We start from the raw sequence: 226,586 nt of genomic DNA, 5'->3' as shown, positions 1-226,586 counted from the left end.
CGAAGCTGCTCCCCGTTTTCATTGCTAAAGCAGCTGCAGAACACAGAGCTCACAGAGTTAGTGTGAAGCAATCTTTGCTCTTACCCATATTCTTGAATAGGGCAAGCTTGGTGTCAACAGATAATCAAGTCCAGAAAGAAGGATGAGGAAGTATGAATGTTTTATTGTATGGAAAGGACAATGATGAATTCTGTATTCTTATCCAGTCTCTTTACACTTTCCCAGTAGCACAAAGGGGCCGTAGAGTTCTTGAAATTTCTCCCTAGGGAATACTTGTTGTGTAGAGGTTTCCTCACTTTGAACAGCTATTTTGAGCTGCTGCAGTGATCCATAGGGGGCTGTGGCAGCAAAGTAATTTAGAGCTGCCAATTTACAGGAGAGGCATTGCCAAGAAAAATGAAGATTCAAATACGGAATAAAGCCACATTTACCAGCCCTCCACCCAACAGCCAGCAGAGAATCGTGCTCACTCTGTGTGAAGGAGAACATTCATTGTTAATACTTATGTAAAGGTTATGTTATGTTACGCTAATTCTATGCAACCCTGGTATGTGACCGTGACAGCAAAAATCACAGGGCGCTGTGAGGAGGAGCACTTTTGCTGTCTTCCTCAATTGTTCTGATGGTTGCTACAAAAAAAACCAAACAGAAAAGCAAGTTGCTACAGAGCCAGTGTAGGCACAGAGAATGCATGACTTTCAAGGTGTTTTTTCCCTTCTTTTAAAAACAAAAGCACTCATCTCTGATATTGCCAACCTGGCCCCGCTCCTCCATTGCCATTCTGATTTACTTGCCCCGCTTCTCTGATTTCTGCTTACAGAGAACACAGCAACCACAGCCAACTTCACAGTTCAGGGAGTCAAAAGTCACGGAACAGAATTTCTGAGCAAATCTGGGTTGTTCTTCTACATGATAGAAATTCTAAATTGTGTCATTACAGTAATAAGCAGCAATGATCTTTCAGTAACTCAAGGTATTTTTAGCTCAAAATAGTGATTGCAAGCACCTTGTTTGGTTATTCCCTACCAAATAGATTAATTTATTATCTACAACCAGCAAATATCCTTCTAAATTAAATGAGGAAAGTGAATACAAAGAACTGTTCTTCTGTGAAACCTTTTTCAGGATACCACTATGGTTTCCTCTGCAGTTAGTTCAGATTTGACTGATAGTTGTAAATGTTGTGCTGCCACGTAGTTTATCTCTTGACAAATGACAATTGTTGACAAAAAAAAGAGAAGGAAGTTTTGACAAATAAGTCTTGTAAAATTCTGTATACATTAAAGCATATTAGTAGAAGTAGCATACATTTAATACTTGGACAGTGTATATTATGTCTTATTAGAAACGTGAAATTACTGAAGCTTCTCAAAGTTTGGCTTACATATCCAGCGGCAAATATTTGGCAAATAGAATAATCACTCAATTACATTTGGAAAAGGTAAATGAAATAAAAAGGCTAGGAATTTCAATTTTGGCCTAAATTGTAATTGCTACTATTTCCTGTGTGTTCTCCAGGCCTGGATGTCATGGTGATGGGCTATAAAAACACCACTGCTGGAATTAACCACCTTTTCAGTGATAGGTGTGACATTTGCTCCTCTCCATTCACCTGGCACTAGATCCATGAGCTAGTTCCTTTCAGGAATGGGGTGGAGAAGATGCGGTCTCTTGAACAGGCTGCCTTAATTTTCTTGAGTTCTGCTCTACCTTTGTTCTGAACCGTGCTTTCCACACGCTCCTGCCATTATCTAAACTGTCTTTGCTCCCATGATCAGTCATTGTACTCATTAAAAACTGAGGCAAAAAACTTGTTTCAGATCAATAGCGAAGTGCAATTTCTTTTGCCAAGATTGTCTTCCATCTCTCTCCATTTCATATTCCATAACAGTACAGTCCTTTCTTTATTGTCTTTTGTTTATGAGGATGAAGAATCTTTTTTGTTGTTTGCTTTTCATATCTTTTTGGAAGTCCAACTCAGCTTGACTTTTGGCAATTCTCACTTTGTCCTTCCTTTTCTTGATCCCTTAGATAACATTTCCTTTGTACTTAATCCTCTTTGCCATTTTGTAAATGTTTTGGTTTTCACTTGTGGTTATTTATTCAGCTAGCTCCGAAGCTCTTCAGTAGAACTTTCCCTGCTTTCTTGAGACACAAAGTCCACATAGTTTTATCCTTTTCACTTAAAATAATGACATTATCCTCAATATTTGAATTCCTCAGTCCCTGACTTCACAAGTCGCTTTGTTTATCAAAGCTTGTCCTTTTCAAGTTGAGAATATTGTTTACTTTCGGAGTAGAAGCCCTTACCATCTTTCCCCAAGCCAATTTTGACCTAAGCAAATTGTTTTATATTTGTAGCTCTCTTTGTCATTAGTGTTAGGCAATGACTATTATGCCTATACTACATGCCTATACACTTTTTCGTAGGCATTTGATTAATTAATGCACTGAATGCAATAACGAATGATTCATAATGTAAGGATTACAACATAAATGTTTTGTCTTTATCTATAAAGATTACTTATAAATACTTTTAGCTCATTTGTAGTTGCCTTCTCCTTCACTTTCTATCTGTACCTAATTTACCAAATATATATTATAAACTTATTTTAAACTAGTTACAGGTGATCTTCAAAGAAGCATTGAAAAAAGAGAATTGGGTAAGCCTGCTTTTTTCTTATTGATGTTATTTTTTCAGTGTTCTGAAAACTTGTCTCAGTCCCTACAATTGCATAATTAAAAAGTACATGGAAACTGCTGCTTGAGATGTTTTGCAGTTGTGTTGCCAGAAAAGTAAAGGCTCACTTGAGCTTCCCTCATTCTGCCCTGTGGCATCAGTAGAAAATTACCGTTTCCAATCCTAAAAACATCCCGGATTGCCTTACTAAATGAGGTAAAGCAACAGCTTTCCTTATGACCGGAGTCTTTCTCTGGCACTTGAAAACAAACCTCTCAATAGAAATCTTCAATTCAGTCAATAGAAATCTTACACATGTGCAAGCAAAACTCATACTTTCTCCCCTTCCGTCATCTCTGAATGCTCCTGGTCATATCGGTCATTTTAGTCCAGTCTAAAGGAAGTCAACGTGCAAACAAAGGCCTTGCTCCTGCAAACATTTACACGTTTTGCTTTTAAACTAATTTGAAGTCAATAGAGGCACACAAATCTCTGAAGCTATTCATGAACAGAAGTATTAGCATGCGTAACAGAATGAGAAAGGCAGATTCCTTGTAGCTCCTTTGAGAGGAGAAAAGGGAATTTACAGCATCATCTATTGTCTTCTGTCACCGGGACACAGGATAATCAGAACTGACCTTCAGAGAGGGCTTCCAGGGAGGAAAATGAACTGCGCCTTTTGTTCTTGTTTATGACTTTTTTGTCAAAACAAAATTTTATTCTGTTTATTTTTACAACAGGAATTCAGGTTTATCTGCTGTAGCCTCTCCCCTCTATCCACCCATGGCAAGAGAACAAGAGAAACATAACAAAATATTAGGTATTTTGGTTAAATTATTTCATTGCGTTGGTATGTACTGTACTTAAATACTGAATGAACACGTAAGAGATCTTTATTAAAATTGACTTGATTGAGGAAAGCCGGGCTGTCTCCTCTTTCTGCTGGTTGCTTCTGCAAAGACATCTGATTGTGATTGATTTATAATCAACATTCTGCAGGGAAAATTTCATCACATTTATCACAAAAGTAATGAAAAAATATTTATATAGCTTGTAATTGCTTACATTTTTTCTAATTGCTCATTTATATAAAGAAGGGATTTACATTGGTTATATTACTATCAATTTTAGTAATCCTAAGCATAAAAAATCACCAGTTAGGTCTTAAACTAATGAGATTTGTTCAGAAATAATGAGATTTCAGACACTAATAAATTAGGATTTGACCTCTGAGGTATTTGCCAATGTGTATATTAAAAATTTTAAAACTCTGAAACCGAATCCAAAAGAAAACACAAGGCTTTCACATGAATAGAAATACAAATCTTAAAATAAAACACTGAGTGATACTGATACGATAAAAAAAAAATGGCTCTTTATGTGGACACTGTTGTATTTAATCCATAGCGGGAAAAAGCTTTCTTATAACAAAGAGGAGTAGATACCAGACTTAATATATAATTAGCTGGTTTACAATTGAAATAATTTATTCTACTCTACGTGACAGCGTCACGTAAGTCTCTCTGTAGTAGCATTCCCTGTTGACAATGCTACAGCGAAGCTTGTGTCAGCATTTCAAAAGTAAAACCTTTAATCAAAGGTCATGACTCATTTCTGAAAGTTGCTCTAGGATAAATCGTGACAGAGGGCATATTTTTGGATGATACCAAAAGTAATCGAGCTGTTTTGGAGATAGGAAGGCAAAGCTTTTACACAGAGTTGCACATAACTGGAGCTGATCTAACGTCCAACAGGGTGCTGGAAAAAAATATTAGTTTTTCATTACTTCACTCCTCCTTTTTTGCCATGGATCAGTAGTTCTCAATTGAACCAGAGTGTACTTTGTGCCCTTACTTTTCATAAATATTTCTCCAGTAGTTTTACACTACCCCTCCCTCTATGTTTTCAAAATACTAGCTAAGGTCTAAGTTGCACAACTGTCTTTGATTGCGTCTTTGCATTTGTGCACCAGCTTGGCCAACTGTCATAGAAGACACACATTGAACTTTTATACGCTTATTGCTAACTGCAAGTGCAGGAGCCTTTTTGGCATTTGATAACAGAGGGTCTTTTACTAGTGATTTCATTCTGTGTGCAATTATAGAATATATGCTGGCTGGTTATGAAAAAAGGCACATCTTAAGCAATATGGTCAGTTTAATCATAATAATTTGATTTATTTTTTTTTAACTTAGTACTTGCAGCATATAACCTGATTGTACATTTTAAAAAAAATATCTCTTTTATTCTTCTACATACCATCTCTCTGGACTCCTTAATTCATATTTTATCTGAAGAACTCTTCTGATCTGGATACTCTATATTCAAACTTGCCCCCAATAAGGAAACTTGTTCCTTGTCGTTCCTTGTACATAAACAATGGCAGGAGACAGTGCAGATTTTCTTGACTCGTAGTCACCCGACATAGTTGGGGTACAAGAATTTAGTAACTTCAGAATAGTCCTTTGAGTTGTAAAGCATCACGTACAAACATTACTTTAGATTTCTTTTCTGTGATTTAGAGCAAGTTGTTAATCCAATCTCTTCAGTTTCTGGTTTTATAAGGGAAATGGCAATGTTTAGACAGGTAATCTAAGAATTTATATATCTTTCTTTGTATCCAGGTCTGTTTATGTCAGGAAAATAATGTAATTCAGCATGCTAACACTATGTCATTTGACATGATGAAGTTTTACTGTTTTCTCAGTTTAATTTTCTAGCCTAGAACAGGATATATTTCAGTTTGAGAAACTTTCCATATTGAATTTTACACAGAAAATTAAAAAATATTATTTATATAGACCCCCAGTAAGTTCTGTCCAGATTCTGCCCATTTTCTCTGCCTCAGGTTATCTGCTCCAGAGCTCTGCACCTTTCCCTGTAGATGTATTCTTCTCAACCGTGTCTGTGTGCATTTACTTTGGGGACAGTTTTGAGACATGAATCACTCCATCACATAAAAGATTTGTGAAAAGGCTGATGAATATTTTCCTTTGGTCAAAGAACTTTCAAGTCCTTTCTTGGCTTTCAAAAAACATGTATTTGAGCTCTTTGGAAGGTGTCGTATGTTTCATTTTTGCCATGAAATCTCTGAAGCAATTACAGACACCACCAGAGAAATTAATCTCATTTAACTTTTACATATGCAATGCAGATGTTGATAACTAAGATGCGTCACCCAGGGCTTCCCTTGGTGGTCAATGTAGAAGAACAGGTGGGTTTAGGGCATGGCTCACCTGACCTATTTTAGACAAGGATTCATTAAATTTTCTAGGTAGACCAAAGGGTCTACTTGTTCTACTGGAAGAGTTGACCAATAAAGGTGTCAGTGAAACTGTATGGGCAGTCTGGGAAGAATGAGCAGAGAATTGAACTGAGTGTGAAGCAACAGCAAGCAACAGTTTTATTATACATTTGCAGGAACACTACAAACTAGGTTCTAATAAATCAAAATCTATGGAATAATTTTATTACTATAATTTATTTAAACTGCTAAGAATTTTGCATGAATGCTGCATGAAACAGCTGCAGAAAAGCATGCCTTTCAGGGATGGAAAGATTGATGCATCTTTACTGGAGAGAAAATATTAATCAGTTTCTTAGAAAAATTTTAAAGAATGGCAATGAAGAACGCTGCTGAACATTGATGTGAGAGCATTTGTCTTCCATCTTTACAGCATCAGCACTGGAATTCGTGTTATCTTACTTCAGATGTCTGCAGTACCGATGCCTGCATCTCGGCTAGTTCTCTAGACTGAGTCAAAGCAGGGTAACTGGCGATCCCAAGGTTTAAAGATATGACTACACGAGAAAGTATGCTGTCAGCCTGCAACAGCTGACACTGCAACATCAGAGTACATTTATACATAGCTGCGCAGCCTGACACAACCCAGCTTCACCGAGTGTGGTTGTGCTGGGTGGAGTCACACCAAAGTGTGCAGAGGTCTCCCTGTGCTAACTTGTACTGCACTCCCATGCAGAATTTTTCCAGTCTCAAGATATTAAATCAGTTTCCCATAATTCTCCATTGCACATTCTAAAATACATTTTTTTCTTTTTTCTTTTAAATCCATACTTTGCAATTTTCTCTCTGCCATCAGCATGAGATCTGTGAAAGGTAATGTACCTTGCAATTCTGGTTTGCATATCTTTCATATATGTGGAACTTAAGCAACTCCTTCTAAAATGGTGATTAGTGATGGGACAAGAATGACGAAATTTTGGGGAGGAGATAAAAATAACTTCATCCCATGGAATAATGTTTCTGGGCCTAAAAAAACCACACCAGAAGGTGAAACTGTGTGTTGCAGACTTTGGGTGACTAGCAGTGGATGAAGAAATTCAGAGTGAAGAAGGCCACATAAAAGAAATTGTATGCTGAAGAGGTACTGGCCCTGGTCTTCATCAAAGAGACACCAGAGTGAGAGCCACTCTGATGACAGATAAGCAAATAGCATTCATGCTCTAGAAGTTAGCAATGCCAGCCTGCTTACCAGATAGTGGGCAATCAATTGGGCTGGAAAATCCACAGTCGAAACAGTTGTCGTGCAGGTCTGCAAGATCATCAAGCATCTCCTACTTTCTTGAGGTTATGAATCAGGGTGGTGCCTGGGGAACAGAGGAATTTGAAGCGGGGGATGACGAGGTTGTGGTAGGGAAATAGGTTGGACGCATCCTGAGTCTGCATCCTCTGAATACAAATGGGCATATTTGTCCATGATGTAAACCTCGGCTGATGAAGGAGGATGCGCAGTACTTAACAGGAAACAGTTTTCTTTGACTGTTTTTTATTGAAACGTGAGTAGTGAAACTTAGCCTTTGCTTCCCAAATGCAGAAACCAAAAAGAAGACATTCAACATTTGTTTCGGCAAATGCAAGGTGACTTTGGATGACTTGCTTAAAATTCACAAGTAACACATCGTTTTAAGCCCAGTCTGAGTGAAATAAGGATGCTGATGCTGTTGTAACTGTTGCATACTTTTAGTTCAGGTTTTGTGAGGTCTGCTTTAAGCAATAGGGAGAATGTGGCAGTAGGTTGAGTAGGCAAACATCAGGTTAGTCACTATGGTATTGTTTGGTTATGGGAAACTTTAGATCCCTGTAGAGTTGTGTTCTCAGGAGGGCTGTTTGCTGATAGTCAGTTTTCCCATTATTGACCTTAGAAACACTAATCAGTTTCAAATTAACTATATTCATTACTGAATTCTCCTCGATTTGAGGTCAGAGTCCAGAGGCTGAGGGAGGGTTTGGAAATATCCAGGAGCACAAGAACACACTTTGGAAGCAAAGAGAACGTACAGCACTGGTGCAGGGTACTTCTGGAGGGTCCTTCTCCTGCTGCCCCACACGTGATCACAATGCTGATTGCAGTGCATGCCTCTAGGAACGGATCTGCGGAGCAAAAGATCTTCCAAACCAAAATACTAATGTGGATGCACTCTTTATATGGCCAGAACATCCTCCCTGAGGTTCCCTCTCCCTCCCTCCCCCTCCCAGGAGTTAATCACTTCAGGCCCCACTCTCCTGGCAAGAACTGCCAGGGCAGCACGGTGCCAGAGCGGCGAGTGGCAGGAACCATGTTGCCCACAATAAGTCAGGAAGGACAAGTAAAGGGCAAGGCAGACTGGGCTGCCTGGAGTTAGAGACAAGGTGCATGGGTAGCTGCGGCAGCTGGGAACGAGGATGGAGCTGGGAACCAGAACTGAGGGCCCTAAGGACTAGGGTGTTGTACCAGGACACGGGCTCAAGCTTTAAATGCGAGTGTTTTACAGAAACTTTTGCTATTCAGTCAGCATTGTCATTACAAAGCAAACCCATTCTTATGCTAAGGAAACTGCTGGGGTTTGATTGCTTTTAACATAAGTATATGAGCACTCAGTGTAGTGGTAATGTACTCTGCAGTTTTCCATTCTCAGGGAGAGAAGCTGAATTGGTACTATAGACAACTTCACAGGAAGTTAATTTTGTCATTTAAATATGCTTATTGAAAGCAAACAAACAAAAAATCAGTGATTGCCTATGTAAATGACCAGGAATTGATCAACGCTTTGTTGGATTGTTAGATTAATGGGCTAAACCTGTTAATGTACTGCTAAAGCAACTGTGTCTTTTCTTAGCTACCCAGTATGGTTTCTGTACAGGTAGTCACATTTTTGCTGGTTTCCCTGGCTGGGTTGTTAAGCTGGTAAAGAGGCTGGCAATAGCTGCTGTTCGCAGGGCGGACCAGGAGTTACAGCTCTGCAGCCGTGGACATTTGAGAAATTCCAAGGAGGAATTTGAGCCCGAGGGAAAGCTTGTTTCTTTTGCTCCACGACTCCTAAACTTGTTGTCTACAGAGCTGATTGATAACAGATGCACCTATCTGCCTTTCTGTTTTTCTTGAAGCGTGTTGTTTTTCAGCAACAGAATTTTTCCTGTGATCTCCCCAGGATGTTCTCCCTCTACTGTGTGTGCTCCTGGTCAGCATTCTCTGTGGGATAAAGAGGCTCTGGAAGTCTATTATCCCTTGTTTAACCCATTTTCCCCCTTAATCTGCATCAGTCCTTCAGCAGTTACCGAGGCTGTGTTTTTCTAGGACTCTCTGGTCAAAGAAGAGATTGTTAGATTTGCTCGGCAACAGGAAGGAGAAGGAATTTGGAAATTCCCGAGACTTCTTTCTCTGCAGGAAGGTCTGTCTCCTTCCAGACAGCTTGCTCTGGGTAAAGGCATTGCTGCAGGGATGCTAAATTGCTGGGGATTGCCTGTGAGTCCTATGAAAGGGGGAACTGATACAGAGGACCTTAAAGTACGAGTGCTGGAGCGGTATAGTCAGTGTTAAACTTAGTACAGGCAGCAATGGTTATGACCACCATAATGTCCCCAGCAGTGACAGAGGTCCAGGTACACACAGTTGCAGGTTCCCAGCCATAAGCACTGGCAAGATCCAAGGGCATGTCTCCACAGAGTGAAGATAAGAACAGCATGGGAAGCTAAGAAAATTACATGGAGGGATCAGAAAGGATCCAGAAGGATAAAAAGGTTATTTTTCTATAGGTAAAATCAGAATTTTTCCCTTGTCTGAAAGCCAAAGAAAAGCAAGCTACCATTAAAAGCCTGTTCCTTTATTATGCTAAGCCAGAGAAGAAAAGAAAAGGCTGTTCCTTTTAAGAGAAAAAAGTCAAGTGCAAGCATTGCCACAAAGGAAAAAGCATACCTTTTAAAGTAAAATGCAGTAGGACATCCTTGAGTTCCTGCCCCCTCTCCTTGCTGTACTCATCTTGGCTCTTTGGGAATCAGTCTCTACTCCCAGCCTGTTTCAAAAAACCCCTGGCTCTCCACATGGATGCCTGCCCTGCCTTAACACTCTGCTCCCTAATTGCTTTGCAGAGATGGGGTTTTTGTTCCACTTCAAGAGTGAGTTGTCTGGGGGAATTACATTATTCAGGAAAGCTGGGTTTTCACATCGGTTTGGCAGTAGAAATATGGATAAATATGACAAAAATGAACACTTTAATTGTGGTAGAGTATGTATGATTTCATTATAGGTTCAAGAGAATAAATAAAAAGCAACTCAGTGCTATGGCATCACTATGGAGGTTGACCAGCAGAGCGTACTCTCTGCAATCTTCTCTCATATGCTTCTCATGATGATATGTTGAGTAAAAGCAAATATATTTGTGATCAGTCTATCTGTAAGTCATTGAAAAATATATGGTAGGCCCTTGCAAGACCTGCTGTACCAGAGAAATGAGAGGTACAAAATATTCCTAAACTTGAAGGGCCTTTGGCATCTAGAATTACATCCAGATTCAACAGAAACTGCAGCTATTAATGGGCTTCATGTAATACAACAGAATTACTTGAGCAGGATTGTTTATTTCCAATCCTACCGAAAGCTCTGGGTGAGCCCAGTTTAGTCAGGTGTTAAATATGATTAACTGCAGTGGCTTTGGGTGGCTTAACATTTTGTTTCCAACACCTATTTTCTTACAGTGCTGCCATACATGAGGCAATCTGAAGATAATACAGCTATTGATTTTTTTTTTTTAATGAGACAAATGCATTTAATGGAAAACACCAGTATAAAAAAAGCAGGAGTATGCATGATTATTATCAGTATATAAGAAAATGTAATAAACATAATACGAAGTAGCATTCTTAGTACGAGACTAAAGTGGTTAATTTTGCCATGTAATTGCAACTGATAATAGGGGGACTATACAAAGGTTGAAACCGTCCTAAAAATATGTCTACATACAGCTTAGGTGCCACATTGGTTGAACAATCAAAATTCCTTATTCTCTGGATTTCATGCTAAATTTCTGGAAGTCACAACTGGCTCTCATACACCACCTTAAGTCGGTCAGTTAAATGGCGTACTATCTTCCTGTCGAACCCTACCTCCAACAGGTCTTTCAAGGAATGGGAAAGCTTGTGCACGAATGTGATGCTTTGAGCACTGTTTTTTTTTTAGCTCTTCTGCGGCATGTCGCTCCCCTGCACTGATTTAACACAGCATGTGAGACTTTATGCAAACAGGTACAAAGTATTTATGTCTGTCAGGGACACACCTTGGACCAGCTGCTGAGCGTTCCCGCATTTTCTGCATAAATGCAGTAGCAGTAGCAGATAGGCATCTCACCGAGATAATGTGAAGGCTCGGGGTCTGCGGTCTCTGGTGCAGCACAGCCACATGTTGATCTGCTTGGACTCAGGGCAGTGAGAAATGCAGTCAAACGCTCTGTGCCAGGAGCTGAGGTCATCTGTTTTGAAAAAAAAGGGATATACCACTCCCTTATTTTCTATCAACAAGGACGATGGTGCAAGGTGGCCTAGACTACACAAGAGAGCGCAGCGACAATGGGATCTGCTGCAGTCTACCCACCCAGAGTACCTAATGGGCCGGTTGTTTTGAGCTGCTGACCGGTAGGGAGTCATGTTTTGTCAAATCTTTTCTGAGACAGGGTGTGTGTCAAGTTTTCCTTGTGTCCTGACTTCTAACAGGAAGCGCTTGTTTTTTGCTTTGGGGATAGTTTGTCTTCAGGGTCCTTCTCATGAGCTTCTGATTCCTGAGCTGGGAAGACACGTACATTTTCCATCAAACTCTGTCTGTTATGCAAGGTTATTCTAAAGGAAAAGCAGGGAAGGGTAGCAGTAATCCCATTAATTCCAGTAGGATTAAATAACTGTTATGGCTATCAGGGTGCAGTCCCAGAATTTGCCTCTTCTCTGGGATAGATACCCTTACAAAATGTACCATCATTACCAGGACATCAGCTCCTGCCACCTCTTTTTGGTACCTATCTGTCAAAATGTTTTTATTCTGGTAATCTAAACCTTGGCTAGAAAAAGTAGGTAGATTGTTGTCTTAATGTACGATCTTTCTTATGTCTCACCTAAGAATTTTCTAATGCTGTATCTAAATTATTTATATGAAGATATTAAGCTTCTTGCCTGCATATGCTGGACTTGCTATTTTTTTATATTAGCAAGCTCTTTCTTTTCTTTTCTTTATATTAATTACAGTGAAGCTTTCAGAATGACTTAAGCTTCAAATCCTCTGACTAAGAAAGATATCTGAATTTGCTATTTTCATGCAGAAATTGTCCCACAGGATAAAATGATTGGATTTGGATTTGTTGTAAGATTACAAAGAAGGAACCTCCTGCCAGGATCACAGTGCTGCAAAATATTTGCATTCCTAAGATGCGTAGTGTGCCTAGGTGGAGCTTTTACCAAGTATTAGGCCACTTCTGAAGTCTAACTCTCATGCTGCCTTTGGGAAGACTGTCGTTCAGTTCTTGCTCTCTTAGGGACTTGGGTGGCTGACAGCCACGGTATGGGATTACTTGCCCACTATGTGGCCACAGGCACATGGCGCTCGAATATGCATTACCTGCCTGCAAGGATTGTTTCTCCAGGTCTCTTGTGCACATATATAGCTTTACAACTCACTCCTCTCAGCAAGGTGGTAAGTTCTGAGGACTTTGTCATTCAGGTGAACTGAAAAGGAATAACAGACGCTTACGACTGTATGCCGTAAGGCGATTACAAGAGGCATGGTGCTACACTGCACCTGAAGGTTACACTTCAGGCAAGAATTCACCAGTTGTAAAACTGGTAACATGCAATATTGCTATAAAGCACACCCACAAACTACAGATAGAAGAATCAAAGCAGGTAAGCAGCTTTACCCCGTTAATGCAATCTTACGATTAGTAAAATATAATAATTTTATATGTTACGTATTTATACATTCAATATATTTTGCATATAGTAATGACTTCTGGGTAGGTTTCTCAAAGAAGATTTTTTTTTAAATAAGGAGCATTATCTAGAAATATATTCTGTAATAAATACAGTGTTGGGACTGGATAATTTTGATATCAGAAGTTACCCCTTTATTCTGCTGTTTTACTTGGTTTCAAGTTGTATCCTTTCAAATGCCACAAAAGGGCATTCAGGAGAGCTGGCTATAGTTGGGGGCACACTCCATGCCACATAGCACGGGAACAACAAAATAACTTACACAGAGTCCCTCCCAGCTATGTTGCATCTTCATTTGGCCCTGCTCAGTAGTTTTTTTTGGTGTTCCTTTTGCTGCATTAGGCTAATAAAGGCCTCCTAGAACTACTTAAAAATTGCACTATTTTACATTACAGTGTAATTACATAAGTTTAAATTAAAATGGTCTTGTGACATGATAGATAAAAGTTGTAGATAAAGATAAGAGAAGATACTCACCATCTTTTGTGCTTATATATTGGCTCAGGATGCAACACAACTTCCTGCTGTAGATGATGATAGAATAACTTATTTTATTAGAGATAAATTTATAGGGATATCCCATCAGTGAAAAAGAACCCTTTAAAATGCTGGAAGTATGTTTGAACAAGGAGGTACCAGGTTAGCAGTATTGATTTCCAAACCAATATAGCAAGTGTAATACCCAAGGCAGTGTGCAGTCAAGGTTTTAACATGGGCTAGATCTGTTTATGTGGGTTTAGCCATCACCAAGGCAGCAGACTGCCATTCCCTTCCCACCATAGCTGGAGCAGGTGAAGATACAGCATCTCATTGCTTGTCACCATCCAGCCGCAGGTTACACACCTGTCAGCAGCAGGAATTGTGTAGGTGCTCCTCGGCTTGCCCCTTGGACACCACCAGAGGTTGTTCTCCAGCCTGGCTTGCACCAACAGCCCTGTTTCGGAGCAGGCTCTGAGGGGGCAGAGCTGTGGGTGGAAACGGCCTTTGGCAAAAGGTCAGTGATGAAGGGTTGGGGAGCAGTGACGACTCTGAATCAAGCAACTGTTTGCAAACTTAATTGTGCTTATGGTCGAAATGTATAGTCATAAAGCAAACAGATAAAAATAGTTTTAAGTAAATATGAGAGAAACTACATACAAAAATTGAACTTGTTCAGTTAATATCCCTTGAATTAAGTCCACAGCACAGCACTTAGATCTGCTTTTTATGCATGACCAGTTCGAGTTGGGAAATAAAATTCCCCATATTCTGGGGCTTCCCTCCATCCTTTATCGTTGTTTTCAATGTTGTTTCTCATATAGATGTGCAGAACTTTCTATCTATTACCTGCTTTCTCTGTGAAAGTGTATTATGTGCCCTGCTGCCTGACCAATACGAGCTATAATCACTGCATATTGTTTGCCCATCAGTAATTTACCAAATTTACTCCTCTATTTTCAGTTCATCCAGAACTGGTATAACCACCAGATTGCTTTCAGGCATTAAGTTCTTCTTAAAGATCTTTTTGACACTAGATGGCTTTTTCTACCATTTCAGTGACCCGACATGCTTTCAATGAAATCTGAATTACTGACAGACAGAAATAGATTATTTTGTAATGCCACTGAGTTCAGCTCATGTCTTTGTCTTCTTTCCATCAAAGTCATATCAAGGTGAATTTGATGTTTGACTTTCTTCCCATCCCCCCAGTTCTAATGTGTTATGGGAGGGATGAGGATGACATGTGGTATCAATACTTAAGTGATATCAAAGAAAAGAGATTACACACAAAAGAAAGCATGCAACTTTATCAGACTTTAAAACAGGTATCATATTACCTGCACTGTGCCAAACCCAGTTCTTTTTATATCTGAATTTAAGTCGGATACAGCCTAGGATGTTTGGAATGCACTTAATTAAGGCAGAAAATACACTCATACATACACAGCATATGATTCTCATCTGTGGATGTTCAAGTAGAAGATCTTTCTTATGCAGAAAGGCCTAAAGACAGTGAAAATCTTTCATTCAGTAGGGTTATATAGTATGGACCTATGAATACTTTTTTCTTTTTTTTTTTATTTTTTAATTTACAAATAAACCCCTCTAGGTTCTGACAACAAACTACAATTTTATGTTTGGGAAATACTGCTTAATTGGTGGAGCAGAGACATTTAACAGACTCGTGTTCTGGTTCCTGAAATGCGATCCCAGTCTCTACTAATTTCTCTATTAATCCTGATAAGTCAAAACCACTGTAGTTTTTCTGCTGTGATGCACCTAAATGGCTCTGGAAATTTCCCTTGAATGTTGTAAATGGTATAGAAACTCCCGGGATCAATATTTTGCATATTGCCTAGACCTTCTGTCCTCAAACCTTATTTATAAACTGCTGGGAATTGTATCTATTATATTGTCAAAGGTTATTTCTCTGTGACTGTAAGCATCAGGAAATAGGGCCTAGGTGATATGCAGTTTGCTTACCCATCTTGTCAGACCCCCTCTAATAACTTTTGAACCCATGAGCTCATTTCAGTTACATTCCATGCAGAAATAGAAAACTTCAGGCTATGAAATTCCTCCAAGTTTCATGAAACGTAACAGCTCAGTAAAGGAAAGACCACTTCCTTCGAATTATTACCGTGACTGAAAGGCTGTTGCTCGAGCTCAAAGGTTATTTATTATGTTTAGTTTGCTGGCAGCCAGCACATGCCTAGCTCAAAAGCAGCCACATCCCCTTGGTTCTCACCCAGCTGGTAGCTGGGAGGCAGGAGGAGGGAGCTGCGGACACTGGGGGAAGGGAAGATTGATGATGGGCAGGGCGCCCGAGCTGTGGACACCAGGAAAGAACGAAGAATGGGACGCAGATCTGAAGAAGCCAGGGCTTCATTTCTGCCAGTTCTTAACAGCACAGCTTGATCTGTACCCGGGAATGACTTGAGTCAAAAGCAACACATCAAAATTAAACAGCCTGAAGTGGGCTCCACATCCAAAATGGATTCTTAGTGTAACCAGCACCATGACCACCATTTAAGCAATTTTTCTTTAAATTAGTTTATCTTCTTTGCCATAAGCATCCAGTTCACTACATACAGTGTTCAGGATTTCATTACTGAGAACAATTTGGTAATCTGATGCTAGTCTACTGCTATTGTTTCTGTTACCATTGATATCACAATTATTTCTATTTCAAGCATGCTTGCTTCTAAAACAAGCATGCTAAAGTTACAGCTCTGTGTGTCTTGTCTTATACCAAAGAATCCATTGCAAGTGATGGACTCAATAGTTTATATGGAGAAAGTTTTATTTGCACTAACAACTTGCAATAATAAGGTAATAACAATAAAATAATGGTTAATACTCAGAGCGTCCAAAGTTACCAATTAGATTTGAGATAATTCTGTTAAGGATGCCTAAATATTATTGTTTCTACTTTATAGACACAAGAACTGAAACACATATAGTGTAATTTTTCCAGTGGCAACAATGAGTCTTGAAACAGACTCTGGGGTAAACATGGCTCCATTAAGTTACTATTGAAGGTCCATTTGATTTAAAGAGTCTAACTCCCTAAAATTTAAGTCTCCTTACTCTGATATATAACCAAAAAAAAAAAAATTTCCATGTTTTTTTTGCTTTTAGACAGTCCTGAAAAGCTCATGCATCTGTAGAATCCAAATTCCTACAATTTCTAGAAGTCACAGGGTTAGTGGAGGAGCCTGTTTTGCCACAGGTTTACCCAATGGCAAGAAAACTTCAGTCAGAGGAAGATTTTGGTTTGGCTGTCGTGATATCAGACTGTGGCTGTGCAGAATCAAAACAGTTTCAGACTGAGGAAGATGAGAGATGAAAGCTCAAGTTCATGTGACATCTCATCATGCTAAGGAGAGGGCAAACTTTGTAAAAGGACATTATAGGCTGCTGGTAAGCATTCTGCTGGAGGGTAGAACTGGGTCCAAGGTGACAGGGTAATTTTGGCTTCAGCAGCTCCAGTTTGTTTGCTTTTTCTGACAGATGGACATACAGAATGTGCAGGAACTTCCATACTTGCGCTGCCTGCTATCTATCATATGGTGTAGCTCTTGCAGAAGCCACACACAAGCTTCATGTGGTTTAAGAGCTATAGGTTGCCTATGGCTGCATTAGAGGGTCGAAGAAGCAGCGCTTTTTTTCCGGTTGGTTCACACAACAGGAACTGTTATCAGTTCGTTAATCCTTTTGAGACCCATACTGCCTTCTTGCTGACATCAGTGGATGGGAAAGAGAAAATGAACTGTGACTTCTTCCACCCAGTCCTAACAGGGATTTGGTAGTTTCCACATATGGAGTAGAAGATGAGACTCATGGCAAAGCAATTCGCCTGGTAAGATGCATCCCACTTCCATCTCATTCTTTCCGCAGAGCATTCTTATGGGTGGTGGGTTGACCCTGGCCAGCAGCTAAACACCCACCCAGCTGCTTGTTTACTCCCCCCAAAGTGTGATGGGGCAGAGAATTGAAAGGGCAAAAGCGAGAAAAACACATCAGTCAGGATAAAGACAGTTTCATAAGTCAAGGAAAGAAAAAAAAAGAAAGCAAAAGAAACAAGTGATGGAAAGGCGCTCACTCACCCCCTCCCACCAGCAGAGTGATGCCCAGCCAGTCTGCAAGCAATGGCAACTTTGCAAAAACTGCCCCCTCCCCCCCCCCGCCCAATTTTATTGCTGAGCGTGATGTTACACAGCGTGCAATATCTCTTTGGTCAGCTCCTGTCAGCCTACGCGCTGCGGGGGCAGAGTGAGAAACAGAGAAGGCCTTGATGCCGTGCAAGCCCTGCTCAGCAATAGCTAAAACACTGGTGTGTTATCAACACTGTTTTGGTCACAAATCTAAAACACAACACCATACGGGCTGCTATGAAGAAAATTAACCTCATCCCAGACATAGTACGCTATCAGAGGCTACAGGAAACTAAGGGCACTACCCTTCAAAGAAACATTAATATGGCAGTTGAAAGTACTTCAACTCAGGTGCATTAATGTAATACTTTTGATTGCCTTAATTTTGCTGAATGTCTATGTGTACAACTGGAGTGAGGATAACACAGAAGCGAGTGATAAGAAGACTCACTCAGCAGCAAGGGCATTCACGTTCTGTAGTAAGAGCAGGTAGTGCTTGTCTAGGGATTCATCATCCCCGTACTCCCCTTGCATCAACTCTTCTTTCTGCGTCTTCTGTGAGGCCAAAGTCATAATCACCTTCTGCTTGATACTGTATCCAGCCAGAAGCACGGTAGGGGTTTGACAATAAAATTTTTGAGGTCTGGTGGCAAGGGTTTAAAAAGTATTTTTGCTTCAACAGACAGTGCTTAGTTTTTTCTGTATATGGCATTAACAATAGCTATTTTTCTTAAGATAATCTTTTTTTTTTTTTTTTTTGAGTTGTAGTGGGAAGATCATAGCCTGAAGTATAAAAAGATTTTGGTCAGTTCTTTTTTTCAGGCTGACTGAAATTTGTGCAAATTCTTTACTGGTCGATGGACATAACTAATTGATAGGCTTAGTAATACTTTAATCCAAAAGTTTTCCTAAAGATGGGGAAATATTCTGCCTTGCATTACAGTTAGAAAACCTGATCCCTAAAGAAATAGAACCATGCAGGACAATGGAACTCCTGGTTCCTGGTCCCATTAGACCATCTGGCTTTCTTTTAAAATTCAGAGTTGCTCAACTTCTTCAGCATAGTGAGCCAGCAGCCAATGCTGTCATTTCCTATTTGGCTGTAAATACAGTACTGGAATCTAGATAATTTAGGATTTTGCCACTGAGGCATGGATGGAGTTAGGAAATAATAAAATTAGAGTGGAAATAAGAAAACCAGAACTCCAGTAACATATTGAGGCTCGCAGCATACGAGTTCTTCTTAGGTTTTCCTAAATCTAATTCCAACAGAGTTTCACAAAGCTCAAAATCATCCACAGGCAGGAGGAATTCAGCTCTTGGATCACTCATTTCTTTTGTTAGTACATCATCTCAGCTTCTAACAAACTGTGCTATAGTGAATTCCTCAGCTGGAAGTTTCCTCTGGACCATGGTACATAATAGCCACAAATGACACGGTATTAATAAAGTTTGTCTTTTGAATCAATTGATATTTTATCATTTATCACCCCCAATCATTTGTTTTCCCAGCTAACAAATCCAAATTTATTTAGCCTATCCTTATTGGATCATAAGAATGGCTGTAGTAGATCAGACCAGAGAACCATCCAGTACATGATGAAAGAGTACAAGAAAAGGGCAGGCAGATAGCAATAATCCCTTCTGTATGTCTTCCCAGCTTCCAGTAACCTCAGTCCTGCAGACTTGCAAGACAAAATACTGTCTACAGAGGCAGTATTTTGTGTTTAATAGCTGCTAATATATTTGTGTCCCATCATTTTGCCATTTCACATTTCTGAGTTTTGCTTATCCAAGCCTGACTGTTACTGTAATCCTACTATATGGATTTTGAGATGGGGTAGCTAGAACTGAAAGCAATAAGCAAGCAGTGCACCACAGTTATACACAATACTATAAATGTTTATGTTATGTTTTTTTTATCCTTTTCCTAAAAAAGTTTACCTTTCTTGTCCTATTTACTTCTGAGTGCTGAACTTCTGCTCAGAGAACTACTCACAATGACTTCAAGACATTTTCCTGACGGATACTAGCTTTTAGAGAACATCATCACATCTGTATGTTTTTCCCCACATGTGCATTACGCTCCACTTTGGAACACTGCTTTTCCACTACCGCTACTCACACAGGGTCCTGGGAGCCTCCTGCAGTACCTTTCAATCAGCTTTAGATCTGAATTACTAGATATGTTCTTCAAATGCTGTCACATCATCATTCATTCCTTTTCCCAGTTCACTTATGAGCTGTGAACAGCTTAGCTTTAAGTACAAATCCTTGTGGGATAACCTTTCTGCCACAAAAACTCATGGTTGACTTCTGTCTTTTGGTGTTTGTCTTTTAGCTGGTTAGTCCATGAGATGACACTCCTTATGTCATATAGAATATCAGAGTCATAGAAAAGTAGGGCTCGAAAGAAAAACAATAAATCTCATTTCTGGGCACTCTCATGATGTAAATGCTACCTTATCTACAAAATTTGTCAGAGATTTATTTAACCTTTTCTTAAAAATATCTAATGATTTTCATTTTAGTCTATTGATTACACAGTATCTCCGGACAGTTTCAGTATGTAACTATCTTTATCAGTCAAAGGTTTTCCTATATATAAATCTCACTTGGTACAACTCAAATTTATTATTTCTTGCCCTATGTCTCCTATCCAAAAATGATTTATTAAAGCTCTTTTGAACATTTGCTGTTGAAAACACTTGTAATAGGCCATCACAATCTATTTGGCTAGAAGCAACGCTAAAGTATAATAGTTCTATATATATACATTATATATGTTCTATATATATTGTCTATATTATATATATAGACTTGTCATGAAATACTGTTCTATTGCCATAGCTTGTCCTTAGGATGGATTCTGCCAGTACAGTGGTATAAAATTTATTACATCCAATGGAAAAAGTTGAAAACATAACAGTAGAACTTGTCACAGTTCAAGTTATCTGCTTAGCACGGTTCTGTTTCTTCTGTGGGAATGGATTTAACTTCAGAAAGCTATTAGACAGTGCAATTTTGCTGTATTCTCTTTTATTGTATACTTCAAGGATAATTAAAGAAGCATCTTTCCTTTTTCATTACATGCTACTGTCTTTTCCAGTTCATGGAAAAAGATCAGTGGATTCTGCAGGGAAGTTTAGAATTATTTTACCTTCTGAAAACTGTAATGCTGGCAAGGAAATACAGTGGGTGGGATATGGTGGTGCTGGAATGAGGATGCCAACAATGCAGGTAGACTGAAACCACGTAACCAACAAAGCCAAGGAAACTCAGTTACACCGACTGTGCAGCTCCAAAGTATGAAATTTTGGGCTGCTATACAAAATTAGAGTTTATGCTTTGTCCATAATTATGGGCAGCTTCTACGTTTTTAGAGTTCAAGGCTTTCTCCAAATCTCCGCTTTGGAGGTATTGGCTGGCCCTCTGAACCAGCTGTCATGCTGATTCTCAAATGTGAATGCAATGGCATTAGTTAATAGGATTCTCTGGCTTTTTGGTTTTTTTTCTGACAAACTGAAGCAAGTCCGCTATAGTGCATGCTGTACCCCAAATGATCTAAGTTCATGCATCTTGCTTCACAATTCACAGGAAGTGAGTGGCTGTGCTAAGAAGATATACGTGTGGTTACACTAGTTGATCAGTGATAAGGTTGAGTCGTAGTTGCGCAATGATGAACTGTGGCACAACAGAATTATTTCACTTTTACTTTGCTGTCTCCCACTGTTTTTTATTTGCTGAACTCTAGATTCCCTTGTTTTTGTCAGGTAGCTGTTCAATCTTGCCCATGTGTAAAAAGAAGGCAGGAAATAGCCTTTGTGATTTTGTGAAGGTTTTCTTTTTTCCAGGAAAAAAACATGGTGAAAAGCAGTGCAGCCTATTTTGAGATCAGGTTCTTGGATTATACTCAAGAAAAGCAGCATAAGGTTTCTATTTCAGTACTATTTGGATTATGGTACTATAAAAATTAATTTTGAAAAAATCACCAGAGCTAGCCAAATAATTATATCATGAGAGCAGAAGTCAGGACTCCCATCTTCCATTCCTAGCATACTCTCTAGATTTACTGTAAAATCTTGATAGAGCTCTTCAGTTATGTATTTTATTTTCTAAACCTATAAAATAAGGTTAATACTTTTATTACAGGTGTTTAGAAGTTAATTGACATCAAAGATTCCAAAATTCAGTTTTACTGGGAATGATAACGTATAAACTTACAGCTGGTTAAAGACTTTCTAATCTATCCCTGTTAGAAATCCTCTGCCATGCTGTCCCATTTTCATTAGGCTCTTCACACTCTCATACTAATATGTCTCAAAATCCCAAATGCAATTCTACATTTTTTTGGCATGGAACTGTTAGTTTTTCTCTGCTTCTGTAGAGATGATAATACAGTTCATGTGAGAACTATTCCTTCTGAATTTACTCTTATTTCTCAGACTTCCGAGATGCATCCTTCCACTCCTAAGTGAAGCAACGTCAGCTTAAATGTGACTGACATAAGTAAACACTGTTTGTATATGTTTATTAATGCCTCACTCAAGATCTACTGGAAAAATGCTGTCTTGATCCCTAAGAATCCAAAATTTCCCACTGGATTAACAAGTAAAAGCTTACAAAGAGAGTAAGTTAAGAAAAGGTGCAACTACTTCCAGATGTGGCCTAGAAAAATTTTAAAAAAACACCACATATTTTTTGTTCTCACTATTACACAAAGAGAAAACTGTAAGAGATTGCCTATGACAGAAAATACAACTTTCCAAGCCAAGGAATGACGTTAAGACAAGCTGGAAAGAAAATAAAATGGTGCATTTTATGTGCAAGGCAATTTGCAAAGAGGAAAAATGGTCTGCATGCATCACTTTCTTCATGTTGAAGTGCTAAATTCTTCCTTTTCAGAAATTCATGTCTTGTCTGTCTTGGAGAATTAGTTAGAGAATTGGTGAGAATATTCAATTCCTCAACTTTCAGTCTTGCTTGAAACACCTTTCCTCTCCGACAGCCTGGGCACTATTTTGCCGCAGTGACTTGAGATTTGGAAGAAATGGTGATTCTAATGAGCGACAACCCGGCATCTTCAGTTAGGCTGGCAGGCTGAAAAAAATCATGCTTGCAATCTGCAAGCCTGTCATTTTCTGTTTTCTTTGGTGGGGCTACTCAGACTTTCTGCATCAGCACAATTAACAAATGATAGGGCATTACATATTAAAAAGGTTACAGTCATTTCTCTTCTGACTAGAAGTGAATAATACAATTAATAAAACACTTTTAAAAAAAACGGTGAATGCTACTAAATATGTATTACCGGTATCGCAACCTTTCTACTAACATGGAAAAGCAACGGGAATGTCACGGTACTGTTCTACCTCTTTCTCTTGGCCCATTTGCCACCACTCAAGATTCATCTCTGCCCTGCCAACGGCTGCCCGCTGCTGCTCCTCCCCTGGGAGCCACCTGGAGAGGAGATGCCAGGCAGCTGTTCTCCAGCAGGTCTGACAGCAGGTGCCCACATCAACAATTTTCTCTATGAACTTGTAGTGGAATCCTGCCATGCACTCCAACCTCAAGAAGAGAGGAATGTGCCCATTTCCATCTTTTAACCATGAATGGATAAAACTTTTGCATCAAATGAGAAGGTAGCCTCTTTCTTACCTGCCTCTGAGCTGGCCTATGCTTGGAGCTCCTTAGTTGATTCTATGCTTTAAATGGCCTCTATGTGGCCAACGTAAGGATTCAGAAACTGGAAGCTGGGCTGTGTCACGAGAGAAGGACCCAGGGCACAGATCCCACTCCGCTTTTCCCATAACTGGCGTTGTACCAGTCCAGCTTCCACTGGGAGGGGGGTCACGAGGGGGATGAGAAGAGCACGGCTTGTTTAGTCCAGCAAAATAAAGGCTGTGTGGGGATGAGATTGCTGTCTATAAATACTTTTGGCAGGGGATACACACAGGAGAGCGGGAAAGGCTACTTCAGGGCAGAATTTTCAGAGAAAGGAAAGATGGATGTGGACTGGTCACGGGGAAATTTAGGTCTGAAATTTTAAAAAGGCTTCCAGCTGTTAGAGAGGTTTCTCTCGGACAGCCTCCCAGTAGCAGCAGCGAGGGCCAAAACTTTTACTGGCAAAGCGTGGTCAGTTTACAGAAGAAAGGATAAAATGGCTGCTTGCAACACTAGGGAGATGGGTAGGGTATAGAGCAGAAGGAAATTAAGCTGCCGTGGCTTACAAATGCCAGCCCAGCCAGGCTTCCATAACGGGGGTGCCGTTAGCCCTCTCTCACTGGGGCTGCGTACAATGAATTCCAGTAAAAGACAGTCTTGTCATCACACAGTAGAATTGAAAGAGTAGAAAACAAAAGCCTTAGTGATGAAAATGGGCAGAAACAGCTATTTTTTTGGTCAAAGAGAGCAGCTGTAACTACTCATAGAGTTTAGTGTTACCAACAGCAAGGTAGTCCTTATTCCTGGTGACTTTAAGACTGGATGAAACATCTGGGTAGTATAACCTTCTACAGCTACGTGCTTGCCTTTTTAAGTCTCTGTCCCTTTCTTCTCAGTGTTGGCTTTGATTACTTGATGACCAAAGATGTGAACACTATGCAAAATTTAAATGGTTAGCTCTAATTTTAGCAAATGTCTTCAGTGTTGACACTGGAAGTTCAACGGTCCTCTCTCTCCCGTGCTTAGGAAATTTGCCAGCTTATGATCGGGCCTTGGTCAGAAAGATCCATATCTGCAACTGCAGAGGAAAGCACTTCTAGTTCTCTGGAAAATATTACTTTGGTAAAGGAGTGGTGAAGTATTCTGAGAATTTTGGTTGTTAGCTACCTGGCACCAAGGAAATTCTGAATCACCAATATGCCTTCTGGAAAATAATCACTTCAAAACGGTTACACTCCTTCTGCCATTGCTTGGAAAAGAAATTTTTGGTTAGGACCTCACGACTTAGCTATGCACTAGTAATCACATATAGCACCTTACCTTACAGTGCCGTTGACCCCTCCCTTTGCTTTGTCAGCGACGACGGCTTCTCATCAGCTCGCCTTCCCCTCCCATCCCGTGTGTGTGTCAGGCAGTGGAAAAACCTACCATTTAGGTAACTAATGCCGGCTGGGCTGGTGATGAACCGAGACGGTTTCTGTATAGGGACAGCCTTATTTTCTACTCTTCCCTTCTCTAATTTCATTCTGTTTCATTCACTTGCTGCTGACTGTTATAAACTCAGGTTGAGTGCACAAGGCGGGGATTATGACTTGCTGGTATGACAGGATACAACCTTGCTATTTGGTTAGCTCTGTGTGGTGCTTCCATAATGTGAATAGGCTCGCAGAGTGATGTTTTTCACAAAGAAATCCCTGAATGAGAGAGACTGAAACATAATTTTAAAAGGCCTAAATATTTCTATGATCTCAAAATACTCAGCATGAAATCTGAAGCTGAGAGTAGGTAGCCTCGTGTTTGTCTATAAATCTCTGTGCTTTATAGACTCAGAAAGCCTCAGTGATAAGACCGGGTTAGTATTTGAATGCAAACGCTGTAATCTGCCCCTGTGATCCTTAGTATGAAAAATGAGTTTGCTTAGCACCGTGCGGCTACATCTAGCCACTTTCTGAGAATTCCTGTTTCCGACACGGAACTCCAGTGACATCAAAGGCAGCGTGGCCAGCAGGTCGAGGGAGTAGAGGGACAGAATCACCTCCACTCTGGTGAGACCCCACCTGGAGTACTGCGTCCAGCTCTGGGGCCCCCAACATAACAAGGACATGGACCTGTTGGAGCAGGTTCAGAGGAGGGCCATGAAGATGATCAGAGGGCTGGAGGACCTCTGCTATAAAGACAGGCTGGGAGAGCTGGGGTTGTTCAGCCTGGAGAAGGCTCCGGGGAGACCTTATAGCAGCCTTCCAGTACCTGTACAGGAGAGATAGGGAGGGACTCTTTTGTCAGGGAGTGTAGTGATAGGATGAGGGGTAACGGTTTTAAACTGAAAGAGGGGAGATTTAGATAAGGTATGAGGAAGAAATTCTTTACTGTAAGGGTGGTGAAGCACTGTAACAGGTTGCCCAGAGAAGTTGTGGCTGCCCCATCCCTGGAGGTGTTCCAGGCCAGGCTGGATGGGGCTTCAAGCAACCTGCTCTAGTGGCAGGTGTCCCTGCCCATGGCAGGGGGGTTGGAACTCGATGATCTTTAAGGTCCCTTTTCAATCTAAACCATTCTATGACTCTATGAAAGGTGACTCCGGGGCAGGTCGCCTCCATCAGCTGAGGAGCCTTCTGCTCCCCGACCTGACCGCCGTCCAGCCCCAACCGGCGCGGCCCCACCAGACCAGCACACCCGGGACGGGGCCGAGGCCTCCGCTCCGCTGAGGAGCCGTTCACTTTGGGCGGGCCAGGGCGCGAGCGGCTGCCGGCACTGGCCGCGGCCCCAACGGCCGCTCTCGCGCGCCGCTTGTCACTGGGCCGAGCGGCGGCAACGGCGGCTCCCCCGCCCTTCAGGCGAGCCGCGGCTCTTCCCCAACGCTGCAACCCCGCCGCGCCCGGGCCACTGCCGCCTCTAAACAGCCGCCGGTCCCGGCTCGGCTCGGCTAACCCCGGCCTCCGTTCGGGCGCGGCGGCTGCAAGTCCCACCCGCGGCCACAGCAGCCGCGGGGGCGGGGCGAAGCCGACCAATCAGAGGGCAGCATCCAGCAGCAGGGGCGGGGCCCAGGCCTTGAGTGGCAGCTGGCGAGATAAACAAGTGGCCGCACTATTCGGCGCCCCGCAGCCCGTTGCGGCGACGGGTGTTCGTCCGTTGTCCTTCCCTCCCTCCTTCCATCCCAGCGAGCGGCGCCGAGCCCGGTCGCGCTCGCCGCTCCTGCCTCTTCCCCGTAATGTGAAGAGTCAGCAAGTTCCCAGCGGCCGCTGAAACGCTCGGTGTCTCCGGGGATCGGAGTGCGCCGACGCCGCCTGGCCGGGGCGGACCGGGGCATGCCGGGAGTTGTAGTCCTGCCGCCCCCGCCGTTCAGTCCGCGGCGCCGGGGCCGGCGCCCGCAGCCGCACTACGACTCCCGGCATCCCCCGCGCCGCGCGGCGAGGAGCCCAGTTGAAGCGGGTGGCGGCGGAGCGCACCCCCCTCCCCCCTGCCAAAAAGCCCCAAACCAAAACAAAAACAAACCGCCCCCCCCCGCCCGCTCCTGCCCGCCCGCCGCCCCCCGCCGAACCCCGGAAATGGCGGCGCCGGGAGGGGGCTCCGCCAGCCGGGGGTGCTGAATCCGGCCGCCGCGTCCCCCTGCCCGTCCCTCCCCCGCCCATGGGCGAGACATGGACTACGAGTTCAAGTCGAAGCTGGCGGCCGAGCGCGAGCGGGTGGAGGACCTGTTCGAGTACGAGGGCTGCAAAGTGGGCAGAGGCACCTACGGGCACGTCTACAAGGCCCGCCGCAAGGACGGGTAAGGGCCGCGCCGCGCTGCCGGGCCGCGCCGCCAACGGCCGCCGGCCCCCCCCCACTCCTCGCCTCCCCCTTCCCCCGCCGGTGCTTTCCCCTCCCTTCGCTTCCCCGGAAAGTTTCTGACCGTCGAGCCCGCCCGGGGCAGCCTCCGCCCCACCCCGATAGCGGGCCCCGGTGCCCCGGCCCTGCCGGCGGGGGCGGCCCGCGGCCCTGCGACGGCGGGGTCGGTGCCCGGCCGCCCGCCGAGCCCTGCCTGGCGTTGCGGCAAGGGGAAGACCGGCCCGCCCGCCGCCCTGCTGTCGCCGTCCCCTGGGCTGTGCCCGCCGACCCGGCGGCCGTGGGGGCGCGGTGGCAGCCGAGGCCCCGGCGGCGCGTCCCTCTCTGCCCCCGCAGCGGGCGGGGGGTGGTGCGGTGTCAGCGGGCTGTGCCCTTCGGCTCGGCTGTGGTTTTCATACCGGGTTTCACGTCATCGCTTTCATCTTTTGTGTGACGGTGGCGTTCGTGCTTTGACATCCCGCCCCGGGAACTTTCAGGGGACCGGGGAAAGGAGCGAAGTTTGATGGTTGGAGCACCGGGCTACCGACCGTCCCCTCCCCGGCTTCTCCCGTCCCGGACGATGCGCCGGGCAAAGCCCCAGGGAGGTGTCGGTCCCTGGGCTGGTCCCAGGCCCCGGCTGAACCCAGAGCCGGGTCGGCTTGGCTTGGCGGCGTGTCTGGGAGGCTCCTCGCAGACAGGGCTGGCAGCTTCTGTCAGTACCTAGTCACAGGTGTGTCCCCGTCGTCCCCAGTTTCCCATGCGAGAGCGCCATACCTGTCACCGTCCCCACATACCTGACCGTTGGCTAGATCCAGAGAGGTCATATAGCCATTAAACCCACGTATGTTGGCTAAGCAGGGTTTCCTTCTTTTCCCTGGGGAAAAAGACAGCTGGCACCATGGCATAGGTGTCCCATGGATGCCATTTTTGCCGTACTGCGGTTAAGAGAGTAATGGGGAACTCGGATTGTGATTTGGGATTGTGTGGTCGTTCAAGAGGAGCAGCCCTGAGGCCTGGGTAAGGCTCTTCTGCAGGTTCTGGATACAACCCTATTCTTCCAGAAGAGCCATTAAGCACTTTTTTTTCACTGTGGTGTGTGAATAGCCCCCAAACACGGACTGCACCTCTGAAGTGTTCTGAGCATACCGTAAAGCTCGATTAAAATACACTTGCAAATCGGAGGCGATACCTTTCTAACAGAATGAAGGCAAAGAGAAATAGGCTTCCATATGGGCAGCTGAAACTTCTCTGAAAAAGAGAAGACTGAATATGGAAAAATGGCAATTTTTTACATAAAGTACTGGAAGTGGTTAATGGAATGCTGCTGCTTTAGATTAATAGAGAAGTCCAGGGTTGTTTTTTTTTTTTCCTGTAGGAATAAATTGCATTCATGTGTGTCTTGAAAATTTAAACTCTAAGTTAAGAGGGTGTAATATCAAAGTGATTAATAATTGAAAGGTATCACACTAATTCAGGTGGAGGATTAAATGCTTGGAAATGAGCTCTGATTCTGACTAGCTTGCTCTGCAACCTTAAGAATACTAGACCATAGCTAACTTGAAAAGGAAATACTAAAGCTTTTCTGGGTATTACAGCTGCCACTGAGCTCTTCTAATATTTGTGGATTTAGTAGTTGTGTTTTCTTTTTTTTTTTAAGCTTTGATTTATTTATATATTTATATATATGAGAGGAAGCAATAATAAGAACACCCAAAATGCTGGTTAAATGTTTTTGGTTTTTTTTTTTTCTGTTATTTGATACACTAATCCTAAAATTACTGCTTGTAAGAACCGCATGAAAAAGGCAGAACTTTGGGTTTACTGTTTTATGAAAAAATGAAATTTGATGTCTGTTTCTAATTAATCTGCTTCATTTCCATCATTGGCAATGGAAAGCCATTGTGAGAATTTCATTGATCCTACAAAACACCATAAAGAACATGTCTCCAAAATCCCTACAATAATAATAAATGCAAATAGGTAGTAAAGCAAAAGTAAACATGATAAAAAGATAGCTAATGTGTCAGAGTTGGCAATAATCAAAGGGAGACCTTGAGCCATAAGAAAACTAACTGGTAAAAGGAAGTGCAAAGTGCGAAGTTTCAGTAGGTGGTCAGATTGAAATGCAATGCAATATGGCACAAAAGTAACTGCACTGTATACTCAGAGGTTTTGCTTCATGAAGCTTGGAAAATGGGTTATTCTTCCTTTTTTGTGGTTTTCTTTTTTATGGCATTGGTGAGTTTCTCTCAGTTGCTTTTGTGTAACTTTAGGACCTTGAGTGAAAGTAAGATGTGAGCAAGTTAGGAAAAAAATTAGAAAACAACCTAAATAATTAAGATAAGGTGATTTCCTTCTGAAAATATCTAGCTGAAATATATCTGTGGGGTGGAGGGTATTTAGCACTAGTTATTACCTTTAAGGGGTCCTTAGTAATGGCGAGAAGCTTCCAGTGCTGTCAGCAGAAATGCAGCGGTGATGCATATTTATAGTGTGCTGATCACTGGGGGATTTTGAGTCTCATGTAAAGGAATTCTTCTTTGGCTGATTATAGAGATCGTTTCAGTACTTCAAATTTGCAAGGCATTCCTGTATAAAAGAAAAAAGATTCTGGCTACTTGCTTTTTGTAGTCAATTTACAGTCTCAGGAGGCTGAGGGCAATAAGAACCTTGTAGCTCTGCAGAAATTCCACTGAGAGCCTGTCATTTCATGTTTCAAAAACTTGGCGTATAAACTTTATGAAATAGTAAAATGTGTTTATACAGAGCTTGGCAAGCTGTTCGATAAAATGCTTGTAAAAAAAGTGGTTGCATTGCTTAGAGCTCCATGAATGGCTTGGGCATAAAAGCAGTTTTTCAACAAAGTAACAGCTTAGCTTGGCTTTTTCAGCCTAGATTGGAGTATCATTTGGGCCTGTTTCTAGTGAGCTGATTGGTTTCTATGAAAGTTAAAAGATTTTTATTTTTTTTTTTTAAATAGGCAGTCAGATTTGAATAATGTTGGTGTGACATTTGCATGCACCGCATGAGCATATTTTTAAAGATGTTGAGCACCTGCAGCTTCCATTTACTTCAGTAGTGTTTGTGTGCTCTGACGAGGGCTAGAGGTATTACCTGCATCATGCATTTAGCTAAATTAGGCACCTGGGTTTACAAACCTTTCATTAATATCCTTGTAGTCCAGAAGGGCTAGAAAATAGGTTTTTATATAAACTGCCTAATGGTTTATTTCAGTGTACACAAAAACTGGATCAGTGGCTTTGAGGAGGGGAAATAGTGATATAAGCCTCATGATTGCAGTTCGGTTGTCAATGTTAAGTTTTTGGCTCTTTATGTAGCTGGAAAATCTGTTACGATTTGTGTGTGTGTGTGTGTACTACCTCAAAATGTCATGTTGACTTTTCGCTAAAATTTTTTTTTTTTACACTTGTTCACATTTGTCCAGTAAAACAAAGAATGCAATTTTTCCAGTCACAGTTAGGAAAGTGAGATTTAATTTCATGCCTTACCTCTCCTCGTTACATTCCTTGCTGCTTCTTTGATCACAGTTTAAGCCACGATGTTGTGCTTCATTGTTTCACTTCATGTATCCCCTTATGACATGGCAGGCAATTTTTAGGGTGAAGCGAGGGTTGGAAATTCTGTTTCTTTGTTGTATATGTCTGAATTATTTCCCTTTACTCTTTGGGAAAGATCAGTCTATGAGTCCAGGCCACTACAAAGTATTCCTGTTCTTTCACCGGGATGTCAGCTCACCTGCAGGAGGATGTTTGGAGGAGTCAGCGAGCTGAAAAGATGCCGTTGTTGGTTAGTTAGGAGTGTGCAAGGAATAATGAGATGCACGAGTCAAGTAGAAAATAGGCCACTCTGTTCTTCGTACATCTTGCCGTGACAGCAGATGTAGCATTTGCAAAAGCTGAAATCTTCACATGAATAAATCCTTTTTGGTTATTGCTGCTTCTGCTTACCTTTAAACAAACAATTGACCTGGCTGCTTTCTCTCACACTATGGCTGTGTTAGTTTTCTTTGACTCACTATCTGGGTTTGGGCAACAGAGGTTATTAAAATAAAATTACAGACTTTTTTTTTCTTTCTTTCTTTGTTTCCAAGTAACTATGTTGGTAATATTTTTAATCTGTATGTTTCAAAACACTCTTTAAAAAGCAATTATGTGCTTTTTAATCTTGTTGCGGGGGGAATGGCAGAAATAGAGAGTGATCAGTTTCCAAGAGGATGCAGCAGAAGGGCCAGGAGCTGGACCTTGGGTGGCTCCCAGGCTTGTCCCCCGCTCAATAGCGGGGTCTGCCTCTGCAGACCCTCCTGCCTTGTTACCCTTTGGCAAGTGTAAAAGGTTTGGGGTTGCCCTGTACTGTACAATGTATCAGCTGAATGAAATGTGTAGATTTATGTGCTAATATAGTAATATACTTTTTTTTTTAAAGAAAGTCACTATTTGTAACTTGTCAGATTACTTTGTTGTTAATGTATCTGTAACTTTCAAACGAGAATTGATATAAAACAGGCTTCACCTTAGCTGCCAAATATGGAATTTCCTTTTGGAAATTGGGCAACAGTGATGCAAGTCGAAAAACATCACTGTAAAGTACAGGCATAGGAAGTGGGGGGAGACAAATTAAATCTACCCCTTCTCCCCACCCTGTTTTTTTGAGTACTGTAAACTTGTAACTAAAGAGGAGAGTCTGTTTTCCTCCTTGGTCTGACACTGGTGTGCAGAAGCATTAATGTAAAGTTCTTAACGTAAATCTGAAGTGCTTACTGCATCCAAGTCCACACAAGCATCAAGTAAAAGTTAGGACACGGAAAGAGAAAGGAAGACCAACTACATAATGGCCAAGGCAAGAGTATAATCTAAACTAGGAATGCTGGCTGTGGTCTAACCTTTTGTTTGTTGTGTGTTGGTTTTTTTTTTTTTTTTAATTTGATGAATCTTATTTCTTTGAAGCAGAAGTGGAAAAATATTGATTAAGAGAGAAAAAATAGTGTGTTGTGAGGCATGGTTCTATTGGAAAAAAGGGCTTTCTCTTGAGGTGACTTGCTGTGGTTGGGGTTTCTGCTAATATTGTTATTTTGTTCAGAGGTGGCATCGGGTCACACTTATGACAGATCACAGCGGTGATAGAAAACTTTTAAGTGTAGAAGAGGCAAAGGTAATCTGCTTAGTTTCTTAAATCAGTATTCGTATAGCAGTAATTGATGTACTGTTCTCCCATATGGTTATTCTGCTGAACTTAATTTACTGAAGTTATACAGCATGAGTGTGTCAGGAAACGAAACTTGCACTCAAGTTGACTAAATGCTAAAAATGGACAGTGTTGGCGGTAAAATCACAAGGGAATGGGTACATGCGTACTGCAGCTTACTGTCAAGAGAGAGGCAACTCATTGATGTGGCAAAGATTATACTCTCTTGAACGTGAAGCTGGAGTGTTATGTACCCATGCAAGTTCATACTTGTAAGAAATTTAAGAATCTATTATAATTTATGTATTTACATCTTCTTATTTCCTCTATTCGACATTGTCTTGAATGTAAGTAATTGGAGTTTTCAGCTTTAGTTGCTGGTTACTAATGTAATCCTGTGGCAACCTGAAGCACAGAAATATTGACCCAAGTCAGAAAGCAGTGTGTTTGATCCTGAAAAATTACCTTTCTCTGCAGCAAAATATCTACCAATAATGGTATTTGAAAAGCTGTGTTTTGCCCCTCACTTCCATATTTTTTTTTTCCTTGATAAAAGTTATTATTTTGAGGGAGGTAGAGCGGCTGAAGATGTCTGTGCCTTGCTATAATCTCTCGATAGCTAAGTAAACCTAAATGCTAGATTTACCTGCAAATCCTGAAAGTACTTGTTAGCACTGAGTGCTCTTAATATGTGTGAAAAGGAGCAACAGACCTAAACTGAACCTGTCTAACTAGTTGCCTGCAATGCATTCTAATAAAAAAAACCCAATCTAGGAAGAGATCGTTAGTATTTCATAACTGTGTCTTACTGAGAGCTGCTGGTGCAACTCTACCGTGGCTTTGCTTCCTGCCCAAGAGGATAGTGCAAGTGGTGATGAGTAATTTTCAGTGCTTCCCACAGGCTCTTGCATACAGTCTCTCCCATGGCTGTTCTGCCCTTTTTTCTCTTACTCTTCCTGAAGTCAAGTGCAGAAATGATCTGTAGAGCCCATAGAAAGCAAACAGCATTCAGCTGGTGTTTTGTTTGCTACTATGGCAAGCACAAAGGTGTGGTGGTGGGTAGGAGCTTGAGGAGGAAAGGAGGTGAGTGCGTGTGATGAGATGCAGAAGAGGCTGCATCTGGGAGAGAAGCAGATGAAGATTTTTTGCCAAGGTTGCAGAAGACTCGTGCATAAATTAGCCCATAATAAGCTGTGAAGGGAAACCTCTCAAAATTTAGTGGTGTTTTTTTTTTTTTTTTTTTTTTAATTAAAGAGATGAAGAGGATAAGAAGTTTCCTGTTACAGAGTGAGGGCGTTAAGAGTTTTCCAATAGTGCTACAGGAAAAGGAAATAAGAGCTTGGGGGGGGCGAAGAGATTCCTTTCTGCCCCTCATTTGGTAAGAGGGTGCAAACCGAGGTAGAATAGGGGCTGGGTCAGAAGGTAAATACTTCTCTTGTGAACTATGTGACATAGAAATTTAATATGTCGATGTATTTCTGGCTCATCCAATCTAATCTGTTGTATTGTAGCTGGAAGTGTTGTAAAATTTCTCTCATAAATTTACTTTCAAGATGAGTATTTACACATCATGCATGATTTAAAAACAAAACAAAAAAACCCACAAAAAACCCCAAGCCCCAGAAATTGCTGTAATTCAGAATGCTACAGATATGTTTGCACAAGTAACCAGAATTTCTGTGGAATGTTCCAACCAAATTTTATTTGAGGTTTGTTAGTAACATTAGTTTTTCCAATGTCTTTTGAAAATACCTACTGAAAAGGTTTATTTGCCTCTTCTGTGGCCTGAATCAAGCTCATGATTTGTGTAGATGCCACTGACCCAAGTCTTTCTCCTTTATTTTTAACTGCTGAGTTCTACTTTGTAAAATAAGATTCTATTTGCATGTGCTCACTGCTGCTTAACGTACTGCTCAGGAGATGATACAGTCCACGTGTATGATCGAGGAAGACATCGTTGGCCAAAGTTGTCAGCAGCTCTTACGTTCTGCTTCCAAAGATGTGTTGTTTCTGGAGCTTCTTTGCTGGTATTTGAGAACTCACACAGGCTGCAATTTTATTTTTTTTTTTTTTAAGTATCTCTTACTGAAACAAAGTATTAGAACTTAAAAAGATTGATTTGTTTCAATAGCAGCACATTTGCCTGAAGGAATGCTGAAACTGGTCCAGGACAACTTTTAGAATAAATTTGCTAACTCGGCATGTGACTTTAGGAAATGAAGAATGATTTCTGTTTGTATAACAAATGCAAAAAATTTACTGTTTTGACTTGAGTGTGATATACCTAAATAATTTAGGTTTATAAAAGACCTCCCAGCTCTGGGGACTTGGTTTACATGGATCTATTGACTTTAAGGTAGATGACTGACAGATAAAAACTCGTGCTACTTGTGATGATTTTGGAAATTATTTTACCTCTTGTGAACTTCAGCTGTCTCAACAGATTAAGGAAGAAAAAAAGCGCAGAAACGTTTCAAGTCAAAATGAGTTTTTATTAACAAACTTTTGTGATAGTCTTTAAATCAACTGATACTTCTATATCTGAATTTATTAATATGTTCTTAGACTTTTCTGTGGGAGCACAATTCTTTGGTTTAGCAGTATTTTTTTTTTAATTTATGAAATATTAGTGTATCTGATAAGACTGAAAGAAATGTAGAGATAGTGTTAACTGACCTTTGCAAAATTGGTGTCTGTAAACGTGGGCTGGCTTGTTTTTTTTTTTGTTTGTTTGTTTTGGAGCGGTGGGTGTGTATTTGTTTGGTTTTGGGGTTTTGTTTTGTTGTTTGTTTGGTTTTTTTATATTGGAAAGCAAAACTGACTGTTCTTGTGAGAAAGACCAGAGGAGCTGAGATTACTGGCATAGTGGATCTCTGAAGTGCATTCTTCATGTTAGCTTCTGTCTTTTCTGAGATTAAAGCTTTTTAAATAAGTATTTTCAGATGAGGCTACTGCATAACTGCTTGTTTCCCCCTCAGTTGTCGTCTGTTTTCCACAAAGTTCATGATCTTGAAAAATTTTAGGGTCATTCGTCTTGTGGATGAACCTACAGTGGGGTCAAGCTTTCCAATAGGCAAAGGAACAGCTATAGCTTCCTGTGCGTGCTGGCAGTGTCGGATTGCTCGCATAAGGATAAGGGTTCTGGGCTAAATAAGAGCACAGATATGAGCTGGGGGCAGTCTCAGGTGTTACGGCTTTAAACATATGTTCCTATAAACTGGGCCTGCCTTGCAGTATGATTATATTTTTGTTCATCCCTGCTGACTTAAGTAGAAGATGCTATTGATTTCTTTTTACAGTCAAGTGGTAATAAATGTTATAGGCAATTGACTTAGAGGCAGAAGCTAGATCTGCTGGAATGGAAACTATATCTGGAGGTAAAGTAGGACACTTTCACTATTTTGAAGTGATGTATCTGGTTTCCTCATGCATTAATTGCAGGAAGAGTCAATCCTTTTTTAAGTGGCCAGAAGGTTTTCTGTCTCTTCTGTCCCTCCTTTCTTTTCCTGTCTTCGCTAGAGCACTTGGAAGCACTCACACAAGGATTGTCCCTGGCTCTCCCACCCCTTTGGTATGTCGTGGTGACTGAGAGCTTGAAGAGATCTGATGATACAAAGGCTGCTCATGCATGAACTTCTAGCAGAATGAGATTATCTGTTTGACTCCTAGGGAGATTCTTTTGAGAGAGACGCTTTGTATCTTATGGCTCATGAATTCTGAAAATTCAAATGTGTTTAGAGAAAATTCTCTCCCGTATTGATACTTCCATGGATTACCACAGATTCATGCTAAGATTTATCACCTTGCTTATTCAAAAGATGCCATGTTTGTTGCTTTGATTCATTATCGTTAGTGCAGCTGACTGTTTTTCAGCCTGTGTCTTTGAATGTGTCTGTTCCTGAAACAGAGTTCCTGTATGAGTTGTTGCCATGTTCTGAAGGGCGTTGTAGGCTTCAAAGTCAGCTTTATGTTTGTATCTTTGATTGAAACTATTCATTTTGCAGGATAAAAGCTGGACATGAGCAGGCAGTGTGCACTTGCAGCCCAGAAGGCCAATCACATCCTGGGCTGCATCAAGAGATGTGTTGCCAGCAGATCCAGAGAGGTGATTCTGCCACTTTACTCTGCTCTGGTGAGACCTCACCTGGAGTACTGTGTGCAGGTCTGGAGCCCTCAATATAAGAAGGTCATGGACCTGATAGAGAGGGTCCAGAGGAGAGCCACAAAAACGACCAGTGGGTTGGAGCACCTCTGCTCTGAGGACAGGCTGAGGGAGCTGGGGTTGTTCAGCCTGGAGAAGAGGAGGCTCCGGGGAGACCTAATAGCGGCCTTCCAGTACCTGAGGGGGGCCTACAGGAAGGCTGGAGACAGTCTGTTTACAAAGGCCAGCAATGACAGAACAAGGGGTAATGGCTTTTAACCAGAAAAAAGCAGATTTAGATTAGCCATTAGGAATAAGTTCTTTACCATGAGGGTGGTGGAACACTGGAATAGGTTGCCAAGGGAGGTGGTTGAGGCCCCTTCCCTGGAGACATTCAAGGTAAGGCTCGACGAGGCCCTGGGCAACCTGGTCTAGTTGGGGGTGTCCCCGCTGACTGCGGGGAGATCGGACTAGGTGACCTTTGAAGGTCCCTTCTGGCCCAGATGATTCTATGATTCTATAACCATTTGTTCCTTTGCCCAATTCTGCCATCCTGTGAATGAGAAACAGAGGTAGACAAATTACCAAATTTAATTTGACCCTCAGTTCAGAAGAACCAGAAGACTGTTACAGGTTGAATGCCATGTATTTAGCATGAGTTCAATGGTGGGGGAAAAAAATGTCAGTGTAAAACGTTATCCAAATGGTGCTCTTAGCCTACAGAAAGAGCATGAGAGAAGCCTATTCTCACAATGGGACGCATAGTTTTAAAGTTCAAAGGAGGCAGAATCTGACTTGGATTCCCTGGGAACAGATATGATGATTGATCACTAAACAACTTATTCCTTCTTGGGAAATAGCAAGATTCTCTTAGTGGTTGGAATACAGGCGTATAACTTTGTAGAATCCTAATTGCCTGATATTGCAGTGAGGGGAAAGATGTAAATGCTCCATGAGCAATAATGATGATTTGCCATTTCAGACTGAAGGAAATTGGGCCTTGTCATGAGTTTGTAGAAGTTTGTTCTGGTCCTCATACCTTCTTGTGGATGTGGGTTTTTTGTTTGTTTTTTTTTCTACTCAGCAACTTTTCAACTATAATAAATGTTCTCTGTTGCGCAAAAGATATTTCTGATAAATTGAGGCTTTATATATGCTCAAGAGGGAGCATTTAATTGTGTAATGAGCTAGAAAAGGAAAACTAAAGAATTGCAGGTTTTAGGCTGTTGTCCTTCTGACGGGTCTTACCTTGAGTCAATATTTTTTTTCTTCTGCTGTAGGTGAACCCAATGCATTATAATGGTTTAGGAAAAAAAAATACAGAATTATGGAATGGTTAGAGTTGGAAGGGACCTTAAAGATCATAGAGTTCCAACCTCCCTGCCATGGGCAGGGACACAATGTCTACATTTGGTTTTTCAAACCGAGGTTCTCAAAAAAGAGATCCAGAAGAAATGCAGGCTTCCTAATATTTGGTGTTTTAATAGTAATTTTCCACCCACCAAAGTTTTAGTATTTAGTCAGATTAGCACTACAGAGAAAAAGTCATGATGCACGTTAAGCTGGACTGTGTAGTTACAGTATGTTTATACCTATGGCTTTAGGACCTATACTTATAAAATTACTGTAAGCCAGACAGCTGTGTTCTTGACATTTATGGTTAGCCACAAATGTTCTTCTTATAAGTGATTTGATGAAACAAAAGGCAGATTCTCTTTCAGAAGAGTCTAAAGGACCTTGTGTCTGTGGCCTTGGTAAGTAATTCACAGGAAAATAAAAACTTGTTTCCTCTTTATTTCAGAGGTATTTTTCTCCTTGCTGATGCTGTTCCTTATTTTAAGGTAACAAATTCTCACATGCAGTATCCTTTCTGGAAGGGAGGTATTTCCTGGATCTGTTCATTATCTGTAATCAAGCCTGTCTATAAAGAGATAAGATCAGGTACACCTCTGTCACCTGCTTTAGTGTAGCAAATGCTGGAAGAAATTACCTGGAGCAGCAGAATAATTTTACAGCTTTCAAGGTTTAATGTGAACACTTCAGTTTTTACCTTTATAAACAGGCTGTCAAGTCTGCTTATGCCGGTCTGTTATAAAATAAACCTGCTCATATGAAATTCACAGTTCTCAGTCACTCAAGATATTTTGGAGCCAGTCTAATTTTAGCAATGGCAACAACCTTGTAGCTGATTGAGGATTCTGAATCTTCATTGATAGATTTGGAGTGAGAGTGGCAGTGACTGAAGTTGAGCTCTCTTTCCTTACAAATGCTGAGTTTTGTTATTACAGTGTAAAGGCTAAATTTTAATAAGACTAAGGCTAGTAAGATTTCCAATTACAGAGATTTAAAAATCTATCTGTGGTTGTGACTGTGAAATAACTTACAACTGTTAGTAACAGTTTCAGACTATCTATGCTATAAAGATTTGCTTTTAATTTTCTGAGTTCTAAACTACTGGAAAAAAGGAAGAGGATATGGTTAGATTATATGTAATGGTGCTGGAATAGTTCCAATCTCTTCGTGTTGATATTAAGAGACCTCTACTCCCCACTTCCAGTCTAATGAAATTATAGCTGAAATTATAACATAAAAAAAATATCTTATTGGTGCTCAGATTCACTGTTTTGTCTTTTTAATCAGCTGTCCTCTCATACATAAAGAACACATAATGTATGGTAGGTGAAGATACTTGGTTTGTTTTTTTAATTTTATTTATTTAATGGTTATTTAGCATCTTTTGTGAGACTCTGTGGAAGCATGCAATACAGCGGTGTTGTATTTAATGGCAAGTAGCTTAGCATCAATTTAAGAACTTGTCTTGTAGTTTAACATGCACATTTCCTCCTGGGTTCATAAACTGGTGTAGAGAGGAATAAACAAATAGAAGGGGTAGCCATATCAGCAGCTGTTTTTAGAGGTTCACCTGGGGATATTCTATAGATAATAGAACAAAATCTGGGAATAGTTCAATTTCTAATATGATACTGTGACAACACTGAATGCCTATTTATAAACTGATGCCAGTGGTGCTTTTAATGTGATCTTTTATGTGGGTGGAACATACCAGATTTTCCAGCAGGCTAAACTCGGTGTAACTGTTCTCTTGCGTGTTTCTCATAACATATGTAATGAAAGTCAGATATTTTTTAAAAAAGGCTAATTGTTGTAATCAGTTGTTCTATATTTGAATGTCTCTGCCAATTTATAAACATTTATACTACACTTAATTTTAGAATGCCTATATCAACAAACAAAGTTCTTTTTTCTGAAAGTTTTTTTTTCAAATCAACAAACCAAAAAAAAATAATCATTGTTTTAAAAATTCAAGGATTGTGTTATAAGTCTTTAGTTAGCCTTTGGGCATGCATTTGTGCAAGTACCTGACATTGGCAAGCCTATAAAATTATAGGAAAATGGAGTAGGAAAGTATGCTTAATGTTCAGCAATTTGGTGTTATTGCATTTTGAGAAGAGCAACATCTAAAATGACACAAACTTCTGCCTTTTATTTCTGCTGTATTAATAAATTCCAGAAGGGCTTCATGCATGGACTTCAAGTCTTGGAGGTGGCAGAAGAGAAGTGCTGCCTTCTGGTGTTACTGTATGTATATACTGAGGTAGCTGGTGGTGTCTGGGACGTTTGGAGGGAGACCTAGCAGAGTTTAGTGGGTATCCTCAGGCAGTGACACCAATGAGCTGTGTAGAAGCTCAGTTTTGAAAATTGAGATTATAAGGACTTTGTGAAACAAAAGATTCAGAAATGCAGTATGACATGTAGCATGTCGTTTCCATTCCAAAAAGTGTTTTCTTTGAATGTACCCAGATCAGCCTTGGAGATTCTCTTTTCACTCTAGCTCTTTTTATATAGCATAGTAAAGAGTGTCCTGTTTGGTGTAGGTTTGTTGCCTTGCTCCCGCTTCCCAAATTTACTTTTAGGTGATGTTCTAGACAAGATGCAAGCTCAACTTTTAAAGATTGTATAGTTGTTGCCTGCTGGGGAGGTTGGCTTCCCACTCTGCCACTAAGAGGAAAGTCCAGGCCCACGTTTGAGCGGATGAGGTGACATTCACGTCTGCTCTTTCTGTATGAGAAGTCCTTTCCTGTGCCTTATGCACATGTGCTCTTCTGTTTGCAACACTGAAGAAGGTTCCCACCAAACCTCTGAGGGATGCATCAGTGGGCAGGCCAGCTGCCCAGTCCACAGGCATTACTGAAATGGTAAACTTTTCACTGTAGCAGAATGAGATAAAAGTCTGCTGGTTTTGCCCACTCTTTTCATGACCAAAACCAGTGAAATGTAACTCGGGTATCCATGTTGTGTTGAACTTGTCTGGGACTGGGCTGTAGGAACAATCTGTAGCTGCTGTGAAGTTTTTTAGCAGAGCGGCAGACAGATGAAGGTGAAGAAAGACCAACCTTTTAAAGGACTGATGTGGTCATAGATTTCTTTTAAATTTCTGCTTATTGTCCTTACTGTTTCACATTTTGAGTTTCTTATGTAGCTCTCAAAATGAACTAATATATATGCAATGAAATTCAGCATGTATACTGTTCTTTAGGAATAAATTAAGATCTACCTGTAGATTCCCAGCTTCTGTCATTTGTGGCTGGTTGCTGCGTGGATGAAAAAGAGCTGGCTGAGCTGCTGACTGGATAAGGCTTGATATGGTCTGAGGATAATGATAAAAGAAAATTACTTTCCTAGTCTGTTGAATAACGTACCCTAGTGACACCACGTGTGGATTTTTTGGATCTTCTAATTCTTTTGGGTTAGTGGCAATTTCTATATGCATAAAAAACACTAAAGCATAAGAACTCAAAACTTTTGGGGAAGGACTAGGTTCCTTTTTCCAGTCAATCGTAGACCCTTTTACTGGTACTATTACCTTTGTAAAGGGCTATGGCCACATGCTATGTATAGAGTTAAATCTGTGATCAGCTTGCATAAGGTAATCAGTGCCGAATGTGATTGATTTAGTGGCTTTGCTGCCATGTTCCAGATGCCATGGAGGGTTTTTCTGTTAACTTCTACGTGTGCTTCAGTGTGATGGTTTTGCCTTATCTTAGGGGGGGGGGGGGAAATGTTTGTAACTCTTGTTGGTGATCTGCTGAGTGATTAACTTTGTGCTGTATGGCAGCAATTAAACAAAGTGATTAGGGTGTAACAGGATATCTGTATGAATGTTGTGTTCCAGGCAGTACTGTGTTTGAAGGATGCTGAACTCCATAGTGTTCCCGGGCTTTGTCCTACAAAGTCACAAATGTTTAAATTCCATTAGTGTTGCTTACAAGGGTGAAGTGTTGTTGTTTTCTGTTAGGTTTTTCTAGCTAGGTCTTGTACCATAAAAACATTCCACTTCATTTGTTCAGGAAAGTGTGCACTTTAATTATTATTTATTTATTTTTACTTATGATACTGTGCACTTAAAGAAATTATTAGTATACTGTATAATATTAGTATTATATTAGTTAATATTAGTATACTGTAATGTTAATAACTTCATAACTGATGTGATAGTCACATTAGTAGCTTTGGTGTGACTGCAGTCTTTCAGGCCAGTTTCTTGATGTGGATGATTAATTCTGAAGTTGGGATGTATGTTAAATTACCTGTGAATTCAAGAAGGACTATCATTACAAGCTCTAAAATTGGAATAATGGGGCACTATTTTCAAATCCTTCTATTTTTCTTATGATCTTGGGCAAGTTGTTTCTAGTTTTCCATTGGCTTATTTGCAAAATAGTTTCTCATCTGAAGGGAGCACTCTGAAGTACAATTGCGACAGTTAAAACAGTTTAACTCATTTGAAGTGGTTTAATTATTCCAAGTCTTCTGAACTGCACCCTTCTACAGTGAATTTGAAACTTTTTGTTCTTTTCAAAGCATTTGGAAAATGGAAACTGAAAGTGTTACCCAGACGAAGTAGTAATTTTATTTTCATTTGCTGTATTGAATACTGCAATGGGACATGAGCCAGCTAAATAAAATTTTTTGAAGGCAAGAGGACAGAATTTTTCTTTGCACTGTACAAATTAAAATGTTAACATTAACCTTAAGGATCTCAGGATGGGATATTTACTGGTGAGGGAAAAAAAGCTTAATTCCAAAGACCAAGTTGCAGCTTTACACTGGTACGGATTTTTATGAGAGAGAGATGTACTTGATTATTGTTGGTAGGCATGAGGACCCTTGCATTTGGGTGCTGTCTACGGCAATCTGAAATTCAGAGTCAGGAAGTTTTCAGGATGGGGTACCTCATATAAGTAGTTTCATTTTTGTAAAAAGTTAATCCCTCTTAAAATAGCACAAATCATAATGCTTCTGGAAATAGAATCGTTGTTGATTTAATCTTTACCCCTAGTTTTGGATAAGGGAGCTTGAAACGTGGTGGTGGTGGGATGTGGTACCGATTTTATCAGGCAAACTCTTCTGCATTGGTTTTGAAAAGCTTTAATAAAATTGTTAAGTCTCAGCCTTTTAAGAACTGAAAGTGAACTCCATTCCTTTTTTGCTATGTTTTTCACTCAAATTGAGCGAGCATGTTGCCACTGTTAGCCTGGGGTGGCTGTTTAATGGAACCTGCTTGATTGAACCCTTGTCTATGCCGCTTGCTTCCTGCCCTCAGACAAACCCCCACACAGCAGGACCTTCAGATTAGCTGGCCTGCTCCCAAGCCAGTATTTCTGTGGGCCAGATGAAAATGATTACAAAGACCTTGCTTCTGCTTGGCTATCCGTAGCATGGGTGCCTTTTGCCTCGTACCGGAGCTGTGTAGTTTCTTCTTGCTTGGGTTTGGTTTTTAAGCTCCATCATGCTTGCTCTGCTCTTTAGTGAGAAACGTACCGGTATAGGATGTCAGAAAAGGATTTATGAAAACTTTCCTGCTGTGTAATTCTGTACAAATTCTTGAAATGTGTTCAAAGTTCAGTAGATATTTTCTGTATATTCAACATCAAGTGGAAATACTTCCCCCTGCCTCAAGCGTTTTGTAAGAGCATAGGTCTTTAGAGAGTTGAACAGCGTACTTACCGATCACACACACCATTTGATGGTATTTATTGAATTCTTACAAGTGGGGAAATAACTAATAAGGTAACTATTTTTCTTTGGCCATTTAATACCATTTTATTGAGTAACCAGAATTGTGTATTTCATCAGATTGCATTGGCTGACTTGGTATTGAAGTTTTAAATATATTCCTTTCTTTCTCAAATTATCTTGAGGTTACTATTAATAGGAAATATTACTAGTTAAAATAGCAGTTGGTGGAGATCTTTTGGAAAGTGCTTGAAAAAGCTATTGAGCTTGCATAGTAAGAACGGTTAACTTTCTGGAAAAGTGTTCATATAGACTTGCATTTCTGCCAAAGCAAGTAAATCATATTTATGTTTTTGAAGGAGGCTTTGTTTATGATTCTGAAGCTGTTGGTAAAAAAAAAATAAATTGTGAGATCTAGAATATCTTTGGAGTTCTTTATCCTCGATACCCATTTATTTTAGGTATTTCATTATCCCCATTTTTGCTTAATGTTCACAAACCCCAGTGTCCTAGAAGTATCTTGTTTGCAGCTCATTCAGATTGCTTTCTTTTCCCACCTGCTAGAATACCTTAAGTTGTTGGGGTGTGTGTTTTATTTTTTTTTTAAACAACTTCCATAATTTCTCATTTGTATCTTAAAATCTTAGGCAGAGTGGCTGGCTGTGAAGTGATGATAGACTGGCAGTGGTGTTAAGCAGTGCTGTTGAAGGCGGTGTGTGCCAAATGGCGTATATCCTGTCCCTGTAGTGACCTTCAATCTGTGAAGGTCTGAGTAAGTGAACACAGCGCTTGTGTCTGCAGAACTAGCTCAAGGGCAGCCCTATCAGTGGGGTGCTGTGCCCGCTTAAGTAGACATGCCAAAAGAAGGGTATACTGCAGTGCTGTAGTGACCACGCTGCTTTGGGATTCAAGCTGATACGTCTGCAGGGGATTGTTTTGTACTGTGTAGTTTAAACATGACCATGGTTCAAAAACTATGATCAATTTTAAAAATCCAGAGTTGGTTTTGGTTCTGCGGGCAATCTAATTTTGTCTTCGCAGTCTCAGTAAGCAGCCTGAGATAGGGAGTTAATACTTGGCAGTCTGCATAGACAGCAGAACCATGTATGAGAGGGGATGGGCATTTAGTGTTTACTCTTTAAAATTTGACCAAGTAATGAAATCAAAAGCAATTTCTGTGAGATAAGGTATGAGCTTGTTACCTGTAAAGTTGCCCATTTCTTGGCTCTGCGTCTTGAGCTGGGTTCTTTTAAAAGACTAATTCATGAAAATAAAAGGCTGCTTGGTGGGGAGCAAAGAAGGAATGAGAATTATCTTGTCAGTAGATCCTGGCAAATCCTTCTGCTTAGAAGTAGACGTGTCTGCTTCCTGAAGTTACTCCTGGAAGTGTACTTGGTGAACAGCTCTTATGAGCTGTTAATGCAGCATTTGGCCTAATTTTAGTAATGACAGGCTTTGTTTCCTCCCCCCCCTCCCCCCCAGTACAGAGTCAGAACTTACACGTTTAAAATGCTGTGATATATGGCTATTTCATTCTAATTAGCATAGAGGAATAATATTTGCTTTAGAAGAGAAGGGTCCTCTTGTTATGTTTGTTTGTTGTTTGTGTTGGTTGTTAAGGTTGGCATCTAAGTATCTGAATCTGGTCAGTCTCATCCCCTCCCCACATTCCTCCACTCAGCTACTTGTCCTCCCATGAATTTCAGAGATGGAGGGTCTGGAAGAGGGTGTGAAAGAGGCTGGAACTGGGCAGGACACAGGCCTGGGGGAGTTAAAAGCCAGAGAGGCTGACATGAATTCAAGTTAATTATTCAGCGTAGCAAAGCAAAATGGTTTGGGACTGGAAGAAGGGGAAACTGAAGTCTACCAGAAATGCCATAGGGAATTGGGATGGGGGCTTGTGGGTTCTTGAATTGTAACTGGTGAGTGTGCGGAAGTGCATCAGCGCTGTGGGTATCGGTGCTGACTGACATCTGTCGATGACGGCTGAATCCTGCGAAATCTTACCATAGGCAGTGAGCTGGTTGTGTTGTATCGCAAGGGCTCTGAGATACCGCTTCATTTTCTTGTTCTGTTGGTCTTCCCTCTAAATCACTTCAAACTGTGATTATTTAAAAGGGTATTACTCTGTTCGGGTTGAACATTTTTGCGTTCTCTGGCCTCGTACTTCACAGAATCACAGAATCGCCTAGGTTGGAAGGGACCTTTAAGATCATCTAGTCCAACCTCAAAAAAAAAAAACCACAACCAAAACCAAACAAAAAACCACACCACCAACTCTAAATCATATTCCCGAGCACCATGTTAACTTGTCTTTTGAATATCTCTAGGGATGGTGCCTCAACCACTTCCCTGGGCAGCCCATTCCAATGCTTGATAACCCTTTCAGTGAAGAACACAGAGCACGCAGTTTCATATGCCATGTAGGAGCCTGTCAGTAGCCAGCACTTATATAATAACTATAATTAGTTTAAAATAATATTTCAGAAGTAAAAGTGGATTGACAGTCACTTGTAAAATCAAATAAGAATGTTGTGGTTCCCAGGTATTTCTAGGAGAGTTTTCCAGGCATGGGATACGACTGTATGGCTTTTTCAGGGTAGTAGGCAGTATCCTGGAATTTCAGGAAAAGTGTCCTATAAATTCCTCTGAATTTTCTGTAGACATATTTGCAGTTATTGGTGTGGTTTCAGAGAGAAATGCATATAGGTTAACAACATGGATTTATGTGGGAGTTTTTTGTTTGGAATTTTTGAAGTCTGTGTAAAAGGAAACTTGCTTATAATATCTAAGTGTAATTTCTGTATAAAACCAGATTGATTTTTTTCAGTTTCTTGATCCAGACCAAATTAAAATAAATTATACTTGTATTGATTGATGTAATGTATCAGAGCTAAAAATATTCCTCTCTTTTTTTTTTTTTTTCATGTACAGAAAAGATGAAAAGGAGTATGCACTGAAGCAAATTGAAGGTACAGGGATATCCATGTCGGCCTGTAGAGAGATTGCAGTAAGTGTATTACATTTATGTAATGAAAGTAATTTACTGACATTATTATTCAACAGATATTTTATTTTCTCTAAATTAAGTAACATAAAAATTATCTAAATGCTTTCTTTAAAGTACACAAGCATGAAAGTTATTCAAATGAGCTTTTCTTAAAATGCTTTCTAAATAATACGTTGGATATTTTTCAGTGGAAGGAGGTGTTCTTGCTAGGTAATAGTAATGCCTCATTCTGGTATAATTTTGTTTTATCTGCTTTTATGTGTTGAGAGGGAAATACATATGAACCTTTTAATGAAGATTTATTTCGAAAAGGGATGTTTTGAAAATTACTTGAAGGAAAAAGGTTCTGAAAGATAACAACTGCTTGCTAATAATGTATTTTATTTCAGACTAATGGTAGCTTACTCTTCTTTAGTACCTGAGAACAGATTGTTCTCCTCATTCCTTATTTGTTTTGCTAAGTACAGAGAAATTTCATAGCAAAATAAAAAACAACTTTAATTGTATTTTTATTACATGTGTCTTAAGGGAAAAAATGGATTCAGAAATTGCACACTTTTGAGCACAGTAGTGCCAATCATTCCTTCAAAGCTGGTAAAAATTAGGTGTTTGTATATGAAGGTAGAATTTGATCTTTAAATGTTTATTTTATGACTGAAAATGTGCATTAGTGTCAAAATGCTGAATAGTGAGTAAAAAAAAAAATCTTGTAAGGCAAGAATTTCTTGCATTGCAAAAGAAGTGCGCTTGCTTGACTAAATATTTACCTTGTTTTAATGCTGTGACTATGCTGAGGGCTGTTGAAATATATGTTAGTATTGTGCCTAAAGCTTTTTCTGATCTAGCAACGTTAATTGAAATACAGCAATCAGGTGTGCAATGCAATGTGAGGCATTAGAAACTCATGATGTTCATGACCTGAACAAACCACACTATTGTGTTTAGTGTAGTGCCCACAGTAATTCTGTATGAAGAGACTTAGCAGATAAAACTACTATCCTTTTAAAGTGCTTGTCGCTATAAGGTCAAGGTCATTCATGGCTTTGAGAGGTGGCTGCATTGCTGTCAGTCACTTTACACAGAATCTACCCAGTGCCCTTTTTGCTAATACTTCTGCCTTTGGAGGAAATAAGAAAGCCTTTTTTAACATCAATACTGGATTATATTCTTCTTACTATAAAGTCAGCTTTGGCAGCACTGAGGGTTTTTCGTTTCTTTGATTCTTGTCCTTTGTCTGTTTTAAATTGTACTACTACGGAGATGATGTGTGGAACGGTCTGAAGGACCTGTTGTCATAATAGCACTGTGGTATGAAGCTGGTTCTGGTCATACCTGAACACAGCATCATGAGGAAGTCAAGAGTGTCAAATTAGTTTTTTTCCTCTGATGATACAGCAGCATTTCAGTCTTAATTTTTGGGTTCTCTTTAAATTTAAAAAAAAAATGGGGTTTTTTAGTTGATAAAGCTTTGTGCAAGCTCAGTACAGCCTGGGAAATTTCACAACTGCGGTGTCAGTTGCTTGAATCCCCTCAATGGTTCTTCTTGTAATTCTTCTTCGGATGATATTTTACTCTTCCTTTGACTTTTTATTGTGAAACTCTATAACCTGAGATAATGTAGCAAATCACTGTTTACCTCAGTGAAATTTCAGCTTGGTCAAATATTAGAAATGTGAAAAAGGTAAAGGTGAACTAGTTGAAAAACAAGTATGAACTTTTTGTCATACAGAAACAAGTAGAATAGAGTGCATTTTCCATAAAGAGAAGCAGACTTATAATTAATGCATTAATAGTTAATCTTGTATTTAAAGGCTTAGATAGGTAACAAATAAGGTAATGTTTACTAATTAAAGATTATCGGCCTGGAAAGAGGCCACATTTTAATGTCTTGAGTCGTTCTTCTGATGTTTAGCCCCCCTTACAACCTCTCCTTCTTCCTCCCTAACACCAAAAAACCCCCCAGACCAAGCCCCCACCCATATTCTGTGGAAGCTGAGAAACTGAAAGACGCACCGATGTATGTGGTTCTGTGTGTGTGTGTGTGTGTTCAGGATATTTTAGTAATTCTATAACCTGAAGACACTTGACAACGTGCTCAAGAAATACATTGCTGAACTGAAAGACATTCAGTTTTGCAGTCCAAGACCATCTTGTGTGTAGTATTGCCTCAGCGAACAGAATAAGATCTATTGGCTAACTTTCCTGAAGAGAAAAAGCAGATTACTCCTCTCTTCTATTGTTACAGATCAAGTTGGTCTGTCTTTGCTTAGGACTTTGGAAAACATAAGGCCTTTTTTACCACTATTGATATGAGCTCTTCATGGAAGAAGGCTTATGTCAGTGAAAACATCATACAGGCAGTAGTTCCTGGGGCAAGTGACGATGACTTTCTTTCAGCTGTTGGGTGATACCTGCTGAAGGAATCCGTATTTAAGCCAATTCTGTTGTATCGAATAAGAAAATACTAGAGGGGATTTTTATATGATAAAGAATTGTGGGGAGAGAGGGGAAAAAAAAACCACCCTAATTTCTTTCCTGTAACTCAAATCTTATTCTGTAGGTAACTGAAATGCCTATTATTTCTGTGTTCTTGTTACAAGGCAGATTATTGCTAGGTTTAAGCAACGGCATTTTTGAACAGTAGAGCTAGAAAATGTGTATGAAAGTTTTATAAGTACGGAGTTCTCATTTTTTACATAACTTAGTTAATGAATGTAATGCCTCTTTCAGCTCAAGACTTGCATTAGCTTATTTTGGAACCGGTGATGAATGAAATGTTTTCCTTATTGCTTGAACACCAGGGTGGGATTTCTAATTCTTTTTGTAATGTGGAAAAAAAAAAATAAATTCCTGAATTCCTAGAGCTTTTTATAGACAAAATGGCTCTAGGAATTTGTTAATTCAGTTTGCATTGTGGAAGAGAAATAAAATACATTTTTAGTCATTAAAGCCTTAAGAAAACTCTGTTCCTTGCCAATCGGAGGTGGGACATAAGAGCATATTCATTGCAAGGTAGTCTAAAGATGTATGGGAAGGTTGTGCAACAAAAGAGCATGTGATTATGCTATGGGGTTTTAGGGTGAGGGTGTAGATTTCTCGATGCAGAAGGAACTTTCCTGTATCTCTCAATTTGAAAGAGGGAAACTAAAGAGTTGAACGTAATCAAGTGTGGAGATAGACAAGGATAATAAACTGGATTTATAAATCATCTGACGTGTTTTGGGAAAAGGTTTCTTCAATATGCTGAAAAGGTAACTTAGCTACTTCTGGGGGAAAAGGAAGACTTCTATTCAATTCCGCCTTTGTGTTTTACTTTGTGCTCCTTACTTTGTCTAACTAGCTTTCTTACAACAGCAGGTGGAGACAGAAGAAACAGACCAGAGGGTTATTTGTTAGGGCTGCTTTTTTTTTTCCTATGAAGTATCTTGGCCATCACCTGTTAAGAACCAATAGCTGTGATTCTGTAAAACAATCTTCTAGTATTTCGGTCCATTTAGTAGAAATAGAGCTATGCCTTTCAGATGTATTTATAATAAGCAGATAAGCATTTTGTAGTAATGAAATATTATGATTATACGCTGCTTGGCAGTGAAATACAATGAAGAAACATTGGTTTGATAAGTTCAAATAAAAGGTGCGAGTCCCTCTTGTATCCTGACTTGCTCTTCTGAGGTTCCTGAGTCGTCACTGAAATTAGGTATGTTTTGCAGTGTCTGAGGTCTGCAGTGTCAGAAGGGTCTGAGCTTTATTCCCACACTTTATTTTTTGGGTCTGTTTGTCACCAAAACACACATTTAATCTAGTATTTAGAACAGTTCCCTGGTATAAGTTGCATATATAAAAAAAAAAAAATCAACGACAAATGAAAAATAAGTTCATTTTTCCTCTGAAAAGCAGTCAATGTTTCTAGTGTATTCCGGTTTTTCTCTTACTGAGGCAGTTCCACATAAGTATATTAAATATAGTAGTAAAAATGTCCTGGAAACCAACAAAGTATTTGTAGCAGTCACTTGTACTGTGATGAATACAGTCTTGCTCTGAAATTCTTCTTAACCCAAAAGAGGATAGTTTAAGAATGTCTCTTTATAAGATAATTTTTCCCCCTAGAGCAGAGCCTGTGGACTAAGATGACTAATCCTAAAGGTTTCATGTGAACCAGTGACTTGAGTTAGGTCCTAGGAGGCTCTTCTGTCAACTCCTGATTCCTTCCAGCTTTTCTCCCCACCCCCAACACAGAACTTCCCTCTTCCAAAGGTAAATTACCAACCCTACCCATCTTCTCTGTAAATAGTGATCTTAATTCTAAACTTGATTGGATTTTTCTATATCAGGTTATTTTTTGTAGCTCAGTAGCCTTTTTTCCTGTGGGAGGAAAAAAAAATTAGACTAGACTGTTACAGATCATTTAAATGGGAGAAGCAGAGCCACAGACCAGCAGCATTTCTCTCCCAGTTATGGGTCTGGGACACATAACCATTTTAGTTGCCACATCCTGTGCCTGTGTGTGCTAGTTGTTAGTGAAGCTGCTGGAGGCTGTTCCTTCTGGGAGACCTTGAAATGTTGCCAGTACACTATGGGACACTCATGGGAGCATTAGTTGGCCTTTGTGTTCATACTTGCGTTTAAGGGAACAGTCTAAAATAATGTTAAATGAGTTACTGAAAGCTCATTTGACCAATTTACTGCGCACAAATTCTTCTCAGACGTTTTGCCTATTGATGCAATGTATATTACAGAGTGCTAGAGGGTGCAAATGTTTTGGCATCCTCAGTTTCTGGGGGCAGGCAGAGTTTCAGAAGCCTTACAGGTTAAACAATAGGTTTTTGTAACCTTTCTGTGTTTCTCAGCCCTCTTGGGCAAGGCTGCCTCACTGTATTTATGTGGGGGTTTTTTCACCCCTCTGCTGTCCGTGGCCTTCCTTTACACATTGGCAGCTCTTCTGGGACTGTGTCTCCCTTCTCTCGACTTTGGGGGTCTGTGGTGATGTGGTGCTGAAGCTGAGCCAGGGCGGTCCAGCCAGACTTAACTGTCTCTGTCTTGAAGCACGTTGTGCCTTTGCCGTCTGCTTCTCAGCAGCATGGCACAGGGATGCTCAAGGGGACACATGGTGCCTTGCTGGCAGAGCTAGTAAAGCTGCTTTGCTTTTACCCCTGTCAGGTGCCACATGTCACAAGCCGCTCTAGCCTCCCTGGTTGGAAGCTGCTTAGTCAAATGAGCTAAATGTGAAGCTGCTTAATTTGAGACTATGGACCAGGCTGGCCTTATAACCTGTTTGACCTGTCTCTGCATCTCTTAGGAATGCAAAAAAGATCAGCTGTACAGGAATAATGATGGTAAGTTTTCAGTATTAATAAAACACTTTGAAGATTTGTAATGCCATTGGCTCTCTTAAAGTACAGTTAAATATAATTTCATAATAGGTACAAGTCCTCTGCTTGGCAATATTGACCTTTTCCTTGACCTTGACTATTGCAGCAGCTTGCACTATTTGCTGTCCTGTAGAAAAATAGGTTTCTGACCTTGGTCTCTGGCTTTGTTTAAGGCGAGGTTACATAAAACAAGGCTTTAAGAAAGTCTGTGTCCCTGAGTACATTTGCTGTAGGAGATTCCTTTTGAATGTCAGAACTTCTTTTCCCTTGCCAAGATAATATAAATGTGTAGAATATTTGGCAATGTAAAATCTCCTCATAAATTCTCTGCTACCTAATTAGAAAAGATTGTTAGATTTTTTTTTTTTGTGGAAACTTTGAAACTCCACTCCCTCTTTCAATAGCTGGAGGTAGTGAAATAAGTGTAAGTTTAAAAAAATTTTTTTGAAGGGTTTTTTATTATAGAGTTAAGGCATGTGTTGGCTAGAAGTGTCTGTGCATTGTGATTTTTATAAGTATGAATCAGCTGGAAAGAGGTTTTTGGTTCAGCTACATGATAACTCATGTTTTGCATGCCATAGGAAGAATAAGAGCTCTCTGGGTTACATGGCCTAATCTTGTATAATCTGTGTAGTTTAAATGCTTTTTGTGTTAGAGGGTACTTAAATTCCTGCTTTGGTTATTCTTCAAATGGGTTGTGTGGACATTTTTTTTGTCTTTTTTATTTTATTGTATCTGAAAGAACAATTAATTAAATAAAAAAGTAGTCACAGGTAGTAAATCCGTGGAATAAAAAGAGATTTTTGTTTTAATCAATTAAATTGACTTTTTTCTTATCAGCCCATAAATACACTGTAATGTTTATGAAAACAAGTTTTGCAGCTTGAAGTATAATTTATTTGTTAAGTAATTATAGCGAAAGGAGAGCATCATGTGAAGCAGCTAGTCAGCTCCATTGTCTGCCTGCAGCTGCCTCCTTCAGCAATTTAACAACAACAACAACAACAACAAAGAGCATGCAGAGGAGAAAGGAAAAGGGAAATGCTGCGTTTAGCACACCATTGCTTTCTAACTACAAAATTTGAAACTTTTTTTTTCATACAGATGTTACTTTCCTTTTCTTGAACTGGTCTCTCAGCTCAAAGCAGGAGAGCTATACCAACAAATCTATGGCAAGTAGGTTAAAAAAAAAAAAAAAAAAAAGAAGAAAAAGCTTTTTTCCTCATTCTAACAGTGTAAGCCGAAGAAACTTCTCTATGAATTTGGTATTTGACATCAGTTAGGGTATACTCCAAATTCCCAGTGCAACTGACTAGGGAAAATGGGTGTTGAGTGGTGTTTAGGCTCAGTTGTTTTCACTTCGAATTTGCTGTTCACTTCAGATCCTAAATATTCTCAGAACACACAAATGCAAACCCAACAGAAATGAGCAAAAAGGTGAAGGCAAGCCTATTCAGGTTAAGCTGTAGGCAGCAATGCACTGAAAGCAAATTGCTGCTTTATCACTCAGGTAAAGAAGAACAGAGTTGCAGATACTGCGGGAAAGACACTTTTAAATACTTATTTGCCAAATTTAAATGCTTCCTGTAAGACTCTGTGTGCACGCACACACGAACATACATGTTTTAAAGCTTCGATTGGAATGTTTTGTAAATTTGGGGTTCTTTTCTGAGTTTGTCACAAACCTTTCTTTTTCTCTTCTGCTTCTCATTGTCTCTTTCTTATTACATGTTTTCCTTATGTTCTTCCATTTGTGCTTTCCCTGTAGCCAAGTAAAATGAGTTGATACGTTTGCAGATTATTCTGTGTGGAGTTGTAAAATTATTTGAAAGTTATATTGACTTTATTGACTCTAGAGTATGTTATAGGTATGTCTAGAACATACCTTTCTCTAATTTAATGTTACGTGTGACTGTTTTTCGTGACTCAGACTGAGAGGTGATGGCATGGGTTTTCAGATGATGGATTCTTTTTAAGTTGCGACTTCTGTCCACAGATACTCTTACTAAATTGCCCACTTCATTCAGCAGCAGGCTGACATTTTCTTCTTCAGCCTTTCACAACTAATGTAAGAGCTAAAAAGCTCTTTTTGTTGCCCTCAACATTCCTTCAAAGCGTCAATTCAAGGTGAGCTTTGGCTTTCCTGACACCATCCCGACATGCCTGGGCAATGTTTCTGAACTCCTATGTAGCATGTCCCTGTTGCACCCCTCTGTGTACTCCCCTTCTTGTATTGGAGCTCTGACAATCTGCTTAGCCAAGCTGGTCTCCTGATACTTGTATTCTTGAGTAGACCTGCCAGCTTCCCTGAGCTCCTTTGCATTTCAGAGCTGCTTCCCATGGCCACCTACCAGTTCCTTCAATAAGCTGAAGTCTGTTCTCCTGAAGCTCCAGGTCTGTGCTCTGTTACTTACCTTCTCCACTCCTCTCACGATCTTGAACTGTACTATTTGATGATCACTGCAATCAAAGCTGCCTTTGATTGTCACGTCTCCAACCAGTTTTTCATTGTTTGAGAACAGCTTTGTGCAACCATTGTTGGCCCATCCAGTATGTATATCAAGATTTGGTCACTGATAAGCTACAAAAACTACCTGGGTTGCTTGTGCCCCACTGTGTTGCCCTTTCCGTGGATGTCGGGGAGGTTAAGGTCTCTCATAAGAACCAGGGGTTGTGGTTCAGAGACTTAGAGAAGACTTCATCTGCTTCCTTATCAGGTGGTTCTTTAATGTACTCCCAACACTATGTCATCCTTACTGGTCTCTCTGCTGATCCTGACTCGCAAGCTGTCTGAGGCTTCTCTCCACCCACTGTGTCTGTGAGGCAGAAATAAAACGTTATTAGTAGTGCCTAAACTGGATAAATTAATACAGAACAGAGATGGGTGGATTGAAAATGGAATATCAGTGGAAAAATCTTTAGGCTTTGATCAAATGTTAATTAAAAAGTTACTTCTTTTCAATACGTTGTTTGGCATGAGTTTCAGCCCTGTACACAGGCTAAGCGGATAGTGGTTTTAGTCTACAGTCGTATTTTACTCTGCAGGTTTTTGCATGTAAGTTGTAGTCAGCTTTGTTATTGAAGGCAAAACGTTGTGTTACCTTCTACTAAAAATTTATTCATTGAATTTCATGATGTTAGAAGTTTCAGTGTGGTGTTTCCTTTATTATGAACCTCTATGTCTATATTTGTGATAAGCTGAAAAATAGCTTGTTTAAATACAGCTTCCCTTCTATCTTACTGATATTTTTTTTGTCTTTATGATGACTTGATACATTTCTATATGGGGATTTTGAGACACAGAGAGGCTTTCCTGTTTCCAAACTGTAGTTAACAGTACAATAGTCGCTAAATGGTTAGACTGGCTGTCTTTAATTCTGTGATGTGTCTTGTACGCAGGCTTACAGGTGAGGTTGTTACTATATAGAGTTTGCTTAGTTTGCATTTTGATAAGAAAGCTGTGAGCATCATAGTTTTGTTCTCTGCTCCATTTGGCCACCCAACTGGCAAAATGCTCCTGCCTTGTAGAAAGAGCATCATGCTCACCTTTCTTATCTCATTAGCAGTGTCAGGATGCTTCCTTAAACCTGCCTGTTGGCTGGATGTAGCGCATGTACTAAATTGTGGGTGTATATATATATATGCTCAATGTTCTTGACCTTGAGCTTTTTCATATGCAGCCACCTGAAGATACAGAAATTAGGGTAGTCCTGACAGGCTGTACTATTTGAAAAAGTCATCAGTTTTTTGAATATGTGAACAACATATTGAAAGAAGCTATCAGTAGAATAATTTTCATTATAGACAGTTATGAAATATGAGATCTGCTGCCAGTTCTTGAAGACATTTGAGGAAGCCTCTGCCTTTTCTTTCTGTGCTAATGAACTTACCCCATCCCATGGCCCCCACAGAGTTTGTTTCTCAGCTCTCATTGTCTTTCCATATTTTCACTTGCTTATTAGATTACTCTGGTTTCTTTTATTACCTCAGTTGCCTTTTGTGCTATTTTCCTTGCTTTCTTCTCCCTTTATCTCCAGATGCCTTTAATATTTACAAGCAATACAGTGGTTTCCTGTCCACTAGCTCTGTCTTGGATCCATTTTGGTTTGACTTCTCTAAGCTTCTACTCTAAAAAAGCTTCTTACTACTGTGATTAATGATCTCTATCTGACCAAACTCCAAGGTTTGAGTATCTTCATCTGCCTTAGTATCTTTGCTCTTCAGACTAGTAATTGTTCTTTTTTTTTTTTTGATGTTATTTTTGTTATGTATTAATGATTTTGTTCTTGCCCAGGTTTTATCTAGTCTGTTTTATTTTTCTGAGGATGGGTCATCCTTGCAGATTTACAGTCTATTTTCTAAGTATTTATTATACTTGTGGTCTAAAAAATATTTTATTACTACTAGATTTTCTTTTGTACTGTTCCACATCTGAAATCTACTGAACTTGCTCAAAGCCTTGTAGTCTAAATAAGGAATTATTCTGTGATTTTAAGTTTTAATCCTTTTCAGATATCTCCATTGTTCAGATTTTCAGTCCGAGGCCAGATGGATTATTTTATTTTTTCCTTCTTCTGGGCATCTCAAATCCAGACCATTTTCAAGCTCTTCCTTTCTTTCTTTAGTACTTCCAGAACTCATGGGTGGTGGTATTTGTTTGTGTTTTTTTTTTTCAACACAGATGGGCCTGAAAAACAGATTATATTCCTATCCCACTGGGATTATTTTAAATTTTATCTTTCTCCTATGAAACACTGCTGTATAAGGTGCTGCTATAGAAGCCTTCCTTCAAACCATTCAATTTCTGTTTTATCAAATTAAGTGGCCTTGAAGTCCCCTCTAAAAATACAGAATCTGCAAAATAAATAAAAACCCACATTTATCTTCTGCGGTTAAACTTAATACTTCTGGTTACTCTAGCTAATGTTCGAAATGCCATCTACTTGCTTATCAGATATTCATATTATTATTTCTGTGTTGTTCTGCATACTAGTGGAAATATAACTTGTCAGAGCATTCCCATAAAAGTACCAGTCGTGTTTGCGTTAGTAAAGTCCTAAAGTGTTCAGTTCTCTCGTGTGGTCTGTGGTAAGATGATTGCTCATATTTTGGTTTAATAGCCTTTTCTTCGTTTCTTGCTTTGCATTTTTCTGATGCTGTTGACTTGTACTGACTCACTAACTTGAAGCTTTAAGTACATACCCAGGGCATGATTACTGTTGCATGTGCAAAACAAAATGCATAAAATCTATAGGTGTTCTCCCACAGAAGTTTCTCCCCCCGAATGGGGACAGGTACAGCATATACATTTAAGGCTAGACAGTGCTGCTCTTCTCACAGCCAGGAAGAAGGGAAGAAAGTGAAGGAAGAGGGAAAGTAGATTAGGCTGTTGTCAGAAGGAAGATGAAGTGAGGTGAATTTGGGGTGATAGTTGAGTGGCGGTGATTGTTTTGCAGCTTGTTCTGCCCCAGTGCACTCTCTTCTCCTTTCTGAGTGCTTGATCCTTAGGTTTCACACATCATTTGAGCTTCTGTGTTCATTGGTCCTCCATCACATGCACACAGGGAAAAAAAATAATCCATCCATCTAACTAAAGCACGCAGAAGAGATTGTCATCTGGTACACTTCATTGTTGTTAATATTTCATCAATATTTATAAAGTTGTGGTGAGTTTGCTAAGGCAACAAAAGACATCTTCCAAAGGTTAATCTGCTGCTACTCTGCATAATTTGGCTGGAGGGCACTAGTGAGTGCCGGTGTGGGAGGAGTCCTCGTAGCATGTGAATATCTCCAGTAATCCAGGGACCTGGTGGTGAAGGTGACTGCTTCTGGACCACGTTCAAGGTGACACAGCTGAGATTTCTAGATTTGATAGGACTTGCTTTCAGAGTACTCGTAAGCTGCAGCATTTCTAGCTTGACAATTTGGCAGTCATGGTGATGGAAACTGGCCAGATACAAAGCCCCGAAGTGACTGTTGCTTGGCCAAAGGACAGTAACACAGCTGTTAGTTTTAATGCATGTGAAAGTGGGCCTGAGTTTATATGATCTGATAAATACAGGCTTAATGTTAAAAAGTCAAGGCATTTGGTTGCATTAATGGTGATAAGGGAGCAGTGGGGAGAACGAACATGAAGTGTGACTTAGTTTGATATTGCCCTTTTATAGTGCTTGATGCTCAAAAGGATTCTGTTGTCTAGGTAACAGGGTCTGTACTTCATTTCTTAAGAAAGATGGAACAGATGTTCTTGCAAGAAGCAACCAATTATCACCAGTGAGAATACTGGCAGTATTTAAACTAATTGCTCTGTTGTTGCATACAGTCCAATTCATATGCTATGAATAGTAAAGAAAATTTAAAGGAATGAATCTTCTTTGCATGGATTTTCCTGAATGAGGTTTTTGAAAAATACTCGCGGTTTATAAAATAGCAGTCATCAGTGTGTATTTTCACACTTCCATTTATCATTATATTTTCTTCAATATCATTCAGTCTTTTTATTTGGCATTTGTAACATCTCTTTCACGATCATTGAGTCCCATTGCCCCATCAAATCTGTGTTATATCACATTAATTCATTTTGTTTGTTTAAAATACCTAAAAATCTGAAGGGTGAAAGGATGCTCCCAGTGGAATAAGAGACTGAGGGAGCTTTCTAAGTCATGTAGATCTGTTCTGAGATTTTTTTTATTTTTTGGTGGCAAAATCCAGGCACAGCTACTCAGATAGGGACTGTGCCATAAAAAGCTGGGCCAAAAGGGAAGCCATATAGATGTGTATATACATGAAACCCTGCTATGTGCTGCTCAGGTGGGAACATAGCATGTGTGTGGTGGGATAAACAGGTGGTGACAGTTGCAAGAAAGAGAGAAGAGCTGAAAGGGACAGTGTGGAACAAGAAGCGCCTGAGAGCTATCACTGCAGCACTCATCAGCAATGTGCCTTGTTTTTTTGAAAGGTTGTGCTAAAGTAACTTCAAGTATGAATTAAAGTATTTATTGTGCTTATGGATATAGCTTTGTCTTTCTGGGAGATTATTGTAGTCTTTAGAGCATAGGATATCCTCTTGTCTTTTATAAGAGATTTGTGGCTGAGGTGGGTGTATGTTTTTATATCTTTGGGTTAGAACGTGATGCTGAATATTGAGTAAGAAGAGAGGGCATTGGGACCAGATTCTCAGGATGCTGTTAGTGGCCTCAGCAAAGCTAAGCCTTAACCATTATGCATTTTAACAAAACATCTGGCCCCTTGCCTGAACTTTTCCATGCTTCTTGCCAAATATAAAAGGTCTATTCTATGTTTTTGAGGTACGGCATTGCAAAAACATGTTTTCTCTCTTGGTAATAATAGGATAAAGGAAGAATCCTTGACCTACTCTTTCTTTTTAATGGGCTCCAATAAAGGACGTGCTGTTTTGACTTTTATCTAACTGTGGAAAATGTCATAATGAGTGGAAATCAAGTGCATGTTGCACTTCTTAGATTATTTGGCTGAGTTACCCTATTGTATAGCAGTGACATGTTGATTGGGACAAAATGTCTTATTACGTTCGGTTATTTCAATAACCATTGTAAAATACTTGCAGTCTGAGTAGGAGTACTACTTGTTGGGTTTTTAAAATCGTCTTTACCAGGCTACTTGCATGTAACTTCTAATCTTCTGCTTGTCATCCTTCCTTTGACTCTGACTCCTGACTCTCTGTGAACTCTTCTGCATTCATCCTCTGTAATTTAATGCAGATGATGCATCTGGTTGCATAGCTGTACATATTAGCTTGTGTTGCCTCTTCAGTCAGGGACAAGACTACTTAGATGTTCGTGTTCACTAGCAGAACTGCTTTTTTGTTGTCCTTGTCAAATGCTGCTGTCTCTCAAATTCCTATTCTAAACCTTTTCTTTGATGTATAGTTTCTTCTTTGTATAGTATCCTTCGTATTCTGTTGCTTAGACTTCCTTATGATATCTGATGTGTAAGTATTCATGACTTCTCATATTCTTTTGTTCTTGCTTGCTTTTCTTCTGTTGCTACACTTTTTGATTCTTCTTGTGTTTCCTTGTTCTATCAGAGAGTCTGTCAGCAGGAATATTTACTACTTTTGCTGCTTCTTTTGTATGCTAGGGTGCTTATAATAAAATCTTACAATCAGCTTCTGCAGATTTTTCCCCTGCTTTCATGAACGTTTTCTCCATTTTTACAGTTTATTGTATCACATATTGTCAGTCCCAGGTTCTTTTCACCACCCTTGACATACTCTTTGAGACGTCTTTTTCTGCCTTCCCTTTTCATACACATCTGACTGATTTTATTCCTGAAGGCCATGCTGAAAGAAAAATAGAATTTGACAAGTACTATATATTCTTCCATTTTCTATCCTGAAAATACAAGCTACTTATGCCCCTTTTCTCTGCAATGGCTCCATTCCCTTATGCCTTGTTTTCTCTTCTTTCTGACCTTCTGTTTGTCACGCAGACATTAGCCTGCTTTCTTAAGAAACCCCACTTTCATGGGAACTAATGCTTAACAGAGGAGAAGAGGGAGGGCATGTTTGCCAGAGAGTTGCTGGGACTCTTGACTTTGTGCCAAGGTTAGGAGGGGTGTTTGCTGTGTTGGACACTTTTCTGTGCCTCTCTTTCCCCTTGGCATTTTCTATACTTGCCCTTTGCTTTCCTCTCCATTAGTCTTTTTGCCTCAGTCTTTTTTTCCTACCTAGTTCATTCCTTTTTTCTGCTCTGTCCCATTTCCTACTCCTTGTCTCACCAACACCATTTTTTGCCTCTTCAGCTTTGCTAGTGGCCCCTGCTTTTTTTTTCCTCTTCCCTTCTGTTTCCAAAGCCAGCCATATTCCTCACCACCGATACACTATCGTAGTCCGTGTATCCTTCTCCCTTTGTCCAGTCTCTCCTCTAGTGTCCTTTTCCAAGGGCTTGTGTGTCTCCCTCACTGCCGATTCCAGCTCCACCATTCCTCCTGCTCCCAGTGTTGCTGAGTGGAGCAGCCAGCAAGCTGCCACCCACGTCCCTCTCCTCCTGCTGGCTGCCACACTCCTTTCCTTCTACCTGGGGTGGCTCTCCTGACCGCCCCTTCCTTCACCTTCTTCCTACCTCTCCTCTCTCTGAAGTCCCTTGCCCCAGAAAAAGTCAGCCTTCTCCTCAGGGACTGAATTAAGCGGGAGAAAAGTGGGGGAAACTTTCTGCTTTGTTTTAGTGCCAGAGCTGTCTCTAATGTGCGTCATTTAACAGCTCTAAAGGTCTCATAAGTCCGTTTCTACAGACTCTGCACAAATAACGTTTTCCCCCCAAGGGAAAGTGAAGTATCAGATGGCAGTTTGATGATACAAAATTGCTTAGCCTGGTTTTGTTCCTTTGCTAACCTGTGCAGAAGTACAAAACATCTCATAATGCTGAGTAGCTTGTGTGATAAAATTATGTTTGCGTCTATCAGCGTTGAATTTTAACGTAGTGGAAATGGGAGAGAAACAACCTTAGGTATTTACAGGCAGTGGTGGCTTCTTGAACAATCATTATTCTGGCACAAGTTGAGGGTAGGAGGAGAATCTTTGAATCTTCATGACTATTCTCCTGGAAACAGCTCCAAGTTCAGGAGCAGTCAAAAAGGCAAATTCAAAGTCACTAGAATGACTTTAAAGTGAATTACTGAAGTCAAGACCTGAGAACAAACCAGACTCGGATCAATCTCATAAATCTCTGGTGCATTCAGATGTTGAGTGTCTGTGTGCCATCGTGATCCCTTCCCACCTCAGAAAGGATACAGTAGCACTAGAAAAGGTAAAGAGAAGGGAAGCCAAGAAAGTTGGTGACACAAAACTACTTCCATATGAACAGAAAGAAAATAGGCTAGGAATCTGTGAGTTGGAAGGGGGGCAAGCTGAAGGAAGATGCAGGAGGTCTAAAATCACAGACTTATATGGGAAAGTAAATTAGGGAACTGTTATTCGCTGTTTATCGGAACAGAGGAGCTAGGGCAACTGAAGGAAGATAGCTAATCTCTCCCCAATACAACTTAATTTTGAAAAGCGGTTCCTCATCTTGTAGGCATCAGGGATAGGACTAAATTGGGGAAGAGGAATCTGATTGGGGGCTAATAGAGCAAATGCACAAAACCAGCAAAGGGCTTTGATTTAAACTGGTTCTTAAATCCCTGATCTGGTGGCTTGCTGGAAGCAGACCGCACACACCATGGAAAACTTGTGCTGTCTGTGCTGCTTTGTGTTCTTTTCCTCAGCATTTGCCTCAGCTACATCAAAGGCAGGGTAGCAAGCAGTCTTAAGTGATTCTTGAGTCGGAATCAAGTACAGCAGCTCTTGCTTCTGATTGTTCCCATAAACCATGTAGCCATTTACAAGAACACCACTGAGTACAAAACAGGTAAGAGCTGCTGTATTTCTTTTTTTCCAAGTAGTCTGAAATTGTTATTCTAGAAGGAAGGTGCATGTAAATGAACTCTGTCATTTTGGTTAGGATTCTAAAAATGTTATTTGCTACTGCTAAACGACATATACTAGGTCTGGAAGAGTTCTGTTGTAGGTCTTGAGAGTGCCTTCCCATTTTCATTTCTGCATAATATCTGGGACAGTATCTGTACTCAGTTCTTAGGAAGAAAGTCTAATAGTGAGTGTTCATGGTATTTTTGTTTTCAGGGCCACATGGCTTTTGCTGACTTGGGCAAAAAGTCTGTTCAGCACCCGTTTGCTTGCAATGAAAGTTACTTTAGAGAAAGATTATATTCAATGGATGGTTAAATGCAGAATGCCACATGCCTAACCTCTCATGGTGGTAAATATTAAACAGTTTCTACTAGTTACTAGTTTCTTCATCTTATTACCTACTGTTGTTTCAAAACCTCTCTTACAACACTGTTCTGAGTCCTTATAGGCTGCCATAAAAGCATATTTGCTATACTTGTTTATATTTGCATCTCTTTGCTCACCAAATTTTGTGAATTACATTAAGCCATTTTTTGAGCCTTCCCAAATTGTATCAGTCCTTATTGGGGGAAATACTGATTTTGCTGCATTCATTGCCTTATTGAAGAACTTTTCGTATTTAACTGAAGAATGAGGAAATAGCAGGCTTTAGATTACAAACTGACTTTTTTTTTTAAATCCAGTTGCAGTCTGATCCTGAGAGTATGAGAGGAATCTTGTGGTAGGCGTTTAATGACTTGGGAGACCGCCAATGAATATCTTGTTTTAGCTTGCTTCACACATTAGGTTTGTCTAATGTGTAGCTAAAAAGATTGCAGAAAATATGGGTAAAAAGTGATAAACCTATGAGCAAAAGCAGAACAAATTTAATAGGTAGTTGTGTTAATAAACTCTAAGAATGATCTAGCCATGTGCTTCCAGAATGAAATGCTGAATTTGTTGTAAGTTGTAGAATCGTAGAATACCAGGTTAAAAGGGACCTCATGGATCATCTGGTCCAGCCTTTCTTGGCACAAGCACGGTCTAGACAAGAAGGCCCAGCACCCTGTCCAGCTGAATCTTAAAAGTGTCCAATGATGGGAAATCCACCACTTCCCTGGGGAGAGTATTCCAATGGCTGATCTTCTCATTGTGAAAATTTTTCCACTTGTGTCCAATCAGAATCTCCCCAGAATTGACTTGTACCCACTACCTTTCACCTTTTCCATGCGACTCCTGGTAAAAAGGGAGTCTCCACCTTCTTTGTAGCCACCCTTTAAATACTGGAACATGGTGATAAGGCCTCCCCTAAGCCTTCTTTCGTCAAGGCTGGACAAATCCAGTTCTCTCAGCCTTTTCTCGTTTTTTCTGGACCCTCTCCAGCCTGTCCACATCTTTTTTTGTATAGTGGGGACTAAAACTGAACACAGCATTCCAGGTGTGGCCTGACAAGCACTGAGCAGAGTGGGATAATGACTTCTTTATCCTTGCTGGCAGTACCCTTGTTGATGCAACCCAGCATCTCGTTGGTTTGCTTTGCCACAGCAGCACACTGTTCACTTATTGGCCTTGTTGTCCACCATAACCCCCAGGGTCTCTTTCCATAGAGCTGCTCCTGAGCCCAGTGGATCCCAGCCTGTGCTGCACTCCTGGATTATGTTTTCCCAGGTGCAAGACCTTACATTAAATAACTGTCAACAAACTAACTACCTCTGTAATTCTTGAGTAAAAGCTCTGAAAGTAATATTCTTAAATTAATCCTATTCTGAAACAGTATACAAGAAACCTGATGGTAAAACTAAAACTGTGCAAAACTTTTGCTATTTTAAACAGACCTGAGTTAATGAAAGGAAGTTAAGCAAAAAATACTCACGTTCTTTCCTCCAGTCTGCAGGCCTGTTTCTTACTTGCAGCATGGTGTTAGACTCAATTTATACTTGCAACTTTAGGTTTGTCTATTAGCTTGTTTAACTAGAGGTAAGACATTAAAGCAGATCAGTTGAAGTACATCAAACTTTAATGGATACTGTCATTCAGAACTAAAGCAGCTTTAACTTGATTCCCATAAGGAACAGAGGTTTAATGTGCTTAATATGTTTTGAATTCATACCTCTGATTTGATTTAAATTTCCATTTAAAGAAGACTTGAACTATAAATTATATATCTAAACTCCTGCCTCCTAGTCTGGAGTAAGTAGAATGAGTACATATGAAGAATAATCATTAGAGGTTTTTTCTTTTTTTTTTTTTTTTCTTTTTCTCTCTCTTTAACTGTAAGAAGGTAATTTTTTCTTTTAATCCTGAAATATGAAAATACATACAATTTATGCCACATGGTAGTGTTGCTGAAAACGTAGTCCTCTGTACAATATTATATTATTCATTCCTGAAAAATCTACTATTTCTGCAATTAAGCATCATGAAGACAGGACCTAACAGAATTGTATCCTGACTGGACATTGCTGTTGTGTTGGTGAATCATCCATCAGTGTTTGATCCATATTGGGGCATAGGCACTTGATTTAATTTCTTTTCAGTTTCTTAGAGCATTGGCTTTATGCTGACTGCAGGTTAGTTGGTACCTGATCTGTCACAAAACTAGTAGGTGCAAAGTTAAGCCATCATAACTTTTTATTCAGTTTTGAATCACAGGAGAGTGTTGGATTAATACTATGTATTATGAGATGAGTGCCTTTTTAATACGCTGTTGGAAACTTTAAATTATTGTTAGACTGCTGCCTAATTATAACACTTGACATATGCCTCTGCAGTTTTGTATCTGAGAAATAATTGCATGCAAGTTGAGGTCTTGGATGTGACTGTACTCGGCAGCAGCATATTCTTCAACCTTGAATAATACACCAGGTTCTTTCCAAAGCAGGGTTAAAGTTAAATTCTGGAGTTGGATTTGTAACATTCAGCGTGCATGCTTGAGAAGCTGTGTAGGATTTAAGTTACACGGTGTATGCAACATTTCTTGGCTCTTTTCAGGGCTGGGATACCTTCCTTCAAGCTGCAGGGAGTCACCTCTATTTACTTGGAATATTGTCATGAAGTTTTATGTGCTTGAGCTATATCCTTTCAGACACTGTGCCCTTGCCATCCAGCAGGTCAGAGCAGTAGAGAAGACGGCTGAAGCCAGGTTTGCTGCTTGGTGGGGGTGCTTTGGTTATTGAGCTGTCAGATTAAGAGGACATGCTGGCAGCCACCCAGCCAATTCAAGAGCCGAATTTGCTATCTGTCATCTGAGGAACCCTTCACGGTTTGAATTTTACAGGTGATTTTGGAAGAGATTTTGGATCTTGGGTGTAGGTGCGAGAGGGTGTTGAGCAGCTCAGCATCGTCACGCTTGATGTGCTCTGGGTCTATGTAGAAGCAAAACCAGGAAATTTTCTTATCATATGATAGTGAACTTCAGGATTGAAAGCAGAAGCGCAGAGCTGCACTTTTCTCTGAGTCCAATAGATGTATTTACCAAAGTGGGAGTCTGGTCATTGTCACTAGTATGATACAAGAAGTTGTTGGATGGAAGTTTTTTCAAGATCGAGATATTATTTTCGTGGTAACTGTCAAATAACTTGTATTATAATTTTTGTTGTGTAGTTTGTAATGTATAAACTGTGGAAAATGGAAGATTATCTCAAAAAAGAAAACTCAATTTAATAATAAAAACATCAATCAAAAAGTCAGGTAGAGGAGATAGTAAGTAAACTTCAGGAATAAAGGGAAAAATAGGTTGCAAAATATTTTCTATGGGGATTCTTTTCAGTATGACATTGCAATCACTATCCCATCCTTTGCATAGGTTAGAAATTTATTACCTCTTGAGAGATGCATCACTATGGTGCCATAATTAATTATGTTGAGGTTGGAAAAACATACTTTTTGGTCATTCTTTTGCTAAAACACTATTCCTCTTACTCTGGTTCATATAACATTTACCTTTCTGAAGTCTTTTTGAGAGGAAAACCTACTTTGAAAAATGGATGATTGATCAGAATTGGTGTCCAGTCTTGCTTTTTTGCCCTTCTACAAGGGTTTTGGAAAACCTCAGTTGCTGTCGCTGTTTATTTTCTGTGATATACAGTGCAAGAACTAGGTGGTAACTGGTTGCCACGAAATCAGAAACATGCAGAAATGTTAGAATAATCACTGCAAATTAAAATCTAGTTTCAGGCTAAAGACCCAGACTGAATGTGTAGGTTTGTGGAATTATGTGATGCTACTTCTGAATTTTAAAGATTTATCAGCAAAGTGGTGTGTGTTGTGTGTGTCCCGCCCCATTGTAAAGACTGTTCTAATATAGCTTTAGGTTTAAGAGTCTTTGTTAGTTTGATGGGAAAGTTCTTTATCTGCTCAGTAACAGAAGAAATGTCTTTTCTAGTCAATCAAAAAGTGAACTCAGGTTATCTTAAAATCTTCAGAAATTACAAACATTCCATATTGCTTTTTAGCAGGTTACGTTCTATAGGTGTTTTCAATTTAGTTATTTGTGCTTAAACTTCTCTATAGCTTTCAATCTGTCAGACTGACCAAGTTTGACTACAGAGATGCCTTTAAGAGAAGACAGAGCAGAGAATCTGATTGTCCTAAAGTAAATGAGGTTTCCTTTAGGAAGATGCAGAAATTAAATAGTAGTTCAGATGTGTTATATAGAAAGATATGAAAATAAATAATACATTTAATATGTGCACTAGAGCAAAGTTGATACCATATGATCTTAATGTTGGCATTTCCTTATGTAGTTGTATTAAAAATTAACAATTTTCTTGTTTTGGAAGTAATTTTACAGTAGTTTTTTCTTACTGTTTAAAAGTCCATGCCATGGTATACTGTATTCGTAGCTATGAAATTGGAAGAATCATTATACTTATATTTCTGCCTGTGTTCTTCAAGAAAAATGCTGAAGTTAATTTTCTTTTGCTGGGAACCTCAAGAATTAAAAATGCAGCTACCCTAGTTTCTATTCCTTTATTTTAGTTAAAATATAATACTTTTGAAAAGTCTTTTGCCAAGCTTTTGTTTCAGAATAATAATGTTATTTAGCAATGCCAGACCATTTTCAGCTCCTGAAATGAAAATATTTATAGAATAAATACTTTCTCAATCCTTGTCACAGGAGGAGGGTGGGGCAGGTTTTTGTCATCTTCTTGTGCTGACATTTGGCAATTTACTGCCTAGATTCTGTTCAGTGTCTTTTTACTTACTTATTTTTAAAACTTATATTATCTTTCTCTTGTGGGAATTTGGAGCCCTCATAGAAGAAGAGAGTCTGCTTAACCACATGCTCTAAAATATTTTAAGCTTTTTAATTTACTTTTGGAGAGTGCCTTGTAAACTGAGGCAGCACTGCTAGCAGTTCATGTCGGTTATGCCAGTTGTATTTTAGGTGTTTCAGTCTGCTTCCCCACCTTGGTTTTGCATGCCAAAGGCTGTCCAAGGACAGGGCTTGACCAGACCAGTATACAAAGAATATGTCCTCTCTCAGGTTTAAGCTGCCACTTAAACTTTTAGCTTTCTTCCTAAGTTCTTTGGACGGTTGTTTATTTGTTTTTTCTGTGTGTGTGCCCGTATCCATCTTTATATGTTGCCTACATCTTTTTGTGAGAACTCTTATACATGTGCCTGCCACAGACAGCTTGTAGCTAGAAGGACTGATCAATGAACCAACGATACGTGTTTGGTTTGAAGCTATTACTATGTAAAGACTTTTTTAATTTTTTTTTTTTTTTTTTACTTCAGTTATGCAGTAATTCTGTAAGTGGGATTTCTCCCAGCTAGGAAAGGGAATCCAAATTGGAAAATCCCAAACTTGAGAATCAATTGGGTCGCTAAACAAAGCTGAATTTTGAGTAGGTTTTTTTTTAATGTGGAACACAGAGTTCCCCTCTTTTTCACTTCTTCCTAATAACTTTGGGACTTGTAGCACAGTTAATGAAGGACTGTTCTTACAAGTTTAATTAAATTAATAGCTGCCTGTTTTTTTGTTTTGTTTTGGTTTTTTTTTTTTTTTTTTATTTTGAGAGGCCTATATATGTCTCCCTAAGGAAAAGCAGCTCAGTATGGTAGTAGGCGTCAGAGGGTCTATGTAGAAAGGATAATATTAATAACATGGAGGAGAGGGTCTAGTCTTGATTAATAACATCTAAATAAGCTGGAATTTTTAAAGAGCTTCTGAAGAGGTAAATGATGATCTTTACATTCCTTTGAAAACCCCAGCTTCAATTTAAAACCAGCTTCGGTGACCTTAGAGCCTTTGAATATATTCATCACAAAAGAGGTGGCTTTAAAATTCTGCAGCGTACAACTGCTTTCATGAGCAATCAAGCTTGTGCTTTGGTCTTTCCTATGACTTCTTAGGATCCACGTCTCTGACAGTTAAAGGTTTTGGTTCTAACCTTGAAAATGAAGTGCATTTCCATCAAAGAAACTACCAAGATTGTTTCAGATCAGTTTAACTACGTAGATCAAAAGACTGGAGTAAACTGCATGAAAGATAGGAACACTTCTTAGATATCTGAGATTTGCTTCAGAATAAATTTCTGGAGATGAATATGGGTTTTGTCTTCGCTGACACAGAAATACATGTTTACTGCATGATTTACTAGTGTAAGTATTGAGAACATTGTTTGTCTTCCTGTTTTCTCTAATTTTTCTTAAGTTTCCTTCACAGCGGATGAAAGCATCTGTCCTCACCCTGCTTTTCTAGGTGGTAGCTAGAAAGTGTTATTCTATGGTGAAAAAGTGTTTCTGTGCAAGAGTTATTTCCTTGAGGAATGTACTGTCTGACTATTTTTAAATGTGCTAAACGCCTTCATAATTGATCATGTTGTTTACATTAGGAACAGCGTAACTCTTCTGTCTCACAGAAGCTGTCTTTTTTTTGGAGGAGGAAAAAGGCAGAACTTTCTGTACCTCAAAGAAGCAAGACACTTCCTAGGTGCTAGTCTACTTCACGTAAAAGTTACTGGTGACAGACAATTTTGTAGGCTCAGTTCAAAGAGTTTAAACCAAATTACTGTAGCAGCTGCCTGTCAGTCAGTACACAGTCTTTTTCATCTGCTGGAAATGATCAATAAAACCTCAGCAAACCCACCTTTCATGAAGGCTTCTATAAAAGCACGTACTACATAGCCACTAGATTCAGTGATGTAATGTCTGACTGTTATATCAAATTAAGTAATTTTTTTTTCCCAATGATCACCAAGCTGCAAATGAGATATGCTGTTTTCCCTGCTATTGAAAACCTATTCCTGAACCTTCCTGTTCACAAGATGCCATCTTGCAGGGTAAATTTATCTGTTACCAGTTGTATCTGTTTGTTCTTGAACCATCATTGCCATTTAGTGTAATTATGTCTTTCATCTTTGGTGCTCACGCCTTTTGTATTTTAGTGGATATCAATCTTATTTGCTTTCAATATTTGATTTATTACAGTAATTGGGCAAGCTTTTTCCTCCGTGTTGAGGGATAGATTGTTTGCTCCTTTGAATCACCCTTCACCTCTTTCAGGGTGATTTCATTTCTCTGTGTGTAGGGTGAGCTGTTTGAGCATAGGTAAAGAAAACTATATGTAGTATTTAAAAAAATATATCACAGAAGTCTTTATGTATTGATATCAATACATCTTTGTCTTCTGTAAATACCTCGACTAGTATATCTAATACCAAATTTGCCCTCTTAATTTTCTTTGTTTTATAGCAATCCAGTTCTGCCTTCTTGTCACTTGCACCTGATGACTTCTCAGTCTGTAGTAGAAATTCTTGGTTAGTTTCTGAGTGTGTGAATTCAGACTTTGTGCTGTTAATTTCATCCCGTTTCTGTTACCCTTTGTTTATTCAGTCATAGAATAAAGTATTGTAAAAGACGATATATTATCACACTCCTTTATTGGGAATGCCACCTTTATTTAATCAGATAATTTCATTCACACTCATGATTTTGATGCTAAGATGGGTTGTATTAATAATCACAACACTTATTCTTTGGTAACTCTCCAAATAGTTAATATATAGAACCTTGAAATGTTTTCTGTCAGCAGTTGCCTTTTTAAGTAGTTTCTTGCTCACCTCAAGCTTCTTCCAGTTGTCCTCTTTCCCATCTGACAAAGTAGTTAATGCTCTTATAAAGGTGACATTTGAACACAGATATTCTGCCTGCATAAAACTCAGTTATCAGAGAAGAAAACCAGGATAGTTTTGTTCTTAACATGTCTTTCTTTATATTAATTGTTTCAAAAAAAATTTTTTTTGCATGCTTTGAATTAACAAGTCTGCAAATGCCTCGTCTCCTTTCCCTGTCCCTTTTATAAATGTCTGTGCTATATTTGGTAATCGTATGATGCTGCCTCTGAGTTCTGCTTGTGTCTGATTTGTGCTAATTTTCACTTTTTTAAATGTGAGGCATTTCCTTTGTGTGTGTTTGTTCTTGCCAGGATCAATATTGTAGCTGTCATTAAAACCTGAGGTAAAATACTTTAGATCTTTATTTTTGTCTTTAAACTATGATATGTCACTTTTACTTTCTTATTCTTGTGCTTGTGCACTCTCTTGTGCTCATTCTCTGGTGAGACAGTCTTTTCTGTTTATTTTGTCTTTCCATGCAAAGTCTAACTCAGCTTGACTGCTGACACTTTACATTTCCAACGCTTCAAGCTTCTCTCCTAATTCTGTTGCCAACTTAACTTTTTCTCAGACATCAGAGACTTTCCCATCATGATCCTCACGCTTCCCCTGCTGTAAGAGACGTTCACTTGTGAGGGAAATGCTCAAGTGTCCCTTGTGAGAGAACTTACTCATCAGACAGCAGAAGAAATGACTAGCAATTCTCCATCTACTGTGTAGCTGTCTGGAATCCTACAAGCTGTTTCATGCTGTTTGAAACAGCATTTTAAAATTTGACACCATGGCATCAACCAAGAGCTCTAACAAGCAAAGATGCTTGCATGATTCTCTTGACCAGAAGAATAATTAAAAAAAAAAAATAAATTAATATGTTTACAAGAAGTTATACAGGACAGTCAAAGTCGCACAGATGCTGACAATTCAGAATGATGTCCTTCTCAGTGACTTTCTGCCTAACCTGCTTTGCGTGCTGTTACCAAGAAAGAAATGTAGTGTAACTCACCTGAGAGACAGGTTTTTATTAGCACTTTACTGCATGTTGAGTATGATGGGGCTTAAATTTTAGAGGAACAATAAGCTAAAGTACTATTAAAATATGATGCTTTGTTGACTTTGTAATAAATTCTAGTGGTGGCAAATCCTTTTTACATTCAGGTTGTTACCTTGTAAGGAAATGTTGTCAGGCACGCTGGATCTTTCAATTACCAGGACAATATATTATTTCTTCTTTCTAGCTTTAGACTTGAATTAACCCAGTCTCCAAACGGATTTACGGTAGCTGAAAAATACAGCGTCAGAACTTTATGTCAGAACTTTATTGCAGAGGCTGTTTGTTGGCCTTTGCTCTATTCGTCAGCTTCAGGTCAGATACAGGCATTCTTCGCTAGAAACTCAACACCTGTAGTATAACAATAATATGATGATTTCATCCACTGTTCTTATGTTTTTTTTACAAAAATCAGTGTTTAAGATTATACCAGTAACAGTTTGATTCCATCATGTGGAAAATGCTGGGTTTGGATAAGAATGCTTGTTGTGTCATCTAAGCTGAATCAAAAGAGGAGAAAAATGCATTAGAAATAACTTACTCATTGTAAATGAGTGTATGTCACTGTTGTTTTGGATAAGAATTTACCACCTTCCTTAACATGAAACTGTCGTTTTTCACAAGTTGTGTGATAAGGTTTCAGTTTTCATTTATTAATCAGGCTGTTCTGATCGATGGTGACCACTGCTATGTAGGGTTTTCTTTGTGTGGATTGGCGTGAGCAGTGGTGTTTGAGAGTGGCAGAACATACACATTCCTCTCTTGTTCTCTTACAGCACTTTTCAATTTAATGCACAACATTTTAGGCATTCTTTCTATTCTTATGCTCTACATAATATTTCTGTTAACTTGTTTATTATATGCTAGTATTTGATATGGAACTATATTTTCTTTGGCTGTTTCTTACTGCGAAGTTTTACTTATTTTGAGAGAATGTTGTATTTCATCTTTTTTTTTTTTAAAAACAACCAACCAACCCAACTCAAGTTGGAATTATTTTATATTGCTGTTGCTGCCAACAGTGTCTTTAAGAACAATCTAATAGCAATTAAAAAAAATAGTGTGCCTACTATAATGTTTTTTTTCCTCCCTAGTTTAAAAATTATCCTAAAATGAAAAGAACGGTTTATTAAAAAAGGAAAGAAAAAAAGGCTGAGGCATCACATTAAATCACTACTAGAAAACAGTGTTTAATATTACTAAAGACAAGGTATACAGCAACATCTCTTGATACGTGTCGAAGAGAGACAATTTTAATCTCTAGGGTTTTGTTAGTTTATAATTCTGCAAGTTTTTACTGTTTACGTGACAAAAATGATTGTTACTGTATCTCCTAAGTGATACCTGGGCATAACTATTGATCGGTCATTAGTGAGGAATTTTTCTTTTACAGCTAGAAATGCTTGGTGTTAGGGAGAGCAGGAAACAAAAGGAAAACATTTCCTTCATGGTAGAAAAAGCATTTAAATGACTTAATTTGCTGGAAAACTGGAATAGATTTAAGTGGTTGTAATATTCTTTAGAAGATTTCTTGTCTTGACAGATATCTGTATAGCCGAAGGATAATATAATTTAAAATTAATCCTTTTCCTTATTTTTTTTTCCCCTCTAAAATAAACATCTTGAGTCTCTTTCTGTAACATGAAAAAAGGAAGATTCATTTCTCTCAAATGTGCCTTGGAACCTGCTCCATTTACTGTTTCGCCATTACAAATTGATTCTTGGCAATTTATATACTAGTGCTGCAGATGCAAGCAATTTTCAGATAAAGCAGAAGCGATCAATCATTCTTGTGGCTGCAGTATGGAGGGGCGGGGGGGGGAAGTGATTCCATGGAAATGATGTTTTTGGGAGTACCGCTTCCCAACCCCTTCTGAGGACTGATTTAATCTGGCAGAAGGGTGACTAGCAGTGGTGCCTGCTTTAATGTGCTGTCTAATTAGTCATGAGACCTAGTTTTTTTCTGGCAAGCAGCAAATAATTTGGATTTATTTCTGGATTATAGGACAGTTGTTGAAATAACCATTAGAAAAAGGGTTTTGGTAAACTTTCCTCTGAAAACACCCTTGTGTTTTGAGAAGAACCACACCTTAGACTTCCAGGCAAGTGAGGCAGGGATCCGATGCAAAATAAAGTTATTGGTAATACAGCAATTTTGTGGTGATCGAGAACTGTTGTCCACACAAAGAATTGGACCAGCTGTAAATTCTGGCATCCTTAAATCCCGATGTTCACCTTTGATAAGAGTTAACGTTTGTGTGTAATGACTGTGTGCTGCATCAGTGGAATCTTTTCTTCTAGGGCCTGTTTTAGGCTTACTTGTTTGCTGTTCGTGCTAAGACTAGTTTTGGTTTTTTGTTGCTGCGTTTGCTTTCCTTAATGAGCACAGAAGTAACAAGAGCTTCTCTGTTTTTCTGCAGCTTTTACGAGAGCTGAAGCACCCCAATGTGATTGCATTGCAGAAGGTTTTCCTTTCTCACAGTGACAGAAAGGTTTGGCTGCTCTTTGATTATGCTGAACATGATTTGTGGGTAAGTACAGATCTCCCTGAGCGTTTGAGGTAATGTAATATGAGCTTGTTCAAACTCAAGTGTGTGTGGCATACCTTCACATAGCACAGAGATGCAGACATTTCTTTCTTTGTAATTAAGGGTCTAACTGACATCCTGTTCTTTGTACACTTTAAAAACTGCAAAAGGCTATGTAGAATTTTTTTATAGTCAGATTTCATTTTGAAGCTAAAAGAATTTTCTTACAAGCTTTAACTGGAGTTAAAGAAAGCTTTCCTAAATTTAGACCTTCTAAAATAGTGGTTGGAAATGTATTTAATATTTTCTTTTTACTGCAGTTTTATGCACACACACAGACACAAGAAAAAAGGAGACTGCTTTATTGAGTCCGCTCACTGAGATATAGTGGAAGTCACCAACATTCAATCATCTAATTCTAAACAGTGAATTTGTGACAGTATGAGTGGAAACTAAATAAAGAAAAAAAAGTAAGCACTGCTAATTGGGCCTACTGATGGACTACCACTACATGGAAAAGGAGTAGAGACTTAGATGTCTGTTTTTAAGTTTCCAGCAAAATAGGATATGATTTGATTTATTCTCAGGTAGAGGTGAACATCAGTGACATTGTGAGTTGAACTCAGATACAAATATTCAAGCTCCACACCTGTCGATATGATGTGAGTTGCTTGGACCTGGATTTGTGTTTAAACCCAAAAGATATCAAATACTAAGAGTAGTCAATAAGTTTCTAATTCCTTTGAAAATACGGGCAAGGAGGGGAAGTGGTAATATTAATTGCAATACTATTTTTTAAGGCTTCAGTAATGTAGAAGTTGCTATTACTAGTGCTAGTGAAAAATTGCTCTTTTTTTTGTACTTAGGTCTCATGAGCTAATGAATATGTACTTGTAAATGACAAGAAATTGTAATCTGGAAGGAAAGTAAACTTAGAGCATGCAAAAAGATACTTCTAGCTCAGAACAAATGAACTCATGGTATTTCATTCCCCTTCATATGCTTAAAATTTTTTTTTATTTGACTTCTCTTATGGGATAGCAGCTTTGTATTTTAAAACTTTTCTTCATCAAAGTTCAGTGTACACAGAGAGTTTGTGTATTTCTCACATCTGGTGACAATGATGATGAATAGCAATGCGGCAGCTAAAACCCTGTATGGACAGAATTTATTTGTGCATTGTTGAGTGTACTCATTTTATAGAACAGCTACAACAAACACATTTTACAGCTACATTGAATGGCATGTTTAAAGCACCTTTTTTCTAACATTTTCGATTTGAATTTATTTTGGGCATGTGTTTTTTACACTATGTGGTGATTTTTCACAGGATTTAACAGATTTAGATAAAGAATCACTACAGTCTAACGTTCTTACCCCTCCTCACATCTGGCTGGGTATTGGTCATAATCTCAGTGAAGTTAAATATTTTCTACTGTTTGGGACTGAAATGTATGTTACCCCAGTTATTTGATGTGAACTGATCTCCCATTTCCTAACTCTTACTTTTTTTTTTTTTTTTTTTCTATGGGACATGCTACACAAATCATTTCTCCTTTCCTTTATAATTGCCCATGTTTTCTTGCTTCTTAAGCCTTTGCCAGGAATTCTTTTTCCTCCCTTCAATAAAGTTAGCCATGTTCAAGGCACTCATGGTTCTGTCTTAACCTTGGTCCTCATATCCTTTACTGTCAGCACTTCCCAAGCATCACTCTTAATTCCCCTTTTGTCTCTTTTGCTCACTCCCAACTTTGTGTCTTTTTCCACGCTGCCCTCCTACACATGGAACAGCCTCCCAATTAACGTACGTAAAGATCCTTCACTATCCTCCTTCAAAAAAAATCCTGAAAATCCACATATTTTGTAACGCATTTCAGTGATAACAACCACTTGTCATTCTGTCTGTGTTGTGTTGTGTTTTGCATTTCCTGTGCTTTACAGCTTGTGCCCTTTCAGCTCTTTGGGGTAGAAATCGTAGTAGGGGACTGGCACATTTTGTTATTGCTTAGCACCATGTGCCTCCCCAGCACTACATAAAACCAAAATATGTCTATTCATTGTGCGTATCAGTTTAGAAGGGTTTAAGTTTTGGAATTGTAGATGTGCTGTCCCTAGAGAGGTGTAGATTCCAGAGACCAACGGTTTCAAATGTAAGTAGCTTAGAGTTACTTACCAAAATTTGTCTGGAAGTACGGGAATCGTCCTTCTGTTCAAAGCTGCCCAGCTTTAGTAACTCCTATTGGCTACAATGAGGAGAGTAAATCCTCATCACTTACAAACATCAGATTAATTAAAGTCATTAAATTTTTCAGCTTCTGTACTGGAAACATTTGGCAAGAGATGAATAAACTGTATTAGATGCTATCTTATTCTGTTCATTTTGTAATACTGAAAAAAAATTGTCCCATTCCAATGAGGAAAAGTGATGGTGCCAATTAAGCTTATTAAAAAGTTCTTTTATGGTAAGCAAGAACTTTTTTTTTTCACTTTACATTTAATTCCCAAGGATTAGACTCCTTAAATCTGAAAATTGAGTATAGATAGCAGCATACTTTGGCTATAACTTCTGTCGATACCATTACCAAGGGATGAAGAAAGCCATGCTAATTTGAACTACTTTTGACAGGTATTGGTAAAGACTTATTATGTTGTCCTTGCCTACAAACATATTCACCATTTAATAACTAAGCCTATCAAAGATTTTTCCTTCATCGCTTCTCAAGTTACATTATACAAAACAATGCAAAGCCATTCATGAGGTCACAATAAAGAGTGTCTAGGAAAACAGGAATTCTTTTGACCAATTGATTTATAACTTGTTTGCTTTAATTACCAAAATTCTTAGTGTAGTCCACAAATTATTTCCTTATGATTTTTCTTGGCTATTAGTCTCTGTTAACTGGTAAAGTTCTTAAGCTGTTGGATGTGCCACATATGTTAATTTACAGTGTATTGTCTACACTGTCATCACTGCTTATGCTCATGCTATGAAGTAAATGCAAGATTCCTTCGCTTGTACCTCAATGTAAAAGAAGCATCTGACGCAAGGATAAAATTGTGTATGCTCACAGATGCCATTGAATGTCTCATATATTATCGGCCACATCCTTAATTCCTGGTAACTTCCTTCAGTCTTACACCTTTATATTCCGATTGTCTGAAACTTTCAGCTTCAGATGTTCATAGCCACAAAAACCAACCATCTCCTGTTCCTTCTCTTGTGAGGGACGTTCTTTTTTCAATGTCTGCTCCTAAGGTCTTGGATGCTTTTAATCCAAATTGTATTTGTTTTTTCTGACTTGATTAATTTATGTTGAGATAAAAAGAATGTAATTTAGTTAACGCATAGCTGAGTTAGTCTTAAGTCCATGAGTGGAACTCATACTATTTTTAAGATACCTTTTCCAGTACACAGTTAGAACTTAATAGTCTTACAAACTATGCCTAGATGAAATCTTTCCAAGAAAGTTCCTTCAACTAATATGTGTATTTTTCTGCTATGTTCGTTACTGGCCTTTAAAAAAGTGAGTTTTTTAAATGCATGATTTTTTTCTGTTTTATCACTAAGGAATAACATTTTCCTATTCAACTTCCATGTATGTTCTTATTTTACCTTAGTCTTAAGTTGTATACTGCTTTCCAGAACTACTTATGTAAAGCTCATGCGTTTTAAGACATTGTTCAAATTTATACTACGTACAGTTTGCATGGTGATTACTCAATTGGAATTTTCTTAGTTTGATACAAATGAGCTCTGCTCTGGAAGTGAAGTCTGTTTGTTGTCAGTGTAGTTACTTTTAGCCATTGGAGATATTGCAGTACTTAGTTTTTCTTTTGTTCCCAGTTAGTCTCCTATACTTTTACAGCATCAGCTTTTTAGCATTGGAAATATTTTCTAAAGCACACATTTTTGGTTTTAGCACTGCAGATAAGCAGTCTTTGATTCCACAGGCTGTATATTTTTAAATAAGATTTTTGATTCTGAGCAACATTTTTGTAACTTTATGTTCTGAATTGATAAGGTGTCTACTTTTCTAGTTGTGGTACTGAGTTAATTCTCAGACTCATTTAATATGTGTGTGTAACTTAAAAGCTTAAGATCACCTATGCTGGAAATCTATGTGGTGACTTAAATCAGAAGCTTCTGAATTTTTTTTTGTACCTTATTCTGAAAGAGTGACATTTTTATCACAGTAAAACGTGTTGAATATGTTTTATAGCCATAAAAACATTTTTTGGGTGTTAATAAGTGGTTAAGTAAATTATTAAATATTATTTGATAATATTGAATGGGATGATAAGTTCACTCTCTAAGACCAGTTAAACCATGATTTATTTTTTTAGGGTTGGTTGAATGTTTCTCTCTTACAATTAGATTCAAGTGATCTCTAACAACTGACTGTTTAGCAGCAAATACCACTGAGAAATTTGGAGTAAAATTCATCTTGAAACTCTCTTATAATAATAAAGATGTATGGACAGACTGGCTTTGTATTATATAAAATATTTGTAATGCATATATTTGGCTTTTTGAAAATGTAGGATAGAGATTATAAACATAGTTTTGTATACCTAAAAATAATCATCAAGTAATGGACAGGAGAAAATAATCTTCCTACATGTGAATTTCATAACACTAGCTGACTCTCTCAATATACAACTAAATATACTTAATTTCAGCTAACAAGATTCTGAATAATGTTCAAAGTTCTTATATGCTAAATGAAATTGTGAGGGTGTTGCATACTGATTTGTGCAATAAACTTGCACATTTGTTTAATCACATAAATGTTTTCTAATAGATCTGAGTTTTAAAGTCTTCAAATCTGGTGTAATCAGTTGTAATTATTACTTCCACTAGGCTTCGGTTTAGCTTTTAGTTATGAGGGTAATTCAGAGGCTAGTTGATAAAAATACCCTTATATACATGAAAATACCTTTCTCAGTGTATGAGGTTTTTTTCTCTTTTAGTTTTCTACAGTCATGTGTATGCTTTTGTTTTAATTCAGTCCTGCTCCATTAGGTGATTCTCCATGCAGCCTTTCCTGTTGTGTATGTACGTGTTTACTGAAATAGGATTCTATTAGCTGGCAAAAATATTAAAATACAAGATTTGTTAGGGCAGAAGAGAGTGAGCTGGCACAGTTTTTGATTGCTTTTAAGTTACAATTTTTATCATCAGCCGTTTTTACAGAGTCTTTACGGCAGAATTTATAGCTTCCAAATATAACGGATAGGGTCTGTTTGACACTGACGTGACTGTTGGGTTTCTTGCAGAGAGCGGTGCCATTCCTTGTCGATAGTTGTCTGTTCTGAGAACGCACTTGTCACGTCACAAAACTTGTTTTTTCTGCCAAATTGTAGGGATTGTGGGTTCATTTTCTGTACCACGAAGCGTGAGAATTGGAGGAGACAACGGGTAGGAGCAGATGCCAAAGACTGAGGCAAGGGAGCAAAAGCATAAAGTGTGTGAAGAATTAATGTGAATAGTGGCATGAATACTGAGTCTTTCAGATATATACTGAAAGGGTTGCTGAATTCTGGTGGTTTTTATTAGCATCGTATAGAGTTATTTTGATATATTTAGGTCTGAAAGATCTAGAAGACCTAGAAAGACCCCAGAAAAAGCTGGGAAAATTATACTGAATCTGTCTGCTCTGTTCTTCAAATCTTAGGTATTTAAAGCAAGTTGGCATTAGCAAAAGTTAGTGTATTAAAGCTTCTTTCAGTGTTACTTAAAATGTTGACTTCTTGTCACTTGGAAATGGATTTTTCATTATGTAGTTTGGATAATGACATTCTAAAGAAGATACTTGATAGCAGTGTACTGGCATCAGAGGGAGGCTCTTGAGGCATATTTTTTCTCCTCTCCTCTTTTGAAACACTGTTATGTATTGATTGCTGTAATGGTCCCAAAACTGGAAACTTACGTGATCACTGTAGAAATACTTTTACCCACTTTTGATTTTATTTTATTTTACTTGGGATATACCCTTGACAAAATTTTTTTAGTGTCTAAAACTTTAGTCTCTGAAATAAGTTCTAAAGGTAGGCTTGGGAAGCAAACAAATGTTACTCAGGATAGTTGGGTCTGTCTGTTTCCTCATTTTGAAAACAATGCATGTTTAATTCTTATACTACCTTTAGATTTGGATTTATTTTTCTGTAGCCTTTTAAGTGCTTTACATTTAACACTCAATATTTGTCACCTTTTTTTGGATATTGACTGATGAAGAGAGAAGGTGGAAATATTTTTATGTTAAAAATGAGACTTGAAGCCATATAATCTGAATCTTCCTCTTGACCTTGGCACAGATGTAATGTGTATCCAAGCTTCCATTTCTTCAATATTAAAATGTAATTTTACTTTTTACTGGCACATTGACGTAATTCTGTTTTTTTTTTTTTCTCAAAGGTTAAATTAGGGATTGGATAGAAAGAAGGGTTTTTGCTAAAGTGTGGAAGGAAACAATTTAATTCAGTAGGGAGAGGCATCTGTGTTGATGTGATTGCATTTCAGTTTGATGGAGGGAGATGCGTGTAATCTTGAAAGAAGCATTGCCTTAATCAGTAGAACTCAAGAAGTCAGGTTTCCTAGGGAGTTTTGTCTTGAGGTCTATGGATCATCTCATGTCTGTTGAGGTGAGAGCTCACACTGTAACTTCACTTTGTCAGACATGCATAAAATCTCTCTTTTATCTGGCTGCTTACTTCCATGAAAACTTTTCAGGTCTGGCTGACTGAAGCCTAGCAGTTAGGGCAGTCATCTTGGGAATAGCAAATGCAGGTCACTATTCCTATCATTCCTGTAAATTGTTCCATACCTTTGTTAGGTGTAAGGTTATGGCTGTTTTATGCCATACTTGAGGACTATCGAGGAGGTGAAGCTAGTAGAGAATGCCTCATCCACTTGCATAGTGCAGTTATGTGTAAAGAACATCCTAATTTGTGCTCTTACCTACACCTACTTCTACACCTGAAGTCTTGGATTTAAACTATTAGATCTTAAATGTTTTGACATGGAAAGAGCACATCTCCCTGCCTTAGTTGAAGTCGGCAGAATTGCTCAAATTAAAAAATTCTGTTAACATACTTGTGTTGGTATGGCATCCTTTGCTTTGGAGCTTACTGTACACCTGGTCTGTCTGATCTCCAAAACTTTTGTCAAATTGTTACGACCATTCATTTATTTCTGTTCTGATGCCCTTTTTAATTTTTTATTTTTTATTAATTTGAGTAGTATTTTCCCACAACAGTGTTAAGGCCATATAGCTATATATCTGAAAATATAAAGAAATAAGAAAAAGCTTAGGCTTGCTGCCTTCAGTAGAAGAGATGCTGTTCACTAATGGTACCTCTTTGTGCTTCTGTTTCTTAGATGGACACTGCCACTAAAATTGCTGCTTAGTGTTGGTTGTGTGTGTTGGTCTTTCTTCATATGGCTAGTTGCATACAAGAAATTGGGTGACCTGCTTTTTGTACAAAACCCTGGAGAGTAGCACTTGATCACAAACACTATGGATTCATTCCAATGACTTGGGGCAAATTCAGCTTTTTAGTTCCCTGTACTATTTGGTCCTGCAGTACGTTTTTAGTTTAATTTTTGTTCAGTTCTACAATCTGAAGTACAATGGGGTGAAGTTTGCGATTTGACGAATATAAAGTTCTGTAGAGTCAGTTGGCAACAAAAAATTTTATTTGTTTTTGTAGGAAATTGAATTTTATCTAATGGTGATAATTGCTTACTTTAAAGCAAAACTACCAGGTTTAATTCACTTCTGCAATTCAATAACTCCTTCAAGAAAGGAGCTTGCTTTCTTAGCCTTTTTGACTGGGACAAGCAAACATCGGAGCAAGATGATTTAGGATGTGTCTAAGTGGTATTTCAGAGGCAGATGAGAGCAAGCTCTGCCGTCTTCTGGAGCGTGAGCCAGCGTTGGTAAGTGTGGTGGTGAGCCTCAGCTGGCACCTCTGCCTGGGTCGCTTAGCTTAGTGGTGCACTGGTTTAGTTCTGCTAGCTCTGGTTTAGAGGTAATTTACATACTTAAAGCTCAGCATAAGGGCAGATTATCTGCCTCAAAAGTTCACCTAGGTGCTCCTGTGGAATGAGAGGAAGAAAGAGGGATGCTGCTGCTTTGAATCTCTGCAGGAAACCTTTCCCTCCTTTACCCTTGTATAAGCTTTGCTGATCTAGATTAATAGTGTCTTGTTCCTGAACAGATTCTCGCATTGCTCTAAATATCTGCTCGGTCCTTTAGTTTCTCATGGGACAAAACATTCAGCAGGGTTCCCAATCTGTTGGAAGGAACCGGGGAGCCAGAGGTACGGCAGGGACAGAAACCAGAGGGCACCAGCCTGGTGCCATCGTGCTCCCTTCCTCGAGAGGTGCCAGAGGCAGAGCGTTCCTCCTCTACACATCTGTGGTTAATTGTGTCCCATGAGACCCTTCTTCAGTTTCATTTTCAATGTGCCTTTATTACAAGGAGTAATGTTTTGTGTGGATACTAGTCAGTTTTTAAATGGGTATAGAAATCCCTTTTAGCGCTTAGGTAGTGCTTAACACCTTGAAAAAAGGCTGGGCTGGGTTTATGGGTCTCTGTGGTGTGACCTTTGCTTCTTGCTGCTCCTGTATTTTTTTTTCGTACCATGTATTAGTAAAGATATTCATTTGGGGGTTTATGGTATTGTTACTATTTTATAGGTCATACTGTAATTGCACATGGAGGTCATTATCTGGTCAGCACTGTGTGGTGCTGGAAGGTGGGACTCCCAGTCGAAGTTTTGACACCGTCTTTTTGTGACATGACAAGAAAAAGCCTTTCTAAGGAGATGATCCCTTAAAGCTTTCCATTATAGATTTCAGAGTGATTGTACAATTAAAGCATGGGGTACTAAGAGCTTGTTTTGTTTATTAGTCCTCATTTGCATATTAAAAACTGATAATTCTGTATATTTCTTTTATTCTATTTTTTAATGTACAGCCGTTACTGTTGTACATATAGTAGTGGAAGGCTCTGTGGAAACATTGCTGTTGAAAGGGAGTAAGCAGGCCCTTGTTCTGATTTATTTAGGTTTTTTTTTTTCTCTTTTTATTTCTTTTTAAATAATATTGTCTACACCTTTGCTAAGCACAGTTTTACAGTGGCTGAAGTACTGGTGACAGCCAAAGGTAGCATTTACCATGAGGAAACGTTAACCCATTACCATTTGCATTGGGAACAACAGTGACAAACTTGGCAGGGGGTGGTGGTGGCGGGAGCAGAGGTCTAATGAAAGCACGGCCATTGGCTACCTCTTTAACCTGGGGAGGGGGATGATCTTGAACTAGACAAATCCTATTTAAAGAATTGGGTAATTAGTAGTCTTGTCACTCTACACATTAGCATTTTGAATCCTTTTCAGTAAAAATGCAAACTGCCTTTATTATTTCCGTCTTTCAAAAAGCACATAATTGAAAACTGTTTTGTTATTTGAGATGCTTCTTTGAATCGCCTTCAAAAAGGAGATTTTAATTTTTTTATTTTTTTTTTAAATCTCAGTGAATGGATTTAGTTGTTTGCTGAATGGCAATATGTTAAGATTGGGTTTGTGCCTTGCGTAGCCCCACCTCATCTGAGGATTGAAAAGGTAGAAGGGCCTCACCCCACCTTATTTCTTGTATGGGGTAGCAAAACCAAAAACCCATCATCTCCACATTGATCTGACAATAAATATTAATTAGTTTATGAATATTTCATGATCTCTCAGCAATCTTTTCATGATCTCTTTTTCATTCCTTCAACTGACTAATGCTGGAGTCCCTTTTTGCATTCCATGTTTTCAAGCAGTATTTGTCCTTTAGTAATTCTGTAATCCAAGAACAACTAGCTTGTCATCAATGAAGTATGCAGCCAAAATTTGGAAGCGAGAATACAACCATTTATAGATATTTGCACGTGATCTCACCCTAGTGTTGTGGAGTTTTTGGAGTTCCCCTCTCCACCCCTGCTTTAAATATTTATTTAAATATTTAAATAAATATTCATTTAATTTCTCTCTACCTGGGATTCTGACTTAGAGGGGAGCAGTAAAGTAGTTGCAAGCACTCTGTCCTGGGTGTTTGTGGAGAGGAGGAGGGAAGGTGTGAAAGCATAGAGTGTGGTCCTCTTTCTGGTAGATACCACTGGTTTGGAAGGTTCTGCTCTAGCAGCTGAGGGTAAGAGGATCCCAAATGGGGAGGAGGGAAGGAGGAGAATGTCTAAGGCACTTTACTGGAGGTAAGTAGCCAGTCTTTAGATGTTAACAAAAGCTTGTCGACTGTTTTTGAAAGCAACATGGAGAATAAAAATGATTTAAGAAAATTGTGAGCATGTCACTATTACTTTTAATTGCAAAGTTCAACAAATACTGTATTTCATTCCATTATTTAGTGTTAATAGCTTAAAAAAAACCAAGACAACAGAAAACCTTTCTACTTATCTAACACACGTTATGTTTCTACCTGTTTTATTTCTAGCATATTATCAAGTTTCACCGTGCCTCAAAAGCAAACAAAAAGCCGATGCAGTTGCCAAGATCTATGGTTAAATCCCTACTCTACCAGATCCTCGATGGAATCCATTACCTCCATGCAAACTGGGTGCTTCACAGAGATCTGGTAAGTGTTGCATGTATTACCTGGTTAAGAAAGTTTCACGTGCGTGTTGTTGGGTAGGAGAAGAAAAGTCCCTATTAGTAATCTTGCGTATCGATCCCTACAGCTCTTCCTGTGATTGTTGCAGGAGACCAACGGAGAAGTTAAACATGAAAACAAACTACGTTTTCACATTGTTTTTATCTGAGTCATCTGAGCTCAGACAATGATGCTAGATCCGGTAAAAGGATTGCAGATACCAATATCTGAAAACAGTACATGAGCCAGCTGGATATACGTTGGTTGAACATTCTTATAAGTTTGTGCATGATTTTGAAAAGGCATTTAAGTAGGAAAGTGATTGATACTCTTGTACATTGTTTGGCTTACGTGCAAGTTACCATAAAAGCAAGTGAAAGAGTAGTTTTTTCATGGAGTATTTCTTTTCCATGTGGTATTTTTTTCTGACCGTGGGAAGAGAACTATGAAAGAGTTGTCATCTTGAAATTTCTCATGACCTGAAGTGGCTCTTTAAGTTGATTGCAGATTACAAGGGCAGCCAGTTGCCTTGTCTTAGCTACCCTTTTCCCTTTAAAGTTTCCCACCACTCCTCATGCTTAAGTGAAGTGCTACCAAGGGATGCAAAAAGAAGAATACTAATATGGGTATAGTGCTCGCTGCCACTTGCATTGTACCTGGAATTTTTGGCATGAGACAAACAATGTGATGGTTAATATGCTAAATCTGTTCTAATAGTTATGCTATTGTAACATCGGTGGAAGGTGTCGTAGCAGCTGTAGTGTAATCTGTGTATAAAGCCACTGCTTTTATTTGGTTATTTTTCATAGTTGCCCCAGTAGGTCAGAATAGGGATGCATGCCCAGAAACTTATAAGTGCCAATTAAGTTTTGCGAGACATGGATTGTTCTTGAGTCTTTAATAGTAAATAGGAGTTTGAATTAATTTTTGGATGTAGAGTAAATCTTTTCTTAAAATATGTGAATAAACCTAAGACAGGCCTGGAATAAAAGTCACAGACATCTTCTGAAATAATTCTTATTTTATTTTTTGTCATAATACCTAATAACAGTGGGGTTTCAGGTTTTGGTAAGGATTTTTATTTTTTTTACCTCGTTCCTTGGTATTTATTGTCAGTTTTTCTGTTAAATTCCAGATGTTAGTATGTTTGTGTGGGGATTTTTTTTTCCACCTTTGGAATAGCAGCCATGAGCAAAAGCAGAAAGCAAGTACAACCCTGATTTTCATGCTACAATTATTACTTTCCTAAGGAGACAGCTGTTGCTTTGGCAAAGTGCTGAGAAGTAATTAGATACAGCTTGAGAAGGAACACCTGAAAAGTCTATATTCAGCTATATTTAAGGGAAGTGTATGTGTTCATGGAGCTATTAAATATATATACACTCAGATGCCATACATGAACTTGATACCTCGACAGCAAATACAAGATGGTGTCTAGGATAATAATAACAAATACCTTAAAGAATTTTCTTGCCGGTGTTGCTCTTTCCAGCCTGCAGCACCGGGTGTTTTGCATGACTAGTGCTGCTACTTTACAAGTGTTATCTGTTGATGTGTTGCAGCAAAGCTGGTGCCTAATGTCTCTGTCTCGTCTCTTGGAACTTTGGGAGGTGATGGTTGCTGTTACAAAAAAGACGACTATTTTTCATGGCACTGGAATGATAGTGCTTGATTGATGTTGGCATAATTGAGAAGGGAGAGGAACAGAAATTTGTGGAGTCCTAATATGTTCTTGGTATGAGAATAAATTTATGCTAATGGATTCTGGGATACCTCTGTGAGAGAAAGGAAACCATTTGTAAAATTGCTTTGGTACACTGGTGACTTAAAGGTGTATTCAGAATCTTTTGCCTTTTTAAAAATCATTGTGGATTTCTGAAGAATTCATGTATTTCAAATAGTTATTTTTATCTTGAACACATTAAGAAAAAAACAGATGTTATTCTGCATGTGTCCTGTCTGCTCTTGAAATTGGGAGTTAATGTAATCACTTAGTAACCAATTTAAATTCTCAGTTAACCAAAAATTTTATATATCTCTAAGTTTTATTCATATGCTCATACCTGTGGCTTTTGCTTCTAAGAATAGTATCTGGGAAGTGATTTTACTGGGATAAATTTCTTGCACAATATATCAATACTAAATCTCTAGTGTTGTCTTAAGATGAAGAGCAATTTGTCTGGTGTTTTTTCTCTTAGCTGTTTTAGTTTACATCCGCTGGAAAAATATTTTTCTATTTTATGTAAGCCAATATTTTGTATCAAGACACCTTGTACTTTCCTGGTTTAATATAACTCTGTTCTTACTATTTTTAGCATGCATTTGGATGTAGACCAAAGATGGTGACATCCATAAAAGTCATGTTATGCTTATTTCATTGCCTTTTAAAAATAAAATAAATTAGATTCTCAAAGAATATTTATCATAATATTAGTCAAATTCTCCTGAGCCATGGAAATGACCTTCAGAATTTATTTAACAAATGTTGCAATGAAAAAGTAGAAACATGGGAGGTTAGGTATTTGCGAGAGTACTTGCTTGGAGGTATTTGAAGAACATTCTTTAATCCTTAATTTGGTGCTGTCTTAAATCAGAGTTTTTAAAGCAGCTAGAATACCAAATGTGCTTTTCAAAAAACCCTTGTTCTCAATGGATCCATATTTTTAGATACCATAAAAATAATCTCAAGGAACAATTTTAAGAACAGCAGTAACCAACAAAAACATGGCACACTAATAAAACTGGTGAGCAATGTGAACTTGCAGACTTGCAGTACATGTCCTGCCCTTGGGCTGAGCTATTGGACTGTTTCTACCACAAGGAGACAGTCTCGTTCCCTTCTTCACTACTTCTAGGCATTGCCACCCATTTTAATGGCCTGGCAGGTGACACTCACCTGACTCATGGTGAGCTCATTCAGGGAGTTGAACTGTATTCGCTCTTCTGCAGAGCTCGTTGTCTGCAGGATTAGCTCCCTGGGGGATCTCACTGGGAGATAATGTGTACGGGAGCTGGCGCAGAAGCATGAGGCTGGAGCTGGTGGCAGAAAGCTCAACAGGTCGTTCTAGAATCATCTTCCATTAGATCAGATTATTTTGTCAAAATGCACCTCTTTAATACTTAGATGAAAGTGCAAGTGTTTTTAAAAGCTTAAATTCAATTGTGTTTCTAAATCAGTGTAACTTTTATGTTTACATTGAATCTCTTCTGATGTTAAGCCTTATGTCAGTTTAAACTCTTGCAACAGAAGCCCAAATTCAGGAAAGTGCCCCAGCTGAGGCAAATCATAACACCAAATACACTCTCACTTGTACTTCTAGAAATATGAAAATAATTTAGTGTATCTTTTAACTTCTTGTAGTATTTAGGGTATTTTGTTTCTGGGTTTCTTATCCTGAAGGTAGCTGAAAGGTGCTAACTAGCTTTTTAGATATAGGTTTTTTTGGCTAATTTAGAAAATATTAATCAGTAATTTTCTTTGCTGAAAGATTCAAACCAGTACAGAATGAGACAGGAGCATTAGAGTTTTGATTTCTTTGAATAGCATTAAGTCAGTTTATACACTTTAGAATTGACATAAGTCTATAAAAATCCGTACATTTGTTCTCCTGTCAAGCCATTTGGAATGGCATTTTGTTGTTGGGTTACACGTTGTTGGGCAACGACAGTTTTGCCTTTTCAACATTGCTGCACTCCTGAAAGCCGCACATGAGAGGAGGGAGGCTTTGCTGGCTCTGCTAGCTGCTGGGCATTCCATTATGAACAAGAGCTTAATATAGATAAATATTTGAGAAAGAACCTGTTGATACGAAGTTTTTGTTTTTTAAAGTACTCTGTGTATACACTGTGGGCTGGGTGCTTGAAGGAGATCTAAAATTGTGCTCCGTACCTTCAGTCAATAGCAAGTTAGAAGAAGCACCACGTGGATTACAGTATTTCAGGTTTTATTGTAACATGTTTGTCCCCTTGTCACCCAAACATGAATTATTTAGATTCTACAGGAATGTTCAGCAGAGGCCTTACTTTGCAGAGACGTCTGAAAATTGATATCTTCCATATACTATTCACGGTGTGTGTTCACATTGGCAACAGAAAGGATTTTGGCAGTTTTTCTTGTGCTAATAACCCTTCTGTAGTTGATGTTAGTTGCTTAAGGACAAAAGCAGGCAGAGACCATTTCTTTTAGAACTTGATAAAAGCAGTTTCTATATGTAACAGGATGTATTTTCCTGGAGGGAGGTATTATCTGGAAGATGTTTTAAGTGTACAGAAACCATATTCAGGAATGCATTTAAGATTCCACTTACATCCTTGAGTATTTCTTTAGAATTCTGCTTAATGTTATTAAAACAACTGGTTGAAAAATGAATGTTGGAAATCAAACTCATAGAGAAATTAAGGTATTTTTCCCCCTCCCCCTAGGATTGCGTTAAACAGTTGGTTTCAGCATTCTGAAATTGGAAACTTGCTCATTGCAATAGTTGTATAAACTAACTTTGTAAAATGAGCCAAGTTCCTAAAGTGTTTTTATTATAATTTTAAATACTTGTTGACTACAAATTTCCCAGTTTCCCAGGTTTTGCCCCTCTACAGCTAAATTGACTGCATGTGTCATTTTACAAATTAGAGATTAGTTTACAGCAAAAGTCTCTTAGATGGAACAGCAGTGATATAGGTGAAAAGACTCAACCTTTGACACACCTGTGCACTCACAGTTTTGATTTATGTAGAGGGCAGAGTTAACATGTTCTGATGGAACAAAAGGTGTCATGAGTCTTAACACTGCAGACATTTCAAACAAATTCCTTTTCACCGTAACAATCGATTTATGTTATTCTGTTTAGAAAAAAAATTGTGTTTAAACTGTGAGACAGAGGGTAGATTCTAGATGAGGTGGTTCCCTGAGCAGGCTTGGATGGATAACTTGATGCAGGAGGCCATGCTGCCTCTATTACTCTCTTCTCCACTGTGTTCCTCCTCCTCTGAGCTGGCGATTGGAAAACTAACATGGGTTAAAATTAGACTCAAGAAGAAGAGGTTGATCTGTTTGTGATTTCAGTCCCTGGTCTGGTTCAGCATGCAATTACACAAATGCTTATGTAAGGTGGATGTACGGGCAAGATGGATGTTTGTGTGGGAGCCAAGTGGACAAGGATGGGACATAAGGGCAGGGCAGGCTTCCATTTTTCAGCAGCATTGTCCTGTTCTGCTGGCAGTGTTAAGTGTATGATCTGCAATCCTCCTTCTCCTTAACCATTTTGGTACCTGTAAATTTGTTAGTGCCTAGCATTTGGCGAATAACAATAAAATAAGCACCTGAAATGTCTCAACATAAGAAATCAAAGATGTGGTGTTTTCGGTTGTGTATTTTGAAAAATCTAGTTACAGTTGTTTGGAATATTTTTTTTGCCAGTGACGGAAAGCAGAGTGAGCTTGTATCTCAGGTCGTCCAGTTTACAGTATATGGTGTCAGTATAAATATACCTTCTTTGGCAATTAAAGCAAATATGAACAGCAGTTGCAAGGAAAGGGTACTTCTGCTTTTGCTGTGGAAGAGAATGCATGGTAATGCGGTAGATTTCTGCAATCAAGTGACTAAATACTGAAGCAAATTCTTGGTGTAAGGTCCTTATATACTGCAGAACAGCTCTTAGGGTAGTATTTTTCAGTGAAGAAAGAAGGTTGTAGTGAAAGCTTAAGGATTGCTTTTTGTCACTTAGACAGCAAATGTTTTAGAATTTTGAAGCTGATAATTACTATCTCCACTCCATTGATATACCTGAGTTTATGGCTTATATTACGAAGAGAGACTAATAGGAGTAGAGAATGGGGAAGAAAAATAGGAAGAATTTCAGTGGGAAACTGAAGCAAGGATGCATTTATTTAGGTGTGGGTTTTTTTTCAGAAGGCACAGCTAACAAAGAGACCAAGAAGGAGAGTCAGCAAAAATCTTCCTTTTCCTGCCATTCTATCTTTCAGCAATCTCTGTGTAAGATGATGCGAGTTATAACACTGCATCACTGTCCTCACTGGTAGCAAAGACTAATTTTCGCAGGATTTTCATGATGTCCCATCCAATTGCAACAGTCAGGCCCAAATCTTACTTGAGCTGGCCTTTCCTTGTCACTTCAGCTGCTGAGTGGGCTAAGCTGCTGGTGCTTCCGTGTTCACATGTGGTTTTCTCGGTGTAACCCTTTCTCTCCAAATCAACCTTCTCACTCTAATTCCACTAAGAGGGGGAGGGAGGAGGAATCCAGCTGTGATGAAGACTTTGCTACTGTTTTCCCATCTCCAGCTTTTTTATTACCATCCCCTTGTCTCTTAACGTGAGAGGAGATCATGTATGTCTCCTGTAGTTTGCTTCACTATGTCGTCTGTACTAGCAGAAGCTATTTTCATTGTGTACTTAAGCTAATCAGTTTGTGTTTCTTCCCAGAGTGGATTATGAAGTGTCCATGCACTTCTGCCACCTGCAGAATTTATGGAGTGCTAATCTGGACATTTTGGGTGGAAGGACATAGTAGACAGCTGAGGTTTGATATAATTTTGACTCCGCATGTCTGCTTATAAAGCAAATGTCTGTAGACAGCCCTTAGGGTGATCAGACACATGAGCTCCCAGATTCAGGCTTCTTAACAAGTCCCCTGAATATCCAGCTGCTACAGTAACAGTAAACCCACTATCTTCCCAAGGGTAAATCTTCAGCAGAGCCACAAGATGCCTGTGTGATGATGGGTGCTGGCTCTGGCTGGTCACGATGGCACTCAGGGCAAGCTGTCTTCTCTGGTGTTCCAGCTCCACATCTCTTGTGGAGCAGCGCATAATGGGCAACACAGTAGTTGTTCACTCTCAGGGTTATGTGGAGATTGTGGGTTGCTCCCCTCAGAAATAAAGGAGAAAGAAAACTGAAGGGGCCAGACAGATGACTTTCTATGGGAATCAGCAACTTCTGTCTCCCTCGAAGGCACAGCCTATTCAAAAATGATTAAACTAGAGTTTCATCCTCTTAGTCATCAATTTGTGATTTTAAAAAAATAAATATTTATTATTAATTTACTCAGAACAAGCATTTCAAATGACTCATCATGATGTGTGTTTAGAATATGAACATTTTAGTAATTTTTCAGTAATTCATTTTTATTAAATTCAATAAAACTCCAATGGTTTTCGGATTTTTAGTTGACTAGTTGACTTTTAGTTTAGGGATTAGTTTAAAAACCAGTCATTTTCTCAGAGTAATTCTCCTCTAGCCAGTATGTAATCCTGCAGACTCTTACCATGGACCTATACCTGGACACTGCTCTGGACCTTTGCTGCCATATGACACAACTCACTTAACCTGTCTTTGTCTCTGTTTCATGATCTGTTATCTGTTTATGGGTCTAATTTGTAGCTTACTGCTTGATGTGCTATGAAATATTTGAGTGATAGCAGTATAATATGTGTGGTTTATGTAGTTCTCTTGATACTCTTCTTCTGATGATCTGGAAGTATTAACAAAGACTTAAGAATTAAAATAAATTACATGTTGTATGAAGGCACCAGAAAATTTCTTAGAATTTTAAGTGGATACTGACTTTTTAGTTCTGCTTTCATGTCAAAGCCTTTGAGAAATGAGAGAGGTCCAGTGCCCTCCCAAGAAGATTTTCCAGGCCAAAAAATAATTAGGGAAGCTACCTAAAAAGCAGCAGAACTGAAGTGATTTTTAAACGTCTCACTTGTATTTTGCTAAGCAAGCCAACTGTGGGTTTGAAAGATAAAATGTAGAATTACAAGTGTGGGAAACTCCCCTTTCACCAGCAATTCTAAAAAAGGATTTTTATGTGCTGATATCAAAAGTAAATTTAGATGTAGGTTCATGCATCCCTCTCTTGACAAGCAGCTGCTGTGTAGGAATGCAGAACTGTTGGGTCCTGCCTTCTGCCAGTAATTTTGCACTGGCTTGAAAAGCTTCTTGGCCCTATTCACCCATTTGGGCGCGTACATACCTCCTATAAATAAATAACGAGTCAACCTGTCTGCCAGTTTCTTTAAACTTTTTTGAGCCACTGTAATTGTAATCCCCACCATTCTGTGTCATCGTGTGTGTTTGTGTGTGTGCATGAGAAGGGTGCTCGAATGCACTTGCTATTCATGTTCTTCCCTAGCTGTGTATGGGCTCAAGCCTCTTAATCTTTATTAATCCATCTGCATGATCTCTTTGGGGTGAAGGGGACTTTGCACAGTGTCAAAGAACCTTAGTAACGATCATACTCAGCTTGCAGATTTCCCAAAAGAAAAGGAATGCGAGCTAAACCTATGTATTTTGAGAGATTAGACTCCATGATGACTTTAGAAAGCGAGTTGAATTTATTAGCTGAAAGGTTAACACATTTTTCCTCTTTTTATATCTGGTTAGAGGGGTGATACACCTTTTTATTTCCTGCTGAGGGACAACAGTATGCAGGTGCTTATATGTGTGTCTATATGGATACATACTTCCAGATAGATAAATGAACCAGAAGTTTTACATGCTGAATAGCACACTGAGTTTTATCCGCATGTGCTTTTCTGTTTTATTTCTTTTTAAATGTTAGGTGTTTATTGAGGGAGACCTACCCAAAAATGGTGCATTTCTCATTACGCAGAACTTTGCTTTTCTCCTTTAGTTGTAAAAACAAATCTTCACAATGATTTAGAAAGGTTTATGGAGACGTGCACAGAGTATTAATTCTATGGAGTACATGGAAACAGCAATTTTTCTGAGACTGACTAATGCATGCCTTTTGGTTTGTGGCAAGAGTATTAAGATGTTTGTAGATTAATTTTTACTAATAAAAATAATTACAGGTAAAGAAAAATGTTTTACCTCAGGTTCTGAAACAAGCTTATGCCCATAAAACCCTGACTGGATATAAATTCAGATGAGTCAGAAGAAACAAAGGGACTGATTTAATGTTCCTTTGGCTGCGTTTTGCTGCTAAAGTCAACAGATGACATATGGCTCCTGTGAGCTTCATATCTCTTTCCTGAGGTGGAAAAAGGGCGAGAAGGAAGCAAAAGTATTAAAGTAATTCTAGAATTTATTTGTTTGGTTTTTGGGGGTTTTTTTTGTCCTGATGCAGAAGAAACAGAAGGAAAATGTCATCTTTTCTAATAGCCCCAATTCAGATACCATCTGCTGTATGAAGGTTTGTAGTAAATACACAGTGTATTTAGCTTACTGGTGTAGCTGACCATTTGGAGTGAGCAAACACAGTTTTGTGTTCTAAATCAAAAAAAGCAAAGTTTGGAAGAAGCTTTTAAAAGGTTTCGTTTGTAAAATACCTTTTTTTTTTTTGTGTGTGTGTTGGAGAAAGTACTCTTGGGATAATGGGATTGGCTACAAGTGTGTCTATGAGATGATTTCTGTTTGGACTCATTGCCCATTCTGAATAAGGCTACAAAGATCGGCACCACGTTGTTGACATGTTCATATTTAGAGTAGTAGAAATTAATGAAGCTTAAAAGAACTATGTTAAAATTAGTGAAGACGACTAATGTAGCAACGTATAATCAAGAAAAAATGAAAACACTGTTGTTCTTCACATTTGCTTGCCGTCTTGTGCTTTCCCTTGTGCATTTCTCTTTATTTGCAAGCATACTGTAGGTATTAGTGCTTCACTACGATGTTGCAATAGCATTGCAGAATGTCTTGCATTTAAATTAAGCATCTTTGATCAGCGATATGGGAAGCTGCAGTGACTAATATGTCAGTTTATTCTTCGGTTCTGTTATGTGTGAACATTGTCAATGAAACTGGCCCTGCTGCTGAAAAGGACTGATAAGCTGGTGTTTCACTGATGGCTTATCTCAGGGCTTCTTTTTCTTCTCCAGCCTCCATCCTTTCTGCTTTCTGGCTAATGTTTCAGAAATCGTTGGCCTTACTGTAGCTCTAAGACCAAATACCACAGTTGTGTCAGGTAAGGAAAATCAAGGAAATCCTTTATACAGTCTGTGAGGTGGCCGACTATGTGAGGTGGTCTTCTCAGAAACTGGGCATTAGGTCTTCAAATTCATCTTTAGATAGGATTATGGTAGTCTTGTACTTGTTTTTCTGAATTTCATGTAGAAACACCTTGGAATTAAATTTTAAAGCCATTTTAATAAACACAGGAACAAACCTTCAGCATGTCTTGACCACTGGTAAAAGTATTTATATTTTTTCATCTATTAACAGTGAAGCAGCAAAGATCTCCAGACAAGAAAGGCTTGTCATAGGTCAAGTAGCCAGTCTTAAACACGTACGGTTTTCTGTATACCAAACCTCTGTACAAACAGGGCTTTTTAAACTATTCTTTCTCATCTCTGTTGTTTTCCTGCCCTCTGGAAGCTAAAGCCCATGTGAATATATGACAGATATTTTGACAGACCCCTGTTCCACTTTTTTCAGAGCCTCAGTGGTCTAAGAGCATGACTCGCTATGACCTTCTGGGTTCTTTTTCAGTGGCTTGTAGAAGCACTTCCCCAACAGTTCAATAACCTTCCTGTGTTACTTTCTAAAGTAGTGAAAAACAGTGTGAAAATTCTTTTATTCTATTTAAGTAAGCTGATGGCATCTGAAAAAATGGTTTTTATGTTGGGATTATGGTTTTGCATTCTCAGACAACCCTCCTTGCCACCCCCAAGCTAGTCCCCCTCTGTGATGCTTTGGTTCCTACTGGTATAATAAACTTGGAATTTAAATTTTGTTTGGTTTTGTATTAGTTTACTTTATATCTGTTTAACCACTTCCGAGTGGTTTTTGTTGTTGTTGAAGAGTTTTACCTAAAAAAAATTATCAAAATAGTAATAAAAATGAAGTAAGGTGGTACTAAGAGTTTAAGCGTGCTTATTCTGCTAGCTTAAATATTGAGCCTAAATCCCCAAACTTAGCATGATGATGTTCTATGTAGCTGATGTTCTCAAATATAATTCATGTCTAAGAAAATAATTCTATAGACAATATTTTGCATTCTTGAAATTCCCCTTGGAATGGAGGATTTCAGCTTCTCAAGCCATTTTGTCTTATGCTGTAATTGTTGCCCAAGAGTGGGTTTTTTTCACAAATGTGTCTTCTGTTCTACATTTTTCTTTAATCCATGAAGCATGCTTGTACATTTCTACTTTGATTTGCCTTTCATATAGTTACTTTTGATGTAACAGTTGTGGATGATGATTGTTAGAAGTATGAATTAAGTGCAAACTCCAGTAGTTTACATTTTAATGAGCTGATATTGACTTCTAATGCTATGAAAATTATTTTTGTGGCTGTTGAGCTGTGAGTATGATTAGCTATTTGTCAGCTCAGCTGAAACTAAGTCTCTTAAATGGGATGTTAAATTTGTTTTTGCTTCTTGAAATTCAGGATGTGAATTCCAGTCTCAGCCCTAAAACTGATTGCTTATCAAGTAAATATTAATTTGAATTCTTGATTCTAGAATTGCAGACCCATTTAGGTTTTGGGTAATGTGTGTGATTGAAATTCTGGTTATCTAGATAGTAAGAAGCTACTGCAAAATTATTCTACTAAATTTACTGCCGGCAAATACATATGCTACAGGTGGCTGACTGCTGCTGTTTGCTAGGATGCAAGATTTACTTGGAAACTTATTTCTCGCTGTATGTTTCCTTGCTCCGGTGGGGAGCTGCTGTTCTTCTTTGGTGCCAGCTACTGTAGCGGGATGGGAAGGGCTTGCAGTAGCAGTGAACATTTTCGGAGACCTAAAAGTCATCTTTTCTATGTAACATAAAAATACCTGACTGTATATTGCAAGTGATGTGTTAAGTTTGAAAAAATGGTAAACAAATTGAGCTGCTTTCTAGTTTATCTCATTTTCAAGGTATTTTTCCTCCTGCAATGTGGAAGTTCTTATGCTTATTTAATCCCTGTCTGTAGGGATGCATATCCCTTTATAACCTGTAGTTTACCGAAGCGCTGATCCCCTCGTTCTGCTCACTTACGACTTTTCTTTTTGCTTCATTGGAAAAATACTAGATGCTAATCTCTTTCTCTGGGGTGCTGTACACGGGAACATTCAGGAAAGTCTGCATTATCTATTGAAATAGATTAACTAAATTGTGTTAAACTTCTTTGTGGCTATTCTAAGTGGTCTGAAAACTGAGTTGTGCTCAATTCAGCTGTGCCATTGCGAGGTGGTGCTGTCTCAGACTGCCCAGCCTTCTGCTGCACCAGAGGCCATGCTGGGTACCACAGTCAGTGGTACAGTCAGTGATGCGAGTGTACTTCTCTGCTGTGGTTGTCCCAGCCTGCAGTCCCAGCACTAACTTTTGCCTTGACAAAGGTATATTTATTCCTGTCGAGGTGTTAAAGTGGGTTGGAGGGTCGTGACAGAGGAGCCCGTTCGCTACAACCATCTGCTGTCTGGGTGATTATCTCCAGTGGAGAGACAGGGTGGACTGCTGGAGGCCGTAGCATTTGAAACTCTACAGCTGTTCTGGTGCACATGAGTTGGAACCCTTCTTCAGCATTTAGGTAGTTTTAATTTAATTTAGTTGAAAAACTTAAACTAAAGCAGAGGGTATGGCTATGTGAACAAGTTACAGCAAGGCAGTCTAGGGTGTGGATTTACTCTGCATTAGTTGCTCTGTAGTAACTGCTCACCTGCATGTTTCTATCCTGCAGAAAATGCATAGTCCTTTGATATCTCACTCCTTAATGAGACTGACATAAAATCGCCTAACGTACCATCATTAAAACTGGACAGCTACTGTGTTAATTTCTCTGAGGATGATTTCATTAAAATACTAGTAACTAAAGTGTCGATATAATAATGACTGTATGGTTTGGGTGTTTTTTCTGACTGGTATGCATATGTTGAGCTTGTAGAATAATTCAACCTTTTGGGTACAGCGCAAGTCTAGTTTGGTTTTTAGTTCACTAGAACCACTTCAGTCTTACAAAAAATTGTGTTCAGAATTGGGTATGTGTCAGTATACCTTTTCATCTTATTTTCATCCCTTTTTATCATCAGATTTCAAGTTGTCAAATGAGTTAATAGCTTTTGGATTTTTAATAGGAGGGACATTACAGCCATTAAATCTGTATTAAAGGTATTATTGCCTCTAGTAAAAGTTCCCTAGACTTTCACCCTGGTCCTAAGTTTGTAATGTGACTGTTTTTAAAATGGGTATTGCAACTATAGAGAAGAATTTCAGCTGATGGCCATAGCATATACAAAACATGGGACAGAGTAACAGGGTGTAGAAAGTGCCCTGGTATGTTCTGAAAGCTAGGGGTTTTCTCAAAGGTATTTCCTTGTACGGTACGCTTTTCAAAAGTCGTAATCTGGCTTTGAGGAACAAGAGTTGAGCACCTAGCCTATTTATGCAGTTCGAAAAAAGAAAATAAAAATTCCCACAGGGAGTTTATTTGCATTTTAAGCACTTGATGCTTTGTGAGAATGTTCAAGGACTTGTTGGCAGCATCAATAGGAAGGTAAATCATAAACCTCAAGCACTAAAAACATAGACATTTTTCCTAGTAAATTGGGGCAAATTTGCTGTAGCAAGGATGATCATGTCTGTCTTTGAAAGTGTACTATGTGTTTGGAGCTGTTTAATTTTAAAAAAATACAAAAAAATTAGGACAACTTGACCTGCCACACTTTAACATGCTCATGTTTTTGGCGTGAATCACAGAATGTTTCTCGGGAATTGGCGGTATCCGCAGCCACTGCATGCCTATGCAGGTTGTTTTTCATTTTTAAAAAGGGCATAATTGTTGAATGGAAAAATATTATAATTAGTTCTGAACTATTTCAGATTTTGTTTTCGGCACGTAGAGCCGTCTTCCCAACTCTTCTTCTCTGTTTTCTTTCTTGACGCAAATCTTTCATTTGCTTCCAACTTCCTGCTCCTCTGCCCACGTTCCCGTATCTGTTGATCTGCCTTTTGCTGCCTCTTTAACATTACTCATATAACCTTGACTCAGCTTTGACTTTCCTGAAATACTCCTCTTTTTTCATCTTCACAACCTTAATTATTGCTCTTCCATTTGGCCTTCACAACTTTGAGCTCTGCAGTGGCTGGTACAGATAGAACATTACGTTTCATACCTTGACCGACACAGGGGCAAAAGCTCGCTCACTCCAGATGCAATGACCCTCTTTTATTTTAGTGTCTCGTGAAAAGTACCATACTCATTCAAAAACTTCATACACTCATTAAAACCTAAGGGTCTCTAGATTCTGAAGCTGGTAGCAGCCCCTGCTGTGGTGGTTCTGCCTCAGAAAAGATTTTGAGACTGGCTTTCTTAAGGCTTGTGCCACTCAAAAGAGCTTTTCTGTGTTTCCCCACTCAAAATTAGATCTACCAAATCTTATTTCCCTATGCCTTCTAGCTTTTTAACTTCCGTTAGTAACTTTAAGAATGAATAGTTGTCATGGTTGGGTATGTTTAAGCTATTACAATCTATAGTTCTCACGTGTCTTAGTTTGTATATAATTCTTATAAAGCATTTGGAGATTATTGGGAAAATCCTTTACCAAAAAAAAAAAAAAGAGCGTTTTTATCTATTTTGGTTTGGCAGGCTTTTTTTTTTTTTCTTCTTTACAGCAGATCACTTTTTGTCCTTACACTTCAAAAATAAAAGAACCAACCAACCAAAAAAATTTAACTTTCCAGAAATGTTTATTTTATTTATATTATTGGAAGTATATGTATTACAGAATACAGGTTTTTGGAGGTGTCCAGCTGATCCCATATCATGATTAATTAACTTGCCATTGTTTTGCAGGGCAAGTTTGTAAATGTGTCTGAAAATTTTTCAACTGCAGACTTCAGTCCAGAATCTGTCCCAATTGGTGATTTAATTGAAAAATCTTTTAATAGTTGGTGCTAAAAACTGGCTGTGGGCATTCCCAGTCAATAACTAATTAGCTCTTCCACATGGCATTAGGTACAGTACAGCAATATCAATTCAGTGTGTAAGAGGGGTCTTGATGCTTACTACAGAACTATTATAAAAGTATAACAAATAATTCCAGAGACCTGAACAAGTTAATAAATAACTAAATAATTGCTAATGGGTTAGGTTAAATTTTTCTAAGATGACTTAATCATTTTTTTGGTTTTGTGCTGCATATGTCATTTGGAAAGAGCCTAATCTTCAAAAGCAGTTAATGATCAGACTCCCACACCTTGTTTTAAGTTGGCTACCTAAAATATTTAAACACCACCTGTTTACAATCTGCCAAGAACTGCTATTTGGTTTGCATTAACGAGGACTAGTAGTACTAATACCTAATGTATTTATTCATGAAAGCATCTGTTAACATAATTGTCTCTTGATGCTTTTTTATTAGGTAGTAAAATAAAAATGAAGATACTAGTAATATACTACAGAAACAAACTTTTAGAACCTGAAATGCCATGTTGTAGCAGTACCTTATACTAAATAAACATATTCAATGTTTTAATTTTTAATTTTCCCAAAAAAGTTCTTGTACACTTTTGAAAAAAGGAAATGAAAAAATTACTGGCTTCTTGTGTAAATTTTTCTGGCCTGTGTTCCAACATAGCTTTTTCTTCTGTTTACATTCACAAATCAAGACAGTTTTAGGACAGAAAATTAATGTTTTACTTGCTACTCTGCCACTTTTAATAAACTGTTCATTTCTATGAACACTTCAAGTCACTATGTCAAATACACTCAATACAAACACTCTTCTTTATCTTACCTGGGTTATCTTAAATTTGAGGGCTAGAAAGTTGCTACAAATATTATGGAAGCCTTAATAGAATAATCATGAATTTGACAACATGTCATTGCCTCAATCTTGTGTTGACTTTGTAAACACAGTAAGAAATTGGGGTAGGTGAATAAACTCATTTAATGAGACATTTCTCCACTGCTCTGCTACAGCTCAGTTATCACACATGCATTCTCTAAACTGAGGAACCTCTTCATCTGAGACTTGCAGGTCAGAGTATAAGCATGTTTTCTTGATGGAGACAACTTTATTGTGAGTAGTGCAAGTGGGAATATGAACTCGGAAACCTTTAGCTGCTCCACCTGCCTGTGGGCACACTTTTACCAGCAGTGTCCTGTGGTAAATAAAAGATACCTTTATTCCTTCATCAAAAGGAGCAAGTTGCTTACTGCTTATTGCAAGATACCGCATGATAAGAGTGTGCCCATGGCAGTTACCCACACGTTAGCTGAGGTGCTGACAACTCACACTTTCACTTAGCCTAATTAATTTGTTCATCTAGCTGCACGAATTTCTAAGGCTGCTTCAAATCTGTTACTCTGCACGTGAAAATGCCTGTAGAAAATACTAAGAATATAACCATGACTATTCAATGGATGTATATATAAACCATTTTTTAATGGTGGGATCTCACCCCTCATTTGTGCTCTCGAGAAGCGCTAAGCCTACCGCATTTGGTTATTCAAGCAAATGTATGAGGGGTCCAGCCATTTCCCACTAGCACCAAAGTGCTGCATGAGCTCTTTGTGACCAAGGTTTTTAGGTTCAAGAATGCCTGAACAGTTCTGAGATTTTTACCCTCAAACACTGTCTCGTTGCTAGTAAGAGACTGATAGATGGAAAGGAGGGAGCAGTGTTCACAGCTCTAAAGCGATAGTGTTGAGGAGCTATGAATCTTCCTTTGTTGTGTCCACCAGACTTTGCCTTGGTATCTGCAAAGCTTTACTTTGAAATTTTGGAGGTGCTGTTTTAAAATGAGTGGATGCAAAGTATTCTGCAGAAAGACAGACCTTTCTGGATAAGGAAGTGATGTTTTTCTTGAGTGAAAACCTGGAAACCCTCGAAGCAGTTATGGGTAGGGAAAAATACTTCTCATGCCCAAGACAGCAGGCTACGTAACAGTGCTTACAGCCTTTGCTGCCAGCTTGTCTTGGGCTGTGACTAGTGATACTAAAAGACAAATTCCAAATGCCATTCTACAAAGGGAAAGTGTTTTATGTTTAAAAAAAAAAAAAGATAATTATTGCAACTCAATATTTATCAAGCTGTGTAAATACTGTGGTATCTGACAAACGAAAATATTTCTCTTTTCCAAGACAAGAAAACTTAACTATCTTGGACTATACATACAGCAGCGAAGTAACTGGGATAAATGCTTGTGACTCTTAAAGGATAATTTGTGGTCTCCATAACTTTCTAATTGGCATATTAAATCTTAACTTTAAATAGGTTTTGTTTTCTTGAACCAAGTTCAGGTTTTCAGTCTCTGTGTTCTGAGCCAATTTTTGTCCCGTTGTGCGTATCCCTTTTCCAACCTTCACCAGCCATGCCTGTGTCTGCAGATACTTTCCTTGGTCTCTGTCCCTTGCTCCTTGTTTTATGGGTTGGTCTTTGCTTGAGAGAGCTTCTCTGGTTACCGTTCTCCAAGTTTTCTCCCTCTCTGACATCAGCCCCCTCCAGCCCTGTCTGTGCAGTTGCTGTTTCTTCCCTACACGACACGTGCTGCTCTGTGTTTGCTCCTCTGCCCTGTTGCTGTACTGGCCTCTGAGCTTTCCAGAGCACCAGCCACTTGGTCAGTGCTTTATCCATTCTGCCCTTTGTGTACGAGAAGTGTTGCATAAATAAATCACTTGAATTGGGTTGTTGTGTAGATAGTGCTCACTCAGGTTTGGAATGGCAGTATTCTGCCAAGAGATCTATAGCTTTCAGTTATTTATGGTTGTTAATGAAAGCACATTCTGGATTCAAATGGTTTATGCTTGTTCCTGCCTGACCTGTTAGAAAATTATTTTAACTTGGTGGAAAATCTGCTTAAGCACATAAGATCTTTAATTTATGTGAAGAATTGTCTTGATGAGAAGGTTTCAAATTGTTTTGAGATGCTGGTAATACTGAATTACTGTTGATTTAAGTGTTAGGCCTTCAATTCTTCAATCATATCTAGACCATATAGACCTTTATTATCAGACTGGGCCTGTGCTGTAGTGAAGATTAGTGCTTGCAGTACAAAAGGAATACCGTGAAAATTTGAATGCCAGCTGAACATTAGGCTCCTTTCCATAGCATTCACTGATAAAATTTTACAGGGAGTGCATACATTAAAATTAGTTTGTATTGAGAAACATTATAAAGTCATCATTAACGTAAACACATACAGATGTGCTACTTTATCTCTTAATCTCATTTGTGTGGGGGAGTATCTAAAACTGACATGTAATGAATAAATCTCTTTCAGGCTTCAGAAAACAAGTAGAAATATTGTAACTTATGAGTCTTTCTCTAAATATATCCTTTGTTACCTCTGCCTGACTTTTTAGGCTTTTTTCATGTAGAACAAAAAGACTTAAGAAGACTGTCGTATCATGCTGGTCTCTTACTGACTTGGTGATACTGAAGTCTGACGCTGAATATTGGCAGTATATCAAAAAATGTTTTGCTATGTCTCCTGTTAGGTGCACCGCCTCATCAAAATCTCATTAGCACTTTTTGATGCACAGGAGCATTTGCAGCCCTGGCCAGGAGGAGCAGCTGGAGCAGAAGGGCAGGCTGTTGGCACAGGGGCAGAGCACACCAGTCCCCCCGGGAGCCCTGCTTTAAGGAGCAGGGCTGTGGAGGGGTGGGCTGCACGACGCAGGACAGCTCTTGAGATGATGTGGGCATTCTGCTCTCCTGGTTAATGTCGTCAGTCGCACTTCTGAATGACAGTGGAAATGTGATCCATCATTTGTTACCAAAATTTTAGCACGCCCCGGGTAGACCCCATTTACTGGTTACTTCTAAAACTTCATAGCTGCTTGTTCAGATGGAGACACCTTGGGACAACCTCCAAGGGGAAACCAGGAAAGTCAGTTTTCTCCAACTTTGATACAAAACTGGGTTTGGAATATAACTGTTGCTAAAGAAACCTGGCCATTGGTGTTCAGGTCCTTAAAAATCAGAGCCTGAATGGGCCTGAGGATCCCCCAAAAGTCAGGAAACTGGGAAGTGAGGAAGTATCTTCAGCATGAACTGACTGAGAGATGGAGAGAGATTTTTATCTAGGGCCTGGGGCGAACAGAGTGATAGTGATAAAACAGGGAAAGAGTATCTGTTAGGATGGTTTTTAAAAGGGTATGTTTTGCTTAACTTCCTTTGTAATAAATGTGTCAGCTGAGCAGTGGTACTTTGTGCATCCACTCACTTTGTGGTCCATAGTTGCTTTTTTTCTACCGCACGCCATGTGAAGTTGTGCTGCCTCCACTGATACATCAGTAAGTCATCTAGAACATGGTAACTGGATGGTGAGTCTGAGACCTTGTGGTCCGCTGGGCTGTTAAATCCCAGTTAGTATTGCTGTAGGCATCAAGGCTTGTATTAGGGTGATAAAATGTCTTCCTGAAGACTCAACACTGATCTGCCGGACAAACCATGGTGAGAACAGGACACGTAACTTATCCCTGCAAGTATTGGAAGCTAAGAGCTTGCTTCAAGAAGATACTCTGTGAAGGATTATGGAAAGATTGGGATTACGTTGTAAATTATTTCCACACAAAAGAGAAGTTGATGCTATAGTATAACAGACGTTTAAACTGGTCACATAATGATTAGATTTTCTAGTCTTCAGACTCGGCAAGAAGTGGGGAGTAGAGATGGATGCTCTTTTTTTTTTTTTTCTCTTGAGATTATAATCATAGGAAAAGAGCGTTTATCCAAAAAATGGATAAATAATGTAGCTTAATGCTGCAAAATAATGTATGTAATAAACTGACAGGAGCTAATTAAACAATATGAAATATTACTACACATTAGAGGATTTTAGCAATCAGAGGTTTAAGATTAATGTATTTATTGCTCTTCTAAATGCTACCAAAAGTTTATACCCTAAAAAAATAATAATAAAAGAAATGTATTACATAGTTCTGAGTCCCTTAAGAAATGTTCCCATGCCCATTTGCAGACAAAAAGGGACTCTTTAAGACCCACTCAACATGGAAGTAACCTCTCTAGGTAACCACACTACCTTTTTCTTATTCTTTTCCTCCTTTGAAATTTCCATTGAAGAACTTTTATTATTTCAACCTAATTCAGTCAATCTAAGCTATCCAAGCAGAAGCTGGTTTGTAATGAAAACGGGTTACACTTATAACTATTCATTTGGTACTATATTATTTATTGCAGTCAGAAAAGCTTTGTTAATTCTTTGACTCTAGCAGACTCTCTGGGGAATGGAGGTATTGGAGTTTTACTGCCAAAGATACTTTGTGAAAGGCAATTAACAAAATGTTTTATGGCAGTGTCAGCAGTCTCACTTTCAGTCATTTGTCCTGTGATTGGATAGGGGCTTCATCCTCCTATCTTAATAACCCTACTAAACCAGGAGGAGTAGTCAGAATATTGTATAAAACAAATGCCAGGATTTGGTGATTGTGGAATTTAGTGCTGCAACTGAAAGAATTACCAGAAGTAGCAATTATGGTATCTAATTTTCATGCTCCTGTAAGAGAAACAAAGTAATGCAAATAAGCAGAGTTCCAACAGCAGGAACACGTGAGAATCTCACCATCTCATCTCCCCCTCCTCTCAAATTCTAGTCCCAAGCTTTGTATAGTCACGGGCTTTCTCATGGTAGTGTTCTGTCAGACTTTCTGTCTCTTAGCTTTTGCCTTTAAAAAGGTGAAGAAAGTGATAGTGTTTGTAATGTTTCACACGTGCAAATATCTTCTCAGTTCGTTTGCCTTTGGGTAGTTATTCTGAGAAAAGATCATGTGTGAAGAATATCTAATAAGGACTTGACGCAGAGATGCGTAGTCTTGGCTTGACTGCAGTATCTTGGGGCATTCAGGATGTCTCTTGAAGCCCCAACAGGGGAACGGTTTGACTGTGCTTTTATGGAGTGAAATTTATTTCTCCATTTCCTCTTTGTAATATATTAGAAAGCAGAAAATTCTTCCAAATTATTTCTGAGGTGAGTCTTTCTTCTGTTCCCATGCACGATGGGCCTGCACATCTGCACGGCTCAGAAATGGGGTAGCAGAGGTTGAGCAATCTGTCTTGTCCCGTGCTCTCCTTGGGTCTCCCAAGGAGCCCAGACAAGGTCTAAAGACAAGGCCCTAGATGATTGCTGAGTAGTTTCCTGGAATTTTGCTCGGGTGTGCACTGTGATGTGTTGAAAATCCCAGAGACAATGTGAATTCAGTTTATTATTTAAACATTTATTTTATGACACTTTATTTTTCATTGATAATTTATGATCATATTTTTCTCCGTTTCCCTTTCCCTCTTCCCCCTTCTTTGTCCTTCTCAAGGTTGCATGTAACATTTTAAGTTCAAATATGCTATTGCAGCACTAGCACCAGCAGAATGCTTTGGATAATGTTGCGTAGCAACATAAAATTTAATTTTTGTCAAATGTTTTGGCATTCTCCTAATGTGAGGTTTTTTTTCATTCTTTTCTTTTTCACTTGAACTGCATTGTCATTGATTGGGGTGAAACCACTGGTACACTAGTACATTGTGAAGATTGTTATAATAGAAGCAATGCCCGACAGCCAAAGTTGGCTGGAGTTTTCATTTTTGTCTTGCAGTAATTTAATGCTCTGTCAGCCGTAAGAAACCTGAGAGAAATGGTGTGTGAAAGGAAGATTGTTTCATTTCTGAACTTTTACGTAGCCCAGAATTATATTCTCCTCTTGTGATTACTCTTATTTCATATTCCCCTTGTGTTTGCAGTCCATTTTCCGGTGACATAACTGCAACTATATTATCCATTGATTAGCCAGGGAATAGAGTTTGGTGAATAGTCTTTTCCTGTTTCAACAATGATCAAACACCTTGAGTTTATAAATTAAATATATTTTAGAGCAATTGCTTAAGAATTACAGAATTGTCAGAGTTGGAAGGGACCTCTAGAGATCACCTAGTCCAACTCCCCTGCTGAAGCAGGATTGCCTAGAGCACATTACTCAGGACTGCATCAAGGCAGGTCTTGAAAATCTCCAGAGAAGGGGACTCCATGACCTCCCTGGGCAGCCTGTTCCAGTGCTCTGTCACCCTCACCGGAAAGAAGTTTTTCCTCATATTTGAATGGAACTTCCTATGTTCCAGCTTGTGCCCGTTGCCCCTCGTCCTCTCACTGGAAACCACTGAAAAGAGTCCGGCTCCATCATCCTTCAACCCACCCTTTAGGTACTTGTAAACATAGATAAGGTCTCCCCTCAGCCTTCTCTTCTCCAGGCTAAAGAGCCCCAGCTCTTTGAGCCTTTCCTCCTCTAATCCCTTAATCATCTTAGTTGCCCTACATTGGACTGTCTCCAGTAGATCCCTGTCTCTCTTGAACTGGGGAGCCCAGAACTGGATGCAGTATTCCAGTTGTGGCCTCACCAGTGCAGAGTAGAGGGGGAGAATGACCTCCCTCGACCTACTGGCCACACTCTTCCCTATGCAGCCCAGGATCCCATTGGCCCTGCCGGCAACAAGGGCACATTGCTGGCTCATGGAAAGTTTGCTATCCACCAGGACTCCCAGATCCTTCTCGTCCGTAGTGCTTTCCAGAAGATCCATCCCTAACCTATATTGGTGCCTGGGATTCTTCCTCCCCAGGTGCAGGACCCTACATTTGCCCTTGTTGAAGCCATTGTTTCAAATTGATTTTGAAGCAGAGCATTCTTACAAGGAACATGAATGTTTTGGCTATTCCGGGGGAGTGACTGGGTAGGGCTGAGGGGAGTGAATTTAAAGAATTAACATCAGTTGAGATATCTGCTTAGATAAGAGAACATCCAACCTGTGAAAAATGGAGTAAAACAGAGAAATGAATACTTTACCTGACCACTGATTTAATTATCATAAGGGTGGTTATATATGAGAGTAACTGAAGGCATGGCAACTTGAATTGAAGGTACTGGGTAATTCCTCTGTATGACATTTGGTAAAAATGTGGAGGGCGGGGGCGGAAAGTCTTTCTTTGCCGTGGTAAAATACATTTGTGGCGAGTGTGTTCCAGAGCCTGGACTTCTAGGCTTAGTCTGTCATCTCAAATGTGTCTTTCCAGTCTTAAACTTATAGCTGTGTAACTGTTCAGCCAAAGGTGCAATAGGAGTGTAACAGGGTGACAGAGCTTTACGTGTCACCTTTACTGCCACTGCACTCAGCAGCATGCAGCATCTTCAGCTTGGGCTTTAACTGCCTCATGGAAGGTGGTAGAAAAGATGAAGCCTTTCTAAGAGGTATGTAGGGGAAGGAGGAAGTGGCAGAGACACACATTTCCCCAGGAGACATTTTGATTAGGTGATGGAAAACAATTTTTCATCATGGGAGTGGTCAGACAGTGCAAGGGGTTGCCTGCCAGAAAGGCTGAGGAACCTCCATCCTTCGAGAATTTTAACTCCCTCACTTATGACATTCAGCAACGTGATGCAGCTTCAAAGTCAGTTCTATCTTTGAAGTTGGCACTGTTTTGAGAAGGGTGATGTCCCCGTTTTAAGCACCAGGTGACCTGCAGAGGTCCCATCCAGCCCAAAGCATTGTATGATTTTTGACTGATTCTCCAAAGAGTATCCAGAGTCATGGGGTGATTTAAATCAGTCTGAAATGAAGCCTGCATAGTCACATATTTGCTGTTGTTGTATGCTAGATAATCATATTTCAGGGTCTTTCTTTTCTTTTCTTTTCTTTTCTTTTCTTTTCTTTTCTTTTCTTTTCTTTTCTTTTCTTTTCTTTTCTTTTCTTTTCTTTTCTGTGCAGACCTATGGTTGAACTGTAGGTATAGTTTTAGTATTTGTAATTTCTGTGCATAGAGGAGTTTTAAAAGAATATAGAAACATGAAAAGATTTATTTGATTGCTAGCTTCATTATGAAAACACTATGTTTCCCCTCTCAACATGTAATGGATACAGGCAAGGAATGTGTTTAACCAAAATCTTTATCTAAGGCATTCCAAAGAAATATTTCGGATATCTTCTGTACAGTTTGTTCCTACTTCTAGCTATTTACCGTCAGTTCCAGAGCTTGAGGTAAATTCCACACTTCTGGTTGCTATTAGAATTTCTGCTCTCTGGAGTTAATGATTCTTTTGACCATATCAGTTCAGGAGATATGAAATACATAAGTCTCTAACAAAATCTGACACCATGGTTTATGATGGAATATCCTGTTTCCATCTCTCAGGATTATGCAAAAGATTTTTTTCCTCTCAAATAGTCGCACACACTTACAGAACTGATAAAGACATGGATGTGTTTCATTTTAAAATTATTTTTAAAAGAAGAGTAGAGATAAAAATAATTATCGTGTGTAGTATTATCATAGTAATAAATATGTTTATATGCATTAAATTTAGTTTTCTGCATGCTATGAATATGTTTGAAAATGTTTTTGTTGTCACTGATGTTTCTCTGATGATAATCAAGTACATTTTCAGGTTTAAAGATAACAACCTGGTGTTACACTTAGCTGTAAAATTTTACGTGTTGGCACTTTGTTGTATTTTCCTTTTTTATTGCAAAAACTTTAGGACTGGTTTTTTTTTTGGTTTTTTTTTTTTTTTAAATTGCTTTCTGTCGTACTCTTTGCTTCCTGTCTTGCCATATATTTGCTTAATGTGTCTGCCTCTGCTTTGCTCTTTTTTTTTCCTCCTTTCTAGATTTAAACAAGCTTTTACTTCATTTGAATGATGTGCTGTTTCAAAGCATTTTGGATTCCTTGTGATTTTACTGCCTTTTCAGATCATGGGCTGTAGTAATCAGCTTTGTTTTTGGCCTTTCTCAATTTGATAGTATCTGTAGAAACATTATTGATTTGAATTAGATGATAAATATATGGATGAGATTTGTTAATGATATTGCTTTGCAAAGTCAAACATTCTAAGAGAGTAGGGAAACATAAGAAAACTGTATGGATTTACAGATCTAGGCAAAAAATATAATGAGATAGGTCCTTTTTTTTAAAGTTAAGGATAACAGCTGAAAACAACCCAAGTTGAAAGTGATGCTGTGTAATCAGAGCAGTGACACTAATATGAGTTCACAGTATGTAAGGCTTATAAAGAGAAGCAGATGTGAAGATATTTTACTCTATATGGTATACTTTTGTCTAGTGCTTCAGTATCAGAAAAATGTTGACCAAACAGTTTTCTAAAAAAGAAGGGAAGTGATGATAACAAATTTTCTATACAGCTTTCAATGTATGGAAGTGATAATGATTTAGAGGTTTGCAGTGCGTAATAAAATCTTTTTGGAACCGTTTCTTTTTTAAATCCTGCATTTATTGGATCAATTGTTATCAAAAGTGTTAGTACCAGTGTGCCAGTATATGGATCTCAAAACAATGTTTGGGTTTGAATAGCATTGACTTAAGGCAGGAAAGTGCCTACGTTTCCTTGTGGATGAGAAGAGCAAAGGCTTTGTTTGCAAATTTATGTGAACCATCTGCAGTGTTCTCATAATCTTGGACTTAAAGGCTCAGTGGTCTTCTGAGCTGTGCCCATGGAGTGGAACACTGTCGTCTCATTTAGGACCTTTTGTCTTTTGTAGAGCAGTGTGCTAAAAGCTGAAATCACCACTACTCCTGTTTTTGGCTTGTGAATTGAAAGCATGTCTATGTATCAACACTGTGCTGTTTACAATTGCTTTTTTAAATAATTAAGACTTGAAAAGACCTCATCACAAGCCAGTTTCTTAATTGTGGGGAGAGCTTTTATCTGAAAGACTTGCAATATCTTTTACAATAGAAGCCTCTTAATTTCAGGTTATTCTTTGTTCAGTGATACATTCCAAAAGGGAAACACATTTGTTTGGATATAAACAATAAAGAATGGTGTATGGAAAGTGGTAAGTCCCTATGGACGGTTTTCTCACAGGAATGTAGTTCTGCACCAAATCTCTGAAGAATTGTCACCGCTGTACATGAGGAGATAACAACAATAACCATTAAAAGTAAAGTATTGCCATCTATTGTTAGGCTGTTGTTCCTGTTTCAGCCCCTTATACTCTTTCAAAACCTTAAATGTTTTCTTTTCCTTCAACCTTTATTCTAATCTGCTGTCTAAATATGTAAATAAAAAGCATATTGATTAAGATAACGTGGATGTCCATGAGTGTCATTCACTATACTTCTATTATTTATGAAAACATACTTGTTAGCCCAACATTTTCGTTTCTCTCCCACTAGGATCCCTTAATTGCTTTATTCCCACTCTCTCAATGATGTAGAAAAGTAAATACATTATCCATGCTTATTTCTTGTAAAGAACCCATTAAATTATTGTCATCTATGTCCCTTTTTATAGATGTTTCAGGTTTTTGCTCCAGTTGTTTGTTGCTGTTGACCTTGTTCTTTTTCTAAATATTCTTTAGACAGTCAAACCTCAGCTACATTTCTCAGCAGGGATTTCTCTGTTCGTTTTTATAGCTGATCTTAAATGTGAGACTCCTAACTCTTACTTTTTCTGCTGTTTCTATAGCAACTAGATAGGTGGAGACACAGCAACATCTCTTTGCTTCCCAGCTGGTGTTTTGTGTTCTCAGCAAGGGGGGAGTTTGAGGAAAATAGAGAGGGTATTAATTGGGTTGTAACGGGCTCAGCAGTGTAGTCCTTGTTAAGTTCCCTCACCCTTTACTAAGGAGTTAGTTACTAATTTTAAGCAGGGCTTCTCAAACTTTCTTGAATAAAATTCTGTCCTCTCAGGAAGAGACATGATTTAAGTATGTATCAGGGTTTGATCCCTTAGTTGCTTGGGCCTTCGTGTTTTCTTCCATCTAGAACTACCCTTTTTCTTCATCATGTGGACAGCAGTAAGATTTGTTTCAGGAACTAGACTGGAATTAATTTGCATGTAGCTTGAATGTACATGAGGTACAGGGCTTTTTAATTTCCCTGATTCCCACTTTTTAATCTGATTTTTGCAGCTGTCCAATAACTGTATCATAACTAGACTGTAATCTGGATATCATTTGTCTCATCTCAGAAAGATGGGTCCTATCAGGTTAATGTTACTCTTCAGTTGGTTCAGTGTGCATACAGTTTGCAATGCTTTCCTCACCAGAGCAGCTGTGATTTAAAGAAGAACTTGGAAAGTTCGTGTCTTTTTAGTGGTTGATAACCAAGCAGTTTTTTGCTCGTGTGGGAAATAAAAAGCAAGTTTGGGTCTGTTTTCCTCCTGAATTAGGGAAGAGGTTTGAGTGAAGACTTCGCACCTCGTGGGAAGCTGCCACAATGTGAGCTGTTACTGAGAGCAATCTGCAGATCAGGGGGGAGCTTGCAGGCATCAGGATGCCATCCGTGAAGTGCCGTCATCTCACATTGGTGGTGGTGCCTCAGGAGAAGCACTTGCTCTTTTGGAGATAGGACTAAGTTTTCAATTGTTTCACACTTTATTCCTTCTCTCTTCCGCCCATGAATCTCTCAGAAACATTCACAAGAGCTAACGGATATGTAATCTGGTAAGTTTATAAATCAGCATGCTGCTCGAACAGGGTTCTGATCCTCAGTGGATTAAATATTAGTACAGACTTAAATTTTAAATGAAACAACATATCTTCAAAACATCCTGGCTTAAAAATACATAAATGGACGAGTTCCTTGCTTCCATAGATTCTAACCTAGTGTATCTCCTGCATATACAGGGTTACTCAGTTGCTTAGGGGTTCAGAGTGTCTTTCTGATGCTGAGGGACCGGGACTGTTCAGCCTCAAGAAGAGATGGCTCAGGGAGGATTTTACCAATGTTTGATACATGCCTGATAAGCAGGAATAAGGAAAACCGATCCAGACTGTTCTCAGTGCTATCCAGTGACAGGACGAGAGGCAATACCTTGGTTGGCACAATTTTTGCTATGTGATTTTGAACAGAGGTAAAGTGTAGTGCGAACTTGCTTTCTTCCCTTGCTGCCTGGTTTCTGAATATGCTGAATGGCATTGATCTGTTCTCCAGAATATTCAATTCAGGGTAGTACATAAATGTAAAACCAGAGTTTGACCAGTTGCCTTGAAGTGTGGATTTCATTATTACTAAATATAAGCTAAGAGCAAGCATGATCTTTGTCTTTCCTAGATTTGCTGGCGATCAATTAAAATAGTTATTGCGTTCTCCAAGAAGGGAGTGCATATTCCCTCTTGAAGGGTTCCAAAAATATGTTGGGGAATAAGAAGTCAGGGATGTTGTTGAGCATTATCCTGAGATTAGAAAAGGAGAAGTAAAAGAGGCAATAAAAAGTTAAGAATTTGCAATTTGAGCCAAATTAGTAATCCTAGTTTGTCTCATTTTAGGTAGGTAGTTACAAGTGTTAGGAACCTAGAAATTAAGTGAGATTCGGATGTTGGCTTTTTGGACATCTCGTTCAGATTCTTGAACAAATCCTGCTCAAGCAGACCTCTTCAGGCGTTAGGGATTTTAAATATAATTAATGTTTGTATGAACCTTCCAAAAATTCTGCTTTGAAACTTTGTTATGCATCTCTTCATTCAAATCACTTAATGTTTTCAATCTTGTTTACTTCTTCACAGCTGTTAAGACAATAGGGGAAAAGCTTCCAAGGAATGACTATTGATGTCTGAGGGAACCTAGATCCTAATTGCAGAACAATTGCCATGATGTCATGTGCAGATTTTATATGGTGTTCACAAGCGGCTGGTTACGAACAACTGCAGATTGCATAAAATGCCTATAAAGGTTTTGTTCTACTTGTAAAGCTGCTGTCTACGCTGTTAAAAGCTTGTGGATGTAGCTGTCTCTGTATACTGTTTTAAGTGAATTCTTGTAACATGAAATCCAACTTACTTTGTGGAAAAAAAAATCCAGATCTAAAAATGTAGTTGTATGTGATGATAACAAAAGCAACTCTCATCTACGCATTTGCATACCAAGATATGGCATAATTTTCAATGAGTTATACTAACAGAAGTAGTTCTTGCCAGATTATTGATGTGTAGCATAAATGTTAGCCCTGTCTAAAACTTCCCTGTAGAAGACGATCTCGCGAATGAACGTGATCGTTCTGGTAAAATGGAAATGCAAATTTAATTAAAGAGTGTATTTCTTACTGTGAAATGTCAAAGTACCTTGCTGTTTTTCTAATTGTGAAATTGGTAGCCAGGGATAAAAACTAAATGTCAGAAAAACATAAAGGTATGGTAATTTTATACTTCTAAGGGTATTTATAGAAATGTTTTCATTATAAAATACATGTGCATATTTTTATTATTCTTGAAGATAATCATCAAAGGCTGGTCAACTAAATATTCTGCTTTTTGTTTTCCAGAAACCAGCAAACATTCTGGTAATGGGTGAAGGTCCCGAAAGAGGAAGAGTCAAAATAGGTAAACATTTTGAGAAAATTCCATTGCACAGCTAAGGAATTACTTAAAAAATTGCATCTTCAGTGTAAGAAAGAAACAAATCTTCATTATTCTTTGAGTTCATGTATGCACAACATCTAGTTCAATTTTAAATCTCATTCACTGAGTTTATAAGTTTAAGCGATTCCAAACATATTATTAGACATTTATAAAGCTTGCCAAGGATATTTGGTGAGATAAATGCATCTGTAAGAAACAAGAAAGTAATGAGCACATATAACAATGACCATGGCCAGGGTTCTTTTGACTTCTACTATAAGTAGTTAGTATAACATGGTTACTTATAAATTGTATTATTTCTTATTAGTTCTGAGTTATTTTTATATGTATAACACCAATGCACATGTTTGTAGAGGTCCAAAAGTTTGCTGTGCAAAAGGCTATTCAGCAACAAGGTGGGAAACACATGTAACTGTGATGGTCTTTATCCAAAACCTAATTACCTGTGCAGATCGTAAGTCTTAGTCATGTGGATATAAACTTTTTTTTTAATAAAGCATGTGGCAATCGTCAACAAAGAAGTAATATACTGAAACCTCTTTTTTATTCATCAACTTCTGTTGTATTTGAAATGGTTCAGCTAACCATTTTTGATTTGTATGCTTGTATTACTTGAGTGACTGCAAGAAAATGATAGTTGGCATTTCATGAGTTTGGAAGCAGAAAGATTTTGGTGAGGTTGTGTAAAAGATAACTTTCAGACTTGGATTAAAATGTGTGGTTTTGAATATATCCAAACTTTGTACTTTCCCATCTGGCATTTCTTAATTTTACTTACAAGGTGGTTTCTAGAGAGAATTTTTTAGTTATATAAAATGAATGCTTACATTTAAAATACACCTCCGTAGGAGTGGACACTCAGTGATTTAGGTATTCGCAGTTTAAAACTTTTTCTTGATTCTGGTGTTTGTTCCTCCTTGTAAGTAGGAGGCATATTTTGAAAAATAGTGCAAAACAATCTATGCTGTAAATGTTTTGGTTTTGTGCTTTGGGTAAATATATAGCAGTCATAAGGGCTTACAGTTTTGTAAACACGCATAAAAATAAAAGAGAAAATGTACGAGAGACCTACTATTACTGACTTCAGTTAACTAGGTTTCTGTTACAGTTCCACTTAAATAAATAGGCGTCTGTGTTATGTAAAGTTTTACAATACTGTGATGAAAAGACTTGAAAGTCAAACATCATCCTTCATAGTTTTATAAATGAAGTTAATGGAATTTAGCCTTAAATTTGGCCCATTATTGTTATAAGTAACTTTTTGCTTTCTTAGGAACTTTGATTTGTAAGTTTTAATGCTTTTGAGCTTTTATTATAATTGCTTTTTGCCAATACTGTTAAATTCTCATTTGTTTTTATTAAACTTTTACATGATCTTTTCTTTTTTTCCTTTTTTTTTTTCCTTCCTTCTCCTCCCCCAGCTGATATGGGTTTTGCAAGATTGTTCAACTCTCCTTTAAAGCCATTGGCAGACTTGGATCCAGTTGTGGTGACATTCTGGTACAGAGCTCCAGAGCTGTTACTTGGAGCCAGACATTACACAAAGGCCATTGGTAAGTTCTGTGGAAGAAGGAGGTGTTTACCTCTGAGTTTTGTAAAGGAGGGCAGCGTTATAGTAGATAAGATGATCAACTGACCTGCTAGGTTTTTTTCCTGAAGAATCAGTAGATGGAGTATGGTCCAATCTGTAAAAGATGAATCCAAATCAAGGAGTTCGTTTTTCAATATGAGTTAAGGTTAATGTTAGACACTTTAAATGTGTTGTTTGTTTTGTTTTTAAAATGAAAATATTCTTTGCATTGGCTTATATGGTTTTCTGATATGAGCTCAGAAATCTTATAATCTTGTAAACCTTCAAAAGGGAAAGAGCTATGGTTGTTAAGGTGGCATTCTCTGAGGGTGCTTTATGTCCAGATGCTTCTATGAAGTGTGTGGCTTGCTAAGAAGGGCAGTCTCCTGCCCTGTGTGCCATCTGCAGATCAGCCACTCCTCACGACATATGAAGCTCCGTGTTCAGGAAATGCTGGTAGCCAGGCTCTTGTCTTCCTTCCCCCTTAGTAAGTTCCATAAGCACAGTCAGCCTTGGTGCCTAGCTGTTTAGAGAATAAAATCACTGAGGTGCACAGGAGGTATCCCGTCTGCACGATTAGGTGATACATTGAAGAGAACTGCAAAGGAAATGGTGTTCCTCTGTTAAAGGGGTTAAGTTTGTTCCTATGGGTACAGAGGGAGCTTTCTTGGCAGTTGCAGGCATTTTCCTGTTACAGAAGTTTTTGGAGATGCTACGTGGGCATTTGTTCAGAGAGTTACAAAACACTGTGCTATACTAGCATCTCAGCTGAATGTTCAGTTGGGTGCACCAACGCTTTTAATTAAGTCTCACCGTCTGGCTTTTTCAAATAACTCCTGTTTATCAAACTATAATATACAGCAAAAGGTTTTTTTAAAAAAAAAAAAAAAGAATGAACTGTCACCTGACTTTTCTGATGTGGACTTGTGCTTCACGTTTATTTATTGCTCTTCTCTTCCATTTGGAATCCTTCAATGCGGGAGGACCTGAGTTGGGCAAAATGCTGCTTGCTTTGTTGATCTTGCCTTGAATGTGCAGGAACTCTTAAGACTGTTCAGTTTTGCAGGCAAGTAACATACATTTCTATCCTTGGACAAAGTTACCAACAGGATTACCTTAAAGGCCTGTAAATTAGATGCTTAAGCTGCCCTGACTATGCTGATTTGTGAAACACGGATGTGACGGGACCAGATTACTGAGTGACCTGCCTGCATGGTACTGGGAAGTTACCTTAACTGACAGTTACCTATTATAGGTAGCATATTGTTTGCAGATTTAGGTGGTGATATGTGCCATTATCTCAAGATATCTCTTTTCTCTTTGAAGAATGAATTAGTATAATGCTGTTGTTTTTTTAATTATGTCATAAATTACTTGGCTCTTGCCCTGAGGGATCTGTAGTCTATACTAAAACATAGACAAGGAGTCTCCATGAAAATTTTGAGGATGCTGCTGCTTCAGAGAGATCTGGTTTTGCTTATAGTTGATTATTTCTGAGGCTTTTATTTCTTGTATCAGACCCACACCAGTGAATCCCCGGGAAGGGTGTGAATAGGTCATGTTAGTACCTCGTGTGCAGTGTGAGTGCTGAAAGCACTCAAAATTATTTGAGCAGCAAAGCAAAAAATATGGAAATGAAAACAAGGAAAGTTGCAAGGTGAGATATGTAGGCTGAGAGAAGGGTTAGAGGACCACATGACTGGAGAGAAGAGAATAGAATAAAGGTACCTGGAGGTGATCGATGTGCTGCTTTAAGGCAAAGGGAAGAAGTGGTGAAGAGTGACAGTGGTGGTGTTCATGCAGTTTATGAGTCCAGACTTGTGTTTGGCTTCTAGCATTATTTGCACTGAAGGCAATCTTAATGAGGTAAGCACACTAGTGAGAGTTTAACTTGAATTCTAATGTTCTTGGCAAGGGACACAACTCTTAAAGCTCTCTCTTAAATCTCTGTGCAAGAAATATAATTGTCTCATCTCCTAATATTACATAATTCTCAGGAGTCCTAATGTATCGCTTTTAGTAGTAACTCATAAATTATATAAGATTCTCATTTAACTGCTTTTCAGTTGGAAATAATAATTTAGAAGAAAGGTGATTAGATATAGCAATTTATGAAAAAGGAAATGACAGGCTATTTGGTACACATGCTTATTTTCTGTAGCTATTCTTTTAAGCCTTTTATATAATGTATAATTTTGTATAATTAGTAAATATCAGTAAAGTCAGGCTAAAAGCAATGTCATGCCAGCTTTAGTCTATTTTCTCACAATAACAAAACTGGAAGAGAGATTTGTGTTTGAATTTACTAGGAATGCATTGTCATCACTTCTCTACTACAATACACAACATTGTCCAACAGTTGCTACATAATTCAGATGTTTGCTTATGTTTTTACTGGCTTAGTCTTACTTTTTTTTTTTAATGTTTTCTGGATTCTGTATCTATTGTCCTTATCTTAGCTTCATATGTAATGTTAATTATTTCCAGTGTATTCATAATATCCCAGACACTGTCTACTACAGTGTCCAATTTTTTTTTTCTTGTAGTAAAGCAAGGTAGGCTTGCTTGCATGTAAATAATTCTCATACATGACCAAAGAATGCAGTTAGAATTTGTCTTTTTTCTCACTCAGGACTTTTGTCTGTTTTCTGGATCTGGTCTTACTTACGTTTTGTGGGTTTAACTTTGGGTAAAAATTGGACAAAATACAGTCTGCTTAGAAAGAACTATGTATTATACAAAACAGTGTATAAGCATATTTCATTATTTCAGAGGTAGTTTTTCCCCTTTATTTGATTTTTTCCTTCATGATAATGAAATAGTCTGCTCTTCATTTACTTGCTTGCAGAACAAATAGTTGTTCATCACGTATATAACATCATGTTTCAAGGAGATAGAGGAGTCAGGAAGATCTGTTGCTGAAAAACAGAAATAGCTTTTGCTTTCTGCATGTTAAAAGGATAGTAAAAAGCCCATGTTAGGGTTTCACAGGAAATAATATTTAGTTTATAATCTAAGCTCTATTTGTTAATTAAGTTTCCTACATAATCTGCTTACCAGAGTTACAAGCAATTAATTTACCGGATGAATACAAATTGGGAAAATGGTGGTATAGAAGCCAATGGTCACTTTCTGTTCTGTTACCCCAATACAAATCTGTATTAAATTTATTGTAGCCTGTGGAAGTTGGTCTGCATTTCCAGCACCACAATTTAAAAGCAGAATCTGTTCCCATGTGTTCATTGATCCTAATACTCTAGCAAAGAAGTAAAATGTGCCAATAAAAGTAATTTGAACAAGCTTCAGGTGAAACCAAGTAACTGCAAAAATGTAAAATGCTCGTGATCATCGAAATGTTAATAAAATTAGTGAACTTATAGAAAGTCTCCAGCACAACAGAAAATGCCTTTATACTCAAAATACTAAAGAAACAAGGTTGAAGTGGCAAGATACAGCGCTCCTTTCATTGATGGGCAAAGACTTCTGCACTATAATTTTAAGGAAAGTAAAGGAAATGACTGTGGCAAAATGAAGGAAAATGTAAGCTGACTTTCAGCTTGAAAGGAGACCTTAATCAGACATTTTTTTTCACTCTGGGAACATCAAAATAAAAAAGAATGTTTTAGTCAGTAAAGTAAGTAGTAAGAACTATTTTTCATCACAGGTTTTTGAAAAAGCGTGTGACAGTCACTACTATGATTCATGCTGGGGCATCTTGTAGCGTAATATCAAGGAAACAGCATAATTAGGACTTGGTTTTTATCAAGTTGCAGCTTGTATAGTTATCAGTGCTATCAAATAAGAACACGTTATCTTACCTCTATTTACCACTTGCATTAATTAAAGAAATAGTATATTTGATAAATGGCATCAGATGGCTTACGGTATTTTAGATAGTTTGGATTTTGTTGGCAAAAGAGTTCTTTAGATTGATCATTCAACCACCCCATAAGCAAGGCTGAAACACTGTCCTGCACCGAAAAAAAGATGAGATTATCTATTGTGAAAAAATAAATCTGAGAACCTGAGAAATCTCTATTGCTTTGTTACCTTTCTTCACTTGTCTAGATTATAAGACAGCAGGAATGTCAGAAATGGACATGTGGTAACCGCATTTACCAACCTGAACAAGATTTAGGTATAGAGAAACTGTAATTTAAAGCATGGGCAGTGCACTGTCACCTCATTCTATTTCCAGACTAGCATATGGTTATGGAAGCTGGAAATGTGTGAAAGGTAAAAGCAGATACCCAAATGCCTTTGAAAGCAAATGTCACAGGAAAATATTAGGTGTATCAAAGGGAATGAATTTATAACAAATGCTGGGATCCATCAGAGTTTCAACAACTCCATTCGACTTTATGCAGGAAAAAAAGAGGGGGAAGTGTCTGGGGTGTATTATGGAGGATTTAGGATGGAAATATGTGCATATGTGTTCCATATTGCCTATGCAGCGAGTCCCACACGTTCTGAGTGCATCAGATGTCCTTACTGTGCGCGCACAGATTGTTGGCACGCTGGCCGGGCTGTGGGGCCTCTGGAAATCTTGGCCTGATGCCTAAAGCTCTTCTGGTCTCTTGTTCTGGGAGGGTTGGGGGGAAGGAGAAAAAATAAGACTTATCTGGAAAATCTGGTAAACCAGACATTACAAATGGGGCCAACCAAAAGATGGAAAAGTCCTTAGGAAAGATGCACAGGGAAGGTTCCCCACCTGTGGTCTGTGGAGCCATGGGAGTACAGAGACTGCTTTTAAATATCCATGAGAGATAGTTAAGAAAAGCAAATCGGTAGTCAGTCTGCTTCTGTTTGCTGCAAAGGGATCCACATTTGTGTGTGTTAGAGATTTTGATTTGAGGGGAAGGGGTTGTGGAAAAACTAGAAAAGAAAAGTAGGGAAGTTTGGAAAAATATTCATTTATGCACTCTGAAAAGAAAAACTCGGGCTGCACCAGGAAGGGAGCCTTGTTCATGCCCTGGGCAATGTTACACGACATGGGAAGTAATTGGATTCAGATGATATTTTGCAGTAAACTTATTTTGGCATGTGGTAAACTTTCTTCATGTTGATTATCACAGTTGTTCTCATGCTTTTTCTGAGAGGCAAAATATTTTAATACCAAAGATTAATTGTTGCTTTCTTATCTAGTTATTGCAGGTGCTGGATGATTTACTGCTGTTTTTTCCTCTTACTTGACAGTCATCTCTAAAATACTATATAAGCCCTTTTTTGAAAGAAGAAACATTTACTGCGCTCCACAATCTTACTACTGATATCACCTAAGAAATGTAAAGTTTTAGAAAGGATTATTAGGTCACTGAAATAGAACATTTTAAGACTACATTAATTAGTATTTTGGGAAACTTGAGATGCTGACAGCAACTCAAGGAATATCGTCCACATGATTGTTATACACTTTAAAACGCTGTTTTGAGATCTAGCATACTAGTTCCTGCCTTTTTCTAACTGCTATATTGCTCTTGTTTCTATTTAATGTTGATGTCTGGAAATCAGCTAGTAAAGCTGGTGGCCGTTGTCAGCTCTGAAGGGTCCGAGAGGCGTATTGGAGTGTGTACTAGCTTAATAGTCAGGAGACTGAGAACAGTGCAGTGCGTCAGACCCGTCTCTGCTATTGTAAAACCAATGGAGGTACTCTAATGTGGGGCAGACAGTAAAGTTTTATCTCTTAGAACAGCAAGCTGAGTCTCAGGAGACTTGGATTTAAATACTGATTCAGTCCCAAGTGGTGTATGTAGCTTACAGCATGTCATTTAATCCATCCTATGTGTTGTTTCATTATCTGTAAAGTAGGGATGCTGCTTACTGGTATCATCCTGAAGATCAAATCTGTTAATGATAATAGGAAGCTTCAGTACAAGTGTGTTATGAATTTTTTTTTTTAACTCGGGTTAGGTGGGATTGCTTCTCAAGTAGACATTGTGGCAATAGCTGTGATTGAAATGTAATTCTGCTGTCATAGCAGTTTATTTCTTTACCTGTCCAATAGATGTGCTTATAGTTATGTAGAAGTTATTCTCAGTGTGTCATTAGAAATAGTTGTATGGCTGAACCCTGTAGTAACAGAAATGTTAAGATATTGTAAAGCACTCTGTTCAGAAGTACAAATAAGCCCCTCTGTTCTAAGATGCAGGATTTAGTCGCGTGCATTCCTCTCTGTTGACTGAAATAAGGTAGACATCAAAAGCTTTAATAACTCCCAGAAAAGACTGTCATGGCTTGTGAATTGGAACAGTCCAGGAAAATACTCTTCACACATGTTCCTTGTTATAACTTAATCTACCAGATAGCAGGCCTTTTGCTCACCTTATGTTAGCTCTGAAGGTGTTGACGTGTTGGACCTAGTAAAAAGTTGTAATAGTTAATGACACAAGCCAAGTGAGAGCACAAAACAGATTATAAACTCGTTGTCTCTCTTCATTTAGCATGGATTTAACCTCCAGAGAGCTCCATTGGGTACAGAAAAGCTATTTTTTAAAAATTCTGCATTTAATTAGGAAAAAAAAGTGTATTTCCCTTTCAGAGAATATGTATTGCTCACTGCTCATTTGCTACAGTTCAGAAGAGCACAGAAAATGGCAACAATTCTCTAATATGCTGTGCTATTTGTACAATATAGATTGTACGATATTGGACACTCACCTGCACTGATGGAATAAGATGGGGGAAAAAATGGAGGAGGAGGGGGGAAACTAATGATAAAGCACAGTAATTAGTAATCAGGGCTTCCTGGTCCTATGATCACAGGATTATGTCAATCATTTTTTTCATATGCTAAAGTGGAAATGCAAAGGTGTGGATGTTCCCTGAAAAGCTTTGTAAATATTATTTAACCAAACAGCTGCATATATATCATGGCTTTTCTTAATTCTATCATCATTGCAGGAGGAAATGGTAACAATTTTTGTATCAGACCTGCCTAATACTTTGCAGTATAAAAGAGACTTGTGACCTTTGCAAAGAGAAGCTTTCATACTTCCTTTACTTGCTGCAGTTGTTTGATATTTGGTAGGGGGAAGTAGCCCTGAGGCTACAAAGCTGCCTTTTGTGTCACTCACTACATTCCTTGTGCTTTTGATGAGTTGTCACGGAAAGAACATTTTATTTCTACTTTTGTTTCTGTGAAAAGCTTTGGCAGCCCGCCAAAGTACCTCTTGGACCCTCTGAGGTATAAGCACTGCTGTTGCTGGAACAAAAGTAGCAGTACGTTCTTTACTACATCTTGGAGATACTGTAGTTGGCATAAAAATAATAGCACTTTGCCGTCTCTGACGCATCTGAAGGCTTAGGATTAGGGAGAAAATGAGGCTGTAACACACTTTCCTTGCCAGAACTCAGTGCTTGTCCCAGTGACCTAATTCCCTGCCCTGAAATCACATCACCTGAGGCTGGAGCCCACTCCGGTTTCTGGAAGAAGAACTGAGAGAAGAAAGAAGGTGGAATCATCACTCTATTCTGCATTCATGCAACCATCACTGTGTTCTGTCTGGGAAGGTTGTTAGCCTGCTCTACTGCTAGCTAGTGTAGTTAATCTGTAGTTTATACAGTACTAGTCTTGGAGACACAACTGAAGAGTCGAAGAATTGCTGATGAAAATGTGGTATATAGGATTTGGGGAGCCAAGGGGGAGTACTTGGGAAGACAGGCACTGAAAATCCTTACAAAAGCAGTATAATGTTGGTAAAAGTTTAATTCTTGTGCTCTATGATACGGTTGTTAAGATTGCATTTTCCCTGCCTTGAGGATTCCTGTCTTCTTCAGTACATAGGCTTCACAAGGAAAATACAAGGTTGCATATAGAACCATAAACCTGGAATTTCCAAATTTTTGGATGTGAAGTTCTGTAAGTTAAAGATTTACATTCTTTAGCACAGTTTTTGTTTGCAATCATATTTTTGCTGCATGAGAGTGCTACTTAGGGCCTCTGGCCCTATTGCCACTGCCTGTATTAAATCTATTGTACCTGTGTTGTCAAGCTTACCACTGTAGTTTAAGTGTAATGTTGCAAGCTAGATAAGGTGTCTAATCCACAGCAGAAGTCTGAAATCATATGATTCAGGATCTTCATTTAATGCTGATATACTGAGGAATAGACATTTAAGTGGGAAAATAAATATTAGACAACCTAAAATAATTTTGTTTAGAGAGAATGAAGAAATCCTGGCCCACTAAAGCTCTGTAGAAAATTACATTTTATTTTGGTGAACTCAGAATTTCAGTCAAGATGCTTCAAAATTTTTAAGGTCTAGTAATTGAAATTAATTAAATACTTAGTACAAACATGAGAAGAGGACAGCTTAGTTTAAAAGGCTAGGTGTCGTGGTTTCGGCCGAATTTACCAAAACCGGACCGGCAGATGGCCCTTCCCCCCCCTTCCCCCCCCCAAAAAAGAGGAGAGAGGAGGAGAAAGAGATAAGGAGATTCAGAAGTTTAGAATGAACTAAACTACTTTAATGAAGAATTAATATTAAAATAAAAATAAAGAAGAAAATAATGAAATAGATACAATATATACAAAACCGTATCAAGCTCCCAGGATGACAGTCACATCACCGGTAGGCACTGGGGAAGTCCCAGACTGGACTCAGTGACGAATGGGAACTGGATTCCAGCTCTGGAGTCAGGAACACACGGATCGGGATCAAAGGCAGATGAACAGAGAGAGTCCTCTCTGGACGTCGGCCATCGCAGGAAGACCCTTGACCCTTTGATCCCTCAGCTTTTATACTGAGCATGGGGCAGATGGGATGGAATACCCTAGTTGGTCAGGTTTGGGTCACCTGTCCTGTCCACTCCTCCCCACCGATGTGACCCCTCTACGTTTTTTCCATTTCCGACCCTCTAAGGGGGCAAATAACGAAATTGGCTGACCTTGGTTGTTACAGCAATAAGTATAAGCAAGGGCCTCCCTGCATACCATTCCTTGGCATGGAGCACAAACATTGGGCTTATCGTTCTGAGAACGAGCAGTTTTCTCCACAATATGCCGTTAATTTCAGAGAGTTAGAGGAGGCCTAGCTAGGATGTAAAGTTACAGAACAGAAAATTGGTTCGGTTCTACCTCAAACCGGGACACTAGGATGGAGGCATACAGCTAAAAATAATGTGAGGATAATAGATTTTACAAGTTATTTGAATTAATATGGTCTTGCCTTTAAAAGTTTTGAATTATCTTGACTCTACATCATGTCACAGGAGATCACACAGTCTTGAAATAAAACATTGCTCTTTGCGCATTTGGCTGGCAGTGAGTGTCCTTCAGATTACTGAGGTATTTTTTTCTGTCTGCAGAACATTGGTCTTTGTTGCTCTACAGCATAAACTTCTGTTCTTCAGTCAAGTTCTGAGATGCTGTTTGTTAAAGATGGGTGAACATTGCCTAACTTACTCATGAGTGATAGCAAATTTCTGACCCTTGGTCCACTGACACAATTTCTTGCTTCCTCTTGAAAGGCCTGTCACATGTAAATATTTGACCCCATTCTCAGTTCTTCATAGAAAGTGTCAAATTTAAAAGGCAAGTAACCACTTTTTCCTTGACCTCTGTTTTGCTGACTAAATGAAGCGTATGAGAATTGAAACCTTAATGTATGAAAGGGAAGACCTTTCCCCTGTGTCCATGTGTGATAGCAACAGGTATGTTCTAGTCACCTTATCGGACCAAAGAAATGAGAAACTCCCCTTTAAAGGTGTATCATTATTATTTTAAATCAAATTTCTAGGTATTTAAATCCAATGTAAAAATTAATAAACTCTTTTTTCGATGGCATCTCTATGCTCCTAGGTCACTGTGTGTGAAGATTCCAGATAAGTTTAGAATCTGCTGCTCTACTCAGCATGAGACACAAGATTTTCTTATAAAGACATTATACCTTTTCATTAGACTGACTGGTATTTATTTGAAAAAAAAAAAAAAAAAAAGACATGTTTGGTTCTGCAGCCACCTTTTGGATTTTTAGTATGTTGGTGTATTTTTTGTCCTTGCCTTAATTTGCACCGGAGGAGGCTTAGATTGGATATTAGGAAAAATTTCTTCATGGAAAGGGTTATCAAGCATTGGAACAGGCTGCCCAGGGAAGTGGTTGAGTCACCATCCCTGGAGGTTTTTAAAAGACCTGTAGATGTGGTGCTGAGGGACAGGATTTAGTGGTGATTTGGCAGTGCTAGGTTTATGGTTGCACTCGATAATCTTAAGGGTCTTTTTCAACCTAAATGATTCTATGATTTGAAAAATTTTGGTGAATCTTATATAAACTTTGTAGTTTTTTATAGGTAACCTGATTGCCTTGTTTAGGCTAAGGCCACGCTAACTAGCTTTTAGTTAACCTGGCTGTTGCATTAGCCCTTGGCAGACATAGAGGAGCTGTACTCTGGTGTCCATCCACTGTTTGCTTCCTTTACCAGCATTCAGACATGTCCTGGAGTTTAGACTTTGTGCTCAAATCAAAACAAAAAAAAAAGCAGGTTGGTTGAAGCTGCTAGATCAGACTCACTAATGATGAATTCCACAGATCGATTGCAGCTAAACAGATGTTTTCCCATTCTTAACTTGCTTTCTTTAACATAATTTTATTAAAGAATTATATAAGGCTAAGAGCTTGTTTATGTATTTCTTTTCTTGGATATAGTTAAGAAGCGTATTTTGTCTTGGACTATGTCCTGTCTTCAATGAAGCGTTGTAGTTAATATGCATGGGAAAAGATGTTTCATTTTGAGAATCAAGGCTATTGCTCAATAAATTGTCTTATTGTCTTAAATTGTCATAATATTCTTAAAGAATGTTTCCAAAATATTGGAACAAATACAGAAATGAGGTTATTGTGCCACAGAAAGGAAAGAATACATGAACATTTGTCTGCTTAATCAGCCCTATCATTAAAACAGCTATGTCAGCATCCTTTTGTACTTGCTCCTTGGCTACAGCACTAAAATAGAGCGGGACACACAGGATTTTCTCAGCTTTAGTGGCTGACCTATAAAGCTATTAGAGTCACAGGTTTTAAAACTGGGACATGGACAGCCATACAAATATTTTAACAATCTGTTCACCCAGGCATATGTATGAAAAGTCTGGTTACCAACCACAAATGACCATCTTTAAAAGGCCATTTTTTTTCTTTTATAGAATTATTATGTAATACCTGAGAAATATTGTTACAGTGCAAGGATATTTCACTGGTGAATAGGTTTGAACAGGACCTGAGCAAGCTGTTTGGTGAGGAGTCTAGGGAAAGGAGTATGCTACCAAGACCTTCACTCCCATCCCTTTCTCCAGAGCCAGGGAGAAAAACTGGCTTGCATTTGGGTTCAGTGTAAACTTTGGCAAAGTGGACAGTCGGGAATTCTTGGAGGGCAAAGTAAAAAAAAAAAAAAAAAAAACCCAAAAAAACCTCCAAACAACAAAACAACCAACCAAACAAAAAAACCCCAAAACAAACAGTAAAAACCTTTTACCACCTATCATTCCTGAAACCTAATGATAGTAGAGGAAACTGCAGGAAACAGAACCATCCTTATTGGAATGCTATGTGTTACTCTGGTATACTTATTAAGATCCTCAGATCTTAATGAGAAAACATCAGATGAGAAAACATTTAGTATCCAGTGCAACCTTGTAGGTCCTATATGGCCCTGTTGTCAGTGGTTCTGGGATGTAAGTTTTTAAATGGATACTGTCTGTAGTTTGCCTCTTATGTTTGGCGGTTGCTTTTAAACAGAAGTGTTATTTATAATGAAATTGTTATATGGTGTTGTAAGTTCCTCTTGTGCTAGAGGCAGATGTACACTAGATTAATAATGCGCTGTAGTTGAAAAATACTGCTTATGTGTTTTAAGCTTTGCTCCTATAAATGCCCACTTCTGAGGGGTGGTACTTCTTATTTGGGCAAGATTTGGAATAGATGTATTAATGATTAATCTTTTTTAGGGACCACAAACTGAAAACATGTGAAATGGCACTAGATAGGGAAATTGCTAATTATTGACACATTTTTCCACAGTTAGAGCTAAAGTTTGTATTTGGTTGACTAATATGAACAATGTAGGAGATAAATACCTATTAGGACTGCTTGTATGGATGAAGGTTTTAAACTTGCCAGGATTTAACAAGGCATTCCTGCTAGAAAAATGGCACATGTGGTAAATAATTGCTGTAAATTATGTATGTTATTTAAAAAAAAAAGACTAGCCAAACTTGGCAGAAAATCATTAACTGTGAGAATGGTTTCAATATGTGCCAAGGATGTGTTCGAGATCAGGTTACATAAACGTTAGATTCACGAAGGGAAGACCCTGACCTGCTGAGCTGCATGGCTATAAGATCTTTTTTCAACTGTTTAATCTTCACTTTACGGAAATTAAAGCTTCAGGTTTTCTGTACTAAGTATTTTGCGTTACTTTATATTAGTTCTTTGAAGCTCAAGAGTGTCTGGCAAAAGACCTAAAGGGTTGAACTCCAGCACTATGAATTACTGGAGACTATAGGGACTGATCAGAGTTAAAACTATCCTCATGCTTGACTTGTCCAGTTATGCCATCCCATAGAAAGTGCAGCACCAGCTTGGGAGATACCAGTGTTTATTCAGATGTAACTTCCAGCTGGTACAATCTCTGTCTTTCTGAATTCTCAAAGGGTTTAAAATGTGCTCTCTGCATTAATCCCAGTCAGGCAGCGGGAACGCGCTGCCTTGGTGGCTCTGCTCTCACACAGTTCAGCTGATGAAGGAGAAACAGTTTGGAAGTTTGCTGTGTCACATCAGGGAGATTTCCCAGTTCAGCTTTGCTGCCAACAAGAATACTAGATTTTTATTAATTTTTTTTTTCTTTAAAAGGAAAAGGTCGGTCTGGATAGAGCAGTAATGAATAGGATGGCGAGCAGTGGCCCAGTCTCTCCCTCACTCTGTGATGGACACTGAGCACTGCAGAAAGCCATGAAAACCAAGAGTGCTGCAACTCCTTTACACTCTAGATAAACCATCTCCAAAAGGATTTGCTATCTGTTATGAAAATGAGTGAATAGATACTGTTTAATGAAGATGCTATTCCTCAAATAGCAAGTAATTTCCATTCTGGAGTAGATAATTTATGCCTACTACCCAGGCAGGAATTGTGATTAATATGCTGCATTAGCTGCTTGAGCAGATAAAATCTCAAGAGCTAAAGATCTTTTTTTCATGCAGATAAGGCTAATAAGAAAATCAAAGGAAGATAAAACCCCGAGAAAGTGATGTAACGTACAGGGCAAGTTGTACCCTGTCGAAACTGTTAAGTCTGAATGAAATGTTATCAGACTTCCCTGCAAATGAAGTAGGGAGAAAGGCTTATAAATTGGGACACCCCAAGCTCCACACCTGTAACATGACGGAAATGGAGCTGTCCTGATTCGGTAAACAGAGCGTGGTGGCTCTTTTTCCATTCCCTACGTAAAGAGAGTCGTGCTTTTTTCTTTCTTCAGGAGGCCATGTGTCTCGCAGGTGGCATGGGCCAAACACCACCATTGACAGCAGGTGGAGCTTTGAGTCTCACATTAGTTGCAACAAACAAGAGGCTTATCTTGGTGTTCTCTTTAGTCTGACTCTAATAAACCAAACTCCAGTTAGGTGATTTTTAATCTCTTAGACCTATAAAAGAGGAGTGAATTGTTTTCTGTATTTATGCTATTAAATTTGATTAAATCCAAAAGGTTTCCCAGAATCATCTAGTTTAACCTCAGCTACTAAGCAAGTCTCCACACTCTTGTATTGAGCAATCTGTGCTCATTATTCAGCTGATCTTAATGTCTTTTTCCAGAGTTATATCCCAGACACATATTTGTCAATGTAGCAAACTCATTTCTTTTCTGCTAGTAACCTTCTTCTCACTGACAAATTCACACTTTCACGTTAAGATGCATAATAAAGCATTCAGAGCACTAAGATAGGTGGCAATAGTAGTAACTAGAACGAATGCATGTAATCTAGAAATTTCTTCTACTGTAAACGAAACTGATGTTCTTGTCCACAATATATTTAATTTTGAAAAGCATATTAATGGGAAATTTATGAAATGGAGGTTGTTGGTTTTTTTCATTAAGACATCAGTATATTATGCTGTTGTTTTCTGTATGTACATGAGATGTAGATGAGACAGTTCCGGTATTGTTCTAGTGGGATTCAGTTGTGAAGTAGGATTTTAATTTTTTTTAAAAGTTTGGTAATCATTCTTCTACTCTTGACTAAAATTAGGATCTGATTTCTCCATTTTAACTAGCTTGCATTATTTGGCTAAACATATGAATCATTAGTCTTTTCCTTCTTAGTATTTATTTGGTTATCAATTATCTGTTTGGGATTGGTTTTAAATACATAATAGAACTTTTATTTCAGTGTATCTTTATGGGGGATTTGTGGTTTGGTTTCAATGGTTAGTTGAATGCCCTTTAAGCTATGTCATCAGCAAATATTGTGTAGGTTTCTGCCATAATTGTGAATATTTTAAGTGCTGGACTGCTGCTGTACAACTTGAAACAGAATTTGGAGACTCTAATTTTGATTGAAAAAAAAAATCTCTAGATTTTACTCTCTTTTATGTATTATATTAATGCATTATTTTTAAAGTACTGTAAGTAATATAAAATAACTCACAGTATAATTACCATGGTTATACAGGTTGTTGAGAAACTGTGCAGAAAAAAAACAGAGTGATGAAATACAGTAAATTTGCATGAATTATCCTCCTTCTTTCTTAGATATTTGGGCAATTGGCTGCATATTTGCTGAACTATTGACTTCGGAACCTATATTTCACTGTCGTCAGGAGGACATCAAAACAAGTAATCCTTTTCATCACGATCAGCTAGACCGCATTTTCAGTGTAATGGGATTCCCTGCAGGTAATTTATTTTCATTAAAGCGTCAGACGTAATGCTGCTGAGTTGATTTTTTTTTTTTTTTTTTTTTTTTTTCCCCTAGAGGAAACGACTAGTTGTTTGTATAGGTATGAAGAAGCTGTCAGTTTGATGGATTTGGAAATGCTGACAACTATGGAACAATAGCAGTGGCCGACAAACAGAAAATCAAACAACTTCTGTAGTTATTTCTTCTTGTGTGTTACTTAACCTACACTTTCAGAATTGTAAATGCTTCTCCTTTTTCCCCTCCCACCACAGATAAAGATTGGGAAGACATAAGGAAGATGCCAGAATATCCAACTCTTCAGAAAGATTTTAGGAGAACAACGTAAGTGACGACAACGCAACAACACTTCAGTGAATGTAGCAGATAGGCAGAAATTGGCTCCTATCCTCTGACTTTTATAGGGGGGCATTTTGGAGTATTTGAGTTCTAACGCTGTGACAACTTTCCTATTTGAATTAGCTGTTTTGCTTGAATGGTGTTTGCTCCCTCAGCTGCTTGTTAAAAGCATCAACTGAGTGGCCTCCTCATTTCTCTAGAAAGGGTTGTCATAAGTGCCATTTATTCTATGGCAGGCACAGAAAAATGAGCTTGCTTAAACCACTTGTATTAGCCGTTCAAGGTAACGTCGTTCATTTTGTGTGAGAAGGAATAGGGAAGCACCTCCCTGGTCCTTTTGACCAGCAGATATGTGGAGACAGTAAAGTAGCAGACAGAAGTTTCTATGGAAGGTAACGTGTTCAATAGATGGTGGTGCAAAGCCTATCGGAGATCTGAGAGTTTTCCACTTTTAGTGTTTCCTGGTGCTTTGGCTAAATTAGTCAAGTGGTGGTGATAGATCAGAGAGTGTAAGGAGCAACACAGACTCTGCTGTAAGGCAGAGGACATGGATTCAGGAGTTTTGGGTTCTGTTTCCAGCTCTGATGTGGATTTGTTACGCTGGCTTTAGGTAAGATATGAAGCTTATCTGTGTATGAAGCTTCTTTCTTTTGAAAACGGCTGTAGATAACCTCTGGATTTGTAGATTAAAGGCAAGGCACAGGTCATACTTATTTGGGGCATTATAAGGACTGTAAGGTTTGCAGTCCTTGGGGCTGGGGAGACAGAATGATAAACTAACTGCTCTGCCAAATTGCAGCTAGAAACAACTTAATAGCTTAGCTGTTGTGCTGTTATGAACTGCTCTACACTTTCTGTGGCAGAGTTGCTTTAGAAAACCAGAGTATAAACTTCAGGATTAGTTTCTCTGTCTCGTACCCATGTCAACAGCTTGTCCATACACTATAAATTTGCATGCTCCATGGAAATAATCTGTACACAGCTGATATTACTGCTACTACTGAGAAGCACACATAGAGTGTCAACTGCTAGATAAATATCTGACAAGTTTTCTGATAGCAGTTCTTTTTATAGTTTACTTATTAAGGGCTGGTAAGTGGTTTTATGATTACTTGGTACAGTTCCGTATTCTTGATGCTGTATAATTTCAGAAATGTCTTTGTTTAACTGTATTTTCCAGGTATGCCAATAGTAGCCTCATAAAATACATGGAGAAACACAAAGTCAAGCCTGACAGCAAAGTTTTTCTTTTGGTAGGTACAACCTGAAAATCACTGCGATGATATGAATGAAAAGCTTTTCTAATGGTAACACCCATGTCTGTTTTACTCTTTACTCATTTTACTAAGCTTAAACTGCTGGCATTGAAGATCTGAATGTCTTATCTGATTAAGATCTGCAAGGTGGTCGTATACCCAGCCTTACCCTTAGGTCTTCTGTGCAAATAGTATAGCGAGTATGATATATCCCTTGTTTCCATGGTGTTTCAGAGAGCTAAAGAACTCCCAAGAGTTAAAGAGTTTTTGAAGAAAGGGAAGAGGAAAGGAGAAATTTAATTATTTCCTGTAGTAATTTTTTTTTTCCCCTTCTTTTTCTTCCCTCTGATGATAGTCCATCTCTGTTCTGTGGGTGATTCCAAACAATATCCTTAAACGTGTATTTGCTGGTTACCTCATTGAGTCATTGTAGGTGACTACAGGGTTGCTCTGTCTAATACAACATCACTTCTGGATGCCTCTGTGATGACTTAGTGCTGTCTAAATTTAGGAATGAAGTTCAAAGTGACTTTGCTACTGCTGTGAACAGGGAGTCTCTGTAATGAGGATGTTAGTGCAGCTTGAGTTCTAGTGGTCTGTTTTCGTCACTAGTTACAGAATCAGCCTAGCAGTCTTGTCTCATGGTCCTGGCAAAGATTTGCTCTTTGGCTTGTTAGTAACTGCTGGATGATGACAGAAATAACTGTAGAAACAGAATAGGTTGGTCCCAAGTGGGTAGAAGGGAAGCATTCACATAAGAAGTATGAGATTTCAAGAAAAAAATAATTGAAATTTCTTAACTTACTGGGCATGCATTGGAATGATCTGGAGGAAGAGTCTAAGTAAAAAGATGGCAATAGTAAGAGATATCGTTAGTTAGCCCCTGAATTTCCCCCTGTTTTCCTACTAAAGGTGGAAGCCACCAGAAAGCCTGGTGGAAAGGCAAAGAAGCAAATGGGTTGCTGTCAGCTTATATGGATAATTCATTAAGGCTACGAACACTAAGTTGAGAGTCACCTTGGGTGGGTAGGCTACTTTTCCAGGGGGAAATATTAATCAGATCTCTAAAGAGCACACAACTAACTATAGGGTGGCAAAATATGTGTGTGTATATATATATATGCATATATATACACACAAAGGAACTTTTCATGATGGAGAAGTAGTGAGACAAGGTTATTACAGGGTGACTGAGAAAATAGATAGGTGTCTACCTATTTTTTTTCCCCTATATAATTGTGAGAATGGGAACAGAGATTTCCAAAAGTCTAAGGGCTCTTTCTGAACATTGTGAAGAACACAGTCCGCTTAGCAAGGTAGATTCTCTTAGTCAATTTTTTCTCACTGTTCATAATCTGGGATGAATAAGGGTACTTCAGTGCTCAGCCACAGAGATGGAGGCTGGTCTCGAATAGGTCAGTCTCCCGGAGCTCTGCATAAGAATGCCCAGGAACATGGACAACCTTCTTAGCTGCCTGGAAGAAAAGGTCCTGGGGGGTGTTGGTCAAAAGTCGGCTGAACATGAGTCAGCAGTGTGCCCAAGTGGCTAAGGCGGCCAATAGCATCCTGGCCTGTATCAGAAATAGTGTGGCCAGCAGGACTAGGGAAGTGATCGTGTCCCCGTACTCAGCACTGTTGAGGCCCCACCTCAAATACCGTGTCCAGTTTTGGGCCCCTCACTATAAGAAAGACAGTGAGATTCTGGAGTGTGTTCAGAGAAGGGCAACAAAGCTGGAGAAGGGTCTTAAGCACAAGTCTTATGAGGAGCTGCTGAGGGAATTGGGGTTGTTCAGCCTGGAGAAAAGGAGGCTGAGGGGAGACCTTATTGCTCTCTACAGCTACGTGAAAGGAAGTTGTAGTGAGGTGGGAGTCGGTCTCTTTTACCAAGTAACAACTGATGGGACAAGAGGAAATGGTCTCAAATTGCGCCAGGGAGGATATTAGGAAAAATTTCTTCACCGAAACCGTTATCAGGCATTGGAACAGGCTGCCCAGGGAGGTAGTTGAGTGACCACCCCTGGAGGTAAAAGACCTGTAGATGTGGTGCTGAGGGACATGGTTTAATGGTGACTTGGCAGTGCTAGGTTTACAGTTGTACTTGATGATCTTAAAGGTTTCTTCCAACCTAAATGTTTCTATGATTCCTGATGCCTCATTGCTGCACAGAGGAGGTCTGTATACATAAATTGCCACAGCCATGTTACAGCAGATACCGACAGCAAAGTACCTGCCTTATCTTGTCAAAGATCCTAAAAACCGGCAGATTTTAAAGGAAAGATGTGCATTGCTCTCCCAAATCAAGAGATTAGAAATGTGTCTGGTAATGAGCTTGGAGGTCCATGTATTCTGAGGCAGGCTACCTAAACTCCTTGTTCCTTTCCAAAGTAATTACAATATTCAGAGGTCACCTCAAAAAACTACATCTACTTTGTAACCTTCACTGATCAAGACTTTGTGCTAATGAGTACAGCAAGCGTGGGGCATGGAGAAAGTACGGCATCAAGTAGACCAGTGTGGGATAAGAGGAGAATATTGTGCCACTCTGCTGATTGATGTTGAATGGTAATATCTACATGAAGGGCAGAATGTTTTCCATCCAGGAAGAAGCATCTGTTCTTGCTGTCCTGCAAAAGTCACAGGCATAGTATTTATAGCTGTCCTGTAGACAGTCGAGCCTGACAGCGGGCAATCTTGAGAGCTGCTGAGAAGTATGAGACTGTTGATGAAGTCCAGTCTCACAGGCTTTCTATATTGTGTTGGCAGCTGCTACCCTGAAAACAAATTGTTTCCAGGCATTTTTTATTCACTTTCCTAGGAGCATCAGAAGCTACAGAAAACCAGATTTTGTCAAAGAAAATTGATTCGCAGTAGGCAGGATATCTCACTTTGAGTGATGTTACGTGTGTTATCACCTGGAATGGGCAAAATGATTATATTCTCTGGGCTGGGGGGGATTACTAAGGGAATGAACAGATCATTAAAAAGTCCGAGATATCTTTAGATCTTCTGCTGTGGTACAATAGCTTTATCTTTGAATGACAAGAATACAGGTCGTGTTTGGAGGCAACTTGTGATGAGGCTGTTATATGGCAGAAAACCAGAGGAGCTTTCTCTTGAGTAGTACTGCAGCAGCCAGTTCTGAGAAAGAAGTTTAGGGGCCAGAGGCTGATGTTCTATACACATCTGCCAATGACTACATCTGGTACTGAAGACCAGGGGTCACCTTATACAGAACATAAGTGTTTGTCCCTGCGGTCACTGGGGAGCAACTGGTAAGAAGAAGTTTTAAGCACCTGCAATGGTGTCACAAGCCACTAAAGCAAAAATTTTACATGTAGGGAGAGATGGTGATTTGAAATAAAGATACTGAATACCAAAACTGTTGTCTGTATTCATTGTATCATGTGAAGTCACTGTGTAGGGAGCCAAGAGCACATTAGCGGTTACATTTGTTAAGGTACACAGGAAACAGGTTTAAGGGTTATCTGACAACACAAAACACAGTAAATAAGTGTGCCATGTTGAGGTATATTTTTGGACAAGCAGCAGGAATCAATTTGGGAGCTGATTTCAAGTAAAGTGATGGGTGGAGAGACAGCCCAAATGGCTCTTTGTTGTGTTGTCAGTCTTTTGGGGTCCATGGTGCATAAAGTATAGCAATAAGGAGAGGTGGGGAGCAAGTGGTAAAAGTACAGAGAATTTGATGAAACCTCATCTAGAAAGCAGGATTAACTACAACTACTGAGAAAGGAAATACAGAGAATTATCTTTCTTGATGAGGATGAGTGCTTTTACTGAGGCTGTTTACTGTACTGTGTATATGGAATATAGAATTGTGTGTCAGACTTTTGATTTATTGGAGCAAAAAGCCCCAAATACTCATGCCAAAATGACATTCTTTTGCTGAATATCCAGAGAATTTTTGTTGGAAGCCTGGAAGATAGAGTTTGAGCTAAGATTCTCTTTGCAGAAGGAATTTTATTTTCACTGTTGAGTTGAATTAAGAGAGTATTTTGTGAGAGCAGGATACCGTATGATGTAATTTGAGCACCCAAATTTCCTACTGTGACTTTTTCAGAATGTGGTGAATAAATAACTAGAAATGGTACGTTGTCCCTATAATTCCTGTTTTATACTACTAATATATTGTAATCCTCTTTTATGGCCTGCTGCAGTCAACAGCATTCTAGCTAATAAGTTTATTATTGCTTTCTTCCTAGCAAGGAAGAAAGGTTGCTAGGAAAGGTCTGCTCCTCCTCTTTCTCATTTCAATACCAATTAGAGTGGGATTGGGAGCTGTGTGAGTGACAGAGTGCTCTGACTGTGGGATGTTGCCCTTGCAAGAGATGAAGATTTATTGTTTCTGTTCCTAAAGCAATATGACGAGTCCTGATCACGTTCAGTCTCTTCTGACACTTTTTTTTTCTTGTTGGGTCAGCAGTACAGAACAGTATAAAAGCTATACATGTGTCACAACAAAACACCATTATTTAGAAATGATGCTTTATGAACCTGTAATAGCTGAATTTAGTGTTGCTATAGCACAGTGGTTCAACTTTAGCAATTAATATTGACTGATAGGCTTAACTATTTCTTATGTGAGAAGTGCTTCACAGCTGTAGTGCTTTGATGGATATGCATTCTAGTTCTTGGGAACTTTACTGAACAAGCCATGCTAACTTAGGCTTGTCTGGACAAGCCACAAATAATTTAACAATCCACAATCCAAGGCATATAAGTCATAGTTTGAAAAAATTATATTTTGATAAGCTTTTTGCTATTTTTAATGTTATACTTTGCAGCTTCAGAAGCTTCTTACTATGGACCCTACAAAGAGAATTACCTCAGAGCAGGCTTTGCAGGACCCCTACTTTCAAGAGGATCCTCTGCCTACATCAGAGTATGTATTCCCTCTTCTGTGCTCTTCAGAGGTGTTTTCTTTCTGTAAATGCTAATCCCTGAAATGAGCTGACAGCTGAAAAGATTCACGGATATCTGCCTACATCCACAAGTAGTAGTACTTCAGGCATGCTCAGTAGAAACTGTTAGTGTAGTACTGAAGTATCTGTTATCTACTGGTGCCAGAACTGAAGGGTCGTGGACAATAATAAAGCAGTACCGTGCTGGTGTTGGAATATTGAACGTACTACCAAAGCTAGTGTGACAATATTATTGCAGTATTTGGGGAATTAATCTGTACCTTGTTCTGCCTTACGCAGCCTCACAGAGCCCTGTTCTCCATTGCCTGGTTTCATTGTGCCTTTCCCTAGGACAGTTGTCTGACCTACAGACAACTTCTGATGACCTCTTGCCCAGGGTAACAGCATGAGGAGAGAAAAGTGAAGAGATCAGTGCTTAAAATCCCACAGTTCCCTTGTTCAGAAGGCAGAGTACAGATTTTATATCTTTATATATTTTATTGTCATGAAAAAATCAAATGATATATTCAGTTCCTGCTGGCAGACTTTCCTCTTCCAGTTTCTGTTGCCAGTTCTTATAAGCCTGGTGGTTCGTAACATTATGATCCGTAGGAGCTGGCTGCAGGGAGACTTCCACATTTGCTTTCACTGCTTCCTCAGCTAGCAGGCAACACTGAGAGGAGGGAACAGCCATTGGACTGCAAAAGGAGTCTAGTTGAGACTAGTTGGGATTTTTTTTTTCTTTTCCTTTTTCTGTTTGGATAAGCCAAAGACTCCATAGCAGCTAGGATTAGGAACTGGTAACATACTTTAAAAAAAAGAAATAAAATTATGTCATGTTGATTGTATTCTGAATGCTGCAACAGAAATCTGAAAAATTGTTACTGGTCAACATCTACCAGTAATTTTCTATTTAGTGTTTATCTGATATCACTATCCTGTGAGAGCTGTAGCTCCCTATGGATTACAGGATAACATTGTGATAAAGTCTCTGCCCTAAACATTAAGGAATGTTCCAAATCCCACTAGCTAGATGAATTTAAAAGCTATCTTTTATTCTCTAAGCAAGACCTGAGAAGCTAATTGAAAGTAGCTCTGCAGTTGTGATTGACAAATACATTCAAGCCTGCTGTGAGCCAAGGCGGGCTCATAAGACATTAATACTCTTTGGATCAGGCCCTTTATTCAGTGAGCCGTGCATGTTCCAACTAGGTGTTGTGGAACCTCTGACACTGTATTTGTTCATTTTGCCACCTGAATCAACAAGTGGTTTCTGGCATTCAGGCATGCTCAACCATGCCATGATTTCTAAATGGTGGCCTCATGCCAACAGCAGAGAGATGTGATGTTGTGATCAGCACCTAGCTCCTGGTATCTGCTGCTATCTTGGATGCTCACAGTGCCACTCGCTTATGGAAACAGGACTCATGAAATACAGGAAATTAAATTGTGTTATATTCACTTGTTTTTAATATGGCATTAAGTGAATGTATGTCGTATGTACATATTTGTGGAGTGTTTACTGTGTTTCAGTGTATTTGCTGGCTGTCAGATTCCATATCCTAAAAGAGAATTCCTCAATGAAGATGAACCTGAAGAGAAAGGGGATAAGGTATAATAAACTCTTTTTTTTTTTTTTTTTTTTTAATTTTCTTTTAAGTATGCAATAAGAAAGAGTCATAGTGCTACCAAATGATAACTAATTAAATGTGAAGAGTTAACCAAAAATGCGTTTTCCAGGCAACTCTCTCTTAAAACTTTCCCGACAGATTAAAAGTACCAGATGACTTTGGGGGTATCACCAGCATGGTTTGCCCTGACCTGTGAGGAATGAGCCAAATGGGTTATTCCGACAGCAGTAGCCTGTTTTCAGCTGCCATCATTCCAAGAGGACCTTGCTGCCTCCTCCTGCATCACATGATGAAAATACATTGTGATCACATGAAAAGAATGGCATTTCCATTGTATGACTGGCATACATCCAGCCATTTGGTGGAAGTAGATGGCTGTCAGGGTCTCAAATAAATAGTGGCAGCCTGCTTCTGGCACTATATCAGAACATTTCATCCATCTGCACACAGTTTCCTGATCATGTTTTAAGGGCCCTCAGACAAAGGAGTAACAAGGACCGTGAACTGTTCTGGTAGTGACAATCTGCTCTTAATACTTCGTTTCCCATAGACATGAGCAAGAACTTGTTTGTGTGCATAGTAAATTTTGGTGTGTTTGCAACATAATCTGAACTGCTTTGTGCGTATATCTCAGCTGTGCTATGTGACCACAGTGATTGTCCCATCATGTTGTGAAGGCTGGACAATACTGCTATAATGTATGAAACAGCTTGTTATTTTCCCTTAAAAGTGCACACCAACAATAATGTATAGCTAGAAAAATATGAAGAAAACAGCCTTAAACTGTAATTATCTGAGGACTACATGAGAAGGAATGTTAACCTTCTGGAGAAGCTATTTGACAACATGCATCTTCTGTTTTCAGATTTTTTGTATAACATGAGAAACTAGCTGAATTTATAAGTATACCTGTGACAATATATTTCAGACAGTGAATTTTGGTTTTGGAACAGATATCGTAGATTCTTTTGCACTGAGAACAAGTGGTAATGTCCTGGATTTTTGTGTCTGGATAGTTTTTTCAAAAAGAGGAAACAGACACCTAAGAAAAATACAAAGAAAGTCATTATACTGATTTGATTGTAACATAGTTACTAGCTTTGCTTCAGCTCTCACAGCTTCAAAAACAAGAACGAACCTTATGATTTAAAATGACTCTGGCTTTTGTTAGGTCAGTGTATTTAAGAGTAAATATCTTTTTCCTGGGAGTGTTGGGAGTGAAAACAATGGCATATTTATATTCAAAACAGCCATTATATAAATGATCTTTGAGATTGTTGGCGACAGTCACGTATTTACTCAAATTAAACTTTTTTGAGACCGTTTAGGTAATTTAAGTCACGCATTACCCATTGAATGTGTTCTCACGGTGTAGAAAATATGAAGCTGAAGGATACTCTGAAAGTTGATTCTGTGCCATGTTTTGTTTCTTTATAATGTTGTTGCAAGTGAAAGGATTTTTATTTTTTTTTTATAATAGTGTTAGTTTCAGGTTTGTTTTTAAAACCATAAACACCTGTAGAGTCTTCTGGAAACCAGGAGGAGTTCTTTGCGTTTGTTTATTTGGAACTTGCATCTGAACTGAATAACCTTTAACGTAAGCATCTGTTCTTCAAAATGATTAGTCGTTAGTCAGCGAAGCTAGTATGAGTGTTTGTAAAACAAAGTGAAAAAATTCTTTTCCCATTCAAATTCTGTTAGGCAAGTTTCTGCTCAGTTTGTTTCTAGGCAGGACCAGAATTTCATTTTGGTAATTTGTGCCTGAGAAGTGACAAGTGGTAATATGTTGCCAACTTCAGACTTTTTATGAGTTTATTCATTTCAGAACCACCATGAAGTAGACTGACCTGAGGATGATGTTTTTGCTGGCATAAGCTGTTTTTGTGCACTAACGTGGTGTAGCAAGACCCCGTCCAGAGTCTGACAGAGGAGATCTCGGTCTCTCCCCAGGCAGTAGCAGTAGTGGCTGCACAGGAGAGCAAGCTCAGACTAGTAAAATTTGCTCTAATATCCAAAGCATGAAACATGGGACCCACAACAAACTGTTTTTGTGAGAGTCCCTGCTATATTTATTTACATGTACTAAAATTGCAGTTTTTCCACTCTCACAGTAGCAACCACCTCACTTGCATCCAAACACTCCTATAAAAACACAAATATCAGAACACTAGAACAAATACTGCCTTAGTTATTAGTGCTTGTTTGTTTAAGAGAACATCAAACCATTATTAAAAGGTAAATTGCTTCTTAACAGGTTTGTTGATTTATTTTTTTTTTTTACATGCTAGCTTGATTAACTTTTAAAATTATTAAAGTTTAATCTCCTGGGAAACAGAATCTGACTGAAATGGGATTTGAGGACTACAAGCAGGGGAGGATACATTATTGGTTTTGCTAAATGTGAAATGAAAATGCAATCCACCTCTAAGTCCTTGAAGACACAAGTCATCTTTGTAATCTTAAATGAATACATCACTGCAAATTTCATCTGAATGTATCTGGGGAGACTGTTGTGATGAATGGCATAGATACAGATTTTTATGTCATTTATCTGAGGTAACTAAATGCCTTTTGGTGATAGGGGGCATCAAGAATTTTCTGCTAGTGGCAACTGGTTGTCATGATTTCTGAGGAACTAATAATGTGAGTTTTTTATAAAAGGCTGCCATACCAGAGCTTTGATAATTACAGAAGCAGATATCCTAGGAAAAAAATACTGTTCTGAAACCTCCCATACAGTATATTGGAGGGAAGGTGGTAAAGCTTTTTAATTCAAGCCATGACAATTGTAGGATTTTTCCATGATGAACAAGTGACATCTCGCGTTTTGGAGCGAAATTGCTTTTCTTTGCAATTCTCTTATGTGCTTCAGTGCTCTGATGGAGGAGACATCCCTGGTGCTTGAAAGCAGACAACTGGGTGGTCTTTCCTTGTAACTGCCTAAGCATGGAGGTTGCACTCTGCTGGTTTTCTAACCTGCCCTCCAGTTCCTTAATACTCTTTATAGTCTGTAGCCCTCTGAAGCCAGAAGAGTACAATGTCTTTTGCACTCAAGTTCCCATCTTAACTTTTTTTCTCCCTTTTGTGACTCCTTTATCTTTGTTTCTTTTCCTGCCAGGTCCTGTTGTCATCTTAATTGCCTGCCTTCTCTTCCTTTGCTAGTCCTCTCTTTCCCTTGTCAGGTTCCCTTCCCTTGGTTGTTTCCCCCTCTTTTCTCTTCAACTATTTGTCTCTGGTCAATTTTCACTTTTGTGCTATTTCAGTAAGATTTTTCTGACCCGATATGTAGCACACTATGTATTCCCAGCCTTCCACCCTTTACAGGGTACTTAAAAGCACAGGAGAGCAAAACGTTATTGAAACCCATTTCTGGTTCTGCCACAGAATTTCCTCGCAACCTGGAAGAAATTAGATCCTTTCTCTGTTCTCCGTTTGCTTACCTTGCTGCCTGTAACGCCGCCAGCCTTCTTTGGGTTATTGTAACATGTCATTTGTGAAAGTTAGAAAAGTGGTTTTGATTCTGAGCGAACAAGGCTGTTGAAGCACTTAGAATAATTTAGTGTGGCTCACCACATCTGCCACTGAGCACCAGTGAAATTTGGGGGGGGTTTGAATTCAGTTCATTAGGCCATTACTGCTTTATAAACGGTTCCTTCCGTCCTCCTCTCCGAGTGCTCGGCTAGATGTAGGAGTTGCTAGACTGTTCTTTCAGTTTTAGTCTAGCTTGCTTTGCCAAAAAAACCCAACCAACCACAAATAAAATTAAAAAAAAAAAAAAGGTGAACTGCAAATGGGATATCCCCATAAAGCGTGCAAGAGCGTAACGAGGACACGTTTCTCTGGACACGCAGCCTTGCTGTGTTTTCCCATGGAGCAGGCAGGCGGTCCTGCCTCCTCGGGGTCGGAGATTCCATAGAGCTCACAAACCCATTCAGAGCAAATGATGATCACGTTGTTGTTGTCGCTCCTTCCCCTAGAATCAGCAGCAGCAGAACCAACATCAGCAGCAAACAGCACCTCAGCAGCAGCCGCAGGCGGCGCCGCAGCAGCCGCAGCCGCAGCAGCAGAACAGCACCCAGACCAACGGGACGGCCGGGGGCACCGGCGCCGGAGGAGGGGGCGCGGGCACAGGGCTCCAGCACAGCCAGGACTCCAGCCTCAACCAGGTGCCTCCCAACAAGAAACCACGCATAGGGCCTTCAGGCGCTAACTCAGGCGGGCCTGTCATGCCTTCAGATTATCAGGTACCTCTTGAATTTTTGCGGCTTTGGATACCATAGGGTCAAAATGTCGTTTCCCCCCTTCCCCACTGCAAGAACAGATCATGTTTTAAAGAATTCCTCATGTAACCTGAGCTGGCATGCTCTGATATATTAGATAAAAATGTGGGTTTAAAAGTTTAAAGTAAAAAGATTTTATTCTGTGGCTAGTCATTTTCAATAGAGTACCTGTATGAGTTGTATCTGCTGCACCCTGTAAAGTGTTGAGGACTAGTGTACTCCAGGAAAGCACTTAAATATCTGCTTAGCTTTATGTTTGAGAGTAATCTTACTGAAGCCAGTGGAGCTATTTCATACACATAAATGCTGTGTTAAATCAAGTTCAGGATATTCAGCTCTTGGCAATATTAAATCCCATGTGAGAAGCAGATACTGAGAAGCAAAGTGAGAACTAGGCGCTCTCATTTGATTCTGCTTTGTTCTACCTCATATCATCATGTGTGTGGAGTGGTTCTGTAGTTTATTCTAGTATCTTGCTAAGTCTATTTCTAATGTTAAAGAAAAAAAATGCGTGTTAGCACAGGAATGATGTTTTGGTTCATCAGTATGATTTATGCTGAAGCCAGGGCACAAAGACACGCACTGTTTCTAATGTGACCAAAGTTAAATAGATTTCACGTTTTCCAGTACAGTAGCATTCATAAGTAAAAGCAATATCACTGAATTATTTTTGGATTTGCATACTTGTCTTTGCTTACTAGAATTATATTTTCCACTGAAAAGGTGACTTACACTAAATATAGAAAGCATTGAACTTACCAGGATCTTCAATACTTGTCAGTTTTTACTTGCTGGGACAGTAATGAGTTGGAAGCAGAATAAGAGAAAGGTAGATATTAAAGATAGATTTTTAAAAGTTGTTGGGGATTCTGTCTGCTGTTAGCCTTCGAGAGGATCCCACCTTGGAGAACGGTCTTTTCAAGTTGCTTTAAACTTAAAATAAGAAGCTTTTGAAAAACCCAGCTCTGGAGTTGCCTCGTTGTAGCCCTCCAGACCTTCTCCACAGACAATTGATTTCTCAGTGCCAGAGATTTTTCTCCCATTTCTGTTTTACTCGTTTAATTAGAAATGATCATGGAGGCATTGAGGGCAATTTAAGGGTAAAGACAACTAGGTTTCTTTTTGAAAAGTTCCAGACAGGCTTGAGGTCTGGACAGATCACTACAGCTGTCTGACTACACAGTATTTATGGCTGGCCTGTTTTGGTCTGTATTTTGAGGACTGGTTTTCTGCATTTGATGATATCCATTATAGAATCCTTATACAGCTCTCTGAATTGTTGGCAAACTTCCCCCTTACAAGTTGCTAGCAGTCTAAATCTTATTTTTTTCAGATTTATTTTTTTTACGCTCCCTATGACTCCTTCCTTCTAAACTTTAACAGCACAGGCATCAAAATGATGATCTGTATGTTTTCTTTACGTCACTCACTAAATTGTAGATCTGATTATCCATTTTTACACTTGCGTTTGGCTATCTGCCCTTAAATTCTAGCTGACTGTCTTCTGTTCCAGAAAGGAATGTCTGCAATTTGTCCAAGTCTGACTTCTTTAAAAACAAATTCTCTTCTGTGGAACAAAAATAAGCATGGGCAAGTTAATGCATTCTTGCAGTCTTATGGCATTAATTTTACCCCATTATATGTTATTTAGAAGTAGGAAGAAGATTCACTTTGCTTTGACTTTCATTTAGCTTGGGATCTAAAGTCTGTGTTGAATTTTTTTTTTTTGTAGTTCACCAACCCCAATACATGTTGGTTCCACAAATGACAGTGCAAATTCCTTGTTGAATTTTACTGAGCATTCCTTATGTGACTGAGTTTTTTTGCTTGGCATGATAAACTGATACTTTTCATCCAGAACAAGTTCCTGTAAAGTCATAGCAATTATCACAATTCTTTTTCTTTTCTGTTAGAAGTTGCAAAAACGTTCAGAATTTTGTGACAAATTCCAGGTTTCAGACATTCTGTTAACAATCTAACCATGCAGACAAGAATCCCGGGATTATTAATGGCATATGTGCTGCTGGGAGACATCTCTTCCAAAGCCATTGTGCTGTTATCTCCCCAACTGACCCTTACAAACAAGTGAAGTTACTCCGTACAACTATTAGTTATATTGATATTATATTGAGACACAGAGGTCTGCAAGATTGGACTGTTATCTCTACCCTCACTATGCTTCACCTTGAAAGCACCCTTCATATTCCTACATTGGACGTAACACAGAAAAAGCAATGTGATATTTTTAGGGTTTAGTATTTTTTACAATTTATGTAAAAATAAAGCTGTGTATATAGCTATGTACAGGAACAAAGGGGAGAAGTGTTTTACACTGCCTGAACTGTAGGTTCCTGCTGTCCATAATCCATCTGAGAAGTTGTCAGGAAGCTTTCACAGCTCTGCTGGTTGGGATCTGATGGTTAGATGAGACCACTGATACGCGTATTGCCTTCACTGAACAGACGCTTGGGTTGTGGAGGATGTTGTATTCTTACAGACCCACTGTCTGGGATTTCCATTCAGAACTCAGACTTCTGCAGAGGCTTTCCATAACTCATAATCCTGATATTTAATCAGAATACAGGTTCTTAAGGCTTTTCCTATATGATTGCTGTTGACCACAGTCTTTCTGATGACCTTTGGATGTAGTCAGGTAGAACCATCCACTAGACAGTGAACAGAACTCTACTGAAAGGCTGACTGACCCTGAACTTAACTTGGCTGGAAACAAACTGTTTGCTGACTGCAAATAATCTGGGGATTTTTTGTAGACACTCCTGTCTTGTGGGATGGGTTTTACCTTGCTAGAGGGTTTCCTATCTATTGAGCAATACTTTTCATGCAACGTGATTTTGCAGCTTGCGTGATTCTACAGCTCACTATTAATTCTGGACAGGCAATGGATATGTTAATAAAAGGGAAAATTCAGCAAATCCATGAATTTGGCTTGCTGAGATTGGGGTCCACTGAAGTAACATCCCAAACGGTGGAGGGGGAAAAAAAAAAACCAAACATTCGGGAAAATGAATGTTAGGTTATTGCACATACACATGCACATCTTTAAGCAGTTGTCTTTGCTTTCAGTAGATAAGACAGCAGATTGAAAGACTCACCTAAAACTGTACTGTTTTATCATACTGGACATTTTTAGGTAAACTGAGTAACTCTTAGGCCATGGTTGTCTTTTTCTCAGGAACAGAGTAAATAGTTTCTCTGTAACATTTAGTGTTACCTTTCTCAAAAAGATTGCTCATGGCTTAGCGGTTTGTTTTTGCATTAATATCACTTACAATAATGATAGACATAAGTTTAAGAAAAAGCTGAATTTTGAAGTGACGTATACTCTCTCTTGTGTCTTGTGTATTTTTCCTTCAAAAAATGGCTGTGTACGTGCTGTAATTCTAGGTGTCTGGCAGTGACCTTGTGTATTTTGTGTGCTGTGTTAAGGCTGACTGCAGATCGGATTGATTACTTGTTTTATGGGACCTTAAACAGTTACACTGTTTAGTCACCTTCTCCAACAGTCATATTTTAATGAGCTTCAGAGAGGTTAAAAGTTTCCTGAGCTGCATAGTCCTAACAGGCTGGTTTTCATTCCCCTGATGCCACTCTCTCTTCCTGCAGCACTCCAGCTCACGCCTGAGCTACCAAAGCAACATTCAGGGATCTTCTCAGTCCCAGAGTACAATGGGCTATTCCACGTCATCTCAGCAGAGCTCCCAGTATCACCAGTCTCATCAGTCTCACAGGTACTGAGAGGGCTAACAGACTGCACTCAGAAAGGAATGGACTAAAAGCCAGAAGACTCCAGCAATATGAAGTTCATAACGATGAGAAGAACCAAAAATACAAACTATGATGCAGAATTAAAATTCACCACGATGAAAGGAAAACTTCACTCACTGAAGACTTTCCTCCCCCACAACCCCCCATCCCTTTATTGCCATAAAGGAGATTCTCGTGAAGTTTTCCTTCCTCCCTGCCCTTGCATGTGCTCCATTGTGGTTACTCTAATGAACCCTTCTGATCTGAACCCAGCACTTAACTTCTTTAACCTTTGGAATTTTGAAGGATTCCTGGTGCACCTTCCTTATGCTGTAGTGATTGCCATAAATCTGTCTTTTCAATCTCTTTGATGGGATTTTAAAGTTTTAAAATCTTGAACTCCCAGGCTTTCAAGCTTGTATATAGTTAGTTTTATACTAGGCAAACCAGTTTAGCTATACAGGTATATTGCACCTTTTTAAAGCACTATGTTATTTTCACAGGATATTACTGTTTTGCTCATGGATGTCAAGAACAGCAAAATTTTACTGTTCCAGAGTATTTTACTATTCTGTTTTTATTAGTCTAGTTTTCAGGCGAGGTCTTAAAAATAAAAAATTTAAAAAATAAAATAGAATAAAAAAAAGGAAAAGGAAAAAAGAAAAAAACCCACCCAAGTCTCTGCAGCGACAAATATGCTTCATGCTACTGGACTGAACGCCAAACAGAAGATTGCTGATGTTTCTTAACTCATTCACATTGAATTCTTGAAATCACAGTGATCATGCTCTGACTAGTTTTAAATTAAGCGTTATTTTAAATGAAACCAGGACAGTCATATAAAAAGGAGATGCTTTCAGGATCTGTTGGAACAGAAGAATGGAATGTCTTCCCAGGCTGGACACCAAAATAGTCAGGAAAATGTATTTACTGCCCTCAAGTCTCAGTAGGAATGTGGATGACGGGCTTGTTTTTCTGTTAAGCAGCTGATTAATGTATGTGCGAGTTTTATAAATTTAGCTTTCTTTCACATTCCTGAGTCAGTCTTCTAAACATAAAGGTGACAGAAATACTAAGACTTGCGAGAAAAAATGCATTTAATCATTTTTATGTTAGAATGAATAACTAAGAGAAATTATTGTGCAGTTTGAAAAGCATGCTGAAAATTGTTCCTTTTTCATGTTTATAATGCATATTCTGCGCCCCTCACATTGCTGTGATTAACCCAGATTAGTTACACCAGATGCGCTTGATTGCACTGAAATGTTTCTTTTTCCCTAGAGCAAACATGTTTTGATTGTGCCTAAGGACTCTAAGTGGATGGGTAGCTGGCAGAAAATCCCCAGTAAATAAGTGAGAGTTCAGAAGCATAATCAGAGGATCGTTGTCCAACTTCTGCAACCACAATTATCCAGAGAGGCACAACGTGTAATTTGGGACAGTTTAGTTTTTTCTTCAGCCTTCAAAAATAAGGCTGTGTCTTGTTGCAGAAAACCTGGAAAATGCATTTAGAAAGCTACTAGCAATGTCACAGCAGCAAACTTCTACAACTGGTGTCCAGAAGAAGAGGTGAAGTGAGAAGAGTTCATATGTAAACGGTTAACGTTACAGGCTTCTGTACTGCAGTGTCTTCTCTTCTGTCCTCTGTCGATACACAAAAATTGTATGTACCCATACACATTCACACTGAAGTTGTGATCACACCTGGTGAGATGAGTAAATCTGTTTGCTCTAAGGAGAATGCTTTTCATCACAGGTAGACACGTGTGTTTCTACTGGATTTGATCTCCCAGTCACCTTTAGTGCCCCCTTCCTCCTCAAACACATGTTGTTTTCATACCTTTTTGTGAACAGTTGGCTTACTTTGGCCATATCTGCCATCGTGTGGTTTTGACAACGCTCAGCTTCTCTGGAAAAGCGACTAAAACTTACTTTTGTCATCAAATGGGTAAGAAGGTGGTGAAAATGAAATGAAGCAATTACAAGGAAAAAATATTTCTGGGGAAAAATAGTCTTTCAATGGATATTTTCCATGTGTAACCCTTGAAATGCTACATATTATACGTACCCTAGTAGCCTGTGTGAAAGAACAGATTTCAATTGTTCATCTCTTTTATTGCAAAGAGTCTGGGTTTACATTCCTTTCCATAACTGGAATGTCTCACCTCTTCCTGATGTTAGGATGAGGTAGCTTTGAACGAATGGCTATTTGGCCAATGCCATAAAGTGACATTTATTTTATATTTTTGTGACTTGAATGTCACATTTCTGGAAATCAACCTTTGGCAGAATAATTTTTACCCCCTCCTGTTCTTTTCACCCTTCTGTTCTCTTAAAATCCTTTTGTCTTTTCCATTATAGTTATCTAACATTTATTCTCCTTACTGTGACCTGCAGCTTATCATCAGAATTCATATAATGTTAGGAGGTGGCGAGGAGACATGTTACCGTACAGTTAAGTAAGGTGGGCTCTTGTGCCAATAAGGCAAAATCTTGGTGTAGATTAATCTGTATGTAGAGTGTGAAACTTCACAGCAATGTAAGGTGCTTTAATTGAGTGAGCTTCCAGCTTCTAGGGTGACTGCCATGACCTCTCTCTTAAGCTGAACTGGCCTTTCTGCCTTGGTTAGGTCTGATAGATGACCACACACTGCTCCTCTCTAGCTTCTGTGTGCACACGTGAAGCCGAGTTGACTTCCTCCACTGCCTTCAAACTCACAACCGGGAGGAGAGGGAGTAAAAGCAAAACACGTTTGCTGCAAAATGTAGGCTGTTCAGTCTTCTAGTTCCTTCCTGGTGGTGAAATAATTTGTCTTTTTTTGGGAGCTCGACGTGTGTTGCCAGGGTGGGTGGCAGTCATAATGGAAGAAGCCTTGCTTTGCAGGGGTCATCCTGTCAGGTAAAAATGCTCTGCTTTCAGACGTGAATCGTGCAGTGTGTCGTGGGAAGCCAGGACCATGTCATTTTTATGTTGTTTTTTGCCTGTGCAGATTCAGTAGTACTCATCTCTCTGTCTCTGCCCGTAACCTTTGCACCCTCACCAAAGTGTTTCACACCAGTACCGAGAGGCAGGTGACAGCAGCAGAGCTGTCTTCTCCATCCTGGTCGCCTGGTGGGAGAGCGGGTCGCTGAGTACAGCTTTTGCCATCGTGGCTCAGAGGAAACAAACACGTGGGGAATAATGAATGGGATGAGCAGCTTGGTCCGCGTTGGTGAAGTTTATGTAGCACAAACTGCACAATGAAGGAAAAATATAGGGAAAGCTGCGAGTCCTGCACTGTATCTGTGACACTGTATCTGGGGAGGGGGAGGGAAGAGCATTCGTAGCGGGAGGGGTGGCGGGAAGCTAGAAGTGTTCAAATATGTATAATATTTTATATAAACATAATAAGCTTAGTTCCCCTTCATAATCTTCAGGAATGGTACTTTAACACCATTAAGCAAAGAATTGTTTTAGGATTAAATAAATGTATTGTACATAAGGCCATACGTAATCTTCTAAAAATGTCGCCAGACAGGAGCGATGTCTATTACTATATGAAAAAAAAGTCCTTAATGCACTGTTATCTCCTAAATATTTAGTAGTAAATTAATACTATTTAATTTTTTTAAAAATTTGTCTTGTGTAGACACTAAAAAGTATTACACAAAATCTGGACAGAACGTGTCCTTTTTAACAGCAATTTAAAGAACTTTTTATATATGTATGGTAGTAACTTTTCAAATTGTTCTAGTTGTATTTTCCCATGTTTACTATTTGTGGAAGTGTGCCTGTCTCTATTCAGTTATTATTTTTTTTCTAATAATTTCATGCACGCATCTTTTCTTTTTTGTAGTTTTCATTAGAAATTACTGTGTATGCGCCTCATGCTGCCACACAACTCTGCCGCTCTGGATCTGTGGTGGCCGCATTCGGCAGTGCCCGTGCCAATGGGCTAGCAAAACCACAAAGCAAAATACTTGTTTCTCATTCTAGAGCTGAGAGTTTACTGCTTTTAAGTTGTCCTGATGTCACTCTTGAAATGACTGTTAAAACTAAACTATGAGTTCATTGCATTTATTTTATATTCTTGGTTGTAATGAAATGGAATTGACTTTGCTTCAGTGTGAATTTTTTTAATAAAATAATATACATTTGTAATAATAATAAAAAGTTCAAATCAAATAAGCGTGCTGAAAAGTTTTTGTAAACATTGGCTTTGGGCTACCAAGAGGGAAAATATAGCCCACAAAATTGCAGTTGTAATTATATTCAGGATGTTTATGATATCATACACCACACAAAACAAAGCTTGAGAAACCTCAGAGTTGAAATTGCAGCTTTTAAAATGCCCACGAGGACATTCATGGGTATGTGTCTATCAAAACAGAATGAAGCCTTATGGAAAAGAGAATCGATGGAGTGGTTCTCTTAAGTTTTGCCCTCTTCTTAAAAGTGTTCTGGCATGCTGCACCCATGCCACTTGTTGAGATTCATTATTACTTATGTGACAGTCCTATAGACATGTCTTCTGGAAAAAAAGAAAAAAAGCTGATTTACTGCATTCTAAAGCTGAATGCCCTCTTACTTCTTCCTCCTTCTGGATCTTGGGGGATTTCAAGTATTTCAGGAGACAACATGGAAAACATGAGTTAGAGCATGTTGGTGGGTGTTCAAAGTAGGGTTTTGTGTGCTTTGCTCATCTGTATATTTCTGTTCCATTTAACTATTGTTTCACAGATGGATAGTTTAACTTCTTCCAAAAATCCCCTGTCTTCTCCATAACAGTTCCATGCATAAGAATGGTTGGGATTTACTTGCACTACCAGTCACATTAAGGGAGGCTTGTGTTTCTGATACGCCTTTTGCATGAGGGTGAGAATAGAAGTAGCCTTTTGCCAAAACACTTAGTCTGCATCTCTGACACCCCATGGATAAAGAGCTGTTGCTTCACCCTCAAGACAACTGAGCATTCCCAGCTCTATGCCCCTCACAGTTTCCTTTCTGCTTCTGCTTTCCTGTTTCTTGTCCTTAAAACCTCCTATGTTGGCTCTGTCCCGATCTTTGTTCTTCTACAGCCTCTCTCACTGTTTTTCCTACTTGGTCATGCAATTTACAGTCTAATCCAGCCTCATCATATTAGTCTGAGTTATGGTATCATCTCTTTTTTGGACCTTGACAGCTAGACACTTTGCATTTCACAGCCATTCAGAAAGTTGCGAAGTAGGTTGTTTATTGGTCTATTGATTTGACTTGTTGCTTCTTGCTTTGCGTTGCTGCCCTGGCTCTGCCATCTCTGTTGTGTTGGGTGTAAAGCCGCTCTCCTTACTTGCACATCACAGCCAAAGCCTGCTGTTACCTCATCCCTCTTACTCAAATCAAGAAGTTATCAAAGTTATCTCCTGGTCTGATTGTCCCACCAGGTCAACCTCTACACCTCCTATTTTAGATTTCCAAATACACATTTTTATGCTGTGTTTCCAATTGCCCGTTGTTCCTGAAGACCTGTTGCATGAATTTCTGAAAAATTCCCTCTTGGGTGTCTTCTGCATCCCTCCTTAAAATCATTTGGCTTTGATGTCTACAGAAGTTTACTATTTTAAGCTACTGGCATGCTATGAGTCGTACCTGTTGTGTTAATGAAAACTGTCCCAGTGTTTCATTACACCCTGCAGTCTGTCACCTCCCTGTACATCCATTGTAAACTCCCTGAGACAGGAACAGTCATTTTGTCCTGATACAGTAGCTTCATGACTGGTGCTTGTGGGCACTCTGTAACGCAAATAATAATCACTGTAATATCATGGGGGTTTGATTCTGGACAATACGCAGTAATAGCGTGAGGAGTAATTTCCATGTGCCGTTTGAACACAAAAAGCATCATATTGGTGCCAAGTATCAACTTGTTCTGGCTAAACAGGAGCAAGCTTTGTTCCAATAGCCAGCAAAGGTTAACGATGGTTTACCTGTGATGTTTTTTGAACAGGTAGGTACTGCTTTTTCACGTTCCAGAGAACTTCATGCCCTTGTTTAAAATTGCAGAAAAAAAATGGAAGCTTTGGTTTATTTTGGTACTATTATAGTAATGTAGAAAAATATTATTGCATGATTGCTTCACTGATTTTTTTTTTTTTTTCATTTGCAGGAAATATTTATTAGAACAATAATTGTTCAAGGTAGATTAAAACCACCACCAGGGTTATGAAAGCTGCGTGTACAGTCATAGCTGAGCTGCTGAAATTGCTGTGGGAGTACCACAGTTGTTATATAACAGATATCCAAGATAATCCAGAGTAGGTGTTTCAAAAAATAATTATTATTATTATTTGAAGCTTGAAAGTAATGCCAACCTACCTAATAATTTTTATATAATGTGCTTGCCTTGGAATACTGCTATAGGATCAGTTTTTCCAGCTTTGTATACCAGCATACTGGTAAGTGTGTTGTATGGACTGTATCAGGTCGTTTCTGTGATTATTTTGTAGTTTGCACTTTGAAATACCTTGAAGAGGATGGAGAACTTGAGAGTATGTAACTTTTACGTGTACATTGCATACGTTGAATACATGACTGAATGGAATATTCAGCAATACATTCCTTTAGCTAAAATGTCTTTTGATTATTTTAGTAAGAATTTATGTGTTGGAAGTCATCGCAGAAAGGATACCTTGCCCAATTCCATTGTCAGAATGGAGTTTTGCTTTGCTTACACTATTACTAAATGACATAAATAAATTACTAAAGGATAACCTGCATTATTTTAAAAAAATGACTTTTTAAAATAGGGAACAAAAAAATCAGGCGTTTGTTACTGAGACTTGGATGTGATGTGGTAGCCAGCAATAATGCGTTTTGTGCAGTCTCCATCCCACAAGACTAATCATGTGCCTTAAGTAATAAAAAACCCAATACACAAAGCACTGAAGAAAGGAATTCTTCATACTTATCACCAGCAGACAAAGTTTTAATTGTGGACCAGGTCCTGCCAAAATGATGTATGACTCGGACATCCTTTCCACGACCTGCATTGGTAAGATTCTTCCCTACACCCACAAGTAGGGATTCCTTGGGATGTTAGGAGACAAAAAAAAAAAGAAAGAGTTAAAGTGTGCAGCCTTTTGATTTTGTAATGCAGTTTTAATGCTATCAAGTTTGCGTGTCTGAAGTTCTCCAGAAAATTATGAACTTTTAAATACATTTAAATGTGTATTTTTAACATTTACTTTCAACCCTTATATAGGCAACGTGGCACAGCCCTGTTCTGGAAAGATGACCTCTAACGCTGCATGCTTGACCTGGTCAGGGGCACAGTTGTCAATTTGGAGTCTTGCAGACAATTTACACAAGTGGGCACTGAACTTTAACCTGTAAGCTTGGGTCACACAGGTCTATGGAAAAGCAATCAGCTTTTAAAGAAAACATACTTCCTTGGCTGAAAGGTGAGCCAGAGACTGCAAAATTAAAGACTTAAAAGTCTTACTGCAAAAGACTCCATAGTCCTCTAGTTGGACAGATAGTGCTATGAGATGACTGTAAATTGTCAGATCGTATTATTATTGCTAGGCTGTACAGTTCAAAAATATCTGTTGTTAGTCTTGCCATTATCTAGTATGATGTAGAATGAGTAGTTTGCGAAATTATTATTATGTTTTTCTATTTTCAACCTATTTTAATTGTGTAACTCATTCTTGCAGTGCTACAGAAGAAAGAAGGACAGTTTCCAATAGTCTGGTTTTGGCAGTAAAACTCAGAATGTTAACTTGCTAACAAAGAGGAACCAAAGGACATCAGGCTTCTCCCTGGCTGGTGTTTTCCTTTCACTGCAGCAGAAGAGATTCAAGCAGGCAGATCATATCATGGCGTTGTGTAGTAACTGCAGTTCTTGGGAAACGTGAGTTTGAAAGAGAAATATTTATCTCGTAAGTGCATCACAACTGTTGAAGGTATATCTAGCGAAGTTGACAGGAGTGAGTCACCTTTACAAAATTCCCTGCACATAGCAAGCAGACTGACTCAATCATGTCAAGTTTATAGACTTTGATCTCACCCACCCATAAATGCATGAAAATCTGAACAGTTTATGGTTTCAAAACATTCCCCCTGGTAATAATGGAGCTTTTGTTTAAATGTTTAAAAGTTTCATGTAGCTTGCAGTATCCCACAAGCATAGAAATAAATCCCTACCCACTTAAGAAACAATGGGGACATTTACTAACACGCCCTGGTGGGTATGTCCCAATGGGGATTATCAAGAGTTATTTCTCTTCTACATCGTGCTGCTGCTGGCTGAGAGCTGGCAGTCCCCTGTGACTTTGAGACAGTTGGTTCTGGGAAGCAGGAATGAAGTAACTTCTGTTATCATCCAGATCGATATTAGAGCTGTTTAAGTGTATTTGAGTCATCTGAGATTATGACGTGTGTCATATTTGCACAGTGGCTGTACACTTTCATCTCCAAGAACTCAATCTCACACGATAACATTTACATATATTGTCTGTGGAGAAATGCTCAACTGTGGCTTGTTAATGTAAATCTTATAAAATACTTGTCAGTGGATCATGTGTGCTGGAGGACACAAGAAACGACCTGCCAGCCAGATCACAGGCAGGCATGTTCGTTCCCACCTAACGTGCCAAACTCATATATCAGTCGTAATGCGTCATGCCTTTATTAATACACAGTGGTTGTGCTATTCCAAGACCGTGTTATCGCTGCAGGTTCTCGTGTATCAGAGCTGAGGTAATCCATTTGTGTTCTACCTCGCTCCTTCGTGATGTTTTGCATATGACTGTGGGGAGAGCAGCAATTACTTGTTTGTGACTCTGGGTAGTCTATACACTAATTTGAAAATGAAATCAGAAGAGCACCATGGCAGTAATCAGTCTTGCCCTCATATGGACTAAGACTCCAGCATATGTGACATGGTATATTGAGGGGACAGGGGGAGAGAGTGGGAAGGATCCCACTTCTGTGGGACCAGGGATGGTCTCTGGATATGCTAGGGGTGGATGTCAAAGCAAAACGCACTTTTGCTTTTGGATTTCAGGATCGTGCCAGACAGGTGAACTCCAGCGGTACGCTCATTTAAATTATTAGGATATGTCCTAAGTTTGTTTAGGCCAGCATGGCTAATAAAACCATTGACAGTCACCTGTCACCTCTTAAATTTAAAAAAAAAAAAAAAACCAAAAAAAAAAACCCGACTAAGCAAGTTTCCTCTGCCTTGCTCCTCTCGTGCACATATCCAAATGTGGAGCTAGGGAATAATTCATTCCCCAAAAATGCAGTGAGAAAACAGGATACCCTGTACAGCCAGACTAGCTATGCATACTAAATATAACAGTGCTGAGCATTCACAGAGCGGGTTTCAGGTTTACACCACGTTCAGGGCCAGATATCCCCACCGCGTAACAGGATGGGTTCCTGCAGCTGGGTGCGGGACCAGCTCCCAGCCCCACAGCTGCTGGTGGGGAGCGCAGTTACCTGGCCCAGACCCACCTCCTCCCAGCCAGAACCCTCACTCCTGCCAGAGGAGGTGATCTGTGCCGTGGGCAGATTTCTCAGCCCCTGCATGGACCATGGCACCCATCTGAGGTGGAGACTGGCTACTGTGGATGGTTCAAACTATTGAGTGAGAGGGTCCGGAAGCGGTGGGGTCAGTGCAGAGGTCCCCCTCTTGGGTGGCAGCTACAGTGGTGAACGCAACGTGGCTGTAACTGTGAAGCCCCCATGCAGAGCTGGGAAGGGAGGTTCTCCAGCCCCCAGGAGCAACAGGGCCACCTTACGCAAGCTGTCGGCACGTTGTAGGCAGTGGGTGTCTTGGGAAGGTGCCAGAAGCACCTGGGGACGGCAGGGAGAGGGTGTCACTGCTGCTGGGCTGCTCTCCTGTCTGGGACAAGGATGCTCTGGCGGTGGGGCCTCCTTTCTCGGATGCTTTACAAACACCATGGCACTTCGGAAAAGCTCTCCGGACCCTCCAGAGCCTGATTGCAATTCCCACCCTTGCAAATTAGAGCACGAGCAAGCTGAAAGTGTGAAGAAGCCTGGAGCCAGAAGCCAGGTGCCAGCCAGCACAGGGACGGGCATGTTGCACGCCGCCTCTCCTCCCCACGCGCGCCGCTCCCGGGGGCCTCCGGATGGGAGAGGCAGAGGTGGAAGGTGCCACGTGAGGACCAGCTGGCTCCTGACTGCGGAAAGGTGATGCGCTAAGCTGCTGCAGCTCCGTGGTCCCGTGCCTCCATGGAGCAGGTCTGCGGGTACCCATCTTCCAACATGCTTTAGGCCCTGATGTTTCTCGGAGAGTCTGATGAGTCCCAGCTGTGGGTGAGGGTAGGACTTCAGGAAGCGTTTTGAAGTGTGCCCTCCTGCTTCTCTGCAGTGCCCCAGATCCAGACCTCATTTTGCTGTGTTTAAGGGCTGTCCCGCAGGAGGGTCACACAGTAACCGGCAGTTCACTGGATGTGGATGGATTTGGGGGAGGTCAGGCGGCTGGATATGAGCCAACAGTGTGCCCAGGTGCCCAAAAAGATCAACAGCATCCTGGTGTGTATCAGGAACAGCGTGGTGAGTAGGACTATGGAAGTAATCATCCCCCTGTACTCAGCACTGGTGAGGCCGCACCTCGAGGACTGTGTCCAGTTTTGGGCCCGTCACTACAAGACGTAGCTGGGGTTGTTCAGCCTGGAGAAAAGGAGGCTGAGGAGACCTTATTCTTCTCTACAACTACCTGAAAGAAGGCTGTAGCGAGGTGGGGGTCGGTCTCTTCTCCCAAGTAACAGGCAATAGGACAAGAGGAAATGGCCTCAAGTTGCGCCAGGAAAGGTTTAGGGTGAATGTTAGAAACAATTTCTTCACTGGAAGGGTTATCAAGCATTGGAACAGGTTGCCAAGAGAAGTGGTTGAGTTGCCATCCCTGGAGGTATTTAAAAGACCTGTAGATGTGGTGCTGAGGGACATGGTTCAATGGTAACTTGGCAATGTTAGGTTAATGGTTGGGGCCTGGCTGCCCCTCATGCTCTGCAGAGAGGGACCCTTAGCACCCCACCGGCATCACCTTCTTGGCCTACTCACTCTGCGGCCCCACCTGCCCGCCCTGAAGTCCCAGGTGGCAGCTGCTTTGGGGGAACACTACCAGCAAAAGATGTGCACTGGCTTGAATGACTTTCCCACTCTAAAAGAAGAGGGCAAGAGCTGGACCTTTCTGTGAAAGCCCTTGAAAATGAACACTTTTGCTTCCCTTTGCCAGTGCTGGTAGGGAATGAGCATGGAGTTATTTAGGGAGGATGTGAACAAACCCTTCCCAGAGCCCATTAGAGGGACTGACGTCTTGGGAGGGGGAGAGAGGTGGGGGAGGCTGCCAGGCCTCAGGGGGTGCTCTTTTATATTTCATTTATGATCTGTTGATTTGCATCTGGCTGGGGTTCGAGCCCACATGATTCACGTTCACATGGGCAGGTGGGAGCGGCTCCATTATTTTCTTTTGAATCACCCCACTTTTCTCTGTCACCAGAACATGCTTTAACAGCCACATGTGCGTGTGCACGTGTGTGTGCGTGCGAGACTCAGCGAGCCTGGTGGGAACAGGCCAGGTTGACTTTGTCTCAGCTTGGTGAACTTGGCAGTTTTAGGTTTATGGTTGGACTCGATGATCTTAAAGGTCTATTCCAACCTAAACGATTTTATGATTCTATGATAGAACCATGAGCAAGTGCTATTCTGCAAGAGTTTCTCACAGCTTCTGTTTTTCACATGAGGTTTTCCAGCAAGGGGTCAGGACCCCCTTTTTGACTGCTCCACTGGGCTCTTGGAACACGAGCGTGCTTATTCTCCTTGCTGCGTAGCTGGGCAGTGTGAGCTTGCAGCAGTCACAACTGTTGGACCTCAGTTGTGGTGGGATCATCATAGACCCATGGTTCCCACCACTGTCCAGAGACACATAGGCCAAAATTTTCTTGCCTGCTGTATTATGAAGCGTAAAGAGATAAGTCACTTCTGACCTGTTTAATCATAGAATCGTAGAATGGTTAGAGTTGGAAGGGACCTTAAATATCATCAAATTCCAGACCCCCTGCCATGCGCAGGGACACCTCTACTAGAGCAGGTTGCTCAAAGCCCCATCCATCCTGGCTTTAAACACTCCCAGGGATGGGACATCCACAACTTCTCTCAACACCCTCAGGTGGTATAGGAGTGTAATTAAATCTAGCTACATGTGAGCAGGGCTGTGTCAGGCAGCAGCATCTCAGGAGGAGGATTTGGAGTCAGAAGACAGGATTATCATCTCACGCTGCTGTGTTTAGGGGAGCACAGCTCCAAGGCAGCCACCTCAGTTGGGAGCACACCCAGGCCAAGAGAGATGTTTGTGGTATGGCTCACAGCAGCAATATGACAGTTGTCCCTAGAAGCCGCTCTGTGGAGCTGCTAGTTGCAAAGTGAAATCCCGTCCTCTCAGGAGGGTTGTTGGAAGTTCCAGAAGCAACCTGAGTGTGGGAGTAAAGGGCCTGAAATCTCTTTGAGCCACTGCTAGCCTGAAGGCATAGGACCATCCCATGGAGACAGGGTGTAGGGCTGCCCAGGTCTGGGTTGCAGCCAGTTCAGGCATCAGGACAGTAGAGCTGTCACTGTCCCAAGCCCCGGCTCTGCTCAGAGGAGTGTCCAGCAGGCATGGCTGCCGGGGGGGGATGGCTGTCCTGCCTTGGAGGAGCCGGTGCAGCCCTCAGGGGAACGTGTAGAAGATGAGAGGTGTGGGGCAGCATGCACCCTGTGCCCCTCACGGGCTGTGCCGTAGCTCCTGTCATGCTCAGAGAGGAGAACAGCCCCACAGCTGTGCTGGGAGCACACCAGCCTGCGTGTTGTGTGTGTGTGTGTGTGTAAACAGGGCAGAGTCAGCCAGGCTGGTGGATGCTGTGGTCAGCAGTCCCCACGCGCGCCAGCCGGCCACGGGAGGGCAAAACCCCACTGGTCACGCTGGTTAACCAAAGCCTGTGAGGGATGTTTAACTCCTGTGAGCCGCTCTGCATGCGTCTGCAAGGGGAGAGCCCCAGTGAGAAACACCTCGGGCTGTGAGCGCCCAGGCCCTGCACTTCCCAGGTGCCAGAGCATGAATAACGTACAGGCTACATACGATGCCCTTTGGCAGCTGATGGAGAGTACGTACAAGCTGGAGGAGGGGGAAGAGCCGTGAAGCCATCCTGCCCAGCCCAGCAGCCTGCAGAGCTGCAGCAGCACAGCTGAGCCGAAACGGCCATGGGGCCAGAACCGACCCACTGGTACCGGCTGTGGTTCCTGATGAGCCCGGGAGCAGCGGGGGAGAGCTTGGGTTTGCAGCCCTGCCAACAGAGGAGTTGCTCTTTAGGAAGCTGGTGCTGTTTATCAGTTAGGGGTTTTGGTTTGTGGGTTTTCCCCTCTTAATAGACAGCTACATACAAACGTTGACATTCACATTTCTTGGCAGGAGTTTGGCTAAATGCTCTCCATCACATAAACCGCAAACAATTTGAGCCCAGGTCTGAGCCAGTTCCTTTCCCAGAGCCTTTTGGAATGGATTTGTCACTGGTTTCACTGGGAGGCTTCAGAGCAAAGCTGTTGCAGTCTGACTTTGCTTTTACAAAAAGCTTCTTGAGGCTTGAAAATGAGATGTCTGTCCCTAGCCATTGCTGTTTTCTGCTTGGCAAGTCTCTCTGCCAGCAGCCTCCACGGTGTTATGATGGGGTTTGTAAATGTGGGTTTTGTTTGCCTGTGTCCTGGGCAATGCCCAGCCAGGGTGAGTAGGTACAGGGGCCTCAAATCTGAAATCTGCGGTACAGTATCTGTTTGCTCTTTGATGTTGACACAGTGTCTTTAATAATGGGCCTCGTTTTCCTTAAATACAAAAAAAGAATTCATCAAAGGTTGATCTGAACAATAACCCTGTATGGGTTGCTCTTTCTTCTGAATTTTAACATAAAAGTGTTTCTCAGGGCTAAATGGCCATTGGGTACCTGAGTGCAACTCTCTTTTCCGCATTGCTGGTATTGGGACCATATGCTTCCATGCAGCCTTAGCTGAACAACGGCTCTGCTTTGTCCTCCTCCTTACAGCACTGCAAACTCCCTCTGAGTATTACTGCATCTGCCTCTCTGGGTGCGTTACCTCAGGGGTGCACTTAGTGTGGGTGCAGGTGTGGGGAAGGGGCAGGAGAGCTGGGAGGAGACCTTTCTGCTGTTTGGATGGGACCAAGGAGTTCAGTAGCCAAGCACCGCTGGCCAGGACCTCTGTGACTGGCGAGGGCCTCTGCCAGGGGTTGCCTGCCATCTGCTGGCAAATCCCACGGGATGGATGGAGCCCAGGAGAGAGCTGGAAAAGGAAAGCTGTTGTGGTTTGGTGGTATTGCTCTAGCCAGAGACAATACTATGTTTTCCTGGTAGGACCAGGGGCTGGGGGCCCATCATAGTGATGCTTCCAGCTGGTGAGGCTAAAGGCTGTGTTACCATCTAACCTGTTTTCATAACCCATTGCTCTGGCTGGGCTGCAGGGGGATGTGGCACTGGCAAAGCAAACCCATGAAATGCCTGTTCTGCCGTTGCCTGGCATCCACATACATCCTGATGCCAGCTGTGTCCAACATTTGCCCACCTCCAACAGGGCCCACAGTGACCACCACCCGAAGGTCAGTCTGTTCTCTGCAGAGTTTTGTAGTCCCGAGCCGAAGCAGGCATCATCAGTGCCTTTCCTCTGGGGCTGGAGGAAGATAAAATGAGGATGATCCCACAGCAGAGCTTTGGCTGTGGGGCTAACAGGGCAAGACCATGAAGGGAAGCAGCCCCTGGGATGAACCCCTCACCTGGGACCATGCTGGGACCAACACCAGCACCAAGGCTGGTCTCCCACAGACTGGGAAGGAACTACTGAGCCGCCTGGCTGGGGCAGGTCTGTCTGGGCGAGGGGGGAGCAGGCAGCCAGGAGCTTCAGCGGTGCAATGGGGCAGGAGTCAGTGAGCTCATACCAGCCAGCTGGGAGTTTTGTTCCTCTGGATAGCAGAGCCTGAATCTGTTTACACACCAGAGTGCTCTTGTGGTCTGGGGCCCAGGCAACCGGGCAAAGAGGATCTGTATGTGTTCCTGGTGCAGGAGGAACGACGCTGTGATTTACAGCAAGTGCCTCGCTCCCCCTCTCTCTGCCAGTGAGATAAGCACTGTTTTGCCTGAGTCTTGCTGCTTGCACAGGGAACCTGTTTTCCAGATTACTGCTTGCCTATTTTGGCTTTTTCATGTCTGAGTTGTCAGATAACGCTGGAGACTAAATTAATGTGTAGCGCAAAGGCACCCCAAGAGCTCAGCCTGCTGGGTCAGGCACCATTAGCACCATCAACAGGCAGATGTGGGCAGGTTTGCCCACACGCCACAGGACTGGTGTAGCTGAGCTGGGATGCTCCGTGCTCCTCACCGGTGGCTGGGGCTTCCCTCCTCAGCTGCTACCAGAGGCTCATCGGAGCACCCCGCTGGCAGCGAGGACACTGGGCAGCCCCAGGCAGCACAGGGAAGAGGGCTTCAGCAGGAGAGCAAGAACCAGCTCTTGCCCTAGAAAGCAATGCTGGTCGTGCTGTTGGCTCAGTCTTGCTTCTCTCTGCTCACAATTTCTTCCCACTCTGTGAAAAGCCGGGCTGGAATAACTGCTCAACACTGCCCACTATGGCCATGGTTCTGATTTTAATTTCTTGTTCCTTTCCTTTTTTGCCCCCACTAAGACTAAATTAGGCTGACTTTTGGGGCTGAGTAGTCTGGAGTAGTGCCAGACCCTGGTTGTAGGCAGTGGCAGTTGTGCAAGACGGAGATTTTGGTGAGTTCTCCTGGAAGTTTGTGACATTCCAGCGCATCTGTCCATGCAAAACCAGGCAGTGTGTCTCCTCTGACCTTTCTGTAAATTTTGAACCATCTCTGAATTAAGGCTATGTGTGAGCAGGTCAGAAATGAATCAGGGAGTAGTTCTGGTACCAGGAGACAGGCATCCTTTAGTATCAAATCTGGCTGCTGTGCTGGTGACTTCTTCAGCCCTGAGGGTTACAGGAACCAGTACCTGCCATGCTTTTTGCCACATCTTAACTTTGATTTTTTTATCCACAAATTGTCCCAGTCCGTTTGACTCTCTTGTCTGGCTCAGGTGTCTTAGCTATGCACCTTTTGTAATACACTTTTAAACACTTGCAAACACAATTGCATCCCTGACCTGGGGAGGGGATTATTACTGGTCATGTAGAGTTCCCATCTGGCAGCAGCAAATCCCACTGCGATTGCTTCGTAGCAGCACCTGGAGGCAGACAGGTGCCCTTAATGTAAGGCAGGTATTTGTGAGCGCGATGGGTCCCACGACTGTAAAAAGAGGGAAGACCCTGTTTAATGAGATGGCCTGTCCTATGTATGTGTGCAACATTTGCTGAAAAGCTGTAAAAACTGTCCGTCTTTCTCTCCAAGCTACTTTGTGGCTGTGTTTCTGTATCCCTCGTGATTCGGAGCTGTTGAAATAGTTCTAAACATTAGGGGTATTTCACAACTTGAGATAACACTGCCAGTCTTGCTCAATGGCAGAGGGATAATAATGGCAGGCTGTTACAGAAAATACCTGCGGGGAGAGATCCTGGTTTCATTTGCTTGTTTATTTTAAGCTGAAATGCTGTATTTGCATTTGTTAGTGCCAAATTCTTTTGCTCCCTCTGCCATATAACTGAATGCTGGTTTAGTTACCTTCAGCTATAGCCTGAAACAATTCCCATGCACCATCAACTGCTGGAAATCACGCAGCTGAGAAGAGAAGAGCATTCAAGCATTTTCAGGAGATACTTCGGCAGCCAAAAGGGAAGATGATGCTCAGGGAGCTGAGAGCTCACATGCAGCTCTCCAAGGAAACTCAGCGTGTGGGGGGGGAAGGGAATAACAGCACTTCTTTGCTTCGCTTGCAGACTTGCAGCCTTTTACTCTGCTTTCCCTGAGCCCCCTCTCCACCTACCTATCATTAGCATTAAAACCCATGCCCTATTTACCCCTGTCATTAAAAATAGAGGAGTTCCTGTCCTGTGCCAACAGAGCGGGTGTCTCTGCCCGGGAGAACAGCCCTTGAGGCCTTTGGTGGTGGTGCAGGGGCTCCCATCGACTGGCGTTTGCTGGATCCCAGCCCAGGACAGCCACCGCTGCCAGGAGCTGTGCTGCTCTCCAAGCAAGAACCCGATACCAGGGCAAAACCTGGGACAGCTGCAGCAGTCACACACCAGCGCCATTTGGAGACTTACACAGGGGCACAAAAAATGAGCTGCGCCTTAATATAACTTATTACAGCCAGCTAAGTCATGCTTTGCAGAAGAAAATTATGTCCTCCACCATATATCCTAAAGCTGTCGCTGCATCGAGGTGTTCTGAAGGCACAATAAAATCTTAAAAATGCATCAGACAAAACAAAATGGTTTTCCTATAGTGTCACAGTAATCCCGATTAGGGCTATAATGCACGAATGTATGAGATGCATGGTTTCTTAAACAGGGGCTGTTTATGCAAGCGTTTCCTTGCCGCGCCTGCTGGGAATACAGCCTCGACAGGAAAACGACATTTGCAAACAAATGAGCAGAGAGACACCAGCAAGTTCTCATCTCAGAGGGAAATTAGCATTTTAATATTCTGTGCGGGGCTTTGCTAGACGGCCAGGGCTTGTAGGTGCTGTGTAATAATGACACCGATAATTAATAATAAATCTGATGCTGAAATGCCACGGAGTCGGGGCTGTCTGCATCCCTGGCGTGTGGTGAGGCTTCAGGGTGGGAGCTGCTCTCATGACAGATACCTTCCTGAGAGTATTTTACAAATGGGGATAGGAGACTCATGGCTAAAATTAAGGGATAAAAGCAGTGGCTGGTGAGAGAGCTGAGCAACATGGAAGTCATGAAAAAACTTTGGTGCTGAGAGAAGGAAGACAAAGGTATTACAGACCCGATGCTACTCCTGATGTTGCACTGGGACCAGGCATCCTTTGGCAGCACTGGCCCAGGCTTTCCACTCCTTGCAAACAGCTGGTCCCCTCTGGGCAGAGACAGAGGAGACATGGGGCTTGCGGGATGGGGACTGGGATAAGCAAGGATGGAGGCAGGGGGCAATGGGATCCCTGTGGCTCGCAGGTGACAAGCAATTCGGTGGGACAGGGGGAAGGCAGAGGAGATAGAACCTGGCAGCTCTGAGGCTTTGCCCAGCAGAAGGGTGGGCTGAGCTCCCCACTGAAGACAGGCTGTGGGGCAGCGTGAAGGGAGGAGCTGCTGGCTGGCAAGGGGAACCCCCGTGTGCCTGCAGGGAAGTGGGTACAGCCAGTCTGGATCCGAGTACCCAGTCTGGGGACTCTTGTTTCTCTTTCACAGCCTCGCCCGGAGCAGGGAGGTGATGGTGTCTCAGGTCCCAGCTGGCCCAGCTCTGCCATCCTTCACTGAATCGTGTGATGCATCTTGTAAAGAAGGGGTGCAATTATCAAAAATTATCAAAACTGTATGGAGCAACAGGGATCATATCCCATGAGCAGCTCCACCTGTGCCTGGGTCAAGACCAGCAATTTAAGATGAGAAAGGTTTGAAGCCTCCCTAGCACGGGCTGTTGAACCTCCACCTGCCCTGGTCCTGTCCCGGGGCTGTGGAATCCAGGCTAACTGGGAGCATTTATCCGGCCAGACAGCTTGTGGGGTTTTATTCCCCAGCAAGCTGCTTGGAGGGATGCACAGAGTGAAACTTTTTCACAGGCAAGGCACATCTCATAACATTGTGATACGTCGCGTAGCCACGGTGAGGCATTTCTGGTGGCATCTGACTAATTAACAGTGAGCACAGCAGGTGCCTCTTTAGCCCGAAGCTGCAATTTCACTGCAGGCATTTTCCCCATAACCTGCTTCTGATGTGATTTTTCTGTCAAATGTATCTGTTGCTCTCACTCTTCTTTTTTTTTTTTTTTTAAATTTTAGTGACGGCTTTTACTGTTCTCGCCAGAGCCATTTGCCAGCTGCCGCAGTCAACTATTCCCCACACATGCAGGAGAGGCTCAAAACGGGACTTCATTTCACAGAAGGTGAGAAACGCACAGGCTGGGGCTGCTGACTGGCACCGCTCCCTCCCGAGGGTGCTCTTGGAGCCCTGACTGCTCTTTTTTCTCCCTCCTGGGCCTCGCCACCATAATCTCTTACTGTGCTGGCCAGGAGTTTCTGAGGACTGTTTTCAACGTTCTATTTCCAATTTCTGTATGTGCGTTTTGGAGGTCTTTCTCTGAGGTCTGCCTGGGTGGCTTTTGCCTCTTTTATGGGATTCTAAAATTATCGTCTGATGCTTATTCTCTTTGTTGGGTGAAATGTTTACAGCCTCTTGCTAAATCTGAACGGTTCCTCTCTAATTTGCGTTTTTGTCTTCTTCAAACCCTAAGGAGAGAGAGATATTTTGGGTCCAAATTAGTTGTCTGGAAATTGTACTTTGAAGGAAAAAACATACTGCTAACTGCTACTAACTGTGCAGTAGGTAAGGCTGAAACCCAACCGATAGCTATGTCCTCCAGCTGGGGAGGTTTAACCGAGGCCACTTCCTTCTCAGATGCCTAGTTCTATGGGTTATTTGTGCTATTTGTGTATGAGGAAGAACTAATTTCAGATCTATAATTATGTTACGGGCTCATATTGGTGGAATCTTAATGCCCCATGCAAACTACTGAATTGACCCCAGCCTCTTGTGTTTTGAGTTGCGCCCTGCCCTTCCTACCGCGAGGTGTCCACAGGTTTGGCATCTGCTGTTGCCCTTTCTAGGCCACCAACTGGACAAACCCTAAGCCCTGAATTGCTTCTATGGGCTGGTGGCACTGAAGGCACAACCCGGAGCACCTGTGGAGGTGGATCCAGGCAAAACAAGGATGAGCTGGTGAGGCTGTAAAGTCATTTCTCCAGACAATGGAGAAGGGAATGCCTAAGAAATGCACCTGCCAAAAATGGCTCCCAGCTGAATGGGTGAGGGACAGACAAATGGGTTTTAGACAGACAAAATGATCACGCATGTAACCCACAGAGCCTCTGGGAGAAGAAGATCAGGCCTGTAATTGGAGCAATAACAGGGGAAAGATCTGCTGTGGTCCATGTTTTTTCAGTCACTCCTAGCATGCCTGCAGGGTGGCCGGCCATGTGACTTAGCGTTAGGCAGGGCTTCCTTATCCTGCCGCCCTTTGCCTCTGCTTAGGACCACATAATTCACAACCACACCAGTCTTGCCCCAAAGTAAATGATAAATCAGGAATGACAAAAACGTTGCCATTGCAATTTCAGGCAGAATTTAGCCAGATCTGCTCTATGTTTTCTTATGATCTGGTTAGTTCTTGCACAAGCACAGCTTTGAAGGCAATTTGTATGAGATGGAACTGTGAGAGTACATTTTCCACAGAGGATAGTGTAGATCAGCGATTTTACACTGCTATGCTGATGAGCAATTTACGCGGTTTTTCACTTGCTGAAGGAAGAGAAGTCTGTAAAATAAAGGGAGCTTTTCAAGAGAATGTGATCACCAAACACACCTCCAGGATTTTGCTTTGTTGGAGATGGCAAGGATGTTATTTGCGTTCTCAGCAATAAGTACATTTTCTTCATCTGTCTTGTGTCCAGTCTGTGCAGCTTCCAAGAAGAGCTGTGCCTACAGGCCTCCTCTCATGTGCTCATTCAAACACACACAAAGGATCACACCAGGAAACAAGTGGTATCTTCTGAGTTGCAGTTTTGCAGCTCTGGAAATCTAGCCAGAATCCCTGAGTGAGGTTGGGGATATTAGCTAGACCTCCAAAATCAGCATCTGCACAAGCAGGAGGTTGTCTGGAGCCTGGCTTTCAGAATTATATATATTTTTATTTTTCAGTTCCTTCTCAAACAGGCTGTCAGGCTGCCTCCCCAGCTACCAGTGTACACGTGCATCTTGGATGGAGATAAGTATCCCCATCTACTGGCGGCTGAAAGGATAACGGCAGAACATTTTAGAAGGTAATGAAATAAAAGAATTGGCTGTGCTTTTGCCAGGTATAGGTGTGAGATGCTGCAGAGATCCCTGCTCCAAGGGAGGGCAAAGTGGCTCACACGGCCGCTTTGCACCGCCTCACCCTGAAGGACCCCCTTCCTGAAGCCTCCTTGGCTGTGTTAGAGCGGCTCAAGCCTGGCAGGGTATTTCTGAGTTGCCCTTGCTGTGGTTGTACCTGCCCTTTGGTCTTGTGTGCAGGAAGAGGCTCCTGGCACTGTTTGCTTATTGTCTGTGTGCTGTATTGGGTGATGCTCTTGGGGGCTGGAGCAGTTGTGGCTTGGTTGCCTGGAAATGGGAAGCTGCGCCCATGAGCTGTGCTACTCTAGGAAGCAGCCAGCCCTTCCCCGCAGGAGCTGGGCCCAGATCTCTGGGCTGCAAAGGGCAGCTTCTGGCCAGCTGGGCAGCTTCCAGGCTGCCATAGCTAGGTGTCAAGTGCAGAAAAGATCCTGTTTCTGCTATGCCCTTTGCAGCAAAGCGACCAGTGAACCCAGAGCAGGGGTGTGTGAAGATAGGAAGATGCTATTTGCTGCTCTGATTCACACGTGTTGATGGGTTGTTGAGATCAGACAGACATGACAAGCTGCAGTGACCTGGAGGACAGGGAGGAGTTGGGGTCATCTCCTGTTGACAGGGAGGGTGCTCCACAGGCCATGACTTTCCTGCTGTCCTTGCTTTAAGAATGGGGGAAAGCACAGCCATGGTATGACTTGTACTCTACAGAAATCCCCCAGCAGAGGTGTGCGGTCCCACAGCCTGTGCAGAGCCCTCAGCAGGTGAAGGCATGGATGAGCATGCCTAGAGACAGTGAGGGAGGTAAAAGTGCTGGGGATGGGATGTCTTTGCTCAAAGGCCCCCATATCTGCCACGTCCCATCTGCTGAAGGCAGTGAGAGGCAATAGTGTATAGGCAACGTTGCTGAGGTGGTCCTGTGGCGTGGGCACACTTTTGTTGCAGTGAGAGAGCAGAGACCATGGAGCTGACCACCAGCAGTGGGCAATGGAGCACTCACACCCAGCTGGGATAACTTCCCCAAGGGGCTGCAGGCAGGTCCTCCTAGCCCATCCTTGACCAGTGGTCACCAGTACCTGCGGGGTCTGAGGGAGATGGAGTGGAGGAGTAAGGGAGATGATGAAAGTAAACAGAGTGAAGGGGTATCAGAAAACAGCTGGGGAACTGACCGAGAGGAGAACAGTCAAGGCCTTCATGGCGTTGATGGGGGATCTCCTTCAGTAAAGCAGCTCTTGCCCTGCTTCCCCAAGGTACTTGTGTGACTTGGCCTTCTACTAAAACCTTGCCTTTTGTTTATGTGCAGAGCGTGTCAAAGTGGCAGCCACCCTGGAAATTACAATATAATGTAGGCACACAGCTTTATTCCCTACACAGACATTTTCCCTGATGCTGGATGGGTTTTGAAGCCTGGGCCGAGCTTCATGTTGCTGCAGCTGCAGCACCCAGGTTTTAGGGTGGACGCAGTCTCTGCTGAGACCGCAGGATAGAAACAGGCTGCACATACATTTGTGTCAGTAGTCAATAAGGGTGCACAGGAGATTTGTCTCTTCTTCCCAGGTTACTTGGACCTGTTGCATTGAATAGTCTTAAGAGAGATTCCTAGGAACACCAGCACCCACCAAATGCATCATGTGGACTTCTAGGACAGACACCACCAGGCTTTACTAAATATTGACTGTGCTTTGATTGCCAGTTGAAAGGTAATCAGAGGGAAGAGGGACTAAAAGTCAACCCATCTTTTAGGTGCTTTATGCTTTTTCTTACTGAGGACTTCAAGACTTCTCTATCCCACCTAACCACAGAATTCCAGTATATCCCATTTTCTATGAAAGAGGCTGCAGCCCTGGCTCTGGGGAAGGCAGCGAATCCACAATCCTGGAAATCATGGGACAGCTTTTCAGGAGCTGAAAATACAGCAGCTTGTGTTGCTGGGTGCATGACTCCTTGTCAGGCAACTAGTGAATAGTGCTGAGGGACTGTTTAGGACATGGATGGGCTCTGCTGGAACTTTGTCAAAGTCACAACCTTTCCACAAAACCACAAAATGTTTAATGTCACTGAATTAGCAAATTCTAATAAAAGAAATATTTCAGCTGATTTTTCTCTATCTTTCTCTTGTGGGTGACACATGAAACAAAGAGAAGAGGGTGTTAAAATAAAAATCTATTTTTAATTTTAAAAAGGCAACCCTTGCAAGCACACACTGTGCATTAGGATACAGCATTTAACTATATGGCTCTGCTATGCAACCATTTCCCAGGGCAAACATATAAAGGAGTAGGACTGAGGATGCACGGGCAGCTCTAAATCTAGTTTCTCATAATTTTCTGACTCTTAGCTTTGCAAAAAAAAAAAAAAAAAAAAAAAAGTTCCTTTTTAATTTAATGGTTTTACATGCCAGTATATGTAGTAACACAAAAGCAGTGTGGCTTGGCGCCAGTGCAAGAGGGCAACAGTCCAGCATAAGGAGCAGTCATCTTTCTGGGGCAGCAGAGAAGGAAATGTCAGGCCGTGGGGCTGTCCCCCAGGCTGGAAAGCGCAGCAAAACATTTCCTACCCTACAGCAAATGCAGCTGCAGCAGCCACCTGCCTCTCCCAAGAAAACAGAGAACAGAGTTCATTTCCCTAGGTCATTGCTGCTATAACCATTAAGATTTTTGTTGTTCTCAAATTATTATTTTGCTTTGTCTTATTTTCATTGGAGCCAAATGAAGACATTGAGAACTGCAGATGAGTAATGTCTGATCTTGAGGCTTGAGCTAAATGACTTTACTATGTTTCCTCCTGTACCACCATGAGATTCAAGGCAGAATTAGGTTTGGCTTTGTGGTCCTTATTTATTGAAAATGTCCTTCAATATGCCAGTGACTGCACAGGGAATACTTGTATGACTTTTGAGATATGGATCATTTGCTTTGTTATTTTTTCCAATACTAATGTTGTTGCAGTTTATTTTGGCTATCTCTTTCAAGAAAAAAGAAAAGAAATCTTTCAAGCGTATCAGCAAATCAGGCATTATTTTGTGCACTGTGGTTATCCTATGCTTCTCTGAAGAGTTCTACTACATAAATAAACTTCTAAGAAGGGCATTACAAAAATACCCCACAACTGAAAAAAGATGTGTTTTTAATATCAAAATTTGTGCCTCAGCCATTTTTCACTGCTTTGTTGGCAACCACTGATGTTGGATCAGAGGGAAAATATGTTCCAAAATATATTTTGCAGTGACTATTTTGGATTCAATTGCCCATTTGATTGTGCCAAGCAGATCAACATTCAAAACACCTTACTAATAAAACTTTCTTCTGCTTGTTTGCAAAAGCAAAATGCAAGACCTATTTATGAAGAGAGCCACTTAAAAAAATATTGCATGTCCCTGAATCATGTGCACTACAAACCCAGTTGTTTCATTAGTTCATTGTCACCTCCACGCAGACAATTCTGCTTTTTTGGGGGGTATTATTTTCAAAGAGTTTCTTGCTGAAATCAGGGTGCCGGAAGCCCTGGGTCTCCCCTGCTGTTCTTGGTTTTGTATTTTAGTCTCTGACACCTGTTGGAACTGAGTCCTCTCTGTCACTGGGGAGAAAGCTTGGGCTTCCCTTGGCAATAAATGCTGGATTTGCTGATGCAAGTGGAGGTGCTCTTTTAGTGTTACTTCCTGAGCAGGACGCACATTCTTCACACCCTTCTTTTAGCTTCTGAAAAAATCTGTTGGAAGTCTCTAAGAGAGACTGGGTTTCTTTGTGGTTTTGCACCAGAGTTGTCACTTTTCTATTTCTTCTCCCTTCGGTGAGGATTGGACGGGGACTGAATTTTTTCCAACATGTTTTTACGGTACATCCCTCGTTCTACAGCAAATTAGAGACCCCTTGCTCGGTGACATTTGTGTCAGCACACAGTGGCCTCATTTTACTGCCTATTGCCGGGTAAACAGTACCATGGCACTGAATAGGATCATTCACGTGGGGACAGGTTGCAGGATCAAGCCCTTGATCTAGTTTCGAATCCAAGAGAAAGCATTGATTTTACTATGTAAACTCTGTGGGTTTTGTGTCAGCTGTGTGAAGGTTGCGTGCTTGCTTGGCTCCAGAGCTGCCCAGCAGCGGTAAAGCACTTGGTGCTTTACACCCACCCCTGAGCAGGGGCCCTGGAGATCTCTGGGGTCCTTAGAACAAGCTGAGCCAAGAAACTCAAGATCCAACAGGTCTGTCCCAGAGTGCCCGTGCAACAGGACTTCGTTCCTGTTGCGTCTTTACAGAATACAGAAATCAAAAGGAATTTAGGGGTAGAGGAAGTATAGGCATTAAATGATATAACAGTATTTGGATTTTTGCAGTGAAAAAGAAACTAAAAGTGTAATACAGGAACAGGATCATTTTGTCACATCTGGATAACCTGGAAATGACCAACTGGAATTTTACCACATTTCTTTCAGGAAGCCAACTAAGAAGAGTTGCAGTCTGGAAATGATTTTGATACAGAGTTTTAAACAACTCAGTATATACTTAGAAGAGAAGTGCCAGCAGTGCCCTGCTGATTCGGCTCTGGAAGGCACAGAGTAACGAGTTGATCAATGCTTGCATGTTGGACATGACCACTTGGTTAAGATTTACTTCGGAACTATGGTCCACTGCTTTTAGCCAAAGCTTCTCATAGTTTAATAGTGAAAACAACCTTAAAACGATACCACCTGCCTTGCAGGACTTTTGATTCCTAATGTGATCTGTTTGGTTGTTTTGTTGTTGTTTTTTTTTCTAAATTTCAAAACACAAGGAAGAAGAATACTCTGGATAGTGCTGTTGGGATGTCTTTCTCAAGGTACCAGAGCATGTCTCACCTGAGATCTTAACACTGAGCTTGTCAACTCTGTGAGTGTCCTTCTGGCATGGATTTGTCCATTGAGCTATGGCTGGTGTTACTGTGACTTGTTATGTTTAGCCAAGGTACTATTTTCACCACAGAGCAATGTCCCCAACACAAGGATACTTGCAAGACCTGTGAAAGCCTAAGAACAAGCCCTAAGAACATTTAGGGAGTTTTTGAGATGTGGAGCCACCCCATTCGGTGCATGTAAGGGAACCCAGGAAAAGCCTCTTTTTTGGCAGCTGTTCAGGGAGGTAAGAACCCAGGCTTACTATGAGGTACAAGTTTCATTAAATGTTGATGCAACATTTTTTCTCCAAACACTGAACTGCTCTTGGAAAAGCTGCCCTAGAGGACATTTCTGCCGAGTCAGTCGTAAATCCCGATTCAAAATACAAATCACACTCTGGCAGAAGTATTTCAGGATTTCATCTGATATTTAAATAAATTTACATCTGCAAGAAAGTCTTCAGATGTGCTATAATCCTACTACAGTAATCCTTAAATAAATATTTATCTACTTGAAACAGGAAAGCTGAAATAGCTATAATATTATGACAAGAAATAAGTGTGAAATCTTGCTCATTCAGTTAACAACAGCACGAGGTTTTATGGCTTGCCTGGTGTCAATGATTGCACTAGATATGAATAACCTCAATAAATATGAGGCTCTGATTTGTTCTCAGCTGCACTGTTATAAATCCAAACTATTTCCCTGCTAGCAGAGGAAATATTCCATATTACTCTACTGGTAAGATCCATATAAGTAGCATTGATATAATTATATAAAGTAGCTAGTATTAAAAATGAGCCTCCTACAGTTTAGGTTGTAATTATGTACTTGATTTCTGAAGTGGAATGTAGTTCCATACAGTGTAATTTAGAAGAGTAAGATCTGAGTTATCTTACATAGTGTTTCCTTGCAGATTTTTTAGATACTTGGTAGAAACAGCCTTTCTTTTATGTGATTTACAGGAAGAATTTGGAGACAGAGTCACAATCCTTCTTACAGAGAAGGGAAAAAAAATGGTGTTACTCTGTTTTAGCAAGAAAATGCATTACTGAACTGCTTCAAGACTCGCTGCCTCTGCAGTTACTTGTTATCATCTTCACTGGAGCTGGGAAACCTGGTTAGCTCAGCCACCAAGTATGTTTCCTATCAGATGTCCCCAGTGTTTCCTATGAAGAGACTGCATCTGAAAAGACGGCTAAGAATTGTGTATCAGCACATTAACCCTTTCTTCATAAGAGGTAAATCTTGTCATAAAATGCGAATATCACATCTGTTATTTTGACAGATCCTTCAAATGTGTAAACAAATTCTGAAGAGGATTTTATTTCAAGCCATGTATGAGAATACTGTTTCTTAGTGGTCTGTAAAACACTATAAACACTATAAATAACATGCAACTAATAATCCTGGTAGTGATTAAAATTGACTATACTTTCTTTCCAAATAGATATCTTTTTTCTGTCCAGCTCATTTTCTACTAATTCATTTAGATGGTATGAAAGTGATGGAGAAAAGTCCCTTTCTAGACACGTCTCCTGGTCTGGCCAAAGAATCCACCCTCTGCAGAGGCTCTCAGTGCCTGACTGACCCTCCTTGAACAGTTTGCTTTAATATCAACAGGGAACTTCTGAGTTCCTTTAATGACATCTCTTTTCCACTTGAAGTGAACTATTGCTTCTCATCCTATTTAAACTTTTGGACACCTTCCTTGAGTGCACAAATTGAATGACACCATTCACCTACACTGTAGTTTGAGAATCTGAGTCCTGCTGAGGATAATTGCAGAAACAGCGCAGTGACTGCTCAGAGAAACAGAAATCAAACTGGGAAAGAGTGCTGTCATGCAGGAAGGGAGGTGCCATCCCCCTCAGACTCAAACTCTTTGGGTGCTTCAGTGCCTGCAGAGGCTAACAGCTGCCTTTAGTCTACTCTTTAGGTCTTATCGCCACCCTCAAGCTTGGCAGTGCTGCAGAGGCTGGTGTGGTTCTGCTAGCCTGGAGCACATCTTCGTGGACACATCCTTGATGTGGTGCTGGGATGAAGGCCTTGGTAACCCACATCCCTGTGGCTGTCATCCTGTGGCACCTGGTTATCCTCAGGTTGGTCTTTTTCCTCTTGGAAGCATTGCATGCAGTACAGGTGCTCCTCAGATCAGGGAATGGGGTGCAAATCTGCTCTCTGTGCCCTTACGACCATGCCAAAATCATTCATTCACTGATTTTTAGTCCAATATTTATCTATAGTGGGGGTTATTAGACTCTTGGCTACTCTCTTTAAAATAGGGCAAAGTGGAGATTTGTGTTTATGGCCATTGAGTCCCAAAGTGAGCAGGCATCCATGAGGCAAGCAATTATTTCAGAGTTTCTGTTTTCTAATAAGTACAAAAAAATCAGAGCTGTGCACTTTAGAAGCAATGCTGAAGACTGAGAGTCTAAAATAGAGCCTGTTTCCCACTGGTTAAGCAGCTCATGTATCTGTTCCCTTCTCACATAGGCTGTTCTCTTTCTTGTGTACTGCTAGCTGCTGAAATAGAAACCTTCAGGCAGGCTTGTGGAGACTGTCCTACCCAAGCCTGGAAATTCCCTCCCACACCAGGGTGCAGAGTGGAGCATGTCCCAGCTGTGCCTCCTTCTTACAGGGCATGAGGGTCCGTGCCGGGCAGCAGACAGGCTTCAGACCCAGGGGCACCACCAGCATCTGCCCCGGGTTGTCAGCTTCCTAACTTCCAAATGCCCCACGTCCTCTGGCTGCTGTCATGGCAGGCGTCGTGCCAGGGGAGCCCAGACCTGTGCCTTGAAGGACTTCTCTAACCTTGGTGTGGGTGGGTACGGTGTGGTTCAGGCAGCTCTCCTGCCTGGGGGAGAGCAACCAGGGCTGGTGCCATTTGTTATTGCTGTTATTTTCCTTGTACACAGTAAAGAGCAGAGGATTCCTCTAAAAAGCAGAGCTCAGAGCTGAAATGATTGGTTTGCTTTTGATATCAAAAAACTGGATAAATAAGCCCCTAAGGTCAGCATTTTAATAATATATTTCATTTCATCTCTTTTGAACCCATCAATATTTTCATCTGCAACAGTGTTTCATTATAGGAATGTATTCTTATTTTAAAACTGCGATTTAATTATATGAATAAATATTTCCATAAACATGTTTTCAAACCTGATGGTTTTACTCCATGTCCCTACTTGTGTATGATAAAAAACTGTGAGTAATTGTCGCCTGTCCATCTTCTCTGTGCCATTCCTGATTTTATGAGCCTATGTCACATCACATCTCTTGGCTGGGGATCCACCAAGTATTAGTTTATGTAGTTTCCCATTGCATGGAAATTACTCCCTCTTGGCTTTCGTCTTCCCTCTGGTTCTAGTACGTCTATTTTGGGATGGGAGTACAAAAACTATGCATGTGCAAGACAGAAGGGCCTCATGGATTGGCACAGGAGCAGGAAGACTTTATTTCGTTCATTCCAAATGAATCACAAAGTCTCTGAGCGAGCACCTTGGCTCAGTGCAACTCTGTGTGAAAGAAGAGATGAGGAAGTCACTCAAAAGCATATTGGAAAGGAGAAGCATCTCTCTGAAAGTGCTGCTGTCATCTGGAAGCTTTCCCTTAGCCAGCTGGTTGCCATCTTTCCCAATGATTCATGGGTAGCCTAAGTCTATCTAAAAAATCTGGTATGGTTTGTAGCTTAATCCGGAATTTTAGAATAATGAAACCTGGTATAACATGGGAAACCCATGGAGAATCTCACAGAAATGCCAGCTGTTCAGCAAGAGTGTGTCGGGCTGGAAAAGAGTGTAGGAGGAAGCTGGAACTTCACCTGCTTCCACCATGCAAGCTTTTGCTCCCCCTCATGCTCAAACATTGGCATCCTCAACTCAGACTAGCAAATTCTCCCCTGTGCAATGACAGATGACACAAAAACCTCACGTACCAGTTCAGTCTTGTGTTTTGTCTTGATTTTTATTTTCGGATGAACTGCTTTTGCTGTGCATTTGCATAATCAGGAAATTATACGGACACACAAAAGGGAAGGGGAGAAGAGGGCACTTTGCCAGGGAAGGGACACAGCTTGCTGGAACAAGCACTTTGGTAGCACATCCAAAGCCACAAATTGGCTCTTTTTGTCCCTTCTGTCTTTTTCATGTGTGCTTGAAATAAATCATAGTTTGAGGTTTCTCAAATAAATAGAATAAAATCCAGCACCCCATTATGTTATTTGTTTCATTTCACAACACTGCTCATTTTCTCCATCTGAATTGAAGCAGCAACAGAGGATGGGGGACTCATCAACTTGGCACCCTTTACCCAAGTTGATGTCAAGAGTAACGGTTCTGGGATGATTTGTGTTTGTATGTTGGAGAATTTCAGAGAAGCCTGAGATGGAGTGACTTTGTGCACTTATTATACTTTAGTTTCCAGAGTAGCTGATATTACAGTTGTCAAAATACTGAGTGGTTTGGTTTGTTTTTTTCAATCAAGTGCCTATGTTAAGCCTTGCATGTTTTAATGATGTCCTTTGGAAAATTCAGCTGAACAAGAACAATATTTAGTACCTTAAAATAATTGTCTTGAGAGGACTAGAAGTGCTTGAGCATGTGCAGACTAAGTTCAGTCCCTCTCGAGTCAGCCAAGTAAATTTAAAAGTAACGGGAGCAGCATTCTGAGTAATCACTGCTTTCTGCTTGAAATCCCACATGGGCCAGCGTGACAGGCTGTAGGAGGAATACTAAATAAACTGTTAATCCCAAAGGCTTGGCAGGAACTCGCTGAGCATACCTGCCTCACTGTGGTCTTTTAGCATATAGCAGGCATCAGCACATCCAGTAAAAGACAAACTGGGTCAACTGGGAGAAAAGCAACTGCAAAAACCATTTTATTTCATCCAGGCCTATTCCACCACAAGATTTAAGAGCCAAATATATGAAAGGGAAGGCAAAGCAGCAGAAATGCTGTAAGGATATTGGTTTTGATAGCATGTCATCGAAGTTCATGTTGTACTTTCACAGCAACATTTGTTGAAAGAAGAACGTGACTCTACAAATCTTGAAGAATCACATGTACCAATTTCAGAAGTGAAAAGGAGGGACAGCTGCAGCTGGCACTGTGTTAAACTAGTGGTGGCTGTTGAAAGCTCGCTTAACTGAAGGGAGACGCTGGAAATTTATAGGTTTTTTGATGCAGGGTGTGTGCTATAGAGTGTGGAATGCCATCTGTTATGGGACTTTCTACACAGACACAGATAACCCTGTACAGGAAACTAGAGGGTTACTGTTAAGAGCATAATACCCAAAATTGCTAGAAAATTTTGCCAAAATGTGTAATTTTTCATTCATCTGCTGTCTAGGAGTGGTGGTATGTCTGCAAGGAGAGACAAGATCGTTGCTTGGTAGGACTTCTCCTGAGAGGTCCTTGCTGTAGTGCTTTCTGTCTGTGCTGCTTAGCTTTGGCATTATCTTCATCTACTCCTTCTTCCCTTGCACTACTGTGTGGAAAAACCCATCTGGAGTATTGCTTGATGAGAGCGGCTGCTCCATACCTCTTAAGAAATGATGGATGTGGCAACAGGACTTGGTAAGAAGTTTTCTATGGAATTGCTCTTGGACAAGGTTGTAGAATTAAAGTTTGGATTGTGGATTTCACCCGGCTCAGCTTTGCAGCAATCTTTAATGCTTTAAAGTGTTTATGTAGCCAATGTCAGCCTGAGATTAGACTTTCTGAGTGAGGAATGCTTGAATATATCTTTGGAAACTCAGCTAAACAAGCCTCTTTTTTCTTCGGCTCTTCATAGCCTAAATGCAATCAGTTCAATGAATGCAAATTCACCTGTGGCATTTTGTATCCCCAACTGGTACGCAGGATAGGAATGATTCTTTAGTTGTGTCTAGCAGTAGCTTTTGAATCTGTTGGCAAAGTTGCCTAAAATTTTTGCCTTCGAATGTGTCCCGGTTTGAAGTAAAACCGAACCAATTTTCTGTTCTGTAACTTTACATCCTAGCTAGGCCTCCTCTAACTCTCTGAAATTAACGGCATATTGTGGAGAAAACTGCTTATTCTCAGAATGATAAGCCCAATGTTTGTGCTCCATGCCAAGGAATGGTATGCAGGGAGGCCCTTGCTTGTACTTACTGCTATAACAACCAAGGTCAGCCCATTTCGTTATTTGCCCCCTTAGAGGGTCGGAAACGGAAAAAACGTAGAGGGGTCACATAAGTGGGGAGGAGTGGACAGGACAGGTGACCCAAACCTGACCAACTGGGGTATTCCATCCCATCTGCCCCATGCTCAGTATAAAGGCTGAGGGATCAAAGGGTCAGCCCCCTTCCTGCGATGGCCGACGTCCAGAGAGGACTCTCTCTGTTCATCCGCCTTTGATCCCGATCCGTGTGTTCCTGACTCCAGAGCTGGAACCCAGTTCCCATTCGTCACTGAGTCCAGTCTGGGACTTCCCCAGTGCCTGCCGGTGATGTGACTGTCATCCTGGGAGCTTGATACGGTTTTGTATATATTGTATCTATTTCATTATTTTCTTCTTTATTTTTATTTTAATATTAATTTTTCATTAAAGTAGTTTAGTTCATTCTAAACTTCTGAATCTCCTTATCTCTTTCTCCTCCTCTCTCCTCTTTTGGGGGGGGGAAGGGGGGGGAAGGGCCATCTGCCGGTCCGGTTTTGGTAAATTCAGCCAAAACCACGACAGAATGAGACCTTTTGATGAGAGTACCTGACATTGCTTGGCTGCCTGTCTGTGTATAGCCTCTGTCTGATTTTTGCCAAACACACACAAAATATGCCTCTCATTTTTAGTACATTTCTTACAAGAAGGAAGTGTTATTCTCAAAAATTTCAGTTACATTTAATTGCTCTTCACCCTGCGTTAAAGTCATCTCACATTAGGAAATAAGTAGCTCTTATTGACGTATGCAGTATAATTTCTGCTTGTCTGCTTTATTAACCAGGGCGCTATTTTGCAGTATACAGTACACTCAGTATGTATTCCAGATCCCCAAAGTGCCTGTGTTTGGCATCCTTCCTGCTCTGAAATCTGTGCTGCCACTTCCTCATTGCTGAGACCACCAACAGGCAGGACCTGGAAGTCCAAAAAGCAGTGGTTTAAGGCACTACTGGCGCTCAGGTCCAACCCACCTTTCTGCCAGCATAGACAGGGCCAAATAATATGAAATCTGTACCTCAGCCAGCCTGTTTCACAGACGGTATATTTGCTGAGGCATGAAGCAGAGGGCCATGGAGCAGACAGCTGGTATTGGTATCGTCTTCAGTCACTTCATCTAAATCTGTCAGATCTCCCTTGACTGTGTCCTTGGTTATTCATGCTAAATAGCTTAAGCTAACATGATAAGCTGCTGTTTCTTCTGCGCTGTTAAGGAGCCACACTGCTTGTATGTGGGGTCCCAAAGAAACTCCAGTTTTCAGAGACAGCTCCATATATTGGCATGGCAACAGTGAAAGGAATTCAGTCATTGCCAGTGTGGTTTAATTGATCAGCCACAACAGAAATTTCATGTCATCAATTTTCTCTCTGAATGTATTTATAAGCTAGAAGGCACTACTTGCATGCCCGATCACTTCTATAGCAAAGGATACAGACTTACAACTTGTTTCATTACTATTGTATTTGATAAATATCTCTGTATATGAGAATATCTCTATATAAGAGAATATCTGTCTATCTGTTGGTCTATCTCTCTCTCTAAAAAAGAGAAAAAACTAATTTGATGGTGTTTAGAAAATTTCAAGGGGTGGAGAATCTATCAGTTCCTTTGATTGATGGTTCCAATAATTATCTACACTTTCTGCTATGGACATGGGCCTTGTTTCTCATTTCAATGAATCTGACTTTAACTTTCAGATTTTTGGCTTATATTATCTCTGTCTCTGCTAGTGTATAGGACCACTTGATAATTGTATTGTTTCCTTTTTCATATTTTAATGCAGCATAAATTCTAGTAACTTCTTAATTTTACTTCTAACAAGATTACAAAATTACACTGTGAGCTCCCTTCCCCTCTTTGATGTTTTGGGTTGGTTGTCTTTTTTTAATTTATTTACATGCTGCAGGTTTAGGAGGGCTCTGGGGAGAGCACAAGACCACACTGTCACTTTCTTGGTCACATTAATGGTGAGGAAGTTGTGCAGAAAAAACTTGGAGAACAGAGAGCTTGAGAAAATATTGCCCAGATTTTGCCACTGAGCCCTGCGTCCCCTGGCAAGCTTTCTGCTGTTGTGTCCTGGCTCGTATGTGATCACCGATCTCACAGGAAGGGAGGAATCATATTAAAAGAATAATAATTGAAACAAAATTAAAGACTTGGGATGTTGAGTGTACCGAGTTTAATTAGAGCTCTCTCTTTGGAATTTCTCTTTAGATTAAACTTCTGCTGAAAGGTATTTTTAAGATTTCTATCAGATTTCTCTGACTGAATAAGGCATCGCTGAAGAACTCTACTGTAAAGATATCACAGAGTTTAGCTTCTGCTTTCCCTAGAAGACAAAGTCTACATGTACACCCTATAGTAGTCTAAAACAGAGACAATACTCAGACAGATTCTCATTGCCATCTTCCCTATAGACTGATGGTCTTCTGTTACCCCAAAGAGTTTAAATGGAGTAATGACCTGTGAAGTTCTCATTCTTTTCCTGCACATTCAACTTGCTTTTACGAATTTCTGAATTACTTTAAGATTATTAAAGAAGAGTGTTTATTCATATTGGACCAATAAAGAAAAGTTTCCGTGATGAAGTACTCTATTCATACTCATCATCTGTACGGCTGGAATATTTCCAGACAAGAGGATACTGTGAAGGAAGAGCTGTTGAAAACTTGAAACTGAAGTAGTCCACACTGAATATGGTTAGATGTATCCTTGCAGATGTCCAGAGTAGAACTAGGAGACACTCACTAGGCTTTCCAAATCCTCTCTGGGCTTTTGTTGGGCTGAATATAAATCCTGATTGAGTTCTCTAGAGGAGTCTTTGTGATTATTCCAGAGTCCCATCCATGAGACAGTGAAAGAAAAAATATAGACAAAGCTATAATGAATTACTTCAGGCTGCTACAACTTCCTTGTGCCTGCCTGGCCTGCTGTTTGAGCAGCAGCAGGGAAAAAAAGATATATTGAGCATATTTGTCTTGTAGTGGCTATCGACAAACTACTCTCCCATCAGCCTTCCTATGGCTCTGTTTCTTTAAGGTTGATGAGGAAATGCTTGGACTGCCATGAGAAAACAGGGAAAACACTTTATCAACCTCTTGCTAAACTGTGTCAACCTATACTAACCGTGTTTTTAGGTCTGTTAAATGTATAATGACACACAAGCTATTGCAATCTAATTGCAAAACCCTAAAACCACCAAAGTAAAACTCATAAAATGCCTTATTTTACTTTCCAGCAGACAAAAGCAACATCTGCATTACGTCCCTACTTTTTGTAAAGACAAGTTTTCTGCAAGCTTTTTCCAAGACAGGCAATTCAATGGCTTACAGATATTTACGCAAGTAAAGACCCGTTTTGGGCTCACTCTCTAGAAGCTTCCTTTGTGTTTTCATTGATAAATGTATTTGCAATGGTCCTGCAGATTTTTCCTGGAAGGGAACAGAAACTGGTAACTTCAAAACAGGAGGTGAGAGAAGGATGGGTGATCAAACATCTATGTTGTGGTTGATTTCAGTGAGGTTTTTTTCACTAGTGTGATAAAAGCAGACATCAGAGACCATTTAGAGATGGACTCTGCCATCCCTGAGTAGAGCTCAGGGATGAGTTTTACTTGAGTGCTGGTGGCAGTAGTTAGATCATCTGTGTTTCTTGCTTGACACAGCTGCAGATCCTGCGCTCCCTGTAATACTGTTCTTCATCCACGGGTTACAAGCCTTGTCAAAAGGAGTAGGGAAACAGATGGGTCAGAAATTGGCTGCATTTAAGAAGTCATTACCTGTGTCCATGGAAAGGTGTTGGAGACACTACCAGTTATCTGCCATCTGCACCACTTTGGCAGTTAGGGTTCAGATGGAATTTGAAGCTCCGAGTGCATGTATGAACGTATAAGAACCGCATCACAGGCATGTTCCTCATATACCTCTCATATTTTGGTGACACTGTAATTTGACTTTAAAAAGAGGAGACCAGGACAGCCTGTACCAGTAGATGCCAGATTTTTCCTAGTGGGAATGACAAACTGAAGGAGATTATTTTGTAAGCCATCTCCTCTCCCATCACAAGTTAAGACCACTTCTTCCTCAAGGATTGTGCAATATTGAGTGTCTCTGTTGAATAACTTGCTTGTGAGTGCTAGAAATCAGGTTAAACTTGTAACTGAACTTTTTTGTGGTGAGCTGTTGCAGATTCCCCTTGTGGGATTAAAAGACCAACAGTTTAAGCTCCTGGAATACCCTGGAGCATTTGTTGTGAACACCTTGAATCTTCCCATCCTGGTGGTTTCCAAAGACTTTATAGGAAAGGGATCACAACCTCCCTTCAGTTTTTTCTGCTTATAAAAACCCTAAAATTCTGAAGTAAGTAGAGCTTGGATGTGGATGGTCTCATCTTGACATGTTTTAATTATAGGTATCTTTCATTTCTTCTTTAGACGTTCTGTGTGTTTTCTGTAGCCCAGGAGTTTAGCACACAGCACAATCATTTGGAAAGAGAGCCATGTACTGTATGGGAACAGTTCTGTGAGTATTTCCAGGCGACTCTGGTGAAAAACAACTCAGTGAGGAGTAACGGTGACTAAAAGTACGGTCGTTACTTCATGTAGCATTGGTGTAACAGGATAGGAGGCAGGCAGGCTTAAAGCATGTTATGCATCTTCCCAGGCTTTAAAGAAATAAGGCAAATCTGTGACCACCACATGTTTAAGAGAGCAGATATTGCAGGCATGACATTAGTAAACCTCGGAAATGCAGACACATGGGAGTCTGTTATTCAATTTAATAAGAGAGTGTGCAAATTTCCTTTCTTTATTCTGACAGGGGCAGTAAAGTCATGATATTATCAGAGTCAAGCATAGAGAGAAATGTGTGCAAGAACGCCTATGAGAGATTCCACAAAGAGAAAACTATTTATGGATCTTTTCAGGTTTAAAAAATGGTGCTGAAAGGGATTTATCTATTTCTTTCCTGCTTGACTTTTACACCAAAAATATTCCCCATGCCATAATGCTGTTGAAAACCAATCAATCTACTTGTTGTAGGAGACAAGACACGAAAAACAGGCACGTGAGCAGCAGTGCAATATTTAGCTGGAATGTTTACTATTCACTGGTGTTTGTTTTTGCAAATAACTATTTAACTAGGGTGGCTCTTTGGAGAAATAAATGTTTTGTTAAAGTACCATCGCTGCATTCAAGCACATACCATTTCAAACCTGAAAAACGTTCTCCAGAAAAAAACCCAGGACGGTTAAATTTAATGCTGATATTTATAAGGTAAAACCCAAGCAATCCAAAAATTCTTACCAAAAGCAAACAAATCTGTCCTTAAGACTTACTAGTTTACATATCCTAAGAAAGCAACGGCAACAAACTCTAGACTTAGTGTTTAAAAAGTCCTTTGCAGATTCAGAGAGACGTGTGGGGAGCTTCATCAAATGCAGCGATGCCTTCAGAACTGCTGGGTGAGGCGAGGAGGCCTAACAACACGCTGGCTGCGAGGAGCTCCTCTGCTGATCTTATTATTCCCATTCCTAGTTGTGTAACCTGGTGTTTGCTCGTTTTGCTGGTCGGGTCAGGAGTCACTCGGAGCCAAGAAGCCTGACAAACATCTGCTTTTTCCAGGTCTATGCCGGAACAGATTGTCACCCCGAAGCCCCAACATCTGCTCTGCGCAGAGAAACAGTTGTGGTGCTCGCTTGGTGCCAAAGCCTCTTAAAGGCACGTTTCCCTGCGGAATGGCGGACCCTGACAGCCCGTGTGGTAGCAGAAGTATTTGGGTCAGGTTTTGGAAAGGGACGGTTGACTTCCAGTGATTTAACAAGGATTTTTCTTCTCAGCTTTTTCTGTGCTTCCTAAAAATTGAAGTATGCATATAGTAAGATTGAATTAACTTGGCTTTTTTTTTTTTTCTTCCGCTCCCCTCCGTGTTTTTCAACTGCAGCCCAGAAAGCCCTCATGCAATCTGCTGGAAATGTGTCTTTCATCACAGAATCATAAAATAATTTAGGTTGGAAGGAGACTTTGGAGGGCAGCTGGTCCACCTCCTCAGTCAGAGCAGGGACAGCTTTGAACTTGGATCTGCCCGAGAAGGGAAATCAAGTGTTCTGGGGAGGAAAAACCTTACCTACGAGAGCTGGACCTGCAACAGTTTTTTCTGTATCTTGCCTAATTCTCAGAGCCCAGAGCGACTGGGCTGCTAGGGCATATCTGTTCCAATGAAACCCACTGCTAAGTTAATTACAAAGGTCTCCTGTTGTAAGTTGCTTTGCTAATCCTCAAACAATTTCAAATTGATTATCTTGGCCTACTCTGGGTAAGACAGAAAAATAAGTCCAAATATAATACAGGCTTCGTTAGAAACTGGAGTACTGATGACAGCCATGCAGATATGGGACACATTATATATTTTACCTTTATGAAATAATAATAATATTTTACAATGTGTGCTAAAACTTTGGAAAAAAAAACCATGTAATATATCCAAATAACAGAGCAGATTATAAGGCTACTAAAAAGGATTAACATTCAGATGTTCCCGGGGAAAAAAATTGTTTATATCCTCCTTTAATTGAAACCGTCCATGTGAAATACACTACAGCCTAAATATATTAGATTATAAACTATTGTCACAGGAGGACGTAAGCATATAATTGCCTCCTTTAATTTAATTATTTTAATGGGGGAAAAAAAGCCTGCTGCAGATGCTGCCCGGCGGGATGAGGCAGAGAGACCCATCTTTCAGAGGAGCGTGTCCGGGGCGCTCCGCCTGGGAGTGAACCCCTCTCTCCCTCCCTCAGGAACGAGCGCCCCAGGGCCGGAACGCGGGATTTCCCAGCCCCTCTCCCCCGCTGCCGCCGGGGTAAAGCCCGCACGGCTCCCCCCGGCTCGGCAGGCGGCGTCTCCGCCGCCCCGAGGCAAAGCGGGCCGCCGGGGATGGAGCTCCCGCCGGGGAGGGCCGTTGGCGGGGACCGTTGGGGCGGCGACCGTTAGGCCGGCGGCCCGGCCCGCGCGCGGAGGGGCCGCGCGCCCCGTCCTTGCCGCGGGGCGGGGCGGGGCGGGGCGCCGTGGGCCGCCGGGGGCCGGGCGGGGGGGAACGGGACGGGACGGGAGAGTGCCTCTCCTCCGCACCGCCGGGACAGCGACACCGAGGCTCCCGGCTTGCAGCCGTCCCGCCATGGCTCCCAGCTCCGAGCGGCTCTTCGACTCCCTGGGACACTTCGGCAGGTACCGGGGCAGCCGCGTCCCGTCCCGTCCCGTCCCGGTGGGGCTGCGCGGCCCCCCGCGCTGGCACAGGCGGACGGAGGGACGGACGGAGGGACGGACAGAGGGGACTGTCACGCTTCGCACATCCCCGCGCAGGGGCTGACAGCGGGAGACATCACCGTGCACCGCCGGTGCGCACAGCGTTGCCTCTGGTGCAGGGGGATTCGCGCTCACACGGCACAGGCGCAGGCGCTGATTGACACACCGACACACGCACACACACACACAGGGGAGCTGACACACACGCGCGCTGGCACGGGCTGCACCCCGGTGTATCAGCTCGCGCTGTGCAGACAGGCACTGACGCCTCTGTGCGCAGCGGGCGACACACCCCCAACGTGTCCTCTTCCATACACACGCACCCGCTCACACGCACCCGCATCTGTGTGTGTGCCACGTTCACACGTGCACCCGCACGCCACCCATTCACACACAGGCTCACACACCTGTAGGCACCACGGGCATGCACGTACACCACGCGTGCAGTCACACACACTCGTGTACACACAGACAACGTTCACACATCACTCGCACATGTGAGTGCACGCGCGCACGCACACACAGAGAGCCCCAGGCCCTGCAACAGTCCGGGCACTTCGGGGGTGACAGGAGGGTACAAGCAGTACGTATAGAAGCGTTGTGTGGCACACAGAGGGGCTGTTTCTGCACAGGGGCACAGGCTTGTTGTGTGCGATAGGTGGCGTCTTTTTATTGAGGCTGGGCTTGTGGCGTGCGATAGATTCATGGATATGGCGTATATGTATATATATTTATCGGCAAGCGATTATCTGTATGGTAAATGGCGTGATGCATTGTGACAAGTTGTCTTCGGTGTGGTTTGTGGCTACGATGTGAGCGTATGCGGGCCTGGGCTTGTTAGATGGGGCAGACAGATGTGGTATGTGTGTGTGTATGCTTCGGTAGCTGTGGGTGCAGGGCTGGTATATGGGACTCTGCTTATAGCAGGTAATGGGGAAGAAACATTTGGCAAGGAAATAAAATTTTAGAGGATATGAATTGTAAGACCAAGAGGTGCACATCCTCACCGTGGGTTCTGTCCTGGGCTTTCACGATGCGCTGATCAGCATGGATTTTGCAGGCACATACTCATCGAAGCAGATGTCTGGAATAGACCCACGTGCCACAATTTGGCTACAAGTTCAAGCTGTTGAATTGCAGTGTTGTGCTTTCTAGCTGGGTCACCAGTGGGCTAGCCTAACCCACAACGTTCCTCTCCTCTCTACCGGGGGCAGGCAGGAGCAGCAATTTGAACAAAGCCTGGGAGCTCCTTTTAATGGGGGAGTGCCTACCTGCCCTCTACAGCAGAATAGGCTCTTAATATCATGTGTAAATAGAAGTGGTGGGTATCAATAGCCTCTGCAGATGATCAGGATGGAAAGACTTTTTCTTTGCTTAACTGGGACCTATGCTTGAATTACACGTTTGGCTAAGTTGTGACTTACATCTGTGTCTGTCTGAACAATATCTCATTCATTATCAGTTCTGAGTGAGCAACAAAAATACCTTGTTCTGTGTGAATTAGGAGAGAAATCCTAGCAATCAGTTTATTTCGCTGTTGCTCTCCTGCCTTGCGTGCTCTTTGTGGAAAGCAGGCACTTGACATTGAATACTGAAATAACATGAAAATAGTTATTACAAACTACTGAAGTAGTTTTCCTACTTGAGAACATTTATCAATATTTAGATAAAGCTTTCACAACTGCTTCTTGCAATTAAAGGGAGAAAAATTCCACAGTGATAACCTCACATCTAGGGGCCAGATTATTTGAGCTGCAGTTCAATGGGGGTTGCTTTAGGTTTAGGACCTTTGAGATGAACTGCACACTACCAAAATTTGCATAGTCATGTTAGACTCAAGGCTGTTCAAGATTTCTAAGACTACATGCTAAAAGTAAGTATAATAGTAGCTTACGTTGGATGCACTGATTTAAAAAATGTTGTGAAAATCTCTTTTTAATCCCTTAATACTGCTAGATAAATGATCATAGTTTGTGTAAATGTTTGTTCTTAACTGTAACTATGAAGTTCTGATTATTTTGTATTTATGTGTCATCATGATACTGACAGATAATCGATCATTTCTTCAGTTCAAGTAATTCTTAAAAGGCCCATATAACCTATGCGCTACATAGAGGTTCTGTAGATTTGCCACAGTCGGGTTCTGAGCAATCCAAGCATGACTGTTAGTATTTTGAGACTATTTTGATTTTCTTAAACTCTGACAGATGCAGTAAAGAATGCCCAGCTGTTTATGTGTGTACATGAATATAGACATGGAGAGAGTATGTATGCATTACAAATATATGTAATATAATATATATAGCTATAAAACTATTCATATACAGATAATATGTGAACCTTGCACTTTGATTAAGATTGTGAATTTTGCAGAATTGACATTCACATGGATGCTGGCAACATTTTGCTTTCCATTTGGACTCCCCTTCAGAAGTCTCAGTGATGCTATAGTTCTTACGGGGGTCTTGGGACATGCATGAACAACCACAAAAACATAATGGCTTCTGTCTCCTTTGCTATTAACAGAATACTTTATGTCTGTCTTTGAATTTGGGCATAGGCAGCATCTGTGGCCTGATTCAAGAAGGTTGTTTTAAACATTGTTCTTGAGTCTGTCTCTGGAGCATGAGATCACTGCTCGCTATTGCAGAGGTGAATGAGAAAAAATAGTCCTGTCTGCCTCAAATGGCCTCACCTCTAATGAGCTGCCAGGCCTCAAAGCTCCCAATTTACCTGCATTGAACTGCACCTTCTCCTCTGCCAGGCAGGCCCTGCCCAGGCTGTGCCTCTGGGCTCTCCCTCTTTGCCCCCTGCCCCTTCCCCAGTCCCTTTCTGCCCACCCATTCCAACTGCAGAAACCCACCCAGGGCCTGTCAGGTAAAGAGGATATAGTCAGCTACTTGCCCTCACTGGCAGCCTCCCCGTACTGGGAAAGGGGAGACGTGACTGGTGGACATAGGGTTGGTAGCACAGCATGTGCGTGTGTCCTGGTGGGAAGCTGTGCCTTAGGACCTGGCTGGCTGGCTCACACTGCCCGGACACCTACTTCCCAGGTAAACTAAAGGGCTTTTAATAACTTCAGTGACTTTAATCTACCAGCAGGACATAGAATGTGCTTATCTGGTTGCTGGTGAGAAACAGGCTATGCATTTTGCAGCTCTGATGTACACCATGACAGAGTGCTGAACGGAGACATGATCTAATCGGGAATAGCTGTCTAGAGAGAAATCTGGTAAGGTACCTCTTATGATAAGTGTGGGTGAGAGTAAGGATTTGATTTCCCAGCTGGAACGTCTGGTAGCTATGAGATGCAGTTTGCATGGTATGGAGAGTTTTCCCTGTGATTTACAGTTTTCAAATCTTGGCTTGTACTTTAGCTAAAAGCAGGTGGTGAAAATTGTCAGGGAGAGAAGGGAAGATTGAGTGTCACTGACACTCTTTCCGGGTTTTGTAATGAAGTATTTCCAGAATCTTTTAATAGATTATCTTTTAAAGTATTCTGTCTCTTACAAAATTAAGTAAATTATTCAGATTTTCGAATGTTGGTTTTATAAACAATGTATTTTACTAGTAGTTAGACTAGTTAACAAATTAACTGCTCTTTATCTTAACTGAAATGTTTGAGTATTTATTCAGTTTTTAACATCTTGACATTGTTGCCTTATATGAACCTGTTGCCTAGTCAGTGGAGTTGCTACAATTTGGACTTTAGAGGCAACTATTATAAGGATTAGGAATGGCTGTTAGTAGGAGCAGAGAAGGAGAACGAGCTGCCTGTTGGAGAGGATGCTCACCTGTTGCAGCCAAATGTGGAGTTTAGTAGAGATTACTGCTCTTACCAACAGTTTCAGCATTTTCTGTTAATTTTATTGGAACTTTTCTAGTGTTCATAAATGGATCAGAGACTATGCTTAGGTCGTAAAAAAAACTGGCTTGACTTATGTAGAGATTCTTCCAATGGATTTCTACAATGTAGACCCTGCTGGTCAGTGCCATAACAGCAATATTTGAACACTCAATATTAATGCCATTTCTCTTTTCCCTACTTTGTAGGGCTCTTGATCCACTTCTAAATTCCTACACCAAACCATCCATCTTCTTTTCGCATCTCAGAACTTTTTCGGGCTCCTGTTTTCATGCTGATGCCCTTATCCTCTCTCGTTGCATAGCTCACAGCTCTTGTTGCGATCACATTACATCTTCTGCAAATTGTGGTGTGTACATGATACTTCCAGGAATTCTTGGGTTTGTATCAAATAACAAAGAGTCCCAAGTATCTTAAAGAACAGGCACCATTTCTCTTCACAAAAAGAAACTGAGTACTCTCAAGCAATGATTTTTCAGACTCAAGTGTTTTACAGATGTCTTGAAAGGTTCTTCCCTAACAAAATATACATTTTTCAAATGGAGAAGTGTACTTGCTGGATATGCAAAGAAATTGGTTTTCCTTTTCAAGTTAATATGGAGAAATAGGCTATCATATTCAGTATTTGAACAGATTATTAGCTTTAACTCAGAAAATAGAAACATTGCAAGATTTTTTTGTACATCCTACATAAAATTAATATTTGTAGTATTTGTAAACAATATAATGTGAATTTCTGCTTAAGCTTTGAGTAGTTTCCAGAAGACGAAAAAATACTGTGGGCTAGAGATTGTTTTAAAAAAACTTTTTTTTTTTTTTCCCCCATATACTGGCTACTTTTATATAGTGGAAAAGTTTATCACAGCGTATCTGTCATTCGGTTTTCAAAATGTATCAGTGGACAGCTGTTTGTGCTTACTGGAATGTGCCAGACAGAAGAATCTCGAATCTAAGTCCTCCTTTGGCTCCTAGTCAGCGGTGGTGTTTGACAGAAATGCTTGATAAATGTTCTTCGGCTTTTTAACTACACTATATTATAACATCTGAATCAGCCTGTGCTTATCTCAGATGTTCATAGGATAAAACAAGTGGACTTGGCTGCATTTCATTTTTCCCCTTCTTTTGCAGGGGGAGCTGGGGGGATGATGTCCGGATATTTTGCAAAGAGTACTTGATCCCGTTGATTGAACAGCACCATAATAGCCTTGGAGAAGTGAGACAAGCCATGTGTTTTCACAGAGCAGACTCTAGCAGCTTAAACAAAGATCTTATTATCTATGCCTGAAGAGGCAAAAGTAGAAACACTCCCAAGACTCAGAAGCAAAGTTGGATACTGACAAGTGCTCCTGGTAACAACACACTAGCAGCGTGGCCAGCAAGAGATACTAACAGTATTTGCTGGGATCCAGGTCATACTGGAGGCAGTCTAGAGCAGGATCTGCATAGACAAAACTGTACTGCATCAGAATGTGCTGGCAATCTCACTCGGCCTGTTGCTGGATTTAAAAAGTAGATCATAATAACAGAAGTAGATTTAAAAGTAGATCACAATAATAGAAAAATAACTAAATAAAAGCGGGATGAAATTACACTTGTACTATCCATTATTTCTCTAAGGCCAAAACCTGCAATACAAGCAACACTCAAACTTAAAGGTAGTAAATCAATTACGATTTGTAAACCAGCTGCTGAGATTCAGACTGCACCTCTGAAATGTCAGCAAATGCCCAGGGTGGCTTCTAGACAAGAGTTATAGCCTGGGCATAGTTATGGCAGCATAAGGCTATTATCACACACATCAAGAAGCTGTTTCAAGATCTGCTGTTTCATCCCAAAATATTATGATATGAATGAAAATGAAATACATGAGGCACTGCACAGTGTTTTCCATGTAATACAATACCTGGGAGTGGGATAGCAGTCCTATGAAAGCTCTGTCAATAATTTTCTCATAATAGTAATGATTTTCAGCAGTACTAAGATATCTCAAAGTTGGAAGGAAATGTTTTGTAAAGGGCCCCAGAAGCCTTCAGCACATGCTATGAAAATTTCTGTGCTACCATGTTGCTATGCACAACAAGAATGGAACTGAGATATGTACATAGCTGACATTTTATTTGAGGTAGCTTGAGGTATGAGCTATAGCAGGTGAGCAAGAACATGAGGTTCTCAACTGCTCAGAAATAGAGAAAAATAGCAAGACAGAGAAAATATCAACTGAGTTAGCTATGTCTCGGTTGTAAGGCCAAGACTGGAAAAGTGTGATGACAAACTGTACAAGACAGAGATCTACAATTACCAGTAACGATGGTTGATCTGTCAGATTGTCCATATACTTGGAGAGAAATCTCAGCTGTCTTTGAAAAATACTGAAATTACCTAGAGAGCAAAAGTATACCTTAATGTCACTCATTGACAACCGAACTATAATACTCATCTCAGAGCAGATGTTCTCTGAAAATTACATGCAATGAAAATGTGATATGAGGAATCTAGAAGCACCATCCATTGGATCACAGACGGGAAAATGTTTTCATTAAGAGGTGAGGTTGGGTCTCCTCTTCCTGTTAGTTGGAGGCATTACGATTGATAGCAGCATCAGAGGTTCCGCCTGAGCAGTGGTGCTGAGGCAGGAATGCAGGTCAAGCCCTGGAGAATAGATGGAACAGGCTGATAAGGCAGCAGGAGGTAGAAAAGAAGTGTCAAAAGGGTGCTTCAAAAAACTGAGAAGAATCTTGGTAGGTCTGAGCAGACTCCACCTTCTTTATTGAATTCATGTGGAGAATGGGACCTGTATATTGCTTGTAAATATTTATGTAAGGTTAGAAAACAGCATTATGCCAGATCATTCCCTTGTATGAGCTACAATAAGAGAAAGACTCAAGGAAAGAACCTGACAGTACTGTGGAAGCATAACTAGGTAAAAGAGCAGTACAGAATATATTTAATAAGAGGTAAAAATACATTCTTAGTCTTGGAAACTGTCAAACCTGTAATTTGCATTTATTTGTTTTTAATTTAAATTACTTCAATTTTTAGCAGTTTAAAGGGAAAGGTAGTAAAATCATCTTTCTTGAATGACAGGAAATGAAAAGGTTGCCTGCTTTCCATTAAGAAATCAACAACAATATAGAATAACTCAGTCTGTTGGTCATGGAAGAGATAAATGATCAATAAAACTAATGAAAATATATTTTCTTTGGCAAGATTAATAACGCTGTTAAGATTTTGACTTCTCTTTAGACAGGTTGTAGAAAAACTCTTTGCCTCATTAAAATCAAAGGCAGTACATCAAATATCCAAGACCTATTAAATCAACTTTCGGCATCTCATACTATTTTATATGCTCTACAATGCGTAAATCTCTCAGAGGAGAGAAAAGAGAAATACTTTTCTTGTCCTGTGAAGACACACGCTAGCCAAATCCAGCCACATCCAGCACCGCAATTGAAAGGGGATATGAATAAACAAAAGTCAGACAGAAGTTCATGACCAGGCTGCTAATAAAAACAAAACAAACTGAAAAACTCTCCAGTGAGAATTAATTATTTAATAAAGTCTCACTATGAGTCAGTTTTCCATGTCCGTTTGGAGAGAAGAGGTTGATGCCTTCTGTAGAGGCAAAGAGTGGGCTACACATTTGCATTGAAATGGGGCAGTTTGGAGGGAAGGTGAGCTACAAATCTGTTAAAGAAGCTGAAAGCCTTCTTGCGCTCACTAACCTTCTATGTGGCTTTAGAGATAACCTGCCTTGCCTTGGAGAAGGTAGCCTGTCGGGGTCACTAACCTGGCTGAGCAGGAATGTGGGTGGGACAGACTGGCTGACCTTGCAACAGCCTCTGGACAACCCTTGCAAGAGCTGATGAACTATTGGTGGATCATCAGCGTAGACTCCTGAAAAGAGAGGAAGAAAGGAGCTATGTCTTACTCCTCTTCGGTGTCCTAACTGAGCTTTAGAACGCTGTAAAATATACAAGCTATTCTATTACACAAAGAGAGAAACGCTGCTGGTGTGGAGGCTATTTTCCTTTTGAATGTTAAACATAGCTGCTAAACATGGATGTCATAAATAATTCATATACAAGTAAAACCAAGTTTAATAGAATACCAGGCTGTGCATTAAATCAAATCCCTTTCTTCAAGTTGTAGAACTATGGAATTACAAGTGTAGAATTCCATATAGGAAGAATTGCAACTCGTTATATTCTCTTTGGCAGCAAAGAATCTCTGGCTGAAATGGATTTGCCTTTCCTAAACCAATGCCTTGATTTATATGTTGACTTTATCTCAAATTTTAGAAGACATAGTATTTTCTGACACTCAGTTCCCTAAATGTAACATCTTGTTAAGTGATTCTTTTTTTTTAGTGAAATATTCCTAAAAAGCTAATAAGACAAAGGTGTCTGCTTTAGCTCTTCTGTTTTGCTCCTGATGAGGAGTTACTGTGATGAAAGTCAGAACTAACAAAAGAACATTGCGAGAGTTGCAGAAGGAGCCAGGGAGAGTAAAATGACACATTAACCAGGTGATACAATGCTTTGTGTAGCTCACAGAAATAGACCAAAACATCTGAATTGTATTCTATTTTGCAAAACAGTCTTTGAAGAATAGATTGCTAGTTGCTTCAGAATTGACAGTTTTCACTACTGTGAAGCAGCTGTTTAATCCATGTAATTGTACCTTCAGCTATACCAGGTTCAGAGTTTTGCAACAGAAATATGTAAATAGAATAACAAATAAGTAAGAACATAGTTAATATGAGAACCAACGAGTCTTATTTCAGGATTATAGACAGAAAAAAGATCAAGGAAGAGAAGTGTAAATTTTCATGGTTTGAACAAAGTTGGAGAAATGTGTCATCAAGGTAAACATCAGAAAACATCTGATTTCCTAAGTAGGGAGGGAAGAATGAAATAAAACAGTCTATGTCTATAATTAGATGGAAGCCCAATAAAAACATTTAAATTCTATTAGATATTTTACGGATTATGATGAGAAATGATTTGCTTACAGAAACTGAGGGAAGCGCTACAGCGCGGAAGATAAATACCTAATTTGGATTTGTCCCCAAAAAAGAGGCTGACCAAAAGAAAACAGTGTTACCAAAGATACTGGAATTGAGTTTTCCCTGTAAGAAGTAATGCTAGTAATATATCATGCAGACAGAGTACATGCTAGTTTTCTAAATGTTAGGTGTTTATAAAAATGCTGTTCCTGGAATGGAAACATCCCCAAGCATAGAGCCTGAAGTGTTACTACTGTTCAAGCATAACCACTGTGTTTATCACTGATCCAAATAATTCCAAAACAAACCTAAACAACTTAAAAACCACACGGTCCTGTTCTTTTTTTAAATTAAATTAAATTAAATTACCTGGTACATACCCTTGACACATGTAAAGCAGAAAGGACAAGTGGATAACTAGAATGAAGTAGATTGACTGCAGCTCTGCCACTGGAAGGTGTTGGAATGGCTCCAACACCTTCTGTTGGACTGTTGTAACTGCAGTCCACTCCTGCTTGCCAGCCGTGCTCCCAGTGTGACTGCTGCTCCATTTGTAACTGCTGTAGCTCTGCTTAGAGCCATGACCTCAAGTTTGAGGACTGCTTTACTCGTACCTGCATGGGTGCAAATGTACCAGAATTATAAAGATTTATTTCATACTGATTTTGATTATCAAAAAGAAGGCTGATCTGAAGAAATTTAGAAATTAATGTGCACCATTTAATGTTTGACCATTGTTTTCAGCAATAGTTTTAAATGTCCATTTTCCCCCCCCTTTATTGCTTTATTTCTACTAGTAATAGGGTAGATACTATAAATACGTGAAGGAGAAAAACAGTTGCTCCTCACAGCAAGCGAGCGAGATGTTTGGTTGGAATTTGTTACACAGGCAGGTCTTGTAGTTAGAATCATAGAATTGTCTAGATTGGACGGGACCTTTAAGATCATTGAGTCCAACCAAACTGACAAAACTGCCATAAACCATGTCCCTAAACACCATGTCTACCCATCTTTTAAATACCTCCAGGGATAGTGATTCAACCACTATCCTGGGCAGTTTATTCCAATGTTTGATAACCTTTTATGTGAATAAATTTTTCTTAATATTCATCCTAAACCTCCCCTGGTGCAATTTGAGGCCATTTCCTCTTGTCCCATTGCTTGTTACTTGGAAGGAGAGACCAACGCCCACCTTGCTACAATATCCTTTCACGTAGTTATAGAGAGCGATAAGGTCTCTCTCTTCAGTTGATAATCCATTTGTAGATAGATCCCTCCATGGCAGGTTACATAGCATTTATCTTCTTTTCAACTTCCTTTCAACAAAGGAGCCTAGCGTATGGTGCTAGAGCTGTGGTTACCTCAAATGTTGCCAAACTGTTCCAAGCCCATTGTTGACTTCTCCAGGATCCCTTGTAGTTTACGCATGCAGGAAAGCTAGTGGATCTAGCCCCAGCAATTAAAAAGTTCCCACTCCCAGTGATGCTTTCCCCCTAAGTCAGAAGTTGCTTTCACAGTAAAGTCAAGAGTGGAACGTGTGTGTAGCTTGGATGCTTGAGTACAAATCCAGGGCCTTTGCACCTGGTCCAGTTCCACTGTCAGTTGAACCAGAAGGTTGGGCATTGCGATGAAGTGGCTGAGGCGTGAACACACCGTCCTTCTGTCTGGCTCTCCCACAGGGGCAGTAACCCTTGGCAAAGGGGCAACAGGAAACATTGGGACATCTTTAATGGTAGCTGCCCTGTCTACTGTGCACATCTGTCCATAGATGAAAGCTATGCTGCTAAACTGTTAAAAGCCAGCAATATTTATCAGCTGGGTTATTTTGTCACAAGCGAGGACAGAAACCTAATGTGCCCAATTTAGTCAAAACCAAAGGATTGTTGCATTAATTGAAAAAAAAATTAATAGTATGGCCCTTAATTCTGTAGCACTAATTCTACGTTTTTACATTGCTGTGACTTTCTTCATCTACTTTTAAACTAGATATCAATCATAGCCCATGTCTATTATATATTTAAGGCTGCTCCTAAATCTGCATCTCTGCACCATAGCAAAAATACTGTTCCTGAGTCTCATTCAGCTCCTTTACTCTCAAAAAATAAATATGTGAGAGCATCACAGCTTTTTGGTTTAGAGTGGAAAGAATGCTGAATGGCTTTTCTCACATTAAAAAAATACCAGGATGGCATACAGAGGTGAAAGCCGTTACTGAGCACAAATTCTTTCAGAAATAGTAAATATCTGGAAATGTCTTTCCACTGAAGCCATCCTGCTGAGTGTACACTGCACAACAAAAACATACTGTGTTTTCTGACTAAGCAATTTGCTAAGAAGGTGGTTGAAAAGAGAAACAGTAAAAATAGTTCTTGTAAAACCTGTGGAATAGTACAAATCTTTTGCTAATCACAGAACAGCCTTGTGACTCCATCCTACACTGAAAGGATTTTTAAAGTTTTATACTAGCTTTTGAGGAGTATCTAGTAATTCACCCTCTCCTCTCTTTGGTGGACAGACAAGGAAACAAATATTATTAAAACATATTTTATTTAACAGAAAATTAGTGCCTAACAGTAACTTTTGCTCCAGCTATACGCTGTAATAACTGACAATGGTAAAAGTACTCCGAAGCTGGAGATTTATTCTCTAACATATATGCAGCAATGTCCACCTTAGATATTTTTGCATGCCAGATGTACCACCTCTCAAATAGACTGGTACAGGTGGTTTGCATGGATGCAATATAAATTGGATCAGGCGACTGATCTGACTTGTTTGGTTTTTCAATCGTCATCTATTTTGACTTTCTTTTTTTCAAGTTAGATCAGTTTCCCAGATAAGATCCACAGCCAGTCCATAAAAAGTACCACTGCAACTGAGGGTAGAGTGCATTATGTCTCAGGGGATGAATAAACAGTGGGAAAGGAGAAGGGAGGAAGTATTGGACAGTGACAGTGCCACACAGTATGTGTCATGAGACTACAGCCAGAGTGACAGTAGTCTGAAATCTAGTTCATTATCTTTATGGAAGAATATTTCTTCAGTTCAGGTGCTGACATTATGATATTGCCAGTTGCTTTTCTTACTGGTGAGATCTTAAAACTTTTGTGGAGGAGTCAGAAAATGTAAGTCTTTTTTACTATAAGCTATAAACTGAAAAAAGAATAACCAGGGGGAAATTTCACAGAAATATTTTAAGAAAGACAGGAACATTTTCATGTTGTGTCTTGCTCAAGCTTTTGTGAAGACAGTTTTATGCTCATTTGACTTCTGACATTCATTAATCGTCTCTATACTGGAGCAGTAACCTACAAAGTCTTCTTGACTTCTATATTTGACACTTCTGGCAAGAGTGACAAAATGTACTTGCCAAATAATTATCTCCCATGGCAAGTCACTGAAGAGATGGAAAAACACTGTGAGAGATTATCATACCTTTTAGGACAGTCATCATGTTCACAGATCTTAAAAATTGTAAGAAGGGTGCTCTTTTAAAAAGAAAAAGATATCTGTAAAAGACATATTGAAATCTACTACTTGCAACAATATGTATGACATAATCTGATGTGTGTATGTAAAGATAACTGGCATATAAAATACTTTTGCCAAAAAACTGCCTTTTTTGAGATCAGTCCAGGAAAATAGATCACAGACTTTGCTGGAAGAAGCCTTGCTTTCTTTTGGTGAATTTCTACATTGCTACAGCAATGTTTTTTTTTTAATGTTTTGATGCATGAGCAGCAATATCTCGTTATTCAGGAAGACATAACTTTTAAAACAGAGTTTGGTGAGTTTACTGAAAAGATTATATTACATGTTTGCCTGCAATAGAGAGATTGAAGCTTAGTAATAGAAGAGTTTCTTATCAGTCCAGTGTTCTTAAATTAAGAATTCAGGAAAAAAGTTAATAATTTACAGTACATAGCAAGGACAGCATAGACTTTAACCTGTGCCTCAGGGTCAGCGAAGTGTATGGCCTGTATAGGTTGTGCTGTGACCTCCTGCCCAGCAGAGCCTGCCACAGGGGCTACTCCAGGCTCCCTGGCCGGGACTGGCCATGCTTCCCTGGCACCGGGTCCTCCTGCGAAAAGGAGAAGCTGCTCAGCCATCGTGTGAGCATGGGCCAAGAAGCAGCCCCGGCGTTTTAAGATTGGGAAAGAGCATTGACACGGCCACAGCACGAGGGCTAAGATAAAACTCATGCACCCAACGGACCAAAGGGAGGGCTGCCAGGCTAGCAATAGAGCAGGCAGCAGCTTTATGTACCTCCTTGCTCAGCTCTGCCTGCTGCCCCGACCTCTGGTCTAGCACACACATGTCTACCATGAGGCTGGGCCTGTGTCTTTCTCTGTCCCTTTTCAATCTACAGCTGTTCAGGCAAGCAAACTTCAACGCATCTGTAGTCGTCTCCCACCCCACGTATCATCCTCCCTATGTATTTTCATGCTTCCTTTGTGTTATCACTAATGGCCTAATTAAACTCCTTTTGGTAACTATGCAAGTTAATGAATTTCCTGACCTCTATGCAATTGGTCTTTCAAGAAGAAAAGCCCTTCCTTCTCACAGGAGATTCTCAGCAGCTCATAAGGTTGGGCTTTTCAATCTAGTATCAGTGAGAATGCGGTTACAACACTACTGTAGTCAGCAATGAATTTTGTCTTCACAGCAAAAGAGGGGTTTCAGGTTGTTTTTTTCTGGGTGTGTGTTTTGTATAAATATATATCTATATATAGAGAGAGGTTTAGCCTGCCCATTGTGGAATTTTACTGGAGAGAGCAGTAAGCGGTTTTTACAGGCAGGGGAGCAGCCCGTTGGTGTGGTGGCAGGGCTGTGGGATTCCTTTAGCCACTGGTGCTGCCAAACACTTTTCTAGCTTCACATCAGGCCTCATTCTTCCCTATTTGTGCTTCCCCTCCCTGCTCCTTGGCTTTTTTTATTGAGCAGTTAGAGGTTAAAAACTGCAGTGCAATCCGTCCTTCAGGATTCTGCAACAACCTGGTCATTTGACTGTAAAAACACATTTTTCTGTTCTTCAATTAAGTCATAGACAGCATAAATTATGTCTATTAATGTATACCTGGCATTCTGTTTGACTTTTTGTGTTTGCTTAGCAAGGGTGCTGTAAATTAGGTAAGAAAAATAATGATTCTACAGGGTGGATTTTTTCATTGGTACTGAATAAGATTTTCGTAACATTGAAAATGAAAGAACGTTTTTCCAAGAATCAGTTATATCTAGTTCTAAGTTAAAACCCTGAAAGATGAGGGAAATATGACATAACACAGATATTTCTTTAAAATTAATCTTTTATTGCTTTTTATAAAGGTGGAAACTATTTTATAGGACACAAAGGAAAAATGATGAAAGGGTAAGGGACTGTAATTTATATAGTTTTAGAAAGTAACTAGAGAGGGGGATAACTGATAATACTGTACAACAAAGTGATAAAAGATGTGGAAGATTTATTCAAGGTTGCACAAGGATGTTTTATAAGGTGCTAATAGTCTTACACTGAAAAAGGGGACATCGAGATTAGATTTAATGAGAAACTTTCCAACAGAAAGATTTGACAGTGGAGCAGTCTGTCAAAATGGTTATTGAAGCACGATCACAAGAACTGTTCAGGAAGAGATAAGATAAAACTCTCAAGGGAGCAGTTAATGCAGAGATTATCTTAACCTGATCAAGATCATAGCCCTTGTGATGCCCTGGGGATTTGGGTTTTTTAAAAATAATGTAATGCATTGCTTCATGCCATCTTCTCAGTCTGTATCTTTTCCTTACAAGTTGTCATCTTCTTCCAAGCCTCTCCAACAAGAAAGGGCATTAATATATTTTTCCTGCTCAGTCTTACTGGGTAGAAGAGAAATGATGAACATGGTATGTCTTTTACTGTGAGAGCTCACTAGGAAACTCAAGATTAACGTATGGGAGTTTGAAATTATTTAATTCTTCCTCTGTCTGGAATATACCAACTGGGCTATTTGACACTGCAATTTTCTGATGCCTAATGACAGATATTGCAAATATTGGGGATCCTGGTATGCTAGGTATGCTACTTTTTATTAGCTAGTGGAAGATGTAACTGAACAACTTAATAGGTATTAAATTTGGTAATTTGCTAGAGGTATTCTAGTCCGGATTTCAGTCATTCTGCATACTGCAACAATAGCCAAGTTGTTGAATTTGGTCTTGCCCTGCTATTTTTAAAATGAGTTTGTGTCTTTTGATGGGAACAGTTAAAATGAAACTAAGGAAGAGGAACTAAAAAGTGTTGCTGACTATATTTGTCTGCATTAATAGGGGAACAAAGGTTACATTTCAGAATAATCTTTGGGTTTTTTTTCTGGTCCAAGATAGTCAGAAAGCTTTTCAGAGCAGGTTTAGCCTTGCTTTGATTTATGACTAGCTACTTAGTCCTCAAGAAGCTGTTCTCTTGAGAGGGGATTGATAGGCTTAAGGGATGCTGTGGTTTTTGTTCAGTTTCTTTTGACCATATTTCTCACAAGGTTTGTTGGGAAAGAGCAGCAGAGCACCTGTGTGAGGATTGTCTTGCAGCATCTTCAAGAGGGAAGCGGAGCCAGCTTTTGAGCTGCCATGGGTTTAGCAGTTCAGTCATCTCTTCAGACTCCTGTGGAAAAGTCAATAGGGCTGCTGTCAAGAGAAAAGGGGATAAAAAGCGCTCCATCTGAACAGCAACAATGCCATTGGAAAGACAGGACAGGCAACTGGGTTTACATTTACCAAGGAAAGAAATAAGAATCATGAGAGAAAATGCAGAGGAGAATGAGTATGGTGAATAGAGTTACGTTATACAAGAGAACTGTTTAATTGGAAAGGTTAATTGGACATTAAGGCAATGTGTTCAGCAAATTCTGTTCAAATACTTTGCTTATAGATGGTTTAGAAATTCATTAGAAATTGTGATGACAGATAATTTAAAAGTGCTGGGCTAAGTACTGTTGCAACTTTTAGTATCATAATTCAAGCCTAGATTAGATATATTTTGGAGAGGAGTGATCTAGAGGTCACATTTGTTATGGGGCTTGGAATTGCTCTGACTTTTCACATGGCTCATGTTAAGGCAGTTGGTTTTTAGGCATAATTTCCCATAACTTCATCAGAGATAGCCTCTGATATTATAAACCCTGTTTTTCGTTTCATACTATCAAGGCCCAGCAAATACTGCAGTAATGATGTGTATATAGAAGCTCATTGAATACTTCTTCAAATTAGTACAACTGATTGGCCTTCGGGAAATAAAAAGTGGAGGAGAAACCAAAGCTATGCACAGATGTTGTACTAATTCCATGCATAAGTTTAACATTTAATTGAGAAAAAGACTACTTATGCTTAGATTATCAGAAACTGTCTAGAATTTGCAATCAGTGAAAGTTCATTGCAAGTCTTTTGACATTCAGAGTACATGTGCATTTTATATACAAAGATTTACTTGCATCTCAAGCATGTTTTAAAAGCTGTTAAAATGCCAAAACTCAGGCTATGCATAAAACATCCTTTCACCATGTTTGTTTTATGATATAATCTTTAATGCATAACTGCACATGCTGTTTAAGCCAAAACCCAACCCAGTTCACAGGTATGTTTTGGTTCAAAACATTTCATGCTGTTCAGATTCTGTCTTTCTCTACATGTGTCTACATGTATTCTTTGTCTTTTGGAGGCAATAAAGAGAGATGGAAAATAGATGAAGTACAGGTATATAAGTACAATTAGGTGAAATGAAGGGCGCAATGTATTTGGTTTGTTTTATTTGATGCACATATCTGTATCCCTCAGAACCTGCAACATTTTGGTTTTTCTATCCATTCCAGTAATCTAAGGCCTTCTTCTGAGGGGATGTACTATACGGAGTTGGAGGGTCGAAGGTTGCTTCAAACTAAGTGCTTAAGTTCAGATTTGTTTCTTTCAAATGGTCTCTTTTGTGTATGGCAAAACACACGGCTAAGAGCAGCATTTATTTCCTGACAGTAGATTACTTCTGCTGTGGATCTCTTCTCATCTTTGGTCTCTTGCAGGGCTTAGCCAATATTGAAGCAGCACTATATAACAAACCACTAGACGCTTTAATGATGTCTGCATTTACTGATCCTAGCAAAATAATTATGTTGATTTTTTTTTTCATGTATAAAAGGCTTTTCTTCAGTAAAGTTTTTTCTTTCTCTTTACAGATTTCAAGCGTTTGTTTATTTTGCATCTGTCTTTCAAGCTATGTCATGTGGTATCCATTACTTAGCCTCTGTGTTCATGGCTGTTACTCCTAACTTTGTATGTGGGATCCCTGGGAACGTGAGTAGTGTTCTCTTCTACAACTCTTCTGAATCAAGTCTAGAGGACATCTGGACACTATGGACATCAACAGAAAATTACATTGTAGCCCGGCTGGAAAATGGAGAAATTTGGGAACTTAATCAATGCAGCAGGTCCAAACGAGAAATGAGTTTGGATCTGGCATATGAATACAAAGGCAACAAGTCCATATTTTCTTGTTCTGATGGATTTCTCTATGATGATACAAAATGGAAGAGCACTGTTGTTACGCAGTGGGATCTGGTCTGTGACCGAGAATGGCTTGCAAAATTAATCCAGCCTACATTCATGCTTGGAGTCTTGATTGGAGCAGTGATTTTTGGTGACGTTGCTGACAGGTAAAGTGCCATCCTCTGAAAGTTGTAACTTCAGACTGCAGTAACTCCACGTGTATCTACCTGTTTGTTGTTTTCATTCATTGTGTATTCATAATTAGGTATTCACAATTCAGGAGGTTTGGATATTGTTTTATTCACAGATATGTTTAATTCAGTTTCTTTTTCCGATAGCAAGTACTAATTTTAAACCGTATTTGCAAATCATTTGCTTTTACAATTTTTTTCCTACTTTATATCATCCGTTGCTCTAGGCCTTGAGCCCTCAAATTGCCCTGTGCAGCTAGTATTTACCCTTAGATTAATTTTTTTTTTTTTAATAAGAACAGCAACAGTTAGTAGTAATAGCAACAGTAAAACCTGGGAGTAGATCTCCTCATTTTCCATAAGATTCCTCATGGAAACATAGATATTTATTTGTGGATATGATAAACTGCTGAAGGGCAGGGAAGGTTAAAAATCATGTATTTCAAAATCACAAATTTCCTAACATCTGTCATGAATACAGCTTTGTGGGGCTGATGCAAAGGCTTTGAGGTCTTGGTCAGGCCCCACGTTCTTAAAATAAACACCCATATACCATTATACTATTTTTCCTTGCTGTCCAATTGTAGATTTTTCCTGAATTGTTAGCTTAAACTTTAGTCTCTCAAAGGTTAGTCCAGATGGGACGAAAAATCGTTGTCAGTGAGCTGTGGTGTAGTTTCACGTATTTACTAGCGCATAATACGTTCATGCTGATGAGAAGTGTCAGCCCATGGAGGAACTCAACCCGAGCAGTCCCCTGGTCATGGTGCCACGGCTGTCCTTCAGCCGCTCCCCTCTGATGCTTCCTCCCTGGATGTTATCGCAGATCATGCACTGAAATCCACCATCAGAGCTGGACTCAGAAGCAATAGCAAGATCCAAGATGTACATCTGTATCCTCCTGCTTCTCTTGGTTTTCTCTCTCAACACAAACACACGTATTTCTGCCACAAAAGAATGCTTAGTCATGCCCCCCTATCCATATGAGAGTCAAACACCTAAACTACTTTGTACTTGGTTTTGTCTTGGGCAGTTTATGTACCTGTATTTTGATTTGAAGGCTGGTTCAGTGTTACTTCTCTCTCTATATAGAGGAGCTTGTTGACTAACATCTCTTTTAGGTGGAGGGTGACATTTTATCCCACAGCTAACAGCATAAGCAGAAAAAGGAGACTGGGCGTGTTGTTTTCTGATTATCCTTCACTAGCACAATGCCACGGTGTGACAGTTACAACATGGAAATGCAAAAGAGAGATGATCTTTTTTTTAATTTGGCTTTTAGAACACATGGAATCAATCCTGCCTCCCAAATCAAGGCTTTGTAAAAACGTATTTAATATGAAACCAGAATATAATGCCAACATTTGTTCTGCATCCCTTTAAATCATTCATAGCTTTATTAATTAATACACAGACATGATTTATAAGGTTATAATCATATTGTTCTCATTTCCATTAATTCAAGCCATGGACAGCCAGTTGAGATAATATGCATATTCTGAGCTGCAGATTTGCAACTGTAGATTTTACAGCTGGAAGTTATTACCTTGTGACATGTCCTGGCTGGTGGGAAATAAGTTTGTGGGTTCCTCCCATTCCCAGTTAACAGATTTCCCAACAGAAGAGCTCTGACAGCAGGGACTCACAGGGATCTCTTCTGACAGGCATCAGAGACCAAATGTGCATGGCTCCAGGTCAAGGCTGGAGAAAAATAGGAAGGCGCTGGAAAAAACTATGCCATGCGGCTGTTTGGACTACACCTCCTATTAAAACATCACTTTTCAGGGTTGTTTTAATGTAGTATCAAATACAGAGAAAAAACAACAAACAAGCTCACACCCCTGAAAGTCCCAAAACTCTCTGGCTAAACGTAATATCCACATCTGTGAAAAGCTGTTTGCAGTGTAGTGGGGAATAAGAGGCCAAGACAATATTATCAGGGAAGAAAAATAATTCTGCGCATTTTGTATTACAGAACATTTGTAGAACATTTGTATAATGAATACTGTACAGTGTTATATATCTGCTGCAGATTTGTAGGTTTTTGCCTCAGATGAGCTTCTTGTTGATAGCATGTGCTAACTCGTTTAGGGACAACTGACTCTCCTTGGTATGTTTTCTCCCTGAGATGTGGGAAGAAGCTAAACAAATAGATGTTCCTCTTTGCTAAATGCCCTTCTAGACTGGAAATTACTATGTTGTTGATGAGCAGCCAGTGTCTGACATGAATTTTTTTTTCCTGTTAGTACACTAGCTTCCTGGATTTCTGTGTTTGTACATCCTTGCATGTGTGCTGTGATGTAATCAGAAAATTCAGGGACCTATGCAACTGTCATTTATTAGAGAATTCTACTTTAAATAGCTGGACAAAGATATGTTAACAGAAGCCTTTCATTACTATCCAAGTTGGTTGTTCCTTTGGCAAGAAATAGCATATGTTATCACAGCTAACTATTTTTAGAAATTACAAATTAGACTTTACTTAATATAAAATATCTGAAAAAGCAAGTCTTACCTATTGTCCTCATAAATAAGACAAAGTAAATTTGCAGGTTAGTTATGTAGAAGTTGAACTTGAAACTGGAGATGGGTATATGTAATGCTCACTTCTGCGTGTTTCTTCCAGCCAAGAATTGTGGAATGGAAGTTCTGTCCATAGGAGCTTCCTTTTTCTTGAGTTTAGTTGGAATTACTGCAAAATTAATACAGGTAACTAAACCAGAGTTTCTGTGGTGAGTGAGAGCATTAAGTACAGTATTCCCAGACTCACTTCCAGATGAGCTCTCTGGAGTTGCAGGTGTATTTTAATAGAATGTTTGTGGTTATTCGTACTTTTATTACTGCTGTAATTTGCAGATTGGGAAGACAGCGTGTTATATGGTTCACAAGCGCCGGTCAGTTTATATTTGGCATCGCAGTGGCCTTCACATTTGACTACTACAGTTTCGTCATTGTGCGCTTTCTCCTTGCTATGGTAAGAAAGGATGTTCACCCTGGCTCTTTTTGTGTGTCATTTCCTACCCCTTCTCAGGAAAAACTCCCTTTTGTTATTCTTTCCTCCCCTACTTCATTATTCTAAAGCCCCCTCTGTTGCACTTATTTCAGCAGAGCAGGGAGAGTCTGAATGTTCTTGGACCACAGCACTTTTCCTCTTTGAATTAATAGAAAGCATCTGTATGAAGCAGTGTTTGGTGCTTCCTCCATCCCAACCTCTGCTGGACTGGTAATTAAATACCAAGTGTGAGCAGCAAACTCTGGTTTCTGCATTGCAGCTGCCATTGCATTTCTCCTCATTGTTAGAAATGGAGTGTACTTTTCTTAAAATAACAAATCTCTAATAAGTATGATTTTTATCTCTACCCTTTTGAGTGATGGAGGAGAGATGCACATTTTCTCTTCCATGCATCTCTGGTCTTTTAAACTACATCTCAATAAATAGGTAGATATGTTTTCACACCTGGTTGTATGTACTTAAGGGTATTCCAGTATATGTATTTATGCATATCTGTACACATACTTTTGTATATATGTATGATATATATCTAATATCTATTCAGGTTTTATATATATAGTAACAAATTTTAAATGACAATTTGACATCCCAAAGTACACTATTTGTAGTCTTTCACTATATAATGCATAACGAAATTAGAAAGCTGTCACAAGAAAAATTATGTAAGTTATTTAAAGGAGGTTAGAAATTTGGAAATAATCACATAATTTAATTTATTCCTGCTGACAGTGCATTAGACAAGACAGAACCTTGCACCTGGAGCTCCCTTTGCCCGATTAGAGCTCAGAAGGATTTCCTAGCAGGAAAAACTGCATGGGCATTTCAGCCTTCAGCAGTGAGATCAACAGGAGTCCCTCTGCTGACTCCCTTGGCTGTTGTTGCTGGGGCTGTGGTAGTTTAGAAAAGCAAAAAGCTCTGACCAGACTGATGCTGTAGGTTTTAACTGCCCACTGGGACTGATTTGTGAGATGGAGGTCGAAAGCTCTGGCCCCATGCCAGTGAGATCCAAGCAGCTTTCCTATCAGTTTCAGTGGGGTCAGAGTAAGAGTTTATTAACTGGAATATTTTTAGCCAGAAATTTGATTAATCAAAAAAACATACTGGAATATTTTCTAGTCTAGGTTTTCTAGCTGTGTTTTGAAATGTTTTGAGATACCAAGAGTTTGACTGTTGCTAGAGAAATTGAAATATATATATATTCAATAATATATATATTTTCAATGAAAAAATACTATAATACATAACATGCCAGTAATTGCATTCAGTTAATATGGCTAGATAATGTATGAGAACCTATAAATGAGATTCTTTTCCAACATTGTAAAAATTTGATTTTATAAGATAATTTGCAAGGGTTTGGAAGGTAATTCTCAGTAAATTTACAGTTCCCTGATATGCAGATTATTAATAGTCTACTTAAAAGCCAAGGTCAAGACTTTCAGAAGTGGCAATTACTTCAGGGGACCTCATTTTCTTGAGTGTCCTGTATGCTATGTCATTAAGGGACCTGATTTTTGGAGGTGAACAGCTTAGTGACATCAGAAAATTAGCTCTTTTTCACTCTCACTCTTTTTTTTTTTCTCTCTCTTCTGCCCCCTCAGGTTTCAAGTGGCTATCTGGTTGTGGCTTTTGTTTATGTGACTGAATTTGTTGGCATTAAAGCACGAACCTGGGCTTCTATGCATGTCCATGCTTTTTTTGCTATGGGAGTTATGATCGTGGCACTCGTGGGATTTTTGGTTCGGACCTGGTGGGTCTATCAGATATTTCTCTCCATAGCGACTCTTCCCTTTGTCTTATGCTGCTGGATGCTCCCAGAAACACCTTTTTGGCTCCTGTCAGAGGAAAGATATGAAGATGCACAAAAAGTAATTAACATAATGGCAAGATGGAATAAAGTAAGCACTCCCTGCAAAGTTTCTGAACTGTGCTCAGTCCAACAAGATGATCTAGTAGATGGCGGAATGGGTGACAATGACACGTCCTCAACAAGGAAGCACAACATCTTAGATCTGTTTTGCAATTGGCACATTGCAAGAAGGACCATCACAGTCTGGCTGATCTGGTTCACTGGGAGCTTGGGGTACTATGTCTTCTCCCTCAGTTCCGTCAATCTAGGAGGCAATGAGTATTTAAATCTCTTTCTCATAGGTAAATATTTTTGCACTTTATTCTGTTTATGACAGAACTAGAACATAAAATTTAGGAATGGTTAGAGATTTGGCAGCCAATTTTTAAACTTTGTTCATTCAATTATGAATCTTGTTCAAGAAGTTTCTTGCTAAGACTTCATAAAGTTGACTAACACAGGAGTATCATTCACTCCAAATATCACTGTTTCTGGAAAAGAAAAAGAATCTAGGATTTGTTGGTGTACAAAATTCTTCTCCATCTGTCCTTGTGATTGTAAATCCACATTCTACTTGTCTCCTGTTTGCCCTGCAAGCACATAACAGTGCCACACAAACAACCAGGGAAACACACCAGCAACACAAAATTCACAGGGTTCTGTTAAAGGCACAAACTAGGAAAATGAGTGAAAAAAATTCCTGCTTTAGTCACTTACAGTCACAATATATTGAGTCAGTCTGTGTAGAAAACAGATTTGTAATTCTCAGAGGCAAAAGTAATTTTAGTTTTCTCCAAAGTATATTTTAAATTAATTGTAGTGTTCTTTTAATTCTGTCGGTCTGACTGTAATCTTCCTCTGGTACGTAGGTTGTTTATAAAGGCAGCTCAGTGCATTCAAGGCCTGATCCAAAGTTTGTTAAGATCAGTGGAAATATTCCATTGACTTCAGAAGACTCTAGATCAGGCACGCAGCTCTGACCAGCAAAGAATTAAATCATGCGCTTTGCTTTATGCAACTGAGTGAACTCAGTAAAGTGAATGTGACTGGTCATGTACATAAGCACACAGAAGGACTGGGGCGCTCATAAATTCAGTTTGTGTTGTTGCGTATTATGGCATATTGGTGGTCTGACATGCTGAAGAGTGCATGGTAGAGTTGCACAGAAACAAAGATGTTATGATGGAGTACAGTGCATAAACCACCGTATCCACCTCCTTCAAAAGTATTTTTGGAGACAAATACACACTGAATAATTGCAGCCTGCTTTTACCAGCAGAGGCCCCAAAGATTATTTCCTGATATTATAAGTGTATTGACATACTATAAGTGCTTAGTAAAGGAATGCAGCCTGTTTGTTCAGGGCTGTATCTTATGCTCTTCCTCAGTCTTACATTGGACATTGTAGCATTCTTCATGAGCAAGTTGGCTTAAAACCTGTCTGAACTGGCTTAGGCTCAGAATAATTTGTCTAGGGGCAAATCATGTTTACACAGGGTTTGTGAACAGTCCCAGGCAAACACTAGTTCCTTTAGCGCTGTACAAGTTTTTCTCTAGAAAGAGACATTAGGAAGAGGCAATCTGAGTAAGAGTGGGATATTGTAAGCAGCTGCCCTCTTTTTAATGGAGAGGAGAGGGAAAGCTGGAACCCCACTCTCTGTATTTGTGGAACTGACTCAGAAAACTGGACCTGGAGAGACCTTGCTCACCTTTTACATTGGGGTGATTTGGGGCTGAAGCTGGGGGAGGCACCTGTGGCTCCAGTTCTGGGTCCAAGCGGAAGCTGGCAAATCCTGAGAGGTGTGTTGGTGTGACACCACCAGTATGTCTTGTGGGCACACTTAAGCTGTGGATGTGAAAATAGCTGAAGCAGAAGAGCAGCAAATGGCAAGCTTTCACTCACAAGTGCCGGTGTCATAAAAGCAGAACCATGGCCTTGCTGTTTTCTGTAATTTTCCACCCCAAAGGGAACTGGAGTGGCTCTGCACTGTGAAACCTCTCTCCCTCATCCTTCTCCATCTCCCACTACCTTATTTTAGGCCATGTTTTCTGCCTTCTGTTGCCATTTCTGTTACCATTTCTGTTACCAAATGAAGTAAGCCAACACACTGGTTATCTCTAGATTTGGCTTATTTAATGCCCTCTAGATTAAATGAATCCCCATAAAGGGGAAGTTAGAGTTATAACATGAATATGTGTAATCATGACTTAAAATAATTTCATACTGACAGGTGCTGTGGAGTTGCCTTGCTATATCATTGCTTGCATTGGGATGGACAAACTGGGAAGGAGAAACACACTCATTCCGTTCCTTATTTTAAGTGCACTGATCTGTGTTTTAATTATGTTCATACCTCAGGTTAGTCACGTACCGTTGAAAGTGTTCCTATAGTAGAAATTAATTTTAAAGGCTCTTAAGTCTGTAGATGCAGCTGCTCTTTCTAAATCATATAGTTGATTAAAGGCTGTTTTTAAAATACGGCTGCCAATCTAAGATAGATTTCTGTGTTTTCAGTGCAAGTTTCACAGTTTCATTGCTGGAGTCACATATAAAATGTTCCCAGGGCTTCAGTGAATCAGGACTGATAAAAAGTTATATGGACACTAGTTACTTATTGAGACTGATTTTAAAAAGCAAGCAATAAGAATTGCTTATTATTTATAGAAGGGTCACAAATTTTGAAGGATTTAAATTAAGTTTGGAACAGTGTTATTTTCTGGCAATTTATTTATTTGTGCTCTCTTTCAATAGGATTTCAATATATTAATTATCTTAGCAAATATGGCTGGAAAATTTTCAATAGGTGTGGCATTTGGCCTTATATATCTCTACACAGCAGAACTGTACCCAACAATTGTACGGTAAGAACTTTCACCAGTCATATATTTTTCATTATTTTGCTGTTATTTTCTTTTCTTTTTTATGCTCTTGGGCCAGATCCAGCAGCTCTGGACATTAGTGGCAGTGGTTTGAAAGTCTTGGGATGGGATAAGTTCCTCCGCTGCTTCAGAATTTAGTATTTGGCTGTATAATAAATTTTTATTTGTTTTTCAGTTCCATGTGCATACTTTGGTTTCATTGAATAACTAGAAGCACACTTGATACTTTCTTAAACAGGACTTAAAATTCCTGGTTGTTCATCCTGTGGTCTCTGCTGAATTATTGTTGCATTTTTAATCTTAATTACAGAAGCAGCTGAATTTCACAACAATATAAATTTACACTTGTGTAACAATTGCTTCCTAGTACCATTGCATAAAGGCATGTATCATCCTACTGATGTTTTGAGTGTCTGTGCATTTCTAATTGTTTGCTTTATCTGCCGGAATTCTTATCAGAGTCTTTGTTTTACGTGTAGATCGCTTGCTGTTGGAAGCGGAAGCATGATGTGCCGTGTAGGAAGTGTGGTTGCTCCTTTCTGTGTATATCTGAGAAGCGTTTGGATTTTCATGCCACTTGTAAGTATTTATTTCAATGGTGAATGTTTCTGGTTTTGAAAAGGCTTATGAGTCACTTGTTTTCTCAGGAACCAAACACTGAACTTTTATTTTGAAAAGGAAATTGAATGAACCATTCTTGTTCTAAATTTTAAGTCTCAAAGTAACTTCATGTTGTTAAAAATTCAAAGCTAAAGCAGAGGGAGACTTTGAGTCACTGAAATCTTCTGAAAAGTTTTTACGATGGAAAATATAAACATACATATGCTCTGAATCCTAGTATAAAATTGATAAAAACATTTCCCATAAAAAAATACTTCATTTACCATGTAGCATTCAGGAAGTGTCTTAATCCATACTTCTTTACTCTGCAGGCCTAGCAGTTCTTGACCATGCTCATGATTTACTCTTACCTTTTTTCAAAGGCATAGTTCTTCCATTCTTGGAATTCCCTATGGGTGATCGGTTTTTCTTAATATTATTCCTCAGTCTTTTCCATGGCTTCCCTAGGACATTGCATCTTTGGAATAGCCTTCCAAAGGATCAAGAATGTCTTATGCTTACTATACTTCACCTTCACAGCTGTGCCAAAGCTCCTTTTGTGCATTTTTCTTTTACAAGAATGAAACAAAAAACAATTCATGAGATAGAAAAAGAGAAGAAAATGGTATCTTGATGAGGTTCACGGTGACAAGCAACGGGACCTTGGTTGGATGCATTAAGCACATCCTACTTGTATGTGACTCCAGATCATGCTACCATTAGGTTTTGTCTTCTACCTCCAGTTGCCCCAAGAAAACAGAGGTGGGACCACTCCTTCATGGACTTTGGGCATTTTGTCCAAAGTCCAAAATGTCCAAAACCATTTTGGACAAAATATTTATGTATTTCCTGCTCACAAATGAATCACATTTCTTCATAACATTTATGTTATGAGGCATTTGCTGCTTAGAAATCCTGCAGTTATTCAATCCCTTTTTTACTCCTGAAGGATAGTTTATGCCCGCACATTTAAAAACAGAAGGAATTACGAAGTTTATATTAAAGCTTTAAGAAGGGCTTATTAATGATTTTAAAATAGTTTGAGTACTTTCAAAAACCCTGAGAATTCACTTTGACTAGCACACCAATGTTATGTGTAGATTACACATGTCAGAAGGTGCAAATGTAATGGAATGTGCCTTTCACCTAGATTCTTACTCTAGTTTTGTCTACCAAGTTGGAATTCCCTCAAAAAGTGGCATTGTGTCCTTTTGAGTTCGCAACTATAAATTCTTCAATTATAGATGCTAGAGATCGGTTTCAGAGAATTCTTGGGAACTTTTTTCATTATTTAAATTAATTAATTTCAGTTGTTTTGGATGAAAGTTAAGAGGATGAAGCAGACCACAAATTAATTTATTCCCTCAAGCTCCTAAAAAATGTTTTCTTTCTTAATAATGGCCCCATACAAACCAAGATATCATCCCAGAAAAGACGGGGAAACATTTGCACAACAGAGTGGTCGTGGGAAAGCATTCTTTTTCTCTTGTCAGTGTTTTGCCTTTACTGGCTGAGATAAGCTTTATCTGTGCAGAAGTGCTGCAGTTAAACCACAGATGGGGAATGCTCAAACATGCTGGAGAGCAGTGTCGATGGCAGTATAAACAGGAATTATTTCAGCTATGAGCAACTCTCAGTGTACAAAAAGTATCCAGAGTATTTGTGGAGTTGTGTAGTAGTTCACAGTGAATATATTTTCATTATTAGTTCCTATTATAAAACATTTGTCAGTTTATTAAATAGGCTTGCCTTGAGTTGGAGCGTAGCGTGCCAAGTCTCAGGTAACGTAAGTGTTTTGGAATGGAAATGAAATGAAACAGATTACATTTGTAAGTAAACTGATATACATCATGTTGACCTATTGTATACAGCAGACGTTGTCAATTAGTTACTACTGCTATTTGTTTGACAGTCTGCCTCATGTACAGTTATGCCACCTGTGATTAATGCCTCTCATTTGAATGCCTACAAATCTCAAATAACTTGCCAAGTATGTTTTTCATGTGACAACTTTCTAGAAAACTTGCAGTAAAGCAACTACTCCATGTATAACCAACTTCTGTTTCTCAGCTGCTAAGAATTATGTCACAGTAGCCCTTTAACAGACTTGATTTTTCTCTCAGATAAACCATAAATTATAAATTAAAAAAAACAACAAACCTTCACTAAGGTTGGTAAAGTTAAATGAAAAGCAAATCCTATGTCTAATACTAGTGGATGGATTTTCAGGACAAAATTTAATCTTTTTTTGTTGAAGTAGGAATTTTGTAAATAAGTTCACATTTTAAATTGGTTCAGAGCCATCAGATGTGGATATAAATATAAATAGCAGACTAATCATTTGTTCTCAGAAGTAAAAGTATTATTTTATATGGATATTTAATTCAAATTATCTTTTATTCTAGACTGAATATATTAAGTCCTGGTCTTAGACCACTGTGAAATTAAAATTGTTGCTCCAGGTAGGGAGGAAGACATATGAAAAATGGCGGTAAATCTATTTTTGAAGCTATTTATGGTAGCTGTGAGAAGCTGCTGGCTGTACTGAGGTGTTGAGAATACTTTGAGAGTTTGACTAAGCAGAAAGTCAGATTTCAAATTAAGACCCTGAGAAAGCAATTAATTTAAGCAGGTACTCCTGTCAAATTAACTTCAATGGAGCTTAAACACACCTAAATAATTTATTTGCTCAATAGTACACTTTAATCCATAAGTATTTAACTCGCTGTCTATATCAGAAGAACATTTTCTGATGCTGAATTATATACGTGAAACAGTACACACAAAATGTACACATTTGTTATGAGCAAGAAAAGAGCTAAATTATGTCAGAAGTATTATGAAGAAATATGCCAGGATAAGACTGCAAAAGACTTGCAAAAGACTAAGTGTGAGTAACTTCATTGATAAGTGTGGTTACTGCCCCCAAGAAGGTAGATGACATCTGAGAAGTCCTTTTGTTAATATACTGTGACTTAATTGTTTCATATTCTGTCTTTCATTGGAAATACTGGAAAATGCATTGTAGGGTTAGGGAGAAGGGAGACACGCTGAGTTAGTTGGCATGCAGCAGCTTTCACACTGAAAAAAAGAACACTAACGTGATGGAATAGAGTTAAGAGAGCTGAGATGAAAAGGCAGGAAAGATGGTGGTGTGTATGCTGACAGAATAGTGAGAGTCCACAGGGGAATGAGAGGTAGGTTTATGAGGAAGGAAAACATGAGAAGAATGAAAAGTGTCTAAAAGACTAACTGAAAGGAGGAGACACACATAGTCAAAGCACACAATGTTGCTTTAACCTTCTGTTCTCTAGGGCATCAGTAGTGACCCTGGTCTCATGAACTCCAAGTGTACGGGTATCCATAAGGTTCAATACCCTTAAGAGCCCTCATTATCCTCAAACTTATGACAACCTAAAGGACATGCATGAGACAGGTTACTGTGGAATAGCTGCCATGTGTCAATTCACCCTGTCTTACCATGGCAGAAAACGTTTTAATAGAGAAGAGTTTTAACAGTCAGAGGTGAGGCTTTATTATTTTGGAATATATCTTTAAATATCACTCCTGCCACATATATATGTCTACAAGGATTTCCCTCAGTTTGTCACTCAGCGCCATTTCCTCTGGTCCTGTTCCTGCTAGGAATTTTTTAAATTTTTCATGGTAAGAACAAGACTATTTTATTTTCACTGTAGTTTGTAGTATTCAACAGTATTTTGCTTAATTTTTTGTCAGCGTCTATATTTAATGCAAGTGCAAAAAGAGGAGTGTATGCAACAGTGTGAATTCTGCTTCTCAAAAGAGTGCTTGAGACAGGCTGTCCTCTTCTTTTGGAAGTGGGGAGGGATGGGGGCAAAAGCGGCACGGTGCATTTGCATGAAAATAGCAATGGAGAAAGCACCTTTCCGATTTAAGGAGAAAGTCTGGCTTAGCTGCAGGTGGTAGCTGGCCAGTTCTTGTCTCAACCTCTGTGTGAGAGACATAGGTACAGTGACTCCAAATGCTCTCTCTCACACTTGGAAAGAAAGCATTGAACAAACAGGACAGACCTGAGAATCAGCAGAGGGCAAGATAAGGATAATACAGCATCAAAGTGCACAGTCATAAAATGGAAAAATACTGAGGCCACGCGTGATGTATGCTGTGGAAGCACTTCTATCAAGAGAGATTTGGGTCATTTATAACCTGGCTTTGGAAGAATGTCAGGGTTTTAATGCTGTTCTGTACTTCAAAGGAGGAAAGTGTGAATTGTTCTCATTGAACAAGGCATGAAAATGGAGGGAAGGAAAAGATACTCCTGGAGCATGTGTGTGCTTCTGAATCTACCACACATGATCCTGATCGTCGCAGCACTCATGCTGATTGTTATGGAACTGTGTACACCATGTACAAACTGAAGATGTGATCCTACCACAAATGTCAGTAGATGTCTGCAGCTCTGAAAGATCCTTGAAACTGTAGTTTGGCAAAGTAATCCTGTTGAGACCTAGATTCATTATCTGCTGAGGTGATCTCCTGAGCAGGGATGTGCATTTCTGTGGCTCCAGGCCAGCAACGATCCATACTGAGAAATTCTGATCTGTGTCTGCAGGAGGAACAGTCACAGCGATACAGGGGGAATAGGTTCAGGAGTTAGAGAGCAAACTGAGATCAGAGGTGGCAGGGAAATTGTAGCTCTATGAACATGCATGTAAAAATGCATGCAATCCTAGAATCAGTTCTTAAATACATACCTGAAAGTAGAAATACCAAATGAGGATATATCTATTGTTTTCTCAAACAGAATTGTTCCTGCTTGCACTGCATTCATCCCGAGTGGAACAAAACACTTCAATTACTCTTCGTTAGTTCTGCTGCATAATCTTTCATTTATGCAACAAAAAAGGCAGATCTTTTATATAGTCAACATTTAAGACTTACGATCTTTGCTTTACATTATAGTTCCTTGTGCTTTATTTTAAATGTATGTTCAAGCAAGATCAAAGATATGCATAACTTGAAAGACATTTCTACCTTTACAGCTACTGTTTATTTCTTCTAGTTGCTTGTTGGAATCATGGCTCTTCTGAGTGGAATATTAACAATAATGCTTCCAGAAACACTGGGAAAACCATTGACTAATACTTTGGTGGAAGCTACAGAAATTGGAAGAAACAAGACAAGCTGTTCAGGAAAGACTCCTCCAGCACACAGTGATGCGGCATTAGAAAAGATAGAGATGTTTGGTCAAGAAACAGTCAGCACTGAAAAATAAAGCAACAGCAAAATGGCTGTTCCCAATTTTAATCATCATATAATTTATAAGATATTTTTATTCAAGAAATTTGACCATTCTATAGTATCTGTGCCTTTTAATTTGTATCCAGTCTTGACTTTTCAACAGAACAAATATAAAAACCCGTTTCCACATGACTGAGGTACTGCAGAAAATTTGACAGGATTCTAGATCCTTTAGAAAACTTGTCTGACTTGCTGTGGCCATTTGGAATGATTACTCTAAATGTTGGAACCTATCTGATTACATAGATGTAAAAATATGCCAATTCTTTGCTTCACATTTTCTGCAGTTAGATTTGTAGACCCAACCACAAAGTGCCTTGTCTGCTCCCAACCCGTTGCAGCTGACTGTTACAGGCTTGAGACTTCAAAACATGGTAAACTCGAACAGGTATAATGCAAGAGAAGCCCTAACTTTGCATCAAGTCATATCAATATTTTCAAAGTCAAACTAATTTATTCTCTTTTTTTTTTCTGATTTTCTACTAGAAAAGGTGCCATTGCTAACAAAGGAAAGTATTCTGTGGAACTGCTTCTGACTGAAAAAATAATACTAAGTTTGCAAAATGTGCAAATAGTTTGTGTCCTCTTCATTCTGTTGAATGGCAAATGTATTTTTATTAGTGGTTTAGAAAAAAATGTTCGCTGGATCTACTGTTGTCTTAGTAAGTTCTTTTTAGTTTGGGTAAACCAAAATGTCTGATGTCTTTGAAAGTCACATTCATTCCAGACCATTATTTCAGTGCTCCCCTTCTCAATTATTTCAGCTCAGATCTATCATCAGATTCTTCATAACTTTCAAGAGCTACACCAGCAACTTTGCCAAATGCCTCCATCTCAGGCCTCAGTGGAGCAGAATAACTCACAAATGGGCTCTCTGCACAGAGGTGGACTTAGTTGTTAATGAATGATTAGTAGGCATTGTATCTACACACCATTTTTCTCACAGATCAGCTTTCTGCAGCTCATTTTTAACTTATACCACACAAAATCAATTTAAAAAAATATAATTTAAAAAATAGTAGCTGGAGAACACTGATCAATAGAAGAGTTACCAGTTATTCCAGTCGGTTTAGTCAAAGTGTCTATAAATGTCCCACTATTGTCACACCTCGTGTGTAGCAATCGTACCTTATGACTGTGGACCACAGAAAACTGATAGTAACGCATCATACTGGCTGCTATTTTTATGACTTTCTGTCCCACCTCCCCTTTTTCAGTCTACCTCCACGCCTGGGGGTTTCTTCCTTGCCTGAGGATCTGTACCCTCTTCTCTCGGCCACCCTTAGTTTGAAGGGGGTGGCACATTAAGCTTCTGTGTGTTGGGATTCTGACACTCCCTCTTTTGCTTGGGCTGCGGGAACCCTGTCAGCCCTGGTTTGAAATCAGAGTTCTTCTCATCTTAGGCACCTGTTCTCATGGTAGCTGGTACAATCTCATCAAAACAAGTCTTCCCTTATTTACTTCTTTGCCATGTACCCCAAAATAAGACATCTATATTACTGTAGATAAATATTCTATATACTGTGGAGTTTAATGGTCACATTTTTCAATTATATCTGCACAGTCATTAGTCTCAATGACTTCTGAAATCAGAATAATGGTTTATATCCCCTTATAAAAGACTTTTTCTTCACTGTGCTGTCCTAGAGTGTCAAGTAGCATTTTGGTCCTCGTATTAGGACAAAATCATATCCTACATGAGGACTAACATGCTTCAAAGCCAAGCAAAATCAGTAAGTTTAGGTTCAGGGAGTTTCTGTGTGGTAATTACACGGAGAGCTGAAAGGGATCTTTATGCTCCCTTCAATTCTGTGGGTGTTCCAGTATTTGCAGAGAAAACCTCCGAAGAGAACTGCATAGAATACGATGGCTTCTGACCAGAAATATTAGTTCAGCAAAAGCATGTGCTTAACCTTACCCATGTGAGTAATCCCATCATTATTCAGAGAACGACTTGAATACATACTTTGATGACTGAAGATAGGATGACTCACATGCTGTGGCTTTTTATTTTGCTGAAGGCCAGACCTGGTATTCTTCCACTGCTTTCAGATCCTCCTCCACTTCCCAGAGCAGAACAACTCTCCTTATCTGCAAGATCTATTGCCAAACCCCGCAAGCCCTGCCTTAAACAGGGGTTTAACCATGCTAAAAAAGAAAATGTCATGCAATAGACCTAATAAGGAATTAAACTGGTACTGTCTGACATTGCAACCACATACCTCCCCCAGAGCTCCAAGTAATTGCATTATTTTGGGGTTCTTTCACACCGATACTCCCTCTTTTATTAGTACAAGGTTCTGTCTTAAACTCCGTAGTCTTGAGTGCTGGGGGACGGTACAGTCTAACAAGATACTAAAGAACAATTAGAATTATTTTTTCTACTTTCTTACCTGCCAAATAACTGATTTGGGGGTTATCCTGCTAAGAACAGTCAATGCACGTTATGCGTTGCTTTGACTTGAGAGATTCAGGACCTGGTCATCTGTAATTGGTATACATAAGGTAAAGAAAAAAAAAAGAAAAAAGCAAAAACTTAAACGCACAATGATAGTGTGCAGTCCTTACAGGCTCAAACTTAATGATGATTCGAAAACACAATGTAGCTTAATGGCTTTTAATCCTGAAAGTCAGTTCCTTCTGTCACTGAAGTCAGTTGGTATTTGGTCTTTGATCCAAGTGAGACCTGAATTTCCTTGAATGAACGATGTTACCTTTTTTTCCTGGAAATAAAAAGTTTACTGACCTACAGGTACACCTTTTGTGATCTTATTCGTGAATAGCTTAGAGGATTCCTTGGGGTATCCTGTTCTTTAACCTGAGGAAACATATTACTGTAAAAAAGGAAATAGCATGTCTCCATATGTATCTAGCATTTCTGTTTGCTTGTTTTTTCCATGTGGACAAAAATATGTTTAACACTAGTCATACATTATAAACATAGCATAGACAGGGTAAGTTGATTGCTTTCTCTTAAATATTCATAGATTATCTATTGAGAACAAATGCTTCTGTTCCTGTGGGGCATATTTTCCGCTCTTTATTCATAAAAAGAATTCCTTTTCATAGTTTCTTATCTGAGTCCTTAAGTTCTTTTATTTGTCTATTTGTCATCTCTATCTTAGTACAAATTTATTGTGCTATGTCTCTGGAGTTAAATAATGTTTTTTTGAGATACTGGATTAGAATTCTTATCTGTCTTAATTGCTGGTCACTCTTGCACAATGACAGATGTGTTTGTCCTAAATGTGGTATGATGTTTCATTAGACATTCTTGCAGTTTGTTAAGGACATACTTTCTGGCTTAAATACAGGAATGAGAACAATTATCATTAGTTTAATGATAACTAAGGGAAAATAGTAAGTAAATGTGTTTGATACTTTGAATCTGTATTTTAAAATACGTGAAAAGATGTATTTTCTACTTTAAGAGCTCAATTCATTTTTTTTTGTGCAAATTTCTATCGTTTAAACAACTACATAGGAAAAAACAAAAAGATATGCAAGCTATGTGCAGTCTGTCAAACGCTTTGGGTGGTATCTGAATGTCTGAACAAGGGAGTGAATCCTGCCTGAAGGCTGAGGGCTTTTGTGTAACGGCTCTGCGGAAACAGAAGATGGTCTGACATCCCAGCTCCGGGAGGAAGTGAAGGACTCATTGGTGTTCTCCTCTATCTTTCACAGCTTATTCTTACTAACTCCTTAGGTGCAGTCACTTAGGAAGCCTCTGCAGCACTGGACTCATCAACATGTAAGGCCTGTGAATCCCTTTCACAAGGGCTTATAAAAAGGTGAGGTCACTTGTGTCATGGAGGCATGATGCCAGAAAGGCATTTGTGACTGCAAAAAGGAGAGTCTGGATTCATTCTATGCCCTTTACAAACGTCATAAAGATGCCTGACTGAATCACAGGACCAATTCACAGGGGAGAAATTAAACTCAAAGATTTAAAAAAAAAAATAAATATATGAGTGTTGACAAAAGAACAAGTTTATTGTATCAGGAAAAATTCTAGTAAATGCAGTAAAGCAGTATCTGCATTGTTACATCTCTCATGAAGAAAGATTAAAGCACATCTGTATGCTGGTAAGCTAATAATTTTGTACAAGATTCTGTACCAGGTGGAGTGTGCATTTTTGGTAACATGGGGGAAGTAGGTGTTCATAGGAAGGAGTTTGTTTGCCCAGAATATGTGGATTTAATACAATATATATTAATGATATTTTAATGAGTATTTATTTTCTGCAATTATGTGCAAGAATAAAATCAAACACACTTTATTTAATCTTTACACTTTTACGAAATTTCATGAACTCCTGTCACCAACTCTCGGTTTGGTACCTGCTCCTTTGTAGGAAGGAGCTGGGCTGGCACTTCAGCGTTCCATGGAGATCCCATGCTTCAGGCTGGCAAGTATCACGTGTGTGTTTTTTCCCTGCTGGTGTTTACAGGTGTAAACCAAGGTTTGGGTAATGCGTTAGATGGTGACTATGACAAAATGTGCATTAAAAATGTGCCATGACTTGCGTTTCAGTTGCAGGAAGAGTATGATTCTTTTTTGCTTTTATTTGTATAAGCCGGCTGGGGCAGTAGTCCCTCGGACACGTTCAGTAGTGACAAAAATAGCTGCAGCTATTGTAGAATGGGTGTGAGTTGATCAGGAAAGAGAGTAGATGACTATAGGAATGACAAAACAACATAACTTGCAGCCACTTGGTGGTGTTCCTCATGCAGGAACAGGAGTGGCCAGCCAGCACAACGAAAGTGAGAATTGCAGCAATTTGTAGCCCCATTCTTTGTGATTTGTCCCCTTAGCTCTTCTCAGGAACCCATTTATTTTCCACTTCCCTTAACGTCTACTTAGTGCAAGTTACTCAATTTTCCATGCATACTTTATTAATCTTATGTTTTCTGATCAAGTTACACCCATAATTCATGTTTTAAAGGCTTCATATGTCCTTGCCAGGTGATTTAGGTTCCTCCCTGAAAGTGACCATAGTCAATGATTCAAATATTTGTTTGCTAAAGTTGAGAAATTTGAATGATCCCTGATACACTGATTTCAAGGGCACTGAGTTCAATCAGGCTGAGAAAAATCAAGCCTAAAAAGTATATATCTGAAATGGGGAAATATGCCTTTTTTTTTAATATGTCTGATGTATAAAAATGATTGCAGAGAGGTTTGTACACAAAAGCAGCTCTTTCACAGAAATTACTAACCTAGGTTTGTGAATAATTAGAAGTAATGGGGAATATCTCATTTAGTAACAAATCAACTCACCCCCCTCTGCATTCCTGTCTAATGCACAGGCTTGGATACTACTCGGGTGTTTGTTGCAGATGAGTAGGATCCAGCCATGGAGTGCTCACAGGCATCTCGTTATTAACGTTGTCTCGTAGTGTTCCATGTGGAGATGAGCTGACTTGCACAGGAATGTGAAAAAAACAGCACCAAGGGGTGATTTTTGTGAAGATTCTTCCACAGTCCCACTGCCAGTGATAAAATTAAAAGTGTTTTTGACTGAGGCGATCATGAACATAGCAAAAGAACGAGGGATAAATGGGCAATCTCTCAGTAAATATTTTCACAAAGCTTTCCAATAGGAATGTCAGGACTGCTGGTATCTTCCTCATATTGAGAGAATTCCACCAGAAGTAAGTAAACAACACCGGAAAACAGCAAAATGAGGAACAGCTTAACCTCCTTGCTGAAACGGTAACTTTCCGTGGACACTGATGCTTGACTTGATCTTTGAACTGGTTAAAGAAGTGGCAGAGAAATGATCCGTGTCATTCATAAGATCAGAAACAAGTCAGCACTGCTGCGTTCATAAAGGTCATTTCTGCTTATTGTTACTGCTCTGTGGAAGAGAGTACACAAACCAAAGGGAATGCTAAGGTAAAGGAAAACACCTTTTAAGCGCTGCTCAAGCTGGGTTGGTGGTGTGCTGGGTTGCCACTGCCAGTCACTGCTCACAAACAGCTCCAGGTACAATCAGGGCTGTGTTTGTTCTGTGCCCGAAGGCGGGCGCTCTCTTCCTGAGTAACCAAATGGTGACTTGCACTCAGTCAAAGGGTACAACAGCCACCATCACAGAGTTTGTCAAGAGTGTTCTCAAAATACAAATAGCTGAATGTTGCACTTGGAGTACTATTTAGCCAATTATTTGTTAGTTCAAAATTACACACTTTGCTCAATACACAGAACAATATATACACAAACATGCAGGGGCTCTTTAGCAATTGGGCTGATATACAGAGCTTCTTATCTGTCCTTGTGATTTTTCCCATCTTCCACGAGAGAGGACCAACGTCTGCAGCAAAAAACTTCTCATATCTTGAAGGCATCAATACAGAATGTCTGATTTTCAGTTAATTAGGGCTCTGGGAGTTAGACCAAAGAGGGTCTTCGTTGTGCTGTTCATTTTACGGAGGAGCAGATGTAAGAAAAACAACTACAACACTAAAGAGTTGAAATTGTTTCCCCTTATAGATGCCTCCATGGACTTGTGGTGGGAAGTCGTACATCTAGATTACATAGAAAGGACAAAAAAGAGCTTTTTTTCTTCATTGTAAAATATGGTGTGCCTTGGTTATGGGCACTTTAGCAAAACACAGTGTATTCACCCTTCCAAAATACTTTAGCCCATGAAAGAGTGAGAGTTTCTCAGTGAAATTACTGTAAGAATTGGTATCCCAACCCAGCTTGCATTTCCTGAAGTCTCATTCTCAGGGAAAGACACACTGGGAATTCCCTGAAACATTCAGCCTTGCACAAACATCCATCACAGAAAATGTCAATCCAAAACATTAAAATTTGGCAAAGTTATAAGCAATGAGAAGTAGAATCTCAAGAGGAGAAATAACAGGTAATTTTAATCTTAGCTGACACTGCAACCTCTGCTTATATTTGAAGGAGGTTAGACTTCTGTACCTGAAAGGCTCCTCTCTAAAGTTATTGTGGATATCCTTAAATGACTTAAAATAGTGTACATTTTACAATCAATACACCAAGCCCATCAATTTAATTTCTAAACAAGCAAGCCTTCTTCATTCATCTGCCTTCACCCCTGTCTTATTCAATACCCAGTTTTCATATCTTGTCAAAACATTCAGAAAAATCCAGCTATACTATAATTTTGGCAGAATTTTGGCAGAAAAAACACTAAAAATTATGCATCTAAAAAGGCCAGTGATTACATATTTGTAATATATCATGTCTTTAGTTTTACCACTTAAGAACACAGCCAGATCGGGAGGCAAGAACAGCTGGTCGCATGTTGTGCACACTGCTGCCGTATGTACAGATGCCCTTTGGGTGGCTGCTGTATACTTAAATGGCTACCAAGAAAAGGCACCTGCTTGGAAGACCCATGGCAAATGCTGCTCGATGGGGCCGGAAGGGCACGGTCTGCAAACACTGTCCTGCTGAGCCTGTTCAGGGGCGAAGGCTCAAGCTGTCAAATATTAGCCAAGATGTCCTGCCAATGGCAAATGCCCTGGAGCCAACAAACCCTGGTATATACTTTCATACTAGTGATCCTGCAGACGGGTTTGTATTTGACAAACTTTCTCAAGTTTCAAACCTGTGTTTTTCAGCTGAAAAAGGTTAATCTGAACACACCTGCCTGGCTGTGCTCATTAGGCATTTGTGGTTTAGCAGGGGCTCGTTCTTCAGCCACCTGTGATGACTGAAATGACGAGGTCCGTGGACGCTTTATGTTTGTGCCATTCTGACCGCTACCACGATCGCTCAAGCACTACTACAATCTTAGGGCAGCTTCAGAAACATTCAGAACATAATTAATTGTTTGTAAGGGAGGAAAAAAGACAATACATTCTGCGCAGGACAGCAGGGCCCCTTGAGCCTCCTCTGGGGAAATCGTCAAGGAAAAAAAATTCTCGGCCGGCGGTGAAGGGCACGGCTCCGGCCGGGCTCTCCCGGGAGAGGTGCCAGCGCTGGAGGCGGCCTTTGCCCCGGCACAAACAGCTCCTTCATTAGCGGAGGGACGCGGAGCCGGGGGAGCGGCCTCGGGGAAGGGGAGCTGCCGCCAGCCCCTGCGCGTCCCCCGGCAGCGCGCTGAGCCCTCTCCCGCTCCGCTTCCCCGGAGGACGGCTCTTCCAGCCGGGACCGGGTACCTCCTCCTCACCAGGTACTGCCTTCTCTCCACCCTTGTTGGTTTGGGGGGGGAAATGTTAGACGACGGAGCTCTTTCGCTGCCGGCGGCCGGGGGTGGCGCCCGGGGGGGGGGACCTGCCGCTGCCCCGGGGATTTTCCACGGGGCACAAAGCAGCTCTTTAAGGGCGGGCAGGGAGGGGTTTAGGCGACACGGAGAGGTGGCCGCGCGATGGCTGTCGCGACAGATTGTGGCGTGAGGGGCGAGCCGCAGGGTTTGGCCGGGGGTGTGAGATCTCTGCCGCCCGGTGGGGAGGCAGCTCGGGGTCTGTTAAACCTCAGCTTCTCTCTGCTTTCCCCCCTCTCCCCGCACGGGAGAGGCAACGGGTTCAGCAACCTTCTCCCCGGGGGGAACAGGCAGCGCAGACCTCTCTGGGCTGGGAGAAAGGCCAGAGCATTGCCTGGCGTGTAGGTGCTGCTGCTGGAGCTTACTGTGGTTGGTAGCTTATAGGGTGGGTATAACCTAGTATCCTTCAGGAGGTATTTCCCATGCATGCATGTGCGAACAGCTATCTAAAGGAGGAGCTGAGGCCTCCCTGGTAGCCTTGGGGTCTCCTGTGATGATGGCTCAGAAATACCCGCCCTCTGGCAGTGGTGCTGTATGTGCAGAAAGGCTGAGGGGATCCCGAGGCACCTCCAGAGTCCCTTGTTCGGTGAAGAAAGAGCATCCTCTCCTTCCTCCTGTGGCAGGTCCCAAATGTACATCTCACAGAGCAGCCCAAATGACAGAAAAGGGACTGGCGAAGAGTCGAAAGGCCAAAATCAGGGCCCCGTCCTCAGCAAACCCCCAGGAATGTATTTAGCTTCGTGAGCAAATGTAGCTATCTTTAGCAAAAGAGACTGGGAAAACCCCTCTCTGGGGTCAGACGAAGGGAAGCAACACCAAAGGTGCTGTAAACTGGGGAAGTGAATAAATGAAAGTGTGATCTGCAAAAAAAGGAAGGGAGAAAGTTCTCTATGTCAGGCACAGACTGGGACGGTGGGCACAGTCACCCTGGTGTAATGGGGAGCCCTTCCAACAGTTCAGAAAAGCTGGAGCCTTTGCTACCTGGTACCGCAGGCTTCAGGCGAACCAAAAAAACGTTTCAGCGCTTCGATATGGTGAGTTGGTTTAACGAAACTCGCAGGACTTCAAATGTAACAGGTTTGGGTTTTCTTTACTTACTTCCTGCTGATCCATTTTTCTGGCTAACAGATCAGTTGGGCTTTTTCAAGTGTTCATTTGGGCATGTAAATGCACTTAGTTTGGTAGGACTGCTGGGTTGTGACACAAGCTGAGAGCGGCCAGCCTGCCAGGGAGGCATGCGCATGGAGCTGGGCCATAGGAGGACAAGGGTATGGCGAGGG

General features: G+C 40.1%; 3 protein-coding genes and 1 long non-coding RNA gene across 6 annotated transcripts in view; 3 read left to right on the top strand and 1 right to left on the bottom strand.

Moving 5' to 3' along the window:
• Positions 1 to 10,707: 10,707 nt before the first annotated feature.
• Positions 10,708 to 13,988, bottom strand: LOC141466831 (uncharacterized). The gene is made up of 5 exons (XR_012463315.1): positions 13,770 to 13,988; positions 13,404 to 13,450; positions 12,556 to 12,662; positions 11,545 to 11,733; positions 10,708 to 11,422 (listed from the first exon to the last, which is right to left on the bottom strand). It is a non-coding gene; the product is annotated as an uncharacterized lncRNA (long non-coding RNA).
• A 12,329-nt stretch (positions 13,989 to 26,317) lies between these two features.
• Positions 26,318 to 147,112, top strand: CDK19 (cyclin dependent kinase 19). Of its 2 annotated transcripts, XM_074150283.1 has the most exons (13): positions 26,318 to 26,990; positions 46,341 to 46,416; positions 73,800 to 73,910; positions 84,403 to 84,543; positions 113,744 to 113,801; positions 115,262 to 115,393; positions 130,151 to 130,294; positions 130,571 to 130,640; positions 131,836 to 131,908; positions 136,714 to 136,811; positions 138,364 to 138,442; positions 142,439 to 142,705; positions 146,366 to 147,112. In XM_074150283.1, exons 1-13 carry the CDS (start codon positions 26,863 to 26,865, stop codon positions 146,495 to 146,497), a joined length of 1,509 nt encoding a protein of 502 aa, XP_074006384.1. In that variant the 5' UTR covers positions 26,318 to 26,862; the 3' UTR covers positions 146,498 to 147,112. The 2 variants fall into 2 exon arrangements, with proteins under 2 accessions (XP_074006384.1, XP_074006385.1); XM_074150284.1 differs by lacking the exon at positions 115,262 to 115,393 and having other exon boundaries at positions 26,863 to 26,990.
• A 55,831-nt stretch (positions 147,113 to 202,943) lies between these two features.
• Positions 202,944 to 217,632, top strand: SLC22A16 (solute carrier family 22 member 16). Its single transcript, XM_074150940.1, has 7 exons — positions 202,944 to 203,414; positions 206,295 to 206,412; positions 208,053 to 208,602; positions 210,532 to 210,659; positions 211,053 to 211,162; positions 211,660 to 211,759; positions 216,825 to 217,632. The coding sequence occupies exons 1-7, from the start codon at positions 202,978 to 202,980 to the stop codon at positions 217,035 to 217,037; spliced, it is 1,656 nt and encodes a 551-aa protein (XP_074007041.1). The 5' UTR covers positions 202,944 to 202,977; the 3' UTR covers positions 217,038 to 217,632.
• Positions 217,633 to 225,063: 7,431 nt separating this feature from the next.
• The window catches only part of DDO (D-aspartate oxidase), an 11,294-nt gene continuing 9,771 nt past the window's right edge, over positions 225,064 to 226,586 (top strand). The window contains exon 1 of one of the 2 annotated variants that reach the window (XM_074150643.1): positions 225,064 to 225,216. The gene's annotated coding sequence lies outside the window, so the exon portion shown is untranslated. The remainder of the gene's footprint in view (positions 225,217 to 226,586) is intronic. The other variant, XM_074150644.1, reaches the window with a different exon arrangement.

Source organism: Numenius arquata, chromosome 7 (genome assembly GCF_964106895.1).
Source record: "Numenius arquata chromosome 7, bNumArq3.hap1.1, whole genome shotgun sequence".
Lineage (NCBI taxonomy): Eukaryota > Metazoa > Chordata > Aves > Charadriiformes > Scolopacidae > Numenius > Numenius arquata.
Note: the sequence above shows the minus strand (reverse complement) of the source record. Positions and strands in the feature narration are given on the sequence as shown.

Coding starts and splice junctions, on each gene's coding strand:
- CDK19 (XM_074150283.1), top strand. CDS start 26,863: ATGGACTACGAGTTCAAGTCGAAGCTGGCGGCCGAGCGCGAGCGGGTG. Junction 113,802..115,261: donor AAGAGGAAGAGTCAAAATAG/GTAAACATTTTG, acceptor CTCCTCCCCCAG/CTGATATGGGTTTTGCAAGA. Junction 130,641..131,835: donor AAAGATTTTAGGAGAACAAC/GTAAGTGACGAC, acceptor TGTATTTTCCAG/GTATGCCAATAGTAGCCTCA.
- SLC22A16 (XM_074150940.1), top strand. CDS start 202,978: ATGTCATGTGGTATCCATTACTTAGCCTCTGTGTTCATGGCTGTTACT. Junction 203,415..206,294: donor TTTGGTGACGTTGCTGACAG/GTAAAGTGCCAT, acceptor TGTAATTTGCAG/ATTGGGAAGACAGCGTGTTA. Junction 206,413..208,052: donor TGCGCTTTCTCCTTGCTATG/GTAAGAAAGGAT, acceptor CTGCCCCCTCAG/GTTTCAAGTGGCTATCTGGT.